The sequence below is a fragment of the Momordica charantia genome (assembly GCF_013281855.1).
Source record: "Momordica charantia cultivar OHB3-1 chromosome 4 unlocalized genomic scaffold, Mcharantia_2.0 BLBB01000004.1, whole genome shotgun sequence".
Taxonomy (NCBI): Eukaryota; Viridiplantae; Streptophyta; class Magnoliopsida; order Cucurbitales; family Cucurbitaceae; genus Momordica; species Momordica charantia.
The window spans coordinates 1,595,909-1,828,262 of NW_028275162.1; the positions used below are offsets into that span (position 1 = coordinate 1,595,909).

The window sequence follows — 232,354 nt, forward strand, 5'->3', positions numbered from 1 at the left end:
TCATTAACTTATTTATCTTAAACCTTTTAAGTCCATTATTCAAATATTAATTTCGCTAGCAAAATCTAAAATGTAAATTATTAACGTGAATAGGAGAAAGAAATAAATTATAAAGGTTTGAACTCATAACTTAATCTAATATTAAAACTAATAAGCTACGATATCCGGAGCACCACGAGTAGCCAATTGGTGGGAGAATATAACAATTGTTTAGAGGTGAATTAAAAAGGATATTTGTTTGGTGAAAGTTACGTATAAAACTTGTGGGCTAAATACAAATGGAATTGTCCTTATGGTCACCCAATAAACGAGCGGAAAAAGAGAATGCATTTGGGAAGTTTAAGTTGCAAGTGAAGGTCGAGCTAAGGGGACACAAGGTTAGTGCAGGAGTAAACAATGGCTTGAAATGGGGTGGCATGACCAACACTTCACCAATTCCACATGCAATCTTTGTTTACCCTTTGCAAATGCCATTTCTAACATATGCCTAAATATATTTTAAACATAATCTCACATCAATCTAAAAACATAAACACTACTAAGAGTTGTTCAGGTAGGGTCGTCTCTCTTTTGAAGCCATGTTGCTTCAAGTTGTTCACACAAATGTCTACACTTTTCATAAATTATTATTTTTTCGATTTAGTACTATAATATAGTACATAATAATCAATTTCATGATTTTGTTGGGATTTAATTTGATACGTTAGAGTATGTCTTATCAAATTAATCATGAGACAATACCTATTATATATTAGTGATGATTTAGATGATAAAGTCTAGTGAATGTGTGTTTATATCAAAGCTCTGCATCTAACTTTATTGAGAGCGTTGATGTTAGATTCTGGACAATTAATTAGGTGACGTGGTAGAGTAAGTCCGATCTAGGAGCCTCGCCAATCTAGGATGGTGTAAGGGAGACTCGTTCGTCTGAGGTGATACTTGAGCATCATAATCTAACATTGATGTGATGCGTAGCCAAATGTACTACGAAACTGAAGTGGCGAACTAGAAGTTAAGTGACGATGTTGCGTACCTTTGAGAAGAGTTTGACTCTAATTTTTATATGGGAGAGAGATTTGGGATGCGAGCTTAGGTGGTCAAGGTTTGTACTCGTAAGAAAAAGGAACTTTCGACAATAAGGATACCCTAAATGCAGTATTGTCTATTTGCATAATGTCGTAGGTATCTTGTCGGGCGAACTCTTCTAGAGGAATGGACTGAGTTGACCCACTTATCATGTGATAGGTGTCTTTTCTCCTCGGCTCAGCAGCTCAAACTCAAGTGCCAAGTATAGCAGCGCCTAGCTCGCAGGAGTGGTTCATGTGTCAATCTTGATTTTATCCCATAATAGAGAAAATTGATTTAGAGGTCGGGAAATGTTAAAACAGATAAAAATGAGATAGGTAAAATTAATCATAAAGAAAATAACATTAACGTTACAAATATGTGAGTAGAGGTTTAAACTTTGAAGTTGATTCCCAATATTTTAACCGTCTACAAACAACCAACTTTGTGTTTGAATGAGATCATTATTATTCTCTTCAAAAAGCTAAATATAATGCATGGTTGCGGCGGGGCATTGACCATTCAGACCACTCCAAAACAATTCTCACCATTTTCTACAATTTGGAATTCATTTTTCTGGCATTTAGCGAGGAGGGTGGTGACTCCCAAATTAATAAAGCAATCCAATCTCATTAATTACTTATAATTTTTGTTCTCACATTCTTTTTTCTTCCTTTTTTTTTCACATGAAAAAAAAAAGATGAAGAACTCATCCACATGCACACAATTGACAGAAATCTATATGTTCTAAATTTGCCAATTCTTCTTATGTTCTTTTGGTTCTAAGTTTAGATGGCACTTGTAAATGCAAATATTTGGGAAATTTGTTTCTAATGTGGACAACAAAATGTCAAGAGATACCGAACTAATTTTTACGGAGAGAAAAAAGAGAGATTCAACACCTTTAGTTTTAAACGTACATTTAGACTTGTGTCTAATATGTTTATGAAGTTTCAATATTGTATCTAATAGGTCTATGAAACTTTTTATTTTGTGGGTAATAGGTCGTGAAGTTTAAAAAAAAGAATACTTATCTATATTGATTGGGTAGCACGAAATTCTTCATACTCACTACTAAATTTTTTATAGGTACTTTTTGTAGAAAAATAAATGTCTCTATTCTCTCATGTTTGCGTGTGTTTCTCCCTCCTACCAATTAAAAAAAAAAAGTGAAGGCCTACTTAACCCTATAAAAGAATGAAGGTTTATTCGACAGTCAACGTTAAAACTCCTAAATACAAAAATGCTAACCATAGCTTCAATGGTAACAAAAATACACTAGAACAACGAAAGCATATAAAGATAGTGACGCTTCCATTGCTTACATTTAGAGCAATAGAGCACACCACAAATCCAAAAAAAATGACTGCTTAATTGAAATATCAAAAGACAGATATAGTACCAATTCCATCTCTAATCTTTGAGAAAATGGAAGTTTGTTTTCACATAATATTGTAAACCAACAAGATCGTAACATGTTTTTGACACTGGAGAGAAATTCTCGTCACTTCATTTCTTACGTATATATTATCCTTTTAAAAAATATCTAACAAGCTACACACGAAATTGAAAATTTAGAATTTCTAATCATTATTTTTTAAACTTCAGCAACCTATATAATCTTGAAAGTTTGTTGAATTTATTTAACACTTCAAGAATCAAGAATCTATTAGTAGAGTGATAGTTGAGTTGAAAATTTCATTTAGGACTTGAGATTATGGGTAAACCTTTTTCTTTAACACTCATTAATTTATCATATTTCTATGGAGTTGTGTCAAAATTTGGTCAAGAAGGAAAATATTATACAACAAACCAAGTCCCATTGTTTGAAATTTTGATACTTTCTAAAGCTAAAACTACAACATTTTAACTATATATACACAACAACATGCATTACAAGTTAAGTTTTTTTTTTCTTTTTTTGTTTTTTTGTTTTTTGATATGTATAAACTACCCAATGCACACAAGACCTTCAAACTAGCATATTTGTAAAACCCAAATGAAAAAAAGATTGAACACACATAAACCAACCCCAATATAACCAACAACCCTATGAACCTCACACACAAAGTTCATAACTTTGATCCAATTTGCCTTGTTGAAGGAATAGGAGGACTGTAATGGAAGCTGATCCCCTAGCAAATCCCAGGCATGTTGTTCCAACAAGATGAGCCCAGGCTCCACTCGAGCGCTGGTGACGACGGCGAACCCCCGTTCTGCCGCTGCTCGTCCACCTCCGCATTGCCATTCGACTCGCACAACGATGGCCCGTTGTATGTATTGCTGCCTAGGTCGTCGTCACCGCCCGGATACCACTCCGGTACTGGCATTGTCGACGGGAAGTTGTTGAGCAGGCTCATTAAGTCGTCGTCTACCATTGATTCCATCTCTTCCAATGGTTCTATTCTCGGTCTTTTCCCTATAAATTTGGTTCAAATAGTTATTAAAATACTATTCAACACACAAATGAAAGTTCAAGTTATTTTTCAAACTTTCAGGTATATCTCTCAAACAAGAACATTAGAGACTTATAATCAAATCTTATTTATATATTTATACAAAGATTAGAATTTGTGGTTCCCCTGTTTGTTTATTTATCATGTAGTTGAAGGTTTTTGAGTAACTTACGAGTTGAAGAATGAGAGGAGCTGAACTCGTCGGAATGATTTTCGGCGGTCGGTTCTCCGCCGCTGCTTCCTAAAACTGATTCTACATATAAATTATTTGCTTCTTCTTCCTCCGTCGTCTGTTTTCCTCTTTCGAACTCCGCCGCGCCGGAGGAGCTCTCTTCCTTCGACTGCTTCCCGTTCCGGCACAGAGCTTTAGACTCCATCAATACCACGTCAAGCAACCCGCTGTTTTCCGGCGCCGATTCGTCTCTCCCAAATTCATACCCTCCCGCCACCGCCGCCGCCGTCGCCATCATCCCATCGCCGCCGCTCGTGCCAGACGACGCCGGGGTGGTCGAATTCGGCGGCGTTTGGATTGAAGGAAGCTCTGTATCCAACCCGGGAATCACGTGATGGTACGGAGCCGCCCCAATTAACATCGAATTCAGACTGGAATTACACACATAACTTCCGTAACTCAACTGAAAACCCTGCGGCGAGAGAGGGAGGGATTGGTTCTGCGCAATTTGGGAAAACGGAGAAACAGGGGAAAGAGGCAGAGCAAAACCGCCGCCGTTATTTTCAGGGAAAAACTTGAATTGGCTGGTGGGTGTGGCGTAAAACGAAGACCCATCGCAGAAATTCTTCTGGGGATTATTAATCGCAGAAGAAAAGTTAAATAGAGAAACAGAATTTTGGTTATTGTTATTGTTATTACTGAAATCGGATTTCTGCCGGAGAGCAGAGAAGGAGGCGGCGGAGGGAGAGTGGTGGTGGTGGTGGTGGTGGCGGAGATGAAACGCCGTCGCTTCCTGTTGGATTTCAAGAGGGTAAAGCGGCAAACCGGCTCTTTGGCGACGCTTCATTCGGGTGTTCCAGTAATTCTTAATTTCGTTGTCAGTTCTACCAGGTAACTGAAAACACAAAAACTGGGTGTCAGAGACGAAGATTGCAGAGCAGGATTAATGGCGGAATACAGAGTCAAAGAAACAAGACAAAACCCAATTTAAAACAGGTCCCCCCTTTAAACCCCCATAAAAGGATTAAAGCAAGTGGGTCCAAATAAAAGTTGACCACACAGAGAATCAGAAACCAACAAATAAGGTCGGTCGGCGTCAGGAATGCAAAATTGAAGCCTAATTTTTTGTTTTTAATACATATGTAATCTTGAATTACAGAGGGTCGCAATCAGAGTAGTAATGTGGGGAAAGGCAAATTTGGTCCAAAAGATGGGGTCAAAGGAAAGAAATTAACACAAAGAACAAACGATGAACAGTCGTTGTCAAATCTAATCCAATTTTTTAAAAAGAAACAGAGAAGAAGAAGAAGAAGAAGAAACCTGAGCAGCCATGCGAGCCCATTTATTGCCAAGCTTAGCATGAAGTTCGATTATGACCCTCTCTTCCTCTTGAGAAAACGAGCCCTTCTTGAGATTAGGCCGCAAATGGTTAGCCCATCGGAGCCTACAGCTCTTGCCACAACGGGCCAATCCGGTGTGTTTCTGGACCGCGTTCCAATTCCCTTCCCCGTGCTTCTTCACGTATTCTATCAAGATCCCATCTTCCGCCGCCGTCCACGGCCCCTTCTTCAGCGCCCGCCCGCCGCCCTCCACCGCCCCGGCGCCCTCGTTTTTCCCCTTCTCGCCGCTGCTCTCGACCATTATGAAATCCAATTCAATTTGGTTACCCTTTTTTTTTTTCTTTTTTTTGTTGTTGTTCTTCTTCCCTTCAACCCAGCCCACAAAATTCCTTCGTGGACCGTGATTCGGAAAATTGGTAATAATTAGATTCCTAAGAGAGAATTCAACCACCACCCCTCTCTCAAAAAGAAAAAACACACACACACCGGATTTTTCACAGAGAATAAGAAGGGAAATGACAAAATAGAGAGAGAAGTATTGTCCTCTATTTGCCTTTGTACTTGTTTTTTGTCTAGAGAAAGAGAGAGAGTGGGGCCAAAAACAAAAACAAAAAAAGAAAAAAAAATTTGGCGCTTTGGTTTTTGGTGGGAGAAAGAGAATGGAAGGAAATGAAAGAGAATAGTGAGAAGAATTGGGGAAATGGGGAGTGCTTTATTTAGAGGGCGGAGCTGCCATTTCGCTCCGGATTGCATGCTTTGTGCTACGTCCGTCGCGTCGACGCGTTTTCTCTTTCCAACCATTGCCCTTCCTCCCTTTCCTCCTCTTTACCCTCCCCAAGGGCCTTCTCGGTATTTCACCTCCCTTCTTCATTTTATTTTTCCTTCCCAGATCAATTTTTCTCATTTTACAACGCCAATTCACTGGAATTCTCATGTAATGCCCGTTTTAGGAACTTTGGAGTTTAAACAAAATTATTTATTCATTCCTTATCTTTCTTAAACTCAAATCCTTTTTGTTTCGGTGTATGCAAAGATTGTAGGTTTGAATCTTCTATTTTCGAATGATGTGATGTGTTTGAAATTAGAGTATGATGATTTCTATGCCAAATGAATTATTGGGAGTTGCGACCGCGAGGTGATTGACACTTTGATTAGATACATAAAGTCAAAAGGCATATTTCGAACTCACTCCCATGAATCTAACCGTCGTCCGGGAAATGCGAGATAAATTCCATAACGCTTGTTTCTTTGTTGATTTTATTACGGGGGAATATTATTTCTTTCGCCATTAATATTTTTCCAATGCTTTTTTTGTATTATTATTATTATTTCTTTTTGTGTAAATGTCTTTCCATTTCACTCTGTATTGGTTTTTGACTGTATTAATTGATCAACATTTATTTATAATTTGAAAATTTTGAAATGTTTCTTCTTGTGCTTCTTGTGATCATATCTTCGTAGGAATAAGTGTGGAACACGTATATTTATACACAAATAAGTCTTCACTCCGTCGTTCATGTGCATGCATGTATACACATGGAAACAATTATATTTTACATGAAAAAAGTTGTATTTTGCGCTTACTTTATTTTATCAATTATTTAATTAATTTTATTTGACAATTCGGCGTAAAGACTGCAGAAGAGTCAGGCCCGAAATTGAAAATGGGCCTGAGGGAGAAGGGCTGCTTTCAGTTGTTCGTGGCCCAAAAGTACAATTTGGGCCGAACCAAGTAGCAGTATCCACAAGTCGCAGCCCAATCGTTGCGTTGCTCATCTGCTGCATTATGGACCAAATTTCTCTCTCTGTCCCTGTTTTTTTAGTCCTCTCTTTTATTTATTTATTTAATTTCAGTTCATCAAGCGTGATGATTTGAACCTTAACCAAATTTTAACAAGTAGAGCTATGGTGAGATTAGTGACAAAATTATAGATTTATAAATTATGACTTAAATTCCACGTGTAATTATATACTTATCATGTTTAAAATTTTCAATTTCATTTCTATAAGCGGGTGAAACGTCACAATGACCATTTTTTACGCACTCGAAAACTCAAATGTTTTCTTACCTTTTTACTTGACCTTAAACTCTAATATACTAAACTAAAACAATCATTCAAATAGAAACATCAACTCATTTTCTACATAAATAGATTAGGTATCATGTAATATATCAAATATGATAATTACTTACAGTAATATAGACGATTCGTCACAACTTATTAAATTATAAGGATTAAATTAAAATTTTTAAAATTGTAGGACCCAATTGTAACAAAGCTCTCAACCCATATAGATGAAATTTAAAATTTTAAAACCATAAAAAAATCAAATTGAAACTAAGCCAAACAATTCACATAGTACCAAATTGATAATTCAATCAATAATAAGATAAATTATTTTAAAAAGTTTACCAAAATTACCAGACTCTATCTATATTACATTGATTTAGGAATATCTGATGCAAGAAACTAAAAACATTACCAAACCATCCTAATGATTTGTATGTACATATACAATGTGAAGGAAAAACAAAAAACAGCTTACACATAAAGTCTAGTCATAGTGCAACCCCTTTTGATGAGCCATCCACGTCAAAACCTAAAATGTTGTCGTGGCATATTCGGATATATAAATGATGACATGTGGGAGCCACGTCATTTACTATACCCAAAATTGGTCAAGATCAATCGACCCATCTTAAACACAATTGCTAACTAACCCATAAAATTTGTGTACTTGGATGGAGGTCCCTACTTAATTTTCTACATTATTTATAATATATTTCCCACTAATAACTTTTTAATTCGATAAAAGATAAATTAGGTTAAAAATTTAATCCCATGACTTTATGGTACCTATTTCATCCTAAATTTCTATTTACAAACATCTCAATTATGTCTCCTTATAACCAAATTTATGATTTTATGTACTTCTCGTAGTTAATACTCTTAAACTAAATGTTCTTTTTTGTAAATCAAAAAACCTAAATGTTTTTTTTTTTAACATTCCGACATATGTTGACTATTTTGGTACAACATGAACACAAACGTAAGAAAAAAAAAGTATAATTAATTAGGTAAAATAGTTGTGACATGATCATATCTATAGGAGAGATCTCATATAAGTTAAAAAAGAATAGTATATGGTAATTTCTCAAAAAAAAAGAGAGAGAGAGAGAAGGGTATATGATAGGTGCCATTAATTAGAATTGTCTAATCCTAAATATATGTATGTAATATTACCATTTAATGACAAAAACTATACATAATCATAATCCAAAAATATAATTGAAATTTTTGTAATGTTTAAAAATTAAATAAGTACAACTATCAAATTTTAGAAACTAAATTTATAACTCAACCTAAATACATTTAATGGTGGTAAATTTTTGGATGAGGCAAGTGGGTTCATTTTCAGCTTGCCGTCCCACTTAATTAAGTGATCGGATCAGCCACTGTAATACAAATCAATTCTTCAAAAAAAAATAATAATAATACAAATCAATTAGGAGAAAATTAAACTAAGCTCCCATAGCACCAGAATTAAAACAAGTATGGAAAAGAAGAAATATGGAGAGAAGATCCAAGGTCTAGCTAGACAAAAACAGATTTGAATATGTAATTCCAACCAATATATATAGAGGAAAATATATTCTTAATCCACTGAAACCTTTTTCTGATTAATTTTCTTGGCCGGTGAGAGATGAGGAACGTAGAAAAAGGGATAAAAAAACAAGATATAATTATTTTGTTATTTCAAAAAGAAAAGGTTAAAACTTTTTTTTACACGGGAGGGCTTGAACGTAACCTGGATCTTGGGTGTCAATACCAAGCCTCTTGCTACTGTGTCAACACTCAAACGTGCTAACTTTCATTTTTTAAAATTTACGAACGTACTCAAAATTGAAAATTTTAGGTCTTATAATTAGATGCATTAAATTTTATGTCTAACAAATTCATCAATTTTAAAATATCAAATATGTTAGGGATTTATTAGCCATACAGTTAAAAGTTTATAATCTATTAGACATTAAAATATTGGGGATCTATTAGACTAAAAAATCTAGAGACACAAACCTAAAAATTTAAACACTAAAATTATAATTTAACAAAAAAAATTAAATAACTGTAAAATGTTTAGTGACAGCGAGAAGAAAGATTTAGGTGATAAGTATTATTCAAAATAAAATAAAATGAAAGTCAATGAGTGGTGGAGGAAGTAGAGAAGCCAAAAATTGGACACGTTGGAGTGCAGCCATGGGGAGAGGAAACTGTGTAAAAAGATTAGACACAGATCAATAAAAAGCAGCAGCTAGCGGCCAAATTGGAAATTTTAACCCTTAACCAAAAAAAAAAAAAAAAAGAAGAAGACAAAAAAGAAAAAAGAAAAAACCTAACCCATAACTCAAAGGCCCCTCCATCGTCCCCAATTCTTGTATATATACACACCATATCCAGATAATGGAAGACAATTCTCTCTTTTTTTCCTTCTCTAATTTTCATGCGAAGATGTTTTAGGAGGAGGAGGAGGGAAGAAGATGAAGGAGAGGAACTAAGATGAAGATATTGATGCGCCTCAATTGAAAGGCATGGTTATGGTAATATTGCAAGTTTTTAGAGATCGAGTAGCCATGTGATTTGATTGAGCCGCGTCAATATCTCCTTTTTTTTATTGACGTCTCTTTTTCCTATCTTGCTCTCTTTCTCTATCAAGCTTCCACATGAACCCTAATCTTGGTAATATTTCTCATTCATTCTCTCTGCACTTTGATTTATTTTCCTTTCTATAATCTCTCTCTTTTCTTATTAGGGTTCTTGGTTTATTTCATAATTAGCTCTATGGGTGTGCTTGCTTGAATCTAAACCCTACTCAATTTGTTTGCAGTAATCTTCTTCTGTCACGATTGGTTGGGAGAATCCCAATAAATAGTAAAGTCTGTTCATTTATTTATATTAATTTTTATATATACGTGTTGTTGTAATAATTTTATGTAAAAGTTCCCTATTTTCTCTCTTCTTCCCACACTTCAATCTAAGAAATGCTTCAGAGATGAAGGTGAGGAGTGAAGGAAAAAGGAAGATGGGACAATTCCCTCTTAATTCTTCATCTTAGATAGATAGATAAAAAAAAAAAAAAAACTATATCAAAAAGTTCAAATTAATATATATATTTTTTTCAAATTTGATCCCTAATCCAATTCTACAGTTAGTCTTTAATCTTTTAAAATTCTCAAATTTTCTCTTCATTTTATTAAAAACTCTCAATTAGATCATTGGATAGAAAAATTTGTTAATTAAAAATTAATTATGTATCATTAAATCATTGATTTATTAACATATTTATATCTATTGACTCGATGAACATATCACTTGAATACTACTTTGATACTTAGAGTACACCTAAAATCTAACATGCTCACAAGAAAAATCTAAACTCCAAACATTTTCAATGCAAATTATTAACAAAAATTTGTTATGAGACTTGATTTTGAGAACTTTTATAAGTGCATTAGAGTTAAAATTGAGGTTCTTTTGTAGACTTTTGATTATGACGGCCCTATATGGTATGGTCCTCAATTTTTGTATTTATTATAAGTCGGACAAGAAGTTATACGTTTGATGGAAATTGCGTCCCATGGATTTGGATCCAAGACCTAAAGGTTATTCCTTAAAGTCCCAAACCACTCAAGTTATCCCTTGAAACTTTTTCTGATTTGTTATTTTGGCCAATCTAACGAAAGAGACATTTATTACATATAATAAGCTTAAAAATTGATGAGACTAAAATGGAAAAAGAAGAGAGTACATTATACTATTCCACCCAAAAATCTAGATTTTCATCTAACTTAACACAACTATTCTATTCTGTGTGAATAATTGACTGTTAGCAGGTGTTGGATTTGAACTTTATTTCCATTCGGCGAAGTCAAAATTTACTTGGTGAAAAAGCCTGCCACAAAATGGTACACTTTAAATAACTGCTTCTTTGTTCTTCTCTTTGGGTGTGATGGAATCTCAATTTTTCCCCGTCGGCAAAGGACAAGAGGGGACTGTGTCTGTGTTGGCTACTGTGTTTTGTTTGATATTAAAAGAGAGAAAACAGAGCCATTTATTATAACATTTTAATGCCCCTTTGGCTTCTTTCCCACCCATCGCATTCACTGGACCCACTCCCCTCCACACAAACTTGATGTATTTTAGGTCATATTTCAACTTTTAGGTTGAGTTAGGTTTGTGATACAAAAATCAAAATTTAGAACCATGAGATGGGACGAAACGGAGTTGTATTCCGTGTTCGATATCGAAATTAAATTTCACTTTCTCAATAATTAGATTCTATAAAATATGTTATAAGAAGATAAAACGAGATCAGATTGGATGAGCAGAAGACAGTAAGGAGGTCGAATTAAATCCGCCGACGACTCGGGTCGGCGTCAAGAATCCCGATGGTTCTCTCTCGACCCCGTGCAGCCTGATCTGAATTTACCTTGTCTCGACCCTAGATTCATTACAAGACACAGAGGCACGGGATCTCTTGGGCACACTACCATTCAATCATTCAACTTTGATAATTCCTAAAAGGAAGGATAAGCCAACTCACAATACCCTACGTTTATATTCAACTACTATCCTAACTTAAACAAGTCTTGTCGATCCTTTTATTTTAAAAAATTGGTGCGAATATTGACGAAATTCTATGAAATCAAATTTCTACAGCAACAGAATCAAAATACTAGTTTCAAAATTGACCCACTAAGTAGAAATTTATTGCAATAAATTGAATCAAGATAGGATACGAAACATATCTACCTTTTCGTTTAAATTCTTCGTCGGGGTCTCGAAAACTTTGATAAATCATTTGTTTTGAAAAATGGTTACTTGGGGACGGGTTGAAAAGTAGGGAGTAATGTGTGTATTTGGGTGGGAAAGCTGCCTTTTTTTGCGATGACTTTGGTTTTGGGATGTGATGTTTTTTTTTCTTTTTTGAAATTTTGAAGGAAATGGAAGTGAGTCTCTTGTAGAATCAACCAAAGTGGGGATTTCTTTCTTTTTTTTTTTTTGGATGTTGATTTATTGATGAGTTTATTACGTAAGAAGCACGTCGTTTTAGTTTCTTTCTTATCATCTATTGTTGTTATTAATGTTGATAAAGGTAGATGTAAGTAGCCTTTGAAAGTCATTTTTTCAAATATTACGATTTTACTTTTTCACTTTATATTAGATATCTAATATATAAATTAAATTTATCCAATCTATCGACCTAATTTTTTGGATTGAGTGGTGTTTTATTCTTCTTAACATTTTAAAATCAAATTTGGAAAGATTCTTTTTTTTTTCCTTTCTATAAAGGTACATAATTGATATAATTCAATTCTCTAATAAGTTCTTTTTGTAGCAATTAGGATTTGACTATTTAGTCATCGTACACTGTACATTAGAGTGGTACATAAGTTGGAGGGTTTGAAAACTCGGGTCGGTCAGATCTATAACTTAAATGACTTCAATAGGATTTGTAACCTCACCTAACCCAATCCAACTCTCATAATTTTTGGTTAGGTTGGATGGGAGGATCAGGTTCTTTAATTTTTGTCTTTTTTTTTAATGGACTGTTGCTACCTGATGATGAGCCAATAAGTTTATGAGTGTTAGATATAGAGCGGCACTCATGATAGATGGAGATAGACGATGGGTGCTGAGTAACGTAGAGGCACTGTGTCTAGAGACAGAGAGCAAAGGTGAGAGACGAGAGAGACACAATCATGTCGAGGCAAGCGGTTGCAAGGAGAAAATGGAATTGAAAGTGAAAGGGGAGGTGGAAGACTTGAACCCAACTCAAATCGAGAACTTAGTTACCCTAGCCCAATCCAACTCTCGTGTTTTAGGTTGGGTTACTCGATTTTTTCGTGTTGTCGGGGTTACCTATCCGACTACACACCTCCCTCTTTTTGCTCTTATATTTGGGGTTGATGTGAATGGATTATTGAGAGATCATTGTCCAATCTGATTGGCGTCGGTGCATAAAGATTTGAAAGGGATTTTTAAAGGTGAAAAGGCGTGTAGGGAACTCCCAATAATACCTAATCTCAAAGTTCATATATTACAGGAGAGTTGCACTTGTTTGGAAAATAACAAAATTTAAAAGTGACATCATTTTTAAGTCATTATTTTATATGCCTAATTGCAAAAGGGCCTTTGATCCATATCTTCAAAGTTTCAGTTTGCTTTAGCCCAACTACTCCATATCCTTTGCTTTGAAATCTTCTCAATATGGCTGCAATTCCCTTGTATGCCCAATGGAGCTTTCAACTAGTAAATGGGCTCAATGATATTAGCATATTACTAATATATTTTAAATATAAAGTATATGATAAAATGTGTTACTAATTTACCTAATATAAACTATGTTTGTTACTGATATACAGATTATTACATTTGTGTCATTTTTGTAAAATATTTTATCTCGTAACTATTCATTATTTAGATCTTGTTCGCAAAAACTTTTAAATGACTAAAAGAGAGGAATATTGTGTACACAAGTAAAATACAACATTTTCATTGATTTGAGGCCTTTAGACGTTTTGATGGAAGATAAGTTCTTACAATTTTGGAGAGACAATACTTTTGACTTCAGATAGAGGACAACCAAACATCCTCGCTAAAACTTGATTTCCTTTTGAATTAAATCAGTTGACATGATAATTATTAGAAGTAGCAATAATTGTAGTGGCAATTTCTATAATTATTAGATGCATTACTTTTTTTTTTTTTAAATCTCTTTTATTCATGTCCAACAAGCTTCTCTTACTAATTTCTCTTTAAAAACTAAGAAATTAGTCTTTTCCAAATTCTAACTTGTCACTATCTGATTTGTCCCAAACATCTACCCACTATATTCTTTCTAGTCAAATGCAAAACAATATCATATTAATGGTAAAAATCAACTACCCTTCTTCTTCTTGCTAAAATTAACCCAAAAGTACTTGTTGCAGAGGTATATAATAAATCATTTTAAGGTATATATATTTTTATAACAAGTTTAACAGTGGATAATAAAAGTACTTTATATACCAATTAAAGTTTTACTATCATAGAAGAGGTGAGTGCTTACAAAGACAAGGTAGAAACCGGTGATGATACATATATTATCATCCTTAATGTATTATTATAATTTGTTACGAGGCAAGGTTCACCAGGTGGCCATCTTCTTCAAAAGATGCATGCATGCCTAGACCTCAGCACAGACATGTCGAGGATGTGAAGTGACCAGTCAAATCACCTAGGACCCCAAAGCGGGATCCCAGCTTGAAACGTATATTTATACACAAATAATTTGAAGTTGGGTTTGATGTATTTCGAAGAAGGTGGGTTTTGATGGAGATTTGAAGGTGAGTTTTGATTTTGAAGGTGGATTTTGATGTTGAAAGTTTGGAGGGTGGGTTTGAGAATACGTAAAAAAAAATTTTGCTTTCATCTTTCTCTCTCTCGTTTGCTTCTGAGACCATTTTTTCATTCTTCTGTTTCTGAGGTTGAAGATCAGTAAAACCTTAGATTGAAGAAGAAGGGAAGGGAAGAAGAAAAACAAACGCAACCCGACCCGAACGAAAATCGAACATTTTTGGGTCGAATCGGTTTTGGCGGAAAACCGACCCGAACCGACATATTTACACCGCTAATGAAACCAACGTGGGAACGTAGTCACTATCAATGAAAGATAAGTTGATCATCGACAAAAAATTCATAGACTCAAACTATCATGTATTGAAGTGCTAGAATTTAGATTAAAGCTTCTCTAAATTTCTCTATAATAGGCAGAGTCATTCTTTATCTAGATCCCTTAATTGATTTTTCAAAATCATCATCAAAAGTGATACTTTAAAAATTTCTTAAAATCATTCTTTAATTTGGCATGCATTGTCAATAGAAGGGGGAGTGAATTTGACAATGACAAAAATGATTTTGATGATGTCAAAATTACTCCCGGACACAAGTCGAGATTCAAAAAATATGGCAAGAGTGTTGGGAAATTGATTGATCTGAATAATTTCTCTTTCCACAGAAAATATCCAACACAACCACAAATATACGAATAGGAAGAAAAGTAGTAAACACAAGTAACGACACAGCAAAATTATACTGGTTCACCACTAAGGGCTACGTCCAGTCTTCCACTCAAATTCACTAATATTGTTTAGGATTGAATACAATAACTCTCCCCTTAATATCCCCCAGAGGTCTCAACAAAAGCCCACTAGCTTCTAAGTATATTACACAATTAATACTTAGGAATAGGAATGAAAAACTCACAATAATGAAGATCTAATTACCCCGAATGTATTGATCTTGATGAGCCTCAATGCCTCTTCCAATGCTTGAGTCTCTCCCTTGAAACTACCATGAAACCCTCCGAAAAACGGCTCAAAATCGGCTGGGCAAAACCCCTTTTTCGGCTGAGAAACCCCAAACCCGAAATTGTACTTATATAGGCATCGAAATAGTGTCATGGCGCTACGGACGGAAAGTCCGTGCTGCGCCCTCATCTGGACAGTGTCGCGGCTGCCTCCTCGGCCCAAGTGGCCTGCAACGTCCGCTTCTTCCTTATTTTCATCCTCTTCGACCCCGACGCGTTCCGGCTTGATCCCGACTCTTCCTTAGCTCGTTCCGACGTCGTTTTGACTCCCCCAATCCCAACATGACAAAAATATATCCATTTATCTCATTTAATTTGAATTTTAAAAAAAAATTCTCTCTTTCATTTCCTTTTGTGAATTATATGTACCTATGTTTTGATCAAAAGTTCTAAAAAAAGAAAAGGAAAAAAATATTTAATAGCATTAACTGCCACCAAATACCTGCCCTTCGAAAATAAAAATTAAAAACTGAAAATTAGTTAGCATTGAATTGAAAAGCAATTAATTAGGAGAGAACGTATCATTGTCGTTTAAGATAAAAATATTATTCAAATAAAAAAAAGGTCTTAGTCAGTTTTGTATATAGCTGTAATATATAAATAATTTAATTTTGTTGTACAAAGTTGAATTCGGTACTATATATTGTTTCAAAAAGAAAAAAAGAAAAAATTCAGCACTATATATATATAGTTAGTTAAGGCGAGGTTAGTTTTGTAAAATTAATGTGAGTGTGACATGATTTTACAACGTCGAAAAGTGTCTATTAATTAATTGCAAAATTGTTTTTTAAATTAGTAAAAACATTCTTTTACATCAAAGGTTTATATTTGACTATAATTCTAAAATATAAAAAAAAAAAGTAAAAAAACTTTGTTTTTGTTAAACACTTCTCTACTTCTACAATAAGTACTTTTAGCAAAGTGTTTAAGCACTTTGAAAAAAAAAATGTTTGATTACAATATAGGTTGATGTTTCGCTGCAAGGAAAAGTCCGACGTAAGATAATTTATCAAGAAATTTTGGAATTGCAGATGATATTTTAGTATCTTCGTCACGTCAACAATTTGACTTTCTTCTGACTTTTTTCTTTTCGTTAGAAAAACAGGTTGGCAAGCCATATATTTAGGTGGAAGAATTTGAAGGCAACGTTACACAAAACAATATTGTTACTAAAAGTTTATCTTTCCAAATGAAAATGTATTTCGTTGGGAAAGATAAGTTATGTCGAAAATAATGTCGATCTTTTCCGATTCTTTCACTAAAAAGCCTAATTTTTATTCCATGCCTCAACATTTTCTTCTCCCTTTGTTCTTTGCTCGCCTGACCCTCTTTCCCTTTCATTATTCTATACTTTCGGCATTGATTTATTTTGATTCATATACTTTCAAAACATCTATTTTGGTCTATGTATTTTTAGCTTTTATTGATTTTAGTTCTTATATTTTCAAAGCATCATTTTTTATTCATGTACTTTAATCAATTCAATTTAATATTTATCTTACTTATTTTAATCATAATGTCAGTACGACGTTCCAACTCAGTAAATATCTTGAAATGTAACCATAAATTTATATTAAAAGACTTTGATTGGATATAAAATTTATATTAAAATTTTGTGAATAAAATATAGAGTAATTCCATCCATTTTAAAAGTGCATGAATCAAAATAGCATTCAAACTTAATAATAATATTCATTTTTCTTGCTTTTACCAACGGGACTAGTGACACAGCGTAAACATAAATATGACCAGGTTCAATGAATCTGGTAAGTGGTAAGGTAAGGCGTCAGTGTTTTGCTTTTCCGTCCTTTTTATTTATTCGATTAAAACCTTCCCTTCCCCCACTCTCCAAGAATCGCCATTCAAAACCAAAATCGCAACTAACACAGAAATAATAAGAGATCGATCCAGCTTCCATTTTCTCGGCTTCTTCAGTTCTTCATTCTGATACCGGTACGAATTCCTTCATATTAATTTCATTCTACTATATTATATTATTGTTTAATAATCTGGAGTTTTAATCTCATATCCACTCTTCAATCTATACATCTTCCATTTCGTTATTATTCCACGATTGCGATTGCTTATATTATATTGTATCGGATTTAATTTAAACATTATTCCCCGCCAGATTCATATTTGCATTTTAATTTTCATCCTAGCCCTAGAACATAACAGAAGCATAAGCTCTGTTTTCTTTTTTCTTTTCTTTCTTTCTTTTTTTTTTTTTTGTTAAATGTAAATAATATGATAAAGTTTAGTTTAATCGAGTTGGGTGCTGACTTAGCGTGATTGATTGGAAACCTGTGCTGTATTTTAGTAAAAAGAAGAAAATCGCTTTTTCTTTTTCATTTTTTAAATCTCTCTGTTGTGGTGGACCCCACCCTTTTCTCCAGACAAATCACCCACTTTTTCTTTTTCTTTTTCTTTTTTTCTCTCTTACAAAATTAATTTAAAGAAATTTAATTTGGCTACCGATCACCATCCATCCATAATTCCATTAGAGCAACACCCATCACTTTCTTTTTCCCCTTCTGTTTCTTGTAATAGTAATATGTATATCATTAATTAGGTTGAATTTCGGGTAGATGGATGTTCCCGAAAAGATTATAAAAATAAAAAATTTGTGAGAAATATTTAATTTAACAAAGTAGTATAAAGAATTAATATTAATATTATGTTTGATATATTCTTATAATATTATCGTTTGTTCTTTCATGTTAAATTTATAGATATATAAAAATGTCGCGTGTCAAAAGAAATTTAATATTTAAATCCTAACTAATTTTATACGGTAGGAAAGGATAGGAAAGGAGAGGGAGAGAGCTAGACTACACCTTTCTTTCTCTATTTTGGTTGGTTTTCCTCTCTTTCGGTTAGGTCAATGTTATTTTACTTTGGTATTTTTTTCCTCATCAATAAATCTTTAGCTTCTTATAGTTTATTATAACGAAATTGAGGTGGGTAGAAAAAATAGTTCATGTATTTCAAAATATGTCACATGTTTTTTTAAATTTTCAAATTTTTAAATATAGTACAAAATTAGAATTCCGATTTTGGAATATTTTATTATTCCAATTTTACCTTTTTTATTTTTCCAAATCTCGTGGGTATAATTTCTTCGTTTCTCCTTCATTCATATATAAGACACTTATATTAATAGTATATTAGACACTCATATCAGTAATACATCAGATGTATATCACACATATATTACACAAATACTCATTTTAGTATCACATACATATATTAATAGTCAGATATATTATAGATATGTCACATAAAATGTATATCATTTAGGTAAAGCTGTCGTTTTAAAATTGGACCTCCGTATTTTTGAAAAAAAAGGTACTATATATGAAAAAAAAAATTAAATTTGGTTGCTATTTTGCTAAATATTTTGCCATATTTACAATAATTTCCTCTTATTATTATTATTATTTTGTTTTAAAACTTCATTCGATTGACAATACGACTAAAGTGTATACAAGTAAAATATAATATATCTATTGATACGAGGTCTTTTACGATTTGTACAGTATAATACCATTGTGAAATTGTCCAGAGTTGATTGTCCTGCCCCATTCCATTCTTTAATAAACCCTTTAAAATTAAGAGAGGATTTGCTTCATTACCAAGGATATTCCCATTTCTATCCTTTAAGACTTTTTCCCCTTCTTTTAATCTCCAACGGTCCGATTCGTGATTTTCCCCTTTAGCCCAATCATATATCAAAAAGTACAGAACTAGTGGGTTTCTCCTCCACCCCTCAAATTCGTTTCTTTAGCCAAAAATGTTAAATCACCACATTTTAAAAAACAGGAAAAGATTAGGGTAAATTTATTTACTTGTTAGTGATATAATATCAATTTTGATTTCTCTGGTTTTGTAGATATGGATGGAAGCATGAAACTCCATGGAGTGGGGAAGTTTTGGTGCAGTAATATTTCTTCTTCAAGAATGGTTGTCTTTCCAAAAAGACGACCACGACCTTCAAGCTGTAAAGATCAAAATCATGTGGAGTGATTTATGAGTCGTCCCTCGTACAAAACTCGGATGGATCAGAAACCAAAAACCCTAAAAGAAGAACAAAGGGCAATTATAATAACAAACTAATGAATAATATTGCATTACAAACAGATGCATTTTAATTTCCTTTGATTATTATTTTATTGCCCTACTTCTCTTTTAGAATATATGATATGATATATAAAACTTAGACAGAAGAATAGCCAATCCGACGTTGGTTGTACTTGGAGGAGTTCCCCTTAACCATACTTCAGAAACAAATCTCTCTCTATTTTATTTTTCATTAATGTACTCTTGGGGTTTCTCCCCTTAATATTAATTAATATGTGTTCTTGTATTTTCCAATGGTTGCTTCATATTGCATTATTACAGTTGCTCTTGGTTTATTTTGTTCTACGTAGATGGTGCATATGATATTTGTTTTATTACCATGGCCATTGTGTCAAGTGTTGTTTAGGTTTTTCAGTTCTATAGTATTTTAATTACTTTGGATATATATCAAAGTTACATAATAGAAAAGTGTGTTTAGTTGGAATAATTTTTTCAGTTCAATAACACAATAACATAATAACATGTGATAGTGAAGATTCGAACCTTATTACATATACCTTAACCAATGAATTAAGCTCAAGTTGTCTAAAATAATGAGAATTATTGTAGGATATATTAGGATGGTTGGGATTGCAGGGAACGCAAATTAAATAAAGTTCCACATAGCTAGTGATTCATGATATACATAGGTGAGAATAATTGTTTCCGTTGGTTCGAGATATTTTGGGTGAAACCAAAGTCAAAGTTGGAGTTTGAACCTCTTAACCTCGACTATATGTTATTGTATTGTTGAATGTAAAATGACATAAAATAAATATATCTTTATAAAAATATCATCATATTTTGTTGTTTTTTTATAAATATCACAAAAATGAATTTTGATTAGTCTTGGGTGATTATATAAGTTTGCAATTTATGTTATTTTATAAAATTGTAAACCTAATATTATATATATATATATATAGAAAAATAAATGCATATGCTTTGGTGGTATTTTTGTAATTCTGTAAAAGAAAATTCATATTTCAATAAATGAAGGGACATGAAGCATTCCTTAAAATTGTCCCAGCATTTTGTGGGGCTATCACAACTCAACAAAAAGTAGGAAACTAGGTCTTAGTCTCTTCTTAGGTGTATGAATTACACAAAAGCAAGAACTCTTATATGCCATCATCTACTATCATTTATTAAGTCACATTTTAATTTTTAGATTGGGATATTGTTGGGTATGTAGCGAGTGCACATAAAATTTTATATTGGTTAAGATAGAGAGCGATCCATGTATATAGATAATAACAATTATCTCTAATTGATATGAAAGTCAGTAAAATAAAAAAATAAAGTCGTGAGAATTATGTTCTTAGTAAACAATATCATATCATTATAGAGATACTTGAAGGTACGACAGTACTATTTTCCTTAACATACGTAAACGTTTTTGTTTTTTAAACTGACCCATTTTTAAATTGAGCATTTTCTTTTTCTTAAAATTTTAGTTTAGATTAAAAAAAAGGAAAAAGAAAAAAAAAAACCTTTTTTTAATCATCTGATACTGTATTGAAGAAATCTGTGGATGTCAATGGAGACGGTGACTAACTTCAAATAGGAACAAAAGTAAACGGTTGGTAATATAATATAGGAAAATTAAATTTGGGAGAGTTTTCTTCATCACCAAGAATATTCCCATTTCTACCCTTAAGACTTTACCGTTCCAAAACATATATACATATAGAAAAAATAACCAATGAATTCGACATATATAATAAGGAAAGAAAAGAAAAGGAAAAGGGGCAAAGACCATAAAAGAAAAAGCCAAAGAGAAAAAAACACACAAAATGAACCTCTATTCATTTCTTAGAGTAGAGATATGAAAAACTGTCTTTGCAGCGTAGTATCGCTCTCTAAATGCTGGGTCTACTGTTGTTCTTCATAGTTCCAACCTAGATAAGGCTTTTTTATGCCCTTTTTTTAGGTTGGGTTGCTGGATACGGGATCCTCGTAGTAGGCGCGACCCCGTCAACCCAAGCTTCATTCGACGTTCAGTCCCTTCTCCTCGATCCTGTATTGATCCACGACCATTCTTGGTATCCTTTGGTGGATATCCCACATGAAATTCGCGATGAGGGTTCCAAACCTCCTCGAGACCACGTTGATATTTTAGAAAAAGGTGGGCTTGGGCACAAGCTCAACTTCTTCGATTAGGCTACCACCCGGGGCTTGGTTTAGCTGAGGATGAGATTTGCTACCCGATGAGTCTCCCTACGCTATTAGGCACCTTTGGTCTAGGCTTTGACCCCAAAGTCCACTTTGAATTGAGAACGTCCGGAAATTCAGGCTCACCATCCGTCTGCATAGTGTCGGCCCCAACCTGGGAGACAAGGATCCTAGACTAAGTCTCAAACACGCTTTCTAGGTTTGTCTTGTGTCTCTGTAACAAATGGTCCATTTATTTTTTTATTGATGGGCGAACAACAGTTAGACAGTATAAAAAGAGAGGTGATTTTTCCCACATCTTTTTCTTCAGCCTCTAAGGTTTTATTTATTTATTTATTTGTTTTTATTTTTTTAATGAGTAATATAAATAATACATAGATATAAGATTTGTTGAATAGTTTTTTTTTTGGACCAAAATTTGTTGAAAAATTGAAAATTGAAAAACAAAGGAGAGGATGAATGTGGATATGTCCGCTCCTGGTCAGATCCAGTTGTAAAAGAGCGAGGATCGGTCCAAATATGTCTTTTCCACTATCTGTCGGTGCCTCGCTTTTTTTTTTCCCTCTTCTTTTTCTTTTTTCCAATTTAATAATTTGAAATTTGTTATGTTAAAAAAATGATTTACAAATTCAACCTATTAACTTTTTTTTTTTAAATTCATATGACCAAGCTTCTTTAAATGGAAACTTTAAATAACCATAGCTTCTTTAAATGGAAACTCTAATGACCATAGCGTCATTGTTAAATTTAAATTATGTTTTGGAGTAACTTAATTTACTATTTTAGTGTTTGCATGAGATTGGACAATCTCTCATCTACATTTGTTGCTGTACTAAACGAAATTACTATTTTAATCTTATAAATTTAAAATTTTCAATTTGATTTTTATAATTTAATTAAATCTCACGATATTCTTTTTATGTTTCACAAAATTTTTTAACACATTTTCCTTAGGCATGTGCTAATCATCTCTTCCTACAACATCTGGAGTATTACAAATAAAATCTAGCGATACATGTGACCTTCTCCTATTTAAACATGTGTGTCAAAACCTTAACTCGGGCGTCCCAAAGACAGAAAGTAGGATCTGTGACAAAGTGAGTAGAGCTCAACTTGATTCAGGCTAGAAAAAATTCTACCAACAGTTGTTTTCAGTGAAGGGGTGAGCAGTTCCTGAGGAATGAAACCGCCTTACCGAGTTTACAAGGTTAGATAACGAACTTGAAACGCATAACCCGAGCGGCCAACGAGCAAGTGGTTAGTGGCCAATAGCTTCCTAGTTGATGGCATTTCTCTTCACGGCAGAACAAGTACTTTAGGAAAAGAACTATCACCCTTGTTACCAGGAATAGAAAATACAAGAAGTCTACACATTCAAAGACCAAAGCGCACACTTGAAAGCACTTTGAAAGCACTTTGAAAGTGTCAACAAGTGTGCAGAAAGGCGAAGTTCTACATTTTTCACTCTACACAATTTCTTGCCTTCCAATTGAATTTGACTCGATACTAGCTCAGATTTATTACTAACTTAGGCCACGTTTACTTAACCGTAATCGTAATGGGAAACAATCGTAATGAAATCAATCGGAATCGTAATGTTATTCCATTGATGTTATTTACCAGAAATCTTCTGGAATCGTAATCAGAATTCCTTTGATGTTGTTTACTAAAACTGTTTGGAATCGGAATCAGAATAAGATATATGACAATTACTAATATACCCCTTTCTCCTTTTTAGTCAATTACAAATATATTATTGTGCTAATTTTTTTTAAAATTACAATAATAATAAATTTTAATTTAATTTATTAATGATAGTAAATATTTCTTATTATAACAATTTATCTAATATTAATACATAATGAATAATTAAAATAAAATATACATCAAATAAAAAAAAATTTATTACAACAACCAAACTTTAATAAAACATATTATTAAGTTTTATTATTCTAATATTTATTTAAAAAATTTATTGATATTAATTAATATTAATATTATATAAAAAAATCACATCAACTAATAAAAATTGGAGTATAAATGGAGAAGAAATTATAAAAGTATAAAAAAATTAATTAAAAATTGTATGGATCTAACCCATAGATAAGAGAGAAAGAGTAAAAGTAGTACATTAATTATAATATAATGTGGGGTCAACGAAATAAGAAATGAAAATGAGATTGATGGAGTTGTAGGAATGTAATGGGATGACACCTTTTCATTGAGGTGGATCCCACCATTTGATTATATTCTTACAATTTGGTAAATACCATAAAAAGGAATCAAAGTTTTTATTACGATTCATTGATTACAGGTAAGTAAACGGGACCTTAAACTTTAGAGTATACGTGACCAAACATCACATTGATACAAATTCATGGATGTAGGTGTAATAGAATACATGTCAGAAGTACATAGAACAGAAGATAATGTGCGATCTCATAAAAAAAACACGCATCAACAAAACATATTATATTGGAATTTCGAGATATTTACTAATAAATTAAAAGGAAAATTTTTAAAACTTGATGACTAAATTAAAATCAAATACAAAGTATAGTAGTAAAGTAAGTAGTAAGTGGTTTTCTTACCTCTGCTGAGGACGCGGTGTGTAACTTTCTGCAACTCAGTACGGCTCAAAAATTTGCCAATTACTGTCCCGCAGAAAAGAAAAATTATTTTTTGACAACTGGGTTTTCTCAGGCATTGCGTTGGGAACCCAAATCAATAAAGAAACTTGAAAAGGCCACAGGGGGCAGTAGATTTGATTTGGTTTGATTTGATTATATCAATTTCACATCCCTCCATTTCAAATTGGGTGTCGATTTCTAATCCCAACACGCCCCCCTTTGCCCTTTGGAAGCCTCTCATTCCCTTCTTCTCACCGACATATCCAAAGCCAAAGCCAAAGCCAAAGCCAAAGCCAGTCAAAAGAAAGCTCAAAGCCAAAGATTCCAAGTTTTAAAACATAACTTAGCCACGAAGAACCAAACCCCAGAGGGAAGAGAGACTTTTTGCTTCATTCATTTCCAATTCTTGGATTTCTGTTCCATTTCTGCCTTTCCCTCGACTTCTCTCTCAAGAAACAGAGAGAGGGACAGAATGGGAGAGGTTAGATTCTTATGTTTACTCACTTTCTTGTTCTTGGCGGTGAGCTTGAGCTGCATCAATGGCGAAGACCCGTATAGGTTTTTCACCTGGAACATCACATATGGCGACATATGGCCTCTCGGAGTGAAGCAACAGGTATCATTTTTCTGCATCTATACGACACCCATTTCTTGTTTTCCTTCAATGATGTAATAAGAAGAATCTATTGTCTTGTCTTGTTTCTTCCTCTTTTTTTTTTCAGGGTATTTTGATAAATGGGCAATTTCCAGGACCTCAGATCGAGTCAGTTACTAATGAGAACTTGATTATCAATGTCTTCAATAGTTTGGATGAGCCTTTCCTGATCTCTTGGTTGGTTTTCTTCTACCTTCTTCCATTTGGTTCATAACTTGTATGAAGAAATGCCCCGTTCACTATTTTGTGTAATTTGGAGTTCTTTTCACTGGATAGCAAGATGCATAATCAGCCAATTTTGTTGTTAATCTATCCTTTTATCTGTATGATGTTTGATATTTTGATTATATATTTTATTGGATTGAGTTTTTATTATGGACTTTTCCATGTTGGAAGATGGGTCACTGACGTGTGTTTGAAAATAGGTGCAATAGAATTGAATTTGATCATTAATAGAATGCACACTATTATAAAGAGTTACTCGTGCAGTCAAATTATTACTATATAAAATGTAATGTTGGTGGTTGGGAAGGCGAATTTAATTGCTCCAGGTGGAGACAAAAAGTGGGGCTGACAGAACGGTGTCGTTTAACCTCAGTATCATTCTATTTCTTTGTTATAATTAAATGTTGGAAAGTTCTCTTTTTATCTGGATTTAATCAAGTAATTGAGCCGAAACGAGTATAAGTCAGTGGTAATTGAAATGTACCTCCAATCATGAGATTGTGAGTTCAATCCCCTACCTTCACACGTTGTACTAAAAAAATCAAGAAATTGAACCGCACATTAACAAATAACAACTCTCTAAGTTTATTTGATATCTTTTAGACTATTGCGGCTTGGCTTGGTTTGAACATTTTCGGGACTAGACTTCGGGTATTTTATTTACTTGATTTGGGTAATTTTATTAGGTGGTCTTTTAACGATATTCTAACTTCCACTGGTAAAGTTATTGAACAAGACCGCTACAACGTGACTGTTTTCTAATAACCGGCTGATGCAGCTGCAAAATCTATATGCCCTTAATAATCATTAGATGCATACTTAAAATACTTTTCTTTCATATATGTAATAGTTTAGTGTGGCAACCTCCTCCTATAATATCTTCTCCTCAAGGTAAAAGGGGGTAAAATATAGATTTTTCTTGTAAATGTTTTAAATCAGCAGCTGAAACTGAAAGCGATGTCCTTTGACCTTTTGCTGTAAATGGAGTGAATTCGGTGTAAACTGAAAAAACTGAACAATTTTGCACCTTGATTGTTGTGTAGGAATGGGATTCAACAGAGAAGGAACTCTTGGCAGGATGGAGTTTATGGCACAAACTGTCCCATCCCGCCAGGACAGAATTTCACTTATGTTCTCCAAGTGAAAGATCAGATCGGCAGCTACTTTTACTTCCCTTCCTTGGCCTTCCACAAGGCCGCTGGTGCCTTCGGTGGTTTCAAAATCTTGAGCCGCTCTATAATTCCTGTCCCTTTCCCTCCTCCTGCCGGAGAATTCACTGTTCTGGCCGGCGACTGGTACTCCAAAAACCACACCGTAAGCTTTGTTTTCTCTCTAAACATCTCGCAAGTCATGCTGAAGTCTCTTAATTAACGGCAGTTTAATCAAAACCCTTGTAGGATTTGAGAGCCATTTTAGATGGTGGCAGTGATCTTCCCTTTCCTGATGGGCTTCTCATCAATGGTCGTGCTTCAAATGGAAACACTTTTACTGTTGAACAAGGTGTTACATTTACCGTAACTCATTAGCTTCAGTTTTTAAGTTTTTAGACTCAAGATTGGTTTGTTTTGGTTCTTATGAAGGGAACTTTAAATGATGCTAATGGGCTAATGATTTAAGCGTTGTTATGCAGGTAAGACTTACAGGTTTCGAATATCAAATGTGGGGCTTACAACTGCCATAAATTTCAGAATACAAGGCCACAAAATGCTGCTGGTTGAGGTTGAAGGAACTCATACCCTTCAGAACATTTATGATTCCCTTGATATTCATCTGGGGCAGTCCTACTCCGTCTTGGTCACTGCCGACCAGCCGCAGCAGGATTACTACATTGTCGTTTCTACCCGTTTTACCTCCCAAGTTCTCACAACCACCTCCATCCTTCATTACAGTAACTCAGCAGCAAGTGTCTCTGGTCCTCCTCCTGGTGGACCGACCATTCAAATCGATTGGTCGCTCGAACAAGCCCGATCTCTCAGGTATCTACCTTTGTTATTGATCCCTGTTTATTTGCTAATGCACATGATTGTAAGTCCTGATGTATGCTGCTTCATTTGTTTTCTCAAACTAGATGTTTGGTTCTGTTTTTATGAACTCTGCATTCATGCTCTGCAAAAAATAGTAAGGATACATAGATTTTTCCTTTCTAGCCTTTAGTGTGAAACTATCCTAAAAGCTAATTCTATGAACATATCATGGACTGAAATTTACACCTTGAAAATTGACAAGAAGGAACAAGATCAAGTTTCTTACTGTAATCTAGTTGTTGAAAGCATAATTTAATATGCTTATTGAACTACTGTTCTGCCATGCCCTTCTTACTCTGACTATTTATCAAACCAGACGAAATCTGACTGCAAACGGCCCGAGACCGAATCCTCAAGGTTCTTATCATTACGGAATAATTAATGTCACTCATACAATAAGGCTTCAAAGCACTGCTCCAATCATTAATGGGAAGCAGAGATATGCTGTGAATAGTGTGTCCTTCATTCCAGCTGATACCCCTCTCAAACTTGCTGACTATTTCAAGATCTCTGGTGTGTTCTCTCTTGGAAGTATCTCCGACTACCCAACTGGTGGTGGGGGTTACCTTCAGACTTCTGTCATGGCTGCTAATTTTAGAGGCTATGCTGAGGTTGTGTTTGAGAATCCTGAAGATGCCATGCAGTCATGGCACGTTGATGGACACAATTTCTTTGTCGTGGGGTAAGTTTCTTTATGCTCGTATCACAACCTTTTCGAAAACCCGATATGGTAATCCTTGTGCTTCTCATGGTTCAAAGTTCACTCCTCTGTTGTGCAACAGGATGGATGGAGGGCAGTGGACACCTGCTAGCAGATTGACTTACAATTTACGAGACACGATCTCTCGCTGTACTGTCCAGGTAGTGGTCTAATTTATCAGCTGATCTTGACTTGTTTTCATGATTAGAGAATCGAAAAATTTCGGTTTAGCTTCGTTCGTGGTTCAAGTTATCTTTGGTTCTTAAACAAATTTCTATCCAACTTTAGGTGTATCCACAGTCATGGACTGCAGTTTACATGCCTCTGGACAATGTGGGGATGTGGAACATAAGGTCTGAGAACTGGGCTCGCCAGTACTTGGGGCAGCAGCTGTATCTTCGTGTATATTCGCCAGTAAATTCATGGAGAGATGAATATCCAATCCCGAGAAATGCTCTTCGATGTGGTAGAGCAATCGGTCTCTAACACTCGACCTTCATGAAGCAACAACAGTTCAGATCAGTAAACAATCTCATCAAGGATTTAGGAGATTTTCTCTGTAAAACATGTGTTAGTCTTGGTTCAACTCGAGCCATGCGTCGATCTTTGAGTCATGATTCTTGCTAGTTTCTCTTAGTTTTCAAAAGTTTAGAACTCCAATCTTTCCAGAGAAAGAACACAATGCTGTAGAATCCATGGCTTAATACCATTGATGTGTTGAAAGAAACCAGAAACACATCGAGAACCTCATGACTTGCAATATTGACCTCCTCATATCAATATATGAATTTGATTTTCGTTATATATAATAGTTTTTTTTCCTACCTTCAAATGAAAGAAAATACAAGAAACTTATAATTGTATTTTTGGGTTTAATTGAGTATTTGAAGAATTGAAAGAAATGGTGCATGTCCAAACAGTGGGAGTACCTTAAATTATTGCTCTTGCCAGTGGGGTTCCGAAATGAAGCATGGTCTCTTAGATGCATTATTGGAAGGCAAATAAATGCTACAAAATGAGGAGAAAGTAAAATATTCATAACAAATAAGCCTTTTATCTTTTATATTTATAAGTAAGTTAAAAATTAGTATTATTAATGTTAGGTTTAAATTGGTGATATTTTGTTGATTTTTTTGCAATAATATGAAAATGTAGATTTATCCCTTATGTCAGTGTCAAACCCATAAATGTATAGAAATGTCTACATATCGAAGAAAATTTAAAACTTTGTTTACTACTGCTCAATAAAAACAATTCAAGCTCTATTTTCAAAGGCGGTCTTAAATCTACTCTTGTAAGAGGTATCTAAAACTTTTTTTTTTTTAATGTGGTAGGAGAAGGTAATGTGAAGTCTTATTAAAAATGAGACCCATGACCCTAATAATTTTTTTTTTTTAGTACAAGTAGATGCTCGCTTTTGCCCATACCCTACTAACTACAGATAAAAAGTTTGTCAATTATTAAATTTTAACAGTTATAATTTTTCTCGTCATTAAATTAGAAAAATCTATGGGTTTAGCCAAAATTCGATTACACTTGAGAAGTTTGAAGAAGCGAAAGACCTACCAAATACAAAATAAAGGTAAAGATTTGAAGAATTAGTTACTCAATCCAAATTATAGTGTCTTTGGTTGAGCAATCGATTTCACGTACCTGCATAAGGAGTGAGCTCCGGTAGCCTATGAAATAACACATTTTTTCGCATGTGGATCTTGCGCATCTTGTAAATATCAGTGTTAATTCATCAGTCGTGTTAGTAGGGAGTTGAGCGGTTGTGCGGCAGTTGTCTGCTGACTTTAGATAGATCGAACTCAATGGTTGGATTCCAAGTGTGAATCATAGGTCGAATTAGATATTTCGAGGTGATATAATTCAAACTTCTTGCGACCTTTATTTTGATACGTGGCATGTTGGTACATCCTCCTACATCTATTATTACATATACATTTTATAGCAATATGATACCTGTATTTGTACTTTATTACCTCACTTTTTAAACTTAATTAAGTATATATAACAATTATTATGCAAATTATTGAATTACTTGACTTAGAATTCTTAAAACAACCATGGTTACATCAACTTAGCTCGAAACTATGTCATGATATGAGTGAAAAACTTTGTTTAAGTAGAATAAATTTGATTTACATACATCCAATAACTATGGAGAAACATGAACATATAACTTGCGGTTAAAACATTCAATCTTCTCTCTTGTCACTTATACTGAAGAAAAACCATAGAAATTAATAATACAAATTAACATTTTGGAGAGGAATCACCAAAACTTTACTTAATTATGGCATTAAATGTATTAAAAAAATCCAAACTTTGTACCTTGTGGTTAATTAATACATATGTTTGAAGTCAATCTTTTTAATATATTCTCAACTTCCATTGAACTGTGTTATCCGAAAAGTGATGTGATTGTACTCGCGATGATGTGTTCTCATGGTCATGGTCATCATCTTTTTTTCCACGACACCTTTCTTTGATTTCTTTGGTTTTTGTACGGTTGACACGTTTGTTTTAATCCGTGTATTTTAAACTTTTATTCATTTAAGCTTTTATATTTTTGAAATGTTAATATTTTAAGTGTTGATTCGTGAGTACAAAAAAAACTGCTTTTGCATCTATCTTTCTCTTTTTCTTTTTTTTTAATTGTCAATAACAAAGATAAGTACTTATTGGTCAACATTCGAAGTATTTTCCCACTTTCACTCACTAATTTTTTTTGAAATGTAACTATAAATATGATATTAAAGGATTTCTAGTGAGTATAACATTTGTGTTAACCTTTAGGGAAAAAAAATACCAATTTGTAAAAGGATAGAGACTAATGCCAATTTGTAAAAGGACAGAGAAGGAACTAAAATGACTAAAATTGAACTTAAAAAAAGAAAAAAAAAAGGTAATTGGTCAACTTTGTGTTGACAAGTTGGGTATGCATAGAGTGTTTGAATGGGTTTTTAGTGTTTGTCATTTATTGTTAGGTACCGACGATGGCCATAACTGAACACAAAGCTTAAATACCACATGGAATATGGATACGCTCCACTCCCACTGCGTGTGACCGCACGACCCACGTCGGCGGCGGCCATGGCAGACCCAAGCCGGCCTCTAAAACTAGGGCTAGCTGTGAACTTAATTTGTCTCTTCACTGTCATTCAATTGCTCTTTTTTTTCTTTGAAACGCTAATGCGATTTCGAACTTTGGATGGTAGATATATATGTTGTGTAACAAATTGCTTGAAATGGTGATCGAGTTTGTTTCATACGGATAAATCGTGTGTGTATAAGAACTAAGAAGAGTCAAAGGCTACAGACAAGTTATGACCAATTGTAGTGAAGTTTTGGGTTGCATTAAATGATCATCCACCAATCCCCCAACGCTCCAACGCGTCTCAAGAAGAACCACTTTAATGGAGCAGTACATAATTATCCAAGTGGGCGAAGGTGAAGCCTATATATATTCTTAGTCTTGTGAGCAGCCAAAGTCAAGCTAAAAGATCTTGGGTCAAGTTAAGAAGCTAGCTTCCAATGGCTTGTTCTCCAAAATGGTGTTCTCTCGGTCTCCTCCTCCTCTGCATTGTGCTCCATTTGAGTGCTACCGCTCTTGGAGATAAAAAGGTTGATAAGAGTGGATTTAGGGACGATGACTGTGGATGGGGCAGGCGCTGCGGTGGCAGATTTGGAGGACGTGGACCGCGCTTCGGTAGGGGAGGTGGTTTTGGTGGCGGTCGAGGTGGCGGATTTGGTGGTGGATCGGGTCGTGGGGGTGGGTTTGGAGCTGGTGGTGGAGTAGGCGGTGGGGGTGGCGTTGGTGGAGGTGGTGGCTTCGGAGGCGGTGGAGGAGGTGGATTGGGAGGTGGGTCGGGACATGGAGGGGGATTTGGAGCCGGCGGCGGCGTTGGGGGTGGTGCTGGAGGAGGAGTGGGCGGTGGAGGAGGCGGTGGAATTGGCGGTGGGTCAGGTCATGGTGGAGGTTTTGGGGCTGGAGGAGGTTTTGGGGCTGGAGGAGGTGTTGGTGGTGGTGTTGGTGGAGGTGCTGGAGGAGGAGGAGGTGGAGGCGGAGGCGGAGGCGGAGGAGGTGGCGGCATTGGTGGCGGGTCAGGTCACGGTGGAGGTTTTGGAGCCGGAGGAGGTTTAGGTGGTGGCGCTGGTGGAGGTGGAGGTGGAGGGGGAGGTGGTGGCGGCGGCGGCGGCGGCGGCCTGGGTGGGGGATCAGGTCATGGAGGTGGATTTGGAGCAGGCGGTGGCGTAGGAGGCGGAGGAATTGGAGGCGGTGGAGGAGCAGGAGGAGGCGGTGGTGGTGGTGTAGGTGGAGGGTCTGGCCATGGCGGCGGATTTGGTGCCGGTGGAGGTATTGGAGGAGGTGCCGGAGGTGGCCTAGGAGGAGGTTCTGGGGGTGGTGCTGGTGGGGGTCACGGCGGAGGATTTGGAATCGGAATAGGGATTGGAGTAGGAATTGGTGGTGGAGCTGGTCACGGCGTTGGTGTTGGCTCTGGTTCCGGTGGAGGAGCTGGTGGCCACTGAAATTCCTTCTTCGTTAATTTACAAATAGTTTCGAAGCCGAGTTGCATTTATACGCCGTTCATAATGCAAATGATGTAGTTTCAATCTTTGTTTATTTTAATCTATATATTTTTAAAATAATCGCTTTAAAATACAAAATCTAAATCAACATTTACAAGAGTATGTATTAAAATGAAGAAAACGGAAGGAGTAGACGTTTTATAGAGACCAAAATGAATGGACGGGGAAAAGATAAAGAACCTTATTAATATTTAAACGTGGACATGTATTTATGGATATTTTAGAATGCATATGTCCCATTCAAACTTTCCCCGGGAAAGTGAGACGTGACATGAAAGTTGGGCCTCTCGGTTTGATATCTTAGAAGGCCCAAAAATAATCTATCGGCCCACGATCATATGGGCCTTGAGGCAATCTTCCCTTCACGGAGAACAAAGAGGGATCTAACCCTTACACAGTATAAAATATTAAAATACTTTATTTTTAAATCAAGTTTTTTAAAAAATAAATACTAATTAACTACTATTTCTTTAACTTAAAAAAAAAACAACGCCGCCTAGATCTTCTAATATTTCTAGTTAAGGTAATCAATTATTAAAAATATTTGGGGCGCTGTAAATAATAATAACGATAAGAATTTATAAAAGGAGTAATCATTTTTCAATTTTGTAAAGGTAAAAAAATCTAGAGGTCTGACCCTCGTATAAGAAAGTAAATGTTGAATATACCCACACGGAGCCTAAGATAATGATATACCTAATATACTAATGATATACCTGGTATATACCTGTTCAGTTTCTCTTATTGAACTATGTTGTATTATTTACATATTTTAAATGAAGTGTTCGTCTTTTATAACCTAAATGTTTGTCTTCCATATCGAATATGAATGTTGATATACCTAATTTATTATATTTTATTATATTGTTCAAAGAATCAATAACACTACTTGATTATAAGTTTTTTTTTTTTTGAGGAAATACTTGATTATACGTATTGAGATATCCATGATTTATCAATGATATATCTTAATTTGATACCTTGAAATCTGAAAAATTGAAATAATTGCTCTGCTACTTTAAGATATTGCGTATAAATAAAGAGAGAGATAGCCTGGTTCCTATAGGCTCTTGACTCTTGAGCGGCTGAGAATGTTCTGGGAGCTGATGGATGAGTAGGCTTCCCCTTTCGATTCACGGAATGTGATTTGGGACACGATGGGAGTTTGCGTGCCTGGTAGGAAAGAGATCTACTGAATGTACAGTTCCTTTGTTCTTCTGGCTATGGTTCTTTCGATTCTTCTTTCTTACTTTTTGATTTATGGTCTGGCCTTTTTCAACCTCTGATACTCCACCTGTACCTGAATACGAGCCTTGTTCAACTGTGCCCACGGACCCGTAAGCCCTCGAGGCAAGGCGAAAAGGAAGAGATGCTCTGAAGCCAAAAATCAAATTTTAAATATTTGACTAGCAACCCATTACATATTTCAAAAAATTTAATTGAAAGTATTATCCTAGTGAAATTATTTAACCGGAACCGCACTATGGCACGAGAATTGAGAGTTAGGCTTTGGCCTTGTTAAATCTACAGGCCTAATTCATTTAATAATAATAATAATAATAATAAAAGGCTAATCCATTCGACGTGTCGTCCAATAAGCTATTTTGAAATGAAATGAAAAGCGTTTGATTTCTAAAGCCTACGTGGACGGCAAGGATATGGAAGAGAAATTATATGAAAATATTGCCAAATTGACCGTCGTTTTATTTTAACTTTTAAATTTTAGTTTGAACCGTCACCTTATAACATATCAAGGGGATCTTAATCCAACTGACAACTTCCCTAATTATTTGTTTTTTAAAATTGATTTCAAATATAATTTCTTTCTTTCATCAATTATATCATATTCAATGATAATTGATGAATATGACACATTATGTCTCTATTTAATTATTTTAGAAAGATAATTATCTATAACTTCATTTAGATGCACACAACTTGCATAACACAAACTAATTATTCCAATTTTTCTATCATAAGGTTGGGTTGCATGTATTGAGTTTATAGTCTAATTAAAATTATCTGCATTACAAATTTAATTCAAAAAAATGGTTGTTGCATTTATTTAATCCTTAATTTTAATAGGTTTCTAACATCAAATTATTACCTAGATATTGACATATAGTATGAAGAATACATTTTGAACTAATAAAATATATCATGTCAAGATTGCGTTAAAGATGACTTATTAGAATTAAAAAAATACAGAATCAAAATTAAAACCTAAATTTATAATTTAGACAATAAATTTGCAACTTGATTGATTATACTAGATTTAAATTTTGATTTAATAACAATTGTGTAGTTGGTTGTGATATGCGTGAGGGGGAAAAAATTGTTTTAGTTGGTTGTCATCTGCATGACAAACAGTCTTTTGTACGGATGGACGGTCAAATTAATTTTCAATATTTTTAATACCTATGATTTTTTTCTTTCTTTTAAAAAATTCAATTGAACGTCCTACAACATGATATTTGCTTGTAAAACACCTGTCCAATGTCCATAGCTTAATTAGTCAAAGTATTTATAATTTCTAAGTTGAAATTTTAAATATCCATCTCTTTTTTTTTTTAAATTGTAAGAGTTTAAAGCAACACTTCCCCATATATATATATATATAACGAAAAATTAGAACGTAGTTTATTTTATGTTAATTAATAATACCTTAAATCAATATAACAATTCTATTTAAAACATTATTTTCAAGTTAAAATATATCTGAGTTGACATATTTTTAACCTGGATCCTTCTACTTTCATCATTTTAATCTTAAGTTATTAAACATCCTTTACTATTGATGAGAAGGAGGAATAGAAAATTGGACAATGCCACGTATCGTCTCAAATAAAAGATTAGGGTTATGCTCACATATCATGTAGCAATTCGGATCAGTCAATTTTAAACTATTTCATTCTTTTGTGTCTTTCTTCAAGACCAATCAATAATCTGTAGCTTGAGATTGAAAACCGCCTCATAACCGCATAACTTCTCACTATCATAGTCACGAAATCCTAGTCGAGATTCATGTAACGTGCATAGTATTCAGAGTTAACTGTTTTTGTTTTTTACTGTTCCAAATCTCGAGATTGATCATTTTTTTGACTGAAACAAAAATGATAATAAAACTTTTATCAACGGTATGGATAAAGAACTAAACTGAAGTTAAAGGTTTTTTTTTTTTAATAGAAACTTGAAGTTAAAGTTAACCAGGGTAGAAATTTAAAATGCAAGTCAATTCAATTTTTGTTGTTTTTTTTAATAATCACTTAATTTTCTTTTCATCAAATTGCAATATATAATTTTTTTAAAAGAAAAATCAATGTTTTGCTAGATGGAAAATCAATATTACTTTTTCCATACTACTTCACCTATTATAATAGGTTACTTAAAATTTTACTTATGATATAATCCATTAGTAATGATCCACGATTGTAGGTGCATACCGACTCATTCTTATTTTGGCCAAGAAGTTTTCAACTCTATTTACCATTCAAATATATATATATTAACATTATCTTGAATTAGAAGTCAAATTTTTAATGTCATTTAATCCAATGAAGGTTGATTATTTTATTAATTCTGTCTAGATCATTGATTCTTAGACATGATAATAATAATAAGCTAATATTTAGATAGCTTTTATTTTCTCTATAATATAACTTTTGATGAATATATAGAACAGAAAAAAAAAAAAAGAGACATGTTGATGGAGTTGATTTCTCATTTACCACGTATCATCGGTTCATAGATGGGCAACAATGAACTACCTCGATGATTCACTTAGAAGAACAAATTTTGGAGAAAGAAACCAACAGCTCGAACCTTCTTATATCCCGAGCTGAACTACTCAAGCCTTGTGTGAGGTCTTCCTAAAGGTGGAGTCGGCCTACATTTTATACCTCGGCGAACCTTGTCTTAATGGATGACCCGAACCTTCAAAAGCATATGCAAGCACAAACTTCCAAATTAAATCTTAGACAACACATTGTGATTTCTAGAGCTGTGGAAGAGCAGTTATAGCAAGTCTAAGGTCTTGTCAGAGGCTCTCTCGAGTAATATTGACTTGAGAGCATCGGAGCTAATTACTCTTTTTTGGAGGTCCCTCTATTCATCGGTTATACTAAGTTCAAGTTTCGTAGCCTTTGGACATTTTCTTGATCAAATACGTGTATATAGTTTAAAAGAGAACATGCATCAAATCTCGACTAAGTTGATGACAAATCACAACGATTTTAAAATACCAATTGTGATTTGATATTTGTTTCCTTAAAAAAAAAAGAAGTGAATATATAAATAAAAAAATAAATAATAAATATTAAAACTTTAAACAATGGTGTTTGGTGTTTAATTTGACAAACCATAACCAATTGAATTATAATCGAAAAATGACATTTTACGTTCTTTCTTTCTTAAAAATAAAGAATCAAAATGATTCAATATAGACCTTTATTAATCACCTAGGTCTGGTCAACTCATAAAATTTTGAATTATACTCAATTCTTTTGGCTTGCTTGAATAAAGTGAATTTTTCCCCGGGACTTTTTTTTTTTTTTCTTTTTTGGTATATTTGCTTTATTTTTATGGATTACATTAATTGACTTTAGTTTAAATATACAACAAAAGTAAATAAATCAATTATTAAACTTGTTGTTCGATTTTTTTTTTTTTGAAGATTTTGTTTAACAAAAAGTTAATAATTTGCTCTATTAATAAAACTCTCATTTTTTCAAGAAGAAAATAAATTGATTAGATATTTCAAGAAATAAAAAAAAAAATTGAAGTCATGCATCACACGAGATCTACTTATCATTGTTTTTTATTTTAAATATTATAAATTATCTTACTTTTAAAAATTATAAGGAAAAAAAATGATCCTCCTGATTCATGGTGTTTTTTTTTTTGGGTCAAACATGGGTTGGTCATTTTTCACCTTATGAGTTGACTTTTGAATTTCCTAAGAAAAGGAAAATAGAGATACAAGTAATAAATAAAAATAAATAAGAATGAGAATAAGAAAATTCTTAAAACGTTTGGAAGCGTCAAGTGAAAGGAATATTTCCATTCTAAATCTTTAAAATCGTTTTCATATAAACATCATGTGCTAATGAAAATTATAACCCAATCATGTTGGTATTTTTGGTTGAAAGCTTATTTTATATTTATCATATGATCTCACATATATATATATATATACATGCCCCAAAATTGAAGGTGATTGCTCTTCCTAGATAAATAATTTATTTCATAATAAACACAACAATTAACAAATTTAATAATATAAAAGTTTAAAAGGACATTAATAGTTACAGTGGTAAGAAATGCAAACAAAATCTCACCGTTGGTAGAGAAAGAGGTGATTTATAGTATACAAGTGAGAATTATTATTTCTATTGATACGAGGTCTTTTGGTGAAATTAAAATTCCATAATAAAGATAATATCATACTAAAATTCTATAATAAGATAGGGTTATTTCGCTTTGCTTAACTAATGAAGTTGGGATGTTCAAATCATTTATATGTTTGGTGGTAACAATTAAATTAGTAAAATTTAGTCACTATATGGAAGTATATATATTATATGTTCAAATTTCCTGAGTTGTACCTGCATAAAATTGTAATCCTAAGGATGACTTGAAAATAGTGAATCAATAAAATGAACTACCAATAAAATATTAAAGAGAGGTTTGATTTGATTTTTTCTTCAAGTTTAGAATAGGGTTCAAACCTAGAGCACACAGTTTGAGTTAATTGATAATTCAACAGAATTGATTTAGTCTAATTAAATGACTTTTTAAATATCTTTTTTTAGTGTGATTTCATGTTTTGTATGATCAGAGTATAGATTAAATGGGACAATAAAATTAAAAAAAAAAAAAACAGGCGCCAGTTTTCATCAAACTTTAATATGTTTTGAAGTTTCCTCCCAGGAAAAAAATGTTTTTGAAGTTGAAAAATAAGGATTTGACAAAAAGTATAGATAAAATTATATATTTAGTGGATATTATATTACATAAACATTGATATGGTGTCATGTAAATACTAATATAATGTAAAATATTAATTCTTCTTAAAATCCCTTTGATTTGGTCGGTTCCATTTTATACATAAACGAAGGGAATGAATGGATTAATTAAATTTGCTTTAATCTCAAACTTTGACTAAATTAATCTAATAGAAATTCATCCATCAAACAAAAAACGCAAAAAAACTTCCTTCTTTGGAATGCATCTTGATTGACTTAAATTATAAAAGTCATGCCCTTATTTTTAACAAATTTTCCCATTGTTAGACCAATCATCAAATATTATTTCCTTCAATAGAAGCAATAATAATAATAACAATTAAAAAGGCCACCCTTCAATTTATATAAATAGAGACCAAATCACCCAAGAAAAAAAGCACAAAACTTCAATTTCCACTAATTCTCCCCCCTAAACTCTTCTCTTCTTATTTTTCTCACCAAAAATGGCTCAAAACCAAATCCACACCCTCTTCATTTTGTGCCTTGCTTCCTCCATCTCCATGACCTTGCTTCTTTCCGTTGAAGCTAAAAAAACCAAGTTCACCATTTACTTCCAAGACTATGCTTTTGGTCCCAACACCACCTTCTTCCCCGTCGTCGGCCTCCCCGGCTCGACACTCAACTACACCGACTTCGGGACATTCTTTGTAACCGACGATTCGATTACTGCCACCCCAAATGAGGATGCGCTGAGCATCGGCAGAGCTCAGGGGATCTACGTCGTCACCGGGCTCGATGGCCGAAACCTCCTCGTCCTCCTCTCCTTGGTGTTCACAGGTGGAAAGTTCAATGGAAGTAGCATTGAGATCCAAGGAACCAGCAGACAATTTGACCTTAATAGAGAGCTACCCGTTGTTGCAGGGACAGGAAAATTCCGTTTGACAAGAGGGTTTATTAACACAGATACCGTTTCTTTCGATGCAGCAAGAGGATATTCTGTTATCCAAGTCAACGTCACTTTGATTTATTAATTCCGTGGAAAATAACAATCTCGTATTTATGTTGGTTCTTTTAATGTTAAAAATATAAATAAGTGATTAAATATATCATCTATTAATTCAAATTTTTAGACTCATGGTGATTTAACATTGTATTAGTATAGAAGGGCTGTGTTGAATGTTTTGCATTTTTTTTTCTTTGATATTTCTTCGAATTATCGAGGAATTGTTTTGCTGTAACATTGCAGTTGCTCCATTGTTCCTTAGCTTCACAAGCTAACAAAAGCTATGGATCTCTATATGTTAATTATTATATAAATGTTTAATATCGACTATGTTACATGATAATCTTCTTGCTTGTAATTTTTGTTGTTTAACAATATTCCTGAATTATTTTTAGTCAATTTCTTAGAAGTTTTTTAAACATTTTCCTTTTGAAGTTTCCTTTCTTTTTTCTTATTCCCCAATTTTCTTCTTATCCATTTATGACTTATTTATCAAAATATTATCCATTTACGACTTACTTATCAAAATATTATGCAGATTTATTGTGATATGTTTTTTTTTAATGAGTATGGGGATTTGAACCCCAACTTAAAAAAATAAAAAGATAAATATTGCTGAATTTATATCATGTTGACACAATGACATATATATGAATAATTAGATGATTATGGTTACATGACATAATAATAGATCCTCTCATAAATTCTTAGGTTTCTTTCAAACGTTATGTCGATGTTGGATTCTACCGAGCTGAATAAATCAGCTTGCGTCGATTTTGAAGCGAGCTGCATGAGAATGACCCACAAAAAAGGAACAAACACTCTGACGTTCAAGTCAATAGAAATTCAAACTATGGTAAATCGTGCTGAGACAAAATTGCGCACCTGAGTGAGAGGGGTGAGTCCTCTTTTTGTAGGCAGTGGGCGTGGGACAATTTGGATGGTTGTGGGTTATCGGGCTTGAGGTCAATATCCTCAAGTGGACTAAAGAGAACTTGATGATTCTTCGATTGGTCTAATCTTCAGCCTAGTCCTCAGGGCACGTAGGTCAATCTTCTCCTTTGAATTATTGGTTGAACAGATTTGTCTTCTCCTTTGAAGGCATGAGCTTCACCATCATAAGCCATGATTCTGAAGAAGGGAGATTCACTTTGTGTCTTAGAAAGCCTAATTCCCTCGCGAAGCTAAGCTAAGAGAAGACGTGCGAGAGAAGGATTCTTTGAAAGAACCAAGTAATTTCAAAGCCACCTTAATTCTCAAACCCCAACTTTCCAAAATCAACCATCTTTCCACAAACCCACCTCATCAACTATTCTTCCACTTAAATCCACCAACAACCATGCTTCCTTACGGATTCCACGACCATAGAAATTTCTTGCTGTTGGTCATTTACCAAGTTTAAAATTTTGATCTTGGATGAAAATGTCAAGGTATCAATTTTATAGAAATATAGATAGAAATATTTTTGTAGATGAGAATTTCAAAAAAATTATTAAAATCATTGGAAATTGATGGAAATATTTTGAATTAGTTTATGATATTTTAATTGTGGCTTAATTAGGCAATAATGGATGATTTTTAGAGTGTGTTTGGGAGTGATGGTAGAATAAGTGATTTTGAAGAAAGAGATTTAAGTACAATTGATTTTTCAAAATCACCATTTAAAATATACCTTAAACATCAATTTAAAATGATTTCAAATTTTTCTAAAATCAATTTTTTTGATTTGTCAAACATGATCAATGGAAAATGGGGTGATTTGACAATAGCAGAAGTTCTCTCAAACGTATCTTTAATCCTCTTACTTGTATTATACAATGGAAAATTTGTCTAAAAATACATGTAATATTTGTATTAGAATGCCGATTTCAACATAAATTTTGATAGAAATTATTTGAATTAGTTAATAAAATTTTAATAGTGGCCAATAAGTTACCTGAGAACTTACTTGAGAGATTAGATGAATGCTCCACATTTGAGACTTAAGCAATGGTCGCGAGAAACAAAGGTTCCTAAGATGAACCTATTTAACTTAAGTAATCTATTTTCATATGTAATTAAAAATAATTATGAGAAAAAAGCCCTAAAGAGAGAAGATAAAGAAAAAGATAAAAAATGAAGTCAACAATTTAGTCGCAAATTGAGATTTAATTTAAACAAGAATTCAAAATTTAGATTTGAACAGATTGAGATGTATTGTCCCACATCGAAGAAATCCACCGAAGGTGGGTGCAATGACTCCCTATAAAATGACATTCTCAATGTTTGGGCTGCCACTTAAGTTTCGGCCCGTATGAAGTTAAAAATTTTGGGCTGTTAATATTAATATTTTGAGATTAGTAGGGTCGATTTAGGAGATTAAATTACATAAAAAGATGGAAAGTGATAGAATTTACGCTATATTCATCTCAATAATAAATCATTAATAAAATACGAAATTGGTAAATATTTATTAAGATATATGAAATCAAGTAAATTCAAAATTCAAAAATTGGGATTTGATTTCGTAACCTCTTCATCAAGCTTCCGGTCACGTTTCTGAAGAGATATCTTCGGCGGGTGCTTCTCCGTTTTCTGCAGAAAATATCTTCGGCAGCCTCGGTCGCATTTCAAAGGGCAACATCGTCACGCTTCCTTCGTCTCTGGCGGCTACGTCGACCCATTATCCTGTAAGTTCTAATTTCATCTTCTTCCTCCATCGCATGATCAATCCAGACCGTTTGTCCTTGGAGATATAGTTCTTATTGTATATTCTAAAATTATGTTTCATTTTTTTGACAGAATCTGTTGCTCTCTAGTTTCTGATATCTCAATGTATCTGCTAATATCATTTATAATAGTGTATATTTGAGTTTATATAATATAGTGATACAGATTAGGATATATCATATATATCTACATAAAAGTATCTCCATATATACCGGTGAAACAATTTCCATGGAAAATCGGATATATAATATATCTCTAGTTTACAGAGGATTTTCGGTATTAAATTGGTATATACGAGTATATTTTTCTTTATTCGTTTGTTCTGAGTAACGTATGTATGGTGATATATAGTGTTTAGATAAGGATATATATTATATCTCAAGATTTATGTATCTCGATATATACGGATGGTGATTTAAAGTTAAAAATATATTGGACATATACCGTTAATGATTTACATCAATACATATGGATAAATTTTATATCGCATAAGGTTTAGTCTATGTTATATCAGATATATTATATACTCAATATGTTATAATTTATACCATGTCACGGTAATAGAAGTGCTCTACCTACATGACATTTATAAAAGTACATTTACTTACATGGGTATAAATTATATACTACTTAATAGGCGTTTATACATAATTGATAGTAGATTTCAATAGTACAAGTATATTATATACCCATCTATGTACTAATCCCTATCTTATAATAACAAAACAACATGAACATAATTTATTCCCATAAATATGAATAGCTAAAATGTAATTTAAAACAAGATAGTAATAGGAAGTGCAGAAATAATGTGACAGTGGAAAAAACTGTGACAGTGGAAAAAACTGTGATATTAACCTGTAATCATAAGAAATAATAAAAACAATGTAATTGCTGGAGGCGTGAATGACGGTGGAAAAACCAGAATTCATGTTTTGAATGATGAGTGGCGTGTATGTCTTTTTTTTTTTTTGAACAAGTGCGAATGTGAGAGGAGTGCAGAAAATTTAGATTACCATTTTGAAACATTGTAGCACCCAGCGTGCACCACATCAGAAATCGAAGGGAAAGTGTTCGTAGCACCGTAGCAGACGACAAGGATGTTGTGTTGGGTAGTGAACGAAGAAGAAAACGGAAACAATGGAGGAGAGACGAAAAACGGAAGAAAAAACTGAAGAAAAAAACGAAGAAGAAGAAAATCGAGGTATTTGGAGAAGAAAACGGAAACAATGGAGGAGAGATGAAAAAAATAGGGATTTGGAGTAGAGAATTAAAGAATTTGAATTGAGGTAATATCTATGAGGTTCACATTTATTAAATCATTGTGATATTAATTTATGGAAATAACAATTTTATATTTCAAAAAATCCAAATCGATTAATAAATGAAAATGCAATCAATAGGGATAAATTCAGAATTAAATGAAAATTCTATCGGTAGAAATTTAAAAGTGTAAATTTATAGAAATTTACATATTTATGTAAATAAGTTTCTAAAACAGTCCTCTGAAGATATTATCTCTAATATTTTTATATTCGAAGATTTATGTTCGAGATTTTTGATATTTTATTCGAGAGTTATAAAATATGAAAAATATAAAAATTGTAATTGACATAAACCTCTATCGGTCCATCTTTTTTGTCAAGACATTTAAAGCCTCGACTCTTGCTAAATTTTTTGACCAAAAAGCAGAGGAGAAAAGCACTATTGTACATTTTACTTTAATTTCTCACTCGAATTCTGCGTCATTTCAGGAAATTATGCGCTTGACATCCTTATTTTCTCCTCAAATCCCAAACGTCAAATCAAAATGGATGTGTTTAAAAGAGTGGTAGACAAGTAAATAAGTTGCAAATCCATGGTCTTTTCTTTTCTTTTCTTTTTCTGGTCCTTTTAATTTCGGTACAGCTTTCCCTCGCAACTTGCTGAATTACACATCTCATAGATATTCTCAAGATTCAAGGCCGAGTTCAAGGAAGCTTGGTTTGTTTTGTTTTTTGATGTGGTTTGTTGAGTACAGCAGGAATAGTCCAGTTGGGCAAAAATCAGAGCAACCTAAAAAGAAAGAGAAAAAGGGTACGGCTATTTGCTAAAAGGGCACAAATGGGACCATTGGAGGGAGACTTTGGATGATGTGAAAAGGCCTTCCAATTATTATACGGAACTGACAGCGAAATTTTGTTTCTAGTGTTCCAACTTTTCCTTGTGGCGGCGGTGGGTTCTGTTTAATCACAAAACCGACTTTTCAAAAGCCTCGAAAATTCCTTGTCCATAAAAATCTAATTTGCCTAAAGAAGAAGTACGAAATGGGATAGTCATTTCTCCACTCAGATCATACGAAAATGGACTGGAAACACTGTAGAAACTGCTGATGGTTTCATGGAAAAGTGGGGAATTCACAACAAAAATAAGATTGTGCAGATTTCCCAGGTCTGTTTGAGGGTGGAATTTTATTGCATAAAGAATCTAGCGACACCGAGTAAGAGAAAATGATATGATGAATGAATCGATATCAAATTCGAATCAGTATGTGTTAAGGATAATGGTTCCAAGTTCCTAAGTATCTTCACCATAGTATGATATTGTCTGATTTTGACTTAATCCTCGTGACTTTGCTTTTGATTTCACCCAAAAAACCTCAGAGATAATTCAGACTTTGTTTGCATTCAACTTCCAAACCCAACATAATGATTCGAACATCATGAAATGAATAGTTAAAAAATACCACTTTTCTTTTCGATAACTCAACTATAAAACTCCAAAATTAAGCGTACTTGGTTTGGAATAATCTTAAGTTGGAAGCACAAAAGCATGTTGAAAGGACTTGTGTTGGCCTGTAAGGATAGTCTTTGTTCTTTTAAGTACGTTAGGTAAAGACGGTGGCGCAACTAGAGCGATTTCCCTCTTTCATTTGTTTTCCGATAAGATCCCTAAAGTCCACAAGTGTTGATTCATCATTTTTTCCATTGAAGTGAAAACAGAGTCGATCCTTAAGTTCCAACCGTCGTTCGTGGTCGAATATCAGAGGTTGTTCCAACTCAGTCCATAGATCTTCTTGGGAAATTTCCGCTTAGGGGGTTGCACAGCAGGATTGCGATGAGCTGGAGCCGCCTCTGTTGATGCCATCGACCTACTAACTGAAGCTAGATTTTGAGCCTCCGAACCCGCACATTTTTCGGCCCGACACAAGAATCACAGTGGAATGTCAGGGCAACAGGGAAATAGCAATTCAAGAGCACTATGTAGCACAAAGAAAAGTAGGTAGCACTAATTTTTATTACGGAATGTTGGATAAACAATGTATCTATTGAAGGCGAAGAACAAATCTCACTGACAACAACTTTATCCACTAAAGAAACATGGTTGAATGTAGCTGTAAAGGGTTCAAAACAAGTCATATGTTTAGGTCACAAAGTCCAAAATGGCAAGCCCCAAAAGCACACCAACATGCAGCACTTTTCCTTCTAAATTTCTATATATTCATGTACCATTCCCAAACGGATCAAAATTGCACCACTCCTCTTCATCCACCTACACAAAAATGGAGGAAATGGATCAGAATCAAAAGAAAGAAGCTTCATTTTTCCTCCTCCTCTTAGCTAAATTCCACGCAGGCTACTTCAGAATCAGCATGTCCCTCTGCGCCCAAGCCCTGTTATGGAAAATCCTCAAACACCCAATTCAAAACCAAAATTCTCTCACTCGAATCCTCCAATTCCTACCCAATACAGCTTTCTTGTTCCTATGGTCATTGGCACTCTTAATTCTGCTTTCCCTTTCGCTCACATACATTTTAAGATGCTTCTTCCACTTCAAATTGGTAAAAGCAGAGTTTTTGAACAGAGTGGGTGTGAATTACCTCTTTGCTCCATGGATCTCTTGGCTCCTCTTGCTTCAATCCTCACCTCTAAAGTTCGTTCCCCAAGAAATCCTCATGTGGGTGTTCGTGATCCCGATTGCGGCATTGGACGTGAAGATCTATGGCCAGTGGTTCACGAAAGGGAAGAGATTTCTGTCCACCGTGGCGAATCCCACGAGCCAGCTGTCGGTGATTGGAAACTTGGCCGGAGCGCGGGCCGCGGCGGTGATGGGGTGGCGGGAGACGGCATTGTGCATGTTCTCCCTCGGAATGGCACATTACTTAGTCCTGTTCGTGACTCTGTATCAGAGGTTGGCCGGAAGCAACTGCCTTCCGGCCACTTTGAGGCCTGTTTTTTTCCTATTCTTCGCGGCACCGAGCATGGCGAGTGTGGCTTGGAATTCGATTAATGGGAAATTTGATGTGTTTTCAAAGATGATGTTTTTTCTCTCCGTTTTCCTGTTCGTGTCGCTGGTTTTGAGGCCGCGGCTTTTCAGGAAATCTATGAGGAAATTCAGCGTGGCGTGGTGGGCTTATTCGTTTCCTGTGTCGGTTCTTGCGTTGGCTTCCATTGAATACGCTAAGGAAGTTGGGGCCGGCGCCGGCGCGGCGCATGTTTTTGCTCTTCTTTTGTCTCTGCTCTCCGTTTTGGTGTCTCTGTTTTTGATGGCTGTTACGGTTATGAGGTCTAATTCTTTGATTCCGGCGAGCCCGCCGGAGGTTAGTTCTGACAGCAGCAGTGGAGAGGTGTGAGAGTTTGAGGAGGGATTTAGGGTGATAAAACCATACTTAGATGAAACAATTTTATTCGTTAATATCTTGATAAATGTGTAATGAATTGAATTGATTGTGTATTAATGATATACAAACGATAATTCCATGTTATGTTATACCTTGATTAGGATCAACCGTCTCGAATAGAATTGTCCAAATAGGAACTAACTAATCCCCCACAGAATGAAACAGATAAAAATAAGTAATAATATAAGACATTGATTGAAGGAACTTAACATCCGAGTTTAGGTTTTGTCCTAAACTATAGACTACATCCAATCTTTTGAAACAATATGTTTGGCTATGATGCAAAAAAATACAATGCTCTTGTAGTATCATGACAATGACAACTTAGGCTTTGCGCGATAATATCCTCACTAAACTAAGGAGAATATGAAGTATGGACAAAAGTCTACACCCTTCTCCTTTCTCTCTTAATTACATTGTCACCTTGCCACTTCTCCTTCCCTGCTTCAGAAAAAACCTAGCAAAATATGAAGTTTACATAGATTTTATCGTTGTAGTGTGTTGTAATCGAGTGCTATGGATACTCCAAATCAATAGGACACTTCAAGTTGGACAATGTCGCGACGTTGTGGGTGACGCTTGACACTTAGGTACCACAATCTATGCTCATTGATTAGTCAAGTGATATAGCGCTTCTTTGCTCTCTTTCTCCATTTCATTCAATCCATGTTTTAAAAATGGCCTTACAACAAGTTTGTTGATGATTTGGTCTTCAGAAAACCCAACAAACTGATTGTAAATACTATTGTTAATAAAGGTATATTTGAGACAAAACTTTTATCTAAACTTTGGTTTGAGTAGAAATATTCTACATTTATTTTTAAAGCCATAATCTTTTTTAAGAAAATGCTTGGCTCTCCTTACGGATGATGCTAAATATTATCCTCACCCATTGAAAAATTGACAGGTTTTTGTTAAAAGAAATAAAAAATAAAAACCTTTGCATCTGTAAGGAGTAAGTTTTTTCTCTCTTTTTGTATTTTTGATCAACTACCCTAGGTAGGTTACTCTATTGGCAGTCCCACATGAGAAATGATATTAAGATCGCCAAATGTTGTTGGATTATTGGGCCGGGCCAGCTGTAAAGCCCAAATAGGCTCTGAGGGCCCAATTCCGTGCACGTGTTTTTTTTCTTTTTATTGAGAAAAAGAACAGCCAAATTCCTGACAGTGACAGCGCCTTCCAAATTTTGCAGACTCCAAAAAACTTCATTGGAGGCTCTCTCATTTTACTCAAAGCTGCGCCTCCCTTCCCTTCCTTTCTCTTTTGCTTCTCCATTTTCTATGTTCTTTTTCTGCTTCGTCTTCTCTAACTAGAACTTCCCTTTTCTTGCAACTTTTTTAGCCTTTCCCTTCACTCCATCCACTTACTACTAATAGTACAACCCAAGCAAAATTCATCTCCCTTTATTATGACTTATGAGGACCTCCTCTCCTAGCACCCAAGTTCCATTCTTTTTATGGTATTAAATATTTTAGCTTTAGTAATTGTGTCATATGTCAACATGGGTTTGGCTAAAAATCTACCAAACTCAACAAATTAAAAGAGAAGAGAGAGAGAGAGAGAGAGAGAGAGAAGAGAGAGTGTGTTTAAAATATCAAAACTTTGAGATTAGATGAACTAACAAGTTAGCTCTGTCTCTGTTGGAACTAAGATCACTAATTACAACATCATTCTTCCTTAATCTAAACCTAACGGTTGTATCTAACAATTGCGAGCACTTCCCATAATCTCTTCTGAAGCCCATTTCTGATGTTGACCCGAAAATGGAGTCACTTTCCACAGAGCTTCTGTTGCTTTCTTCTCTGATTGTGATCCAATTCTCATCTCCCAATTCCCACCTAAATTCCCCCGAAGTCATCGACAGCTGTCTGATTCTGTCATCATCCCACCTCTCTGATTTCTCCACAGCTTCCGACGACTGTTCTTCCAGTGAATTCCACAGTCCTTGATCCAGAATGCTCGTCGGAGAATTGGAATGTGAATCGGAATGTAATTCCTTTATTTCCTCCGACCCACAACTCAGTTCCCCCAAAAATGGATGCCCCAGAAGTTGACTCGCGCTCCACCGTTCTCTTGCATCCCTTCTCAGGCATTTCCCCAAAAAATCCTTTGCCGGGTCCGATAGAAAGCTGGGAATTTCCGGCGACTCGCCGGAATACCCAATTCGGTGCAGCACCGAAACTGGGTTTCCGGCGTCGGGCCACGGGGGACCGCCGGTGACCATTTCGATTAAGGTACACCCAAGCGCCCAAATGTCAGAGGAAAACCCCTGTTCTTCCCCACGCGCCACCTCCGGCGCCATGAACATCGGTGTCCCGCCGATCGCCGCCGGCTGAGAGACCCATTTGGAGCAGCCGAAATCAGCAATCTTCACCCCATCTTCACCGACCAAAATATTCCTAGCTTTAATATCGCAATGCACCAATCCTCGCGCGTGCAAATACTCCAATCCCCTGACAATTTGACACGTGTAGAACCCCGCCGCCGCCTCCTTAATCCGACCTCCACGCCGGACGATTTCGTCGCCGAGGGAACCGCCGGCGACGTACTCCATGAAGAGATTATACATTACCTTGCCGTTCTCTCTCGTTAAATCGAATCCCCTGTAGCCCACAACGGATGGGTGGAACAGAGTAGAAAGAATCCCCTGTTCCGTTTGTAGAAAATCCGATTGGGGGAGCTCGGCGGACTTGACGGCGAAGATGTCGCCGGAGGAGGTGGTGGCGAGGAAGATGGTGGCGGAGGAGCCGCGGCCGACGGCGGATCGCCGGGTCCAGTTCATGGTGGAGCGGTGAAATTTGGTGAAGGGAAAAATGGTGAGGGGGTTTTTATACAGAGGGGCAGAGTTGGTAGTGGACAGTTAGGGTCTATGTTTCTCTAGAGAGTTGACAATTGGGTTTGAAAATGACACGTGTCGAATTTGGAGATGAGGTGTCAGATTGGCACGTGTGTAGTCGGGCTGGGATTGGTGGAATGGGACTGGTTTGGTTGGTACGTGTGTTGGAAATGTTGTTTATGGAAGAATTGAAGAGACTCTAGATGGGAAAGGAGAAGATTTTGGGTTCTAACACAACTTTTTTTCACTGTTTTTAAATAAATAAGTGAAGAAATTTTTTCCATTTGGGTTTGATTTATGATATCAAATATTTTGCTATATGTGCAAGTCAACTAAGCTATTGTTGTTTGAATTGCTTATTCAATATCCTAATAACATTAAAATTTCAAACGTGTCAATAATATCATGGTGCTAAATTTATGGATACCTAAAAGAATTTAGGTCATGTTTGATATGCTTTTTGTTTTCAAATTCAATAAAAAAATAAATGTATCCATGAAGATTAAACTCCTAGATGCCTTAATCGTAAAAAATGTTAAAAACTTTAATAAATATACTATTTCATATTATAAACGAATTCATTTTTATTAAAATTAAAATCTGTAAAACATAATATTTATAAATTATATAATATTTTAAAATAATAAGTATACAAAATTATAACATATAAAAATACAACTCTTTTTTTTCACATAATCTCTCGTTTTTAGATCACCAACCAAAATGCATCATAGTTTCTCAATTATACAACACAAGCCGAACTGAATTGAACTGAACTAAAAAAAAAAGTTCTGGTGGTTGGAATCCAAAGGTATAACATAAAAATATTGAACAAAATTCAATGTAACTTAGTTTTATTTTCAAATTTTCTTTATTTTTGTTCACACCTTTTAAATCCTAGCTGACTCTCTTGATATTTTAATTTGAAAAAAACAAACTAATATTCTTTGGGTTAAGAAATGGGTGGTTGGTTGACTTGTAAAAGTAAAAATAGAAGTAATTTTGGAGTGGGTTGAACCACCAAATGGGGTTGAAACTTTGGTATTTTGGACTACTCAAGAAAAGTATATTATTTTATTATGGTAAAAGAGTTGAATTTAAGATGAGAATATGTCAATATGTACGAAAAATATTCCCCAAAATTGAGAGATTTTGACATTGTGTTTGTCAAGTGGGAATCCCAAGTTCTAATTAAGGTCAACAACCAATTTGGACATGTTTGGTTTTTGTTTTTCTGGTCAACCATTTTGGAAGGCTTCATCTATACTGCTAGTGCACTCACTATTGATTGATTTAAACTAGATTAATACATTTATTTCTCCTTTGAGACTATCAAGAGTTTGAGTAAAATAAAAGTTATGTCACTTTTTTTTTTGTTTAAGTAAAATTTAATGGCATTATGCTAATTGTAAAAACAGAAGTGACTAATCCCATTAGGATTAAGAGTGTAACATGCTATATTCTAATATAATTTTTGTTTGCTATACTTGAATTTGGAATAAAATTTGTATTCGAAGTTTTACTCCAATTTCGATTTCAGGTAAAATTTAAAATATGCCCTTAATTTTAAATCTTAGATTTATGAACTATTGATTTAATTTTAATTTGGAGTTCTTGAGATAAACTTGTCCCTAATTTACCAATACTAATTAGATTTTTCTTCTACGAGATTCAGACGTGCTGGACTATACTCGAGTTGGCATTTCTCATGTATACATTGATTTCAACCTTAGCATATAGTTTAAATGATCGATTATTAACATTTGATCTCTTTAGAAGTTGGAAAGGTCAAATCTACTCCACTACAAAATAATGTTGTAAAAGAAAAGTTACATGAGTTAGATTAAATAAATTTGGCAAGAATAATGATTAGGTAAACCTCAAAAGCCATTGATAAATTTAGAACAAACTTCTTGTCTTGTAATGAATTGACCAAACTTAATTATAAGATTTGATAAACCCAAAGTAAAGCAAGCAAAGGAAGCCATGAAGAATTTAAATTAAAGGTGGGGAAATGAACTAAGGGCAATAATACAGAAAGCTAAGTACATGATGGCAACTTTGACAAATCAAAAGCTAATTAATAAAGAGAGAGAGAGGGAAGGTGAGTTATTTTTGGCAGAAGGCAGAGGTTGTAAATAATTCAAAGAAAAATAAATAAAAGTAATTAATGGGGACAGAATGGGAATTACAAGAGTTGGCGGCGGCGGCGGCGGTTATGGTGACGGAGGTGGCGGTGGTGGTGGTTGGCTGCCACCGGAAATTAGTAATTTTTCAAAAGCTAACGAACCCTAAATTTGGATGGGGTTTGTCGGATTAGTTATGTTAGTTGGACCTAAGAAATGGTTCCAAAAATCTTAACTAATGCGTGTCTTTTAAGTATGTTATTTTATTATTTTCTATGCATATGCCTAAATATTTCTTTTTTCCTTTGCTTTTCTTTTCTTGGAAAAATGAGTTTCTCCTAATAATACTATTTATTCTGATTTTTCTTAATTAGGATTGTTTTATTTTATTGGTTAGTATTTAGATTATTTATATATTTAGTGAATCTTTAAACTTTAAAAGTTACAATTAGTTGCCTTTATCATTTCAAAATATTTGAAGATAATAGAACTAAACTAAATTTAGTTAATAACTTTTCTATATGGAAAATTACTGCCACACTTCAATTCATGTATAAATAATTAAAATGAGACAATATTGTGTCTTTATTTGAGGTAGTGAGATTTTGTTTTTGAAATATACATTATTTAATAAATTAGAAAATAAAATCGAAAGGAAATGAATGCATGCAGAGTAATAAAATTAAGAAACATTGAATGTATTTAAAAAAAAAAGAAGAAGAAGAAGAAGAAAAGAAACATTAAATGTAATAAATTAAAAAATAAAGGCGAATGAATGAAATTAATGTGTATAGAAGCATAGAGAAAAATGCACAGGTCACGTGTTTAATATCATAAATGCTTCTTCCCCGAAAGAAAAAAAAAGAATCAGAAATTCTATTTTTTTTTCTCTCTCTCTTTCTACATAAGTCAAATTAATAAAACTTAAATTGAAAAAAAATAATAATAAAAAAAAACTTGCACACGAGTGATCATATGCATATATATAGCAGAAGGATAAAAATATAAAAATATAAATAGAAATAAATAAAAACTAGCCACGTTTCATAAAATATCATATAAATAATCATGTGATTTAATTATCGAATATTATGGTGCTTTCAAACTACATTTTCCCACTATCCGATTATTGGAATTTTGCTTTATGGAAATTATATAATATTTCATTTACTTATAGAATTCAACATTAATCTTGTTGATTTACTTTAGAAAATGTGTCCTAATTGCATCTGAAATTATTTTATTATACTTAATTCTTAATTAAGAAACCAATCAAAATTTAAAAGAAATTTTACAATATGGTAAACTATGTATAGAAGTATAGTCTTTTTCCCTGGTCAACAAATTAGGTATATAATGATCCAACATCCAAAATTTTATACACGTTACAATATACGTAGAATCAATAATATATTTTATTTTTAAAAACAATACATATTCTACCTGTCGATATTTGATTTTTGATCTCTTTAGTTAAAGTTGTATATCGTTTGGTTTGATGGGATGAATAATAAGACAAATTAGTCAATCTTTTGTGCTCTTTAATTTGGATTCAAATATGGGTTTGGCCTTTTTTTTTTTTTTTTTGGTTGGGAATTAAGAATAAAGGGAGAAGGGTTGCTTAATAAGGGCTGAAAATGAATGGAAAAGTTTTTGTTAGTAGGCATTTTGACAAACATATGATGTGTGTTGCTTATTGAGAACAAAAGTGAAAATAATATTGGAGGCATCACTTTTTCTTTGGTTGGTTTCAAACACCCTTTTCTTTTTCCAAGTTGTTGCCAAACCATTTCATTGTAGAATTAGAATATCTTTTTGTTTAAGTGCTTCCCCTCTTTCCTACTTCAAATTATGTCACCAAACTCTAAACTATTTATATTTAGGCTTTTAAATTATTTGTCATGCTTACATCAATCTCTCTCTCCTATCATATTTGAAAATTGTTATCCAAAAAGTATTTTTCTCTGTTATAAATAATAAATATTCCTTTTTTTTAGTATAACACGTGGGAGTGGGAGACCGAACTCACAACCTGAGATATATGTCAATTACGACTGAACTATGTTCGCTTTGACAATAATAAATTTTTCTTTAGTATCAACAATTTGGGGTTGGATATAGAATTCAATACCGAATGAGTAAACCATCCATTTTGACCTACAATTCAATAATTTTTTTTTCTTGAAGGATAATAATGTGCTTAGACTCGAGTGAGTTGATTGGTTTATAGAATATTTTTTCACAAAACTTTTTTATTTAACTAAAAAATTGACTTTGTTTGAGTCAAATGAATCTGGATAGAGCCAAGTACGTAAAACCTTGTCGTCTTTTTGTTTTTTGGGAAGAAAATAGTAAAAATATTAGTACTTTAAAATTATGTTATATAATTAAAATGAGTGGTTTAAAGAGAATATTGTAGTTTTTAAGAAGTAAAAAAATCCTAAAATGAAATTAAAAGTATCATGTGCAAAGATGAATTTACGATAAATAAGAATGGATTCTAGCAACTTTAAGATAACTTAATCTAATTTATTTGATTTGGCTTATTTGGATGATTAAATTAACGAAAAAGGCTAAAACAAATAAAAACATTAAATGATGGTTAATTTGAGGCAACCAAAATAAAATCCAACTTCAATTTCCATTACTCTTTTCCTTTACATAATAACTGCATGGATGAAAACCATTCCAACCAATTTAATGTGCTCACTGCTCACAGCCACTTTGTACTTTTCATTCACTGTAAAGAAAAATTAATAAAAGGAATATTGAAATAAATGCATGGAATTAAAAATGTATTCATCCAAGAGTAAATTCTGTTACAAACAATCATTTATGATCAGTTATGTCTCAATATAGAAAATTGATCATTGAATTACAAATTTTATCCCTACAATTTTGATTCTTATCATTTTGGCCTCGTTTCAATGCAAATTCAAAAGCATTGTTCTACCAAGGACTTGAACGTTTACCAATTTTTTTCTTTTAGTTTTTACTCGGTCCAAAATCCTAATACAACCAACTAATACAATTAGACAAATAGAAAACATTAGTTCGATGTTATTACACAAAAGAAAAAAAAATTATATGATAACAAGGATATTCGAGATGTTTGACGACTGGAATCAAATTGAAACAAAATTTCAATAAAAGGAATTACATTTTGAACTATATAGAGACTAAAATTTTAATTTAATATTGTTAATATTGCTGTTGTAATATCCTCTCACTTTAGGAGTATCGTTAATAAAATTAGTTTTCCAAAACGATTGATACAAATTAAGAAATCAGAAATCAAGCTTTATATGAGAATATTACATATTACATGATTTTTTAGATTAGTCCTTCCCAACATGTTTAGATTCGTATTATATGATTTTTTTTTTAAGTACGATTCCTATTATATGAATTATCTGAGCTAGCATTGCTATTGGAGTAAAAAACTAATTAGTTGACTAGAAAAAAATGTTTCAAGTTTTCATTAATTATTTAATATTTTACAATATTCTTAGGTCAATACTCTGTATGGATTTTTTTTTTTTTTTTGACAATGTATGGAATCTTTTCATAATTCATTAAATTGGATTCAATAAATTATAGAATATCATAGTTATAAAAAGATAAAATAGCTTCTACTTGTGTATTATAATATTAAAATCTACTATTTACTCTAATTTCTTGGAGGGCAGAAAAGGAAGAAAGAGCAGGAGTAAATCTTAGGGGATAGAAGAATAAACTTAAACTAAACTATTCAAACAATTTACATTTTCTAGAGACCAATTTATATATAACATGATTTAACTAAATAAAAAAAACGGAAATTATCATAGATTGGGTTAGATTTTAACATTTTATTTATTTGACTTGATGTACAAAAAAAAAAGATCAAATATCATACAAGTTGATACTTATTTATAATTTGTGATTTTAAAAATAACTATAAAGAAATACAGTAACTGCCAATCGAGCATAATTTAGTCATAAAATACTATCTTTTTTAAATAGTTTAATAATAAAATGAAAAAATACAACAATCGATATTATAGATATTTACAAAAATAGCCATTAGATTATCAACTCTGAATTATTCGAAAGCTTTCTATTGGTTTGAGAAAGAAGGAAAAGTAAAGTTAAAAAAAAAAAAAAAAAATTCCAAATATAGAACTACGAGGCTACAAGGTGGTCTGTGAAGCCCAAATAACTCATTTAGGCCCAATATTGGAATGGCCACTTTGAAAATAGAGTTTTTCTTACACTCAAATACCAAATATTTATAATATTTTAAAATGTGTGTGTGTATACATATATTTTCCTTAATGCACCCACCTCTTTCCAACTCTCTCTATATATTAAACCCTATTCCTATTGGATTCTTGAAGGGAAAATGAAATATAAGAATGGATTTCCTTTTAAATAAAACAAGACACCGTCGTAAATTCTTAATATAGAAAAAATAAAATAAGGTCCTATTTATTTACCCGCAACCGTAATCAAGGAATCACAATGATTACGGAAACAATAAAAACAAAGAGAATATTAAATATTGACATGTGTGAGTTTATTCCACATGACTTCGAAGCAACAGAAAAAATACAATACAGTTCCAAAGTTGAGAAAGAAGAAGGTTGCGGTCGTATAGCCTTTTAAAAAGCTTATCTTTTGCTCTAGACTTGGTCTATTTTCTAATTTCTTTTTTTGTTTGTTTTATTTTAAGCACTATTTATTATTATTATTATTATGAGACGATTTTGTTGACTTTCTTTGAAGAAGTTTGGCGTTGACTTGACTGCCATTTGCTGCAGGTAACTCCATTTAATAATTAAGATCCTTTTTCCCCTTTCCTGCCACGTTGTTCTCTTCTCCTATTTACATACATTACTCATTTAATATTATACATAAATAAACCTACAATTTTAAGTGGGGCTAAATTAATTTTTAGCTATAAATGCCTAATCATTTATAGGACTAGCAACGAGAAAATTTTATAGTCTAATTATATACCAAAGGCATGGAGATTTCGATCTCTCATCCCCGTTTGTTGTACTAAAAAAAATTATATATAAAAAAAAGATATTCTTTTTTTTTGTTTAAAACTTATGCAAGCTATATTTTCGAAAGATAATATTTGGAAAGATATTTTACGATTATTCCTAAAATACTACCAAGTCAATATTTTAGAATTATCTCCCTATGCATCCATAAAAGGCGAGAGTAGTCTTTTTCCACACGGTTTGGCTATATATTTTTCCCCCCTTCTCTAACTCTTACTTAATTGAAACAAGTGATTTGATATTTTTCCACATGATCGATGGTTGAATATCTCATCTCATAATTATTGAACTTAATAAAATTATCACAGAGAAAAAATACATGTACGGATAATTTGCTACTCCTGTATTAACAGGAAAGAATGGAAAGAGATTTGATATTATTCAAACAATAAAATATGTATATGCAAAAGAGAATAAAAAAAGGCCTTTGGGTTGATTCTCTCAACCAAATGGAAGAAAGAAAACATGTATATAGCTTAAATTCCTAACTACTCCAAATAAAATTCTTTTTTCCCTTTAATGTGTATAAAAAAACGAGTGTTGTTTTATTTTCTAATCTTTTTGTCTGAAAATGGCAACCTTTTGCGTTGTTTGTCTTGGTCAATCGAACTTTTCCGCTAGTTTACGAGTGAGAGTTGCTAGTTGCATTATTATCAACGTTATTACTATTATTCGAAGTGCCATTACTCGTCTCCTTCTGATGTTGATGGTGAGACCCCCCAATTATCGACGTCATCGCGGTTGCCAAAGCGGCAATAAAATTCGGGTCGGCCGCAATCGCAGCGCCCGCTGCACTCAACGTCTCGGCGAATGGATTCTGCGGTGGCTGCGCCACCTGAGATCCCTCTATCTCCTTGGACATTTGGAGGCCGGAGAATTTGGACTGGTTGTGGTACAAGGGCTGTCCAAAGATCTGTGGCATCAAATTGTGAGTTGGGGTGAGGAACGGAATCTGGAACTGGCCGGCCGGTGGCCGCTGGAAGGGTAAAGAATTCGGCGATTGCGTGAGGTCTAAGGTGACGGTGGGGAACGGGGCGGAGGCGGAGATGGTGGCCATGCTCGAGGAGCACGGCAGCAGAGTTCTCGCCAGAAAATTCGAGTTCATTAAGCCTTCGGCGCTCGACATCGATCCCGACAGCAGCATTCTCGCTGCCGAGGATGTTGTCGAGGCCATGGCCATGGCAGCCGGCGGTAGAGGGTGGTTGTGATTGCCTTCGTAGGTTGTTATTAGGATTGTTTTGTCTTCTGCGCACCTCTGAACCTGTAAAAAAAAAGGGATTTTTGGAGATTTAGAATGTGATTTTTTTTTTTTAATAAATGGGAGTGGCTTCGTTAGAATGTGATATTCTGAATAATGAATTTATTTATAAGATGTGTTTTTGGAGATAAATGAATACGAATGTGAATTATTACTTGTTTCCGAACTGGGCAGCCAGCGGCCATGGTGCAACGGTAGTAAGCTCGAGGACATGGGTTTCCTTTTGCCATTTTTTGTCCATATTTTCTCCATTGGCATCCATCTGTGATCTGAAATAGAGTTCAAAATTTCAATTTTTACCGTTACTTTGATCAAACTAATTAAGCTAAAAGGGAAAATGTTTAACTTTTATCTCTTAGAATTTTTTATTTTGTTACTTTAAACCCTGAATTTATACAATTATTGGAATACTAATACTACCTCAAAATTTAATTAAAAAATTAACATTGAATTAACAAAATACACAAACTCATGTCACAAATGACCCCAAATTTATGATGAAAATATTCGAACCTAAGTAAATGGGAAAAAAAAATCTAATTCTTCAGCTTCATATTTGTGATCTAATATTTAGAAAAAGATTAAATCCAACTAACTAAAATCATTTAACATCAGATACAATGGAAAAGAAATAAGGTTGAATAATCCAAAAACACTAGCATACATATATAGTCCAATCATAAAATTAGTTATGGGTATTGAATTGGATTCAAATTGATGGATTTAAAAAGTTTGACTAATTACTTGAGCTAATTAGATTCTAATTTTGTGTTTGAAAACTGATTTTTTTTTCCCAAAAATAGAAAGATGATATTTTAAGTGTTGAAATGAAGATAATACCATGGGAGCTTCGGATCGGGCTCGAACTGAGACTCTGGCCTTTCTCATGGTAGCCTCAGTCTGGTCCACGTCTTTACCCGGAGAAGAAGAAGAACTGAATTTCGGAACCTTATTATTATTATTATTGGATCCCCAGTTTGATCCCTGATCCGGGCTATGCCGTTTCGACGACGATGACGCCACTTCTCCCGTGTTTCCCGGTGACCGTGACCGCCGATCGCCATCCGAGGACGACATCGATGGCTCATCCGTCTCCGTGTTAGTAGCCAATCCAAGATCCATGAATTGCCTCGGCACCAACTTCCCTCCTCCTCCACCACTGCCACCGCCTCCACCGCCCTTTTCGTCGATTAATTGGTCGCCGGCGTCGGACTTCTGGGTTTGAATTAACGTGGTGAAGTGCATCTGTAAGGCGTGGTAATTGCTGGTCACTTGATTTAACATCTCTTTTAATCGTTGGTTCTCTGTGTTTATTCTCTCCAGTTCCGCTTGAAGAACTACTCGCTGATGATGATCATATGGAAAATTCAACCCACAATTATTAATATCAGAATTGACCAGTCCTTGATAATTAATAAGATTTGAAATTAATTAAAAGTTTGTTACCTCGTTTTTGGATCTTTTATCTTCTGGGTTTGGTGAGGCTCCATCGTCCACCATGGATTGATCGCTACTGGAATTCGTGGTCAAAAGATTCAACCCCGTCTGAAATTTCATTCAAATTCAACTAAATCACCCAAAACATAATCAAATATTCACTATTAAAAAAAAACCCTTTTTTTCCATCTACTGAATTTTTAGAACTAAGCACCACAACCCCATCTGAAATTTGATTCAAATTCAACTAAATCAGCCAAAACATAATTCACTAAAAAAAGAACCCTTTTTTTTCATCTACTGAATTTCTAGATTTAGTTACCACAACCCCATCTAAAATTCGATTCAAATCCAACTAAATCAGCCAAACATATATCACAATTCACTAAAAAGAAAACTTTTTTTTCCATCTACTGAATTTCTAGAATCAATCACCACAACCCCATCTGAAATTTGACTCAAATTCAACTAAATCAGCCAAACAAATATCACAATTCATTAAAAAGAAAACTTTTTTTTTCCATCTACTGAATTTCTAGAATCAATCACCACAACCCCATCTGAAATTTCCTTGAAATTCAACTAAATCAGCCAAAGCCCACCACAATTCACTAAGCTAGAGAGACAAAATCAGAGAAATTAAAAAGATATGTGACGAACGTTAATGTTGAAGTGGGCGAGGTTGGAGGGAGTGAGATTATTGTCGGAGGTGGGGACCTTGGCGACGCGGGTTTTGTCGTCGGCGGCGAAGAAGTTGACGGGCGGCGGCGGCGGAGGAGGGGAGGAGTTGAGGTTGACCGGAAATTGGAGGGTGGGGGGAGGAGGAGCGGTGTCCATGGCGGTGGCGGTGGTGTTGAAAATGGTGTGAAAGAGGATGAGAATTAGTAGAAGTAATAAGAGGAATCGAGAAATGAGAAGAAGATCGAAACAAGGCGAATGGATCTGAATCAATGGAGAGTCCACTTCCTTTGCCCATCAAATAAAATCCCCACACAGAGAGAAATAGGTCTTTTTGAAACCGTTTCAATGGACTCGGCTATAATTTTGGACAACAAGACCAAATTTTACACTTCAACAAACACCCCTTTTCCCACTTTATTAATTCTTAATTCTTTTTCTTTTCTTTTGTATTTTATTGTGTGTGTGAGAAGAAGTTATGACAAAATTTCATTAATTAATGTTATTGGACCAAACATAACCCAACCAAAAGGACCTAGCTGGACCCCCTTCTCCTTTTTCAACTTTTCAAACATCTCATCAAATAAATTACAATAATCTTAGTTTCGATTTAGTCTTAATTTGGTACAATTTAAAATTTTCAAGCTTGTCTCCCTGGTTGTTTCTATGGTTTCGTCAAATTATATATCTTTCTAATTGGTTGGTTGTGTAGTTCGTCACTGTGTTAGAACTAGTTTACGCTAAGTAAAAATTATACAGAGAAAGAGAAAGAGAGCGAGTATTTCAAGTAGATAAAAAGTGGTTTAAAGATAATTTGTAAAGTTTTGCTCATCCGCTCTAGAGGGTAAATTAAAGCTTTTAGATATTTATGGGCAAATTTTTTTTTCTAATTTCATTCATGGACTTATGTGAAATAACTAAGTCAAAAATTTTCATAAGAATGAAATTTATAATATAATTTAACATTTTCCGGTTAAACTCTTTCATTAATTATTAATCAAGTCTTGCAAAACTCTTCAACCGTTTCATATAGTAGTAAATAAAATATATTCGTGAAACTAAACTTAGCTCAATTAGTTGGAGATAAAGATTATAAAATTTGGTGGAAATAAATTTCAAATATTAAATTTTTGAGTTTTTTTTTTTCAATGTATAAAGGAAGAAAAATCCCTTTTTGCGAGAAAGGAAAAAAAGAAAGATTAAGCATTCAACTCCGTATTGTTTTGAGTGATGTAAATATGCATTGAACTTGGTATAAATTTATGTGCCTTTTCCTTTTATGTTTCAAATCAATTATTTCTTTGATTAGGATTTGAAGAAACTTTGTTGTTTACAAATGTTGTCTCTTTCTAATTGCCTAAACTAAACCATAATTGTTGTAATCCTTCCATTATATATACACTGTTTTAAATCAATGTTGTAACTACTAATTTAATTTAATTTAATTTTACGTGGGTATGACATCTTTGAATCTTGTACCAAACTAATGATTAAAAAATTTGAAAGAAAATGCTTTGAATTTGTATCAAATCAATACACCTATGCACGTCTCACCACTCACAATACCTTTAATGATAAAAGGATAAAAACTCGACTCTTATTATAAACAAAAATAATATAGAAATATAGATTATTATCTCCCTACTACCCAAATTTGATTGATAAAATTACATAGCTTGTTTCATTATTTCTCTCTAATATGTTCTAATCCCTTGTATATATTTTTTCTTTTTATTATAATTTTGTGTTACATGAGTTTGAGATCGTTGCGATGCTTTAAATAATTGATGTTAGCACATCAACAATAAGTAAATTTTAAATATTAAAAAAATATATTTTAGTATACGGTAATTTGATATAATTGTTACATTTGGAGAAATAATTGTTATAACAAAAAAATAGCATCATAATAGCATGGAGAAAAAAAAATGCTGCCTTGAACCGATTACTAATTTGAGAATTTAGCTTTAATAGTGTTAAGTTATACTCTCACGAAATGAAGAATAAAACTAGAAGACAAATTAATAGTTGTGTGACAAAAAATATATAAATATTTTAAACTTAATTGAAAATTTGAAAATTTTTAGGGAGAGATCTCTAATTTTTTTTTGAAAATCTACTTTAAAAGTTACTGATGAATCATTTTTTAATATTCTCGAGATCAAGTTTGAAAAGAAGTTGTGATGATAATCTTATCTTCCGATCTATTAGTCGATGATATATATTAAAAGTAGGTTGGATTATGTGTATGGTAGCACGTGGTAGGTGGGGCCCAGTGTAGAAAGCGTATGATATTTAAGAAAAAATGAAATTAATTAGTGTTATTAATTGGAGAATCAATAAATAAGAGAGAGAAATAATTGAGGTCCTAAACTTCACCGCCCTGATTGGCCCGGCGCCCCTTGCTGAGAAAGTGAAGTCCACGCTCCCGTGGTGGGGCCACGTCTGGATATTTTTATATTTTTATTTTTATTTTATGCTAATTTATTTATAGTAAATAAAATAAAATATAACTTGACCATTGACACGTGGGAGGGGGGTTGATAATTTGGACTAAGAGGACCGAAGTAGATGGGTTGACTTGCCGAATCCCCAGCTCCCCAGCTCTTCTGTCTTTTACTTTGTCCAAGTCCTTAGCTACAACTTTTAACAATTATTTTTAAGTATTATTTTAGCTTCCATTATTTTTATTCATTTTAATTTTTATATTTTTAAAAGTTTATGTACTTTTGAAAAGCCAAAATTTTTTTTTTGTTTGTAAAAAATAACATAAACCGTTTAATATAAAGTTATAGTTACACTTCAAGAAATTTATTGAGTATTGTGTTGATATTATGATCGAAAAAATTAGATTAAAAAGAAAGTAAAATAACTTAAAATAGTTACTTTTTAAAAATACATGAACCAGAATGTATATATAGATACTAGATAAATAAGAGCTGAGAAAATAGGAAGGTTAGAAGTATAAAGACTAAATGAACATTTTCAAAGTATATGGACAAAAAAAGTATTTAAATATAGTAGAGGTTAATAATCAGCTAAAACTATAAATTGTGTTTATTTAATATATAAATGTTTTAAAAGAATTCATCACGGTCTTTGAATTTTGGATGAGTGTTCATTGGATCCACCACCCTAAGCCATGTCGATCAAATCGAATTTTGGATTAGTCATTGATTCAGTAAATCTGTAAACACCATTAGTGTGATGGGCTCAGTTGGCATATTTTGGAAATTTTAGACAAAAGATAAAAGCTTTGTTTTGTTTTCAGGAAAAAAAAACTGATTGTCCCATGAAATTAACAAAGATCTGGTAAAGACACACTATATATAATAAATATGTCAAAATATAAATTAACTACTTAAAAGAGGTTTTTTCCCCCTCTTCGTGGACTCAATTTATATTATAAAGTGAGCTAAATTAAAATGGGTAAGATATATATATATATATATTAAGATAAATAATAATCTCAATTCTAATTTGTTATTATTTTATTCCAACATTCATTATTAATTTATTAAAAATGTAATGATGAAAATGTATGTCTTTTAAGCTAAAAAAAAGTTGAAGTTGTGGTATTCACTCAATTATAAAAATGTATTATATTATTTAATCAAATAAAATTAAGGTAGGATGAAGATGGGAAAAAGTTAAAATAAGAAAAAGAAGATTATGTTCTTTTCATTTAGAAAACGTGGTTCAATTAATTTGTTTCTATAATGGCTTACCTATATAATTAAGAACTTAGAAAAAGAAACTATCATTTTGTAATTATTACTAACCAGGTGAAGTAATTATTGATTGATTATTTTAGTTTAATAATATATATTTTAATTAATCCTCTAATTTTAAAAATGATCAATTCTTTTGGAAGTCAATTAAAATTAATACAACATGAGTATAGCTTTACACATTAGGTTGTAATATGAAATTTTCGTTTGGATAATTTTTTGAAGTCATTTTCTACATTAATATTATTACGTCATAATATTTTTTAATACAATTTTATAAGTTGTTATGATTTTTTCTTTAATTACTTGTCATCTAGCATTTGGATCATTGAATTTAGAAGTAAAAAAAGATGCCTTTCACACTCTAGTAGTAATGAAGGAGCCACTCCACTTGAAGGCATCATTTTCAACATATAGAATATAATAGAATGGATGAAGACTTCAAATTATAATATAAAAAGCCACCATTAATTAATTATATTTCTCTCTTTTTCCCATAAGAAAGAGTCAACAATATTACAATAAAGCCATTCTTCTCAAATTTCAAACTATTTTCACCTACAATTCAATGAAATTTCATTATGGGACTCCATTCAACCCATAATTTGTAAAGTCTAAGAAATTTTTTCCAAAGTTCAAGAAAAAACCAATTCATTTCTTTTAATAAAAGAAAAAACATTCGATCTAAATGGTTCATAATCATTTAAAGCATTGTATTAGGATTGATTTTATTTTTTTCTCCTAAATTATTATTATTATAACCAAATATGGTAAATGATTGAAATGAAATTACTATTCACAAATTCATAATTTTAAAAAGACAGATAATTTTTTACTTGTCAAACTAATAGACCATTTATAATAACACAATAAATAAATAAGTGTATATATTATACAAATTCTGTTTAGAAAAATTAGAAAACTATTTTGATGACAGCTGTGAAACATGTTTTTCTTCCATATTCAAACTCTCAGCTCTCTTGATTCGCATTTTTCAGTCATACTTTCTTTTAATAAAATGAAATATATATATTATAATAACTTGAATGAATTTATTAAGAAAAGCCAAAAGAACGTGAAAGAGGAAATATTTTAATCATAATAAAAAGTTTTGTGGAACAATTTATGAGGTTTTCTTTTTATTCAAATAAAATTCAATTAAAAAAATATTTATATTCTCAACCAATCAATTGAGTAAGTTAAAGTATATATTTTCAATCAAAAGTTCAAATTCTCGTCTTTACTAAATAGAAACCCTCAAAGTAAACACTCTTTTGGACGTTTTTTTCTTCTTTTTTGTTTTTTTTCGTGTCTATTGGTCAAGGCGGTCTAGTTTCGTCTTAAACAGTTTCATCTCAATAAGAAAAAAAAAATGTTAAAATCAATCAGCAATACCATAATATGTGATATTCTTACGAGTGGTTATAAATCAATTCAGAATTGATTAGAAATTAGGTACAGTAGAGTAATTAGCACGAAAGACACCAAAAGAGAGGAGAAAATAAAAATGAAATAAGGTCAAGGGTGGACTTGGACTTTGATATATGATCAAAATTAGTGATGACATCGAGTTCGAGTAGCATTATCCCTTTGTCACCATTGCGTTGTTTATATCACTAATCCCGACATTTCAATCGATATCGACATTTAACTCATTTCGTGGGGAAGATGAAAACGGGTGCCTATTAAGTTACAAACTTGCAAATTTTAATCCAGTCAAAATGGCATGTCTTAGGTAGCCTTTTTAGGGGGTGGGGGTCAAATTTGGAAGAGCATACTTTAGAAACAAAGGAGAGGGAAATTGATGATAGGGGTTCATATTTCAAACATACATACCATCATAATATTCATATACTTTCCAACAAGCATACTTCAGAGAAAGCAACACATACACAACCAAACATGTTTAGCTACAAACTAGGAAGCCAAAATTAGGACAAAGGGGGGAATGGAATGGAACACATGCCAGTTCAAGCTGACAAGTATTTTGACATCCAGGATTGGAACCGAGACCACGCCAATTCAACTGCATTGTCGTCCTCGTCGTTCATTCCCATGTTCTTCCTCCTCTTCACACCTTCTTCGGATCGGTTCATGAAAGCATGTCCACTTCCTTTATATATATGCACCTCATATGGAATTCCTGATTCTTTCAGCTTTTCCTCCAGTTTCTTAGCAGCCTGAAAACCCAAATTTCATTGTTATGGCTTCATCGGTCAATGTCTGGTCTCAACAATCTATAATTGTATTATGTATAATACCAAATCAACATATTCTTGTCAACAATTCTATCATCAATTTTTTACCTACTCATACGGCGTATTTTAACCAAAAAGGAAACACTATGCTGATTCACATACTCATATTGAATAGCAAGATTATGAGAAAGGCTCTACCGTCACGTCGGAAAAGCCAACAAAAGAATCGAGCTCTCCAAAATGAGCCTGAACAGGTGCCTTGGCCTGGGCAGGATCTGCAAGCTCTGGTGAAGGAACTCCATAGAACGAAACAACAGCATCTACATCAGGGATCAAAACAGAACTTGCAATAGAAAGAGCACCCCCCATACAGTACCCAGTTACACCGACCTGGCACGATTGAGTATTGTTAAGTTTAGAGAAATATAAAACATGATCTAAAAAATAATGATTTTAGACTACAGCCCATCATACCTTCTTTGAGCCATTAGCCTTGAGCCAGTTGACAGAAGCCTGTATATCCTTCACAGCACCTTGCCAGTCGAGACCGTCCATCAGATGTTGTGCTTCAGCGGCATCTAATCCAACCTTTCCTCGATACAAACTGAAACCAGAAATACGGAAAGAAAATACTTAGCAGTGAAAATGCAGGACAACCAAGGAAACCAATTATATCATCAACATCAATATCATAAAGAAAAACGAATTAATAATCCAAGAAATACAAGACATCGTACTCTGGAATAAGTGCCCTGAAACCAGTACCGAGCTCAGATATCTTTACAGCATGATTCTTTATTTCATAATCCACTCCCCACCATTCTTGGAGCACAACAATTCCAGGGGCACCATCTTTCCCCACAACATAAGCATCAAATTCCTGCTTGAATGGAACAGAAGTTGAAATGGTTGAGAGTAAAAAGTCTCTGGAGTTGAAATTTTGAATTGTTGAGTGAACCAATCTCAAGTATCAGAATATAAGCAGAAATAACAACAAGGTGATAGGACTGCTATTATGATAGGTTGGGGATATTATTAGAGTATTAAGGGTATATTAGTAATTGGGTTAGGGAGTTCGGTTATAAATAAGGTGAGGGGGAAAGGATGAAGGTGGGCAATTAGTGAGTATGGTTTAGGCTTGAGTAAGAATACTCAAAAGAGGGGAGGGTCCAAGTACCTCGAATTACTTGGTAACTATGGTAGTTATTATATTTTGTTGTATTTCAATATATTTCTAGTTTGGGTTCTCGTTTGGGTTCTATAAGGGAACTGAGTGTTTCAAAGCTATAGCTAGTAAAACAATGAAAGCTTTATTTGTGGGTTTGAGATGTTATGGAAAAAAATTGTTTATGAGTGAAATAATTGGGATGGAAACTAAGTAAGTTTGATGGTAGGATTAGTGATTTTGAAAAAAGATATTTAAGTAGAATTGATTTTTCAAAATCACCATCTAACTCATTTTTCACAAAAAGCACTCTAAAAAACATGCCAAATAAGTCAACAATATAGGCCATTAGGAATCTGGCTGTGGTTGCATTATAACAGAGCCGTAGCTACCCAATTTAATGATCACTTCAGACAACAAAACTTAAAATCAGAGTCCTATATGTTTCTCCAGAAACCCCTTATTCATGTTAGGGTTAGAGACATCACAATTTCTCCAGTTTGATCAGTCACGATGGGCAGCTCCATTTTCCCTTAAGCTAAAAACACAGAGACCCATTGAATAAAGTAGCTGAATCCCACCACTACCCCACCCCCTAAGAAAAAAAAATCTCTTCCAACGACCAGACAACAAAGAAAACCATACCCAGTAAAGAAAATAACCACAGATCAAATGAAACGCAGAATCAAAGAGGAAAAACGCGGAGGCAGAGTAGGAAGTGGACTCACAGTGTCGCCCCTCTGAATTTGGATTTTCTTGAAAGGGGAGGAGGCAGAAGCGGCCATGGAGCGGACCGAGAATCGAGAAATTGAGGAGGTAAGCTTGTGAAACGTGGAGAAGGTTGCTGTAGAAGTTTTGAGAAGCGATCCAGATGAGGAGGAGGAGCGTAAAATCGACGCTAGCATTTCTCAACGCTCAACGATGTGACTCTTTTTTAATATGAGAGAGAGAGGATCCTCTGTGAAGTGTGCAAAGTCAAACGCTTAGCGGATGAGGCAGAAATGGGGAGCAAAGCAAGCAAATGGCACCAAACGACGTCGTTGCTTCGGTAACGGCGACCCCGATCCTGACGGCGATCATAAGCGGTGGCGGTGCCACTTCAGGATTTAGACAAAGGTTTTGAAAATTCTCATTTTTGCCCATCTTCATTTTATTCATTTTCAGAGATTTATTAGAAATAATCTCAAATGATCATTTCTAAAGCATGTATATTAAAGTGTTAATCCAAATATAGATAAGATGATTCGAAATTTGGGAAATAATTTTAAACTTTCGATCTTATTTAAACAAAAATGATTTGAAATGATATTTTTTTTTGAGCATTCGTTGAACAAAAATGAGTATCTTTTAATCTTAATTTATTAATCACGAATTAAAATATGAGATAAGTAATTATGAAAAATGGAAATTTTTTCACAAGAATGCAATTTGAAATCAATAAAAACTTCAAATCATTCTTTTTTCATGCGATATCAAAGTATAAAAGTAACATAATGGTTGATGGCGAGTTCTAGAAGTCCATGTGTCCTACAGAACGTAGTGTCGTCGAAAAAATGAGTCTGGAACCACAATCCTCGACACTAGTGTGATGCCTCGCCTAATAGACTCTAATACTCAAGTTAATAATTGGGGTAAGAAGTGGTGGAAAACACCTTAGAAAATTAATGACAAATTTTTCACTTGCTTGATGATGATGGTACTCTTCCCTTTTACAAGTGTTCATGGTTGACTAGGGAGGACGTTTCATACGTGGTATAGCGATGCTATTCGTTTTATAGGAGATTCTAACGAACAAATGAGAACATTTATAGGATGCGATGGTCACACTGTCATTGTCTGTCTTTCTTGAAGATTGTCGTTTGCAAGTCGTGATGCGTCTCTCGTACTGTGTGGTAGGCGTGCAGCCCCCGTCCTCTCCTAATCACACGCTCCACGTCGTCTGTGGTTCCCCTTCTAGCTGTCATCCCTAAATCCTGACACGTCCCATGTTCGGATTTCTCCCTCAACAACCAAATGGATAAAATGGATGGTTAAATCTCCCACCACGTTGGGATATGGCTATAAAGCGAAGAGATGCACTCATTTGTTTGAACCATTTTGTTACCCAAGCATCCTCCTTTGGTCGTTAATGTTATGCCACACTCCTCCGAGTGGTTACTGCAGCTTCTTCAACGATTCCTCAAGAACTCGATCAAAATCCAACAAATCCACGCCCTCCTAATCACCGGCAGCCATCTCCTCTGCAACTCCAAAGCTCCACCAAATCCAAAATGGATCAACACTCTCCTCTTCAACACTCTCATCAGAGCCTATCTAAGTTTCAACCAACCTCGCTCCGCCCTCCTCCTCTACACCCACATGCTCTCGCACCACGCCAACCCCAACGCCCACACCTTCCCTTCAATCATCAAATCCGCCGCCGTTTCTTCACGTTTTCTGGGCAAACTGATTCACGCCCACGCTGTCAAGATTGGCGTTCTGAGCGACCCGTTTGTGCAGACCTCGTTCGTTGGCTACTACTCGGAGGTTGGGGAATTGGATGATGCACGTAAGGTGTTTGATGAAATTCCGAACCCATGTATTGTCGCGCTTAACTCTATGCTTGATGCGTTTGTCAAAAATGGGGACCTGGGCTCTGCTGTTTTGATGTTTGAATCCATGGGAGAGCGTGATGTGGTTTCTTGGACCAGCGTCGTTAATGGGTTTTTGTGGAATGGGCGCTTTCTTGAGGCGATTTGGTTTTTTGAGATGATGATGAGGAGTTCTGTGAAGCCAAATGAAGCCACGTTTGTGAGTGTACTTTCTTCGTGTGCTAATTTGGATGCTGAAGGAGCTCTTTGTCGAGGGAAAGAAATACATGGTTATATAATTAGAAATGAGGGTGAGTTGAGTGTTTTTGTAGGGACGGCGTTGATTGATTTTTATGGGAAAATGGGTTTCTTAGGAAGTGCAACAAATGTTTTTAATCAAATGAAGAACAGGGAGATCTGCGCTTGGAATGCAATGATTTCTTCGTTTGCATCCAATGGTAGAGAAACAGAAGCACTAGACCTATTTGCTGAAATGAAGGCTAAAGGAATCCATCCTAATGAGGTTACATTTGTTGCAATTCTCACTGCCTGTGCTCGTGGGAAGCTCGTCGAATTGGGGCTGCAGTTATTCCAATCAATGTCGAACAATTTTGCGCTTGTGCCGATTGCTGAGCACTACGCCTGTGTGGTTGATCTCTTAGGCAAAGCAGGGCTTTTGAGAGAAGCAACTGAGTTCATAAAGTCGATGCCCTTTGAGCCTGCTGGTTCTGTTTTGGGAGCCCTTTTGAGTGCTTGTAAAATTCATGGAGCCACTGAACTGGGAAATGAAGTGGGAAGAAGATTGCTCACGATGCAGCCACAACATTGCGGGCGATACGTGGCTTTGGCGAGTATAAATGCCGAAGCAGAGAAATGGAGTCATGCTGCAGGTATAAGAAGAGTGATGGCAGACGCCGGGATTCAGAAAGCTCCAGCCTATAGTAGAGTAGTTCCAATGCGAAATCTGGTGTATGTATCATCATCCTCTTGATGTTGTTACTCTCTCATTGATTTTACTTTTTAAAATAACATTTGATTTTATCACCATGCTCTCCCCACTTGTCCACCCCTGCTAAAAGTCCACACTGGACAATTGTCTGAACAGCAAACTGGACAATTATCTGAACAGCAAGTCGTTAAGTCTGTAAGTTCCACAAACAAAAATGATCTATAGTTTATATTGGAGTGACAATATCTCTATTGGCACGAGATATTTTGAGTGATTCTAAAAGTAAAATCATGAATAGGGATGATAAAAAAATCCGTAGAACCCGATCCTCGTAAGTACCCAACTCAATCAAGTTGGGGAATCTCTAGTTTGACCCAGTTCCTGTGTAAAAATGAAAAGGGAAACTTATTGGAACAAGATGCTACATGGACTATAACTTATAACTTATTCAAGAAGGGAAATAATTTCATATATATATATATATATATTTTTGGAAATAACCTTAAACATCAATATTTTCAGTGATAGTCAAAGTGAGCATAGTTCGACGGTAATTGACATATATCTCTAACTAAGAGGTTGTGAGCTCGATCTCCACCCTTACATACTGTACTACATATATATGTGTGAGTGATGTTTTTGTAAAATGACATTAACAAATCCCTTGAACACATGTTGAACAAATTTGCATTCAATTTATCAATATTATACTATAATCAATTTAAATATAATTGAACTAGTTAATTAATTTCTTAGTAAGGCGTGGATTCAAATTCTGGCTCTTTTTGTTTAAACTATAACCCAACAAATAGAGCATAAAACAAAAACGCTTTTGTTTGGAAAAAGTCTCAAATATTCATTGTACTTTTTTTTTAACTGGTCTTTTCAGATGACCAGCCACACTGGAACTGAGACACGATTCGGACTTCCACGAAAGGCAGCAGTGGAGAATCTTGGACAATGGACATTCGAGTCTTCATCGATTGGGTGGTCGGATGCAATCGCCCGGCTGCAGCAGTATTGCATCAACTATCACCGAATATAAATGGACGTCTTTTCTTTTTCTTTTTTAGTGGACCAAATTCTAGACGAAGGCCATTGTTCTTCGGGAAGTGAGAAACGGTTTCAAATAAAAAACATTGAACTTACTTAGATATTAATCAATTCACCTATTTACACATCGGCTCCCTAATCCTTAAGCCTCGGGACTTGGAAATATGATGCATGGGACAGGCTGATGTGTCTATCGCCATTTTCTTGCTAAGGTGTTTTAAAAAAAAAAAAAAATTTAACTACATTAACATTATTTAAAAATGATGTAGATAGTATTACATTATTGTCTCTAAACAAATTTTATTAGGTAAATTTCATCAATTTTTTTGGAGTACGCAGGTAATCGAACTGATCACCATTCAATCTACGCGAATTAACTTCCAAGGTCGAACAATCTCAATTTCACTACAAGATTGCTTTGCAAATGAATGCTGGGTTGGGTCACACCTAGAATGGTGTGAGCCACATGCGGAAAAACTCGCATGTACGATTTTTAGGAGAATCTGGTCGAAAGACCGCCTAGCACCCACCCAACTAGAGGGACTGCAAAATTAATAGAGTACAAAACTTATCTTCAAGCTTTACCTGATCGTACATATGTGACTTAACCCGTTGAGCTAGGTTCAAGTTGGTTAAATTTATTAAATTGAACTTTAGATTTGATGTCGTAAAGGGATAGTTTAGGTGGCTTGGATCTTCAAGAAATATCTCCACCAAACAATGACCGGCCTCTTGCGTATGTATGGGTGCACCCCAACGTCTAGGTAATAGGGATATAAAGGTCAAAGGATCGCCAACTCCTGGATAGTAAAAATTTGGATTTGATAATAATATTCCCATTTTTACCTTTATGAGATGGAAGTTCTGATTTTCTTTTTTTCTAATGATTTTATATTGCTAGCATGGCATGGACAAAAATAAACAAGGTTGTATATGAAAGTTGTGATATATTGAATTCAATTAAACTCCAAAGATTGTCCTTACAATAAACCTTACATCTAAGTTAGTGAGAATGTGATTTTATCTATACCGTTCATCATATTTATATTATTGTTTGAAAAAAATTGTCTAAATAAAGTTTGCAATTAAATGCGAAAAGTTGATCAAGTATAATTAAAGGTTTAAATTTAATTGAACTAAATATAGAAATTATTATTTTTTATAGTATCTTACGTATGTCTCGACGCAATTGTTATTGTTATAGTAACTTAGAAACGACGTTGTGAAATTTTGGAAGATTGTTATAAGTAGGAAAAGATCCAAGGTGGAGTTTCTTAGTCGAAAGTTAAATCATCAATGCGTATCTAATCAAATTTTCATTTTAACAAGTAATGTTTGATTATTTATAATTTCTTTGGTATATTTTTCACGCTTATTGTATATATATTTTTATTCTTGGCAAAAATTAAAATAAAAATAATTTAAGAAAAAAAAATTCTTCTTTTAGTTATCAAAATTTAACTTAAATTAGAGTAAGTAACAAAATAAAGAAGTATCAAAATGGCAATTAGGACCTACATGATTTAAATTATAGGTTTAAATTGAATAACAAGTGCATGGATGTCCGATTTTTTTATTGATATATATATATATATATATATATATTAACTAGTTAAGCAAAAAATTATTTTACTCTAAAAAGGCCTTTTTTTTTTTCTTTTGCGTTTTAGTACAACATGTGAGGTGGAGGGATACAAACTCATGACTTGTCGATGAGAGAGACGTATCAATAATTATCACTGAACCAACCTCATGTTGGCAAGATTTTTTAATTTTGATTTTCAAGATTCAAATTATGGTTATGAAAAAAATTTGAGCTAAAGTTCCCTTATTAGAAAATTAAATCATCAATAAGTTTAGTTGATTTTTTCTAAAATGAAGGGCGTTTTTTTCCCTTTACTTTTGGATTCAGGAGGATTCGAACCTAGATCTTGGGTGCAAGTCTCTTGTCATTGCACTAACACCCGAGGGTGCAACATAAAAGGTGTCATGACGTTTAAGAGATCATAAGACAATTGACCTTCTACTTTGTAGTTTGTAGTATATATAAAATATTAAAAATATTGCAGTTTTTTTTTTTTATCTAATTTGTCCCCCAGTGATTTTTTCAGAATCTAAATATTAGATTATTATATATAAGATGTTAGAAGATAAAATTTGATCCAAGCTAATAAAATTTCTAACTCCGCTCCTAAGAGTAAATCATGAGTTTTTTTATTTTGAGGAAAAAGATATCATTATCTAATCTATATTCCATTTCTAGTAGATACTTTTATGGTAGAGGTTTAATGCAGAGTTTAATTAAAGAACAGATATTAAAATTGAGTTTTTAGAAGGTAAGGAACTAAAATGAAAAAAAAAAAATCTCTTATTTATAATATAATATTTTAAGAAAAACGCTCCGAATATATTTTTACTTTTATTATTATTTAAATGGCAATATTTTTACTTTTATTTCTTCAAAAGGGAAATATTTTTATTTTTAATTTTTTTAAAATGGAAATATCTTTATGATACCTTGTTCTAGAAGCACTCCTACTTGGATAGTTGTATATTATCGAAAAATTGAATTATTTTTAACTTGATTTTTTATATAAATCAATAGAAAATAAATGATAAATCTCACATCATTATTCTTATCGGGCCAAGTATGTACTTTTTAAGCTTTTTCTAATTATATTTTAAATTATTTTATGTTTTAAGCTTTTCAACCCACTAATTTTCTGTAATTAAACATTAAATCCCTAAACAAACGAATGAGGCAACATTAAAATATAGTTTTTTTTTAAAAATATATCATATTATATTTTAATTCAATGGGTTGAGATAATATTTTTATTTATGTTTTAAAGAAAATAGAAATTAAAAAAACATAATAAAAATTTTGATTTTGTTATTTTAAAAGAATGAGAAAGGAGAAAAAATAACGTCCAATTTCGACCAAAATTTGAACCTGTTCAAAATCAGCTGGAAGTGTAGCACATTTTTGCTCCAATGGCAGGAAAATCAGTGGCTGCTCACACTATAAAACCAGAGAATATGCAAACAGCGAGAGAATCAATCCTCGAGCAAAGCAATTTCCATATTGCAATATCCATTTCTTCTCTGCTTTCTCAAATTCCAAATTCTGAGAAACACTCAAAGATCAAAATCTCGAGGCATTCCCCCAACAATGGCCAATCTTCCAGATTCCCTATTCGGAGAACCGTCGACAGTGGAAGCAAGCGCCGCCGTCAGCGGAAGCGCCACCGCGTCGGGATCCAGTGACTCTCGTCCTCATGGAGACCTAAGCCAGGTCTCGGTCGATAAGCTCATTCTCGCTCTCAACGACCCCCACACTCGTGAACGTGCTCTCCAGCTTCTCTCTCAGGTGCCCTTCAAAATATCAAGCAAGTTTTAAATATACCCTTAAATTTTTAAGTTCAATAGCGATTTAAAATGGTGTTTAGGGGCAGCTCGAAGAAGAAAGATGAATACAATTGCTTCCCTCTAACTTGTTCAAATTAAGATTTTAGAACATTTTTTCTCGTTTATGCCCTAAATTTTTAGAAGGGTAAGACCATGTAGGTAAAATTTTGCTAGAATTGCATTCTTTTCTTTTTCCAATGATTCAAATTTCAAACTCTTGAGGGCAGATTTTTTCCCCTTTTCAGAATAGGAGTATGTGTGACAATTTGGCTGTTCTGATATGGCATTCCTTTGGTACTATGTTTACCCTTCTCAAGGTATGAACTCTCACTTATGGCAGCCATTTTCCCATCTAAATTTTTGATTCATGTTGATTCTTTCCCTAAATGGGCCAATGGCATTATGGCAATGCCTTATAGGAAAAACAATCTCAATCTTCAGGCTGTGATTCCTTTTGTTGTGTGTTGAAAAAATTACAGGAAATAATGGAAGTTTACCATTTGCTGTCTAAGCCTGACCTTACAGAAAAGGCTTCAACTAGGGTCTGCAATGCTCTTGCTCTTCTTCAGGTTATGATCCTTTTTTATTCTTTTGATAATTTCTTCAGGTTGTGATCTGATCAATGCCTCCATCACTTTCCAATAAATCTTCTGATATATGCCATCTAGAAAATGAATTATATCTCCATGGTTGAACTCAAGTTGATATTCAATTTTATCTTCTTCTTACTTATGGATATTTGTTCTTATCTTCTGCAGTGTGTGGCTGCTCACCCAGAAACAAGGGTGCCATTTATGAAAGGTAAAATCTTGATGGAACTTCGAAATTCCTCTGACTTTATTGGGAGTTTTGTTTATCGTTTAGGCATTTTATATCAGAGTTTAAGCAGTCGTCAATGGCTAGTTGGAGTTTAGTAGCATTATTGGTCTGAGTTTTGCTGATCTTCCAATGATTCTGATTGAATGTACATTATTTTGCAGCTAAAATCCCACTCTATTTGTACCCTTTCCTTAATACCACCATCAAGGAAAAACCTCATGAATATCTCAGGCTCACTAGCTTAGGAGTAATTGGTGCTCTAGTTAAGGTAGCCATTCCTTTATTTTTCTTTATATTTTATCTTCTATCTTATAGCGAACATCGACACTTGCGTGCATCAATTACTATTTCAAAGACAAAAATAACACACACATAAGAAGTTGTTCTGTATCAAAATCTTAGAGTTCTTGGTTTTAATTACATTGTTTATTTTGTTAACTACAAGTTTGAAGTATCGGTCAAAACGAAGATATGTGATCATTTTGCACCACTCATGCAGGTTGATGACAAGGAAGTTATTTATTTCTTACTCAAAACTGAGATAGTCCCATACTGCCTGCGGTGCATGGACGTCGGAAAGGGCTTGTCAAAGACGGTGAGTACCAGGACATGAGATTGTCAACCGAGTTTCAGACGTTGCTTTCTCAATAAGTTGAGCACATTTGCACATTTTATTACAAGGCGGTTTACTCATAATCTCAAGATCACCCAGGTTGCCACATTTATTGTTCAGAAAATTCTAATGAATGAAGAGGGATTGAGGTACTGCTGCATCATAGCTGATCGGTTTTTCGCAATAACTCGTGCCTTGGAGACAATGATGGAAAAACTCGCGGAAGAACCCTCACGTCGGCTGCTAAAACATATCATTCGCTGTTATCTTAAGCTATCTGAAAGTCCAAGGTTAGCTCAAAATCCCCTGAAAGGCTTCACAAACGTCATAATTTGATTGATTTTACCATTACCCTTTTTGCTACAAACCATTAATTTTGTGCTTGGAATTATTGATAAAGGGCATGTCTTCGACTTGGGAGACTCCTTCCTAGGATGCTAAATGATGGCGCCTTTATCGACCTCCTTCATGTAAGTTCCACTACGACAACGAAAGTTCTTTTACTATAAGAATTGAATGCCATTGCTATTTATCGCCATTTGTCCATTGAGAATCAACATTCCCTTGATAACTCCAAAAACAGAACTTTAAGTTTCTTCAAGTGGTTTCTTGTTCATGTCCTCATACTAGTTGCAAATACAGATCAATTCCTTAATGTGATCCTTAGTTTACCACAATATTTACATCCAATTCTGAGACTTTTCAATTATTGTTGTGATTTACCATCTACTTCCAGGACGACCCTGCTGTCATGAGCTCGTTTCAGCAGTTGCTTCGCAATGTACATGACCGTAGGATGCGAAAAGACGAAGACGAAGACAAAGACGAAAATGGTTATCCCAAAACAGGCTAAAGTTATAAGTTTTCGCAAGCTTTGTCTATTCCGGTGCACAGGGTTACATAATTTACACATAGTTCTAAAGATGAATTGGTTCTTCATCTTTCACACATCTCTTTTTTCTTTGTTTGTAGATCATAAGAGTTAATGTATTTATTTAACTGCAACTGAAAATGATAATGTTGGCTTATTTTCTTCCAAAGGATTCCCTATTTATTTAAAAAACATTCTCAAAAATCTTAATCAAACTATAAAAATGAAAAAAAAAACCTATATTTTATTTTTTTAATTAACCAAGATTTCAAAAACAACTTCTAAACAAAATAAAAAAAATCATCATAAAATAAGTATAAAAACATATATTAGAATTCCTCAAATGAAATATATATATATACAAGTAAATAAAATGGTAAAGAAATATGAATATGAAATAAAAAATTATAATCTATAGTTTTTCTTTCGGTAAAAAAAAAAATGCGGACACGGTTTATGATATGAGTCATGTGACGCGGAATTCCAGCAAGCTAAAGCCATAAATTTTCATCTTATAATAAAATTTGAAAACAAAGAAAGAGGTGAGAGAAAGTGATAGAGAGATGATTTGTTCCCAAAAATTTCAGAAGAGCGAATTAGAATAGATTGCAGTACCCAATAAAACTCCGATTCTCCTCTTTGTTCGTAAGAGATTCAGTTGCAATCCCCCACTTATTTATTCCAACTATTCACTCTCTGCTTACCAATTTCTCCGATTCATCGCCGGAGCCGATGGCAATTCAGGCCACTTCTTGCACTCCGGCACTGATTAAGTTCGGATTGGCTACCATTGCCCTCTGTATCGCCGGCTACATTATCGGCCCTCCTCTCTATTGGCACTTCGTCGAAGGTTTGGCCGTCGTTAGCCGCTCCTCCTCTTCTTCCTCCTGCCCTCCTTGTTTCTGCGACTGCCCTTCTCAGCCCGTCATCTCAATTCCCGAAGGTATTTTCAGTTTCCCCTGCTGTTTTTCTTGTTCCTAATGGCCCAGATCCGATTGGATCTCTTTTCTTTTGCATCTAATTTGGGCGGAGGTTTGTAGATTTTGGGATTCGCTTTCTTAGATCTCGTTGTGGGTTTTGCTGTAGCATCGTTTTTTCGCCCCCTCTTGCTCTCTCTGTAATTGACTGAGTTTGGGTTAATTTTCTTCTGTTTTGGGGTTTGCTTACAATTCCCTTTTGCTCTCTGTTCCTTGATTCTCATTGCAATGTAGCGTTTGTGAGATTTATAGTTTCGGTTTGTTGTTTATCTGATTATTAGTTTGAGCTTCTTCCTTTTGAATTTAAGTCGTGCCTTTCATGTAATTGTATACTGACTGTGGTTTGTGGTTACTGTCTGTGCAGAATTGAGGAACACTACCTTTGGAGGTTAGTTTCACTTTCTTTCTCAAAAGTTTATTTATCTTTTTGCTTCATTTATGTCAAATAAAACCAATGTTGATGCTAAATCCACCATATGAACATACAAAAGCTCCATATCTTAACAGATCATGAATTAGACTGCATGTTTTCTAGAGAGCCCTTTGCTGATATTTCCTCCATTTATATGGTTCTTTAAAAATTTTCTGGAAAAAATACTTCTTGTTAGGGTAAGGTCTGCCCTTGAGTTTTCTTTGGCTGTGAATCATGCTGCTCTTGAGAGTGTGTTTGAAATATCTATCAATTGCTTCCTTAATACCCTTTAAATGTCATGATTCATAAGTGCCTCTGAAAATATAGTGAGATAGTAAATTTAAGGCCATGATCATTAGAAACTTGGGCAGCACAGTGTTCTACCATTTGTATGAAGTTTTGAGACAGTTCTACTGTTGAACTGTTATCGGTTGTATGTTGTGCAGATTGTGTTAAGCGTGACCCAGAAGTGAGTCAAGACACCGAGAAGAACTTTGCAGACCTATTGTTAGAGGAGCTGAAGCTAAAGGAAGCCGAAGCGTTGGAAAATCAGCGACGTGCTGATATGGCTCTACTCGAGGCGAAGAAGATGACATCTCAGTATCAAAAAGAGGCAGACAAGTGCAATTCCGGGATGGAAACATGTGAAGAAGCGAGAGAGAAAGCCGAGGCAGTATTAGCTGCACAGAAGAGACTAACAGCAGTGTGGGAGCTAAGGGCTCGCCAAAGGGGATGGAAGGAAGGGGCTGGCAGGTCTCGTATCCAAAAGCAGGGAAATATTCAGACTGCATAAAAGGGCATTCCAAACAGTAACACTTCCTCCCATTCTGAATTTTTGTTTTCCTATATATATATATTCTTCCGAGCAGTAACTTAAATCTTACTCTACGTCGCTACAAATAGATCGAAGGGATTATTACAGGTATCTTTAGCAAATCGAAATGTCAATTACCATTTTAGTTAATCACAAAGAAGAAAACGTTCATTAGTTGAAAGCAACTAATGTATGCAAGAAGTTGTGTTACTCTACTCTCATTTGTCCATCTCCATTGTGTATTTTGAAGTTCCATTCTCTGACTGTGAAAGCAAAATTCTTCTGGGTTTAAACAAGTTTGATAGTATACAAAATTCAAATACTCTCTTGCTTTGCCAAAATCATGGTATACATTATACTATCAGAGAAAGAAAAAGGTAGCAAAAGAGGCAGCAAGTTCCCAAATATTTGTATAAGTTTTAGATAATTTTATTAGTGCATGTTGAGCCGAAACCTTCTGATATGATCACAATCACAACAGCATTTAATTTACATCAAAAGGGCAGTTTCAGTTAGCCCTTTGTAGGCCTGAAATTGAAGCTCCCTCCCCTGTAATGGAATCATACCTTCGGAATATGTAGGCGACGAACACCACCGCCGTGAGCACCACCAAGTCCTTGGCCGCACACTGCTTATTGTGCTCGGTCGGCGTCCCGGTCTGCGGGCCGTTCGACCAGAACAGATAATTCAGCAGCTCGGCCCCTTTCTCCGCCCTGAACCGGTCCGGCTTAAACACCTCCGGCTCCTCGAATACGTTCGGATCCCTCATCGCCAGCGGCTGATACCCACACAGCAGCTCCCCCTTCTTCACCTTGAACACCGAGTCGTGTGAACTCAGCTCGAAATCCTTTCTGGCTCTCGCGAATTGGGAGGGAACCGGCGGGTCCAGTCGGAGCGCCTCGTACACCACCGAGTAGACCAGCTCCAACTCCTTCACCGACTCGAATGTCAGACCCGACCCGGTTTTCTCCCTGACTTCCTTCACGATCCTCTCCTGTAACCCGGTCTTGTCGCTCGCTATCCGACCGAGTAGAATCGGCAGGAACAGACTGAACCCACCGTACGCGTTGAATCCCAATGTGAAGATGAGATTGTGGATCGCTTCGTCCTCCTTCAACCCGAACTCGGTCACGCCTCGGCGGATTGCTTCTTCCCCTGTAGAATACAAATCCCAGAAAATGGCGAATCAAAAAAAAAAAAATGAGAGGAGATTGAATCGGTGATTTTGAGTCGAGAGGAGAGGGTACCTTCTTTTTGGATGAAGTTGTAGAGCTTCCGGTAGCGGCCGGCGATGAGGAAGAATGGGTAGGAGAAGGAGTGGAGGAAGATTTCTTCGAGGGGCTGGAGAATGCCGATGTTAATGGTGGGAAGGAGCTGGAGGCCGAGCCAGAGGTTGACGTCGAAATAGCCGGAATTGGCGATGTCGGGGGATTTTGCAGTGTCGGCGCCGGCTAGGGTTTTGGCGAAGAAACTGAATAGGGCTTGCTGGAGATTGAATAGATAGTCGGATTTTCCGCTCTTGATAACGTCGGATTCAATGGCGTCAAACGCCGTGGAGAACTTGGATTCCAGCTCCGGGATCCATATCTTGGAGCTCCGCCGGAGAACGTCTAGAACGAAGTTTTTTACCTGGCAGTAAATTTCTGGTGATGAGAAATTAATTCAAAAAATAATAATTAGAAAGTTATTATTTTAGTATCTGGATTTTCAGTCCGTCTATTTTAGCTTCTCTAGTTTCAAAATATTTTTTCTTCCTATACTTTAATTTTGGATCATTCTAGATTTTTTGTATTTTAAAAATATTCATCTTTATCTTGTATTTTTAAAAATGATAATTTTAATCCTTATTTACAAAATCTTAATACAAATTTTACGAATAAGGAAAATTCTGCATTTTAAAAAATATATCGATTATAAACTCGTTTTGAAATTATAATAGAAAAAATGAGATTAAAATTAAAATTAAGGAATAAGAATTATCCCTTTAAAGATCAAAATAAACATTTTGAAAATATTAGGAACTAAAATAAATTAAAGTGGAGAGTACCGCAACTAAACTAGTATTTTAACATAATTACAACAATCTGATTAATTTAATCAAATGTGGGGGTAGGATTTAGGAATAAGATTGATAATTTAATTCCTAAAATTGGAAATATTCTGTATGTTAGAGGGAAATTAAGGATGTAATAATAATAAAGGATGTGATTGAGAAGTCAATGAGCAAATGGAGGGAGAGGATGGAGTGGAAATAAATGAAAGGTTGAAAATTCAAATGTTTATTTTTCATTTGAAAAAACAAACAAAAGGATGAAAACGTAATTTCCAATCAATTAAATTATTTCAATAAAGGACAATGCATTGCTGTAACTGTGTTCCCCACCCCAATCAACATCTTCATCTTAAATCTCAAACTTTAAAAACATGCATGAAATAGAGAATGCCTCCTCTCAATTTCTCACAATTTTAAAAATAAATATGCAATATTTCAAACTCTTTAATTCATGACTCTACTCTCTCAATCAATAAATATCTTATTTTATCAACATCTTTATATTAGAAATTAAGGAAAAAAAAAGGTTGAATTACTACTCGAACAGGAAAAAAAAATTACTAAAATTAAAAAGAAATCAGATCAATATCAGATGCTCTAAGACAATGACGCTTTTTAGAAAAGGGTTAATGAATAAAGTCGAAAATCAGTTAATCTTAATATCCCTAATAATAGGAAAAGAAATCATTTAGAATTGGATTAATTTTTTTTTTCTGGAAAAACAAAATTGAATTAGAACAGTGAGGTGTTGTAGGGCTTGGTGCGGATCGGAGACGAAATTGGGGGTTTCCGATGAAGGACTACCAAATAGAAAATGTGAATCGAAGACCTAATTAGGTTTACGAAGTGGAAAATCGGGGATCGGGATCGTACCTTGGAGTGTTGCGGCTCCGATGTATCCAAATAGGCGCAGACTCTGATGCCGCCGGTGAAGCTGGTGCTCGGCATGAAATCGCCGACGAGAACGTTCTTCTTCTCGACGATTTCCATGTCGAAGAGGTGCGCGAACGACTTGCAATCGAGAACCGCGATCACCTTCGGGTCGCTGAAGAAGAAAGGGAACGACGGAGGAACGTTGGTCCGGAACACCGTGCTTCTGTGCTTCTCCATTCGATTCCTGAAGAACTTATCCGGCCCTTGGAACCAGAAGTAATCCAATCGGTCACCGACAGATCCGAACAGCGGCAAGCCGTAACCGCCGGGGACGTTTCTCACCGGCAGAGTAACAGGCGGCGGCGAAATCGATGAAGGTATGGAGGGCATTCCGCCGGAGGTCATCGTGATCTTCATCGACATGAGATTTCTCCGGCCTCACCGTTCGTTGTCTGCGAATTTATTTTTCCGGTGTGGTGGTGGGGAGTGGGGGGAGGAGGCATTTATTGGTGAAATTTATCTGTAAAGGAAAGAGGGAGACGAAGAGGACGTGGCTAATTCTCATTTGATAAAGGATGTTAGATTAGTACAGACTGGATATAGTTCTTGATAAAAAAAACTGTTAAGAAAACTTTGATTATCCAAAAAAATTTGAGCAACCCAATCCAAATGGAATTAATTTACCACGTGGGTTAAAAATTACCGGCACACCTGGGTAAATTCTCTACTAACATGTTGAGTCAGTCCAATTCGAGCTCCAAGAGGAGATGTCTGTGGATCCTTGTAAGAAAGTCTTAGATCATCCTTGATATCTCGAATTAGTTATTGTAAGAAGATCCCATATCGTTCGTGATAGCTAGAGTGACTCTACAACGAATGTCCCTCGTCTCTGGTGTCAGCAAATCTTGGAAGCAGGTGCAAAATTTTGTGACAAGTTATACAGCTCGAATCTTTCGAGATACAACTTCCCAAACAACTCTTCGATGAAAGAGGAATGAAAACACATCTAAAAGGTATGTAATCTTTTGCATAAATTCGTAAATTTCATTCTAACTCATCTAAATTAAGTTTTGGAGTATGTCAAGGAGAACATCATACTAGTATTAGCTCAGTCTTTCAAGTTACGTAGCTCAGTCTTTCAAGTTACGTATTATTCTTTCGATACATTGCACACATCGTCGTTCTTCTGCCACATAAGTAGAGACTTGATTTCATAATCAACACAACTAAATATAATTAATAGTCTCTAATCTTTTTTTAGGTGATTTTTAGTTTTGATTCTACACAATATTTTAAGATTATCCAGCTAAATCAGTTTGTTAAAGAAATAACTAAAATTTGTTGGTATAAAGCAAACGTATCTTAAAATATTATTTTATCAATGTATTTACATTTTAGTTGATGGGTGGGTTGGATCGTGGAATTGGATTAATTCCACAATCAATATTTCAAAGACTTATTCAATATTTTTTTCTCAGCTAAAATTGGTCTCTTTACCGTTTCCATTCCACACATGAACGAAAGCTCCTTGGCCTTAACTGGCACGTGGGATGCGAGCGTAGGAGCATTGTTTTCAATTTCCTCTTTAAAAATTAGAAAAAAAAAATAATTAATTGAAAATGTCACTGTTGCATTTGGTCAGAATTATTTATTTCGTTCCTTGAATTATTGAATTTAAGAAGTAAACTAAGTTAAATTAAGAAGTAAAAAAGAAAAAAAACTAAGTTAAATTAATATGGTATCTCTCGATAAAGTAATATTCTAAAATAATAAATCTTAGCGAATCTTTTTTGGGTAAAGAGAGTTATTGATATTTTAAGATTAAAATAACATTTTTTTAATATTAGAGATTCGATACCATAATTTTCTGAAGAGTGATATATACTAATTACTGTTGAATTACGTTCAAGGTTGGCGATTATAATAGTCCCTCTATTTTTTTTTTAATTTTTCATTTTAGTCATCAAACATTTAAAAATGTCTATTGTTGTCTCTACTATTAAGTTAGTGTTAATAGAAAAATATGAATAAGAGATTATATATAGACATCAAACACCTCATTTTTGGAGATTTAATCTACGTCTTATTTGCTACATAATCTCCTAAATTTTAACATATAATATATAACTCTGCTCAAAGAAAGAAAGAAAAAAACATAAAATAGATAATTCAACCCGTAAATTTTTCATCCAACCAATCAATGTTAACAAAGAAAATATTTTTTTAAAAGAATGAGAAACATTTCAAATATTTTGAACAAAATATCATCAAATTTCTATGATTTTTTTTTCCTTTTGTTTTACTTATTTCAATAGTTTTGCCAATAATATCTCTCTGATAATTTTTAAATCAAATCGTAAAACGTGCTTTTATCTCGCTATTTCATTCAATTGAGACTAATTTACTTGTCTATTGTCAGAGTGAAATTTCATAATTACATTCTTGAAATTTTAAATCATAAACTTTTTTTTTTTCTTTTTCTTATTTCTTCTAAGATTATACCCAAAAAAACAAAACTTACATGTGTATTTGTAAAATTTTATTTTATATTTTTGGGGGTTTTATAATTTGAATACAAACAAAAAACAAAAACTGAGAGTCCACTGTAATGAAATTGGAACTTTCCTAGATATTTTTGAAGGGGAAAATTTTTCTGAACCAAGTTTTGGCCACTTGTTTAAGATTCAGTATCCTATGAATCTTTTCACAACATTATTGGAAGAAAAACGTGTCCCCAGTTCAAATCCAGGTGTCGCCTCATCAACAAAAGAATCGAAATACCTTCTTCTGTTTTGCTGATATAACTTTATGATTTTTTTTTCCAACAGAAGTAAGCAGAAGAAAAAGCCTCTTTAGATTTGCTTGATTCTAAGCATCGTTGGGATTCTCTAAAATGCTATAAATCCTTGCGTCTAGGTTTCAAGAATTTAGTAGAGTAATGAAAAATAATCGTTAAATCTTGATATGATAGCCCTTCGACTACTAATGTAGTGTCTACTGATTGGGTCTTGAATTAGATTGAATAGACAGATAGGGAATCTAATTTCATTTTTAGTTACGGAAAGGAGGAAGATACTTTATATCCGGACTCATGAAAGTATCTGAGTGCTCGAGCATTTAATCAATATTATATTGACTGGATAATTGGCTTTTTTTTTAATCTTAAAAAAAGTGATATTAAGTAAAAAAAAAATTCTTTCTTTTCGATAAGCTCTAGTCACGAATGTAATAGGCCATGCTATCTCCCGATTGTCTGAAGGATACGACATTGTCGGCATCGTCTTCACGGCTTTTAATTTTACTTAAATGGCTTATAATTGTCCTCATAATCTATATACTATGAATTAACCTATTTCCTAAATTTATGTGAAAAAGCCTTTCAAATATAATGCATCAAAAGATTTCTTATTTCTTATTTGAATTAACAGTTTTTTTAGCTCAATATCTATATTAGATTTTTTTTATTTGTCGTAATTAGTTGAGCTATATATGTTTGAATAAAAAATTCCTGAAGGAAAATCAATATATCTAATTGACCATATCATAGAAAAACTCGTGAAGTTAATTGAGAAGATGTGTAAGTTGATCGATCTAATCATGCCCAAAAAAAAATAGAGTTTATTCGGTTTTATTTTATTTTTTGGTTAGAAAATAAAAAATATGAAGTGTGATTGGGAGAATAAGTGGAGGACAAATAATTTGTCTTTTAGTTCCAAATTAGATATCAAATTCCCACAATAGTTTGATAATCTTTGGATCTAAATATCTATGAAGATATTTTTTTTTTTCATTTATGAATTGTAACATGTTGGGTTCCCATCTTCATGTTGGTGTCTCGTTTATTTATTTATTTTCACTTTTTGGTATCTATAGAATATTTTGTTTTACTCAATTTTATTTTTTTCATTAATAAATTTTAAAATTGAATATAAAATAAAAAGGGGCAAATAACAAAAATTAAAAATTAAAAATATAGAATTAGTTGTGAAATCTTAGATTTTGGATTTCAAAATTTAAAATACGTCGAGAAACAATTTTCAAAAAGCGAAATTGAGTTAAGGTGAGATCTAAATTTGAATCAAATATAACGATACCGAATTTAAATTAATCTTTTTTTTCTAAAATTAAATTAAATTAGATTAGCCAAATAAAGAAAGAAAAAGAAAAGAAAAAATCCATCACTTTTAGAAATAAAATAAATAGAAAAAGAGAGCCATAACGACTATACTTTTATATAAAAAGAAAAAAAAAATGAAAGCATCCTAAGATTTTTAGAAAAATGTCAAAACATATCATCGGCTTATAGATTTTAATTAATTTTCAAGATTCAAAGAAATTTAAACAAAAACCATGTGGTTCAATTACATTGAATATTCCAAAGAACTCAAGAAAATGCCCTGAAAAAATTAGAAAAAAAAAAAAAAGAAAGACACACACAATTTAAGATACAGGCCTGTCGTATGGGAAAAAAGGCACTTAAATTGAACTTAAAAAGAGAGATTGCATGTATTTTTCTAACCAAAATAGTAACTGATATTTTAACACAGAAAATCATAATTGAACTTAAAAAGTCATTGAAAATCATAGGTAAGAGATTAAGAATGATGTCTCAGCTGATTAAGTATAAATGGGGCGGGGCACTTCAAATTTAATGAATTACTGCTTTGATAATTCAAAATGCATCTTACCGAGTTTCAAGCACTACTGTACATCAAATTCCAAGCACTATCATACATTAATTTCATAATGTCATTGCCACATTGATATTAATCACAATCTTCAAATTCTTCGCTGGGGTTGCACAAAAAATAATAATGAACTTGATAAAACCGTAGCAAACCTTCATATGTTTGAACTCACCAGTTTATTCAACGGGTTCGAGTTGCATCTCTGTGCAAATTTCCAGCCATGACCACAAATATATCCCGCAGCTGTTGCAGCAGATATTAACTCTTTTGATGAACAGCGACTTGGTGGATGTCCATCTCCTTCAACATCACAGCACGTCCACATGAATCACATGTTGCTGTTCTAGACCCACAAATGCTTTCATGCTCAGATAGTCCTCTCATTCGATCTCGGATGTCAATGGCAGAATTTCCAGCTTGAACCATGTCCCCACAGAACTGACATGTTATCAGGCGCAGCGGGCAAACCGACGCTTGATGACGAACCTGTAAAAAATACATGAAACATCTCAGTTTACCATCACGGAGATCTTTGCTTACTCATTTGGACCGTAATAAGATCCACATATTAATGAATACTAAAGGGATTCATCAGTTTACCATCATGGAGATTTTTGCTTACCATCTCTTCTTTCTCTAGGACTACCCCGCAAGAACAATTGAGTGGTTCGTGGAACACCTTATCGTGTTTCTCCATCTCACTCTTCTGAAGAGATTGTCCGCATTTATCACAATGCACATGGTTCTTGGCCTCTTCAACTCTAAGGACCACGCCACAGCCAGCATGCTGGCAGACAATATTATGTCTACTGCAATAAGCTTCGTGCAAAGCTATAGTTCGAGTGGGTATGTAATGCTTGCAATTCCGACATTCGACAGTATCCTGATCTGAAAATTTCGATGAAGAGACTTCGTGTTTACCCACCTTATGGTTTGAGACATCCTCAATACTCACTGAGATTTGGTACTTGGAAGTTCCCTTAAATCCATAAACTCCAATGCTATAAGTACCAGCCCCAAAGTTCTTATCTTTAGAGCTAAGGATTAGAACCTTTGAACCAATATCATGGGAAGACCAAGAATGCTGGTGTTGAGTAGGAAATATGAGAGGATGCTTCGAAATGTAAATGTTTGTATCTCCGTCATTAGTCTCCACTTCAAGCTTTACTTCAACTCTAGCATTTCCGGAAGAAATTATATCCCATATATCGTTGTCTATGGAGAACTTGTAATATGAATAACACCCTTCCTCAACCATCCCAGACTCTTGCTTTTTAAAAGTTAGCAGTTTGAGAATATGCTGATCCGTGGTTCCAGATGGTGAATCAGGACCAACTATATCAACCTCAATATCCGTTTCTAGAACAGATATACTAGAAGATGGTTTCAACTCAAGAACATTTAACTTATATGTAAGCTCACTGTAGACGACAGTCAGTATGTCACCTTGAGAAAGAGTGGCATGCTGACGAAGGCTTGTCTCAAGGATAGCTTTATGATTAGGCAAGTCCAAAAAGCCTATGCCTTCTGGTTGAAGCTTTGCATAGGTTCCTTTGGGTAGCCACACATAACGTACTTCAATTAGTGGCTTCTTTGAAGAGTCGTCCAGAAATAAATTTCGCCAAACATGAGGAGGTAGCTCAACAAAACCTTCAGCTGCAGTGAACTCCAAAACACCTGAATGGGTGATTCTGTGAGTCTTTTCCTCCATAATGGTTGTGTTGGAAGTACCTTCTTGATGAACTACTGACAGTTGGAAGTACACAGGTCCCTTATCAAAAGCACTTTGATCGGACAATTCTGTGAAACCAGAAGGCGGCAGCTTGATCTTGTCCCCATTACCCTGATAAGGTATGGCTTCTAAGAGACGGTAAAAAGTGATTCCTCTTCCAGCAAGCAAAGTTTCTTCCATCAGTTGCTCAGCCTGGAATGTTTAAAGCCTTCGTCAAAAAGAGAGGGAAAAATGCATGGTAAAAAGTGGATGATCGGCACAATGCCACTTGCGAAGGGAAAATTGCAAATTCCAAAATTCATAATTTTCAACATGTACACCAATTAACGATGCCAGGTAGCGAGGATATGGAAAAATGTACAAGTCCAACCAAAAAGAACGTATAGTGAACATAACTACAGCTCTATACCAGTTCATCACCTAGGTGGATGCTACGGAATTTTCAATTTTCACTAAGTTTCAGAAAACATTCAATATGTATCTTTTCATCAAGATATTTAAACGTCCAAAAGGGACATCTTTTCTGCACTCTGTCAATAAAATTTTGAATTTCCATGAAGACAAGCCAAACTAAAATATTTACTTTTGTGGGACTCTTTGACTTCTGCACAACTTACAACAATAAATAGTTCTTAAAAATAATCTTTAAAAATTGTTCTACAGAACAATCTGCCAAACATCCTATCTTCCAATTTTTACTTTTCCTATGAAAATCGATTCTGAGATCATTAGGTAAAATTAGTTCTTGAGCTAGAAATATTTGTTTAAATACAGCCCATCTCAACTTATGAAGACATAAAAGTTCTAAATACAGCCTCCAAAAACAGGCTCCAAAGTCCTGTTTGAATAAATAATCCTTTCCTTCCCATAGAGTCATAGAAAGCTCTCTCTCGTATGACAAAGCTTCGGGAGTCAGCTTGCCCACTTTCCTAGCAGATTAGTGTCAACATCACACCTTAATTTTAAAAACCCATTCACAAAATTAACCAGGATGCCTTATGCCAAGCAAGTTAAGCACAAAAGATGCAACAAAAGCACAACATTTAAGGAGATCATTTTCCCAGTGCCCAATCATAGAAAGTTTTCTAAGTTATGTGCGTTAAGGAAGGCGTGTTTCTAAATGTTTCAATTTCCTCGAAACGGCAACCCGGAAAAATCCAGGAACCAGAAATTTCAGAATACCATGAAATACTTTCAGCCACTGCGTCCATCGGGTGATTGCAAGTGTATTTCAAAAGACCCAAAGAATGCCTAACTATCTAAGGATATACTATAGAGTATGCTTAAAAGTTAAGACCGTATTAAAGAAGTTGCACAAAGTTTCGCAGTCTCGATTCAGAAATGAAATAACTTCCTCAGCAAGCCAAGAAACAAAAAGAAAGAACACAAAGATCAATTGGGATGCGATCACCATTCATAAACTTAAACATTTAATTAAGATAGCCATATCTAAGGTGAATTCCACCATTAGCTCAATCTGAAAAAGAAATCAGTAGTAGGCGCACCTTAATTCGGGCCTCGGCAGCATCAAGTCGTCTAGAAAGTTGAGCCGCTTCAATGGATTCTCGTTGCTTCCGCGCCTCTTCTTTAGCTTTGCGCTCTCTCTCGACTCTCCGCCGAGCCATCTCCTTCCTCTCCTTCTGCTCCTTTTCGAGCTTCTCTCTCGCCCTTCTAAGCTCGAAATCCATCTCTTCCAAAATCTGTGCCCTCTCCTCTTTTTACCTGAATCTCTCCCGGTGTAAGATTTGTCTCCGATCAGAAATTGCGAAACAAATTGAAGAATGCGGAGTTGGCTGTACTGTATTTATGAATTTGCTGGTGAGGAAACGGAGACGAAAGCTTCCGCCTTCCGGCAGAATTACCAAATCGGATTTTGACGGTCAAAGATGGACGGTAGATGGGCACCAATTGGGTTTGGTTCTGTAACCTTCTGGGCCTTTCCTTTCCACTCGATGGCCCGGCCCATTTCCCACACCAAGGCCCAAATCCAAAACGCAGCGTATCCACTCTCAAAAGTAGGAAATTTTGTCGCTACTCTTATTCAGTGATTATTACGTCAGCATCATTTTCAAAATATAATATGTGATCTATCAGTATTAGAAATAATTTATAAGGATAAAACTATAGGGTGAAATATGAACACCAATCATTTTAAAATAATATGTATCAGTATTAGAAATAATTTATAAAGATAAAATTATAGAGTGAAATATGGACACAGAGAGTAAGTACTCTCGTCAAAACTAATTAATGTGGTTTAAATATATTTTGAGAATAAATGTTCGATGGCACACTGTTGAAAATGAAATCTAATTGAAATTTGTTTTGTACCTTATTGTTGACCGAACTAGATGCATGTCCGGCCCAAATTCTCTATGACGTACTTCTCCTAAATTAAATGCATACCTGAAGATCGAAAAACTTCTCCTAAAGATGAAAAAAAAAAAGAAGCCAAACTTTGCGAGATTATATTATGAGAAAGGGGCTTTGGATTTGTCTCTGCATCTGAAATATTTGTAAGAGGATATGGAACTGTTGATAGGTACTCTAACAGGTATCATGTGATCGGTTCAATAGGTCTTTTTTTTCCGCACAATTAATTCAAATTCTTTTATAAGGGAATGTTTTGGAATTCCATTCTTGTAGCAACCACCGCTTCAAATCCTTCATTTCCTGCCATTGAAGGAACTTGTACCATTGTCGTTGATGCTACTTCAATGGATTATCTTGGTCCCATCACATGAGTTTAATTTGAAAGTAGTTTGATTATAAAAATTCTAGGACGGGAATTGCAAACGCATCTGACACTCCTCAACCTTTTCTATCGAGATTTATAATTAGGACAATTTGAAAATAAATTTAAGATATTTTCAACACTTGTCAAATGTAAAATCTGGATACTTCATTAACATGAAAGGTTGGAAGGAACGGGGGAGACTTAGTTGATCACAATTCAAAAGGTATTAAGATGTTGTAATTTTCTTCTCTAATATTTGCTCCAAACTTTTTAGAATCAAATGATCATACATATAAGAAGTTCATGCCTCTTAAAACAAAATTCTTGTCTCTACCCTTAGATGCACTGTGATGAAAAAATACATCCCATTTCCCAACGAAGAGTAGGTTCTTTTCTTCACCAAAGAGTCATTTCTTGTTAAATTAAAAATTACTATATTATAAATCACAACATAAAATAGTGTAAATGACATAAAATAATCAAATATAGTAACTGTATAATAGTATTTATTTTAACTCAAACAAAACTAGACTACCAAATATAGTTTAAAAGTGACCAAAAAAAAACTCCATTATTTTTCATTAAATATAGTGTTCTAAAATTCTTGTTTCCAGAGAATGTATAGACTCTTTTTACATGGTATTTAGAAATGGCTGTGCTATGACAAAGCTATAAACAGGGAAAAAGAGAAACTTGGAAAAATCTCGCCAATCAAACAAGTAAAAAAGAAAGAACTTATTAGAACCTAATTATAAATAAATAAAATAAACATTTAAAGATATGGATTACATAGGTTGACAAGGTTGATTAATTTGTACAAGAAGTGTGTCCAAGTTGTTCAAAGCATCTTTGGCAGCTCGATTTTGGGCAATAAGCTTTTTCCTGTAACTCCCTTTTCCCACGAGCTGTTTGTCTATGAAAACTTGAACCTCCTTTGTTTTCTCCCATGAGTCCACAAATTCAAGCTTCAGATTTCTTTTTTGGCAAATTTCTGTTAACTCCGTCATTGGATGTCTTTTTATAGTCTTCAAAGTTATCAATGGCTCCATTAGACCTCTAAATATCTACATTACAGTTTAAATCATTCGTTACCAAAACTGATAATGATGATTCAATAAGAATATAATACAAGTTTTGTTCTCATTGATATATTTACCGTCCAAACTGTGTCCATAGAGTTACTGTCGGTGAAAACAGCTCCAATAGTTGATTCCACAATGTCCGCTAGAATTTTTGGAGCTTTGATTAGTCCATTGGAATGTAGTGGATACTCCTTCATCCCTTCTGCAAACTCTTCTATCTATCAATTTTTTCAAAGTCCAACGAGTAATCAATGTTAAATGCCGCGAGGAAATAACATTATAGGAGTTTAAACATATGACTTATTGTTTTGATACGTTAAATTATTACTGATCAACTCAACGATATAAGCTAAGCTGATGAATTAAAGATACCTAATATCTCTGCCATAGTGTTTTATTTCTCTTGTTTTGTCAAACATTAATTGTGATGATACAGACCAATCTGTACCAAATTATTCATCAAACTTCTACTCAATAACTAGATAGTGATAGATAATGAGCAACGAGACAAATGAAGAAATAAAAATACACAACTTAGAAATATATATGTATATATTATTTTAATAAATATAAAATATATACTCAAAACAATCACACGTCATTGATGTTGTCATTAGCCTTTTATGTTATTTAAAAAAATTATTTTCTTTTTATAGTAAGGAGAACGTTGACTTACAAACTTGACAATTGAAATTGCAATCTGATCCACAAAAATAAACTTTAATTCCTTTATCATATCATTCAAAAGAATCAAAGTGGAAGTCCAAACCTTTTAAGGATTTCAACCAAAAAATAAATAAAAAAAGGTTAAAGTGGATTAACCATATTCAATTTTCACTAGGCTTCGATATTTCATCCTGCCTATTTAATTTACTTTCGTGCGTAAAGTGTTAAACAAATATTAACTAACTTTAAAGGACATAATTATTTGAATATATGGTTTTACCACTACTTTAATAAGGTCTTGATTTTTTTTTTAAATTTAATGTTTTAAAAACATAAAATATTGTGAAAACAGTGACAACTGACACGCCTATTTTCACAAGTAACTCTTAAATATTGTTAGCAATCAATTTACTATTATACTAAAAAAAAAACAAGAGAAACAATCAATTTACTATTTACAATAACTAAAAATAATTATATTACATTTATTTTCCTTTAGAAACGTATTCTTTCTATTAAACACCTTATTTATTTTCTTAGAAAATAAATAAACTTAAAGTTTTCCATTTACAACCAATTATGTTTTCCAAAAAGGGAAAAAAAATCTTCTTTTTCCTACTAAAATCTTTGTTTTCAATAACCAATTTTGGACCAAAAAATATCAAAGAATCTTTGTTTAAAACATATTGTAGCATAAATCATATTTATTCAGTTTTAGAGATATGTGAATTTATTAAAAAAAATTGTCAAACAAAATTTTCAAATAATTATCTTAGGAAAATGAGGTATTCCTACCAAATTTCATTTTTAAAAAACTTGAAAAGTATAAATAAAATAGGCTAAATTACAAAAAAAAAACTAATTACTTTTACCATTTGTTTGAAAAATACCCCAATCCTAAAATTCTAATATTAGATAAAAGTTTCAAAAATAACTTTTTCAATAGTTGTCATGGAAAAATCTGAAGCGATAGTAATGAGATTGTGTACCTAATGTTGACTTATCCCGTTTCATATTTTGACACGCCTAATTTTTCATTAATATCAAAATATGAACATGTATTTATTCAAAAGATATTTTTGAAATATTTATAAAATGTAAAGAACATTGGGATTAACTAAACTCACTTTTATGATTTAAAAAAAAATGGAACTTTTATAAATATATATTTATTATGCCATTTAGTATAATTTTCCTACCATATTTATATAAAACGTCCAGGAAAAAACTAAGCTAAAATTTAAAAATCTGAAAGCTAAAAAAAAAATGATTATCAATCAAATTGGGGTTAAATAAACAGATGAATAAAACCTAGAATTTGCGCAGAGTCCCGAGGAGGAGGAGTTAAATTCGAAGTTAATGAGAGTGGATCATAATTCATAAACAAGAATGAAATCACTTACTTTCTTGTCGAGATCGGATTTGTTGTGGCGAAGATACCGATGGAATCCGTGCGTTATCGCAACTCGAGCGAGTTTTTCCGTGTCAACATTCGCAGCTCTGAGTCGAGTCAGCGACCCGGGCGATAAACTCGGATTCGAGAAGTACTGCTCTCTCGTGATCAAGAAATTCAACACCGAGTCGCCGACGTACTCCAATCGCTCGAAGGAGAAGCAATTTTCCGGCGAATACGAGGAATCCGTGAAAGCCTCTTCGAGCAACCGCTTATCCCGGAACTCGTAGCCGAGAATCGCCTCCACTTCCTCCAGACTCGGCGGCGACTCACTACTCTCCGGCGGATTCCGCCGCACGTCGTCATTGACCACTGCGCCTTGTGCCTGCAGGCGGAGTTGTTCAAAGAGCTCGACTCCGTGTTCTTCCATGGCGGAAAAGAAATTTGGTGAAGCCAGAAGAGAAGAGAAAATTTTAATTCAATTCTTTCGTTGGCCTTAAAAAGTCGTGGGAAGGGACGGTTGGGAAGATTTATTATTATTATTTTTCTTTTCTTCCTTGGTGATCACGCTGTTATGACTTCATATAAAAATTTTCCAAATTTGCTCTTTAAAATATAGAATACGATATTTACTTGCAACTATTACTGTAATTTATAAATCGAGATTTACCTTTATCAAAAAGGAATTTTTTTTTTTGTATAGATTTATCTTGAACATTTTACGTCATCAAATCATTATTTTAATCGAGTTACAATTATAAACTTGATATTTTAACTTTCCAGAAATAAAAACTTCAAAATTTCGACCGACTTTCATAATATCATTATCATTTTAAATATTTAAATGTCAAACTATATACCATTAATTGTAATCAAATAGAAAATTCTATAATTTTAAAAGCATTAAAGTTAAAATTGTAATTGAAATAATTGCTATGGTTTGATCCAATTACATTAAAGTATGTGAATGCATTGAAATAATTTTCGTGATATTGGTCTATCTTTTCTTTTTTTAAATGATATTGATATTTATTAGTAAAAGTTAAAAAATAGATAGGACTTTTCTTTTCTTTTCTTCTTCTTCTTTTTTCTTTTTTTTTTTTTGACATTAAAAAGAGGAAAACTCTTATTGATAAGACTTTGTCAATGGTGAGAGATTAATATTGATGTAAAGTTGAGATTCATGTGAGAATAAATACATTGTTGAGAAATGTCATCATATATCTATTATTTATCTATTTTTATTTAATCTTTCAAAATACTTACATATTTGAGATTTTTTTTAACTCGAAATCGTCGACGTTACGAGAATCGTCCACGAATGGAGAAATGGGAGGGTCGGAAAACCCCGACTACACGCCCCGAGGACTTGAAGTAAGGAGGGATATCTCTATTCGACTACAAGCACACTACATCATCACCTGCCAAGGGTCAATGGTTGTATTTGAGAATGTTATATTCTCAAAAGAAAACATACATTCAAAACAATTTTACTTTAATATATTTCTATGTTTGCATCAACTTTGCCGCTATAATTTTGAAAGTTAAAATGTCAGTTTCTATTTTAAATGTAAGTTGAATTTTTTATTTTAATCTAAAATTTCATTTAGTACAATTTATTTTTATTTGAGTAAAATTAGTATAACTTATTTTACATAAACATCAAAACCATGTCCATTGATGCTTTTTTAGATGGTCTAATTTATTTATTTCCTTTTCTATTTTATAAATTTAACAAAACCTAACTAAAAGTGTACTCTTTTCAATTTTTCTATCAAAATCAATGTCGAATCGACTCTCAATTAAAGTATTTAAGAAACTAAATAAATAATTTTACATGAACTTTCTTTGTAATTCTCAACTACGAACATTTACAAATACTTAAAAGAAGGGAGAAATTTTTGGTATTATACACATCAAATAAGAGAGCTGTCCCTTTTATCGAACGGGAGAGCGATCGTGGTGCTTGATTCTACCTTCCTGACATCAAGTTTACGAGAGCTTGGTTTTCATAGAACGAGCCGACGTCCCAATCCTCTGTTGCAGAAGAAAGTGTCATGAGAGCAACCACAATGGATCTCATGCTTGGGCGTAGCTGTGGATTCTCATGTGTACATGCCTTGGCTAGCTGAGCCATCTGCAACCAAAAACACCCCCACAAGCTCAAAATCACACACCAGCTCTCAATTTACCAGAACCAATGGAAAAAAGGAAAGTTACACTCACCTTGAAAACCGATTCGAGAGGGTAGTTGTCTTCGAGTCTCGGGTCGACTAGTTTGTGAAGGTTCTCTTTCGCATCAGGTTGATTCAGGACATCTTCAAACTGCAAAATGCAGGATTCTTATAAGTAATGCTCAGGGATGGTTTCTTAAAGTCATCCTTTTTTGGAGGTACAAAGAGGGTAAGTTTGATGTATAGACATTGTTAAGTTATTAGACCGAGAACCGGGGCAAAAGGAAAGAAACAAAATAAATTGAGAACAAAGTAATGGTGAGAGTACCAACCAAAGCGACGAGGCCTTTCGATTCATTAACTGAGCTGGCTCTGTTTGTCTTCACCACAGCTTCCTTGGCTGAAATAAGCTCATAAAGAACAACGCCGAAAGCATAAACATCGATCTTCGGAGAAACATCACCATATTGAGCATATCTGGAAGTAAAGAATAAATAAATCAAAGCATTCTAAGAAACAAAACTAGCCAGAATCTAAGTATATAGGAGTCGATTGAACCAGCTGATACTAAACATTAAGAAAATTTATTAAGCTTCAAAAACTGTTCTCCTTTCCTTCTGAACATAACTACCGAGTAATAAACACCTCAAAACACCTAGAATAAAACTCTAAACTCCAGCCAATAATCACTGAATAGAATACACTCAAACAAAAAACTGAGGCATAGAAAGGTCATCTTACTCAGGTGGCATATATCCAAATGTGCCCACGAGACGAGTAGGAAGCGACGAATTTCCAACTTCAGTCAACTTTGTTAATCCAAAGTCTGCTACCTTTCCATGAAAGTTCTTGTCAATCAATATGTTTGCGGATTTAATATCACGATGAATATAAACAGGAACTGTGTGCTCATGGATATACTCAAGGCCTCGGGCTGAATCGAGGGCTATTTGGACCCTACTAGGCCATGGCAATGGATTCCGATCTGAAAACATGACCAAATATATCAAATTCTCCGAAGGCAACACAAGAAAAGTGAAAGTATCCTCTCCATTTTCACATTATCTCACCTGTGCCACGTAAATGTTGGCTTAAGTTGCCATTTTCAATGAACTCGTAGACTAGGAATAGAGAATTTTCAACACAATATCCTATCAAGCGCACCTGCATTTGATCATAATCGGTCAATTTACAAAGCATGAGATTAAAAATGATCACGTGTAAACGAGTAAAACGGGAGAGAAGGGAGCAAGCATAAAAGGTGGATCGTTTTGTGGAAGTAGAAAGGGCATCGCTGTTTTATGAGTCTAAGTTTACCTTCTCAATAGTCTTTTTTTCCAGTATAAATGTCGTTGTAAAAAAACATCAGGTGTATGGTTTAGTATACACACATCTCGATTGATTCCACAGAATTTAACATCCTAGGTGATTCCAACTTGAACTCAACTTCAAAATCTTTTGTCTACACTAAACAGTTGCTTCTTTGACTACCTCTAGTACAACGCAATTTGGACTACAAGTTTTTGTTTGATGCTAATCGTGCCCTATCTAGAACAACCTTCAATGGGTGAATTCATTATATAACCAACACTGGCCAAAAAATCCTCTGCGTCTACAAGGTTCGAGTATACGAGATGCATTTCAAAAAATTTTGTTTCGTATTTATTATGACAGAATTTAAGTCTAAAAGTAAAGAAGTATTTACTTGTTATCGTTAAATGTTAAGGTCTTATCATTATCGTACCAGGTTCAAGTGGTGAACGCGTGTTAGAACCTTAATTTCTGCAAGGAACTCCCTTGAAGCTTGCATGTCCATCTTCTTTATTGCTGCTTTCTGAGCAAAAATTGATACAGGGGTGGAAGTCAGGTGGGTTAGGAAAGAACTATTTGAAAGAGAGGTAATAAGATGTCCAATAAATGATTGCACTTAGAGGTAAGATGTCCAATAAATGATTGTCCTTATATATTTATCTATGAATAAAACCAGCACATGCATCAAACAGTGCGAAATAGACGTATTAGTTATAGTTATATAACTCAAAGATAGAGCATTGAAGAAGTCAAAGACTACGGGAAGGCTTCCATCTTCCAGCTTTACTTATCGGATTAATCTATCTTTAAGCTACAGAACCAACTATAAAACTACTGGCACCTCCATAGCAAGATTTGAAGGGAAACTTAAATTCATGAGCCACAACTTATTTAGGATGTATTGGGATCAAGTAACGAACCTCTCCTCTAAGCTCGGCAAAGTAAACCGATCCGAAACCACCTTCACCGATTTTGTTTGCCAAGCTAAAGTTGTCGGTGGCCTTGGCAAGTTCATCATATGAGAAATCCACTGATTTATCAACAGTAATGCCCGTAACGGCAGCTAGACCACCGCCACCTTGAGCATGTGGTTCAGTAGATTTATACAAGGAACTTCCAGGGACAAGACCTAATAGAATGACGGTTTAATAGAACCATAGTTATAAATCATCAGTTGTATCCTTTTATGAATTTATACAAGGAGAAGGTCAAAATTCAGCACGCGGATGAAAACAACATTTGAGAGTTAAAATGGTACCACGCCCATCTTGAGAAGATAAATCTTGGGAGAATGCCAGCAATTTGGCACCTTTCGACTTCCTCCTTCGTATGAAAAAGTAAATACAGCCTGCTACAATTAGAACCCCGAGTACTGCTCCTATAATTATGCCTGCAATGGCTCCACCTGAAAGTCCTGGTCATATGCAAAAAGAGCACGATAAGCTTAAAGGAGTCTCAATTTCCAATTCTAATAACTCAAACATGCTTCTTTCCCTCAAGCTAAAGATAATCATCATAAGCCCAACTGAGAAAGCCACAGCACCTGCATCTGTGCTGCAGAGAAGAAAATATAAAAAAGAAGTTGTTGAGAGACCAGAAAAGTTTCGCATATCACGCTCGAATTAACTAAAAAGAAACACGAAAACAGTGAAACTACCTTATATTCAGAGGTGGGTAGTTGCTACTTTGATCTGCAAACAAAAAAATACTGTCATAACAAGTTATCAAACATGGTCTCTAACACTACATAGTTCAACATAGCAAAAGATCTTGCACCATTAAGATCAAATCAAATCACAACAAAAACTCACCTCTGCCTGGAATAAAGATCAAATTTCCTGTGGTGAAATTCACATTCTCATTGTACCGCTGCAGCAAAGTTGAGCTGACATTGGTAGCACTTTGAAGCTTACCCCAAGTATCATCGGAGCGAAGTGGGTAAGTGACGAACAACCCATATAGCGTGGAAACATCAGGATCCCCACAGTAGCATTTCACAGTGACGTTCAATCTCCCATTTATGGGAAGACTCGTGGCATCAAAACTATTGAATCTCTGCAACATCTCCACCGTTGTAATGCCCGAATAGAATTTGTCCGCAATTTCGGTGTAAGTATTTCCACTTTTAATCACGTACTGAAACGTATGACCCAAAAATGAATCGTTTATACAATCGCAGGAGAATGGAACGTTGACCCTGGTTCCGCTTGTAATAAAATCTCTGTTGGGTATTTGATCTCTGTTGTAGCTGACGATGATATCAGGGGAACGCAGCTCAAACATTTCGCCGATGAATGTCAAATTGCTATCCGGCCACACGAAATACGAACCTAAAGCTACATCGCAAGTTCTAGGGCATCTTGAATCAGCTCCGAGTAGCACGGAGATCAACACCAACAGCAAAAACCCAATTGGAGGGTTCATCTGGCCGCGAAGCAAACCCCTCAACTCAAATCGACCAAAAATTGAAGACCCAGATGGAAAAGATAGGATTCCGGAAGAGATTAAACCAGTTCTTGTTTCGGAGAGGGCGTCTCGTTGACTGAAAGAAAAGGGTCTTTGATTTTTCACTGGGTTGCGATTGTCCCAGCTCTGGAGCTGGTAAAAAACGACGGCTTGACATTTTTAATATCGAGCAGTTGAAAATGTTCTCGCGGGGAAGCTGGTTTTGGCAGGAATGGGTCGGGTAGACGCGGTCTCGTGGCCTCGGTCCGCCGACACGCTTGGAAATGCCAAAACTTGGTTCCTCTTCTTGTTAGTTTGAACTACTTTGATTGCTTCATAATCAACCTCTAAGTTCAAATCTTCCCCTCTAATTTATATATTTGTACTATTTTGTTACAATATTGGTTGGGAATTAATTTTAAGTTGAAAATTTTCACTCTAATATATTACTTTATGAGGACCAAACTCCCTATAAACATAGGGCTAACTGTCAAAGCGAAGCTGCCTATAGAGACAAATGAGATTCTTCATATTTATATCATAGTACGATATTTTTTCCTTCAAACCTTAACCTGCATTACTATATGCTTTTGATTTTATTAAAAAACGTTTCACACCAATGAAATATTGTCCTTACTTCAATGTTGTTTTTTTAGTACAATATGTGGCGTTGAGGATTGAACTCACAATATTTTGGTTAGAGATATATGTCAATTACCGTTGAGCTATACTCGTTTTAATGTGAGATTTTTTTGTTACATCTCCTAACAATCCCTCGTTCTCGTGAGATTACATTTGTATCCTTAATGTAATGTTTTTAAAATGGTTTTAAACTCTAATGATATATAATAAATTTGGTGTGTTTGTTTATAAATGAGATTAGTAGCAGGGAATCAAAGTGATGTGTTAAAAAGACAAAGTGTAGGTTGTTTATTATTTGGAATGGCTAGTTTTGTGGCTCAACTTATGTGGCCATGGAATAATATTTGGCCTTGTGATTATTCCCAACACCCATTTTCTAATCCTAAAACACCCCTTCATTTTGTCCAAATTTCGTGCCAATAGATGGGATGAAAAAGGATATAAGCGGAATATTCTGTCTCTCTGATCCTATCTATATTTTTTGAAAAACAAATATTTAGGATTTGTTTGGAAATGAGATTTAAGAACATATTTCTATATTTAGAAATAAAAATAGTCTATTTTAGGTGGAAACTTTATTTACGGGGTACGTTTTAGGAACAATTTTCTGAATAAAAAATGGCATAAATATTATTTTTCCACTTCTATAGGTTTTTTTAAATAAAGTTTTGATTAAATTTATGAATCGCTATAAGTTAGTCTGGTTTTTGTTTTTTCCTTTTATGTTGTACTAAAATGATTAATAAACGGATCAAATTAGGTCATATGATAACCAAGCTCAAATCAAACAAACCTATAACTCATTAAATCATAATTTAGCTTCAAGCACAAGTAAGCCTAAGAATCATGGATTAATAATTGACTTATGTCTAAATTTGAATCCACTAAAGATATTGGTTCTGTGACCCAACCCAAAGGTAGCTTAATTCTAAAAGTTGAGTTCTAAGTCATTCAAACTCAGACTCCTTTTAAGAATTGGGCCTATAACCGAAATAAAATTTGAATACAAGGGTTGAATCCAAAATCATTCAAGCTCCCATACTCTACAATGTTGCCTCTTATTTACAGGAAAGAGAATGTTTTCAGAAGGTCTAGAGGTAACATAATTCAAAAGACTTTCCAAACACAAGAGATAAAAAACTAAAGATGGTACTAAAAGTAAATAAAAATTTATATTAGTTCACGAATTAAATTTATCCAACAATATCGTGTGAACTAATTTTAAAATTTTCAATTATATTCTCACAGTATGGACTTTATTTTAAATAGGTCAATATTCTACTATACAATCAGTTTTAAAAATTTCAATTTAATTCTTAAACTTTTAAATTGTGGTATAAAATTACACGATAAATTTCATAACGAAAAGATCTCCTCATTACACATCATCACACGAGCAAGTATTTGAAATACTTGGTCACCCCTTTAATATCATAAAATACCACAACTTAATAAACATAAACAAACACTAATATATTCTTAATTAAAAAAAAGACTATTACAACATATTACAAATTTGTAATAGTTTACTTTATTATTATTATTACAAGAAATTCTCCTTTCTTTGATGAGACCCACTAAGTCTTTGCAACTTTTAATTAGGTCGGCAATGTTTTGAAAGAAAGTTTTTCTACTTTTGAATATTTCAACCGAAGAATGAAATTATTAATAAATATTAACACTTTATGACATTTGGAACATTCATATAATTTACAATAAAGTGTTCTTTTAAAAATTAAAAGTAACCATCTTTTGTAATCCAAAAGAGTTCATAATGGGTATTTTTCAATGCATTATTATGTCTATAAAAAAATATCAAGTTACAGTTTTTTAACCTATAAAATTTTGAAATTTTTAACGAATCGATCAATTTGTTGAGATTGGTGTAAGAAACCACTAAATCATGTTTTTTTTTTCTCTGTATTTTAATTTTAGTTTGAAAGCTTAATTTTCCAAAGCTATAAAATTTTAATTTAATATTGAGTAAAACTTAACAAAAATAAGTAGTAATAAGAATTAACGAGTAGAAAAAAAAATCCAACATATGTAATATTGGTTACATTTTAAAATATATGATTTATGTGCTTAACCTTCCTTTTTAGTATTTTCCAAGCAAAATAATGCTTTAAATTAAAATTTGATCAAAATTTATAATTGTTCTGACCAATAAGAATTGCTATACTCCCACACAATAAATGAAATAAAATGTCACGCTATAAAATTTATTGCATTTGAAATTAGATTTGCCACTACTTTGTCACGTTGAATTTCTATTTCTATTATTTGTTTTTGTTAATGTTTCTTTTTAGTTCAACAACACGTGGCCGGTAGAAGTAAGTATTAAAATATATGATGTTTTGGTCGAAGATATATGCATTAATTAGTTGAGTTAGTTATACCTTGATATATATATATATATATATATATTTTACTCTTTGTTAATTGAAGTGACACTAATAGAGCTTTATATTAATAAATTAATGTTATAATAGAAATTTCAAAAATGTTGGGATGGTGATTAAATTTTGTTTGGTAATTAATTTTTTTTTTAAATCTCATTGTTTATTATGGCCCCTAGATAAATTTATATTTTAGTCTTGAACTTAAAAAAGTAGCCTTATTAGTGTCACTTAACAACAAAAAAATAAATAAATGAAATTTCAATAAAGGAAATCAGATACACACAGGATATTTTAATTAACTTTTTTTTTCCTTTAGTTCTTGTCCAAATTTGATTTTCCTCTTATAACCTTCTAGTTCTTGAACTATAATTTCATTTTGGTCATTCAATTTTTGAAATGTCTATAAACCTTTAAACTATGAAAGTAATTTTATGTTACTTATTTGATAAATGAATACTGTTATTTCAAATATGTGTTATTAACGTGTTGATGTGGACATGCGTCGTATTGAAGCCACATAAGTTGACTAAACTAGGTATTTTGATGGGAAACTCATCTAAGTATATAGCTCAGTAGATAAAGCACCCATTAACTTCTTTTGAGATTGAAAATGTATCAAGATGAGACAAATATTAGGTGACAAAATAATAACATGAATGATCAAAATAGTTATCTCTTTAAATAAAAAAAAAGTTGATATTTTTTAACGTAATAGAACTAAAGTAGAATATTTTAAAGGTTAATAAATTAAAATAGTCATTTTTTAAATTTTTTGTTAAAATAGATATTTTGACCAACTCAAGCATAATTTAGCCGTTGAACTTAAGGCATCTCTATCTCTTCTATAGAGTTGTAGATTTGAATTTCTACTCTTATATTTGTAATATAATATTCTGAAAAGATGAATATTTTCTAAAGTTTAGAAACTAAAATATAATTCAAAACCTTACCTTTTACCTTTATCATAGATATATAAACAAGAATAATATAAGAGAATAAATCAAATCAGTAGAAAGATTAGGAACACGTTATTAAAAAGAACTAAAACATACTATTATTAACTTAAAATTTGAAGTCTTGTCAGAAAAAAAAAATGAAGTTCCAGCTTTCATAGCATTGGCATGTTGCAATGATATAAACTTTACCACTTGGTAAGGGCCTCAAATCAAGTAGAAATGTGTGGCCCTCCATCCTTGAGGTAGGCATGTCTGGACTCTGTTGAGAACGAGGAAGAATGGTCATCGTGTCCAAAAATAGAGCTCAACTCGACTCCGACGTGGGACAAAAGTCCCAACTGATAGAAAATCTATAGTAACAGAACATCAACTCTATCAGCAGAAGATCTTCTACTTGTTAGCAAAAGATATGTCGAATAACATATATGAATGTTGAAGTTGCTGAGTCAGACTTCTTAATGCTTTCCCTATAAAAGGCAGAGTCCCATTTTTTCCCAAACCTATGTTATCTCTTACACTCACACCAGCTCGGACTGAGTAACTAACTTAAGTCTTGGAGTGTAGGTTAGGCATCACAATGATACAAGGTTCTATATTTATAAGTATTCAACAAAATCCACGTCAGAATCTTTTTGTTGGATCTTCTGTATCAAGGTAGCCAGAATCGTGCATCAACACTACTTATTGCAAATTCATATCGTTTTGAAAGTTATTTTTCTAAATTTCTCTTTCTTTTTCCTCTTATTTTTTTAAAATATCTCCACACCTGTGAAAGTTAGGGGCTTTGAAAGTCTTTCAATAGGGTTGCATGTCCTCCTCCAAAGAGGTACAATAATTTAGGGTCACAATCAACTCTGCCCTAACTACTAATTGTACTTTTTTTGAAAAAGAAAATCCTCCATCAACACTCAACAAAATTCTTCATGGGAATGCAAATGTAATCCAAAAAGTTTGTTTGTTTGTTTTTTCCACATAAAACCACAAGTATAGTATTTCTTTTAATTTATTAAATTCTGATTATTATTATTAATAATTCATATAATTTTATTGTAAGGGATAATTATTTATTTATCTAATCAATCATTAACTATATAATCAGGTATTTTCTTTATATCTCATTTATGAAGTACTTCTTAATTATGATAGACATGCTGTCATTTCAAAAAATGCATACATAAAAATTAATTAGTCATTTAAATGTCCCATTAAATTGATTGCATTAATTAGAATCTTCCAACTCTAAAATTTACAAACTTTTCAACAAGACAGCTAAACCATCTCTCAAAGTTATGTTTATACCAACCATCTCTTTGTCCCCCTTTCCATCTCTTTTATGACACTACCTTTTTTATATATATAAAGTTTTTAATTTTTTTTCAACAACTTTATTTGTACCATCATCATGTGTATTCTCAAATAATCTTAGTTTTAAAAAGGTTACCTTTCATTTCAAAAAGAAAAAAAAGTTTGTCACTACTTGAGGAAGTTTGATCTCCTCATTTGTTCTATATATCTTTAATCATATAATTACTTTTATTTTCATTTTATTAGTGTTATCAATCTATTTTTATAAATGTGGTGATATTTTTAATTTTCCATTTGGTGACAAGAGAAACATTTTTTAAACATAAATTACAGAAAATGAAGGAATAGAGAGATTTTTTTTTAACTTGATGAAAAATATAGAACATACAAAAAAAAAAAAAAAGAATAATCATCCCAACCATAGGATTATTGAGTTGAGATCTCTTGACCAACTTCCACTTTACTCCACCAAAAGAATCAATATGGTCAAAAATCAAACTTTTCTTTCCTAACCTTTGCTTTTTCTTAACTTGTTCATTATTACATTTCCTTCTGTCAAACTTCCATTTCCCCACTTGTTAAGGTCCAACTCTTTATCTTCTCTTCCTTTTCCTTTTCTCAAATCTTAATTTCCATTCTTCTAATTCCATCCAAAGAATTTGAAATCTTAAATGGTTAAAATAAAAGTTCTAAAATGTCAAAATCAATACCTTCTTTGTTACAACGTGAAAATAATTCAGTTTGGGAAGATATTAATAACTTTTCTTATTACAAGTCAAAAGTTCAAATCTCTGCCCGATATTTATAATGTTATATTTCTACTCATATTTCAAATATGTGGTATACATGGAATCATTGAAAAGGAATTGTAAAGTGAATTTTGCATTCAAAAAGGTATATTTATGAAATAAAAGCACTCAGCTAGGAGCTAGCTTCCTTAACAATTCACACTGAGATATAATGAAAAGAAGGGGTAGAGAATAGATTGGGGTATGGCCTCCAAAATCAAAACTAATAATTACAAATATTCTATATAGAATTTATACCACCAAAAAAAAAAAAAAGTGAACTTTTTTCCACCCGTGCACCTCCACAGTTTTCTTTCTCCACTTAATAAATATAACCCAAACCAAAAAGGGAAAAAAAATACCCCATTTTTATTTCGCAATTATACATATTTTAATTCTTCAAAATGAACTCAAAAATATTGATTTTTGAAGCTTCAACTTTGGGGGTTTTTTAAAAAAAAAATAATAATTCAACAGATGAATCATTTAGGGTACGAAAGTACTCAACAAACCCACTAACCAGAATGGAAAAAAGGAAGAAGCTTTTATGTTTTGAGTTTCTGATATGAAACAAAGGTTCCTATTTTTCTCTCTTGACCACTTCAGTTTTTTCCTTTTTGCCAAAACTTCGGCCAACCCAGCTCTCCACGTGGCAATGTGATTATCAAAGAGTGAAACACACCCCTATTATTTATTCTAATTATATTAATAATTTCAAAAGCTTCGGTTTAGTATTTTATAGTTTTGTTAAACCTTACCAATTGTCTATCAGCACTTTAGACATCTACTTCTTCCTTTGAGATTGGAGATTCAAATACCCACTCCACATTTGTTTAAAAAAATAATTGTCTATAAATTATTTTTTACCCACTCGAAAAGCCCACCAATATTCTCATATATATTTTTCACTCAATCTTAAACTTTAATACATTCAGTTAACAGTAGTACGACAGGGCAATGAGAAATAATAATTTGTGAAATTTATTATCTACAAGGATGGTTTTATATCTATAGATAGCAAATTCATTTTTTCTCTTTTTTTTTTTTTGTACAAATGTGAAGTAATGCGAGAAAAATATGGATCTCACCGTTTGAGAGCAAAGTACAAATGGATTAATAAAGAGACCTGAGAAAATGTGTTAAGAAACTAATAAGAAAGTCAAACGACGCAACTAAAATAGACAAACAGCAAAAAAAACACGTCTCATAAACTAGATATAATATAACAACTCGTTTATGAAAATAAGTCTTAAACATACCATATAAGTGGTTGGGAACTAAAACGAACGCTATTATATCTAAGTAGTAACACGAGTATAAACATCAATTCTGAACCAAACGTAACATAACTATAGACGATCGTGATCATTTTCTAACTTTTAAATCCAAACCTAGATACAAATTTTGTCATTTAATTAATTAGGCGACCGTGTTTTAGAATATAAGCATTGTATGATGATCGTGTCTTTGATTAATTTCCCCCTTAATCAAGTGCGTCGGCATCAAATCTTTGACTTTAATTATGACTAAACTACCTCCCACCACACTCGATTCCTCCAGTTAAATCAACTTTCAAGATACAGTAAATTCAGTCTCAACAGAAGGGTATTCCAGTCTTTTCCTTTTCCTTACAATTTAATTTTTCATGTGTGTGAATCAGTGAGTGTTTTAATCCTCTGCACGTCGCTCTCATAATTGAATGATGTGACCCCACCATCTGTCTTTCAACCGCCATTCTAGGCCGCTGATCTCCCCCGTCTGACTCTTAATTCGGACGGCAGTGATTAAATCACCATCAATTCCATTCAATGGCTCCGATTGTCCCATCCGATGCTTGCGTGTGCACCGGAACAAAACCCCCATCTTATATATCAGAAATCTGGACGGCTACAAAACCCAAATATTTTCCTTTTTTTTTCTCATTTTCCTTACAGAATATGACTCAATTCCACCTCCGCCTTCTTCTCGCCATTCTTCTTCTTCTCTCTCCGACCACCACCGCCGCCGCCGCCCGGTCAAGATTTCCGATGAGAAAGCAAGTGGCTTTCCGGCCATCTTCTCCGTCGTCAGCAACTAAATTCGTAGACTTCGAAGAACAGAAGCGAAGAGTCCCCACAGGATCAAACCCTCTACACAACAGACGGTGATTGATTACATAATTTAATTTCTCAAGCTTCTGAAATTAAAAAGTTTCAATTTTTCTTTTACCCCTTGTTTTTAAATTAGTTACCCACTTCTCTAAATTGGGTTCTTTAGAAAATATGAACTTGTGTTTAGTTTGAATAGAGAGATTAGTTAATTAATCTATACAAGTTTTTGTATTGGTAGATAGTGAGAGAAATTTCGGCATAGAACCCATGTAGAAAATTTTGGTATTTGTAAATTTTTTCTTCTTCTTCTTCTGATAATTATACACTACTACTCATCAATATTATTGTATATTAAACAAATAGAGAAATTTTCATTGTTTTTTTTTTTCCTTTTCGTAATTATAACTCTTCCCTTGTTTTTTCTTTGCTCTAATTACGTGAAATTATTACTCTTAAGATTTGTAATTCATGATCGTGATTGCATGTAGAAATGTCTTTCCGAAGCTATCTCATCTCTCTCTTTAAAAGTTGTAAAGAAAGGGATGAAAATAACAGAAATCGTAGGAAACAAGCTTCCCAAAACCCTATAAATTTTGCTGCCAATTTGAGTATATAACTTCATTTCTACTTCTTCCAAATTGGGTTCGAATCACTGTTTGTGATGTAATATGGTAACAAACAAAAAACCCCAAAATTGAAGCCATGCATATTTATTCAGCTCTCTTTCGTTCTTTATTTGTTGACTTCAATGGCAGCCAAGACATTTGGGTTTTTAGTGTAAAATCAGCATTGGGATTGAGAAGGATGAACAAAACCCATCACAAAAATCAAGGGTAATCTTTTTAGATTAAAAAATGAAAGGCTTTTTTTTTTTCTTTTTCATTCTTTTCATCTCATTCGAATTACTGTATATGGGTTTCCAGAGTTGACAGTGTTTCTGGGTTTTTTTTCTTAAAAGCCATCGCAGTCCGCCATTAATGTCAGAAAACCTGCAACCTTTAAATGCCCAAGTTTAATACCCATAATTCCCCACAACTACCATGCAATTAAAGACACATCTTCATCATAATCATCTGGATCGCAATCACCGTCATCGTCGATATTGTGCAGAGGGAATAGAATATATGTAGGGTGTGAAAATCTTTCAAGTGAGAGAGAGGAAAAAAGATGTGAGCTTTTGTCATTAAAGTTACAAAATTGGCAATGGTTAGGGAAAAGGATCTGGTTTATGAAATGTGGGTTTTGAAGAAGAAGAGATGACAAAAAGGAGGTGTTTGGAAGTGGATTGTGGGAATGGTCCACCAGAGATTTGTAGTATATTTGAGTGCAGCCACTGTGGGAAAATGGGTCAATGCACTTTACAAACATGCCCTTCCACCAACCAGGCTTTTTCTTTGGGTGTGTGTATGTGTGCGCGCATGTAAAATTCAACTCATTTGAATCAAATTATTGTGTAGTTGAAGAAAAAAAAATTTACCATCCTTTTTTGTACATAAGTCAATGGGAGGGTACCATAATTCTCACATATGAGTTTGAATTCTAGCTAATTACTCCTTTTCCCATTTTGATTTCATTCCATTCCACAATGGAACAGAGAAAAGAAAATAAATTACATCAACTTACCCATTCAAAGTAATTATACTTACCCATTCAAAGTAATTATACGAACATCGAAGGTTGGATATCTTACAAACAGACTTGTTGAAGTAGTTCAATACGTTGTTGTACATAGAGTAGAATCGATTGTAGAACCACTCGAGGGTTCATGCATAATTTCCATATCAAGATTATATCAACCATGACCTTGGCTATCAACTATAGATTTGTTTAAATTGAAACCATTTAAGTTGAAAATCACCCTCTCTTTTCATCTTTTGGTTTAGATGGAAAACAGGGTAATTTAATCATATTTCTTCATCTTAGATTACAACTTTGTAGGATTTCATAAGACTATATAAATTAAAGCCTATAAACCCGTATTTTATACTATATAGAGTTAATCTTTCATATGAAATAATATAAATTTTTTTTTTACAATGTAGGGTGGAAACATCGATTGGTTGATGTCAATTTTAGCACAAAATCGACATCAAAAGATTGATAATTTGATTTTTATTAGTCGACAACTTATACTTTTCTAACCATGGTACAAATTGACCAATCGACCACATAAATTGCGTCAACTCAGACTTTCTAACTTTGGACTCATTAGTCAAAACGAGCATAGTTCAGTGGTAATTGACATATATCTCCAGAGGTTGTGAGTGCGATCTCCACCCCCACATGTACTTGAAAAAAAAAGAAACTTTGAACTCGTTAAAATAGTGAACAGAAATGCACATTCCCTCTGTAAATTTGCATGAAAAATTGTTCCTTAAAATAAATCTTATATTAGTGTATAAAAATGCAACTTGATTACAGAGATTTGTCAAAACTTAATAAGTTTTGCTTATATGAACATAATTTAATTTCTCCAAATATTAGTAATCTCCTTTTAGAGGTGGTTCATTCTAACTATCACCACCTCTTTTCTTTGAATGATAATAATTTTCTAAAACCATATTCAAAAAGCTCCACTAGCATTTTCAAAAGTCACACCGCATATTTTGAATTATACCCATTATCTATAATATTTTTATTTTATTTTTAATATCAAGTTACATAGATACAAAATGATTTTTTTATCATACTAATTAAACAAGGTGGTCATTTTTCAACCCATTTAAATTATATCAAATTAATATAGTCAAAGCTCCATTTTTCTTTATATATATATAGACATTTACTCATGTGACAATCTTCATCTTCAAGCCCAAGAAAAGGCTGTGTCACTTGTTGTGGTGCTTGTCCTCCAAGAAAAACGTTTGATCCTTGGAGGTGGTGTTATACATATACACTATTAATTAATTAATAGCTTTACTTTTGACCATTATACTTTTCCTTTTTTTTTTTTTTTTTTTTTTTACTTTATGGATATAATGTTTTTTCTTCATAAACAATTTTGGATGGGAAAAACACTTGATTGGTGATTATGTGGGGATTATCAAACAAATACGTCAAAAACTTTAAATTCTGATAAATTTGAAATAAAACTAAGTACTTTGATTGCATAATGCAATGATTTAAAAGAAATCATGACTTTAGGATATGATTTGTAATGAGGGGACTTCCCACAATCTTATAAGAAGGGAAAAGAAAGTCTCCCGTTTCAAATCTCTTTGGGAAGATTTAAAAAGATAGAACAAAAAGTTCACTCCTTTTATGTCGGATTTCAACTATAATAGTTCCTATTTTGATTAATTTTGAAGGGTAGCGAAAAAGATAATAATGTAAATTTTTACATGATGAAAAACACAATATTTATATAGGAGTTAAAATGAATGATAGTCCTATGATCTAAAAAGTAATTTGTTGTATTTTATTAGATTACAGATAAATAAACCGGTAGAAGTAAAATTACAAAGAAACCAAAATATTCGATTTTGGTCTCTTTTGACCAAAAAAAAATTATACCAATAAATTTCATAAATTTGTTAGATTTTGAAAAGGAAAAAAACCCAAAAAATAGGGCCCAACCATGTAAACTATAAATAAAGCTCCATTGCAAAATCTACGGCCAGTAGACAACTGAATTTTGACAAATTGGTATAAACAAAGGGGAGAAATATGAGCTTTTTGGCCGGAAGATTGGCCGGGAAAGAGGCGGCATACTTCATTCAGGAATCCAAACACGCCATCGGCCGGCTTGTCCAGAAAAACACGACCCAGAAGTTTCCGGCGCAGCCACCGCCTTCTTCCCATTCACCGGCGGACGGTGAATTGCAAGCCGACATTCTTCCCGAGGTCTTACGGCACTCTCTGCCCTCTAAAATCTTCAGGGAGCAATCTGCAGACTCTAATGGCTCCCTCGTTACTTCTAAATGGGTTCTTCCTTCTGACCCGAATCGTCGATCCGTATCTTCAGATGCTCTCAACCCTCTTAGGGCTTTCCTCACCCTTCCCCAGGTTACATTCGGCCCCAAAAGGTTTGTCTCACTCCCAATTTGTTTGTCTTTTCCCATTGATTTCGTTTCATTGTTTCTGAAAATGCTGAATTTCGAATTGGAACTTCCAGTTGTGCTTGTATTTGTGTATCTCAATTTCTCTGCCTAATTGGGTTAAGTTCCTATGAACTGGATTTAGCCCTTTGCTTTGTGTTGGTTTCTGGCTTTTAGCCATTTACTTTTAACTGAAGAAACAGTTGTTGGGTTGAATTCTTATCTATCTTCTGTCGTCCTCCTTGGTCCAATTCCAGACTTGTTATACAAGTAGTGAGTTTTGAGGTGATTATGAGAGCAGGATGTCAATCTTGAAATGATTCTGATGTGTATGGAAAGTAAATAGTATCTATGAAGATGAGAAATTTCGATTTGCGGAGCGAATAGTTGTTTGGAGATGTGCTTTTGACTTGTAACAGTTGTATCATTTGATGTTAGGAGTGCTGTTACATCCTTCATTTAGGGACAAGTGAGGAAGGCTTCTCCTTTGTGGAGGGTGGCTTTTTATTATTTTGTGGCTCTAGAGTAATAGGAGAAGTTATAGAGCACTGGAGATTTGTGGGGAGCTGTAGAATACAACTAAGTTCAATGCGTACCTCCCATGTTTGTATCTAAACCATCTTTTTCTCTTATATTCAACAGTTCGAGCCATTTCTTGCGATTCTTCTTTTTCTTTCTTTTTTGTTTTGTTTTTTGTCTTTTGTATTTGGTTTTACATTGGAGCTTTTTTTTCACTTCTCTGCGGCCATGTGCATTCTTTCATTTGCTTGAGAGTTTGGTTTCTCATTCGAATGCAGGTGGGAATTGCCTCAATCTGAAAACTCAGTCTTGGCCTCAACTGCTAATGACCTGCGCGCCGACAAGCATACTACCATCAATCCTGAGAAGTTGAAGGCTGCTGCTGAAGGCCTTGCACATGGTAACTCCTCCAAAGAAAAAAGTTTCTCATTCTCTCTCTCTCTCTCACACCCTAATCATTAGAGTTTTGGTTTCCATGTAGTTGGAAAGGCATTTGCTATAGCTACTGCGCTTGTCTTTGGTGGTGCTACCTTGATCTTTGGATTCACAGTGTCCAAGCTCGATCTCAACAATGTAAACAGATATTGGATTCCTTTACTCTTGGTGTGTATGCACTTATAAATCCATTTAACTCAAGTCGTGGCAATTTTACTTTTGACAGTCCAACGAGATTCAAACAAAAGGAAGAAACCTGATTGAACCAAAGATGGAGATGATTAGAGAGCAACTGGTTCCCTTCAAAACATGGGTGGGTATATTACTATCATTTTTAGTTATCCCAGCATTACCCTATTACTGGATCTTACTGTTCTTTATCTAACTGAGAATTTTTCGAGTCGCAGGCTGAGGATATGTCGAAGAAATGGCATGTAGAAAGAGATAAAGATATCAAGGAGAAGCCTCTCATAAAGGAACTCTCAAAGACTTTGGGTGCCAAGACTCCCAACTGAACTGTACATTTTTTTACCTTCTGTTGTTTATCATGTATATCTGTAAATAATAGAGTTCCATATTCCTATCTTCACAGATGGAGTGGTGAATTTTACTGCTCGCTAGCGAAGTTATATATAAGATCGATGTTGCTTTAATGCCTGAGACCGAAACTATAGGACTTTACCACTTCCTGTTTCTTTCTCAATCTTGTTCTTCACAGCTTGTAATCTAAACCAGCTCCATACTTCCAGGCCTCAAGTCGTCGTTTCCACTCGAAATTCATCTTTGGTGCTAGTGAACTTAGGAACAGCCTTGAAAAATATACAAGTTGGTAAGAATCTAGGAGAAATGTGAACTGAAGAATGCAAGTAAAAGTATGTTTCACAAAATGGGGTGAGGGAGAAGTAAGGTTTGGCAAGGTTTGGCTTTGTTCAACATAACCTGCTAGAACCATTTACCTTATAATCGGATCGATAAATGTTGAGAGAAACGTGTAGTACCCAAGCATGCCAAAATGTCCTGACCAGTCAAGCAGCACCGGGATCCCAACCTAGAGCTCAATAAAACATGACACGACTCATATAACAATGCATGTTAAATTCAATATCTATGAGAAAACTGAACCTACTAAGAAACAGGTAAGCCTCAATGATCTTAAACTAGAATGGACTCATAACTCACCTGTTTAAATATTGTTGGAAGAAGCTGAGGTTTAGTTAACATAACTAAAGCTAGGGTCTGGGTTAGGGGTAAGAACTGCACAACATCCTGCCACATTAGGAACAACGAATAAGTCATCGCAATCGTTTCGAATGAATTAATAAAGGTGCAGAATTTCCAAAAAGCACAGCAATGACCTGAAGGAAGGGTCTTAGTACTGGATCCCCCAACCTCTGTGGAGAGACAAACCAGAAAACAAAAGAATTACAGAAAAATTCGATATCTGAATGGAAGAAACTGTGAGTACTGTTCCAGCAAAGTAAAAGCTTACCTGCATACTCTGAAAATTTACATGAAGAAGCTCATTGATAAAATATGGAGAAATGTTCGATTGTTGCTTTGCTGACATGGCTCTTTGAAACAACCATGAACTACTTAAATTGGGCTGCAATAGACATTTATGCCTTAGAAGTTGGGTAGTTATGACAAGAGCAAAGTAAATATCGAGGCAGAAATCAGCATGTTACCAACCATGTAAGGATTCAGCAGTGATAAGCTTTTTGAGTCGAGGAAGTTTCCAGTTACTGCTTCATGTATCCCTTTGAAATCAACAAAGAAATGAAATTTAGTAACTCGTGTGCTCACCAAACATCCTGAGCATATAACCAACATGGTCTTGTTTTTAGAAAAAATAAAGTTGTTTTGTTCTTTGTTCTTTGTTTTCCTGTCTCATGGACTGATTAGTTTAGTTGTGCTTTGAGTACCACGATAGATTAAACTGAACCAATGAAATTGATTGGCATTCTTTAAGATCTATCACAATGGTCACATTATGGATGGTTTTTTTATAATTGAACTATTGAACTCCACTCGCATTATGTTCATGGTCTACCCCACTATTATTTGGGGAGGCTTTGTACATTCCTGGCCAATTATTAAGTTTTCCATAGGAAGACTTAAACCCAAGACCTTGGAGGGTATCTCTAAACATCCCGAGTCATTAACACCGGGGAAGAACACTCATTCCACGGCCACTTAATAGAAAAGGAATGTGCTACAATAAGTTACAGTGACTGCATACCAGTTGACAGCCTTCCAAGGTGCCTAGTTAAGCTCCCAAAGCCACCAAATGAAACAGGTGACTGAATGCCACTAGCATCTCCGAACTGCAAAGAAAGATTTGGTGTTCTTTATGCATACAGTGTTTGATAATCAATCCATTTTCAGGTTCAAAATGCTAAATCTACATTACCTGCAGGACACGATCAAAAGCAGCAGGCAGCGGGCTGATTAAGTTGGGTGTCAGATACTACAATATCATATTGTACAGTTCATAGAAAAAAGAATGGAATATCACCCAGTCTCACAGTTACTGCTCTAAAATACATATGCTCTCAAACCTGCTTTATGGTAAAAGATCATTATGCCATGGTTTGTGTAGTTCATAAAAATACCTGTCGCGATAAGTTGGAAAAATTCCATATATAATTCTCAGTATCTTCAAGTCATCAAGAGAGACTCCCTATCATGAAGACATGTTTACAACTATGATCAACATCATGAGGTCTCATAGGGGAATAAATAAGATTTCCTTATGGAAATCAGCAGGATATGTTTCTGATAACTACTGCTAAAGATATGATGATATATAAGCATAAACCTGATATTTTGGCATCAAATCCCAGTATTCTTCTAAAAGTTCTTCCAGTTTTGGCGATCCTGGTTGAGGATTGATGTATGTAAACATGTAAGTAGTACGATCTACGGGACCTGAACCAGCTGGAAATGCCTGTCATATTGTAAGAAGACTTGAATCTTCAGCAGCAAAAACTCTTGCTAGTGCTGCCACAGAAACAAAGTTAACTCACCTCCCAGAAAAGTTGAACTTCTGAGGTTCCAACTTTGTTCAAGGATGAATTGCTGTAAATTACATCACTTGTTGAGTTATCCTTGAATCCACGAGCACAAGATCCAACAACAAGACAAACACCATCTGGCTTCCTCCCTTGTCTTATCTGCAACATAACTACTTACAACATTGTGAGAAAATAAAGGGGTTATGTAGCATTCATATGTTACAAACTTCTTCTGGAATAAGGTAGAACTTTACCTGTCTTACCACAGGTGAAAAATTCCCCATTGCATCGATAGTGAGTTGAGAAGATAAAAGGTTCCCATCAGAAAGTTGCATCGCCTGAATAAGTTTTAAGGTACTTATTTTAAATTGTATTCATTTGGTCATTGATATAATAGTTGCTACTAGTTCCACCATGTTATGCAGACAACAAGGATTCATCACACTTTGATATGACAGCAGGATCAAATTAACTATTACCATAAATCAACTCACAGTCATATCATCATATATGCAAATGCTTGAAACATTGCAACCCTCGTAGATGACTCCACCAAGAGAAACAAAACGTTTCTTAACAATCTCTATAAGCGTCTGAGGTCTGCAATGGCAGAATTAGAGAGAGAATCAGATTTACAGACTGAGTTTCAAATATTAATCCTTTATCATGTGCTCAGGTCTGAGGAGGCTATTAATTTGTCACTGTTCTTTTGATATGTATGAGAGAGAGAGAGAATTTAGTCAATCATTTGCAAAGCTCCAAAAGTGCATTACAATGTCCACAAGAAAAAGCTTACGAGACACCAAGATTGAGGATGTCTTCAACCCAGATTTCCCCTTTCCCTTCAAATCCACATCTGTTCTGCGCCATTAATGATCGATCAGCAAGGTTTTGAAAAACATTTTTAAAAAATAGTTAAATTTGCAGTCGCAGAGCAATTTTCTGCAAGGAGAACTCAAGAAACAGGAAGCAATACCATCTTCGTAGTTTATACGTTATAGCCAGAGAAATGATAATTAAATTAAACTTAGTTACCTAATAAATTTATTCAATCTTAAAGCTTACAGGATTAAACTTCATAGCCGTAGCTTGTTCAATGTCGTCTTCTGCTAGAACTCCAACTTCAACTAGTTCCATCAGCTCTTTCCTTGAGATGTTCCATTCTTGTTCCCTCTGAACCACGACAACCAACAAAAAGATGCCATTGGTAAGAAAGAACCTTTCTCATTGATAAAACTGATTCAATCTTGGATAAACTCCACTGTCAAATATTTACCCCTTTTAGAACATTTCTTTCGACTATCCCAACTCGAAGACCCTTCAAACTTAAAGCTGTGGCTATGAAGACTCCCAAAGTACCTCCACAGACCAACACATCGAATGTGTCAATGGCCTTCCCTCCCAAATCAGAACGGCTAAACGCACCAGAAACACGACGAACCACTTCTTGTGTGGCTTCAGCTACAGCAAAACAGCGAGCAAGTCAATAAGAACTGGCCTTGCCTCTGCCCCAAATCTGATCAAAACAGAGAAATTCTCACCTTCTTGGCCAGAGCAAATTCTGGACCAAATTTGATCCAACCTCTTCAATGCATCGTATGAATATGCTCCACCAGCACCACCGACTTCCCCAGAAACAGATATACCCTCCATTATCCTCTGAAAGAATACATTGCGACCATGTTAAACTATCTTCAAACCTAAAAGCTTAACTCGATAAGTTCCAATAAATCGAAGCTTGAAATGTTGCGATTCTTCAAAAGGGTCACCTGAGTTCTGGAAGACGCGACTTGGGTTTTAATCTTAGCTTGAATTCTGAGGTTCTTCTGGGGTTTTGCAGGCCTCTGTCGATGAAAGAGCGATCTTCCATTTGGGTTCGCAGGCAAGAGATTGCGGGGTCTCAGATGAACAGAGGCCATTGCTGTGGTGGGAGTGGATGATAAACTTTCTTCATTTATCGCTCTCTCTGTCGTAGAAGTTGAGATTGGTAATGGGTAATTTGGTATTGGATCATTTGCGAACAGAAAACGTACACGTTAACGACTAAACCTGTCATCGTCCTTGTATTCTACTTTGTTTCTTGAAAAGGAATTGTGAAACCGCGAGTCCCGGTTTCCGGTCAAAAGTTCCGTGGAATGGCCCACCCAATCCAATCCCTCGATGATATTTGATAAATTTTTATTTTTTATTTTTGGGATAAACCTTGGCTCGAGGGTTTTAGGGCTTGCAGCGACCCTGCAACTTGGGTTGCCTTCATTTCTCCAAATCTGCTGGTAACCATCCAATTTTTCTCTATATTTCTAACTATTGTAGTTCTATATCCTCTGTGAACTTGCCAATTTATGGATTATGTTTCATTAATTGATAGAATTTTTCCATCTTTCGAGTTCCAAGAATCCAAGACCCTTTCTTGCAAACTTAAGATTAAGTTTGATATTGTTTTCGTTTATGCATTTTCGAAACTCTCTACGATTTTGTATGAGGAATCGTATGATTGCAAATCGAAATACCCATTTCTACTCTCTTGAGCTCGAACTTTTTTGGTCAGTTTTGGTTGAATCTGGTGCTACTGAAAAAGAAATATCTGCTGGGAAAACTTTTCTCCAATTCAGTGTATTCATCTCAAAACTGGCCCCTGTAGAAATTGTGACTTCTAGACTTGCCATCCATACACTTCGGGTCTAAATGTAGACATTCCATGTGGAATCTCTGTATGCATGCCAAAAAATGTAACAGAGAGAAGGAATAATCACGAAGATTGAGAGAGCCCAACAACAGAATGAGCAGTCAAATTTGGTATATCTATATATTGGCTCTTTTAAACACCTCAAAGTTTCTCTTGATTCTTGCAGATAGTTGTATCCATTGAAGGGAGCATTCTTGTATTCTGTTAGGCATGGCGAGTATGATTGCTGCTCCTGCTCCTACAATGGGCGCATTCCAAGTGAATAAAGGGAGGGGAAACTGTAGAAAGTTGAGTTCTAGCATCAAGGGATGTCACAGAATAAGGGCTATGCGGATAGAGAAACCTCTCGAGGAGTTGTACAATGTAAGAGTAGAACGTAAGGTGTCGGAGGAGCGGCTTTCGGAGCTAGGAGTTTCGAGATGGTCGATATGGAAGACGGGGAAGTGTAAGCTGCCATGGGACTGGCAGGCAGATCAACTGGTTTACATTGAGGAAGGTGAAGTGAGAGTTGTCCCTGAGGGGAGCAAGCAGTACATGAGTTTTGTGGCTGGCGACCTTGTTCGCTACCCCAAGTGGTTTGAAGCTGACCTTTTTTTCAATGGGCCGTATCAAGAGCGTTACAGTTTCAGAGCGTATGGCGATGACTAATAGTCGTTGCATCGCAATAATGCTTCACGAAAACGCATTCGTTTCTTGTTTCTAGACTCTCCTCAGTTCATAGACATTTTCATGCAGATTTTGTTCATGCTTGAGTTCAAATCAATAGCTTATTAAAGGCTCTCCTTGTTTATATAAATTCTTGAATCAGATTGCATCAACAATGCGACGATGATGAATTAGCCGGTATAGACTTTTTTTTATTTATTGGTAGTGAGTACAAAAGATATGATTCCATCACTTACTTGTCCGATATGATTCATCAATTACTTGTCAATCATGAAAACAAGTTAATTCAACTAATACTCTTATACCTCAGTTAAAAGGATATTCTTAAAAAAAAAACATCTATCTTATCTAACCACAATTATGTGATCAATTATATATTATATTTATAATTGTACTCAACAAATATATTATATTTATAATTAAAAAATTATTAATAATTTTTAACAAATGAATTACAAAAATTCAAATTTTGTAGAGATAATAAACAATGACGCTGTAAAGATCACTGAATAAGCTAAAAGTTGCATTTTTAACAAATTCACACCAATTTTCAAAAGTTCTATCCGTGAACACCTAAGTATTATTAACAAATAATTGGATATTCAATCGGAAACTCCATTGTTGTAACTGTAAAATTCATTGCAAAATCTTGTGGATATTCGATTTAATTAAAATTGAGATCAAGGAGGGAAAATATTGTTTCCTTAAATTATTTTGAGAATGGAAAAAAATATATATATCCATTAGAAAAAAATATCTAAAACTTTTTTTTAGTGTTGGCATGAGATTAACTCAAGGATAATTAATATGTATTTTTAATTAGAAAAGTTATAGTTCAAATTCTCACACCTTCCCACCTTTCTACTCAAGAAAAAAACATTTTCCATTTTAGCAAAAGCTGACGAGAGACTAATTTTTAAGGTTTTTTTTTTTTTTGGTAAGTATAAAAACTAAAACATATAAAATCCGAAATTACATATATTTTATTTTATCTTATTTTGTGCAGAATAAAAAAGAAGAATTGTTCTTCTTCCATCGCCGAGAAACTGCCATTTCTACAAATCCTCTCTCTCGTCTGCTTAAAAGCTAAAAGTTGATTTGCCAGACTCTGCAAATTCGAGATCGTACGGATAAAGATGAGCGGGCACGACTCGAAATATTTCTCGACCACCAAAAAGGGTGAAATTCCCGAGCTCAAAGAGGAGCTTAATTCCCAGCATAAGGCATTTCTCTCTCTGTCTCTGTTTCTCTTCGCATTTGTATCGCTATATCAACGTCTGGGTTTCCATTTTTTGGTCCGTGATCTCTATCAATTTAGCTGCTTATAACTCATCTCTTGCTTTTGCTAGGAGGTTGTAATGCTAGTGTCTGAATGCCTGGAATTATATCAATGATTTCTGTTTTGTAATGCCAGTGTCTGAATTCCTGGAATTATAAGAGATTCGCTAGCATTGTATTTTGAGTCAGAATATGCGTCTATTAATACATTCGAGATGGGATTTCCATCTTGGTAGATTTACTGTTTATTTTATAATCATGCCAAGTGGCTTAAATTTACGAGCCTCAACTGATTCTCACTGAAGCCTGGTACAAGAATCCAATGGAAAGTGTTGCTGTATGATATATTATGCTTGATCCCTTTCCAATTGATTAATTCAGTATTGTTATTGAGCCTGATATTTACATGTGGCTAACTTAAAATTTAAGTATGACATATACTATAATGTACCTAAAGTTTGGATTTAGAGGTTGCTTGGAGGAAACTTATGCTGTATGGTGGCTAACATATTTTTGCTCAGCATGAAGTTTCATTCCTACTTCAAAATATTTCCCCACCCCCAATCACTTTAGTTTGGGTAATGTGTCTGTGAGAGTCCTATTAGGGGTATAGGAGAATATTAATTTGTTAGGTATCCGAATACAAGAACCTAACTAGAACCGATAGCCTTTCGAGAGGGCCATCTCTCTCCCAAAGAACTCTCTCAAGTTCCTTACACAAAATACTATTCTCCAAGATATCTTTCTCCTCTCCCTACCGCCCTTATTTATAACAACTCACCCTAACTAATCACCATTCTAATTACTATATTACACCTTCATACTAACAAACAAATATTTCCTTATACCTCTAATATGACTCTCACAGTGTCCATGTCCGATTTATGTTTGATACTTATAGGAGAATAGAAGTGTGTCAAAGTGATTATGAGTCCAACACTATTTAGACCTTATTATGCACGTATCAAATAATTGTCAGACACAATAATTACACATAAATACTATAGGAAATGACGGGACATTGTCCACATATGTGCTTCTTAGGAATTAGGTCTTGATGGCTGCAAAATAGGTTTGTTCAGTTTGAATTTTGAATATCTTAAGAAGTAGGTTTTGAAATATATTGCAGGATAAGAGAAAAGATGCTGTTAAAAAGGTCATTGCCGCAATGACTGTTGGGAAGGATGTATCGTCACTGTTCGCGGATGTGGTAAATTGCATGCAGACTGAAAATTTGGAACTGAAAAAGCTTGTTTACTTGTATCTAATTAATTATGCCAAAAGCCAACCTGATCTAGCAATTCTTGCTGTGAACACATTTGTGAAAGTAAGTACTAACTTGATTTCTTAATTCTGTGTGATTAGGGAATTGTAGAAGTACTATTTTTAATGCATATTTTTGCAGGATTCACAAGATCCAAATCCTTTAATTCGTTCTCTAGCTGTAAGGACAATGGGATGCATTCGAGTGGATAAAATCACAGAGTATTTGTGTGATCCTCTTCAGAGATGCCTTAAGGTTGTTTCTGTGGCGTATTCTTTCATATGTTTGACAATAAATATTCGGTACTTGCCTCTAATTTTTTATGCAAAGTTATTGCCTGATTCCTGGATAAATTCTCTCTTTCCTTCCTTACTTCCAATAAACTAGAATGCATATGGTTGGGAGGAGAGGAGTTCTATTATTGTGTTCTGAATAAATAGACACAATTATGTAATCTTTTGACAGGATGATGACCCTTATGTTCGCAAGACAGCCGCCATCTGTGTCGCCAAACTCTTTGACATAAATTCCGAGTTAGTTGAGGACAGGGGTTTTTTGGATTCTCTCAAAGACTTAATATCAGACAATAACCCAATGGTTGTTGCTAATGCTGTGGCAGCTCTTGCTGAGATTCAGGAGAATAGTATCAGACCAATCTTTGAGATCACGAGTCACACACTGTCAAAGCTTCTTACAGCTCTAAATGAGTGTACTGAGTAAGTGCTGCATTTTTATTTTTTTTTTTTTGTTCAAAGAATGAAAATTTTATGAATTACTTTATATGAAGGACATCAATAGGAATATAGCTATTTGAGGTTATTTTTCATTTTCATTTTCTCCCTAGTCCCTATTACAGCTGTGTTGATTCTTTATCAATGGGATATAAGAAAATCAATCTCTTTTAAAAAGTTTTGCCAAATTTCACTTGACTGGTAGCAATCAATTATTTTTATTTTACCATATCTGATAAGTGATAGGCTGATAGCAATGCCATCAAAAAGAGGAGAATTCCTATAGGGTTAAAAGTAGTCTGGGTGAAGTAAACAATAAGAAGTGTCTGGATATTAGTGCCTCACTTAGTCATAGAGGTTGTGTTGGGGGAGTAATTTTGTTTTCATTCTGGCTCCTGTGTTTGTGCAGGGAGAACTTCCTGAAGCTTCTTATTAGTTGATTGGAGTTCTGTCTCTACATTAGTTTTTAACTTCTCTGCTGTGTTCTTTACTTCAATTGCACATTTTTGTTTCTTGATAAGAAATTACTGTACTCTGGTTTTTCTTCAGATGGGGTCAAGTTTTTATACTAGATGCACTTTCTAGATACAAAGCAGAGGATGCTCGCGAAGCAGAAAATATAGTGGAGAGAGTTACTCCCCGGCTACAGCATGCTAATTGTGCAGTTGTTCTATCAGCTGTGAAGGTCATTATTCTATTAAGTAATTGATTTTCTCCACCATATATGTGTGATTTTGAGAAAGTTCAAAGTGTATTTCAACTAACTTATATCTTTTTGTCTTTCTATTCCTATTTTCCCCTTATTGATAGATGATTCTCCTACAAATGGAACTTATCACCAGCACTGATATAGTTCGAAATCTTTGCAAAAAGATGGCTCCTCCTCTAGTTACTTTGCTCTCATCAGAGCCTGAGCTACAATACGTTGCTCTGCGAAATATTAGCCTTATAGTACAGAAACGACCTACAATTCTTGCACATGAAATTAAGGTGAGTTGGTGGTAAGTCTTCCAGTTTGGTGGTGCTTGTAATTTGTAATAACGTTGAATGTAAACAATCAGGAAGATTTGTTCCGCTCGTTTTCTGTAAGCTTACTACTTCCCTTTTGTTCTCCTTTTTGCTTTCTCACCATTGATGTAGGTTTTCTTCTGTAAGTACAATGATCCAATCTATGTAAAGATGGAGAAGTTAGAAATCATGATTAAGCTTGCATCTGATCGGAACGTAGACCAGGTACACAATCTTCAACAACTTCATCTGTTCGTTTTTGCATCTACCAATTAATTTTTTAGGACATACTAAGAATTGATGCCCTTTTGATTAAATTTTTTTCAGGTTCTGCTTGAGTTCAAAGAGTATGCCACTGAAGTAGATGTAGATTTTGTAAGAAAGGCTGTCCGTGCCATTGGTAGGTGTGCAATCAAGCTAGAGAGAGCATCTGAACGATGCATAAGCGTGTTGCTTGAGCTTATTAAAATTAAAGTGAACTACGTGGTTCAAGAGGCTATTATAGTCATCAAGGATATTTTCAGAAGATATCCTAACACGTAAAAATTTCTTTCCATTCCCACAATTTTGATTGCTGATTGATCGACAGTTTGGTCATTCCACCTTCATTTTGGTTCTCTATTCTGTTTATAGTTATGAGTCTATCATTGCCACACTCTGTGAAAGCTTAGACACATTGGATGAGCCAGAAGCGAAGGTAATGGTTGTACTGTCATTTTTTAAATGGCACAAGTGATTAGTTTCTTCTTTTCTTTTTTTTCTTTTAATCAATCTCTTGAAGTCACATATACTTTCTGTTCGTCTCTCTGCCTTAAGGCATCAATGATATGGATTATTGGAGAATATGCAGAGAGAATTGATAATGCAGATGAACTCCTTGAAAGCTTCTTGGAGAGTTTCCCTGAGGAACCTTCACAAGTTCAGTTACAATTGCTTACTGCAACCGTCAAACTTTTCCTTAAGAAGCCAACTGAGGGACCACAGCAGATGATTCAGGTCATTTCTCTACAAGCATAATTATGATTTTCCGAATTTTTTGGTGACATGCGGGTCATGCCATTCTGAGACAATCACAAATGAGTTTAGTTTTCATGTGTTAGGAGTAATTGCCTCCAGCAATATCAGCATATAAACACTTCATGGCATACTGTTTGAAATCAGAACATTCAAATAATTACTGGTGCAAATTATTATGAAAATACTTTATGTAAAAACAATTATTGACAATCAAATGTTGACTTCACGTCCATTTACAGGCTGTTTTGAGCAATGCTACTGTGGAGACGGACAATCCTGATTTGCGTGACCGTGCATATATCTATTGGCGTCTCCTATCAACTGATCCAGAGGTTTGTTTTGCTGATCAATTTTTTCAGCTTCATTGTCATTATAACATTCATGTTTGGCTGTTTAGTTGATAATAGCTTTGTTTGGGGTAGAACCATGAGTAATTTAATCAGTTTTGAACCAATTCTCAAGCACATGTAATTTGAGCGAACTAACTATGTCATGATTATTATTTAAATTTTCACTACCAACCCCATCTCACTCTTGATGGCTGGGTACATGAATCTCAATTTTCTGGTACTTCCTATTTTGCAGGCAGCTAAGGATGTGGTTCTTGCTGAGAAGCCCATAATTGGCGATGATTCAAATCTGCTCGAGCCCTCGCTTCTAGACGAGCTTCTTGCCAATATTGCCACTTTATCCTCTGTATATCACAAGCCCCCTGAAGCATTCGTTACCCGCATGAAGACAGCATCTCAGAGAATCGATGAAGAATATTATCCTGAAGGAAGTGATGCAGCGAATTCAGAGTCTCCTGCCCATGCTGCTGGTGCATCGCCTCCTACTACTTCAGATGCACCTTATTCAACATCAAAGAAACCAACCCCTATCCTACCTTCTCTTCCTCCACCTCCAGCTTCAGTTCCAGATTTACTTAGTGACTTGATTGGACTCGATAACAGTGCTATTGTCCCTGTTGATCAGCCTGCTGCTCCTGCTGGGTAAGTTTGAACTGGTACCCATTTTTGTATCTTCTGGGCCTGCGAATAACTTCTCAGTCTAAGACACTAACTGATGCCTGAAATACTTCATGTGAATAAATATTGCTAGATCGTAAAACTGCTCTATACAACTGTTTCTAATAAACATTTTCATGGAGATAAGTGAATAACAACAAATATAGAACCTCTATAAGCTTTTCATAAACGGCACTTAGTATGTTTTTTGGCCTGCAGCCCTCCACTGCCTATTTTGCTACCAGCATCATCTGGTCAAGGTTTACAGATCAGTGCACAGCTCACACGCCAGGATGGTCAAACATTTTACAGTCTATCATTTGAGAACAATACTCAGATCACACTTGATGGGTTCATGATCCAGTTTAACAAGAATACCTTTGGTCTGGCAGCTGCAGGACTCTTGCAGGTAGATTTGCATAATACAGTCCGGAGTTGATTATCCATGGACGAAGTTAAATTCTTGTCTTTCTATCTAATAGGTTCCACCCTTGCAACCCGGGTCAGTTGCAAATACTCTCCTGCCCATGGTTGTGTTCCAAAATATGTCTCAAGGTCCCCCAAGCTCACTTTTGCAGGTAGCTGTGAAGAACAATCAGCAGCCAGTGTAGTACTTCAATGATAAAATTCCGATGCACGTTTTCTTCACCGAAGACGGGAGGATGGAGCGTGGAAACTTTCTCGAGGTAAAAAAGATAGTTTCAGTCTCCTTTTCTTCTCTTTTGTTGGGGGCATGATTGGGTGTTCTCAGCTGCTTCCTTTCTCTCCCTCCCCAGTATTATTTCCATAAACATGTTGATTTCTTGTTTTGTTTACTTCTCGAGGCAGTCTATGAATGTAGAATAAATGCCATTTTGGCATTGAATATCTTTTCTTGCAGACTTGGAGGTCCCTTCCAGATTCAAATGAGGTTTCTAGAGATTTCCCCGCCATTGTTGTAAACAATGTTGAGGCCGTTCTCGACCGACTGGCTGCAACGAACATGTTCTTCATTGCCAAAAGGAAGCACGGGAACCATGATGTATTCTACTTCTCTACTAAAATCCCCAGAGGAATTCCTCTCTTGGTTGAACTTACCACAGTTCTGGGAAGCCATGGATTGAAATGCGCCATCAAAACTCCAAACGTTGAAATGGCACCACTCTTCTTCGAAACCTTGGAGACCCTTCTCAAGGAATGATTCAAATTTTGTATTTTTTTTTTTCATTCTTTTTCAATCCCTTATTCTTTTATGGTATTTGTAAATCCATGCTGGGTATTTAAGCCTAGTATTTTCTGTATCCACTGAGGTCTGAGCCATATATCATTCTTTGTTTCTTGGAAAATAAACAAACCCAACTACATACATAATTGAATATAATTTAAATTGCAATGAAAAATGTGAAATTATAAATTAACAATCAGAACCATGTAGAAAATATTGGTAGCATGCTACCTCGACTCTATACTTTTATTTCATTTCCATTTTGGTTCTTGTACTAAAAAATTTCAAAACATTCATTTTAATTCCTAAACCTTTAAAAAATGATCATTTTAGTCCCTTCATTATCTTTTATATTTCATTTATTTTGTTAAAATATTTTCATTGCACATAAATTACATTAAAATTTTATAAATAAAGAATAAAATAGTCACTTTTTCAAAACACATGAACCAAAATTGGATATCTTAAAAGTAAAAGGGACTAAAATGAACAAAGTCAAAAATTGCTACAAGAACAGCAACATTCAAAACATGCAAAATTGTGTTGGTTTCGACCATTTTTCTTCATTCAATATGTGAAGGAAAAGGGTTGTTTGGAGATTACCAATAAATCAACAATACAAAGAACGAGTATACAGAGATACAAATTGATATTCTTGCCCAAATATTCACCTGGTTTCATTTTGATAGTAAAATTTGAAATGTGACTGTAAATAGAGAATAAGGAAGCTTTTATAAGTTGGTTCCTTTGGTTTGAAAGTTGGTGGGAATTTCAGAGCTCAATGGCTTAATAATGGCTGCATTTCCTGGGAGTGGAACCCAAAATCAATTCTGTCCAATGCACCGTTTTACCTAGAAAATGCTTCATGTAAGAACATGGGGGAAAAAGGAAGAAGGCTTTGGCACATTGTCTAAACACAAGTCATAAAGATGGCATAATTTTATAACTACCATGGATGAACCAACCTCCATTACTATTCTGCTTCCACATCCAAATACGAAAGCATTACATTGCATACCTGCTTCATTAGCTGCTCTACAACTTTAAGTTACAGAATCCACCTGCAAATAGGAAGCATTATAGCAATCTAACATTCTTTCTTGAGTTGCTGATGCGGGGCTACCCAGCTTGCTTCAAACAAACCATCGCCGCACTTTCTCTTCCCCGAAAAAGAGAAAAAAAAACATTGAAAGTAAAAGAGGGGCTTGGCACAGTTCAATACAAACTTTTAAATGCCAGAACTAATCAAATTACAACAAATCCACACTTCTTTCCTAAGTCTTTCTATTTCCGTGCAATGTTTCTCAAGTCAAGCGCTTAAATAAATTAACCGCAATTTTTGCATCGTGTACCGACAACGACTACAAACACAGATCACAATATTGCCCCACAGGTTTGCACACGTAAATGTATTTGAACATTGTAGTTTAAAGAAAAACCTCTGGTTTGTGCGAGCACAGTATCTTATCTTCACTGTACAATTCCACAACGACATTAAAAAGAACTAAAGGCCCAGGAAATCGCACCTCCTTGTCACCTACATGAACCGTGATCAGTCAGCCAGTCATCTCTTCCGGCGCTTTGGCTCCACCTATAGCATGAGAATTCAACATGAGAATCCACATTTCTGTTTCATAAAAACCAGACAGCATGGGATAGAAATTCATTGCACTACACTAGCTTTGACCTTTCGGCCAAAGATTGGGGATTATACAGAAAGCAGTTGATTAAGATGTCCACTAATACTACTACTCTCTTCAGTGTTGACCATACCATATGAAGAACCTGACTTTGGATGGATATATGTTGTGTAATCCATCATCGGAGATTGAAAGGACAATTTAAAGGACATGGACACCCATATGCATCTATTCAGATACGATACAGATAACACAAAAAGAAACAACACTGAAGTGATCTTGCAAAACCTGATTTAGAATCCCCACATAGTCAACTCAGAGAAACTTAAAAAACGAGGTAACTTTGGAGTCGTTAAGGAGAAAATTTAGGACCAGATGCGAACTACTAGTGCACAAGGGGCAGTTAGAATGAAAAGTATTCCCAGGCAAACTACAGAGTTCAGATGCACCATCCAGTACGCATCATTCTGCAACTTCAATTATGTGTTATTCCCAATTTTAGTGTTAACCACCAAATAAACATAAATGCAGCGCAGTTATCCAGTTGGCACCAAATGAGTACCAAAACTAAGTTATCAGTCACCAAAACCAAATTTTGTACGAGACTACTAATACTCATTAAATAGAATGAGTTTCATATAATGCAATTCAAGAGCTACCCTAGTAGGACTACACCTTCTGCCCTGCACATAACGATAATTCAGTTGTCTATACAAAATATCTCCATGATTCTCAACAGTAGCTAAAACCTCTATGTTAGAATTCATTTAGTGGCTCATCTGGCCAATATAAACAAGTTACATATGAACCAGTTACAAATAATCATTCTAGATTTCCCCAAGGTAACAAGGTTGGCCAAAAGGGACAAATAACGTTCTCATATATCCAAAATAGTACCTCCTCTGGATTTGATTCTCAAAAATACAATTATAGCAGTATGGCTCATACATAGAGATGAATCAGCAACCCTTACCTTAGCCTCGGCAGAAGGTGATACTGGAAATGCATTCAAGGACCTCTTTGCATCATTTTCTGATGAACAATCTGAACACAAAAAGTGATCCAACTTCTTTGCTTCTTCAATGGTCATTCCCATGCATGATGGATGAAACCTGCAAAACGTAGATGTGAGCTGGAAGAATCAGAAAACAAGTCCTTTCATTTCTACATTGTCGTTCACATTCTGGTACATTACCCTAATAACATCACAAAAAGTGATTGAACATAATGCTGAATGCCTATTATTAAATTTCCAAGAAAAACCATCCACCCCAGAAATAGCCTATGTGCATAAAAGAACAGGGTGGAGGACACTATCTACGATCAAATTGTAGATACATAAGACAAGCACAAGGAACCAGATACACCACGTAACTGAGCCACATAGGTTGATCACTCTACAGCAGGCGCTTATGAAATCAAGAAACTTACCAATCTTTGCATCCCTCACACTGAACCATAAGGTCATCGGGGTTGTATGGCATCTCACATTTACAGTACCTGCAATTCAACCAAATCCCAAAATAAAGATAAAATGCAATTCTTCTTATACAATTAAAAAGTTAATATCTTTTTAGAAACACGAAAGGAACCAGGTACACCATATAACTTACACAGCTACACGGTCTGGTGTGAATCCGCCAGTGGCAGCCTTGTACTCGAATCTGCAAAAGTAGTCCTCTGCACCAACATTCTCAAGCTTGGTATAGTTTTTAAAAGAGTGCACTGTGCATTTACCCTCTATAGTGTGAGCACTCTGAACATCAAAGTGGTCCGAGAGGAAAAGTTCCTTTGCCCCGTGGAACTGCCTCCGTCCTCCAATTGATTCTTCCGGCCGATAATACCACCGAACCCGAACCTTCACGTTGTTCCGGTGATCGGCTTCAATTTTCTCAACACGAGCAACGTAGGGAGGTTTGTCGGAGTCCGAGGGTCGCATTAACACACATTCACCAGCTGCAACAACCACAGAAACCCAATTCCAAAAATCAATGACACCACCCAGAAGCAAACACAAAAATTACAGGAAATGCAAACGAAACTTTGAATGACAAAGCCGTATTGCGAAGAAAATGACCCATTAAGCGTCGCTTTGAACACAAACAAGCAAGAAAAACGGAACGACTTTTGGGTGTTTTCCGATGCTAAAATCGGAGAGGTAAACCCAAAAAAACAAAAAACAAAAGAAGAAGAACAAAAAGAATCTTTGTTCCCAGAGAGACAATACGTCGAACAATTTTGTTGGTGCCTTTGATGGTGTATGAATCAAGATCTTTCTTCCCGGGTTTAGTCTTGGCCATCAATTAATCCCGCTAATCTAAGATACTGTTCGAGTTATCTCGCTACAGAAGAAAGACCAAAAAAAAAAAAAAAGCCACGAGAGTGAGAGAAAGAAGACAAGCGAAGCAAACTCTGAACGAGAATGCGAGCTGAAAAAGGGATTAGATTGCCCTCATCGATTGCGATTATTGGGCTCAAATCAACAAAATTGGAACCCTCTGAGACTGAAGAGTGCCACACCGAGAAACCCTAAACACAGAAGGGCCGAAGACTGGAGAGAGAGAGCGGAAGAGAGAGAAAATGGGTATGGGGATTTTGTTGGGATGCGGCATGAACAAGATGATCCATCATCACATGCATCACAAATCCACTGTCATGACTCATGCATGCATGCCCGAAATTTTTTACTAACATAAAAAATTTCAACTTTATTACTTATTGCTTAATTAATCAAAAATTAACTTCATGAATCATAACTCTTAAATTTATTTTAATTTCATATATTCTTATTTTATTTTTCGAGACAGTTATTCTTTTATTTTTCTTTCATTTTAGAAGTGGCATATGCATTTTTCACTTGTGCTTTGATTCCATCAATGTTTCGAAGTATATTCTTTTGATGAATTTATTTGTTTTCAAAATATCTTAAATGTCTCCTCATTTAATTTCGAATCTTGTTGATGGTTCAAAAGTAGTTGGGAAAATATAGTTATAATAGTATTGGTCGTTATTGAAATAATTAATACTGCAAAGTCACTAAAACGAGCTTAGTTCAGTGGTAATTGACATCTGTCTCAACAAAAAATCATAAGCTGAAATCTTTCTCCGCTACTTGCTGTACTAAAAAAAAGGTAATATTGCAAAGTCATTTATTTCTTTAGGTAGTCTTTGGTATATTAGTATCAAAACCGAAGCACCGGAAATATAATGATAATGTTAAAGCACATCAAAAGTGAGATTTGTAAAATATAATTTAAAATTTATTTAATATAAAATAATTAATAGTATAAAGTTAAATGTTAAACGTAGAAATTAAAACAAAAATGTTAGACTTGGAGTTTGGCATAGCCTTAAAAAAATACTACCTAATTTATGTTCCACTCATTCAATCTAAAAAGAATAATGTAATTAAAGCTAAGTTTAAAATGGCAAGATTAATAAATTTACAGATACTACTTAACAAATACTAAGTGACTATTAAATATTAAAAAAAATTGACTATCAAATATGGGTTAATAATTTTGTTTTCTTAGTTCAATAAATCGGATTAGAGAGATTTAAACATCCAACGAATGAGTAGATGTCAATTACTGTCGACCTAGACTCGTATTGACAAATTTTGGTTAACGATAATTGGCACATATCTCAGACCAATAGATCATGAATTTAAATCATCTCATCTCAAAATACATATCAAGCAAACCTGCACATCGCACCTCAACAAACTTTTTGAAATGATAAGTCGACCTTTAAAAGTAACAGCAGGCACAAATTTCTAATAGAATCAAGAGTTGCAAAATTATACTCGAACATAGTCAGGCAAACACTGATTTGAGCATTTGTTTACCATGGTTCCTCTCTCGCCAGCTAGTCATTGGTCCGAACTTTGCAACCTTGATCATTCTTTAGATTAAAATACAGTGAACTTATTAAAAAAAAAAAGAAAATAGAAAAAATGTGGTTGAATTTGCAATTCTATGTTGCCGTAAGACAAAAAAAATCTTATCCGCATCTGAGGAATTATTTACAAAATATTTTTATGATAATAGAAATTGGTGATTTTTAAGATTTAAAAATCAAGAATAATTCATATTTATACCAACGATTAAGTTTATGGAGTACCATTAAATTTTTCAAGAATTTATGCGCATTTATGTGGCTTGTTATTGCAATGCATTATCAGATTATTGTTCAAGTTTCTGATACGATGAATCACATTCTTTTAATATGATTCTTCCTCATTTGAAAACTTTTTAAGTTATTTTATACAATTTATAAGAAACTTATGAATTTAGAAAAGACTGTTGACTTTTGACCTTAGTTTCGCCGACTTTAGAATCACTGTATTATGTACTTAAGTGTTAATCTCAAGTCCATAAACAAAATTAATGTGTGTTTAGCATGATTCTTGAAAAAAAAAATAGTTTTTAGGAAAAAAAAAACTTTTTATAAGCGTAAAATTAGGTGTGATTTTTTTCCAAAATCACTTTAAATTGATTTTTGTGATATCACTTGAATGATATTTTAAAAAATCCATTATATTTAAATCTATTTTTTCAAGATCACTCCCAAATAATTTTTAAAGAATTTTTTTTTCTTTTTACATAATCTAGAATCTACTGTATTTGATAATAAAAAACTATTTTTTAATTAAATAAGTTTAATATATTCTTAAACTTTCTTAAAAGTATAATAATTTTGTTTTTGTCTAATAGGTGCCTCCATTTTAAAAATGTACGAATAAATCTCTGAATGTTCAATTCCATTAAAGAAAAATACAACTTGAAATTATAGTTACTCACACCGTGTCCTAAAAAATTTATTAAAATAGGTGCGAGGAAATATGAGATTTGGGGATTTTCTCAGAGAGGTATGAAATGAGATTTTTGAAAAGAGGAAACTATCTAAATAAATTATTTTTAACTAAAACAGAATCAAAAGACACAAATTAAAAAGCCACAAGAAGAATATAAAATAAAAGAAAAAAGGCCAATAAAAGAGAGTATGGGAAGAAAAAGAAGATTGAGAATGAAAAGATTAAAATAGTATAAAGAGAGGGAAAAAAAAAAGAAAAAAGAAAAGAATAGAGTATCCGAAAAAATAATAACAATAAAAATAATGAGGAAAAATAAAATATATAAGAAAATTCATAATAAATTAAGAAATTGCATACTATAAATATTTTATCGCTCTTCATTTTTATTACAATATGTATGAGCGGGAATCCAATACATAAACGCTTGGTTGGAAATATATGTCAACTAATAGTATGCTTGCTTTAGTTATATTTTATTCCTCTATTCCAATTTATATTTTATTTATGTTTTAATTAATTATTTAAATATTGATTTTTTTAAAACATTAAATGTTAGTTGCTTAAAGTTTTATTTAATTAATTCATTTCAATTTTATAATGTTTTAATTAATGAATTCAGTTAAAAAAATATTAGTTCCCTTTTTAAAGTAAATTGCAGCTTCAGAATTAGTGTTAACCTTATGGAGCAACCAAAAAGTATAATATAATATCGAAGTCGTGCAGAAATTACTTTCAAAATAGCGAATTTTTTAATGTAAATCTCCTTCCACTACTACTAGTTAAAGAAAAGCTTGAGCCTGTCATTTTATATCTAATTTCAGAAATTTTCCATAAACTCCCACAAAAAAAAGTGCATAATTTTCACCCAAAACTTTCATAAATTGCCAAATGAGACAATGTAAAGCCTAACCTGTTCGGGACTTCCATAAGCATTGCACCTCTATCGAGTAATGTCTGAGTGAGTAGTAACATTAAGGTCTGATCCAAATTGGGCAAAATCATGTTTGAGCATACAAGTGAGATCATTCTATTCTATTTGTTAAAAAGGAAAGCAGAAAACCAAGCTATGGAAACAAAGGGAATGGAGAAAGGGGTAGCTATGAGGCATTGCTAGATTAGTGGTAAAAAAAGACCATAAAATCCAATACAAATAGCCTAAACTTAAACAAAATGGAAATTACTTGAACATAAACACATTAAAGCTTGCATTACTTAGAAAATTAATGGCATTATATGATGATCAGAAGAGAGTAGAGGAGCAGTCCATAGAGAAGGGATTATTGCAGATGACATTGTCCAAATAGTAGTGTGGATGAGCTGCATCCATCACCACAAACTGCATATCCTCTGATGGCTTCCAATGCCTCTTCCTCTGGTTTATGAACCAGTTGTTGATCTGCTTCAGGTCCAGCCCCGTGGACTCCGCCAACGCCACCTTTTGTGCCTCCTGGTCATATTCTCATCACGTTAATATCGACATTGACATTGATCAGCAAGAGCTGTTGTCATAGATAAATGGATCCCACTAAAATTTGAATGACAGATGATGCGTACCGAGGGGTATGGCCACTTGTAGTGCCTGCTCCACCAGTCGAGCAGCTCCTGCCGGGCTTCTTTCGGCAACTTTCCGTTCTTCTTCTTCTTCAGAAACTCCTGCTTCAGGCTGCCGAGGTATCCGCTGTATTTGCGTAGAAGCTGGCCCTTCAATTCCTTCTCTTCAGCCTGCGGGTCAATGTAGTTCTCATTCATATCGACCTCGACCTCCTTCGAACACTCGCTTTGCCCGACCAGCTCGCAACCTGAACATAGGCATTGTCCAATTCACAACACACAACCATGCAGCCATACAAACCAACTGTGATCTCTCTCTTACAACTCATTTCCTCGGCCCAGAGCTAGCTAGAAAGTGAAATATTAGCTCACTAAACCAAAAAGACTAAAAATTGACGAGGGTATCTCCAAATTTGGTCATTTCAAGTGGGAGGATATGAGAAGTTAATTAAATATGTTCATGAGTTTATTTACACTGAATCCATGAGCCTATTAGGTTAAGGAAAATTTTATTTGTTTACTAAACATATTCAAAATCAATCAATAAAAAAAAGGGTCACATACATCACAGGTAGGAACTTAATCAAAGAAAGATTCATTACAAACAGAAATGAATCTCTTTCACTTTAACTTAAAAGTTAAATCAAAAGCAAAGACAATTAACAAGTTCAGAAATTAACTTTCAATTAGGGTCAAGACTACAAAGCACTGGACAATAAATTATTGAAACAATCTCCAGGTTAAATAAAATACACATTTTTTTTATTTCTACAACATCAATCTATCAAACTTACTGTGTAGCATCTATATTTTGCTGATCACAATTACGTATTAGACAAGTGTGAGGGAGAAATGCAGTAAAATAGTTTTTTTTTTTTTCAAAAAGCCTGTAAGATGATCAAATATTTATTGGTGGACAGAGTGTTGATCAATAGACACCTAATATTATTATTTTCTGAGTACACATTCCAACCCTATTAAATAAATAAATTCAAGCTTATAAATAAAAGAGGAAATTTATGAGTCATTCGTTAACATCTAAGCATCAAAATTATTCAAAATGATCCGGCAGTCTAAATTGATTATTCTTCTTGAACTCAAACCTATAACTCATAAAAATAGAAATAAATACTTATTATCCACTTAATCTGCACTCAAAGTTGGCCATTTCGGAGAAACAAAACCAACCCTGAAAAAAGTTTGCAACAAAAACAAAAGATAACGTCCCTCAGTTTGATTTCTTCGTTGACTATAACCAAATTACTGCATATTATCATAATAATTCATATCTTAAGTTTAAATAATATCTCTAAAAAACTTCTCTTTCTTTTTTTAATCATTTCTAATCTCTGGGTAATACCAGTACTCATTTCTACTGATTAGATGTGTAATTAAAACATGAAAAAAAACTCACATCAGAACTGCAAAAACCACTGCCTACACCCACCAAATTAAAACCATAATCTAAAGGCAAAATCAAAGGAAAATGCACAAAAGAAAAAAAAAATGATGAATAGAGAGTGAGCAGACCATCAGAAGTAGAAGAAGAAACTGCCAAGGCTTTGAGCTGAGACTCGATTCTTGAGAAGAAAAGCATGGCTTCTTTGAAGGGCTTGCTCAACTCTTGCTCGTACTTGCTCAACATCTCACAGTACGCCTCCATGAACTGATCCAGTGCTGGATCATCCCCACGCGCCGTCGCCCTGCAGCTCCCTCCGGCCACCGCGCACGCCTGCTCCAGCCTTGCCACCACTTCCGGCGGCGCACCCACCTGCACCACCACCACCAACCACATGAAATCATGATCACAAGATCAAAGGGGAATCAATTACGGTAAATTATGGCTGCGTTTTCATTTCTAGTTTCGCTTGGTAACTAATTATATTTCTTGGATCCTCAAAATTGTATAGAAATTTTGAAAACGTCAAAAAGGTTCTTTTTTTCTTGTTTCCATATTCAATTTGGTTCCAAAACATAAATAGAAAAATTGTTCTACGAATCTATGGATATTGAATTGAAACCAAAACAGCCCTTAAAAAACTCAACCACCAGTTCCAGAAACAAGAAAGAAGAAACGAAAATGTTACAAAACAGGAGTTAATTAACGGACCTTTTGACAGTTGACATAGGCAGCCAAGAGGCGGGGGAAGAGAGGATGAGCCATGATCTTAGCTCTGCAGCTGTTTTGAAGATTATGATTTGAATTATTATGAGGAGGCTGAGGGACAAAGGCAGAAACCCTTTGTGCAGTGGAAGTAGCAGACCAAGATAAAGGCACAAACAGCTTATTATTAACGTTGTTGTTGTTGTTGTCCAATATTTGGGAATTATTATTACTACTACTACTCATCATCACCATAGAAGAAATCCCACTGCTGCTGCTGTTGTTGTTGTTTTCCCCAAATCCCGCCATGAAAGAACTGCCACCACTGCTTCCACTGGATCCTCCACGCTCCATAAAACCTGCTACTACTGCGCCCTTTTCTCCCGCTATTTAAGCTAACTCAAACAGTCCTTTTTCGTACTTGTCTTTTTTCTTTTTCTTTTACAAACAATATATAACAACGACGACGACGAGGACAAGAACCCTAAAATCTTTTTCTTTATGGGACTGGGACTGGGACTGAGACTGAGACTGCGAGTTTCCTTCCCGATGAAAGAAAAAACAGTGAAGATATGGAAGAACCTCGTTGGTTGCACCCCATGAGAGGGGAAAAGTGAGTAAAAGAAAGAAGAATGAAGAGAAGTAAGAAGGAAAGAGGAGAGAAATGGGGGTTTTAATTAATGATGATGAAGATGGGGATGTGGGGAGGATCAAAATGGATAATCAGATGTGGTGGGATTGATGGGAATAAAGGTATTTTGGGTGCTATTGGAGGAGACACTCCTCTGTACACCTCTCTTAAAACTCTCAACTTTTCTTCTTTTTTCTTTTCTCACTTCCAAATGCTTTGTGGGGTTCGGGTTTTTCAGCTTCATTATTTTTCTAGGGTTTCTTTCAAATAGAAGGGAGTCAAGATTTGAGTTTCTTTTTTCTCTTGAGTGTCGGTCGCTGTCAGATTGTATATTCTTTGACTAATCTTACGAAATAACTGTGTTGATATGCTACTATGTTTGGTTATCAAATGGTTGAGTTAGTTCTAGTTGGATTGTTATTCTTTAGAGTCGTTGTAGGGTTTGATTTAATTTGGTTTTTCTTTTTTGTCTTTGCATGCACGACTTTATTTTTGTTCTTTTTAATTAATTAATCCTACTTCATATTTTTTTTAGTACAACAAATATAAAGTTTAAAATATAGCATTATTGAATAGTAAGACTGAGGGTCCAAAACATTGCAACTATTACTTTTTATAATAAAATCCTATTTTTGTGGTGTTTACACTTATCACTTTGGTTAATAGTAGCATTTTTTTTAGTACTATGTGGAGGTAGGGTATTGAACTCTCAATCTCGTTAGAGATAATATATATCTATTACCCTTCAATTATTCTCGTTTTGACACTTTGGTTAATTATAGCTAATTTTATGTTAAGGGATAAATATATCAAGACCTCGAACCCTAAATTTTAAAATGGGCTCAAATGTGAAATGTCAAATCAGTTTGTGTTTAAGTTATGACTGATTAAATAAATAATTGCCTCCAATATTTATGTTACTTCATAACTTTATTTGTAATATTTTATAAGTTTTTGTTTTACTTTTATCGGTCAAGTCTTTCCAACTAGATTATTTTTATAACTTATAAGTAAATATTGATATATTATATCTTATATTTTACTAGTTAAAATTATTACGCCAACATAAACATAATGCAACCATAATTGAATATAAATTCCTCTGTTTTTATTCAATAATTTAGTCAGAAAAAATTATTTTTAGTTTGGTAAGTATCAATATATCTAACTATTTTGTTTATGTACATCACTGCATAAGATATTAAATCTTAGATAGGTGGTTTCGTCATCATTATGTAGAATTGCCTTATATTCTTTAAATCAATATGCTAACTCAAGATAGTTAGTGTGTCTATATATATATATATAATCACTTTTTAATTTTGGTATTTAGATATATAATTATCAATTGATATATAATTTAAAAAACAGATCATTTAAGAGGTTCATCAATATGGATTTGAGGCCGTAAACTTTATATAGCATGCACTTAGAATAACTATTTGAAATTTATATGAAATTATGTTGCCTTTAGTTTGATTAGTTACTATAAACTCATGTAACATGAACTTATGTATTTACAGGGATATTATTGAAATCCTAATAAATTAAACTACTTAATAATTTGTACTTTTATACATAAAAATAAAAAGATTTTGTTTGTGGGCACAGCTAAAATTAAGAGGTGATTGGTAATTAAATGTGAACCATTGGATTATTATAGTGATTGATGGAGGGTTGTCTCGATGTCTTCAACCCATCCTTTCAATCCATCACTGACGACACGTTTTCATTATCATATATTCACTGCCTACTCCTTTTCAGACCCATTTGTTTTCTTTCACAATTCACTAATTTAAAAAGGAAAAAAAATCAGTTTTCATAATTTGGGGGGTTTTTTTTTTCATTTCAAATATGCATGTTTTAATAGTATTTAGAAAATATTGGTACTCTACTTTCTACACTATTTTTAGAAGTATCGTGTAAGTTTTTGTTTACTTTAAGATGAAGTATTATATTTATCAATCAAACCATTTATACAATGGCAAAAACAGATTTAAACCGTGGGATGGAGGGAAAAAAAACTCAATTTAATAGCTAAAATTTATTGTTATAAATACAATTATTTAAAATGAACGACTCATTTCAATACAAGTCGCTTGGAAAATTTGATGGAATAGGCGTTCTCCATTGTCTTTTTTTTCTAATCACCATTTTTAAAACATAAGTTTTCTAAGTATTTGCTGACATCATTTAAATATCAAATGGTTTCACTACTCCTCCACTTATGAGAGATGAGAGAGAGCGATAACGAGAGGAAATAAATAGCGGAGAGAGAGCGAGAGCGAGAAAGGTCGAGAGCTAGAGAGAGAGAGGCAGAGGGGGAGAGAGAGAGCGAGAGCGAGACAATACGAGAGAGAGCCAAAAGAGAGGGAGAGCCCGAAGGAGATAGTAGAAGGGTAGGGAATGTCATTTGGTTTCTAAGATGATGTTAGTAATATTTAGAAAACCTAGGTTTTGAAAAAGTGACTAAAAGACAGAAAATTTCTATTTATTGCAATTTCTCAGTCGCTTTTAAGAAGATTTTCTGTTGAGAAGTTTAATGCTAATTTCATTTTTCAATAATATCATCGGTAAATAAATTATTTTAATAGTATTCAAATAATTACTATTTTTTTAGTATAGTACGAGAGAATTTAAAAAATTCCAACTTTAGATGAATAAATATGTGTCAATTATTGTTTAACTATGTTCATGTTAGACTATTTAAATAACTCTTTAACTTTACGATATTCAAATAACTCCTTAACTTTATAATTACTATATATATATATATATAGTTTCGAAGAAGCTTGTGAATATCATAGAAACTTGTATAGGTTGCTTTAGTAAATAAATGAAAATTTTATACTTTAATAAATCATTTGCATCGCCAGTCTTTGGACCTATATAATAATTTAGAGATAATTATAATAATATATATATTTTTTGTCATTACAAAAAAATCAAAGTTACTATTCTTTGGTATTGACCTCGATAGATAGAGCTCAATCGTCACATTGTAAGAAAAAAATCAATTAATTATACTCTTCCATGATATTATGTTATCATTCATACATTCGTACATGTTTGTTTTAGATCTATGGAGATTTTGATACCTAACTACTTGAATTATATTTAATAAATAAATAATATGGGAAGTGTTTTAATCAAAAGTTTTTTGTTCTATAAAATATTATGGTGGAAAATATCACAATTCACAAAAGACTTTTATCTTCTTTTTATTAAAAAATATTGATTTATAAAATATCAACCGTACCCAAAATGAATATAAGATAAGAATATGACATTGTGGCCATTTTGAACGCAAATATATAGTAATAATATTTTTGGTCTACACTAAACCTAATAAGATTTTGCATATATTCTATTCTGAAAAAGCAACACTCTAAAGGAAAACAATATTCCTATTGAGTAATAAAGTTATTTTTCTAAAAGGAAAAAAAAGGTTAAATCGTACTTTTAATCTCTATTATTTGAATCTTTGCCATAGACTCGATCACACACATATGTTCTTTTAATAACAATTTAATCCTTGAATATTTAAAATGGTAACTAATTAAGTTTCTGCATTTAAATTTTGATTGAAAAACAACATTTACCATTGATGGTAAATAAATGAAACAAGTGAAATAAAGCAAACAAATATCTTACAAAAACTCACATCAACACAAATGACCCACAACCCCATTTTTAACCCTAAGGACGACTAAATTACTACTAGAGTTAATTTGTATCCTAAACTTAACAATATGTATCAATTTTTATACGAAGCTTTCAATTTCATCGAACTATACTTTAGAATTAGATAAGTGTTGCAACGTAACATTCACCTCCGACTTTAATTTTTTTTAACCTTTTGATAAATTAAGTTGTGGTACGAAAAATCTGTTATCCAATCAATTAGAGTATATATATTTTTTTAATTTATAAGTTTTTGTGGGGGTTATTTAATAATCAATTTTTTGCCATAACCAAATTTAGTTTTGCATATAGGGACTCTTGTTAAACTAATGACTTTTTAGAAATTTTTACATTTTTTTTTAAATTAGTCCACGAATTAACCCATCTTGAATCTAGATGATAACTTTTGCTTGCAATACTTTTAGAATTCACGCCTGTGAAATAAAAATTTGTGATATAAATAGAAAAGAAATGGAAAGAAAAGATAGTGTTTTTAGGGGTCTAATCAATAATAATTTGAGGGAGGAAAAAAAAAATAAAGGGTAAGAGAGGAAAAGAAAAAGCTGAAAAAAGGTGACTGTGGAAGAGAGAGAGACCAAATTAGCCTCTGCTGTATTCAAATTCAACTGGGTTTCTTCACTTGGAAACAAAAAACTTGTGTACTTACAAAAAATGGCAGAATGTGTGTGTTTTTGCAGAGATTTCAAAGGCTTTTTCATAGGTTTTTTTTTTAATTTATTAGGGTTTGTTTGGCCTTTTTGTTTTGTGGGGGACGAAGCTTGATATTTCCATCAAAGTCTCTGGCTTTCGACACGTGGATGGATTTGGTCAATGCCTTAATTAACTTTGCAGAACTAAAAAAAAAAAAAAAGGTTGTTTGTTTGTTTTGGTTAAAGTTAATAATTGTGTGAATTAGGGTTTTGTTGTGTGTAAAACGATGAGAGAAGAATTTGTCATTTGTGTGTCGTGTTGGATAATTGATATGGTCAAACATTCTCTTTTGGGTGTAAAAGTAACTTTTGTATATACATATATTTGAATTGAAAAGAGAGAATTTTAATCACTGTAAAAAAAATGGGTTTAATTTAATTTCTTAAGAAAAAAAAAAGATGTAATCTAATGATGTGGAATTCTATTAGAGAGCTTGACTCGAGAATTATGTATGATTTTGTGGTGTTAAATAATAAAAAAGAAGCTAGTTATTAATATTAATTAGAGGTGTCTCTACGTTAAATATCGATAGTAGAAGTTAAAGTTTTATTTTACAACAGGTGGGGAGGAGAATTCAAATATGTTAGTAATATTCTTAATGTATATGTTTAACATTGAAAATTAAATATATTCAAAACTATTATTTTATTACTTCTATGAACTATATAAATTCAAATACAAAACTACAAACTAACTTTTGAAAAAAAAAAATTTGGAGACCAGATACAATCTATTGTAAACTTAAGATTTTGAACAAACAAAACAACTTGGTGTGTTTAGTTAATGAGCTGAAAAATAAATTTGAAAAACGAATTCAATGAGAAACATAGTTGTATTTCTCAATATTTTCAGACATGGTTAATTTGGTAGTAAATTTAGAAATTGAATCTTAATTTAAAAAAATATTCAACGTGTGTGTAGTAATATAACTATAAATTAGCTATTGTTTTGTAAATATTATATTTTACCTATTTCAATTTTAACAAAAATTAACACTTCCATCCAAAAATTTTATCCTTTTTAAAATTCAAAAGGTGAAAACATTAAAATTATTTTGAGAATTTCCAATATGAAGGCAAAGCAGATTTTATACTTGGGAATAATTGATGCTTTAAGTCATTTCCAGGGAGAAAAAAAAAAAAAGTACCCACCACGCCACCTTCTAAGTCTTGTTCTTTATTATATTCAACTATGAATATATATAAACATCTTTTCATCACCACTTTTTTAGTACTAGTTTCTTAGTCTATTAGAAATATAATTGGGCAAAGCCTTCAAAGTTTGGAATTTGGTGAGGTTAAAAAGTTGGTTAAAATAAATTTAATTTGATATCATGTTTGTTTGTCTATAATTAGTTTTCCTAAGTTCTACAAAGCTTTAGTATAAATATAAATTTCAATCATAATTTCATGGAACATTGGTTTGAGCAAAGAACAAAAGAAGAGGCAATTCCTCCTTCCTAATTTGTTTGATATTTTTGTACACCAATAAATGGTTACTAAATAAACCCAAACAAATTATTTGACAAGATCATAAAATGAGTTTATCAAGTTAAGGACCCATTTGGTAACGTCTTCGTTTCTCGTTTTCAAATTTTAAAACCCTATTTATGTTTCTTGTGTCTTATTTTTTAAGAAACGTTTCGTATAAATAATAAAATAAAATTTCTTGATTCTTTTTCTCGTTTTGTCTTTTTCTCTTTCTTCTAATAACGTGATTAAAATCACTATTGACTTATAAAATGTATAATAAATATTGAAAAGTAAATATAACATACAAATTTTGAAGGTTAAATTTTAAAAGTAAAAAATGCATAAAAATTTACTTTCTTAATTTAAATTTTTTTATAAGGAACAGAAAAAAATTATCAAATATGTCTATATTTTTTAATAAAAATAAAAGTAATTAAAAATGCAGTTCTATTTAAAAAAAAAAAAGAATAATTAACCTAGAGAGTTATGCTATCATTTATTATAAAAAAGAAATAAAAAACAAGAAACCAAATGTTACCCGACATGTTCCAATTCCACATATTAATTTCGAATGCATCCATATGATACCATGAGGAGTACAAAACTGAGAAAAGGAAAAGAAAAAAGAAAGTTTGTTTTTCTTTTTCGACGGTAAAAAAAAAGGTTTGTTATGGGTTAGGATGTGTTCCAATTAGACACCTCAGCCTAAGCCTAGGAGCCCTAATTTCCTCTTGATCTTGTCCCAAAATCTTCACAGATTTTTATCAGTGGACACGTCAGCAATTGCACGAGTTCTCTAAAAAGGAGAGAAATTAAGATTTGATTCTCTGTGAATTATGAATTTTGCAAACAAAATAATTAATATATCTTGATAGATTTAACAGTTATCTTATAAAGTAGGAAATTCAAAACTCTAATAGTTTAAATTTTTCTTTCTTTTTTGGAATTTTAAACAGATTACGATTTAAAATTAATGAAATTAAATCATATTACTTATTTAAAATTCTAACTGTTATGGAAAATTACACGTGGTCCTGCCACATGGCGAAATGGTGCCGCCCATCCCTGGGACGGAGGCTGACCTGACCCACTCTTTGGATCGGGCTGGGCCATGATTGAGAGATGGGCTGGATTCGTTAACCCAAGGCGGCCAACAAGGCACCAAATTGGAGGTCGTGGGCTCGACAACCTGCTCGATGTGACATAGATGACATTTAACATTGGGCCACCTAAAAGTTCTAGGTCAACCTAGAGGTGTGATCATTACTCTCTATCTCCAAAAATTTATGGTACTAACTACTATTGTGGTATGAATACTCATTTCATTTAATGCCTGCCAAGTAAGCATCGTATTAAAAATGACGTGGAATTCACCAACATTAAAAATGTAAAAGCAAAACAATAGTGTAAACAAAAGGAGCATGATACTTTCGTAGTACCGAAATTTTTCTCCCCTCCCGCCTCTGTAATAAGGGAATGATCTTCCATGAGATGGAGAAACTAAGGGAAAAAAAAATACTAAGCCTCTAAAAAGACAACAACAAGACCTACCTACTCAAACTGTGTGGAACTTGCACTTATCAAGGATAACTTGCACTAACAAAATTTTAAGCTGCTCTAACACGAAAATGTCTATGCAGGTGTCAGCTTATCCATGATCATGCATTCTCTTTTTACACGAAAATGTCTATGCAGGTGTTAGCTTAGTAATCGACTCTTTAGTTACTTCTATTAAGTTAGTATCGTTATGCATTGTAATTTTGTATTATTCTCAATGCTCTTATACCTTGCTCGCTTGTTTCCACAGCCAATTTGTTTTTATTGATTAAGATTAGGACACCAATTATAGTGACTTCTGCAAACATTATCTCGTGCAAGTGTACATATTTTTCTAAGTAAACTTAAACTATTTATGTCTTCTTTAAAAGTAAGTAAATAAATAAAGGAATAATGAACGAGTAAATATTGTGTTGGCCAGGAAATTGAGAGCTTTGCTAAAACAGCAATTTTTTACAAAAGTTAAAATTAGTACCCAAAGAAACAACAGAGAGAGATTTATTGTTGCTTTTCTTTTTTAGAAAAATATTATATGTGAGTTAATGATTAATGGTTACCTTTTAAAAAAATATTATACATGAAATTTATTCTATAAAAATAGAATGTGTATAATTGTTTCTATGAGAATATAAATCTACAATGTTTTTTTTTTCTTTAAAAAAAAAACTTTTCATTCAAATTTCCCTCGATACTTTTTCGGCCACTGATATTGGGCTTAAGCTACGAGCTCACTAACATAAGAAGCTATATCCAAACCTAAAAGCCCAAGCCCAACAACTATTGGAGAAACTACACCAGCAGAGGAATTATAAATTTATAATAGATAACAAATAAATATATCACAAAGAATAAAATTGTAAATATATAATTTTATAGGATGGACATTTATCTAACATATGTATAAGAAAATTGTGTCATATTTATAGAAAAAAATCAATTTATACTTAATTTGCTATTATTTTAGATCACGTTGATTTATGTGCAAAAAATATCCACAATTTTAATATGTATTTAAAAAATGATACTATTTTTTTTTTCCAAATATAACAAGTTTGATTTTTTTTTAATTTTATAGAATGCCTCGTCTTACCTTCGACTTCGAGTTGGATTTAAATTATACTATTTTTGTAAAATTCTAAAGTTTGTGCTATATTTAAAAATACATATCTATTTTATCCAATTTGTGTAATTGTCTCATAATTAATAAATGACTATATCCAATTACATTATAGGCTACATTTAGATACCAAATAAACTTTAGTCAACTGCATAATATCTTAATTTATTATTAAAATATAATGTGCAATTTTTCATTTATTTTATTCTACCATAAGTCACCCAACATAAACTAAATCGACATGAAAATATATTAAAGTATATTTAAAATATAAGTCAAAAAATAAAAATAATAAAATATTTATTCTAGCATCTAAATTATATGAGAAGATTGGTCGGGATATTGTTACAAATCTTGCTAAAAGAACACAGTTATCTAAGAATTCTCAAATATTTGTAAATATATAGCTAAAACTGACAGATATCTAATATAGTAGATATTTGAAGATACTAGCTATCTAGAATCTCGACAAATCACATAATTATTTGACAAATGAATGATATAATTAGATATAGGTTGAAACCATATTTGGTTTGATGTGTTATTTGATGAAAGTCCAACATGAGCATTCCATTTAAGGTATTAAAAAAAGAAAATTGGGACTGAAATGAAACCCAATAAATATATATACATAATTTTTTTTTTGTTGGTATTTATAATTTAGGAATAATGAGACAAATAATGTAATAAACAAGAAGAGAGAAAACACTGGAAAAGTACGGCAGATCAGATATTGAGGTACCAAAACACCCATCTCTGACACAACAACACTCCCCCCCCTGTACATCCCAATGCAAACCCTAATTTTCTAGTAATTCTCAAAAAACCCCCCCACAAATTAAGGTAATTACCACGAACCCCCCAGCTCAAACCCTAATTAAAATTGAATTAAAAAAACACCAACAATAATAAAATTGAAAATTTGCCATCTTCTTGTTTACCCTGCTCTGCACATGTATCTTCTCTGCAAACTCAATCATGGAAGGCTTTTGAAAGTGGTCCCTTTAATTTCCTTCACACAAGGGAACCACATCACATGGCTCACCAATTCTTCTTATCTCACTTTCATTTTCAATTTTGGATTCAAAAAAATGCATCAATTTTTTTATTTTTTTATTTTTCCAGTGCTTTGAATTGAAGTGCGAAGCCCCATCATAATCGGAATATATTTTTAGGATTATTCTTGTTAATTATTTGGAGGGTGCTAAACGACGACGTTTAGAACACCTTGCTCTGTTTGATCTACACCAGCTGGAGGAAGCTTGGCGTCGGCAGCGCCAGCGGCGGTGGTGGGTGGCGGCGGCGCTGGTGCTGCTGCTGCATTTTCCATCTTCTTCATGTTCTGTTGGTGATACACTTGCCTCAGCCTCTCTATTTCTCTCTTTAGTGCCTCTTGATGAGCTGCATGCATGCACAATCACAATAATTAAACTCAAATACTTACTGCAAAAATTATTGAATTGGCTGCCAAATGGTACTATATATCGTTAATCATTCGATACTGATTTGAAATACGTGTCCGGACTTTCTCCAATGATTTCTCACCATATTGACACTATTATTGTTCCAAAAATAATTTAACATCATATCGGAGCATTGAACTCAACAAGTGAATAGAGTGAGATAGATAGTAATACAATTAATCTACACTAACCCATAAGCAAAATTAATCTGGTACCTTTTAGCCTTTTTCTTGTAATTTCACTCATAAAAATCCTCTACTATTTTATATATAATATGTAACAAAAAAATTAATTGGTCAAAGGAGAGTTTGTAATCAATGTTTTGTTTGTCACAGAGAAACAGTAACAAACAAAATACTGATTCAAACACCTAGCAAATTTCTCTTATAAAAAAAAACACTGATTCAAAACTTATTAATAATGATCACTGAAATTTTGTCCCTGAACATATCTATTTTTTACTACATATTATACATAAAATAGTATTGTACTCGAGAGTTTTTATGAGTGAAATCATAACACAAGGTTAAAAAGTACTAGAAAATTTCTGTGGTTTTTTATATTCGATTGGTTAAGATACTAGAAATCTCAACGAAAGGTATGAAATTCGAATTTCCGAAGCTTATTTAAACTAAAACAACTTTTGATGTGCAGTAATTTAGACCAAATCGTGTTTAGAAACTATTGGCTTCTCTGCGTGTGTAACACTAGAATTGATTATAATCATGCATGCAATTTCGTGAGAAAACAGGCACTATAAATTGGTTGCTACAGTGGCCTGTGCCCTGCCAGACAAGGAATTTTATTTATTCTACAGTGAGACTCTCGTCTTTCTTTGTAATATGGTGCAGGCCACGTTCTTCCTCTTAATTTGTGGAGTCAATGGGCAATTATTATGTTAGGCCCCATGGCCAATGTGTACTGCATTTAACTATGACAAACTGGATTATTCCTTGATTAACACATATAATTAGCGCCGTAATTACGTGACACAACACAACAAATTAAAAAACAAACCCACCACTTAATTAAATTAATTTTACGTACCATCCTTGAAAATCTTGTCCTGTGCGAGGGCGGCGATTCTTTGCTTCAGAGCACTGTTGTCCACGTTCAGAAGTAACCTCTGATGGTCCAAAAACGCCACCCGCGGCGACAGCACCGAAACTTCAGCCTTTAAAAACAAATTAAAATTACCCGCCATTATGAATAATACTAATTTTCCGATCATCCTTGCTACCACTAAAAATTTGATTCGTGTTTTTAAAATCGATTCAAATATATTTTTAGACGTAATAAATGAAAAACATAGCTGATCACAATTTACAACCATGATTGTAAAATTGTTATTTGAAACTTTTTAAACTATGGTTATATTGAAATTAACCTCAAAATTAGGTAACATTATTCGAGATTATTATTTTAATTGAGAATTTTGAAATGGAAAATTTTGCAATGTACCTGTAATGATGTGACGCTTCGTTCGAGTTCTGATATGTATTGAAGCTTTCTGACTCGTGATCTTTGAGCCGATTGCCGATTTGCCAGAATTCTAAATCAAGAAAAAAAGTGAACCACAGTTCAGAATGTTGGGATTAATTCATACCGAAAATAATTTTGGGAAGAAATTCTCAAGACCCAGATGAAAGTTCTGAGCTTTCTTGTCAATGGAGGGAATAAAACGATAAAGTTTCTACCTTTTGACTCTTTTGGGATCCGTTATCCGGTTGCTAGAAGCCGCCGCCGCAGAATTGGATTGCGTTTGAGTTTCCGACTGCTGTTGGCTCTGCGCTTCGTCGGATTCGTTTTTGCTCTGATTCTGCTTGCCGTCGTTCCGGCCGTCTTTCTCGTCGTTAATGCTGTTGTGATCGGACGGCGTGGAGGGGTTCGACGACGACACGGTCGGCGCCACGGCGGCGGAGATTTCATCGTTAAACATCGACATGAATTGCTCGTCGTCGAATCTATCAAACTCATTCCGCGCCCCGGACCCGGATCCTGGCGCCGCAGCGCCGCCGGAGCCGCCGCGGCATTCTTCCTCCAGCATTGGCATTTCGAGGAATGTGATAGAATCGCTAACGGACCTCCGGTGGGACCCGCGCCTGGCGGAGGAGAAATCGAGAAATTCGTCGACCCAAGAAGGATTCTGGTGACCCGCCGTCGCCGCCGCCGCCGGTGCAAAGTTATCCATGGATGGTATTTTCTGACGAGAGAATTCCGGCCAATTAGGCGCCATGTTCGGGATCTTGGGCGGCAACTGTGCCATAGCACAGCAAAATGACGAAATCGAAATCCCAAAACACCACTAATCAATAAACTTGGACAGAGAGAGGAAAAAAAGACCAAATTTTTGCAGAGGCCCCCTGAATCTGAGGGTGTTATAAGGAGAAAAAAAGAAACGCAAAGAGAATCTTGAAAATAAATGTGGAAGATTAAGAGAGAGAGAAGCAGGAGAAGAGCATAATTAAAGGGATATAAATCCCAATGAATCTTTTTTTTGCAATCTCTATCCAATTCCAATGTGGTATGAGCAGTGGGGTCACATGGGGGAGGAGAATGGACAGCTATGGCCAGCTGGGAAATGGGAAATGGGAAGAGAAAGGAAACAGGGGAAGTTGGGCTTCAACGGTATAACTGGAAAGTCGCCTCTGTTTTTAAACTCACAACACCAATCAGCCACCACGTGCCTTTGTGACCCTCAATTTAGAGGGTATCCCTTACAAATACAAATACCAATTGAATTAACTAATTCTTGTCCCAAGGGACATTCCCTTCCCTCCTCTGTTTCTCTCTCTGTGATTGCCTCTTTAGAGCCGTCTGATGGGATCAATTAGAGGTGGAGATGTAATGATGATAAAAGCAGACCCATGTGGGTGCAGGCTTTTTGGTGGAGATGAGGGGATTTTTAGCCCGAGAAGATGGAGAACGAGCAGTGGGAAAATGGTGGGATTTGTGAGTTAGAGGAGCTTTCAAAAGGATAATGTCACAAGCCCATGTGAATTGTTCGCACGCTTTTAGCTTTCTTTGCTTTGTCCCCAGACCACTCCCACATGTAGGGTATATGCCCTTTTATCCCCTCCCATCTCCATTTTCTTCATTTCAACTCATTCACATATGCTGATCATTATCGTTATTCTATATTTGTGCGTTCGAGCAAGTTTACAGACTCATTTCCTCGTCCATCTTTCTGACTATTGGACTAACTCATGGTGTGGTTGATGTACTTACGATTTCAAGTGTCTGCTAGCCTGTGACGCATACCATCTCCCACATCCTCTCTCTCTCCGCTCATTTTGTAATAGAGATCTTTCTTTCTCGTGAGAGAGAATTTGGAAAAGGAAACAAAGATGGAATATTTCAAAAGCCGATACATGTTGTTTACTCAGGCCATGTTATGTTACATGATTTTTTGTTAGGGTAAGTTGAATTTGAGATTGGAAATGAAAGCAAATGGTCCTGGATTTTACTTTTACACAAATTTTCGTTCGGTTTGATCCAACGAAAGACTGCAACTTCAAGAAAGTGATCGATCGGGTGGTTTTGAAAGTCATGCTGCATGTGTATCATCTTCATACAAGACAAACACTGAAACAAAATTGATTCTTTTTGATATGTTACATAGCAGGGGACGGGTTTTGAACCTCGGTTGGGGAGGAAGAAACCCGTTAATTTTACTAATGGGGCAACCTATTAGCCTATATTGTAACAAAATTGATATAGATAGCCTATACTAATCCTTTGTGTTATTCTGATGCTGTGATGGATTAGCAGGATGGTTTGGTCATGTGGTTTGCTTAAGATCGATCTATATATACCAGAGCTTAGTCCTTGGCAGCCAATGAACCTCGGTCGACAATGGATGGGAGATGCACTTATTGTAGCAGAGCAGAGTGACGACTGCGACGCTAGATTCAACGGTGTCGTCTTCTTTTAGATCTTGCACGACAACGGTTTACCCATATGAACACTGCAAAACTTGTGAGAGCTACCTGTAGGACTATTACTAACTTCAAACCTGAAATGATTAGTTACAACACAACAGTTAATTGAGTGCTACGAAATCGATTTGGCAAGTCGTGAAACAAAAATCATACCCATTAGCTTCTGAAACAAGTCCTCCTTGGTGATTTCCTCCTTTACTTTTCTGTTGACTATATGCACATCTTGAGTAGTCGAAATATAATTGTTGCTCTTGTACGCTATATTTCCCCCCATGACACAGGTGTTTGGACAAAAGATATTACCATCATATTCATCACTTCCATCACAGCAATCTGCAATTATGTTGAACAGGGAATTGGAATCCAAATTCAAATTTGGAAGATGAAATGTAAACCCCAAGTTTCTCCCATCAACTGTCGATTCGACATGAGTGGAAAAAGTGACGGATCTTTGAACACAACACAAAATGGTGGATTATTCCAAGAGTTATGGAGTATGTCGATTGTCAAGTGTTAACTACCATTTGCAGACTTTAAACAGAATAGAGACCCTATATTGACAGGAAAGAAAAAAAAAAGCAGTAAGACTAAATAATCAGCACAATTAACTCATCTGCTTGTACAAAGTGTACTCATTGCATCACCCACACCATCACAGGAATGTTGTACTACATGTTTATCAACAGATTTATGGTGTTTCAATTCACATCTTTCTTTCCTCGACCAAACTTCCGGAAGTCATTAAACTCCCAATCAAGCCATGTGCATAGAAAAAGAAGGAAAACAAAAGATTAAAAGGATAGTTACCACAAATACGATCATTGACGTGGGAAGAAAATATGAACTGTGGGGTACTTCCCATATTTCTACAATAAAATTTCCCTCTTGCACAGGCAGAAGTACCTGCATATACAAATACAAAGATCAAAGGTCAAATGTCTCCACGAGCCAGCAGCACAGAGCACAGAAAAAAAACACACCTGATCCTCACACTGTGTTGTGTGTGGGCTGTTCTTGGCTATGGGGAGAAGTTGTTTTTCTTTCTTTTTACATGACCAAATGCCCATACCAGAATTAGAATTTATTGCTTACAAGTCCAATATCATTCTTATGCAGAACTTATCTTACCTTCTAATGATACAACAACGAGACAAAGAAGAGATGGTTTCTACATTCCAGTTTTAAACATGTCGGTGAGAATTCAGAAAGAAAAACAACTCATGCTCTTTTGGGTTAAACATGGTAGGTATTTTTTAATAGTTAACACGATAGAACATTAAATTTTTCCATGTTCCCATGTAAGACAGATTGCAATGGCTAATAATTGTTGCCTTCGTTCAAAATGTAATTTCAATAGTCACTTCACATTGACGTTTTCCAGCAGGAAATTATCTTCTCCGTTCCTCCAATTTCATGCAAAAGAACCCTAAACTTCTCTCAATCAGTTCACCACTTCGGTATTTGAGAAGCTGATGTAATAAACACAAAAAAATTGATATTAACAGCTCAAATCAAATTATGCATTAAAAATCCTTGACGATTAAAACTCAAGAAGGGACAATGAAAGCACCAGGCTCATCAGTTCCATCGACGCAGTCGCAGAAATCGTCGTTCAGACGGTCAATGGTGAAAGATCTAGACCCGTCTTTGCACTTTATGACCTCCGATGAATAATACTTCTCGTCTGCAATCAAATTTACATTTCAATTCAGAAAAAAGGTTCACCGAACGAACATGAATTGACAAACTGGGTACAATCCAAAAGGAATCAGTTAGCTAGGAAGGGGCAGAAATGGCGATATAAATTCCATTTTCGAGCTTCGCAGTGTCAAATCCTCTAATCCAGGGCCAACATTAAGCAGAGGGTCAAAGAGAGAGAGGAATACCGAGGGGGTGAACTCCAATAAGTGATGGAACAGAGCGAACAGAAGCGAAGAAGAAACAGATGGAAATCATGGAAACGAAGCTCGTGGACTTTGGAGGACGACCCGCCTCCATGTCTGCTCAGATTTTCCTTTTTCCTTTGAGATCAATAATCATAAGCTTCAATGCAACCAGAGAAGCTCGAATCGACCAAAACGTAATGAAAATTCAACCAAATGGCGACTGGCAAGTCACTCCGAAGACTTGACGAAGCGAGAGCGGGCCTTCGTTCGTACGCTCCCACGCCCCTGCAACTTTTCCATTACGGCAATCCCCGTGGGAAATTGGGATTGTTGACCCTTTTGACCCCCTTTTTATTTTTAGACCCCTCCGCCTCAAATTTCTGTCCTCTCTCCTTATTTTGCGGTGTAAAATTATCAAGTTACCCTCAATTTAAAAAAAAAAACAAATCAAACCCAGCCCTCCCCTCCTTTCCCTCCCTGTCTCGGTCCTTCCCCTCCCTCATTCACTATCTCGTTGTCCATTCCAGTCTTTATCCCGGTCTCTCCCTCACAACCAGAAAGTTCATCTCCGTCGTTTCTTCTTCGTTTCTATCAGAGCTTTCCCCTTCCCTAATTGAGGTAATTTTTCCTTCGAACTCGCGATCTTATTGTGAATGATTTTCTACCTTTTTTTCTTCGTTCTTTGCATGGGTGTGAATGATTTCAACCTTCGGCTCTATCTGAAGTAGCCAGTCTTCTGGATTCTATCTCGGGCCTCGTCCCAGTCCATTTCGAACCGGGATGAGTCCCAAGATGGATTCCAGAAGGATGGTCTTTCTGGATACCATCTCGGTCTATTTCGAACCGGGATGAGGCCCGAGATGGAATCCAGAAAGTCCATCCTTCTAGAATGGACTTTTCAGGGTTTCATCCCGGTCCTAAATCCACCGGGCTTAAAGCCGAGATGGAACCCTGAAAGTCAAAAATTAAAACAAAACAATGGAAGCAACAATAAATCAAACTTCATAATAACCTTGGCTACTTCAGATAGAACCGAAGGTTGAAATCATTCACACCCACGCAAAGAATGAAGAAAAAAAAGTAGAAAATCATTCACAATAAGAACGCGAGTTCGAAAGAAAAATTATCTCAATTAGGGAAGGGGGAAAGCTCTGATAGAGACGAAGTGAGAGAGACGAAGAAGAAACGACGGAGATGAACTTTCTGGTTGTGAGGGAGAGACCGGGATGAAGACTGGGATGGACAACGAGATAGTGAATGAGGGAGGGGAAGGACCGAGACAGGGAGGGAAAGGAGGGGAGAGCTGAGTTTGATTTTTTTTTTAGTTGAGGGTAACTTGGTAATTTTACAAAACAAAATAAGGGGAGGGGTCAGAAATCTAAGGTGGAGGGTCATAAATAGGTAAAAATCAAAAGGGGGTCAAAAGTCCAAAGTGGTTATTGAAAGGGGTCAAAAATCTCAATTTCCCGATACCTGTAATTTTCTTCCTTTGCAAAGAAAAAATAAATAATAAAAAGAAAAAAAACAGATAATACATAAATAAAATAAAAAAGGTAAAAGGAATAAATATTAATAATTTTCTAAAAACTGGATGGTTATTATTCCGAATAATATTTTATTATTTATAAATTTTGTATTAAATTTAGTACTTGGCACAGTACCAAGAGATATCCAAGATATGGTTCGAGCTAAGTCTGAAAGAAAAAAATAGTATTAAATTTACATTTGCAATCAAATTTTTTAAGTAACAATATAATTATTCAAAGAAAGTTTGAAAAAGAAAAAATTTGCAAACTATTGTGAGGTATAATTTAATAAAATTAAAAATTAAAGATAAAAATTAATGGTTAAGGTATACTAAAGTGAGTTCGAATCCTCATAAAAAAATATTTATTTTTTTAACATAAAATTTTGTTTTAAAATGTAAATGAATTAATATTATTCAATATATATGTATAATTGTTTTGCTATGTCTACAAATTTGCAAACTATTGTGAAGTATAATTTAATAAGATTAAAAATTAAGGATAAAACTTAACGGTAAATATATATATTTTTTGGTCAATTGATTAAGTTTATTCAAATCCCCTAAAAAAATATTGATTTTTCTTAAGGTAAAATTTGTTTTAAAATGTAAATGAATTAATATTATTTAATATATACGTATAATTGTATTGTTATTTTTTGTTTGTAATTTTTTTTCTTCTGGTTAAATATAATATTTCAGAATTTGGACGAGGAAGTAAAAGGAAGAAAAAGAGAAAGCTAAAACCCTACCAAGCAACTCCCGCTGTTCACAGTTAAGAATCGCCGGAAGCTAAAACCTCTTAAAGCTCTGCCATTTCCGGCGGAAATGGCGGGTCCTTTGCTCCGTTGTCTCTGGTCATCATCTCGAAGATCTATCTCCTCATCGTCTTCGCCTTCTTACCATCTTAAATCGATATCCCTTTCGCCTGTCTTCCCGAATATCCTCGCGCGCGCCTTCTCTGCAGCCACTGCCGCTTCTGCTTTTGCCGTCGCACCTGATAGTTCTCTTGATCCGAGCCGACTCAGGAACGTGGCAGTGATTGCCCATGTTGACCACGGCAAAACAACACTCATGGATCGCCTCCTCCGGCAGTGTGGCGCAGATATACCGCACGAGCGAGCTATGGATTCTATCAGTCTTGAACGCGAGCGAGGCATCACGATTGCCTCCAAGGTAATTTGTGTTAACTCTTTTGTATTTCTTGGTCTGCTTTGTTCTAGGAGGATGATTGTGGGAGATTGAATAGAACTTGGTGTTACCAAAATCTCGATTGTGGTTCAATCGAGATTTTGTCTATACATCTTCAATTTCTTACTTGATAATTACCTACCAATGGTTTGGTTGATATGCATAATTTTTTGTTGGCAGGTTACGTCTGTTTCATGGAAGGAAAATGAGTTAAACATGGTGGATACACCAGGTCACGCAGATTTCGGTGGAGAAGTATGTTTTCATTTGCTGACGTTAGAAACTTAGATTTGTTCAATTCATGGGGATGTGAAGTTTTCATTTTCAGTTGATCTCATATAATGAGTAGCTTTGTTCAGGGACGTTCTCTTTCTGGAGTATAAAAGAAGAAAAGTTAAGAATTTTATTATAGACGTGAGAGGCTTAGTTCAATTAGCTAGATTTAATTTTTCATTTAAAATTGGGCCTTGATTATTTTGATAAACACAATCTTTCTCTAATTGCCCATGAAATTCTTAGAATGCAATAAGCCTTGTTACTAATATACACAACTTGGTTTGTCTGATGTAGGTTGAGCGTGTTGTTGGAATGGTTGAAGGGGCAATTTTAGTTGTTGATGCCGGTGAAGGTCCATTGGCACAAACAAAGTTTGTCCTTGCAAAAGCCTTAAAGTATGGGCTCCGCCCTATTCTTCTTTTGAACAAAGTTGATCGACCAGCAGGTATCTGAAAACCTGTCATACTTTTTCATTACGACATATTGCTTGAAAAATAACTCCTGCTTTCTTCGCATCCAGAATTTCACCCAAATGGAATTGTAGATATGTATATGTATTTTTTGGAGAAAACATGTCTCGAGGGGCTTTGGATACATTGAATCAATATTTGAGAGATACCTTCACACTAGAAGAATAAAGTGGTTGTTTAACTTGTGTTTATTACCTATTCTGATGAGATATCACCATTAAGGTCAGCTAATCTCTTTTGAACTTAAGGTCCTAAGGTACAATGAGTAAAATAGATCTTGTTCAAGAAAGGAAGTAAATTAGCCTTCTTAGGGCATTATAATTTGGTATGGTATTCTTCTCAATCCTTTGCTTCAATATTACCTTGTGCAAGTATCTTTTGGATGTTTATATTTTTCTAGTTAGCTACAACTATTTCTATGTCTTTTTTAAAGAGTAAATAAAGAAATAAAGTAGATAAAAGAAGGAAAATTGTGTTAACCCCTCATTTTTACCTGTGCAGTATCTGAAGAGAGGTGTAATGAAGTTGAGAGCCTAGTATTTGATCTATTTGCAAATCTGGGTGCTACAGGTATTGATGACATTTGAAGTTAATATTTTCTATACTGCAACTTCTACTACTGTTACCTTCTTTACTTTACAATAAGTTAGGATTGTCTGACAATGGTTTTCAAAATGGTTTATTATTATTATTTTTTATTTAATTTTATTTTTTTACCAGAATTACTGATTTTTTCTTTCATTTTTTTGTTAGAAGAAGAAAAATTGTTATTCCTTCTAAAACTACGAATTTAAACTTTTATAAGTTCTTCCATCACAATTTTTGAAGACAATTTTGAAAATAGCAATAGAATACTTTTCTCAAACTATTTTTCAAACAGTCACTTAATTAAACCGACTAATTCCATTACACCTTTTATTTAGAGGAGCAGTTGGACTTTCCTGTTCTTTATGCTTCTGCTAAAGAAGGATGGGCTTCCAGCACTTTCACTAAAGATCCTCCTGCTGAATCGAAAAATATGTCACAGTTGCTTGATGCCATTGCAAGACATGTTCCTCCACCAGCGGCAAAACTTGATGCACCTTTTCAGATGCTGGTAGGTGTTAAAGTGTAACATGGTTTTGTACTTTGATTTTTCAATAATCTTCTGGAATTTACGACATATTTGATAGTGCCCTTTTAGGTTTCTATGATGGAAAAAGACTTCTATCTTGGACGAATATTGACTGGACGAATTGCGTGTGGTGTCATTCGCACTGGTGATAGAGTTCATGGACTCCGAATCAAGGATTCTGGTGTTGAGAAAATGGAAGAGGGAAAGGTCTGCCATTTAGCATTTCTTATAGTAACTAAAAAGGCTTAAAGTGGGACTTTTCTAGTTTTCTTGAAAGTGACTTGAAGATATATTTGGGATGGACACACGTAGGATCTAAAGACTAATGTGTAGGAACTTCTTTATCTAATCTTACATTTGTGTTTCTTACATGCTAATTGCCATAGTCTTTTTAGAGTTTTTCTTTCTATCATAGTGAACTGATGCTATGCAAATATTGAGAATTATTTCAAACGTGTTTTGTAGGTTGTGAAATTAATGAAAAAGAAAGGTACAACTGTTGTTCAGATTGATAGTGCTGGAGCAGGTGATATAATATCAATGGCTGGGCTAGCAAGTCCTTCAATAGGCCATACTGTGGCAAATGTTGAAGTACGTTATTGGCATTCCTTCTGTCTCAGTTTATGTTGTGCTTTACTGACATTTTCCTCGATTTTTATTTCTCCCAGGTTTTGGCTGCTTTGCCTACATTTGAATTGGATCCTCCTACTATTTCCATGACCTTTGGTGTTAATGACTCTCCATTGGCAGGTCGTGATGGCACACATGTGAGTTCTTTGTTGGCAGTTTGGAATCTTTGCTTTCTAGTGATTCTACTTCATTTTTTACTGCTGCTATTGCATTGCATCTAGTTTACTGCTGTTGCAATAATGGGATGATGCTGTCATATTTTTTGCTAGTATTATTTAACCATAGCCTCGATTTTTTTTCCACATGTCATCTTTCAGTTGAAATGTTGTTTTGAATGTAAATATTGAAAGCAATGAGAAATGACTTGCACTACTTATATACTATTACTACCATTATATTTCTAGTTGACTGGTGGAAAAATTGGAGACCGATTAATGGCTGAAGCGGAAACAAATCTTGCCATAAATGTGCTTCCAGGCTTGTCAGAATCTTATGAGGTGCAAGGACGAGGCGAACTTCAACTAGGTGCCCTCTTTTTAACCTCCCATTCAATGGAATTTCTAACGCATAAGCAAGAAGACACCACTTTTATTTTTGTAATTTATGGCATCTCAAACTTATTCTAATTTTCCCTTTTCATTTCATTATTATAATTAAATTTTAATCCGTCGCAAACCAACTGTGCTTATTTTGGGATAAATCAGGAATACTAATTGAGAACATGAGACGTGAAGGATTTGAGTTGTCCGTTTCACCACCTAAAGTAATGTGAGTTTACTGAAGATGCTTCTGTATGGCATTACTCATTCATTCACTCCTTGCTGTTGTCCCATGTATTCTTATTTGTATGTGCACTGCATGAATTTGTCAAATGAATGAAGAGAATATAAACTGATTTTCAACACTTTTTAGGAGCTCATAGGAACATGACAAATTTGGGGAAATTTGGCTGTTTTCTTGATAGAAGTTAACAGTTAATCTATAATGAGTTCTTGGATATCTTGGACTCCATGTTAATTGGTTGGGTGCATCTTAACTTAAGATGTACCATTCTTAACTTTTTGTCAAATGTTGAGCTGGCCTTTTTTAGCTACTAATACTTTTAATCGATTCAGTACAACTTTGTTTACTCATTCTTTTTCACAGCTGAGTCATACTTATTTTTTTGCATCAGGTATAAAACTGAGGATTCAACAAAGCTTGAGCCAATTGAAGAAGTCACCATAGAGGTAAGATTTGTGTATATGTAATTGTTTTTATTTTTTCTATATGTGAAATTCGTGCATTGTATTTGTATTCAGGTTAATGAAGAACATGTTGGGTTAGTTATGGAAGCCTTATCTCATAGGCGTGCCGAAGTTGTTGAGATGGGTCCAGTCCCAGGAAATATTGGTAGAACTAGATTGTCTCTGACATGCCCATCCAGGTTAGAATCTAGTTCAAGATTGTCCATTTTGGTCTTATTCTTCCCCAAAAATTTACAATAGTGTTCCTACTTCCTAGCAAATGAATATCTTAATTGATGAGATAATGGCAGAAAACCTTAAATATTAGTAAAATCAGCAATGCAGTTTTAGAATAACATATTATGGGGTGAATTTACCATTTCATAGAAGTATATTTGAGACTGTAGGTTCCTGGAAAAGTTTATTAAAGGGGATGTTGGGGATTTCTAGAACCTTAAAAAAAGATTAAGCTGCACATGTTGCAAAAAACAGAAGGTTTAACCTTCAACAAATTGGTGTTTCATTGGCTTTGTTCAGTGTTGTAGGTTATGATATTATGATGTAAATCAAATAAATTTCCTATCTCAACATTTGATTTGTAATAATTCTGGTACCTCTTTTATCTTTCAAAAACCAACTTTATTTGTTTTCTTTGTGTTTACGTTCAAAATTCCCTTCTTTTGAAAAGTTCATCACACTTATGGGATTCTTTCACCTTCTATTTCTCAGGGGCCTGGTTGGTTACAGAAGTGTGTTTAGCAGTGATACACGCGGAACTGGTTTTATGCATCGAGCATTCTTAAGTACTTTCTTTAAACTCGAACTTCTTGTGGTTCTCTTTTGTTTTTGTTTTGTGCTGAGAATTGCCATGTGATTTAATTTAGTTTTTATTTTTAATTTTTATATCAAATCACTGTTAATACCTTTCCTCTTTTTTGTTATGCACAAATAATTCTGAAGATTTCTGCGTATTATTTTATTCACTAAACCACATACATTTTACTATTTTCAGGTTTTGTTGAAATTCATCCTTGTATTTGTTTGCAAATATATTCAATTATATCTGTTATTTTTGTTCCTTTTTCCGAAACCCTGAAATCCTCTGTCTCTACCTTTCTTGATCCCTTATATTAATAAATATAATCCTAATCCTTGTTATTTTTTATCCAGAATATGAAAAACATCGGGGTCCTCTTGGAAATGTCCGAAAAGGAGTACTGGTATGTCTGTAACTTCAATTGTATTTTCTGATGGCCTGATCTATTTTTCTACCCCTGCTATGGCATTCGACCAGATCCATTGAAGGAATTATTATACAGGATATATTTTAATATTATTTATGCAATATATCCTTCTCTTTGTTTTTTAATTTATTTTTTAAAAAAGAGAATATCTTGCTACGAAGTACTTCTCTCATAATTCACTGGACACAAAATCAAATTTTTTCTGTCTCTAAAGTTGTTTTTATAGAATGGATGGAGGACTGGTCATAATATTAAGGGTGAATTTGTTAACTACTGTGTTATGAGGTAACTATCTATTTACTTTTTGGAGTTGGACCTGATATTTTTTCCTTCTTACTTTTGTATAGATATCAATGGGCTACGGGGCAATTACATCTCATGCTTTAATGAGTTTAGAACCCCGAGGAACGCTTTTTGTGAATCCTGGAATGGAGGTTTGTTCAAATATGGCAATTATGTTTTCTGGATTATACCGAGGCCTGTTATAGTGTCTGGAAAATGTTCTCTGTTTGGCTTTCTGATGGTTTGTTGAGTGTTTTGTAGGCTTATGATGGGATGATTATTGGAGAACATTCTAGGGATTCGGATCTAGATGTAAGTCAGAAATCTTATGAATTGGACTGTTTGATTAAGTTGTTTCTACTTGATCGACATTGTTACCAATTTCCTTTTTCCAGGTTAATCCAGTGAGGACTAAAGAACTAACCAATGTCCGTGCTGCCTGCAAGGATGAAAACGTGAAGCTATCTCCGCCGCGACTTGTATGTCTTCTCTACCTTTACTTTGCAATTTGTTTCCCCTTTAAGGAGCATGGACACTAACATGTTTGACAGGTGTCGGATACTCTAACAGTCACTTTGACACTTCTAAGGGACACATTGTGGATGCTAGTTAGCCCAATAAACATGTGTTTGACACTAGTTGTAAAAATTGAATATAAGTCCAATATTTGTGAGGCACGTATGAAAGACTTATCAAGTATGATAAATTAGACAAAAGCAATAAATTTAGCGAGCAAAAACATCAAACTCTTTTGCAAGCTCAAAAATACATAAATTTATTGACTTTAAATTTCTTTCCAGTATAAAAATGATATATTTTCAAAATAGTGTATAAATAACGTATCCGTATGGTGTCTGGGTCCTAGGTTTTTAGAAAATAACACATAACCATATCCGTGTTTCTTAGGTGTTTGTGTCCCTCCCTGTCTGCAGTAACTATATCGACTGTTTATCAGTCTTTTATTCATGTCTTGGTACGATGTCGCTAAAATCTGTTATATATTTGTGCTCTCATTAGTGAAGTCAAAAGATTTGAGTTCTAGGACTTGAATAAGGATGAAAAGGTTCATTATCCTTTTCCCAATAGTGTGATTAGTAATATCTTAATCTGTACTTCACCGCAGATGACTCTTGAAGAAGCCATAGGATACGTAGCATCTGACGAACTTATCGAGGTGATGTAAAGCTTATTTATTCAATTCCTCTTTCTATCTTCGTTATCTATTGGTTATCTCGACATGTATCTTTTTTATTAGTTTTTACTGATGATGTCACTATACACCAATTTCTTAAACCCATCTTCATTTTCTCGCACGTTTTCCAATATTCAGGACCTATTTGATTACGATTTTGTTTTTGGTTTAGTATGCTTTGTGACGGTTATTTGTATTTTTCAACCATTTTACTATGATGATAGTAGGAGGCCCTTCTGTTGATGCAGGTTACACCAAAGGCCATTCGTTTAAGAAAGAAATATTTGGATGTTAACAAGCGTAAAGCCATGAGTAAGAGGCCGAAGGAATGAACCCTGGCTCAAACATTGCTTCTTGTAGCCTTGATAGCTGGTTCATGTTTGGTGTACTGGAAATGCAAGATCAACAAGAAAATATCGAGCACTTCTCATCTCGGGTCGTTCAAGCGTTCATCCACCAGCATGTCATATTCTTTTCAACCACGCAAGTTCAGGGGGTAGAAAAAATAATACAAAGAAAGATATTGTTTTTTCCTTTTTGTCCTTATATCATAAGCTAAACCAGTTTATCTTTGATTTTTAGAGCCAAGGCTGTTAAATTATAGGTTGTTAGGTGTCTGATATGAAGCGTAGCATTTTCCCCCCCTCTTGTATCTATTTGTTGGCCACTCTACGAATAAAGTATTCAGAGGAGACCTGCAATGTGTAGTATCAAGAATTTAGAATTTTGCTCGAAAACACAAGTTAATTAATTGATCTATCTTTTCTTTCAATTAGTGGAATATTATCTAATTTTCAAAAAGGGTGTTTCACTTTTATTTTGATTTTTAATCTTTAAAAATAAAAACAAAATAAATTTGAGAGTTCTACTATCAAAATTAGATAAAAGATAGCAATGTACTCTTGGTTTGCTTTTGGCCACTTGACTCCATTTCCCCAACTTTCCAACAAGATTGTCGAGAAAGGCCATAGAATTTGCTTCTCCATTCCCTCCGAAACGCTGGTCAAATTGCAGCAATTTCAATCTCTTTCCACATCTCATTACCTTTGTCCCCGTCACCATTCCTTGGCATTGAGACAACTGCTTATGTTTCTCACACTTTGCAGCTCAGTCTCATCATAACTGCCATGGGGATCGAACCCAACCCGAAATCGAGTCTCTTCTTTGAGACATAAAACCCGACGCTATCTTCTTCGATTTCAATCACTGGATGCCAAAGTGTTAAAGATCCCACATTCATAAGATGAGGGACCTAACAATTGGTTATGTTACAATCCTATCAAGGTAGCTTTGTGGATATGCTTTAACATAAGATGATTTTATGCAGCTGCCTCCTGGCTTCTTGAGTTCCACCATCAAGCTTCATGCTCATGTGTTGTGGTGGTGCTTCGTGCTCATGTGTTACCGCCTGAAGTTTCTTGGGTTATGGTTGTATTAAAAGAAACAAAACAAAACCGAACCTTTGCATTTTGAAGTAAATCATTTTTTTAGTTCAATATGTGGTGGTGAGTATTTAAACTTCTAAGGATATATGTTTTAACTAATTGAGTCTTTACGATTTTATTGGACATCACAAATTATCAGTAAATCATTTTTACCAACTCGAAAAATCTACATATTTTCTCTCAGTTGTATTCAACCTTAAACTTTAATACAATATTCAATTAAATAGATAACACAAACTCATTGCCAGATAAAAAAGACTTGTCAAGTAATCAATATGATAACAACAAAGATGAAGACTTAGCTGAATCATATGAACGAAAATGAAATTAATTTTAAACCATAAGACCAAATGCATAATTTAACACATTTTATTTTAATTATAGTAGTTTCAAATATCTAATTTCATACTAAATCATAGAGCTAGTCTACAACGTTAATTTGGGATCAAACTTTTGGAAAAAAAAAAAAATTTCTAAAAATAATATTGAGGACTAAATTTAAAGATTTTTTAATTAGTAGCTAAATTTAGAGATTTTTTAGTAGCTAAACATGGATTAAAATGGATTAAAATTAGCCAACTTGAGTTAAGGCATAAATCTCCGACCAAAGGTCGTGAGTTCGAAACCCACCTTCACATGTATTCTGTACGAAAGAAAAGAGATTAAAATTCCAAAGTAGGATAGCTATTTAACCTATAGGATCCATCCATGGACATTGGCGTCATGGTATTTTCAACTTACACAAAACATATCCAATCCAAAATCGATACGTGGCAAAATATAAATTAGTTTAAATATTAACAATAAATGTATTTCCTTTTTAGAGAATATGGTGCCTCAACTGTTAAGCTATCTTCAAGTTAATCCGATCATTTTCCCAGTTTCTTAAGAGTTTTAGATGTTATCGGGACTCCAAAATGTCAACCAAATTTGGAAAGAGATACTTTGAGCAAAAGTAAAAATTTGACGGGTAGAGGCTTTCGAAATGGAAAGCCAATAGCCTCCTAGTCTAGTTCGGCTCCCACACCTTCAAGTTGTCCTTGTTTAGGGTTCAACATATTGAAAGTAAAACTAAACCGAACTTGTTGTGTGAAATACACCAATAACCACTACTTCTTTCATCAAACAATATTAATCATTGATCCAAATAAATCCACCAAGTAATATTAACACTAAGTCAAGTAGATAAGAAAAGAGAAGACGACATCAAAGTTTACAGTGGTTCGACCAATGTAGTCTACATCCACTGCACAAGGTGAGAGCAAAACTTCTATTAGCTTCAATATCCAAGAACAATATAAATATAGGAGGAGAGAAAAACAAACCCAAGTTTTATGCAGAGCAACCAAACGAAAAAGGTGAAAACAATGGACAAAAATACAAGAAAGAGACTTCTGTATTTTTCACCCTCGACTGCTGTGTTGCAGGGAAGAAGATGAAACTCCAAATTTTATTTTTCCGCTGCTCTAATCTCAAACCCACGACAGAATTAGGTTTGAAGGAAAAAACCCACAAGGGCTCACACCAACGTAACAAAATTGCCCCGATAGAGAAAATAAAAGGACAAGTCCAATCTTCTTTGACAAAACTGCTGTGAGATACGAGTCACATAATAACATAACTATTTACATCTGTCCGTATAAGGCAACTTTCTTCTGATCTTTCTTGGCCACTTATTTTTCCATCTTCCCGAGAATGGGTACAGAATGTTGATGTCTTCACTTAAAATACAAAACGTAGCTTTCAAGTTGTCCCTTTCCATGTTGGTGTCTTCACTCAATCTCATAACATCAAGCTTTTATCTCGATCTTTTAACCCTTCTATCAAATGACAAGTCAATTCGAGCAGCGTCACGTGGCTCAAGTTCGAAAACAAAAAACTTTAATCCAAGGTAGAAATTTTAGAAAAAGTGGTGCGAGGAACGAAGAAGGGTAAGTCCGCCTCTTAGGTCGTTGTAGTTTATCGTAGTTCAGAAAGTAGGTATAAAATATTTAAGATGTTATAGTTTTTCTCAAATTTGCCCTTTTAAATTAAAAAAAAAATATATATAAAAAGTTAGTAAGTAAAATTTTGCCAAAGAAATTTTATTTGCCTCCGGTCCTGCTTAGACTCATAGGAACATATTACTCTCGGTGTAAGGAACAACAACTTAGAAATGATCTTCCTCGATTAAACGCACCAAAACTTGGAACTCTCTCGATTAAGATGGGGAATAGTAGGAAGACTGAACATGTTTAGTATATTGAAGATCATAACCTTTTGCATATTCTTTATATAGACTCATAACTTTGGTCTTTAGGGACTCGTAAACTTCCATTACATATTTGCTTGCTATGGTTTCCTTCTTATCCAATATTCCTCTTGTGTTCTCTTGGATTGATTTGCTCCATTAAGCCTCAACATTCATCTGAATTTGTTTGATTTCATCCTTTCCAAGGAGTAAGAACAATATGGCTGCCACTTCCAACTTACACATAGCAATGTACTCTTGCTTTGCTTTTGGCCACTTGACTCCATTTCTCCAAATTTCCAACAAGCTAGCCAAGAAAGGCCATAGATTCTCCTTCGTCCCATCCAAAACACTGCCCAAATTGCAGCATTTCAATCTCTTTCCAAATCTCATTACCTTTCTCCCCATCACAGTTCCTCATGTGTTGATGGTCTCCCTCTTGACGCTGAGACAACTGTTGATGTTTCTCACACTCTGCAGCTCAGTCTCATCATGACTTCTATGGACCGCACCCAACCTGAAGTTGAGTCTCTTCTTCGAGACATAAAACCCGACGCCATCTACTTCGATTTCGCTCACTGGGTGCCAAAACTGACATGTCGATTGGGAATTAAGTCAGTTTATTATAGTGTCACTTCAGTAGTAACAATTGGTTATGCTATGATCATAACAAGGCAGCTTTGTGGACTTGATTTAGCTGAAGATGATTTTATGCAGCCACCTCCTGGCTTCCCCAGTTCCACCATCAAGCTTCATGCTCATGAGGCTCAACATTTTGTATATCCCTCAGTAAAGTGAATCTGATGCTTTAGCATTCAAGTCATGTAAGGAGATTGAAGGGCCTTTTACAGACCATCACGAAAGCGAATTCGAAAAGCGCATGTTTCTTTCTGGAGCAATGGATCTACAAACTCCAATCACAACCTTAGAAGAAAGATGGACAAAATGGCTATCAAGGCTCAACTTTGGCTCAGTTATATACTGTGCAATTGGAAGTTAGTGCACCTTACCAAAAGACCAATTCCAAGATCAATTACTAACTGGGTCTAGAGCTTTCAAATATGCCATTCTTGGCTGCACTTAAACCACCTCTCGGCGTCGACACAATGGACGCCACCTCACCTGAAGGGTCTGAACAAAGAGTTCAGGGGAGAGGGGTGGTCTATGAGGGATGGGTTCAACAACAGCTCATTTTGGAGCACCCATCAGTTGGATGCTTTGTTACACATTGTGGGTCAGGCTCTTTATCAGAGGCTTTGGTGAAGAAGTGTCAATTAGTGCTGTTGCCTTGTATTAATGATCACTTTTTTCGAGCAAGATTGCCGAGCAACTTATTGAAAAAGTTGGCGTGGAAGTTTAGTGAAAAGCTCCGACTCCAAGTTATCTAAAAAAGAAAAGAAAATTGAAACTGAGAAAGAGATCAGAGCGAACCGTGCCAAGATAAGAGAGTAATTAAGAGAGTAATTGCTTTACAAAGATCTAATATCAAAAATTTCATCCACATTTTACAACTTTTGGTTGCATGAGCAACAAGAAGAGAAGTCTTTTGTTTCCTCTAATTTCTCTCATAAATTTTATGTTCCCATTTACCTCCCATTACAAATTACAGCATGTTGTGAAAAAAGAAACAGCAAAATGAAGAGATAAAAGAGAGATTGAGGTGTGCTAAGAAAATGGTAGAAATTAATGAATACATGATAGTTGTTGGACCTCATGCTTTGGATTGCTCATTGGCAGCCATGAAAAGGCCCGTAGAAGCTTATTGTGTTCATCCATTTCTTTTAAATTATTACCACGATTATGTTTATTTTTCCCATAAGTGAGGTTGTTGGTTTCATTGTTGGTAAATTAATAACGTGTCATATATTGTCTGAAATCATTGATGGACACGATACAGTAGGACCAAGATTTAGTGTAGTTGATTCATGTACTAGATACCTTTTATTATAATTGATTGGTTTGACATACAGAGGAGAGAAATGCATAAAAGAGGTAGCTGTTCTATTTTGTTAAAAAATAGAACGGCTTATCATTTCTAACCGTTGTCAAGACCAAAGTACTAAATATCGGTCGACACGTCGATAGGAAGAAAATTGTCTTTCCCTCCTTATAGATGATATAATATAATAAAATAGTTAGAAGTGATTAATTATAACTAAATTAAGCTACCATTAAAGTTTTATTTACTCATTAAAATAATTTTTATTATTTTTCACAATTTTCCTGATTTTCCTGACTCAGGCATTTTCTTTTGTTAAGTATTCTGTCCCTTTTGCGAAAAAAAAATAAATAAATAAATTGTGCTGCACTCTCTCTACCCTTTTTGTCGTCAAGTGGGTTAATAATAAATATTATTATCATTTATTACGATAATTATTAATTTTTTTATCATTTCTCCCTCTTCTTCTCCACGAAATCCTACTTTTCCTTCATTTCACAATTTGCTGCAACTTGCCCACGAAAACCCTCCAGGCTCCAGGTATGTTTGCTATGTCTTTTCCCCCTCAATTTTACTTCTTTGGTCAACCATTTTTTCCTCCCTTATTTTAAACAAAAGATTTACCAAAATTCATAGAGATCAACCCAAAATGCCTCGTAAAAAACAGATCTTGCTTCTTCTCTCTTCCTTCCAATGTTAAATAACCAAAGGAACAAAACCCATTTCTCTTATGGAGTTTTTCCACCCCCAAACATCCAAACTTGTTCCAATTTTTAAGAAGAGGCTTAATGGGAATGATCAACTCCCCTGTGTAGCTCATCCCCAGTTTCCCTTTCTCTTCAACACTAATTATTTTCCTTTAACTTGTATTTTATTTACAAAAAAAAAAATTCTCTATTTCTTCGAAAAGAGACAAGTACGTTCAAAAATTGATATTGACATTTTCTTAGCACAACACATGAGGAGAGATTCGAATTCACACTCTCTAGATTGAAGGTATATCTTAATTATCGATAAGCTAGACTTGTTTTGGATCTTAGTTTTGAACATCAACTCCTACTGATCTTTTCTACCACCCACTTGCTAAAATTTGTTACCTTATTTTGTTGTTTTTTAGCTATTGGAAGGTGGGAAAGAGGAAAAAGAGAAGTGTTGACAATGGCTGTAACTTCCAGTTCCAGAATGCACATAGCAGTGTACCCTTGGTTTGCTTTTGGCCACTTGATTCCATATCTCCAAATTTCCAACAAGCTAGCCAAGAAAGGCCATAGAATCTCCTTCTTCATCCCATCCAAAACACTGCCCAAATTGCAGCCTTTTAATCTCTTTCCACATCTCATTACCTTTCTCCCCATCACTGTCCCTCATGTTGACGGCCTTCCTCTTGGCGCCGAGACTACGACCGATGTTCCTCACTCCTCGCAGTTCAGTCTCATCATGACAGCCATGGATCACACCCGACCAGAAATCGAGCATATTCTCCAAGACATGAGACCCCATGCCATCTTCTTCGATTTCGTCTTCTGGATGCCGAAATTGGCACGTCGACTCGGTATCAAGTCGATTTATTATAGCGTCATTAGTGCAACAACATTTGGTTATATTTATGTCCCATCAAGGCAGCTCTGTGGAGATTATTTATCTGAGGCTGATTTTATGCAGCCACCTCCCGGCTACCCGAGTTCCACCATCAAGCTTCATGCTCACGAGGCTCGATTTTGCGCATCCATGAGCCGTACGAGGTTTGGCAGTGATGTCTTCTTCTTTCGCCGCCATTTCACTGGACTTCAGGAATGCGATGCTATAGCATTCAAGTCGAGTAGGGAAATTGAGGGGCCTTATGTAGACTATCTCATAAGTGAATTCAAAAAGCCTGTGTTGCTTTCAGGATCAGAGGACACACAACAGCCAACCACAACACTAGAAGAAAGATGGGCAAAATGGCTATCAGGGTTCAATACTGGCTCGGTCATATACTGTGCATTAGGAAGTGAGTGTACCTTACCAAAAGATCAGTTCCAAGAATTACTTTTGGGTTTAGAGCTTTCAAATATGCCATTCTTGTCTGCCCTTAAACTACCTCACGGTGTCGAAACGGTCGAAGCAGCCTTGCCTGAAGGGTTTGAACAAAGAGTTGGGGGAAGAGGGGTGGTCTACGGGGGATGGGTTCAACAGCAGCTTATTTTGGAGCACCCATCGATCGGATGCTTCATTACACATTGTGGGTCGGGTTCTTTATCGGAGGCATTGGTGAGAAAGTGTCAATTGGTGATGTTACCTCATATTAGTGACCACTTTTTTCGAGCAAGAACATTGAGCAGTGTTTTGAAGGTTGGTGTGGAGGTGGAGAGAGGGGAAGAAGATGGATATTTTACAAGGGAAAGTGTGTGCAAGGCAGTGAAGATAGTGATGGATGAAGAGGATGAAACAGGGAAAGAGATCAGAGAAAACCGTGCCAAGATAAGAGAATTATTACTTGACAAGGATTTGGAGGAGTCTTATATCAACAATTTCATCCAAAGTCTACAAGCTGTGATTGCATGAGAAGATTATGTCACACTGGTTTTTTACACATCTAATGCATTTTAGACTAAACAATAACAAATTTAGACAAATTTAAATAAATAGTTTGTTGCATTTATCTTGGTGATTATGTAACACTTAACAGTCACTTTGTTCATGGCATTTTCTTATTTCTTGAATAAAGGCTGGGGAAAAAAATGACTTTCTTGTAGCTTGCTCTTCTTTCTCCCCCATACCATCTCTAGTCTTGAATTGATTCTTCAAGAATAAAAATAAGTATCAACATCAAAATTAAGCGGCTCTAATTTCTCTCATATTAATAGACTGTTAGAAATATTAAATCTCAATCAACTGATAAGAAAAACGCTCAGTTACAAAATCCACGGCTTACTTGATCTTACTGATAATCAAGTATGTTTCGCCTTTTCAGCTTCAGAGGTATGCGGATGCCTGAAGTGAAAGATGCTGGTTACCCCTCGTCCCTTCGACAATTGTTCCAGCTCCTCCACTTTCTGTTTCAGAATTTCTATTTCTCGAGCTATATCGTCATCTCTTTGTTTCATTGCCTATAAAGTCACAAACATGTAAAGATATTTAAGAACAAAGTATGCTAAAATATTGATTTAAATTCAAGTCAGATCAGAAGCACTTATATATGTGAAACAGTGAGAGCAATTCCCAATATTTTAAAATCACATGAGGGCAAAAGAAAATAAAAGAAGGCTACGAGACTACAAGAGAATAAAATACCAAGAATTTCTGGTGGAATAAGTTGCATTGTCAGTTGTGCGATTTTTCCATGATTTTGGTAAATAAATACCAAACAACATACAAAGGTCCTAAACTAAAATTGATATTAGCAAATTAACACCTAATATTATTGCTTTTTCTGCTTGAATGAAGCAAATTCACGTTAATTTTACAAAATATAACTTGGAAAACTAAACTAGTTATCTTGCTCTGATTCAATAATAAACTTTTGATGTTCACTCTAAATTCCTATTCTACACCTTCATAACTCCAACTTCCATGTTCCTCTCCCCCACTTCCTCCTCTCCTCCCCCCTGGAGAAAGGACCCATTACCCATATCTAGCTTAAAAAAAATAGAAAGTGCTCTTTTTGCAAGCTCAACATTCAGCTGGTTAGCCTAGAATATACACCGAGGAGAATACAGGTGCTTGGAATGCGCTAAATCCAGAAAGTTCATTCATTTATTCAAATCGATCCCAGAATGAATCCCCAGTTGTTATGAAATATGAAGACACAATTCATTTCATTTGAAAAAAAAAAAGGAAGAAATAAAGGAAAAGAATCCCAAATACCTCGAGTTCTTGCCTACGGAGCTCCTCCTTTCTTGCTTCTGATCTAGAACTTCTTTGCACCTCAAAAATAACAGCAGCTCCGGCAACCTACGTGCAGAGTACAGCTGATATAAAAATTGCGAAATCTATGCTTCTAATGAAGCAATATGATAATAAGTATACGGATCTCTACGACTTTTTCATGGTAAATTGGATAACATGGTGATTCTAGTCTAATATAATTTTCCAAAAGGCCAGTTCACATTTTATAGCCCAGTGGAACTAAACGAAGAATGGTAGACATTGTAAATAAACTTTTATTCTAGTCAGTATGTTTCAATGTGGATGAGATATAATTTGATAAATCAAAATATCCCAGCAGGAACACACTAAAAAATCCTTCTTTACGAAGCAGCATAAAGACACAGTAAAGCCACTTCAATATGCTGAGATAATTTTATTAAAATAAGAAGAGAGAGAGATATATATAGAAATCATATTACTGTGAATACAAAAAGCTCTCCGAGAAGATCTGCTGCAGCTTGGACAGCCTTCTCTTCATTCAGGGGCCGTATGGCAGCATCTGTTGCACGACCATAAATTCTTCGTTGCACATTCGTCGAAAATCGGTGATTTGCCTGGTTCCATATCACAAAGAACAATATAAGAAAATCTTACGATCAATTCTCCACAAAGAATAATTTGTGTTAAAGAATCAAACTATGGTGCAAGAAAAGTTCAAAATCAAAGTAGCAAGAAAATTATTTGCATTCCTTGAACACCTATGCATATGACGTACCATGGGGAAATCAAATAAGAGGGTTGCATCAAATTTGAAGCAACTGATTTCACAAGCCAAGTAATAATATAATATACATCTATTTCACTTCCGGGCGCAACTCTAATACTGCAGAATTCTATAGTAGTAAAAGTCCCATTTCAAGGTATTGAAGAAAAAAACAGAGAGAGAGAGTTAACATTCATATTACTTGAGATTGAGAATGAGTAGGACGATGCAGACTAAAATCTTTTCCCAGCAACACATTTGTGCAAAATATATCATATTCATAACAGAAGTTAAATATATCATATTGAAAGCAATGTAAATCGTTGAAAATTCTACAAAACCTGCGCGACGTTGATAATACACTGCCTAAACTTGGGGTGCAATCCGGCGTCCTTCTTGAGACGACGGGCGATGGGTTTGCAAAAGGTTTTCAGAGCGAGAGTCCCTAACTTCACAAAAGGGAGTATCATTTCTAACAAACGCCCCCCTTTTTCACAAACTCAAATCGAGCTCTCGAACCATAGAATTGACCGAAATTAAAGAGGCGGGGAACAAATTGAAAAGTTGACTCTTGTAATTGGTCACTCTTGGTCTTGAACTTGACCAGGTAGCCGATTCCGCAAACATTATGCGTGCGGAAGAAGAAGGGAAAGAACTGAAGCGACGGAAGAGGAAGCAATTGCATTCGGACCAGTGGATAAGGCCGAAGCCGAACAGATTCGTTCCGCCATTACTGTGCAAAATTGCAAATCTTTTGTCTATTGAACTGCTACAAATTGCAGGCGATGAATGGGTTTAAGGATGGGCCTTTTGTGGCCTAATAAAGCCCTTCAATCGTATGTCAAAAGCCCAAAGCCCTAGAAGGGCACCCAGGATATGAAATTACATATCTACCCTAGTGTTAGAAAATATTTTTAAAATAATAATAAAACCAGCCTGAATTCTTTTTTCCTTTTTTTTCAACAAATTTTTATTCTTTATTAAAATAACTAAAGAAAATTTGTAGAGAGCATTAGAGTATTCTATTATTAGAATAAAGAAAACTAAAAAAGAAAAAAAAGAAACAATGCAAAATTTTGAAACTAACCTTGTAATGTGCTTGATAATCTGTGTAGAAGGTGTAGAAGGGAGATTGTATGAGTGTAAGGTTGATTGTATAAAATTCAAAAGTTAAATATCTATCTTTATCGGGGAAAGGGAGAAAATAGAAATTTGTTAGGTTTAAACTTAAAATCCTCGTAAATCCAACCTTTTTTAGAATGTAAAATAATTGGACAAAGAATAGGTTTGGAAATCATGTGTGATTTTAAATTCTTTTCTTTTTATTTATCCAAACAGAAATAATTTGGAATAGGGTAAAAGTCATTGTTTAACATACTCCCTAACAATTAATTGTATCTAATCTTTGGGTCCCTTGAGATACTATATTAATTTTTATTGTCACGTTCTACTTGAGTTTGCTTTCTTAAAACTAAGTTTGACAAAACTTTTTTTTCCCTTTAAAATTCATGTTGAAAAAGCATTTTCAATACGATGGGGAGGGAAATTTAAATTATTCACTAATTTTCTTAAAAATCATGGCATTGAACATATGTTCTCTTAGATTATACTTCCCAACAAAATGGTATTTGAACACAAACCACAGTATATTGTAAGTTGACATTGGTCTTACTCTCCTTTCTCAAGCTACCATGCCTTTGGAATTATGAGATGAGCTGAGGCAATTTCCGCTATAGTATATCTCATTAATAGATTGCCAACTTCAACTCTTGATGGAGCAATCCTTTATGCTCGGTTTGATATCCTAGATTTTGAGGGATTTCAAAATCATGACGGATTGCAAATGAATTCCGCTGTTTAGAAGTGCAGGATTTTGATGGATAGATTTCAAATCATTCTCGTTTCAAATCAGATAAGGAATTTAATATATTTTTTGGATTTAAAATAATTTCTTAAACTTTCCTAACGTGGAAGAGAGGATTAGAATCCTATTTTTTTATCATAAACTAAATTACTATTTCTTAAATGTTTTTGGATATGTTTGTTATCCTTACTTAAGACCCTAATTAACAACGATCATAAATTGGATTTTCGATCCATGTGTGGCATATTTCTTGGTTATAACAATTTTCACGAGGGATAAAAAATAATTTTCTTTTTTCTAAGTTGGTGGGTAATATCCAATGTATCTTCCATGGTTCCTTAATTTTACTCTATTACTAAAGATAGCTCCTATACCATGTTCTTCTTTAATTAAGCCTATATTCTTGTAAACAAGATGAAACTTTCAATGAATGAGAATATGCTCTTTTCCTTAAATTCTCTATTTTCTCTCTTCAGAACTCTTTAAATTTCTCTAAATTTATTAGTAAAGTTATTGTTGCAATTTTTATTTCCATCTCTGTGGGAGGGTTGTGTGAGCTAAATTTATATATTTTTTAGATATATATTTTATATTTTTTTACTTATCAATCTAAATGTTAACATAATTATATTGACTCGAGCACCACTTAACTGACCAAATAATTAAAAGTTAATGTCTTTTTTTACGGGCAATAGAAGGGAATCTCCTCCCTCTAATAATAATGTATTCTTTTTTTTTTTTTTTTAAATTATAGATATGGTATCACCCAAACATCAAAGGTCGAGGTCCAACAAAATAAAATTGTATTACCCGCCATGAGATTTACTACAACATCAGTTTTGTATTAGCTATGGAGAATAATTATAGGAAAAGTATATCTTAAAGTTTAACTATAGTGTTAACATTTATGTTTTTAATACTTTAAAATAAAATGTTGAAATTTCACGTGCATCTTACTATTTGTTTAAATTACACATCACAATTTCTATTTTTAAAAAATATTTAAATATAATATTTTAAATGGAAAAATATAGAAAATTAAGAATTTTAAGGGACCTTGGAGTAAAAGGACCAATCAGGAGTTTTTTTTCCCTTATTTAATTATAAGCACTTTAGTACAAACATCAATTTAATGTTTTGGTCTATTTTTTAGGAGTGCTTTCATCACAAGTAATGGGGACAAAGCACTTTTAAGTGATTTGTACATTTTTGTCCTTTTTTTTTTTTGGTTACTTTCAAGATTTAGAATCACTATGTTAAAAGTGGGTTGAAGTATAATCAATGCCAAAATAAAAATACTTTTACACATAGCTTTCCTAAAGCTAATTTAATTACAACAAGTGAATCATACTTTAGCTAAAACTTTATGTTATTTCTGTTAAAAGGATTATCAATTTAGTGTCCTTGTAATTGTTTCTATTCTTAATTAAGTCAATCTTGTACTTACCAGTAGATTTTAGTCTTGTTGATCATTATTCATTAAGTGTTTAGGTAAGATTAGGTTTTTCATAATGTTGATGTAGTTTTCTGTCGGGATTTTTTTACTGCTGGTTTGGGATGGTTGTTAGGGATTGGGTGGATTTTTCTAGTAGCACTACATCCTGTGGGCGAATGTAGTGAACGTTGATCTGGCAGAGTGTTCGGCCGTTTGTGAGGGAATCTCCATGGCACTTCACACTGGCCTCTTCCCACTCCAGGTTGAGACAGATTCTTCTCACGTTTTTCAGTTGTTGAACATGAAGTGTGACGATGAATCAGAGGTTGGCGTTGCTGTATCGCATTAAACTGTCCTTTTCCGAGAATGCAACCTTCGTTTAGTTTTGTTAATCGGGAGGAAAACTTTGCTGCCCGCAAACTTGCTAAGATGGCTTTATCGCATAACGAGCTCGAGGTTCGGCTTGAAGCGTTGCCTTCCATCGCTGTGAGCTTAGCTGCTGTTGGTTGTATTTGTGTTAATTCGTAGGTTTTGTTCTTTTGGTATTCGGAATAAAAACAAATAAAATATTGTTATCTATTTATTTTAGTTTTTAATTATAAATATAATTTGAAGTATAAAATCATATATTTTCCATAAACTTTTTTTTATAATACTGAACACTAACAAATGATATATATAATTCTCTTTGGAAAAACCTCCCATTAAATGCAAAGTTTTTTAGAAGACCAATACTCAATAGTCCAATAAATTTCTTTACATTTTAATTGGCTATTTAATTACTTTTAATACTCCCTTTCACAATTAAAAATTTTCAAATTCTGTCCAAAAAAAAATTCAACCATTAATATAATTTCTTTAAAACTCATCAAATTTATATAGGAGGCTTTCCATATCCATTTTTTTTCTTTTCCTTTTCCAATCAAAACCTTTCAAATATATTATGTAGGTTAGACTAATTTTAACTTTAACTCTCTCCCTCCCTTTCTCATCATTTTTCATAATTTCTCATCTTTTTTATGACATCTCTCAATTCCAAACATGATTATCAATTGATAGATTAGAAATCTGTTGGGTTTGTAAGGAGTGCAAACAAAGTCTCATATTGGTTAGGGAAAAGGATGATTTATGCTATATAAGGGAGGACAATTATCTTCATTGGTATGAGGCCTTTTGGGTGGAACCAAAACCAAAATCGTGAGGGCTATGCCTAAAGCGGACAATATCATACTATTGTGGAGATACTCGAGGTACGAAGGAGTACTATTGTTCTAACAAGTGGTATCAGAGCCATGGGAACCTAGTTGTGTAGGGGAGGAATCGTCAGAACTTGAACAAGAGTGACGTATGCTCTGTACTCGAGTGACGATCAAGACATATGCCCTATCAAGAAAGATGTATGAATTAGAAAATATTATATATTAAAAAAGGACACATTATTGTGGACTATCAATAAATTAAACTTAATATATAATTTTGCATCTCAACACACATCATCTCGAGTTTGTCCTTTGCTTATTTTTGTTTGGTTTTGGTTCCGGCTGTGAAAAGTCTCTTTTGATTGTTTTTTGCCTTAATCTCATCATGTGAAGTCGATCTTTTTTTCCTTGCAATATATCTTTCCTTTGAAAAAGAAAATAATTTTAAATTTCACGTGGGATTAAATTAAACAGACATGCCCATGCCCTTGTTGACGACCGAAGAGAACCAATGAAACTACAATAATTCAGTATTTTATTTAATTTTTTATTACAAATTTGATATAAAAAATTACATAGTAAGTGATGGAAGCTGATCATGGCCCTCATTTGATATAGAATAAAGAGGTAGTTCAATTATTTTGTCATTCATGGGACTTTGTTTATGTTACGCTTTTTGGCATGTTATAAGAAGTACAATAACTAAAATATTATAAGAGTTAAAATAAATAGATTAAATAAAGATGGTAACTTTCTTGATCGATCATAATATAGTTTTAATATATATGTTGTGTGGCTTACACTAGTAGATCTCTATAATCAGGATTCTTTGTTTGGGTTGAGTTGACCAATGCATGACTCGAACTTAAAGATCTTATGGTAGATAACCTAGTATCTCTGTAATAGATGAATGATTTATTTTTCTTAATAAAACCTCTCTTTTTTATTTATTAATTTAATTAATTAATTAATTTATTTATTTGTGATTACATCAGGATGACTTAACACATAATTAAATAATGGTTGAAGCCATTGATAGTTGAAATTTAAAAATAGTAGATGATTATCAACTATAGCTTAGCACATAATGAATATATTATTCCTCTAGTTGATACATTCGTCGCATATGCATGTAGTTTTGCTTAGCAACCTTACTTAATTGAAGTTTAAAACAGAAAAAAAAATTCATAAATCGATTAAAGCATTCTTGATAGGAAAAACCTTTACTTTTTTCTTAAAAGAGAGATATAATTGGAACTTTTTTTTCATATACTAAGTTTATTGTAAATAATTCTTCTATTAGTTTAGGTATCTATCTTCAATTAAAATCTTGTGAGTTCGAAATTTCAACCTACATATTGTAATAAAAACAGAGTTAGAGTCCATTTAAGTTATGATTCTATAGAATAACATTAGTTGCGTACATATTTTCTCTTTCTTATTTAATTTGTTCCGTCCATGTTTGATAATCGTTTTGTTTTTTACTTTTAAAAATTAAGCTTATAAACATTTCTCTATCTATGTATTTGAATATTTTCCAAATCTAAACTAAATTTTAAAAGCTAAAAAGTAGTTTAAAATTTGTTTTATTATTATTATTATTTAAAATTTCTGCTAAAAATTAAAGTGTAATTTTAGGAAAGATTAAAAAGATGTCAAAGAAATTGTGAAGAAGCCAGTAAAATTATGAAAAAAACATAAAATTTAAAAATCAAATCCTTATCCAACAATTTATTATAATTAATATTAATAATATTATTATTATTATGCAGGTGGGGCCTTTATTATTGCTATTTAACTATTTTGATGAATGTGTTTCAAAAAAAAAAAAAAAACTATTTCGATGAATGACGTTTGTAGTTGGCAATCCTTCGATTCCTAATATAATATATAGATATATACATTTTTGGAAATGATTCCTAATATAATATTATATTTTAGTTAAAAAGCTATTAAATATGAATTAATGATTCACAAGGTTTAGATTTTTAAATATTGGCTTGCATATGCTTTTGCTTCATGTGGCTAATAATTTATTAACAGATCTAATCTGAGTTCCATTATTGACCAATCATATATATAAAAAAATATGATAAATATATTTTTACTCTAATAATATATAATAATTAAATTTCAAACTTGGACACCTCTAACTTTTATGTACATATATATATACATATACACGTATATAATATGTATTAAATACTCCAAATCTATACATATGTTATTCCAAATGTTGGAGGTTCGAAAACTTCTAATTCCCACCTTCGTTGAATTAAAAATCCTAAATTTATCAATTTAATTTTTCTCTAATAATATATATGATTATGAAACTTTACATAGTTGGATTAAATTAAAACGATAGTGTATTTCGTAGGATTAACTAAAACTCAAACATAATGTGAAATTTATTTGTTTATTTTTTTTCTTTTTATGTAAATTAAAACTTTTTTTTATGTGATGTAAATTAAACTTTGATAATATATAAAAGTTAAAATACAATCGTCCCTAAATATTGCTGAAACTAATTTGGAGTATTCAAGATCGTAGACGGGAAAAAAAAATACAAAAACTAAATTTGAAACTTCTAAAAATTTGAAGCGTAGAAAATTTTTAATTTAGATTATGATGCGAAATAAGATATAAATTAAACAAGATAAAGCATAACGTAGTAATCATCTAAACCTACCCCATATGGGAAATGTTATATTCTAGAAAAATGAGATCCGGCAATCTCATATTTTATTATGGATGATATTTGACTCCTTGCTAAACCAATTTTGTCCCTGTTATTATTATTAACAACTGAGAAATAGGAATACAAAAATAGAAATTTTTTTCCTTATGAGTTGTAAAATTTTCAATGATATTGAGAATAAGATTTGATCCCAAATAAGAAGAATCAAGTATTTTCCAAAAAGTATTTGCCTTTGGAAAATACTTGACTTTCACTCTTAAATGGTAAGGACCAAATCTTATTCTCTACCATTTAAAAATTGACAATTCATTATTTAAAAAAAAATCTTTCTTCACGATTAAGGAGTCAAATATTATTGCAAAAGGATAAAAGTTGGCTCTTCATGACAACTTTGTCTTACCACCATAAAATATTTAATAACTAGGAGGGAGAAATGCAAACATAATTTAAAAAAAAATTAGTTGTTAAATATTTAATTAGAATAATTGGCTCTTCCAAATTTTGTCCCCAAAGAATTGACAACTAATTAATTTTTAATAAAAAATCTCTATTTTTTATTCTCTATCTTACTCGTCAAATATTAGTATGGTAAGAAAAAAATTGCCCAAGCAAGTAATTTCCAATATTTAATGGAACCAAATTTTAGCGGGCCCAAAACCTAGTTGGCATTGTTTCTTTTTTGTCAATAAATAGGAGGATCCTTACTTGGAGTTGGCAGAGCAAAACAATTTTCTTGGTTGTGGATGAATATGGAGTTGGGTGGAGACATCGCAGTTCCAAGTCACGAGCTCCTCGAAGCTCAAGCTCACATATGGAACCACATTTTCAACTTCATAAACTCCATGGCTCTCAAATGTGCAGTTCAATTAGGAATTCCAGATGCCATCCACCGCCATGGCCCCAACCCCATGCCCCTCTCTCAACTTGTTTCAGCCCTCCAACTTAGCCCTCAAAAGACCCAATACATATATCGTTTAATGCGTTTACTAACTCACTCGAGTTTCTTTGTAACGCACAAAATGATGACCAAAAATGGCGAAGAAGAAGCATATGTTTTGACCAATTCATCTCGTCTTCTCCTCAACGACAACCCTTCGGCCGTGACTCCTTTCTTGCTCTCCATGCTCGAACCCGCCCTCGTGGAGCCATGGCAGCTCCTTGCGGCCTGGCTCCAAAGTGAGGATCGAACGCCGTTTCATACAACTCATGGAATGCCGTTTTGGGAGTTTTTCAGCGAAAAGCCAAAAGATGGCGACGTTTTCAATGTAGCCATGGCGAGTGATGCAAGGCTGGTGATGAGTATTTTGTTGGACAAATATAAAGGTGTGTTTGAAGGAGTTGGGTCGCTTGTGGATGTGGGAGGTGGCACTGGAACTGTGGCCAAAGCCATTGCTAAAGCTTTCCCACAAATAGAATGTATTGTGTTTGATCTTCACCAAGTTGTGGGCAACTTGAAGGGAGAAGACAACTTGAAATATGTTGAAGGGAACATGTTTGAGGCTGTTCCTTCTGCTGATGCACTTCTATTGAAGGTACGTAAATTAAATTCTACTTTTTCTTGTTTACCTATATGTTTAAAGATGTTACTTTTTTAGTCATGTATCTAATAGTTAATTGTATGAGTAGAGCTAGGGGTGTACGATGGATTGGTCGGTGTCGGTTTTATGCTAAAATGGATATTGAAAATCGACATTTGATTTCAGTCGGTTGAAAACTTGTGATTTTTTTTTTTTTTTTGGCTTTGTACCAACCGGAATGCGAAAGGAGAACTAAGAGGGAGAGGAGAGGGAAAGTGAAAGAAAAAATGAGAGAGAAAAGTGAAGGGAGAGAAATTAAAGGTGAATGAAAAAAGAGGAATGGAGGAAAAGAAATGGAAGAGGGGAGGATATGAAGTAAAAAGGGGATCATGGGAGAATGGAAATTGAGTGGGGAGCTCTTAATGAGGGAGGAGAGAGAAAAAGAAGAAAATGGGAAAGAAAAGTTTTTTTTTTTTTAATTTTTTTACAACAAATGGAGCATGAGAGTTTGGATTTTCGATCTGGGTGATGCTCTTGACGAGAAAAAAAAGCTTTGATTTAGTGAATACCATAAATGCCATGTGATTGTCCATGGTGGCTGTTTTTCTAACACTTCAATCGATTGGTCGGGATAGTGCATTTTAGCCACTTCAACCGTATAGAGTTTTTAAAATAAAAAACTTGTTTTTATTTTTAAAATTTGACTAAAATCAAACGTGTGTAAAAAAGAAAAAGCGAAAAACATATTTAAGAAATTGTGAGATAATACACATAATTTTTAAATACAGAAAATTAAAAACAAAACAGTTAGGGTGTAAGAAAATTAAATTGAATGGATTAGGTTCAATTTAGTTTGGTTTTTAAGTTTTTTCCATTTCTTTTTCGCACCCTTACATCTATGGTCAAAAGAGTGATAAATTATATATTATGACAATAACAATATAGAATATATTTTTCCATCTTTCAATCATACATCTCATCTACAATAATGAGAATAATAGTCAACTGACGTACAAACAACATTCTAAATAATATTTTTTCCATTAACTTGTTTACTAGGAGTGTACATCGATCGGTCAAATTAGTTTTTAGGCTCAAATTGTGTCGGTCGGTTTTTAAAAATTGAAACCGACCAAACAGTTGGTTCGGTCAGTGTAAAATATATATATTTTATGGGTTGCGATTGGTTGTGTCGACCGTATGACATCGCGTTGAGATGGAGAGTGGAGAAAGAATGAGAGGTAAGAGAGAGGAGGCGACAAACAAAGAGAGTGGCAACTGGAAGACGACTGACTAAGATGAGATGTAGTTGTAGAGTGAGTCTGAGAGGCAAGTTGGAGGGAAGAAGAAAGAAAGAAACCTAATGGAGAGGAGGAGAGAGAAGAAAGAGAGAGAATGAAATTATTTAGATTGTGTGGGAAGAAAGGAGATTCGAGGGGAGAAATTTTAAAAATAAAATAATTCATTTAATATTAAATTTGAAATCTTTAACCTATTGGTTTCTCAAGAAGTGCTTCGTTTCTCAAGGTGGTAGTACGACAGAACAATAAATTTACTTTTCTTTATACATATATTTGAGCATCTGTCAATCGATTTTTATGATTTTTTGTGTATCTCGATCGATTTTACTGACTTTCGATTGATAAGGTGAAAATCGATTTCGATCGCCATCGATTTGGTCGGTTTTGATTGGTCAGATTGATTTTTCGGTCACTAGTGTACGCCCCACTACTTACAAACACATAGTTAAGTGGTTGTTGAACAAAAGAAAAAGGAAATATGTAAGGCAAAGTTGCAAATAGGTGGAATAAAATTCTCCTAATAATATATATGTGCTAACTTTATATATCACATTCATTAATTTATTTACTGTTTTTGTATCTTTCTCTAATATGTGCTTATAGGATCTAATATGTTCAATTGTGAAATGTTATATTTGTACATGTGTGAAAACAGTGGATATTACATGATTGGAATGACGAAGAATGCGTGGAGATACTTAAGAAATGTAAAGAGGCAATCACAAACAATGGAAAGAAAGGAAAAATGATTGTAATTGATATGGTGGTAGGCAATAAACAAGGAGACGACTCGATCGAGACTCAACTGTTCTTCGATATGTTGATGATGAATTTAGCAGGAGGCAAAGAGAGGGATGAAAAAGAGTGGGCTCAACTCATTAAAGAAGCCGGATTAAGTGGCTACAAGATCTTTCCAATTATGGGTTTAAGGTCTCTCATAGAGATCTATCCATAATAATCTCTAAATGTTTCGAGCGCGTGTTGGATTAAATTTAAAATACGCTCATAAATAATGTATGTGATAAGAGCGGAGTGTTGATCCAATTTAAAATATTTTCGTGAATAGATTATTTGACTTCTATAATTTGACAAATGTTGTGATAAGTATTGGTAATTACTTAATTTGTATAATATATTGAAAAACTTCATGTGAAAATGTCTGTTATTTGAAATGATTTGCACACCTAGCTCATGTTTTGTTATTTTAAAAAATTATTTATTGTGCAGGCGCCAAGCATTTTATAAATTTTGTTTGACTTTTCTACAAAGTAATCTTTGGATGAGATTTCAAAATCATCTTTGATTCACAAAAAAGACTTCATCTTGACTTTGCTATATCCAATCATATGGGTAATAAGCCCATTGCTAATTAAAATTTAAAATTTAATAGATATTATTATCAAGTCTAGCTTACCACAAAATGACTAGATTATTCCCCTAGTTGATAATAAATTAATAGTATTAAAAAAAATCATGTAGCTATTTTTTAGCACCTCAATTTGTAATTCGGAATAATTTTTAGTCTTATCGTGGTAGGGAAGATTTGTATCCTACTTTCCTTCACTTTACACGTATAACATGTTATTAAATTATTATTAAAAATAAAATATACAAATAAAGTGGACCACACCAAATTTTAAAAAGTATAAAATATCACATACAACACTCTCTCCCTCTTAAATTACTTTATTTCTCCCCTATTCTTACTTATACTTCTTCTAACAACTTTTCTCCTTTCTATAATTTTTTTTAAAGATCTTTTCACAACAATCTTCGGTTCACTTTCCTCTCTATATCTTCTGCCCTTTCTATGATGATTCATGATAACTCGACGAATCGCACGGTCATCGTGCCGGCGACGCATCATTCAAATTTCTGCCCTATCAACTTTCGATGGTAGGATAGTGGCCTACTGTCACGGGACAATTCCTGGAGTAGATTTTATCGCACTCCGTGCGGCCTAAGGACACCACCTTAGTACAGCCTCTTACTACACGCCTATGGTTCCTTCGTAAAATTATTGTGGAAATACATCATCACGATCCTCCTAACTCTCGTTGGCTGAGTGTTGACACAATACAACACATACACACGCAACGACAATCATACAAGAACCTCTTCCCGACCTTTATATACAAATTGTATATACAGGATACAAGAGACTCGACTCCAACTCCCTAGTTGAAGTCTTCCATCAAGACAGATATTGATGGACTAACGTTCTCTCTCATAAGGAACTCAACTCTCCCTAGAGGAACAACACCTCCTTTGGGGAGCCTACACTCTCTCGTGCCATTTAGGCTACAATTGGACACTCTAGGCTTGATTGGATTAACGTTGGATTAGATTGGATGCTTGAACATTCCTAAGCTCTTCATTTTATAGGCTAACCAGATGCTAAACTTAGGTGGTGCCACTCCACCACTAACACTCCTACAAATAGTGTTGGCTAAACACCAAATTTAGCCACCACTCGGGTCATCCTCCCACTAAGTCCACCATCCACCATTTTAGGAACATGAGACTATCCTTATGGAAGACCTATTCACGCTTGGATCGATTCCCCTACTTTGTGATGCTTGTAAGAAGTTCACCAATGCTTCAGCGTGGATGTTGCACACCAGCATGCTCGAACGCCTTCGTATGTCCATGTGTGTGCTGCTCTCGCACACACTGCCGCTCACATGCCTGTGTACGTTGTCGCCTGGCCGCACGCCTCTTGCGTGTGCCTGTGCGCGCTTGCCATCTCTTATGTGACTCGCCTACGTCTCCACCTGCGTGCGTGCATGTTGTGTCGTTGTGCGCACCCACCTACGCACACCTATACTTGGCCATCGCGACTTGGTCTCATGCTAGGCTGCTGCCTGCATGTATGGTGACACCAGCCGTCCAATAACACTTATGTACGTGCTCTGCATCCTGCTTCCCACACCGATTGCTGCACTACCTTGCTCCATCATTGAGTGTACCATCTGACAACACTCTGACATTGGCTTGTGTAAGGCCCGCTGAACCATGTCGTATGCTCAAGATCGGGGTCCTAACACCTTCTATGGTGGTGATGGGTGACGGAAAATTAGGGTTTGATTATGGAGAGGGAGTCTGAGAAACGGCTACCACATCCAAGGAAAGCGCAAATTACTCAATCTTGACATGGGGAGGTAGTGACAATAAATAATAATACCAGACTCTTTTAATCTGGTAATTGGAATGAGTACAATCTACATCCCTTAACGAGGATCAATTGGAGGGGAAGTCTGGTGTCAAAAACCGCGATAATTCTAGCTCAAATAGAGTATATTTAAGTTGTTGTAGTTAAAAAGCTCATAGTTGGACCTTGGGTTGGGTCGGTCGGTCCGTCTATGGTGAGCACCGACTGGCTCGTCCTTTCTGCTGGTGATGCGCTCCTGTCCTTAACTGGACGGGTCGTGCCTGCGACGCTGTTACTTTGACGAAATTAGAGTGTTCAAAGCAAGTCTATACTCAATATATATTAACGTGCACCTTCGGGTGCGATTCGGCACCTGCACGCTCCAAGCATTGGCTTGTAGGCTCTCCATTCGATCCGTCTTGAAACACGAACCAAAGAGGGTTCACTCTTTTCATCTAAATAATATTTGCAGTCAAAAAGTTGTATTTCTCATTTTCACATTGAAAGTTTTTTTTCTTTTTTTTCACTCTTTTTGTCTTATTCTTCGCAAAAAAGTGCGTAGCCTTAATTTATAGTTTTTCTTGTTTTTATATAATTAATGCTTACAAATTTGGAAGAGAAAATTCATGTAAACCTATTTAATTTTTTTATGTAATAGAAATTCATTAGAAATTAAGAAAGATAACTCAAACTGCATTCACACACTCAACAATAATCTGGGGGAGAAGCTCTAGCTATGTACCCCGCACGACTCGAACTTAAGGGGGGATGTTCTCCCTTTTCGACCACAATCCCACTATATCACCCGTCGTCGGTAGTAAATTTTACCCCTTTATAAATATATATATATTTTTATCTCTATTTCTAACCGATTGGAGGTATATGTAAATTACCGCTGAACTATGCTCGCTTTGACATCAATTTGATTGAGTTTATAAATATATATAAATTATAATCCATATTTTCTTACGCCTATGTCTTTTATTATTGTTAATTTTACTATTCCAATTCACGAAATTCATAATTCATTACAATCCTTCAGTTCTTATATATAAAATATTTTATTTTACTTAAAGCTATTAAATGAAGATAGATATGCAATTAATGACTTACATGACTTGGAGCTTTAAATATTTGGTTATACGGTCAATGTGTCTCATAGGTTTCAACAATAATGTTGATATTAACCATATAAAATTTTAAATATTAAGTTAATCTCTAAGTCTATGTGTATTAAATAATAATTGGGTATACGGAAGATCAACTGTGTTTGTGGATCTCGATTAGTTTCTTTGAAATAAATTAAGAAAGTCCATCAAATCTAACATCAAAGTTAGTTCAAAAGTAACCTAATATAATTTAATCATATACAGTTGATTTTTTTCCCTTTTTTTTTTTTTGAAACCACCACAGTTAGAAATTATTTAAAACAAACGATGGAAGGTGCATTCAGACCTACAACTTACATATAAGATTATTACTCGACCAATTAAATCGTGTTCTGATTGTTAAACTCTTCATCTTAATACTTCAGTTTATTTTGATTACTAATATAGAATTAACACAGTGAGAGTTCACATCACTGACTATAGATAACCACATAATCCTATATAGGAAAGTACAAAGTTTGACATCATGAATAATATTAGGATGAAATCACAAAAGTCTGATTAATTTGTTTACGAGAGTAACGATTTAGTCCATAACTCTGAGTTCGTAACTATTTACTTTTTATAATTTCAAATTAGTAACAATTGAGCTCTTGAGAACTTGTATGCAACATTAACATACAAGTAGTTTCAGGTGATTTATTACTGTCAGCCTTCAAAACCCTAGTTACTGTTCTTTATTCCCATAAATATAGAAAGACCTTATCTCACTTGGAAACTTGTCAAAGTTATCAAATTATGGATTTGGAGGGTGGAAACATGGAAGTAGTTTCAAGTGACGATCTCTTGGAAGCTCAAGCTCACATATGGAACCACATCTTCAGCTTCGTCGATTCCATGGCTCTCAATAGCGCCCTTCAACTGGGGATACCAGATGCCATCCACCACCATGGCCCCCCATCCCATGCCCCTCTCTCAACTTGTCTCTGCCCTCCAACTCGATCCTCCAAAGACACAATACATATACCGTTTAATGTGTATATTGGTTCACTCGGGCTTCTTCACGATACAAAAGGTAAGTAAAAACAACGGAGATGGAAAAGAAGAAGTGGAAGAAGAGGGATATGTTTTGACTCATTCATCTCGTCTTCTCTTAAAAGACAACCCTCTGACTCTTGCTACATTCGTGCTTTCTACCCACAAATCGTTCCTCTTTGAGCCATGGCGATTCCTACCGGCCTGGCTCCAAAGTGAGGATCCAACACCATTTGAAACAGCTCACGGAATGTCGTTTTGGGAGTATATGGGTCGTCATAAGACAAATGGTGAGGTTTTTAATGAAGCCATGGCTTGTGATGCGAGGTTGGTGATGAGTATTGTGTTGGACAAATGTAAAAGTGTGTTTGAAGGAGTTGGGTCGCTTGTGGATGTGGGAGGTGGCACTGGGACTGTGGCCAAAGCCATTGCTGAAGCTTTTCCAGAAATAGAATGTACTGTGTTTGATCTTTCCCAAGTTGTAGCTCGCTTGAAGGGAGAAGACAACTTGAAATATGTTGAAGGGGACATGTTTAAGGCTATTCCTTGTGCTGATGCACTTCTATTTAAGGTATATACGTACCTTACTTTTCTTTGTTTCCTTCTCCTTGATTACGAAGGACGATATCTTTGGGAGTAATTTTGACATAATTAAAATCACTCTATTTTCATAGTTCATATTTGGTAAGTTAAAAAAAAAAAAAATTACTTGACTCGAGCAATATTATCCTCACCACCATAAATTTTTAATAAGAGAGAAATGCAAAAAGGAGGAATTTTATATTTACCACCATTGAATGTTCGACAACTAAAAGAGGTAAATGCAAAACCATAGACTTTTTGTAAAAATCAATGAGTTGTCGATTTTGTAACGGTGGTAAGGATAATATTTGGTCATCACCGTTAAGGAGCCAAGTATTTTCTTTAAAAAATCGATTTATGAAAGTTTAAGATCAATTTAAATTGATTTTTAATATATCATTTGGATGGTAATTTTAAAAAGTCAATTATACTTCAATTTCCTTTGGTTAAATCATTTATTCTACCACCGTTCCTAAACATACTTTAAAAGAAATGTGAGTGGATCACTAACTAACTAGGAGGATATCATGGGTTGAGTTGAATCGGGATAGAAAGTTAAACATACTTTAAAAGAAATGTCAGCGGATCACTAACTAACTAGGAGGATATCATGGGTTGAGTTGAATCGGGATAGAAAGTTAAACATACTTTAAAAGAAATGTCAGTGGATCACTAACTAACTAGGAGGATATCATGGGTTGAGTTGAATCGGGATAGAAAGTCCAGTTAATTCTTATCAAGTAGACAACCTAACTCGATCCAACCCTATTTTTAGGTTGGGTTAGGTTGGATAACTGAATTGATTTGGGGGTGAGACAATGAGAGATGAACACGAGTACTTGGGACGAATGGCAACATGAGAGAGATAGAGAGATCATTCAACGAGAGAGAGTTTTAAGGAGAGAAATTGGTTTTGGGAAGCAAATGGAGTGAGTTTTGATTCAAAAAGTTGTGGATTTGGTGGGTATTTTGAATTTGTAATTCCCTTTTTAGTGAAATGGAAAAACTTCTATTGGGTTTCTCCGATTCAAATTTTTTAAGAGGAAGAGTTGGGGGAGGTCGAGGGCACACGGAAATGAGAGAAAAGGTGATTGAGATTATTAAGGATCCTACGTCGGAAAGAAAACCTAACCATTGTTAAAAAAAATATGTGCCCAAGAAATTAGAAATTGTTTCTTTACGTTTGAGCAAGTGATTAATTATATTATAGTTGCATTTATTATTTATAATTTTGGTATAAAGACTAATGTGAAAATATGATATTTGCATCTATTGTATGACAAACACAGTCTGTATTACATAATTGGAGTGATGAAGAATGTGTGAAGATATTGAAGAAATGCAAAGAAGCAATCCCAAGTGATGAGAAGAAAGGAAAAATAATTGTAATTGATACAGTGGTAGACAATAAAACAAAAGGTGACATGTTGAGTGAAACTCAACTATTTTTCGACATGTTGATGATGATTTTGGTAAATGGAAAAGAGAGAAACGAGAAAGAATGGGCTCAACTGTTCCATAAAGCTGGATTTGGTAACTACAAGATTTTCCCAATTTTGGATTTCAGGTCACTTATAGAAATCTATCCATAGTTTATCTCTGATCTTAAAATGTTTGATGAAGCTTTGAACTATTTTTATTGTATCTGTACAGTATTCTTGTAGTCAAAATTAGAAGCTATTCTACCGTCATTGTAATTTGGGAAGTGTAATAAGTTCCAAAAAACTGGATTAATGACTACAAGATATTCTCTTTTAGGCTTAAGATCTCTTTATAGAGATTTATCTATAATTGTCTCAACTATTTCGATGAATAAAGTGTTAATATTTACATGTGACACTTCTCAAAATATATATACACATATACCTATGATATCTTTTGACTTTGATTCTTATAACTCTATGGTAATGATACTATTACTAAAATATTTACTTTGACACATATTAAAAGAACTATGTCTCCGAAAGATAGTTTGGATGACTTGGGACATCAAAGAATAACCTTAAGGTATTGGGTTCAAGCCACATGGGACGCAACAGAGAGAAGAAAAAAGGAAAAATAGCATGGATAAAAATTAACGAGGACCAAACTGTCTAAAAGTTAAGGATCAAACTGACGCTTTTTAAACTTAGAAGCTAAATAGAAACTTACCATAAAATTCACAGACTTCTCCAATAAAAATTTAGATTATTTTGGTCAACTTTTCAACCAAAATTGGGGTGCACAGACACGTCCATGTGAGATGCAACTTTGGCGACAACCATTAAGGAAGAAGGAAGAAAAAAGGGTGGTGAAGAGATTTCTTTTCCGATAATACTTAGTTGTTTATTAGTTCAAATATTTATCTCTTATATATCTATATATTACCAATAATCTTTTTTTAGAAAAGGGGAGAAATAGAAAAATATTTTTTCTATTTTTCTTTTGTTAACAAAATTAAGTAGTTGTTAAATTTTTATAAGAGTGTATTGATCAAGACCAATAAGCATCAATATTATATTTTTGAGTGGTTAGGTTTGTGAGAATTACAAATAAAATTCAACTAAAATTAGCGGTCCATAGTATCTAAATAAGAAAATTTAGTAACGAGTATAACGGTCCTATTATTCCGAGGGAAAGAATAACTCATCTTTTCGACTAGAAAATTTCCAAATTTCTTAAATTTAAAGGCAATTTCTTATTTGATTATGTTCAACTCTATGTATTCCTCGAGATATAAAGTACATTGAAGGTATAGAAATGACTCTAACATTCAATCAGTAATTCTTCAATTTGTCAAGACCCACCTTCTATTAATAATTTTGGGAATCTCAATAAAAATTATCACTTAGATAGGATCAACTCTTTTTTTAATTTCGATAAGTGCAATTCTCTTGATCCCTCCATGATAAAAGGAGGGGATCCCAATTTTCTAAAGATAACTTGTGATTTTGCCCCCTTTTCAAGTTGTAATAAAGTTTTGTCCATTCTAGCGTTACAATGAAAAAAGAATCGGTGAGTTCAAAATAGACAATATCAAACCATTGTAAAGATGAAGAGTATCGGAAAAAAGTAATAGTAGACACGTACAACTATATTTGGGACACGTGTTGGGCAGCACTAACTTCCATCTTCCAATACTGCATGCAGCTGACTGCCAAGTTTTAATCTTTTCTAAGTCGAACAAAGATAGCTTAATTATTTAAAGCTCTTGGCGGCGGAGTTAATAATTAACTTGTATTTGGTTGTGAAACCATGGATTTGGAGCAGGGTGGAGAAACGGCAATAGATGAGATTCTTGAAGCTCAATCTCACATATGCAGCCACATCTTCAGCTTCATCAACCCCATGGCTCTCAAATGTGCAGTCCAATTAGGAATCCCAGACGCCATCCACCGCCATGGCCCCAACCCCATGCCCCTCTCTCAGCTCGTTTCAGCCCTCCAACTCAGCCCTCAAAAGACCCCTCACGTATACCGCTTGATGCGTCTTTTGGTTCACTTGGGTTTCTTTGTAATGCAAAAACTGAGCCAAAACGGCGAACAAGAGAAGGAAGAGGAGGGATATGTTCTGACCAATTCGTCTCGCTTTCTTCTCAAAGACAACCCTTTGACTCTGACTCCTTTCGTGCTCTCCATGCTCGACCCGGGCCTCGTCGAGCCATGGCGCTTCCTCTCGGCCTCGTTCCAAAGTAGTGATGATCATAGAACGGCATTTGATATGGCTCATGGAACACCCTTTTGGGAGTTCATGGCCAGTAGGCAAAAAGATAGTGATGTTTTTAATGCAGGCATGGCGAGTGATGCAAAGTTGGTGATTGGTGTTTTGTTGGAGAAATATAAAGGTGTTTTTGAAGGGCTTGGCTCGGTTGTTGATGTCGGAGGTGGCACTGGAGCTTTGGCCAAAGCCATTGCTGAGGCTTTTCCACAAATAGAATGCACTGTGTTGGATCTTCCCCAAGTTGTGGCTGACTTCAAAGGAAATGGGAAGAACAACTTGAATTATGTTGGAGGGGACATGTTTGAAGCCATTCCTCCTGCCAATGCACTTCTTTTGAAGGTATACTTGATTTTTTTCTCATACAAGCAAATTATTGCACGTCACTAAGAATTTTCGTTTTGCCGTTCTTGACGACGAAGAATTCTTCGTCTTCGTAGGGTACTTTTAGCGACATAATTGTTTGTCACAAAAAGTTTTGTCTGATTTGAGATTTTTTTAGACAAAATATTGGCGACGAAATTCATCGCAATAAGGTGCTTTTCGTGACTACTGTTGCATTTCTTCGTCAAAAGAATTTTGTTGTCAAAAATTATTGGAGGATAAGAGAACAAAACTTCTGGGATTTACTCGCAATAAGAGTACTTTTGAGGATGAAATTTAGTACGTGTATTTACTATATTTGTGTCAAAAACTTTTAGGATTTCGTCACAGAGTACTTTGACGACGAAATATAATACACGTATATATTATATTTATTTGTATATATTATATTTATTTGTATCGACAAAATGTAATATGTGTATATTATATGTGTGTGACAAATCAAACACAGTGGGTATTACATGATTGGAGCGATGAAGGATGCATAAAGATATTGAAGAAATGCAAAGAGGCAATCACAGAACATGGAAAGAAAGGGAAAGTGATGGTGATTGAAATGGTGGTAGGCAATAAGAAAATGGATGACAAGGTTGTTCAAACTCAACTATTCTTCGATATCTTGTTGATGACTATGTTGGTGGGTGGAAGAGAGCGAAGCGAGGAAGAGTGGGCTCAAATATTCTATGCCTCTGGATTTAGTGACTACAAAATATTTCCAATTCTGGGTTTAAGGTCTCTCATGGAGATTTACCCATAATTCCATAATGATGATGGATCAAGTTTCTAAATTTTAGTTTATGCATACGGTGTTTGTGATAAGTCTGTAAATTGAATAGTTAAATATTAAATTTTGTTCTGAATGTGTATTTGTTTTAAACGGTGATTTATTACTCATTGTTAGGGATAATTGCGCCTCTAGGAATAATCTTCGCAATTTTACTTGTCGTTTTAACCAAAAAGTCTTATATTATATTAATAGAAATATCGTACCTTATCTATATATCAGAGATGTTTTCTCTCCTTGGTTTTGGTCACGTTCTCCACGGTATTTAAAGAGAATATTGGTTAAAACTATAGATTTAGTTTATCAATGTTGATTGTTATATTGTGTCTAATATTTTAGAAATTGGGTTTTTTTACATTTAAGCAAGTGGTTATATTATGGTTATATTTATTATTTTTATTTTTGGTATAAAGACTAATGTGAGTGGTTATGTTATGGTTACATCTATTATTTGTATTTTTGATATAAAAACTAATGTGAAAATCTGATATTTGCGTCCATTGTGTGACAAATACCGTATTATCCAAATACTGAGAAGAAAGGAAAAGTAGTGTAATAAGCTACTAGTCACGATGAGTATGGTGTCTATAATTATTATAAATTATAATAACATATATACATGTCAAAGCGGAATTGACATATACCTCTAACCACTGATTGGAGTATCCACATAGTGGCTCATCTAAAAAAGAAAAATTGATTGAAACTCAATTATTTTTCGACATATTGATGATGGTTTTGAGAGAGAATGGCTTCAATTGTTCCATAAAGCTAGATTTATTGACTATAAAATCTTTCTAATTTTGGGTTTTAGGTCACTTATAGAAATTTATCCATAATTTATCCTTCTCAAAATGTTTGATGGAGCTTGAATTATTTTTATGTCTAAGTATTTAAGATAATATATGATAATTGTTGTAGTCAAAATTAAAAGCTATTAAGGGACTGTTAAGTCTTCAATGAGTTTAAATTAAGATTAATTAGCTTCCATTAAAATTAAGTCGAGTCCTTTGATTATGATAAATTAAATTTTTGAATTTTGAAAAATGTTTTTAATTAATTCTTAAATCAAATGTTTTGGAAATTTTAACTTTCTCATTAATTAAATTTATTTCTTTAAATTTATCCTTAGAAGTTCAAATTGTTTAGGAAACCTGGTGATTTAGAAACAAAAATCTGAAAATCAAGAAACTAATCTAGTTACTAACTAAATATTCAATTAAATTTAAAATAATATTAATTGCTATATTAACATATATATTATAAATTTTGTAGAATTATTAATTTATAAAATTATATATTTTATAAAATATTATATCCAACCTTTTTTTAGTTTTAACAAAAAAAATTAAAAATACAATGAGTTTCTAACCTGGTATGGTATATTTATCAAATTTTGTATCTTTCATTTTTACATTTCAAATTCAGAATTGAAAAATACTGAAATATAAAAAATGTTGTTTACAAAATTTAAATTTTCACGGTATGGATCACATAATTTGATAGGTATTCCCTGGATTACATACCAAACGGGCTGTAGTACACCTCTAAAATCATCTCCATCCTTCCGCCTCACTCACAAACCGTAGCACACATTTCCTCCCTTCAAAATTTTCAGCCGCCAGCCTCCATCTCAGCCCCTCAAAACTCCGGCAATTCACGAACAGCAAGCGACTGCATAAATCTGACGACCCACGACAGTGAGTGGTGGCGACACTCCTCATTATCTCTACTCTCTCTTTTATTCTGCTCTTCCCATATTTCATATCTCAACGAGTGAAAATCATCACAAATTGGGAGGAAATAATAATGTAGGGTTCCCGCTCTTATACCATGTTAATATTTAATGGGATTCTAACTCAAAATCGTTGGAAAATTTTTTCGTTTTATAGAAACTTGTGGTGTAGTTCTATATCCCTTCTAGTGAAGTTTCACTCCTTTGGTATTGCAACGACTCTGATTTTAGCTCGCTAGAATGGAAACCATCCAATTAGAAGAAACTTCCTCTTTGACTTTGAAATGGGAAGAGTAGCTCATTTATATTATAAAACATTGTTAGGTCCCTTATCTTTTTAACGTGGAATCTTTAACTTGTCCCTCTTCAAGATCATGGCTCTCTTGTTTCATCGAGGCCAAATCTCATTCCAGTCCAAAAATAGAATTCGACCAAGGTTGATAAGCCAAAAGAGTAATGATCTTAAGAGGTCTACATTGATAAGATAAGAGATCTAACAAAAGTTTATAATAGACATGGACTCTTCTCTCCTTTGTCAATTGATTTTGAGATGGACTTCGTGAATACTGATAAATGAGATAAAAAACCGTTGGAATATGTGGCGTTGGCGGAGCGCGGGGACAATAGAGTTTTGTACTTATTCGATTGTTCAAGAGTGAATTGAATGAAGTGAATAGACACGTCCGCTGTTAGGTTGACGAAGAATTTTCTGAATGGTTCATATTTCTACGGTCAGAGAGAGAGAAGAAGAAAGTTGCAGAGAGATTTCTCCTCTGTTTTGAAAAGAACAGTAATAAACACGTGTCCTCTATTAGGACACATGTTGTGCAACAGTAACTTCCAGTTCCATCTGCCAATACTGCATGCTGATGCAGCCAAGTTTTAATCTTTTCTAAACCGTAGAAAGATTTCTACTTTATAACGACTTGCAGAGTTGACGATTAACTTGTGTTGCTTGTGAAACCATGGATTTGGAGCAGGGTGAAGAAATGGCAGTAGATGAGATTCTTGAGGCTCAATCTCACATATGCAGCCACATCTTCAGCTTCATCAACCCCATGGCTCTCAAATGTGCAGTCCAATTAGGAATTCCAGATGCCATCCACAGCCATGGCCCCAACCCCATGCCCCTCTCTCAGCTTGTTTCAGCCCTCCAACTTAGCCCTCAAAAGACCCCTCACATATACCGCTTGATGCGTCTTTTAGTCCACTCGGGTTTCTTTGTAATGCACAAACTGAGCAGCCAAAATGGTGCAGAACAGAAAGAGGAAGAGGGATATGTTCTGACCAATTCGTCTCGTCTTTTTCTCAAAGACAACCCTTTGAATCTGGCTCCTTACCTGCTCTACATGTTCGAGCCATTTCGAGTGGAGCCATGGCAGTTCCTCTCGGCCTGGTTTCGAAGCGAGGATCGAACGCCGTTCGATACAGCTCATGGGATGTCGTTTTGGGAGTATATGGGGAGGAAGCCAAGAGATAGCGAGGTTTTTAATGCAGCCATGGCTAGTGATTCGAGGTTGGTGATGAGTGCTCTGATGGGCAAGTATAAAGGTGTGTTTGAAGGACTTGGCTCGCTGGTTGATGTGGGAGGTGGCATTGGAACTGTGGCCAAAGCCATTGCTGAGGCTTTTCCAAGCATAGAATGCAGTGTGTTTGATCTTCCCCAAGTTGTGGCTGACCTGAAAGGGGAAGGAAACCTGAAATATGTTGAAGGGGACATGTTTGAAGCTATTCCTCCTGCTGATGCACTTCTGTTGAAGGTATATTATGCTATATACTTGAGTGGCCACCATTTTTAATTTGATATATATATGCGTTAATTATCTGTGTGATATGTTGTGTTGCACAGGCTATATTGCATGACTGGAATGATGAAGAATGTTTGAAGATATTGAAGAAATGCAAAGAGGCAATCATGGTGAGTGGAAAAAAAGGGAAAGTAATTGTAATTGATGTGGTGGTAGAGGAGGAGAAAATGGAGGACAAGTTTGTTCAAACTCAATTATTCCTCGACATGAGCATGATGGCTGTGGTGGGTGGAAAAGAGAGAAATGAGAAAGAGTGGTCACAGCTCTTCTCCAAGGTTGGATTTAGAGACTACAAGATTTTTCCTATTCTGGGTTTAAAGTCTCTTATAGAGCTTTATCCTTGACACACACACATGCGATTACTCAAGGAGTAATCTTGTCCTGACATCATTTGGAGTAGTCTTGTCTTGAAATAATCTTAACGGTAAGAAGTAATCTTGTCCTAGAGTAATCTTGTCCTCATCATTTGGAGTAGTCTTGTCGTGAAGTAATCTTAACGACAAGCTTATCATTTGGTGTAGAAGGTGTAGAAGTAATCTTAACGGTAAGGAGTAGTCTTATCTTCCTGAAGTATAATCTTATCTAGGTCTTCCTGAAGTATAATCTTATCTAGGACAAAGATTTGGTTCCACCGTTAATGAACCTAAGTATTTTCCTATATATATGGTAAAACTTTTTTCTTTGTAGTGTTTATGACCTAAATCAATAAAGAGAACCGTTCTGGTTTACAAGCAAGCTGATGGAGAAGAAAATGCATTATTTATACCAGCAGTTGCATTAGAATGGCCCTTTGATTCAGCTTCCACAGGAAGAATTCAACAATGAAATACAATTGTAGACCGTGACAAACTGAAAGAAACCTAATACACAAGAAGAACCTTTATTTTACAAACTGATCTTCACAAACTGAGAGATGAAAAATGAACAAAAAAAACACAGCAGCATCCTCCACACGAGATGCTAAGCCTCTAAAAGCAGTTAACGACGATGGCGACGCATAACACTGGTCAGTTCTACATTCCAAAACAACCTTCAGTCTCTTCCATAAATGCAGAAGAGGGTGAAGGCAAACTACCAATCAGTAAAGGGATTGGATGCTGAAACTTCACTTTCTTGGGGTATAACAATCTGAATCTGAATCTGAATCTGAAGTATGTTACTTCATTGTTGTGATATGTCACCTTGGTGTATGTTTAATCTTCCATGACTAAGAATTCTAAAAAATAAAACTTCTGATTGACGAATGCTGATTCCAGAAGGAGAAAAAGATGGGTGCTCGTCAGCAAAGCTGTGCTTCAAAAGTAATCCATCTTCTTCCTTGGAAAAGTATCCAACTTCAGAATGAATCTGTTTAAGCACAATTTGTTGGTAACCATAAAAATCAGTGAAAACACAAACAGACATCTTTTCATGAAAGAATCGCGAATGAAAGCGTTGTTTACAAGAGGCAATTAATTATCATATCAACAAAAACATGTAAAATAAAGCAAGATCAATATATTTGTCAATCCCTAAGAAGAGGCCTGGGAGAGGGGAGGGCAGGATTGGTTGACTTGAACCGAAAGAACTTCAATGCAACATCCCAAAACTTGAAATAAATGTCAGTCTCTATGTTTAGTTTTACAAATAATTAATCAACCATCTCAAGCAAAAAAAAAGGCCAACATATCGACAAATATTTACCGCAACAAACTATCAAATACTGAAGGCAACCATGTTCTTTCAAGGGCGTCTTTTATAGTGTATACTTATTGAAGGCACCCATATTCTTTCAAGGGCGTCTTTTATAGTGTAACCTATGAAAATGTATAGTTCATCATACCATCTCTTCAAAATCCATAATTTTGTAAAAGAGAATGTTCCATGCATGCTTTAACTTAAATTATATTCAAGCATCTTGGATATCTCAAAAGCATCTTGGATATCTCAAACACAGGCATCTCATTCTCAGACTTCTTTATCTCAACATTTTTTTTTTTGAAGGTATGACCTATGAAAACATATAGTTCATCCTATCATCTCTTCAAAATCCATTTCTAGAGAATGTTCAATGCATATTCTAATTCATACTCAAGGATCCTGAATATCTCAAACACGGACAATCTCATTCTCAGACTTCTTGATTCTCAAACATAGGCATCTCATTCTAAGACTTCAGTCCCAAACATAGGCATCTCATTCTCAGAACATAGGCATCTAATTCTCAGACTTCTTGAAATTTTCACATTCTCAATTCCCAAATATGTAATAACAAACACCTCACAAGTAAATAACCATGTTGCATGCCAATTTGAATCGAATAATATCGCTTTTTCTCCCCCTTCCTGATGCAAGGCAATGAAACAATCAAACAAAAGTCCCAAAGCTGAACCCCTTTGCCCTGATACAAATACTCTGAATTCTTAAAAAGAATTTCATTCGAAGCAAAGTCACTGTTGAAGCAGCCAATATTTCCTTTTTCTAAGAGAACCTCACACGGTATTGGCCAACACTCGACCGCCTAAAATCAGAGACCAATAAAAGGAACGACTTATTCTATAACTTATTCATCAGTTTTTTCTAGGCATGAGATTAACATGGATTGATTCATCTTCACAAAGCCCTCCAAAATCAAGAGAATCTCGTAAAATTTAAAAAGCTATAGAAGATCGCATTGAAACCGTAAAAGGGCATCCAAAGGAGGCAACTCCATCCCTAAAATGACTCTAAACTACAATTATCTACACGTCTATGTCTCAGAAATCCCAACAAATTGATAAGGACATACAAGTTAAAATGGGTAGATATCCGAAAGAAACGTACCATCCGCTAGAACTCGGGCGATTCCCACTGGATCTTGGCCGATTCATCATCGGCCCCGCCCCACCGGCCCCTCCCATCCTCTCGTACCCACCCCCGGACTTGGGCCGCCCATCTTCGCCGTACCGGCTCGGAGGCCCGTAGTTCCCGTACTGCCTCTGATTCGCCTCCCTAGATCGGATCCCCACGTTCACAGGCCTCTCCTCCTTCCCGACGAAACCGGCCCTGAGATGGGGCGGAACAAATTTCTCCGGCTTATGCAACGTCACAGGCGGAGGAATCTCCTTGTCCTTCTCAGCGCTCGGAATCGGAGACGTACCGGTCCGACCGAGAGGGCGAAGAGAGATGGCGTCGGAATCGGATTGAGGGCGGGTGTGATCGGTGGGCGGGGATCGGGGTTGGGTCGGCGGCGAGGTGATGGGTTTGGGGGTTGGGCGGGTCAGGACGAGCATGCGGCCATGGGACTTGTTAGGGGAAGAAATGGAGGAATAGGTTGCAGAGGCGAAGGAGGAGGAAGGCGCGGAAGAGGGATTCTTAGCCCCGGGATTGTTGCCAGTTTTGGAATTGGAGGAGGAGAGATTCTTGTCGTAGATGTGATTGAAATTGATGGAGGAATACTTGTTGGTTTTTGCCATCCACCACCGCCAATTGAACACCAATGTTTGAAATTCGAGAGGATCTGGAGGAAGAAGAAAGAAGGAGAAACACGGGTTTTATAGTTGAATGGAACAAGAGTTGATTGGCAATGGCAATGGCAATGGCTATGGGGGGATGGGGATTATTGAAGGGAAGGCGTCGCCATCGTCAAAGGCAGATCATTGAATCAGGGCCTGGCTTCTGCTTCTGCCTTCGGCCATGCCCTATTGGTCTGCCTTCAATTTGGATATATACTGCCCATATACCTTTTTGACATGGCAATTCCCCCATTACAACAACAAAACTATTTTTAAAGATTTTTTATAAATAGTTTTTTTTCCTTGAATTTTTTTAATTATAATTTATAATTTGTATTCTCAACCATGATATTAATGGATTAAAATTATAAATTTGGTCTCTATGATTTTGGAGTAGTTGCTATTTGGTGTCGAAAAAATTAAATCCTAATACGCATTGACTTCCCATGTCCCTTTTAAGAGAGCATATCTAAATTTGTGTTTGTAATATATAGGGGTGAGCAAAGAACTCCGAAAAACTGATCCGACCGATTAAAACAGACTAAACCGACGTCGGTCGGTCGGTTTTATGAAGAATTCGGTCGGAGTCGGTTTTTTAATCATAAAACCGATTTATTGATTGGTCGATTTGGTTTCTATACAGTCAGTCGGTGGAGAAGCAAAAATGATGGTCGCTCGGTTTCCATTTCTGGAAACCGATGCATGGTCGGTCGGCGTCAGTTTAGGCCTGATAATCGAGCTGACTGACCGATGTTCATCCCTAGTCCTATGAACGAAAAACAAAAAAAAAATCTGAAAAAAAAAGAGTGGTTTGGGCTACTTTTGAATGTTTGTGATTGTTAATTAAGTTGTCGAGACCCAATTCAAGCCCAACATCCTAAGCCCATTCCAGCCCATTTTATTTGAAGATATATGTACTCCACAGTCCACAACGTCCAAGGCAAAACCATGGCACTATACAAAGGTAACATCTATATTTTTATTTAAAGAAATAAAAATAGATAATAATAATATTAGCCATCGCAGCCTTGAAGACTTTTTTTTTTTTTGAGATAGACAATTTTTTTATTCAGACAAATATAAAGTAATATAAATGATAACAATAAGTTTTAGAAGTACATCGGTCAAATTGAAGCTAAGATTAAAGTTATAAAGACAAAAAAAAATATAATTTAACCAGTTATATGTTTAAATGAATCCAATTATCATACAAGTAAATCTTTTTTTTTAAGTACTCAAAAAAATCTTTTTTTATAAAAAAAATACGAGTAAATCATGGATTAATAATTAATGAGTTCAAAAATTTCATCCAACTCATAACTATCATCTATCAATATAAAAGATCAACCAGTCAATTAAGTCGTTGATATACAAATGGTTGATACAATTTTAAATAACTTTTAACAAAGTATACAAAATCTTTTTTTATGTGATTCAGAGATACGTAAATATGAGCCTAACTCAATTGGTCAAGGTATTATTTATCTTTCTATTGGTTAGATATGTTTAATCTCTCCTCCTTTGTCAAATTAAAAAAATAAATAAATAATTATTTCATCTAATAATTGTTTTTAGATTTATTCTTCAACAATGTTTAAAAACAATCTTTTAAATCTTTGTGGTTCAATTTGTTGTAATATAAATTAAAATTGAGTTAAATTTTAATTCAATTTTTAAAAATAAGTAAATAAATATCTAAGATATCAACATTTTATTTTTAAAAAATTAAATAAGTGAATCGAATAAACCTTAATCGATCAATTCAATATTTAATGGTTAGCTTTGGTTTTGTCCATTATTTATTAATAATTGTTTAACCGGAAGTATACTAAAAAAAATTGTTCAAATGGAAGGAATTTGCAATCGGTTTAATGTAAAAGGTACCTCAATCCACAAATTCTCGTAATTATATAATAGAGTTTTATTGTTCCAATAAACCCTTAACTAGGGAAAAAAAAAAAGGAGACGTTAAAGCCCTCACAAGTTTGGCTATATGCTTACCAATAATTGACATGAAAGGATGTCACTTAGTATTTGTGCAACAAAATGTACCGTCTCGATGAATCAAATCGAATGAATCATTTGAGCGAGTCGAGAAGTTACTTGATGAGGAGGGACGTGTACAAAGGGAACAAACTCTCTCACGCTCAAGTCAGTAAAGAGATTGACCTTGATATTAAAACCGAAATAGAATAAAATATGTGACTGTGAAATGCCACCCCTCTATTTATAGGTTTGGATGTTCGACGGTACTTCCAACCAGAGGTTAAGCAAGGTGGGTTTCTGATTTCTGTTGTGACGATGGTCGTGCTAGTTGTGTTGAATTGGATACCACTGCACCCAGTATTAATTTTGACAAAGTGTAGCAGATCGTTCTTAATGTGAAACAAATATCTAAGATCGACCAAATCGCTTGGCATCCTAGTTCGACCATCTCAAACCGTTAAATAGTTATCCAGCTTTATCCTCCACATGGCAGTGTTTATTCCTTGCGTCCCACGCCATGCAATCCAACTCCTCTTAAACCATCCATATATTAACCAAAAAAGACACTAACCTAACATAAACCATCTTGTCCATCGAGCAAGCAAATTTTCTTGCAGAGGGGAAGAGTGTAATATTCGATGACCCATATCATAAGATTGAAGTGGAGCACGCATGTATCCCTACTGACTAAAGGTTATATTTCAAAGTAAAGTAACACGTATTTAATTTATTACTGTTTCCTACCTCAAAATAAATAAATAAACTAACTCTTAACCAAAAGAGTGCATCAATTAATTAAAATGGACTTAAAACTTTACAATATAAAACTCAAAAATTAAAATACTAATGTATTCTGGTAGACTTTTTTCCCAATATTCTCCATCCGTCAAGCTCTTAGTTGTCGCCATTAAATCCAGCTCATTTCCAACCCAACTCTTCTCTCATCTCATCTCCTTATAACCAAACAACCTCCCCACCACTCTTCTCCCACTAAATTAATTAAACTCCTCCGTCCACCGCCGTCAGCCATGGCCTCCGCCGCTGCCACCGTCCTCCTCCTCCTCCCATTATTCCTCCTCTTCTCTCAGACCACTGTGGCCCAGCCATCTCCGGCGGCGCCCGCCCCCTCTCCGGCAGGGCCCATCAACATCACGGCGGTTCTGGCCCAAGGCGGCCAATTCACCACCTTAATCCGCCTCCTCAACGAGAGCAAACTCATAACTCAGCTGGAGAATCAGCTCAACAACACTCCTCAGGGAATGACCATTCTTGCTCCCACTGACAACGCCTTCAACAACCTTAAACCCGGCGCTCTCAACGGCCTTAACGACCAGCAGAAGACCCAGCTCCTCCTTTACCATGTTTTGACTCAGGTATACTTGATTTCCGTGATCTCTAATTTAACATTCTAATGCATTAAACTTTAAAATTTTAGCCTTTTTTATATAATCTATTAATCTTAAGGGTATCAATGATTTTTTCTTTTGGTTTAATAGTATGGAGCTGGTAATCTAGCCTCTAATCTAATAACTCTTTTATCCACTAAATTGTGTTTAGATTTGCTTTATATCTGTGGATTTGACATAAATATAAATATTAAGATAAAATAATAAGTTAGAAACTTAACTCAATTGATTTTTTTATCTAGAATAAAAAAATTGCACTTCCATGTATTTTTATGTTAAAACAAAAAAACAAAAAAAATTAGACTTCCACCCATATATAAGAGGAAAAAATAAATATCATTAATGTGACATGATCCTGTCGTAATATTTAAATAATAATTTGCTATGGAATTTTTCTTTTTTTTTTTAATAAATACTTGGCTCCCAACTCATTGTTTTTTATAGAAGTTTTTTTTTCGTTTCTATCTTAATTGTCGAGCATTGAATAGTGAGAAAAGAATAGAGCCAAATATATTTTTTTTCGTAGTAAACATTTTCATAAAATTAAAAGGTGAATGCTTTAGTGGTTATTAATATTTAAAACCTTGATTTTGAGATGTAGTTCTACACTTCGACGGAGCTGCTGACGGTGAGCAACCCGGTGAGGACTCTCGCCGGCGACTGGGGGCTGAACTTCACTGGCCAAGGGAACCAAGTGAACGTCTCCACCGGCGTCGTCACGGTGCCGATCAACAACAAGCTCCGGGAGCAATCTCCGTTGTCCGTTTTCGAAGTGGACCAAGTTTTGTTGCCGGAAGCACTTTTCGGAAACAAGACCGCCGCACCGGCTCCCAAAGCTCCAGCTCCGGGGGCGGACAAAGCGCCGGCCGACGGTGAACCCCAACCTAAATCCGACGCCGCGAAGCCGCCGTCGGGTGACAAGGGTGCTGCTGTGAGAAATGGCGTCGGATTGGGATTCGTTTCGGGATTTGTTTTCATTGTCATTTCTGTTTTTTCTTAAGATGAGATTTTGAAAGTTGATGGATAGTGCTTGTGCTGTGTGGTCTGTCTGTCATGTCATATATGCCTTTTTTTTATTTTTCTTTTCTTGTAATTTTTATTCCTTTTTTCTAAAATTGCTTTATTTATTTCCACCATTTATGCATACAAATTTAAATTTAATTCCCTTTCCTTTTTCTCGTCTTCTTTTTATATCCATAAGTGTTTGGATAAATTTTTTAGTACCTCAATTAATTTCATTTATGATAATAATTGTAGAACAAGACAGCATAAATCATACATTATTGTCCACCACTACATTTTTGACAAATATATATAAAAATAAAATTAAAAAATCACTCTTTTCTCTCTTCACCTCCTTAAAAAAAATTTAGTATTTGATAGCATAAAAGAAAATTGTTACTCTCTAGTCAATATAAAAGTATTGTTTAACATTTTAGATATTTCCTTCATTTTTTTTATCTTCAATCAATACGGTTGTTATTGACGTCAATTCCAAAATTAATGGTTCAATTCTCGCTCTACAATTGTTGGAAAACAAAAAACAATGGTTAGTAATTTTCCATTTGAATTCAATAGCATACTAAACTCTTAGACTTTGTGTTGCTATATTTAAAAGTGTGTTATTTCGAACAATTTGGATAAGAATTCTTTTTGAATTATTAAAAAGAAATTGGAAGATGGGTTTTTGAATAAAAAATGGAAATTTAGCACATGGCATTGCACATGCAATGAAGATGGGAGTGGAAGAAAATGACAAAGAGTTTCTAGAGGGAGATGTGTTATTGGAACCACCACTTTTGCTCCACTGTTCTACCTGCTTTTGTTGACTCTCAACTAATTAAATAATTATTATTATAATAAGCTTAAATAAGTCATTAGGAGATTAAAACTTGTGGGCCTCGGCAAAATTATAGCAAACCATGGACGAAACCAATAAATTTCATTTAATTAAAAGTTAGCTTGCCTTGAAGAAAAGGAATTCTAGATTCTAACAAAGTTGAAATAAAAAAGAAATAATTAATAGATAAAGTTTCAAATATCAAAATTCTAATGTTTTTAGAGTTACGTGGAATGTGATTGGTGATAGATGGTGGTTATGAAATCCGTTCTATATCATATGATGAGTCCATGCAAAAACTCCCTCTTTTAGAGAAAGGGAGTTACCATGTATGAAACTTGCTTTGCCAAAATGTGCATTGCTCCATTTTTCTCTCTACTGATATAGATGAAATTCTCCACCATTAGTCTCGGCATCTTTGAATTTCGCCAAATTGAGCGCTTCCCAAATGAAGTCAATAATTTTTGTGAGGTTTACATCCAGCTTATTCAAGAGGTAGATGACAATACTATACATGCACAGAAAATCAATATTAAGCACTTAGTTTCTATCTATAATGCCATGTTGACATTATAGATAGAAAGAAAAACATACAGACACAAACGGTAGATGCCAGTTGGTCTGAATTTGTATTTATTGAGGAAATAAAACAGACATGGAATATTATGAATCAAGCCAACCAATGTGGTCCCAAGATAGCAGTTGCAATTGATAACTATTAATAGCTGTAAAAACGATCAATATTTCAATCTCCATTTCTAATTGACTTTATAAAGAAAATTCATAAATAAAATCTCAACCACTATTAGGCAACTTGATTAGTAACAAGATCGAAAGTTGAAATCTCAATGATGTAATATTCTCATTCTCATATTTTGAAAAGGGTAACCATGCACAAACTAACTTTTTACACAATAAATTAAATTAGGTTACATGGGTGAGAAAATCTTTTACTTACAGAACTCAAATTGAATCAAGCCAAGAATCAAAATCATCCTTGGCAGTGGAGTTGGTTCCAGAATTGGGTGAAAGAGATTGGGTAATGGGGACAGACTTTTCTTTATGAGATGTTAGATAGGATGTATCTTGGAACAAGTCATCTAAGGCTTCATCAAGTTCTGCAGCAATGGGTGCCTTCTTTGCTGAATATGGAACTTTGCTTGGAGGGTGAGGCGAGGCTTTAAAAATATCATCTATGCGGGACGAGCAACTTGCAGCAGCAGAGCCGTCGAGGACTATGGTCTCACTAAATGAGCCTAGAAGCATATCCAATTCTGCTTCTGCAGTTGTTGCTTCGAACATAGCAGTCTTCTTGTTGGCGTTTGTGTTAGGTTGTTCTGTGTACTTTGGAGCCTGACTTGATGAAGTTGGTGATGAGGTGAAGGTTGTATTTTGAAGGACACTTCCAGAGTAGCCAGATGACGAGGCCATGGTTGCATCTCGAACACCATGTCCAATGTTTTCTTTCTCATAGAACTCTGTGTCAGACGATATTTCGATATCTCTTATTAGCTCTTGATAATCAGATTTTTGCATCTGGGATGGCTGCTGATCACAGACTGCCTTTCCATCTGCACGCTGTGGCAAGGAAAAAATAGTGTCTGTAATTCAAATTCAGAGCAAGCACTAGCTAACTTCTAAATTACAAAAGACGAAAAGCATTTTTAAGTGATAATTCAAGAAGCTAAAAGTTCATTTGAGGCAATTAAAGTTCACTCCTAATATCTGTTTGTAGTCCATGAAACATCGGGCGAACCAGTTCTGAAGGTAATATATCTTCCTCGATAAAGAGCCTCTCCGCCACATCTAACTTTTGAAGTTGGTCAGCTAGTGTGTGCAAATTCAACGAGAGAAACGATGCCTGCATAAAAGAATAGCAGTTGCCATAAAAGGTAGAACAGAACTATGAAATATTATCATGAAAAAGAATAAATAACGAGAGAGGAGGCGAACGTAAGTGAAAAATCCATAGACAAATAGGCCAGAGGAATTTCAAAACAGCTGGGAGAAAGAGATACATATCCAGAGCCATGATCAGGAGATTAGAAAAAAATTGTCAAGTGGCATTGACTGAAAAGCAAAACTAATAACAAAAAATCTAAGCTAGAGTACTCCATTTGGCAGGAACGTAGTCATAAAATTTTATTTTGGTCCCATCAAACAGCTGAAATACACTCCAAAAGCCTGCAAGGAATTACTAGTGCTTCAAAGGAAAAGAGAGCACAAGGTGTATAATGTTTTAACAGCATCTACTTCAAAACTTCTTCTTAACATAGTATTGATTACGACCCTATGTTCAGGTTCCCATCGCCCAACATCGACCACAAAGACAAAAAGAAGATGGAGAATTCTGCTGACGATTGCCATTTAAGATGAAATCTACCAATTTTCAAATGGTTCACAGAAATCATAAACTTCATTGAAATTCTACTTGCCATAGTTCAAATCAACAAAAGATCCAAGAACTTGTGCTAGAAGACTATGGAAAGTTTAATAATTTAACATATTCTCTACTCAAAAAATATTAGTAATCGAGTAATTACCTCAGGATTAACAGTGGCTTTTTCATCCACGATGAAACTGTCATCCTCAGTCCAGGATAACATGCCTTCCCCCATCACCGTAAGCATAGCAGATCCTCCACTAATTAAGTCTCCTGTTAGATAATTCATTTAAGTTTACCATATAAAACCCTTCATTCTTCAAATTAAAACCCCAGTAGTACTCACTGAAAGCTACCAACAAAAAAGAAATTTGGATTCTCTGTAGATTTCAGAAAAAGAAACAAACATATCTCCTTTTTCTTTGTCCATTGGAGATTTAACCAACAACGCAAGGACCGTGAAAAAAATAAAAGGTTATGTCATAATGCATGGAAAGAAACCGTGTTGTAGTTGGCATTCAAACCATCTTCTTACACAATGCAATAAACATGTGCCAACGATGAGAAAAAGGAACAAAAATATGCTACCCCGCCTCCACTCATCAATTACAGAAACTCTAAAATCAATCGAACCGGCTGGGACATACATTTTTCACTTCTAAGACTAGCATATTCGTATGTTGCGCAACAAATCAGCAATCATTTACAAAGAACCAGACCTATTATAAAAAATTCAAAAGATATAGCGCAGACTTACTCGGCAGAAAATCATCCAAAGACGGGAATACATCCATATATGTACATGACTGCATCTGCGATCGAGCCTCGGCAATCAGGTGGCGGTAGTCGGCCCCTTTACTCTTCGGCAAAATGGCATCGGGGACTGGCGCCGTAGCCTGAGTGGACGCTTCGGAAATTTCTTCACCGTAACGATCCCAGTTAGAGGGCAATTCAGGTGCAGGCTGGGAGAGGAGAACTCGATCTTTGGGTTGCTTTCGAAGCGGCATTTTGGGAGTTGCAGCTTCGTTTGTGCCATTGGAGGGGGCTTTCTTTTTCTGATTTGGATGAGACTTCTTACTGTGGTGTTGAGAGTGAGCTCTTTTCGATTTTGCTAAAGCTTTTGCATCCATAGAGAGGTTGATATGGTTCGTTCAATTCAATTCGAAGCGTCTGAAATTCAGATGGAACTGTTACGAAATCTGGAGGATAGAAGAAAGAAGACGAGTCGGGAGATTCGAAGCCCTACCAGGGAGTTTTGATAATGATGCGAATTGCGAAATTCAATTTTCAGAGGAGAACGAAGGAGCCAAGGAGGTGTTAGTGATGGGCTTTGGGCTTTGGGCTTCGGGCTTTGGGCTCTGAGATTTCTGATTACAAATTCAAAATTGGATAAACTAAAGGAAATTTTCAAATTTGAAATGGATGAACATTACACATGTAAAATCAAACAAAAAGATTACAAATTCAAAATCAAATAAAAAGATTATAAATTCAAAATAAACAGCTAACATAATTATTTCAAAATAAATAAAATTACCAATATCAATTTAACTCAGCGAGTACGACTCATCCCATTTGGTACACTCAAAATAAATAAAATTTGAAAAAGGTCATTAAACCAAAAGGAGATCGAGTATTTTATTTTAATATGTCATCTATCAATTTATTTTCTTTTTATTTTTTTCTAAATATTGCACATTTTTTAGACAATTCTAAAATTTATCTTTTCCCATCCTCTTTGAGTTGTTATTGCTAAACAATATATTTTACAAAATATATGATAATGAATATTTAACAAATATAAGGGACTCAACCTTGCCTCGCCAAACAATGTATGAAAAGTAGTAAAATGGTGAAAAAAAAGAAAAAGGAATTAGTAAGAAAAGGGTAGGAAAAAGATAAAAGACAACCAACAAAACTAAAAAAAATAGAGAGTGTATATAAATGTTGTATATAAATCGATATAAAATTTTAAAAAAAATGAAAGGTATGATAAGGTATTAAAATATGTATGGACGAATTAATAGCAATGTATATTGCGCCAAACCAATATATCAGAAAAATTATAATTACATGTACTAAATTTAAAATAAAAACAAAACAAAAAATTATATTGAGAAAAAAAAAACTATAAAAAAATTGCAAAACCAATTTTCAAAAAACGAACCGAAAAAATTTTAAATTTAAAAAAGTCAAATCAAGATTGAAAAGTAAAAATAAAAAAAATTACATATAATTATACGCTTATAATGGTAAAATAATTTTTTTTTCATTTTTCGGTCATCATCTAAAAAAAATTGTTTTTACTGATTTAAAATCCATCAAAATTTATTGGATTCAAACGTAATTAAAAATTAGAAATGATTTTAATTTAATTCGAGGATCGGACTACTAGGAAGATTTGTTTTCGGAACTAGAAATTAATCATTGGGTTCGCAAATATTGGGAAATTGTGAAAGTTTTAGCCAATTTTCATTTCATTTGTGTAAATATAGTCATTCATCCAAATTTCTCTTTCGGATTTGGGCTTTGGGCTTTTGTGGGAGTTTTGGGCATAACCATGAGAGCCCATGCAAAACTATGTGCTAAGGCCCAAACATACCCAATAATGGAAGTACTACCCAATGAAGTGATCATATATATGTATATTTATATGTTGTCAAATTAATTTTAAGATATTAATTACAAATCTATATGTGCGGGGAGATCGAACTCACAGCCTCTTGATTAAAGAGATATGTCAATTACTCTTGAACTATGTTTGTTTTTGCGTACCTCTCCCTTTTGGTAAATGTAAAAAAATTCACCATATGTAAGTTAGTTATGGTCTCCAAATTTATATTTTTAATCAAGATAATCTGTCATGCTCGGATTACTAAAACAAAATTTCACAATCATGACATTAATTATAATGCCCTTACAGTTTTACTTTTGGTTTCAAACCTAAAGACTTCCGATCAATATCAATGAAGATGTTGTCTCATACTTACATATTCAGTCAATTTAAAACTTTAGTCGATGCTTGAAATATGTCCTATTTGAGACGTCATGCTTTCGCAATGAAAGTCATACTTTCGGCTCCTTCGGTGTCGAAGGGGCTTATATAATAATTTTTAAATTACAATTGATGGCTAAGGAGGGAAAAAAAAAAAGAAAAAGAAAAAAACAGTACGTAAATGGGACCTCCCATTATGAACATGATTTGTAATAACATTTCCTCCATTGATGCTAAAACTTTGAACAATACTTTGTCATTTTCTTGAGTTGTTTCTCCTTTCTGTCTTATCTTCCAATAATTAAAGAAATGGTGACAATTTGAATTCTCCTCTCCTCTCTATCTCCAAAAACACTTTAATACCTATCATTTTCTTCTCTCTCTAAATGGGACAAAAGGGTACCTCAGCTGCAGCTGCCTAAATTTCACTTCAAATAAAAGGAACATTCTTGGCCCATAATATACATTTTTTTAATTGGACTTTTTCTAAGGGGTGGGGAAAAAGTGGGGTTTTTTCAATTTTAGTGTTTGCTTTCCAGGTAGAGAAAAAGACAATCTTTACAATATCATTTACATCTTTGCTTATTTGGTGGTTTGTCCATTCCATCCCTTTAGCTTCAACATAATAATTCACACACCCACATCTATACAAAAGGTTTCTATTACATATGGGGTCAGGACATTATTAATTGATAATATAATGTTAATTTAGGTATCATCCATATTTTTTAATTTCAACCTCGCATCTTTTCGTTAGTAATATATGTCTTTAACTATTTAGCTACACACAAGTTGATCGATTGATACATATTTAACACCGAAACTACCTAGTGGTACATTACTTTGACTAGGTGTTTATTGAAAAGTGTTTTTGAAATTTCAAAATTACATAAAAAGGCACTCTAAAAATGTTTTGATAGAAGCAACTAGTCAACTGGTGTTTTTTTTTCCATTGAAGTGCGAGTTGAAAAAGTGGTGTTTTTTTTCCATTGAAGTGCGAGTTGAAAAAGTAAAAGTTAAGTTACAAGTTTAGTTCTGAATTTTTAGAATGGATGTAATAATAGAGTTTCTGAAAGTTTAATTAACAAGTTCTAAACTTTTAATGTTATGCATCTCGTATATGTACGCTCCTTGAACTCTTGCTATTAGACTTTTTTTTTTTTTAAGTTTTGGAATCCTACTAGGACATAAAATTGAATATTTATAAACTTAGTTATTAGACAATTTTAAAATTCAATGGTCTGGCCTCTTTAATACAAGATTGAAATTGATTGACGATGTCTGGTAGACACTTGTTAGAGCCGATTAAAACCAAAAATTAAACACAATCTTGACGTTTCATATGTATCAAATTTGTAATTCAACCAAAAAGTTTTGACACTCTTTCCGGGAGAGTAATGCACATAAGAACACATTTCAATAGAAGGAAACAAAAGAAAGATAGAATTAAGGTTAAAAAATATTTTGCAAAATGGATTTGCTTGGATAGCACTTCATTGACCCAAATGCATAACAAATATAAACTAAAAAAAAGGGAGTGATTTAGTAAAAAAGAAAAGGGTTTTAAAAGAAGAAAGACATATTATTAGGGTTTTGTGAAAAGGCATAGATTCTCCAACTTTTAAACCAAGCCAAGCCAAACCAAGGGCAAGAGCCATGTGAATTTCTGTAAATGTTGGATTCCACAATCCAAACTTGCTCTTCTTTTTGGGGCAGTTTTGGTTCAAAGGCCACATCCCATATTTCCATCTCCAAATACTCAAAAAATGTCTTCTTTTTTCTTTTTTTTTTTTCTCTCTATGTGCAAAGTTTGAGACTTTGTTTAACTTTTTCTTTTTTGTTTGCTTGCTTAGGAGACATGTCACACACCCGAATACCTATACTTCTGAAAAATCCCATTTTGAATTGCCTACAAAAACTACTCAATTAGCTCTCATATAATAATTAAACAAAACCCTATTCAGCTTCTGGGTAAAAGACAAGCCAAACAAAACAAACATCCTCTTAAATGACAATGATTTGCTTTTCCCTAAATCCCCCCTTATTCAAATCCTCAAATTTAGCTATAGCTTCCTAGTTTCTAGTTTATTTGTTCTAAGTTTTGATTATAAAATCACCTCAAAGAGAGAGAGAAATTTGGGGTTTTGGTGTGCCATTCCATTGCATTGCATCTACACGAATCTTTTCAAAGGTGGCTCGAAAGTTGAGGACTTTAATTTGGGTGAAATGTGGGATAGAGGGGAGAGAATATTCTATACCCATAAGAGTTCATAAGCAAAACTCCAAAAATTATAAACTAAACAAAGTCTTAAAGCAAAAACATGATTAGATTATGATTAAGATGAGCAGGAAAAGTCAGCTCACAAGGGGACGACTACTCACACTTCCAAAAATTCACTGCCTTTGTCAGCTAACCATGTTTCCTACTTAAACTAATACTTTAATTTACACTCTCACCAATATTTATATCAAATAATTAAGCAAAGTGACAATCAAGTTATTGGCTGGCTTTTGTTAATTACATGAAGTTTTCCCAATTATAATTAGATGGGGTTCTAACTTTTTACTGAAGAATTAACAAGATCATTTTTTTTAATTACCCAAGAGTTAGTAACCCTTTAACTTTTTCTATACCTAGGTATGCGCATTGTTCCGTAAATTAGGGGTAATTTAAACTCAAAACCTCAAAGATATTCCTTAAAGCCTCAAACCACCCAAACTATTCCTTGGGACAGGAACAGTTAATCCAATATCATAAGAAAATAACATTAATTACTTTTTCACATCAAATGCACTACACCTTTTATTTCCTATTGTAGTCACTAAAACTTTATTATAAGGGTAACCCATTTCCATATATGAGTTTATTCATAATATTACGCCTTTAAAACCAATATTGAAGAAATTTAGGAATGAACATAATATATACTTTCTTATTGGCAAGTCAAGAAAAAAAAATAAAAGATTTCTCTTTTCTTCCTTTATCTTTTCTCTATCTTACATGTAAAAAATTTAGTGGTAAGTAGGAGATTTTTGCTAGACAATTAAAGTGAGAAGGGCAGAGAAATTATGGGATGATGATTCCAACAAGGAAAAGGTAGTAAAAAACTAAGCTTTTTTTTTTTTTGTTACTCTATAAACCCTCATCATATGTGTCATCATGCACCTTTGCCCATCAAATCCCTTCCCCCCTAACCTTTAACTTTTCACCGCCTCTCCTACAAAAATGAGTTTTTTATTATCCCTAAGGAAGAAGATAGTTTGAATTATTGCCCAAAATTATTCAAATCTAAAGGGAGAGAGAGAGAGAGAGAGAGAGAGATATCCAAATCTTGTCAATTTCTCTCCTTTATAATATATATGAACACTCCCTTTGAGTCTAAACACTTTTATGCTTCTGGGTTTCTTGTAGATTTGAGAATCAATTAAACTAAGAAGACTCAAAAAAGAAAGAAAAAAAAAAGTACTTAAGATTGTTGGAGGAGAGAAGAAGAAGATCATGTCCAAAGAGCAAGCAATTTCAAATGCATTCGTCTGCAATAATATCCCAACACTTGGATCCATCAATAATCCTCCTGTTATCAAGAAGAAGAGGAACCTCCCTGGAAACCCAGGTAACAAAGCTTTGTATTAATTTGTTTATATACATATTTTGCAAAAAAGCCTGCAACTTTTTGAGTTTTCTGATGTTTTTTTAAAGAACCCATCAAGTTCATCAAGGTTACACATCAATCCCCCTCAATCTCATCTTATTTCATAAATTTATCGTAACTCGTGAGCTTAAAATTCTCGGAGTTTAAGTAATTCAACATAGTATCAAAAGTCACATACTCAAATTCCTATAATGTTGTGTCATAATCTCTTTTTATACACTGCTGTAATTCATCAGCTTAAACAATTCTGAAGTTCTATGTTCCAACCTCTATAATATTGATAGTCACTTGTTGGTGGTTTTGGTGGCTAGTAGATCCCGAAGCGGAAGTTGTGGCGTTGTCGCCGAAGACCCTAATGGCGACGAACCGATTCTTGTGTGAAATATGCGGTAAGGGTTTCCAAAGGGATCAAAACCTACAGCTGCACAGGCGAGGACACAACCTTCCATGGAAGCTGAAGCAAAGAAGTAGCAACAACAAAGAGGGTGTAAGGAAGCGAGTTTATGTTTGTCCAGAGAAGGGCTGCGTCCACCACCACCCGTCGAGGGCCCTCGGCGACCTCACCGGAATCAAAAAGCACTTCTGCCGGAAGCACGGCGAGAAGAAGTGGAAGTGCGACAAGTGCTCCAAGAAATATGCTGTGCAGTCGGATTGGAAAGCACACTCCAAAACTTGTGGCACCAAAGAGTATAAATGTGACTGTGGAACTCCATTTTCAAGGTAAATATTACATATCAAACACTTTGCTTTTGTTCTCATTTTTATTCTAATTTGAAGGGTTTAGAGATAAATATATTAATGTGTTCTCTAAACGCGACTAGGTAAAAATTTGTTGTCAAATTGTTTGTTTTAATTAGTTTTTGTATTTTATAGAGATAGAGAGAGAATAATATAGTGGAACTATATATTGATTAAAACCCATGAAGATATATTCAAAATGTTGTTGAGATGATTTCATTCAAATACTAGAAAGAGTGATTTGCGCTGAGTGAGCTTTCCGTTTGTTATACAAGAAGTCGGGTGTGTGTTCGGGTGTTCTTAAACTAGATTCAAAAGTGTTGAGATATCCATATATGAATTAAATTTACTGAACCCATAAATTTAAATTTTTTGGTTAATTGATGGTTTATTCATCCTTAACATGGTATCTTCCTGTGTTCGAGTTCCGTAAGTTAAGATTTTGAGTTGAGTGGTGAATAATATGGTATTATAAGAATTTTAATACAGAAACAACGTCGTCCAATAGCTTAAGTTGAAGTATTGCAGTATTCACATTTTTTACATTTTCACCCATTTGTGTGTTTTAGAAATTAGCACAAGAGCCAATAAGTGATTATCAATATTTTAATTAGAAAGAGAATGATCATGCATGAACACAACACCTGATCTAAAACACTAGGCTATACGAGTTATGATATATTCGATCTTTTTACTTACCTATTCTTGACACACCCCTTCACTCGAAATGAGAAAGGTCGGTTGGCGTCGTGTTTCGAAACGGCAATATTGATCTCTACTTCTTTCTTTTTGTTCCGACATGTTCTATATATTACCTCTGTGAAATGGCAGGAGAGATAGCTATGTAACTCACAGAGCCTACTGTGTGGCACTAGCAGAAGAAACAGCAAGACTAAATGCAGCATCATCAACCAACAATAACAGTACAATAGCTGAAAACAACTACCATTTCCTAAAGCCTCCCCACCAAATCTTCTCCTCCTCCAACATTTTCAGGCTCAACAACTCTACTGATGAATCTCGTGATCACCACATGGTCTTCAATAATTACAATCTCAACACACCCACAATAGGCCTCCCCTTTTGGATGATGGCACCAGCTGCCAATAACAACAACTCCCACCAAATCAATGATCTCCATGATCATCATCACCCATTTTCAGCAGCAAGCTCTGTGATTAGTGCTCCTTCATTGTACAGCAATCAGGATCAGCAAGCCCATGAAGCTGTACTGGGAAATATGTCAGCCACAGTTTTGCTGCAGAAGGCTGCTCAAATTGGGGTGACAAGCTCCACAAACGACCCATCTTTGATGATGGGGAGCAGTTTTGGGGTGAAATTGGGTGATGGGAAGGGGTTTTTTTCAGGCTTTTATGGGACAAATTATAATTCAAATTCTATGCCAAGTTGTTCCAGCCTTGAAAATGGTGGAGGAGAAGATTCTGGTTGGAGTAATTTGGTGCAGATGTATCCTCCAGCAAAGAGAAGGCACACAGTGAGTGAAGAGAGTGTTGTTTCAGGAGGAGGAGAGATCACAAGGGATTTTTTGGGTGTGGGAGTGCACACCATATGCCATCCATCAGCAGTAAATGGATGGATCTGATTTGATTTGATTTGCTTTGATTTGAGTGATCACTAAATCAGAGAATGGAATCTAGAGACCAAATTGAAATCCCTTTGAATGGCAGAAGAGGGGGGAGATCCATGCATATAATTCTCAGTTGAGGGAGCAGAAAGCTGATGGCTTTTAAAAAATAGTAGCCTTTTGTTTTTCTGATTAAGAGCAGAGCAGTGCAGTGGAGGGGAAAGTAATGGAACCCCTTTTTGGAGGAATCCATTAGTATTACTATTGTTATTGTGTATTTCTTTCATTTTTGTTTTTGCTCTTTTCTTGTGGTATCCAAATTCCAAACTGTGTATTGGAAAGAAAAGAGAGTATATTTCTACTTTCCCATTAGGGTCATGGGCACGGGTTCTTTTCGGTGCAAACCAAATCAATAAAACCGTTTTATGAACCGTCATGTTGAAGCCAAATACGAATATAGTCTCACATTGATTAGAAAGGTAGACAAGAGATGTTGTCACATAATACGTGGTGTGGATCAGATGACAATGAGATAATAATAGTAATTTTAAAAGTTGAAGATTATGAGTTATAAAACGAAAACAATTACCTCACCATCACTTTCCACTCTGTATGGCAGTGTACTTGTACACATGCATGCATTTTAGAGTTCAAAATTCTTCTCTATGAAGGGAAAAAAAATGATAGAGGAAAACAGCCATCTCCCATATAAACTCTTTTTGTAGGTTTACTTTGCTTGACCAAGCTTTTAATTAATTAATTAATGGATTGAGACTTTTAATAAAAAAGAGTTCTCTAAATCATACCTTTTGATTTGAAGTAGTAGTTATAATATATGAAGTTATTGTCATTTTTTCCCTCTTTTTTTAATTTATTAATTTATTAATCTTTTGGTATTTAAGATGTTTCTTTTTCATTGTTTTGGTATTTGAATTAAATTTTAAATAGTCAACTACTTTCTCTATCATTTTCTAGTTTCTACTCAAAAAATGAATGAGCCTCCGAAAATTAATAATTTCTTTTTGTCTGACTATATCGGAATATAGGTACTTATAAGTAAAACATAGCATTAAAATCAATGATTTAGAGAATATGTAGGACAAGCTCACTCAATCAAATGATGACATCAACCACTATTTGTCGCATAGTTACCACTCGTATTTTTCTAAATAAGGTTTCATTAGTTTTAAAAGCTCAACAAATTTATTAGCTTATAAAAAATTGTTTATGTTTCTAAAATTTGACTAAGATCTCAATAGGTTGTTTAACAAATAACAAATATTGTTTAATGAACATTTATTTTCTTAAAGAACAATAAATTACCTTCAATTAATTGGACTAACTACTTTGTCTTAGGGCGAAAATCATCAAATGTTTTTAAAATAGAAAATAAGAAAGCATGTCAGACGTTACATGGAGTTCAATCACAATTGAACATAAAAGTTTTAATTTCAATCGGTTATAATAAGTAGTGAAGGCTCGTTTGATAATGTTCTCATTGTTTCTTGATTTTATAGATATTGAGGAGATGTAATCCATATTTTTTATTATTGGGTGGTGATTGTTAGCCCATTCATTTTCTTTATTAAAAAAATGAATGATAAATTTGAATCCAAAAATTTAAGATAGGAAAATACGAGATAAGGTGCTTTTAAAAAATGGTAGGTGTAGAACTAAATACAAAAAATTCTATGTTTAAAAAAAATACAAAAAAATCTAAAAATAGGCATGGATAAAAACGGAAAGGTAGGTAAGAATTTATGATAGCCATTTTTTCGTCATACTGACCTAAATTTTCAATTATTTTACACAAAAAGCCTCACAGAGTGGAAACAAACCAAATTTTCTGTTTGGTTTGTAGCCCTAAATTGGGCCGATCCATAATTAAGCCCAATAGTCTCTTCAAAATTGGCCGCAACGATGCCCTAAAAACCCACCAATGCCCTTTTTTTTCTTTTTTTTCTTTTTTTTCTTTTTTTTTTTGATAAACATAGAAAATCTATTTTAGATATTATCATTAATTTTTCTTTAATCATTTAACATTTAACAATAACTCAAATCTATTATAATCTAACCTAATCTATTATAATCTAACCTATTATACTTAGCTTCAAAAAAAAAAAAACAGTTGTACATAGAGAGTGGACACTATTGACAAAAATATATACACATAATAATAATAATAATATGATTATGTCAAAATAATATTAAATAATTTTTTGATGACAAAATAAAAACTTAAATCAACTCGAGTATAATTAAACTAGTATATCCCTAAATAAATGATCGTGAATTCGAATCTTCAGTATTTAAAAAATAATTTTACAATTATAAATAAAAGCTTAAAAATTTAACCAAAATGAAAACAGATTATATCAATTACTGCTAAGCTCGTATAATTTACTCGTTTTGGTAATAAAAAAATCTATTTTTTCTCTGTATATATATGCCTAAACCATGCTCAAAAATCCTGCTCTATTTCTAGATTCATAACTTAACTTTAAAAAATGTCATAAAGTATCAAAAGAAAAATCATTCTCCATGAGAACTTTGATGGCACCAAACAAAAGGCTTTCATTTTGGTCAATTATTGAAAGATATGATAGCTGCTTTCCGGAGAAGAACCAGGGCCCCAATTCAGTAAATAAGGGGCGGCTGGGAAACACAGGCTCGTGGCCCCTCCGTGGCTTCCTTTGCTCCTCATTCATTACATCTTTTATTACAGACAAACCAAAAATGAAACTTGTCCTGCCAAACAGGGACTTCCTCAGCTGACCCCACCTCCATTGTTGAATTTGTGGAAACAACGACAGAAAACTGCAGTTTTTCAGAAACTTTGGGTTTTGTATAAAAAAAAAAATCATTAGATTTGTACCACAAATCTCTGCTGGCTTCCATTCATAAACATTTAACCTCTTTGTTTGACATTTCTCATTACCTCCACCGCTGCTGCACCTTACAGTACACCAACTATGTACCAAACTTGTAAGTTTTCATTTCAAAAACCCACTAATTTTTTCTTCAGAGTAATTTGTAACAATTTTACATAGCCTTTTTCAAGGTGTAGTGTAAGAGAATGGTATACAAGTCAGAGACTAGAGAAAACTTTAGGCTTTAACTAAATTAGAGTTTAATGTTTAGAGGCATACTCGGTAAAAGAGGATGAAAGCTTGGGTTCCTTTCTAGCAGTGGCGCTGGCGGGCCTGGTTTCTGTGGCAGCCTCCTGCAGCAGTTTGACGACTCTTCTCATTGACGGGCGGTTGATTGGGAATGAGCTTGTGCAGAGCAATCCCACATCAAGGACTCTGTAGATTTCTTCCTTGTAATCGGAACCGAGTTTCTGATCAATCACTTGGTCGAGTCCTTTGCGGTCGACAGTGGCGCATACCCAGTTTGCCAAGTCTTTCTCTCCAAATTCTGGATCGTTTGGAGGCCGCCCTGTTACCAACTCTAGAATCACCACCCCGAAGCTGTAGATGTCGCTCTTTTCGTTTACTCTTAAAGTATAAGCATATTCTGCATCAAGCATGTGACAGAGTCAGAAAGTATCGAAGTCCTTTTGTCCAAGTAAATGGAAACAAATTCTATGCAAATAGAATGTTGGATGCTTGATGAAGAATGCCCATAATCACTCAAGTTATTTGTCAAGATGCACAATCACTCGTTTGTACAAATATCACATGATCCCAATATGAACAAAGCAATCCCAAGGAATAAACTCATTTGTGCAAATATAACAACATATTCCTCCTTGATATGAAGCATTTTCAATAGAATTCAAAAGTAAAATCATGCAAACTTGAATTAAATTGAACAATACCATAACATTGCATAGGAATATGAAGATGGTCATTGTCCTAAAAGTAATAAGAATTACTAATGTTTCAAATCATGAAAAGAGGGTGGTACCTGGTGCAATGTAACCGCAAGAACCAGCAATGACAGACATTGGTTCTGAGCCCTTGCCAGCATTCAAAAACTTGGCTAATCCAAAGTCTGCAACTCTAGCTCCAAACTCAGAATCAAGTAATATATTGTTAGATTTAATATCCCTATGAACAATTGGAGGAGCACAGTCGTGATGCAAGTAAGAAAGGCCTTCAGCTGCGTCCAAAGCAACTTTATACCTCGTCGGCCAATCCAAAACGCGCTTTCTGCTGCCGTGCAGCAAATCTCCCAAGCTCCCATTGGGCATGTACTCGTACACCAATAGCTTGCAATTGCCGGTGTTGCAGCAGCACCACAACCTTACAATATTCTTGTGGCGGATCTTCCCCAATGTCTCAACTTCAGCCTCAAATCCATCTTTCTCTGAATCCAAACTGGTGTCCTCTTTTCTTGCTCCCTGCCATAGCTTCTTCACGGCCACTACGTCGCCATTTTTTAGCACAACTTTGTACACTTTGCCGGAAGCTCCACTTCCTATGACTTTGTCTTCGCTAAGGCAGTCTGCTATTTCATATTCGCTGAAACCGAGTTTATGGAATGATCTCCACTTGGAAATGGCAATTCCTTTCTTGTTCTTCTTGAATTCTTTGTACTTAAAGAAGAACCAAATGACCCCAACAACAAAAACAACGATAGCAAGAAGAAAAATCGATCTGAGAAGCCAGACGTTACCTTGGTCTTTTCTTTTTCCAACTCTAGGACAAAGACTCGGAACGTTGCTGCACAAGCCTGGATTACCCAGAAAGCTCTCTCTGTAAATTTCCTCAGCATAAAGAGGAGGAAGTTCTCCTGATAACAGATTGTTCGACAGATTTAGCAAATTCAGTTTCAAATTCTGCAATTCAAGTGGTATACTTCCACTGAGACGGTTACTGGAGAGATCAAGATAATTAAGCACGGGTAGGCTTCCAATTTCACTCGGGATGTTACCAGATAACCTGTTGTTTTCCAAATTTAGCTCGTTTAGCCTTTTCAGAGCTCCAATTCCATTTGGTAATTCACCGGATAGTTTATTCTCGCTTAGATCAAGTTTACCCAACAGGCTTAACTTAACCAAAGTTCCGGGGATTTGACCGCAAAACATATTGGCATGGCCTGAAAGTTCAGTCAGATTGCTTAACGATCCAATCTCTTCCGGGATCGACCCCGAAAATTGATTTTGTGAGATCATCAAAATTGAGAGATTCCTAGCGCTGGATATTATCGAAGAAATAGACCCAGAGAGCGAATTCTCAACGAGCTCGAGCAAATACACGTTGGGCAGACCCCAAAAATCGTCAGGAACCGCACCCGAAAGTTTGTTATTCCTCATCCGAATCCGGCTTAAGCTGGTGCATTTTCCGAGACTCGGTGGGATTCTTCCGGAAAACAAATTGTAAATCAATATAAGCTCTTCCAGTGTCCCTTTCGCACACAAGTTTTCCGGGATTCCGCCAGAAAATCCGTTGTATGAAACATCAAGATGCTTTAATGGGGAGTTCTGGCCGAGTTTACCGGGCAACTCCCCACTAAGCTTGTTGTTAAACAATTTAAGCTCATACAAGTACGGCGACCGAACGATGCTCTCCGGCAAAGGACCTTCCAATCGATTCTCGAACAAATTTAGCGACTCGAGCTGTAACGAACAGAGCTCGTCCGGAATCGTTCCAGTCAAGTGGTTCATCGACAAATCTATTCGCCGCAGTGCGGTTAGGTTAGAAAATCCCGAAGGCAACTCCCCTGAGAGCGAGTTGTTAAACAGTTCAATTTGAACTAAACTTTTCATTTCAGTGAGTGCCACCGGAATCGGCCCACTGAGTCTGTTGTTAGACAAGTCCAGATTCTTAAGCCGAGCCATCCCGCCAACGGTTGCCGGAATCTGACCGACAAGATTACAGTTAGCGAGCCAGAGATCCCGTAGCTTCGTCAAGTTACCAAATGCACTCGGTATCTCACTCCGCGCGAATGGATTGTAAGCAAGTTGAAGCTGTTTCAAACTCGAAATGTTGCCCAAAGTACCCGGTATAGTTCCATTCAGAAGATTATCAACTAAATTAAGCGTCTCAAGTTGCCGAAACCCACCGAAACTCGCCGGAATATCCCCGGAAAAGTTGTTTCCAGAGAGATCCAGCTGCCGGAGATCGGGGATCTTGGAAAGCGCGCCGGGAATAGAACCGGAGAGGAGATTCTGAGACAAGTTAAGGCGCTGAAGGGTTGCACAGGAGGCAACGTCGTCGGGAAGAGAGGCATTAACGGCGTTATTGGAAAGAGAGAGTGAGGAGAGAGAGGGAAGTCGGCAAATGAAGGCCGGGAAAGGGCCGGCGAGCTGAAAATCGGAGAGGTCGACGGCGACGACGAGGCCAGACGCGGAATCGCAGGTAACGCCGGACCAGTTGCAGGGAGTGTCGTCCCGAGGGTTCCATGAAGATAGGGACTGAGTCGGATCGGAGAGGCCGAGTTTGACTCGCTGGAGATACAGTCCCTCTTGATTGAGCGGGAAGACGACGGGAGGGAAGAGAAGAAGAAGAAGGAGAAAAAACAGAACAGAAGGCATTCTGTAGAGAGAGAAATTGAAGAAATCGGATTTAATTTAATTTAACTGTGGCCGTGGGAAAGAACGAGCGTGAATATGAAGCGTGAAAAAGGTGGCCCCTAGAAGAAAATTAATTTAATTAAAAATAAAATTAAAATTTTAGATTTTCGGCCCCCACGTTATTTGTATGTACATTAATTACGATTAGTAAGCTGATTAAATTTTCTTTACCAAATGCGCAATACGCGCACATTTACGATAAATTCTAGACAAAAATAAAATAGCAATAATTAAGTGAAGAGGGTTCTCCCTAGTGTTGACAAAATAGAGTTTGTTCAATTATTACATAAAAAAAAAGTATAATTTTGGATCTTTAACATTGAAATTTTGCTTATATGTTGGTTTTAGTTTATTGGATCTTATACCATGTTAATATCCATAGAATTTCGTCTCAAAATCAACTGACAGTGAGAATAGTATGAGCTTTTGTTAGGTCTATCATCTTTTTAACGTGATATCCTTAACAATAACCAGAGTAATTAAGTATTTAGGTTTACGTGTTAGATTTGAATCTTCACTTTTTTACGTATATATATTTTAGATATGAATACACAATTGATTCACGAAGACAAACTAAAATTGTATAAATCCTAAGTGTGTTACTAAATGTCAATATAATTATTATTCAACTGTTAAGATGTTAGAAACTTGGTAACTCATTGTTTGCAAGAAAAGTTGTTGTAAATTAATGAGATGGTTTGTAGATTAAGGGGTGGCATTTGAAAATAGGAAAATCTAAATTCTCAAATGATTAAAAAGAAAAAGAAAACAGAGAAAGGGTCCAAATCCGTTCTTCCTAATTATGCAATGTGATATTTTTTAAAAAAATGTCACACATACCTTCCATTTGAAAAACAATTTTATGGTTTCATAATTTATTTACTATATTATTTGTTTTTTAAGCTTCTTTGATATGAAATTGAAAGCTTTCAAGATGGAAAATACAAGAATAAAACAAGAAAAATGAAAATTTGGCAGTGTTTCTATCATGCCTTTAAATTTTTATCCTACTCTTTTACAAGTCCTTTTCACCCACATCAATTTTATGATGGGCCACTCTTGCTATCAAATAAATTTTTGGTAAAACAGAATGACACGACAACTAGTAATCTATTACTATTAGCATTGAATTATACTTCAAACCGACAATCAAATTAATTGAAAATGTCTTACTTGTAAGTTTGTAAATAATGGATGGTTGCTGGTTCAGGTTCATTCATCAAAATTTACAATTTACCAAATTAGTTTGCATATACTGATATTAACATTTTTTTAGTCTATATTAATAACTAAGGATTACAAATTTTTGTTTTTAATTGAAAGATTATTTTAAACAATAACAATAATAGGCAGAGAATCATTTCTTACAATAAACTTAATATCCGTAAAATATAGTGAAGAATTTTGTAAAGATGAGAATTGAACTAGATCGGGAAAGCCTTCTCCGTCCCGTCTCAACGTACGTACACGAAGCATGAATTAGGTGGGCCCTTGAGAAATGACAGTACCACAAAACTTTTGAATAACTAGGGGTTGGAGGGAAGAAAAGGCTTGAGCCAAATCCAATGGCAATTATATAAGAAGAATTTTCCACAATATCAGCGGGGCCCATATAGTGGTTATCTTATAATAATAATAATAATATTATTATTATTATTATTATTATTAATTTCAGTAACTTGTACACGTAGGCTGTGCCCGCTCCTATTTCTGCATCTGTCAGATTATCTTCTTCAATTCCCACCCTACGTTTCCTCTACGAACACGCCCTACGAAATTCCAAGAAAGTGTTAATTTTTTTTTAATGTATACATTCAAATTATAAAAATCAATATCATATTCTAATTTTGAAATATCAAAAGAGAGAGACAGGGGATTCACTTTTTTCTAAAAGAATGCTTCTAGATGGCCATACGCCTGACTTTGGTCACTTTTAACCGATTTTTAATAATAGACTTTGTTGATTTTTTAAAAAGGGTGGTCTCATTAGTGTTGTAGATTAGTTATATATAGTAGTTGCAAGGTAATGATTTTAAATAGTTGATTATATATGGTAAATGACTAATTCAGTAGATTATTGATGTGATTATTTAATATTTGTATAGTTATATAGGGATTAAATTTTATTTGTATATTCACGATTGTCATTCCAATTAGATTTTAGTTCAAATGAATTATTCTGACTAAATATCATGTAAGTCGGCACTTGAAACTCACTCAATCTTACCATCTAAATCATATATGATATTTTAGTTGGGTCTCAACCACATTATTCACATATTTAGTCGAATATATTATCGACCAGTCTCTATAACCAAAGAAAATTATTAATGGCTTCGTTGTCATTCTGAGTCATGTAATTATGGGTGGGATTTGAATCAACAAATCAATATTTATTTGAAATTACCTTTGCGATACAAAAATTATGATTTGATTATATAAGAAATTAAAAGTTTTCCATGATTGAAGTAGATAGACAAAATAGAGACATTTTCCCAATACTTTAGGGTAATGGGTGGATGTGAGAGCAAATGAAGGGAAAATGAAAGAGGAAAGAGGGAATTAAAAAAAAATGGTGGATAGAGAGTGTTGGTGATTTTGATGTGAGACAATTTTGAATGAATAATAATGACAAGTTTGAATTTTGATGTATTTAAAATGGGTTGCTGCAAATCTGGTTGTGCAATAGTGACCCTACCACACCTGCCCCCTCAACATCTCAGTTTCTATAGTTTATATCTTATTATAAAATCAAATTTTTGTCTCATTTTAATTTAATTAGTGTTTATATTTTGTCATCAGCATAGCTTATATCTCAAAAAAAAAAAACATCAATATAACTTAACAGTAATTGATATTTACTCATTTATTTGACATCGAAACTATCACGCCACCGATTTGTTGTATTAAAAAAATATTATCGTCCATATTTTCAACATTAATATCGCTTAATTTGAAAGTATACAATATAAATATATTTTTTCTTTTTCAATATCTTGTTTGCTTTTTTGACCTTTCGTATGTATATTTATTAGGTTGAATATGTGGTCTAGTCCATAATAATTGAATGTTTTTTTAATTTATTTTCTACTTCTTAAATTTTTTTAATTTTGTCTCTGTCGTGTTAACATATCTTCAAGTAAGTATACTCTTTATTGTTACATTTTAATGTGAGTTGGCAAAAATTTAAAAGATAAATTAAATTATTTAAGAGACCAAAAAAATTGTGTATAATTAAAATTTGTTAAAATATAAAAGCCTCCATTAAAACTTTTTTCAAGTAAATGAAGAAATACTAAAACACTATAGACTAATATTTAACTTCTTTTTGTTTTTATTTCAACCTATATTTCTATCTAATTTACCATATTATTTTATTATGATTTGCGAACTCATTTGAAAATACGTGCACATTATCAAATGGTAGGTGAAATTAATCCATACATCATAATGCAAAACTAATTTCTAAAATCAAGAGACTAAACCGTGATCCAAATAAAAACTAAAAAATGTAATTTGTCCTAAAGAATGTTAGGAAAACTAAACAAATGATTAAAAATAGTAATATACTTAATTTAATTACTTGCAAAATATCAACAAATTTGCAATATATCAAAAGAAACAAGCGGAAAAAAGAAAACAAAAAAACAACCACCGTCCATTGAAATGGAAAATATTCAAAGAGATAACAAACTGCTAGTTGGGAGTTATGAAGGTAGGTAACTCAAAATAGCATAAAAAAAACAAAAACAAAAACAAACCACGTGTGAGATGGCATGTTCCCTTCAATAAATGATCGAATTTACCTGCCTTGTCCGCACATAATATTAATACGCATAATTGTAACCAATTTTTTTTTTTTCAATTTCTTTCAAAGAATATTGATCTAAGCATGGAGTAGCGGTGGATTTCTTTATTTCTTTACGGACGGGTGATAGATTTAAATTTATGATCTTCTACAACGATAAGTATCGTAACCAGTTGAACTATGTTAGCATAGTAATATATTAGTAGATTCAATTCATATATAATATATATATTTTTGTTATAATTAGGTCTAAGTTGACTCTTGCTATCAACTTTTGTTTATTTTAATTGATATACCTCCAAAATGTACGTTTTAGTCACCATACTTTCGATTGTTTTTCATTTTAGTTCACGTGCTTTTAAGATGTTCATTTCAGTCATTGTAATCTTAGATAATGATGATTATTTTGGTATATTATGGCTTACTTGGTAACGCTCTCGTTTCTTGTTTCTATTTATTCATTTTTAATAAAGAAAAATAGGATTGTATAGTCCGATACCCATGAATTAAATGAATTAAAGGATGAATTAAAAATTCTTAAATTAAAACTTTTTATTTTTATCTCATTTTTTTCTATCGTAATTTTAGCGCAACTTTACATTACTGAATTTCTTAAAATGTATCTATAAATTTGTAATAAATGGTTTATATTGTCTATAATATTTGTGTTAAATTTTTACAAATAAAAATTAAATCTATAATTTTTAAAAGTATAATAACTAACTAAAATCGACGTGACAAATATTAGACTTAACAAAAGTTGAAACTACAATAACCAAAATGAATATTTTAAAAACAAAGGAATCAAAATAGTATTTAAAATTTTAATAACTGTTCCCTTTTATCTTCTATTTTACTCAAAACGAAAAACGTTCATTTTTGTCGGTATTTAATACGTATCAATGAAAATTGTGATTAAAACTATATATTGACTACTGAGTAAATTGTAGATACTAATTTTATCATCAACTGATTTATACATAAGTAGTGTACGATAAATATATTTTTTAAATTATAGTATAATATTTGAAATTTTATGAAAATATAACATATTTTAAATCAAGTTCAAGCTCAAATGCAAAATAAAAACATACTATGAAAATCATGCATATATATTACATTAAAAATAAATAAATTGTAACATTTTTCGAAATCTATTATATATAATGAGAATTTTCTATTTTTAAAGGATATTATTCAGATGATATATGATTTCGACGTCTAACTTATAAAAAAAAAATAATATTTTAACATCACGCCAGGTTGATATAGTAATTTTTTTGTTGATTTTAGATTGATTTATTATTTATTCGAAACATCGTTTTTTAAATAATTTTCTTTCGAACTATTTTTTTCAACTCGTAATAGAAAAAAAAATCGGGTTTGCTTGAAAACATTATATTCATAAGCACGTGGTTGTGCTTTTCTTTTTTTAAATAATTGAAAAGAAAATTAATAAAAAAATCATTATCATCATTATTATTTTTTAGCAGGGGATCAAACTCATATTTTAATCAAGGTTCAAAATTTCGCTCAACACATCGATATGTCGACGGTCTCGACATCGATATTGGAGGAGAAAATCTGTTTTTTCCCAATGTCGTCGACATGTCTACATGTCGAGGAAATGTGGACACATCGATCAAATGTCTTTTTTTTTTTTTTTTGCATTGGATCCCTGAACAATTGAGAAAATATGGATTCATGGTGGCCTTCTAGTTAGTTGAGAGTTACAGGAACATCGGTTGTTTTTCAAGAAAAATTTTAAATCGAAAATTTTGAACCCAAATCTTAAAAAAGAAGGATTTCTATTCAAAACGACTTTAGTTTTGTGTGAGTAAACAAAAAAGTCGAAAATAATAACAAAAAATTATACGACATGGGATGTTTTATATTTTTCTTTTAAAGAATTTAAAGTTAAATTCTTATAATTTTGGTTCAAAAAAGGGAAAAAAAACAAACAAACTTCAAATTAAATGTAATTATAAGATCTAATAAAATCTTAAAGAAATAGATTATAAAGCATCGATACATAAAAAACTTAATTTAAATTAAATTTAACTAAAAAATCTAACAAAATCCTAAAGTAACTCATTTAAAAGAAAAACAAATTTTAATTAAACTTTACTGTTGAAATCGTAAAACAAACAAATAATTAAAATTAATTGAACTAATTATTATTAAACATTTAAATTTTAGAAAAGTTTAATTTTTATCATTTTAGTTAAAAAAAGTAAAAAAAAAAACAATCGTTCAAATTAAATTTAACTATAACAATCCAATAAATTCTTAAAGAAATAGATTATAAACTATCGATGAAAAACTTAATTATTAAACTAAATTTAACTAGAAAAATCTAACAAAATCTTAAAGAAACATATAATAGATTTAAAAAAACAAAATTTAAATTAAATTTAACTAACAAAATCTTCGAATAATTGATTTAAAAGAAAAACAAATTTTAAATTAAATTTAACTAACCAAATCTAAAAAAAATCAATTAAAATAATTATATTAAACATTTAAATTTTAAACTAAATCTAACTTTTTAAAAACTATTTCATACTTTATATATAATATCTATTTTCACCTATTTTGATCAATTCGGTAATTAGATTATATTAGAAATCATCAATAAAAAAACCACATTAAACTTTTTAATTTACTATTCAAATAATTTTCATATATTACATTATTTTGTTTCAACATTTTCCAATAAGTATATTACTTATATGATTAGATATGATGATTAGAAGTGATTAGTTATAGATTAATTAAGTTAATTATTTATTAATTTAAAAAAATTTCCATCAATATCCAGTATTTTCGTATTTTTTATTGACATCCATGTCCGTAAAATCAAGACCTCGACATTTTCATAGATATCGACATTTTGAACCTTCTTCCTGAATGGCCTAGATTCTCCCGTCGATAGTCGCTTTGAAAGTATTACCTAAACTCTTCCGACTGAATATAATAAAGACTATAAAACATAGAGCTACTATCATTTCTTCATTATAGATTGAGATCTTCTTCAAACTTAATGCACAAATAGATAGAATAGCAACAAATAGCATCTTTCTAGCCTGTATATTCGTGGAACTCCATCTCATTTATCAAGCTTTTCTCAAGATTTCAGCAACAGAACGGGAAGTGGTTTAGGAAAGGACTTTCGAATCGGATGCGCTCGTCCTGCGAGAAAGGCCCTGACCCTGCCAACCAAGTCCAAATCAAAAAGAAAGAAGAGAACGAAAGGAGAAGAGAACTTCGTATTTTGGTAATTCTCTAGGAGTCATGTTTAACCTTGAATGATTTTGCTCTTGTCCTGATATTCGATTACTGACAAAAATAACCTCGAACCAATATTTTACACCACAAAAAGTAACTATTTTAATTTGAATTAATTATTAATATATATATATATTTTTTTTTTTTACAAGGCAGCAGATGAGGTTGTTGGAAAGCTAAGTGAATGTTAGCAAAAGTCCAAGGCGCATAATTAACAATAGAGACAAATCCAATTGAGGTGCCTTATATTTTGACCAGTTGGACCTCTAATTCTATCGTAGTTTGAACAAATAATTGAACTCAACATCTGGTCAAAATACCGAAATAAAAATCTCTTCAATTTAAAATTATAAAACAA

At 34.1% G+C, this 232,354-nt stretch overlaps 34 protein-coding genes, 2 long non-coding RNA genes and 3 pseudogenes across 45 annotated transcripts; 22 read left to right on the forward strand and 17 right to left on the reverse strand.

The window, feature by feature from the left end:
* Positions 1-2,855: 2,855 nt before the first annotated feature.
* Positions 2,856-5,891, reverse strand: MYB101 (myb domain protein 101). Its single transcript, XM_088122804.1, has 3 exons — positions 5,014-5,891; positions 3,694-4,588; positions 2,856-3,484 (listed from the first exon to the last, which is right to left on the reverse strand). The coding sequence occupies exons 1-3, from the start codon at positions 5,332-5,334 to the stop codon at positions 3,201-3,203; spliced, it is 1,500 nt and encodes a 499-aa protein (XP_087978930.1). The 5' UTR covers positions 5,335-5,891; the 3' UTR covers positions 2,856-3,200.
* Positions 5,892-9,356: 3,465 nt separating this feature from the next.
* On the forward strand, positions 9,357-13,236 carry LOC111007548 (uncharacterized). The gene is made up of 2 exons (XR_002600996.2): positions 9,357-9,772; positions 9,921-13,236. It is a non-coding gene; the product is annotated as an uncharacterized LOC111007548 (long non-coding RNA).
* A 3,834-nt stretch (positions 13,237-17,070) lies between these two features.
* LOC111007836 (uncharacterized) lies at positions 17,071-19,817 on the forward strand. Its single transcript, XR_002601044.2, has 2 exons — positions 17,071-17,396; positions 19,336-19,817. It is a non-coding gene; the product is annotated as an uncharacterized LOC111007836 (long non-coding RNA).
* Positions 19,818-24,432: 4,615 nt separating this feature from the next.
* Positions 24,433-28,780, forward strand: LOC111007875 (L-ascorbate oxidase homolog). Of its 2 annotated transcripts, XM_022280407.2 has the most exons (8): positions 24,439-24,983; positions 25,090-25,199; positions 26,291-26,561; positions 26,645-26,747; positions 26,878-27,223; positions 27,588-27,953; positions 28,054-28,132; positions 28,260-28,780. In XM_022280407.2, exons 1-8 carry the CDS (start codon positions 24,840-24,842, stop codon positions 28,455-28,457), a joined length of 1,617 nt encoding a protein of 538 aa, XP_022136099.1. In that variant the 5' UTR covers positions 24,439-24,839; the 3' UTR covers positions 28,458-28,780. The 2 variants fall into 2 exon arrangements, with proteins under 2 accessions (XP_087978938.1, XP_022136099.1); XM_088122812.1 differs by lacking the exons at positions 28,054-28,132; positions 28,260-28,780 and having other exon boundaries at positions 24,433-24,983; positions 27,588-27,957.
* A 2,667-nt stretch (positions 28,781-31,447) lies between these two features.
* On the forward strand, positions 31,448-32,627 carry LOC148211628 (uncharacterized). The gene has a single exon (XM_088122449.1). The coding sequence runs from the start codon at positions 31,512-31,514 to the stop codon at positions 32,505-32,507; it is 996 nt and encodes a 331-aa protein (XP_087978575.1). The 5' UTR covers positions 31,448-31,511; the 3' UTR covers positions 32,508-32,627.
* Positions 32,628-38,969: 6,342 nt separating this feature from the next.
* On the forward strand, positions 38,970-39,663 carry LOC111007950 (dirigent protein 22-like). The gene has a single exon (XM_022280503.2). It carries the CDS (start codon positions 39,034-39,036, stop codon positions 39,559-39,561), a length of 528 nt encoding a protein of 175 aa, XP_022136195.1. The 5' UTR covers positions 38,970-39,033; the 3' UTR covers positions 39,562-39,663.
* Positions 39,664-45,722: 6,059 nt separating this feature from the next.
* Positions 45,723-47,024, forward strand: LOC111007939 (S-type anion channel SLAH1-like). Its single transcript, XM_022280491.2, has one exon. The coding sequence runs from the start codon at positions 45,784-45,786 to the stop codon at positions 46,852-46,854; it is 1,071 nt and encodes a 356-aa protein (XP_022136183.1). The 5' UTR covers positions 45,723-45,783; the 3' UTR covers positions 46,855-47,024.
* A 954-nt stretch (positions 47,025-47,978) lies between these two features.
* LOC111007735 (mitogen-activated protein kinase kinase kinase 18 pseudogene) lies at positions 47,979-49,903 on the reverse strand (annotated as a pseudogene).
* Positions 49,904-57,264: 7,361 nt separating this feature from the next.
* On the reverse strand, positions 57,265-60,698 carry LOC111007599 (putative WRKY transcription factor 31). Its single transcript, XM_022280013.2, has 5 exons — positions 60,274-60,698; positions 59,623-59,721; positions 59,017-59,520; positions 58,332-58,445; positions 57,265-58,179 (listed from the first exon to the last, which is right to left on the reverse strand). Exons 1-5 carry the CDS (start codon positions 60,448-60,450, stop codon positions 57,541-57,543), a joined length of 1,533 nt encoding a protein of 510 aa, XP_022135705.1. The 5' UTR covers positions 60,451-60,698; the 3' UTR covers positions 57,265-57,540.
* A 5,102-nt stretch (positions 60,699-65,800) lies between these two features.
* LOC111007979 (alpha/beta-Hydrolases superfamily protein) lies at positions 65,801-68,360 on the reverse strand. The gene is made up of 5 exons (XM_022280541.2): positions 68,114-68,360; positions 66,958-67,100; positions 66,695-66,824; positions 66,419-66,610; positions 65,801-66,202 (listed from the first exon to the last, which is right to left on the reverse strand). The coding sequence occupies exons 1-5, from the start codon at positions 68,288-68,290 to the stop codon at positions 65,993-65,995; spliced, it is 852 nt and encodes a 283-aa protein (XP_022136233.1). The 5' UTR covers positions 68,291-68,360; the 3' UTR covers positions 65,801-65,992.
* A 706-nt stretch (positions 68,361-69,066) lies between these two features.
* LOC111007611 (Tetratricopeptide repeat (TPR)-like superfamily protein) lies at positions 69,067-72,082 on the forward strand. The gene is made up of 2 exons (XM_022280026.2): positions 69,067-70,924; positions 71,794-72,082. The coding sequence occupies exons 1-2, from the start codon at positions 69,519-69,521 to the stop codon at positions 71,795-71,797; spliced, it is 1,410 nt and encodes a 469-aa protein (XP_022135718.1). The 5' UTR covers positions 69,067-69,518; the 3' UTR covers positions 71,798-72,082.
* A 2,830-nt stretch (positions 72,083-74,912) lies between these two features.
* LOC111007827 (Cell differentiation, Rcd1-like protein) lies at positions 74,913-77,837 on the forward strand. Of its 2 annotated transcripts, none has more exons than XM_022280347.2 (9): positions 74,913-75,327; positions 75,611-75,682; positions 75,845-75,934; positions 76,124-76,166; positions 76,346-76,452; positions 76,684-76,779; positions 76,918-77,087; positions 77,198-77,267; positions 77,534-77,837. In XM_022280347.2, exons 1-9 carry the CDS (start codon positions 75,130-75,132, stop codon positions 77,648-77,650), a joined length of 963 nt encoding a protein of 320 aa, XP_022136039.1. In that variant the 5' UTR covers positions 74,913-75,129; the 3' UTR covers positions 77,651-77,837. The 2 variants fall into 2 exon arrangements, with proteins under 2 accessions (XP_022136039.1, XP_022136038.1); XM_022280346.2 differs by having other exon boundaries at positions 74,915-75,327; positions 76,897-77,087.
* A 336-nt stretch (positions 77,838-78,173) lies between these two features.
* LOC111008045 (uncharacterized) lies at positions 78,174-80,086 on the forward strand. Its single transcript, XM_022280641.2, has 3 exons — positions 78,174-78,611; positions 79,010-79,033; positions 79,504-80,086. The coding sequence occupies exons 1-3, from the start codon at positions 78,401-78,403 to the stop codon at positions 79,848-79,850; spliced, it is 582 nt and encodes a 193-aa protein (XP_022136333.1). The 5' UTR covers positions 78,174-78,400; the 3' UTR covers positions 79,851-80,086.
* Positions 80,087-80,278: 192 nt separating this feature from the next.
* On the reverse strand, positions 80,279-83,326 carry HPL1 (hydroperoxide lyase 1). Its single transcript, XM_088122763.1, has 3 exons — positions 82,798-83,326; positions 81,119-81,500; positions 80,279-81,026 (listed from the first exon to the last, which is right to left on the reverse strand). Exons 1-3 carry the CDS (start codon positions 83,218-83,220, stop codon positions 80,380-80,382), a joined length of 1,452 nt encoding a protein of 483 aa, XP_087978889.1. The 5' UTR covers positions 83,221-83,326; the 3' UTR covers positions 80,279-80,379.
* Positions 83,327-87,444: 4,118 nt separating this feature from the next.
* On the reverse strand, positions 87,445-91,088 carry LOC111007975 (Ubiquitin fusion degradation UFD1 family protein). Its single transcript, XM_022280535.2, has 3 exons — positions 90,723-91,088; positions 88,108-89,409; positions 87,445-87,971 (listed from the first exon to the last, which is right to left on the reverse strand). Exons 1-3 carry the CDS (start codon positions 90,903-90,905, stop codon positions 87,744-87,746), a joined length of 1,713 nt encoding a protein of 570 aa, XP_022136227.1. The 5' UTR covers positions 90,906-91,088; the 3' UTR covers positions 87,445-87,743.
* A 1,584-nt stretch (positions 91,089-92,672) lies between these two features.
* Positions 92,673-95,622, reverse strand: RTL1 (RNAse II-like 1). The gene is made up of 3 exons (XM_022280362.2): positions 95,106-95,622; positions 93,111-93,254; positions 92,673-93,018 (listed from the first exon to the last, which is right to left on the reverse strand). The coding sequence occupies exons 1-3, from the start codon at positions 95,523-95,525 to the stop codon at positions 92,740-92,742; spliced, it is 843 nt and encodes a 280-aa protein (XP_022136054.1). The 5' UTR covers positions 95,526-95,622; the 3' UTR covers positions 92,673-92,739.
* Positions 95,623-96,897: 1,275 nt separating this feature from the next.
* CERK1 (chitin elicitor receptor kinase 1) lies at positions 96,898-101,223 on the reverse strand. 2 transcript variants are annotated; one of them, XM_022280415.2, is made up of 11 exons: positions 100,392-101,222; positions 100,238-100,271; positions 100,124-100,134; positions 99,839-99,994; positions 99,501-99,709; positions 99,014-99,103; positions 98,340-98,433; positions 98,011-98,254; positions 97,602-97,746; positions 97,322-97,420; positions 96,898-97,232 (listed from the first exon to the last, which is right to left on the reverse strand). In XM_022280415.2, the coding sequence occupies exons 1-11, from the start codon at positions 101,002-101,004 to the stop codon at positions 97,068-97,070; spliced, it is 1,860 nt and encodes a 619-aa protein (XP_022136107.1). In that variant the 5' UTR covers positions 101,005-101,222; the 3' UTR covers positions 96,898-97,067. The 2 variants fall into 2 exon arrangements, with proteins under 2 accessions (XP_022136107.1, XP_087979292.1); XM_088123166.1 differs by lacking the exon at positions 99,014-99,103 and having other exon boundaries at positions 100,392-101,223.
* An 11,443-nt stretch (positions 101,224-112,666) lies between these two features.
* Positions 112,667-114,852, forward strand: LOC111007726 (coiled-coil protein). The gene is made up of 5 exons (XM_022280194.2): positions 112,667-113,233; positions 114,043-114,164; positions 114,246-114,337; positions 114,426-114,512; positions 114,607-114,852. Exons 1-5 carry the CDS (start codon positions 112,875-112,877, stop codon positions 114,712-114,714), a joined length of 768 nt encoding a protein of 255 aa, XP_022135886.1. The 5' UTR covers positions 112,667-112,874; the 3' UTR covers positions 114,715-114,852.
* Positions 114,653-119,219, reverse strand: LOC111007725 (Lycopene beta/epsilon cyclase protein). Its single transcript, XM_022280193.2, has 18 exons — positions 118,983-119,219; positions 118,755-118,872; positions 118,490-118,674; positions 118,279-118,386; positions 118,010-118,074; positions 117,708-117,813; positions 117,468-117,551; positions 117,226-117,372; positions 117,018-117,146; positions 116,812-116,879; positions 116,610-116,643; positions 116,439-116,523; positions 115,889-115,956; positions 115,689-115,802; positions 115,555-115,590; positions 115,379-115,465; positions 115,156-115,247; positions 114,653-115,008 (listed from the first exon to the last, which is right to left on the reverse strand). The coding sequence occupies exons 1-18, from the start codon at positions 119,130-119,132 to the stop codon at positions 114,912-114,914; spliced, it is 1,773 nt and encodes a 590-aa protein (XP_022135885.1). The 5' UTR covers positions 119,133-119,219; the 3' UTR covers positions 114,653-114,911.
* Positions 119,220-119,332: 113 nt separating this feature from the next.
* On the forward strand, positions 119,333-120,745 carry LOC111007727 (uncharacterized). The gene is made up of 2 exons (XM_022280195.2): positions 119,333-119,486; positions 120,066-120,745. Exon 2 carries the CDS (start codon positions 120,110-120,112, stop codon positions 120,545-120,547), a length of 438 nt encoding a protein of 145 aa, XP_022135887.1. The 5' UTR covers positions 119,333-119,486; positions 120,066-120,109; the 3' UTR covers positions 120,548-120,745.
* Positions 120,746-121,573: 828 nt separating this feature from the next.
* On the forward strand, positions 121,574-127,890 carry LOC111007980 (beta-adaptin-like protein B). Its single transcript, XM_022280542.2, has 15 exons — positions 121,574-121,788; positions 122,973-123,170; positions 123,249-123,362; positions 123,573-123,823; positions 124,388-124,523; positions 124,649-124,828; positions 124,979-125,071; positions 125,174-125,385; positions 125,480-125,543; positions 125,663-125,842; positions 126,103-126,195; positions 126,449-126,855; positions 127,090-127,279; positions 127,353-127,556; positions 127,751-127,890. The coding sequence occupies exons 1-14, from the start codon at positions 121,702-121,704 to the stop codon at positions 127,479-127,481; spliced, it is 2,334 nt and encodes a 777-aa protein (XP_022136234.1). The 5' UTR covers positions 121,574-121,701; the 3' UTR covers positions 127,482-127,556; positions 127,751-127,890.
* Positions 127,776-128,230, forward strand: LOC148211629 (beta-adaptin-like protein C pseudogene; annotated as a pseudogene).
* Positions 128,231-128,605: 375 nt separating this feature from the next.
* LOC111007999 (chromatin remodeling protein EBS) lies at positions 128,606-132,316 on the reverse strand. 5 transcript variants are annotated; one of them, XR_015790083.1, is made up of 7 exons: positions 131,942-132,316; positions 131,328-131,670; positions 131,146-131,214; positions 130,688-130,826; positions 129,601-129,665; positions 129,093-129,135; positions 128,606-128,925 (listed from the first exon to the last, which is right to left on the reverse strand). XR_015790083.1 is itself a non-coding variant. In XM_088122325.1 (6 exons), exons 1-5 carry the CDS (start codon positions 132,012-132,014, stop codon positions 129,639-129,641), a joined length of 651 nt encoding a protein of 216 aa, XP_087978451.1. In that variant the 5' UTR covers positions 132,015-132,316; the 3' UTR covers positions 128,606-129,135; positions 129,601-129,638. The 5 variants fall into 5 exon arrangements, 3 of the variants coding, with proteins under 3 accessions (XP_087978451.1, XP_087978450.1, XP_087978452.1); XR_015790081.1 differs by having other exon boundaries at positions 129,040-129,135; XM_088122325.1 differs by having other exon boundaries at positions 128,606-129,135.
* Positions 132,317-135,612: 3,296 nt separating this feature from the next.
* Positions 135,613-138,886, reverse strand: LOC111008000 (homeobox protein SHOOT MERISTEMLESS). Its single transcript, XM_022280569.2, has 4 exons — positions 138,192-138,886; positions 137,612-137,852; positions 136,085-136,329; positions 135,613-135,977 (listed from the first exon to the last, which is right to left on the reverse strand). The coding sequence occupies exons 1-4, from the start codon at positions 138,537-138,539 to the stop codon at positions 135,771-135,773; spliced, it is 1,041 nt and encodes a 346-aa protein (XP_022136261.1). The 5' UTR covers positions 138,540-138,886; the 3' UTR covers positions 135,613-135,770.
* A 9,174-nt stretch (positions 138,887-148,060) lies between these two features.
* On the reverse strand, positions 148,061-152,212 carry LOC111008002 (basic leucine zipper 34). Its single transcript, XM_022280570.2, has 4 exons — positions 150,518-152,212; positions 150,282-150,372; positions 149,868-149,994; positions 148,061-148,758 (listed from the first exon to the last, which is right to left on the reverse strand). The coding sequence occupies exons 1-4, from the start codon at positions 151,084-151,086 to the stop codon at positions 148,562-148,564; spliced, it is 984 nt and encodes a 327-aa protein (XP_022136262.1). The 5' UTR covers positions 151,087-152,212; the 3' UTR covers positions 148,061-148,561.
* Positions 152,213-152,355: 143 nt separating this feature from the next.
* LOC111008003 (kinase C substrate, heavy chain-like protein) lies at positions 152,356-154,969 on the reverse strand. The gene is made up of 5 exons (XM_022280571.2): positions 154,648-154,969; positions 154,332-154,445; positions 153,569-153,664; positions 152,915-153,094; positions 152,356-152,835 (listed from the first exon to the last, which is right to left on the reverse strand). Exons 1-5 carry the CDS (start codon positions 154,757-154,759, stop codon positions 152,732-152,734), a joined length of 606 nt encoding a protein of 201 aa, XP_022136263.1. The 5' UTR covers positions 154,760-154,969; the 3' UTR covers positions 152,356-152,731.
* A 1,908-nt stretch (positions 154,970-156,877) lies between these two features.
* Positions 156,878-164,569, forward strand: EMB2785 (elongation factor family protein). Its single transcript, XM_022280303.2, has 19 exons — positions 156,878-157,348; positions 157,544-157,618; positions 157,934-158,084; positions 158,611-158,679; positions 159,033-159,205; positions 159,293-159,430; positions 159,689-159,814; positions 159,892-159,990; positions 160,258-160,378; positions 160,558-160,621; positions 161,028-161,082; positions 161,155-161,279; positions 161,809-161,882; positions 162,250-162,299; positions 162,671-162,757; positions 162,867-162,917; positions 163,001-163,084; positions 163,729-163,779; positions 164,046-164,569. Exons 1-19 carry the CDS (start codon positions 157,001-157,003, stop codon positions 164,127-164,129), a joined length of 2,025 nt encoding a protein of 674 aa, XP_022135995.1. The 5' UTR covers positions 156,878-157,000; the 3' UTR covers positions 164,130-164,569.
* Positions 164,570-167,184: 2,615 nt separating this feature from the next.
* LOC111007737 (cyanidin 3-O-galactoside 2''-O-xylosyltransferase FGGT1 pseudogene) lies at positions 167,185-169,381 on the forward strand (annotated as a pseudogene).
* A 419-nt stretch (positions 169,382-169,800) lies between these two features.
* Positions 169,801-172,145, forward strand: LOC111007807 (cyanidin 3-O-galactoside 2''-O-xylosyltransferase FGGT1). Of its 2 annotated transcripts, XM_088123140.1 has the most exons (3): positions 169,851-169,951; positions 170,362-170,407; positions 170,529-172,145. In XM_088123140.1, exon 3 carries the CDS (start codon positions 170,570-170,572, stop codon positions 171,953-171,955), a length of 1,386 nt encoding a protein of 461 aa, XP_087979266.1. In that variant the 5' UTR covers positions 169,851-169,951; positions 170,362-170,407; positions 170,529-170,569; the 3' UTR covers positions 171,956-172,145. The 2 variants fall into 2 exon arrangements, with proteins under 2 accessions (XP_022135998.1, XP_087979266.1); XM_022280306.2 differs by lacking the exon at positions 170,362-170,407 and having other exon boundaries at positions 169,801-169,951.
* On the reverse strand, positions 172,027-174,774 carry LOC111007808 (uncharacterized). 2 transcript variants are annotated; one of them, XM_022280309.2, is made up of 5 exons: positions 174,365-174,774; positions 173,740-173,874; positions 173,258-173,344; positions 172,326-172,500; positions 172,027-172,192 (listed from the first exon to the last, which is right to left on the reverse strand). In XM_022280309.2, exons 1-4 carry the CDS (start codon positions 174,491-174,493, stop codon positions 172,342-172,344), a joined length of 510 nt encoding a protein of 169 aa, XP_022136001.1. In that variant the 5' UTR covers positions 174,494-174,774; the 3' UTR covers positions 172,027-172,192; positions 172,326-172,341. The 2 variants fall into 2 exon arrangements, with proteins under 2 accessions (XP_022136001.1, XP_087979267.1); XM_088123141.1 differs by having other exon boundaries at positions 172,027-172,500.
* Positions 174,775-181,923: 7,149 nt separating this feature from the next.
* LOC111007572 (putative O-methyltransferase 3) lies at positions 181,924-185,209 on the forward strand. Its single transcript, XM_022279979.2, has 2 exons — positions 181,924-182,751; positions 184,693-185,209. The coding sequence occupies exons 1-2, from the start codon at positions 181,963-181,965 to the stop codon at positions 184,990-184,992; spliced, it is 1,089 nt and encodes a 362-aa protein (XP_022135671.1). The 5' UTR covers positions 181,924-181,962; the 3' UTR covers positions 184,993-185,209.
* Positions 185,210-189,520: 4,311 nt separating this feature from the next.
* Positions 189,521-191,726, forward strand: LOC111007865 (putative O-methyltransferase 3). Its single transcript, XM_088123070.1, has 2 exons — positions 189,521-189,903; positions 191,204-191,726. The coding sequence occupies exons 1-2, from the start codon at positions 189,583-189,585 to the stop codon at positions 191,504-191,506; spliced, it is 624 nt and encodes a 207-aa protein (XP_087979196.1). The 5' UTR covers positions 189,521-189,582; the 3' UTR covers positions 191,507-191,726.
* Positions 191,727-193,118: 1,392 nt separating this feature from the next.
* Positions 193,119-194,897, forward strand: LOC111007812 (putative O-methyltransferase 3). The gene is made up of 2 exons (XM_022280313.2): positions 193,119-193,952; positions 194,446-194,897. The coding sequence occupies exons 1-2, from the start codon at positions 193,149-193,151 to the stop codon at positions 194,749-194,751; spliced, it is 1,110 nt and encodes a 369-aa protein (XP_022136005.1). The 5' UTR covers positions 193,119-193,148; the 3' UTR covers positions 194,752-194,897.
* A 2,381-nt stretch (positions 194,898-197,278) lies between these two features.
* LOC111007626 (putative O-methyltransferase 3) lies at positions 197,279-199,056 on the forward strand. The gene is made up of 2 exons (XM_022280044.2): positions 197,279-198,273; positions 198,363-199,056. Exons 1-2 carry the CDS (start codon positions 197,479-197,481, stop codon positions 198,663-198,665), a joined length of 1,098 nt encoding a protein of 365 aa, XP_022135736.1. The 5' UTR covers positions 197,279-197,478; the 3' UTR covers positions 198,666-199,056.
* A 37-nt stretch (positions 199,057-199,093) lies between these two features.
* Positions 199,094-202,007, reverse strand: LOC111007627 (proteophosphoglycan-like protein). Its single transcript, XM_022280045.2, has 2 exons — positions 201,124-202,007; positions 199,094-199,668 (listed from the first exon to the last, which is right to left on the reverse strand). Coding segments are annotated over exons 1-2 (633 nt in total). The 5' UTR covers positions 201,756-202,007; the 3' UTR covers positions 199,094-199,667.
* Positions 202,008-204,673: 2,666 nt separating this feature from the next.
* LOC111007613 (fasciclin-like arabinogalactan protein 13) lies at positions 204,674-206,347 on the forward strand. The gene is made up of 2 exons (XM_022280027.2): positions 204,674-205,153; positions 205,788-206,347. Exons 1-2 carry the CDS (start codon positions 204,809-204,811, stop codon positions 206,184-206,186), a joined length of 744 nt encoding a protein of 247 aa, XP_022135719.1. The 5' UTR covers positions 204,674-204,808; the 3' UTR covers positions 206,187-206,347.
* A 1,516-nt stretch (positions 206,348-207,863) lies between these two features.
* Positions 207,864-210,693, reverse strand: LOC111007963 (phosphorelay protein). Its single transcript, XM_022280522.2, has 4 exons — positions 210,167-210,693; positions 209,570-209,682; positions 208,783-208,887; positions 207,864-208,604 (listed from the first exon to the last, which is right to left on the reverse strand). Exons 1-4 carry the CDS (start codon positions 210,537-210,539, stop codon positions 207,990-207,992), a joined length of 1,206 nt encoding a protein of 401 aa, XP_022136214.1. The 5' UTR covers positions 210,540-210,693; the 3' UTR covers positions 207,864-207,989.
* A 4,998-nt stretch (positions 210,694-215,691) lies between these two features.
* Positions 215,692-218,810, forward strand: LOC111007588 (zinc finger protein MAGPIE). Its single transcript, XM_022279998.2, has 3 exons — positions 215,692-216,018; positions 216,372-216,777; positions 217,627-218,810. Exons 1-3 carry the CDS (start codon positions 215,904-215,906, stop codon positions 218,396-218,398), a joined length of 1,293 nt encoding a protein of 430 aa, XP_022135690.1. The 5' UTR covers positions 215,692-215,903; the 3' UTR covers positions 218,399-218,810.
* Positions 218,811-221,355: 2,545 nt separating this feature from the next.
* LOC111007938 (receptor-like protein kinase HSL1) lies at positions 221,356-224,910 on the reverse strand. The gene is made up of 2 exons (XM_022280490.2): positions 222,290-224,910; positions 221,356-221,896 (listed from the first exon to the last, which is right to left on the reverse strand). Exons 1-2 carry the CDS (start codon positions 224,859-224,861, stop codon positions 221,511-221,513), a joined length of 2,958 nt encoding a protein of 985 aa, XP_022136182.1. The 5' UTR covers positions 224,862-224,910; the 3' UTR covers positions 221,356-221,510.
* Between the last annotated feature and the right edge of the window lie 7,444 nt (positions 224,911-232,354).

Coding starts and splice junctions, on each gene's coding strand:
- LOC111007979 (XM_022280541.2), bottom strand. CDS start 68,290: ATGCTAGCGTCGATTTTACGCTCCTCCTCCTCATCTGGATCGCTTCTC. Junction 66,825..66,957: donor TTCAGGGCACTTATTCCAGA/GTACGATGTCTT, acceptor TTCTGGTTTCAG/TTTGTATCGAGGAAAGGTTG. Junction 66,203..66,418: donor TTGGCTTTTCCGACGTGACG/GTAGAGCCTTTC, acceptor TTGGGTTTTCAG/GCTGCTAAGAAACTGGAGGA.
- LOC111007938 (XM_022280490.2), bottom strand. CDS start 224,861: ATGCCTTCTGTTCTGTTTTTTCTCCTTCTTCTTCTTCTCTTCCCTCCC. Junction 221,897..222,289: donor TTGCGGTTACATTGCACCAG/GTACCACCCTCT, acceptor TGCTTGATGCAG/AATATGCTTATACTTTAAGA.
- LOC111007626 (XM_022280044.2), top strand. CDS start 197,479: ATGGATTTGGAGCAGGGTGAAGAAATGGCAGTAGATGAGATTCTTGAG. Junction 198,274..198,362: donor CTGATGCACTTCTGTTGAAG/GTATATTATGCT, acceptor TGTGTTGCACAG/GCTATATTGCATGACTGGAA.
- LOC111007812 (XM_022280313.2), top strand. CDS start 193,149: ATGGATTTGGAGCAGGGTGGAGAAACGGCAATAGATGAGATTCTTGAA. Junction 193,953..194,445: donor CCAATGCACTTCTTTTGAAG/GTATACTTGATT, acceptor AATCAAACACAG/TGGGTATTACATGATTGGAG.
- LOC111007999 (XM_088122325.1), bottom strand. CDS start 132,014: ATGGCCAAGACTAAACCCGGGAAGAAAGATCTTGATTCATACACCATC. Junction 131,671..131,941: donor CACCAACAAAATTGTTCGAC/GTATTGTCTCTC, acceptor TGGTTGTTGCAG/CTGGTGAATGTGTGTTAATG. Junction 129,666..130,687: donor CACCTTCTGCCGAGGCTAAG/GTAAGGGTTGCT, acceptor CTCATGCTATAG/GTGGAGCCAAAGCGCCGGAA.
- LOC111007865 (XM_088123070.1), top strand. CDS start 189,583: ATGTCGTTTTGGGAGTATATGGGTCGTCATAAGACAAATGGTGAGGTT. Junction 189,904..191,203: donor CTGATGCACTTCTATTTAAG/GTATATACGTAC, acceptor TGACAAACACAG/TCTGTATTACATAATTGGAG.
- LOC111007939 (XM_022280491.2), top strand. CDS start 45,784: ATGGAGGAAATGGATCAGAATCAAAAGAAAGAAGCTTCATTTTTCCTC.
- CERK1 (XM_022280415.2), bottom strand. CDS start 101,004: ATGAACCCTCCAATTGGGTTTTTGCTGTTGGTGTTGATCTCCGTGCTA. Junction 98,434..99,013: donor GCGTTCACCACTTGAACCTG/GTACGATAATGA, acceptor GATCAAATGCAG/GTGCGCTTGATAGGATATTG. Junction 97,747..98,010: donor TTTGGATATATGCCACCTGA/GTAAGATGACCT, acceptor CTTTACTTCCAG/ATATGCTCAATATGGTGATG.
- HPL1 (XM_088122763.1), bottom strand. CDS start 83,220: ATGTCGATGAAGATCACGATGACCTCCGGCGGAATGCCCTCCATACCT. Junction 81,501..82,797: donor CGGAGCCGCAACACTCCAAG/GTACGATCCCGA, acceptor ATTTACTGCCAG/GTAAAAAACTTCGTTCTAGA. Junction 81,027..81,118: donor CAACTTCATCCAAAAAGAAG/GTACCCTCTCCT, acceptor TGTATTCTACAG/GGGAAGAAGCAATCCGCCGA.
- LOC111007807 (XM_022280306.2), top strand. CDS start 170,570: ATGGCTGTAACTTCCAGTTCCAGAATGCACATAGCAGTGTACCCTTGG.
- LOC111007613 (XM_022280027.2), top strand. CDS start 204,809: ATGGCCTCCGCCGCTGCCACCGTCCTCCTCCTCCTCCCATTATTCCTC. Junction 205,154..205,787: donor TTTACCATGTTTTGACTCAG/GTATACTTGATT, acceptor TTTGAGATGTAG/TTCTACACTTCGACGGAGCT.
- LOC111007727 (XM_022280195.2), top strand. CDS start 120,110: ATGGCGAGTATGATTGCTGCTCCTGCTCCTACAATGGGCGCATTCCAA.
- MYB101 (XM_088122804.1), bottom strand. CDS start 5,334: ATGGTCGAGAGCAGCGGCGAGAAGGGGAAAAACGAGGGCGCCGGGGCG. Junction 4,589..5,013: donor GGGCTCGCATGGCTGCTCAG/GTTTCTTCTTCT, acceptor TTGTGTTTTCAG/TTACCTGGTAGAACTGACAA. Junction 3,485..3,693: donor CTCCTCTCATTCTTCAACTC/GTAAGTTACTCA, acceptor CCAAATTTATAG/GGAAAAGACCGAGAATAGAA.
- LOC111008045 (XM_022280641.2), top strand. CDS start 78,401: ATGGCAATTCAGGCCACTTCTTGCACTCCGGCACTGATTAAGTTCGGA. Junction 78,612..79,009: donor CGTCATCTCAATTCCCGAAG/GTATTTTCAGTT, acceptor CTGTCTGTGCAG/AATTGAGGAACACTACCTTT. Junction 79,034..79,503: donor GAGGAACACTACCTTTGGAG/GTTAGTTTCACT, acceptor TATGTTGTGCAG/ATTGTGTTAAGCGTGACCCA.
- LOC111008003 (XM_022280571.2), bottom strand. CDS start 154,759: ATGGAGGCGGGTCGTCCTCCAAAGTCCACGAGCTTCGTTTCCATGATT. Junction 154,446..154,647: donor TATTGGAGTTCACCCCCTCG/GTATTCCTCTCT, acceptor ATTTGATTGCAG/ACGAGAAGTATTATTCATCG. Junction 152,836..152,914: donor CTTGTTTCAGAAGCTAATGG/GTATGATTTTTG, acceptor TAATCATTTCAG/GTTTGAAGTTAGTAATAGTC.
- LOC111007975 (XM_022280535.2), bottom strand. CDS start 90,905: ATGGATTTCGAGCTTAGAAGGGCGAGAGAGAAGCTCGAAAAGGAGCAG. Junction 89,410..90,722: donor CTGCCGAGGCCCGAATTAAG/GTGCGCCTACTA, acceptor TAAACATTCCAG/GCTGAGCAACTGATGGAAGA. Junction 87,972..88,107: donor TCCTAGAGAAAGAAGAGATG/GTAAGCAAAAAT, acceptor TATTTTTTACAG/GTTCGTCATCAAGCGTCGGT.
- LOC111008002 (XM_022280570.2), bottom strand. CDS start 151,086: ATGGCACAGTTGCCGCCCAAGATCCCGAACATGGCGCCTAATTGGCCG. Junction 149,995..150,281: donor GAAGCGTCACATCATTACAG/GTACATTGCAAA, acceptor TTGTTTTTAAAG/GCTGAAGTTTCGGTGCTGTC. Junction 148,759..149,867: donor GGACAAGATTTTCAAGGATG/GTACGTAAAATT, acceptor GCATGCATGCAG/CTCATCAAGAGGCACTAAAG.
- LOC111007963 (XM_022280522.2), bottom strand. CDS start 210,539: ATGGATGCAAAAGCTTTAGCAAAATCGAAAAGAGCTCACTCTCAACAC. Junction 209,683..210,166: donor TTTGGATGATTTTCTGCCGA/GTAAGTCTGCGC, acceptor ATTATCTAACAG/GAGACTTAATTAGTGGAGGA. Junction 208,888..209,569: donor AAGCCACTGTTAATCCTGAG/GTAATTACTCGA, acceptor TCTTTTATGCAG/GCATCGTTTCTCTCGTTGAA.
- LOC111007588 (XM_022279998.2), top strand. CDS start 215,904: ATGTCCAAAGAGCAAGCAATTTCAAATGCATTCGTCTGCAATAATATC. Junction 216,019..216,371: donor GAACCTCCCTGGAAACCCAG/GTAACAAAGCTT, acceptor GGTGGCTAGTAG/ATCCCGAAGCGGAAGTTGTG. Junction 216,778..217,626: donor TGTGGAACTCCATTTTCAAG/GTAAATATTACA, acceptor GTGAAATGGCAG/GAGAGATAGCTATGTAACTC.
- LOC111007611 (XM_022280026.2), top strand. CDS start 69,519: ATGCCACACTCCTCCGAGTGGTTACTGCAGCTTCTTCAACGATTCCTC.
- LOC111007980 (XM_022280542.2), top strand. CDS start 121,702: ATGAGCGGGCACGACTCGAAATATTTCTCGACCACCAAAAAGGGTGAA. Junction 121,789..122,972: donor AGCTTAATTCCCAGCATAAG/GCATTTCTCTCT, acceptor AATATATTGCAG/GATAAGAGAAAAGATGCTGT. Junction 125,072..125,173: donor CTGATCGGAACGTAGACCAG/GTACACAATCTT, acceptor AATTTTTTTCAG/GTTCTGCTTGAGTTCAAAGA.
- LOC111007950 (XM_022280503.2), top strand. CDS start 39,034: ATGGCTCAAAACCAAATCCACACCCTCTTCATTTTGTGCCTTGCTTCC.
- LOC111007725 (XM_022280193.2), bottom strand. CDS start 119,132: ATGGCCTCTGTTCATCTGAGACCCCGCAATCTCTTGCCTGCGAACCCA. Junction 118,387..118,489: donor AAAGAAATGTTCTAAAAGGG/GTAAATATTTGA, acceptor GTCGTGGTTCAG/AGGGAACAAGAATGGAACAT. Junction 117,373..117,467: donor TTTCACCTGTGGTAAGACAG/GTAAAGTTCTAC, acceptor GTTATGTTGCAG/ATAAGACAAGGGAGGAAGCC.
- LOC111007572 (XM_022279979.2), top strand. CDS start 181,963: ATGAATATGGAGTTGGGTGGAGACATCGCAGTTCCAAGTCACGAGCTC. Junction 182,752..184,692: donor CTGATGCACTTCTATTGAAG/GTACGTAAATTA, acceptor GTGTGAAAACAG/TGGATATTACATGATTGGAA.
- LOC148211628 (XM_088122449.1), top strand. CDS start 31,512: ATGGCTTGTTCTCCAAAATGGTGTTCTCTCGGTCTCCTCCTCCTCTGC.
- LOC111007726 (XM_022280194.2), top strand. CDS start 112,875: ATGAGCTTTTTGGCCGGAAGATTGGCCGGGAAAGAGGCGGCATACTTC. Junction 113,234..114,042: donor GTTACATTCGGCCCCAAAAG/GTTTGTCTCACT, acceptor ATTCGAATGCAG/GTGGGAATTGCCTCAATCTG. Junction 114,165..114,245: donor TGCTGAAGGCCTTGCACATG/GTAACTCCTCCA, acceptor GTTTCCATGTAG/TTGGAAAGGCATTTGCTATA.
- LOC111007808 (XM_022280309.2), bottom strand. CDS start 174,493: ATGATACTCCCTTTTGTGAAGTTAGGGACTCTCGCTCTGAAAACCTTT. Junction 173,875..174,364: donor GTATTATCAACGTCGCGCAG/GTTTTGTAGAAT, acceptor ATATGGAACCAG/GCAAATCACCGATTTTCGAC. Junction 173,345..173,739: donor GAGAGCTTTTTGTATTCACA/GTAATATGATTT, acceptor CTCTGCACGTAG/GTTGCCGGAGCTGCTGTTAT.
- LOC111007875 (XM_022280407.2), top strand. CDS start 24,840: ATGGGAGAGGTTAGATTCTTATGTTTACTCACTTTCTTGTTCTTGGCG. Junction 24,984..25,089: donor CTCTCGGAGTGAAGCAACAG/GTATCATTTTTC, acceptor TTTTTTTTTCAG/GGTATTTTGATAAATGGGCA. Junction 26,748..26,877: donor CACTTTTACTGTTGAACAAG/GTGTTACATTTA, acceptor GTTGTTATGCAG/GTAAGACTTACAGGTTTCGA.
- LOC111007827 (XM_022280346.2), top strand. CDS start 75,130: ATGGCCAATCTTCCAGATTCCCTATTCGGAGAACCGTCGACAGTGGAA. Junction 75,328..75,610: donor CTCTCCAGCTTCTCTCTCAG/GTGCCCTTCAAA, acceptor TCCCCTTTTCAG/AATAGGAGTATGTGTGACAA. Junction 76,780..76,896: donor GAAAGGGCTTGTCAAAGACG/GTGAGTACCAGG, acceptor AAGATCACCCAG/GTTGCCACATTTATTGTTCA.
- LOC111008000 (XM_022280569.2), bottom strand. CDS start 138,539: ATGGAGCGTGGAGGATCCAGTGGAAGCAGTGGTGGCAGTTCTTTCATG. Junction 137,853..138,191: donor CCTATGTCAACTGTCAAAAG/GTCCGTTAATTA, acceptor GTGGTGGTGCAG/GTGGGTGCGCCGCCGGAAGT. Junction 135,978..136,084: donor ACAAGTGGCCATACCCCTCG/GTACGCATCATC, acceptor GAATATGACCAG/GAGGCACAAAAGGTGGCGTT.
- EMB2785 (XM_022280303.2), top strand. CDS start 157,001: ATGGCGGGTCCTTTGCTCCGTTGTCTCTGGTCATCATCTCGAAGATCT. Junction 157,349..157,543: donor GCATCACGATTGCCTCCAAG/GTAATTTGTGTT, acceptor TTTTGTTGGCAG/GTTACGTCTGTTTCATGGAA. Junction 160,622..161,027: donor GTTTCACCACCTAAAGTAAT/GTGAGTTTACTG, acceptor TTTTTGCATCAG/GTATAAAACTGAGGATTCAA.
- RTL1 (XM_022280362.2), bottom strand. CDS start 95,525: ATGGAAGAACACGGAGTCGAGCTCTTTGAACAACTCCGCCTGCAGGCA. Junction 93,255..95,105: donor AATCCGATCTCGACAAGAAA/GTAAGTGATTTC, acceptor AAAAATTGATAG/ATAGAAGAGTTTGCAGAAGG. Junction 93,019..93,110: donor CTATGGACACAGTTTGGACG/GTAAATATATCA, acceptor ACTGTAATGTAG/ATATTTAGAGGTCTAATGGA.
- LOC111007627 (XM_022280045.2), bottom strand. CDS start 201,755: ATGGCAAAAACCAACAAGTATTCCTCCATCAATTTCAATCACATCTAC.
- LOC111007599 (XM_022280013.2), bottom strand. CDS start 60,450: ATGGACACCGCTCCTCCTCCCCCCACCCTCCAATTTCCGGTCAACCTC. Junction 59,521..59,622: donor ATAAAAGATCCAAAAACGAG/GTAACAAACTTT, acceptor GATCATCATCAG/CGAGTAGTTCTTCAAGCGGA. Junction 58,446..59,016: donor CCCGATCCGAAGCTCCCATG/GTATTATCTTCA, acceptor ACTCTATTTCAG/ATCACAGATGGATGCCAATG.